Below are 244832 nucleotides of genomic sequence, written 5' to 3'. Positions count from 1 at the left end.
TTGTGAGTCCGAACGGGAGTACTCGGAACTCGAACAGTCCCATCGGGGTGGTAAACGCGGTCTTTGGCCGATCCTCCTCCGCCATCTCCACCTGCCAGTACCCGGACGCTAGATCGAGGGTGGAAAAATACCACGCCCCTGCGAGGCTGTCAAAGGTGTCATCGATGTGGGGATGGGGAAGGCGTCGCCAAGGGTAACCGCATTTAACTTTCGATAATCGACGCAAAACCGGGTCGATCCATCCTTTTTCGTCACTAGTACAACTGGGGCAGACCAGGGGCTCGCCGAGGGCTGGATTATGTTATCACGGAGCATATCCACGACTGCCTCTTTGATCTGGGCCTATTCAGGCATGCCCACTCGGTATGCGGGGAGTTTGATGGGTCCGGCTGCACCGGTGTCAATTTGGTGCTTAACAAGGTCTGTCCGGCCCACATCTGAATCATGCTCACTGAACACGTTGGCGTACTCCCGCAATAACCCTCGCAGCTGATCGGCCTCCCTCTTAGGTAAATCTGTCCATCACCCAAGGGGACGACCTCGGCTCAGGGAGTCGGGTCGACTTGCCAGGCCAGGTCTTGGTTGTCCTCGGGGCGGCCGGGGTCCTCAGCCCAGAGTGCAAACACCGAGTCGTTAGAGTGGCGCGCGTACAGGGGGTGTATGGTGGCTACCGTGGTGCGTCGTCGTAGCATTGCCGGGGTACCGTGTGGGTTAAATACCCGCATAAACAGTCGGCCCCCGTCTGCGTTGACCAGCGTGGCTGATCCCACAACCCCATACCGCGCCGCCAACTCCGGGTGAGGAGTTGGCGGCGCGGTCGATGTGCGGTGGAGTGTGTTGCCACTGGCACCAGCATCTCGGCGAGCGGCCCGATGGTGACGGCCGACACCAGGGTAGCGGCCACGGGTGCGAAGCGGGGGCGATTCGGCTCAGGTCCCAGGAACGGAATCCACTCCCAGCTGCCTTCCACGGTGGCACATCGCTGGCGGGGCTGCACGTTGAGCCCCAGCTTTTCCAGGAGGTCTGTACCTGCGATACACTCGTGGCACAACACACTCGAGACATAGAACTCTTGGTCACACACCTGGCGTCTGAGACGAACTTCCAGGGTGACCCTCCCCAGCAGCCCCATCCCAGCTCCACTCGCCGTGTGCAGCGCGCAATCCGGGGCCTGCAGGCCGCCCACGTCAACCCCGAGCACGCTGCAGTGTGTGGCGCTCACGAGTGAGGCCACCGCCCCCATGTCCAGCAGAATCCGGGTGCGCCGCCCGTTCACCTGCTCTTCTACCAGCGATGTGGCCCCCGAGATTCCCGCCACCAGCTCTCGCAGCCATTTGCCCATCCTCATCATGTCCTTGGGTGTTGTTGTCGGAATCTGTGTGGAGGTCACTCGCTCACCATTATTATTATTGTCTTTTTTGTGTTGAGACCGTGTCGATTGCACCCCTAGTTGGTCCACTCCCTAAGGGGCGTTGGAGTTTTAACCGTGGCGCATGTCTAGCGCGGGCGATCTGAGGACAATCTCTCACGAGATGCCCTCGACGGTCGCACAGGTAACACGCTCGGGGAAGGAGCACCCCCCCCCCCCCGCTCCCTATTTCCCTCCAGTACGCCGCTGCCCAGACTCTCCCTCTAGTCGGGCCACTCTCCCAGTTAGCCCTTCTACCTCGGCCTGGATTGTCTCCACCATAGTCTGCAGTGTAGTCATATGTGCCCGTACTTGGGCTACCTTGTTGTCTATCCCCCCGATGCCCATCTGTATCCCAGCGACCCAGCCCGGGGTTGTCTCGCGGGGTCACGGGGGCTCCCTTACCCGCCCCCTTACCGTCCTGGCGAGCTCCTCCTCTTCCTCCTCTGCGAGCAGGCTTGCAATGGTGCGCTCTCGTCCCAGCCCCCGAAGCTGTGCGCGCTCACTAGAAAGTATCTCACATTTACGCTCACGCTCGACAAGGGCGTTAAAGGGAAGACGTGCACAGCTTACGTCGGGCTGCCACCCCGAGGTGCGAGCCAAGTACCACTGGATCTTCTCGGCGGCGAGGTCCTCAATTACCTCAGTCGTGTACCCTGGGCGTGTGATCTGTGTTAGCGCGCGCACGTCTTCGTCATAGTTATGAAAGTCCTCGCCGGGTTGGCGGCGGCGTGCCTCTAAGGCTGCCTTTTGCCTCCTCCTCATCATGCGCACCGAAGCACAGGTCAAGTCAGCGCATCAACTCTTCTAACTGGGTTTGCGCGCTTGCGGGTAGGGCCTCCACAAAATCAGCTGCCCGCCCATCCAGATTCATAGTAAGTTTTCGTAACGCCTGTGCGTCCGTTCAGCCATTAATATCTTTAGCCCCTATGATGTTGCGGGCAAACGCTTTCCATGAAGGGGTCCCCTGGCCGGTGCACACATACCTTATTTTCGCATGGAGTAGTATGCATCTCTCCCGTGGGGATGTGGGGGTTCGTACCACCTCTGACACCACTTTGTGGGGGCTAATGCCCCCCTCCCCACTCCCCATTAGGTGGGGGCCAATCTCCCCCTCCCCACTCCCCGCGAGTGGGTGGGGTGCCACGTCTGCCCCCTCCACCTCCGCCCCCGACCGGGTGACCGCCCCCCCCCCCCCGCACCAGCGCCCTCTTTGACTGACATAGCTAGCGGCTGGCAGACCCTGTCTAGGAGTTAATTGCACGCGTGCCCTCCCCCCCACTAGCACGTCCTAACCGCGCGGATTACGTAATATGGTGTGACTCGCCGCTCGCCACTGTTTGGAGTTAATTAATTATTTCCACTAAGCCGTTGTGTCAACAAGGCGAACGGCCACGGGGATTACTGATCAACTCGCTGGCAGCCACCGACGCTCCGGAGCGGTTCGGATATTAATGAATTAATCGGCGCTCGCGCGGTACCCACCCACTGATTTTCTCTGCGCGATATCCGCGCGTGTCTCGCCATTAATACGGTGGTTCTCGCATGTACACACGCTGGCGCGGTGTTGTATATGTGGGTGTGTAAAAATTGATGAAAAATAATGAAAACTAAATGAAATTTGAAATTTGCATAATTTATCCGAAATTATGTTAACTTGTGTAATTATGCTAATTAGGGAGGTAATCGTATTATTTATACGAGTGGGTGTGGTTATGTTAATGATAGCCTTTATGATAGTCAGGCCCCGCCTCGTTGACGAGGTGGTGTTATCAATCGGGATAATGCAATCAATCGTTTGCAGTTATGCTAGTGTCAACTTGGCTTCGTTGTCTAACTTCGTATTATCGATCAGTATAATACAATGATTCTCGCTTTAACATTTATTGAGTGTGTTTAGGTTTTGTCCCCGAGTTCATATCTCATCGCAGGATACAGATCTTATGCAAAAATTCAGGAAAGAATCACAAGACCACTTCCGTATTAATCAATTTATTTTCTAATGAAACCTTAACTATAATATAGTATGTGAACTCTCAATCTCGGAACTTCAACACGGTATCAATACAGTATCATCAACGACTGTACGATTTCATTTTGATAACGGCACATGGATCCCGCATAAAGCGATTGTTGTTAGTGACAGAGAGAGTCATTAAAACATGCTTGCAAGCTATTCTAACCAAAAACCTTAACTTTATAATAAATTATTATACTTGAATTGTTCACGCAGTACCGCACTCTTTATTGATCATATGCAACCCTTATCACGTTGTTAGCACATTGGGTCACGGAACAGTTGAGTATTCTGTGGAGTACACGAGTACGTGCGGCGATTATGAACGAAAGGTACTTGAAAGATTATATGGCGATATAAAAAAAACAATCAAAAACAGTATTCTTAAAGGCACAAATCTCAACAGATACATCGGCAGATTATCTGACTACAGAATGGCTTGGAGTAAGGGCATGCTATGGTGTGCTCTTTTTCCCCGAAGATCTTTACCTTATACCAAGTTTTCATTAATTGTGGACCAGATCGCCTGATCTGGACACACCATTCCCCACGTGAACGTGGCTCTGCGGAAGAAGGTGTCAAGAATCAATTCGTATTGATGGATCTGTTGGGAATTTATGCGATTAAGAGTACAGCCCACTAAATATTAAGGAGGAAATATTACGAATATACTTATAAGCGACGGAGTGTTCACTCGATCTGCCGCGATGCCTTCACAGCCACTGATGGCCTGTGGACTTGAGTAGTGGCTTCTGGTGAAGGACCCGTGTATGTTTGAGTGATATTAATTGTTTTGAATAGTCAGTGTTCGGAGGTGATTCTTTACGTCAAACAGACGCCTGGTTGTCGTGTGGTGAGGGGGCGGGGCGCGTCATAAGTATCAGTCGATTCTCCTGTCACCGTGGTGAACGGGTTCGATCAGTTGATACGCTGTTGCAGTTCGGAACTCGGTCGGTAGATGGCGCCCACAGCTCGCTCGCAGCGTGCACGGTGGGGTTGAGTGTTGACCCGGCGCTGGTTGATGCACGGTGTGGCACGTAGCCTCGTCGACAAACAGCGACCCTCACTACCCCGGCGGCGGCAGAGGCCGACCCACGCAGAGGCGAGTTGAGCTGTCAAACGGGTCTTGCCCGCTTGCAGATGAGATGGGGAACCGCTCCGATGAGTCGAGCCCCGATGGGCCGGCTCCGGTGAGCCGACCGAACTCAGCTGAGTTCCAGACGAACTCTCTGGTGAGTCGACCCCCCGGTCGAACTCCTCCGAGCTCCGACCCACCGGTCGAACTGAGGTTTCAATGCTGCAGGGTCCTCTCTTTATCCCAAAAATCCCTTCACTTGGATCCTGCCCACAAGGCGGGGCTTCTTTCGATTTTGCTGTGTCATGATCTGTCCGTATGTGTGTGTCCGTACATGTGTCTGTGTGTGTCCTTGTGTGCATCACCGACGGCATATTCCGCTGTCACCCTCCTTCCATAAAACACCAAAAAGTAAAACAACCAGACGTAACAAATCGTCGAAGGAGGCGTCTCTCTGTCTGCCGCTCTGTCTGCCGGCACGAGAGGGAGGGCAAGATTTCCTCCCTGCATGTCATGTCCCCGACACACAAGGGAATGGTTAAACGTTTTAAGTTAACATATTCATTTCACCACAGTTCCACAGTTATGATTCGGTATGTAACCCAAGGTCTGTGTCGTTTCCATCGTGGTGTTTGACTCATGCCAAGGGAAAGTGTTTTCTCGAGCGTATATCACACTCATACCCCGTGCTGCGGGGAGACAAAGACGGCCGGGATCTCCCTTTCTCTCCGACCCTGGGTTTAACATCGCCTAAGTCATTATGCAGTTTATGTTTTGTGTAAGCTTAGTATAGTTCACGGTGATTAGCGCCAACATGAATGTTATGAATGACATAATGTAATAATGTATTGTTTTATCTTACTTAACTTGCTCGGGTTTTCGCAGACATGCTGACATTCCAAGCCCCCGCCCTTATTCCTGCTCGCGCGGGGTGGCACCCTTCGCCCTCACTCATTCTACGGCCACTGTGGCCGCTGTCTCGCTGACGCTGCCAATTCAAGGCCTCATTAATTTCCGTCATTCCGTGTAGGTGAGGGAGTGTGAGTTATCGCCGTTTTCAGCTTTGTTGAGTACAGGTGACAGCGATAATGAGTTGTTTGATTCATGCCACTCTTATTCTTATCTCTAGCGTCCCAATGTCAGCTTCACAAGCTGGCATTCATTTGCCTCCCTCTCCACGTCCTTGGGTTTCCAGTTTAGCTTACGTTTGCAGTTTTGCGGTGCGCTTGTTTTTTCTTCCTTTCCAACCTTATATTAACTCTGTTTATATTCGTTTATGTCTGGAGGTTAGAGCATTCATTTTGATTTAGAAAAATTCTGATTGTCATATGCTTCGGCTCAAGTTGTATAGAAATTATTAAAATGTGATAATAACATTTCATTTTGAATTAATAGACGGGTGATAGTTGCCTGACATAGTTTGTGGCCTGGTTTAATTGGAGTGGGTGTGAAGATCAATAACTTTAGCCTACCCTATTGTTAAATTCCGACTTTAACGTTACTTTAATAGCAATGCCGAATAAATGAGCTTTTTTACTTAACTATGTCTAGGCTAACGCAAACTTTTGGTGACCTTAGGCTCCACTTACGTCAACCCCGCAGCTTGTGCTGCTTAGCTGAGTCTGCGTCCTTGAGAGATATACAACTCTTATCCATGTCTCACTGTGGCCATCCCACTCTCTGCTTGCTCTGGTAGTTATTATTCTTGATTTCAGGTCAACGGCCCCTTCACGTTCAGATGTGCGGTTGTTTAAATCAGCTCCCCCCTTGCACACAGCCTGTGATATTGGCCTGGCCTTCGGGTGTTTACCTCAGTCCCTTGGAACTCGCTGCTCAGGCTTGGTCGGGGACCTCTGACCCTGGAAATTATTATTTATTTAATTGCATGGCCAGTCCATGACCTGCACATGATGTTGCTGAGGGCCTGGGTTGGGGTTGTTTTTAATCATTATAAAAAAAAAACAATAGAAATATGTATCTATATGTATCAGAAAATTACTTGTTCATATTAAGATGGAAAAGGGTGCATATATACAACAGCGGGCAACCGTTTTATATTTTAATATGCGCACGCGTCATACACACACTGGTTTATAGTCACCCACACACCGTCGTGCGGCGATCGCTGTCCCACCGCTCTTCACACACACATGCACCACACGTCAAATATCAGTCTGTGCTAATGGTTTATTCCCGGAGCGAATAGTGAACCCCTGTTTATGGCCCCCTCCAGCCAGCACCCTTCAGACAGCGCTTAACCTCCTATCACCTAGCAGTCGCAGAGTGCGTCTATCCTCCAAGCTCGAGCTGACTGCGAGCTGGGCTGAATTGCCCACCCCCCCCCCCCCCCTCATACTTACTCACCTTTCCAGCTGCACGATGGGGGTTGGGGAAGATGCCCGCCTCGGAGACTTTGCTTGGGCAATCGTTTTCAGCTGCACCCTGCAGGCGTCCCACGGATGCTGAGGGCGGCTGGTATTCTCTGCCACTCCAGAAGAACTCTGATCCAATTTGCCCTCCTTCCCCCTTTATGTTCCCAAAGCCCGTTAATCCCCGGGTCACATGATGTCATCATGCACATTCAATCAAATCCTTTTTACGGCCGTTTTGAGCGCTCTGGCCGTTGGGGGGGGGGGGGTCACGTCATCCCCCCCCCCTTTATATTGTCTCTGCACCTGCGTTCCCCGCCACTGACTCACCGATAATCCCCTTGGTCCCTCCCTCTTAAATCCTCCTATATGCCTTCTCTCCCACCCCACTGTTTACACTGCCGCAGGGTGCTTGCCTTGGGGTACCATCCCCCGTGTTGTGTATGTTTTATCGCGGCCGGCCTGTAAAGCTCTATGCCCCCTTTTTGGGGGGGCCGCCATGCAATCCGGTCTGGGGGGTTCAGCCAATTTCCTGGTCCGGGGAAACCGTGGAATGTCCCTGTTAATGCGGTCCTCGGGTGAAAACCCATCGTACCAGGTGATCCCTCCTTGAGACCCGACGGGGGTGCATGTGAGTGTTCAGTGGGGCATGCGTGCATTCGTGGGGGGGGGGGGGTGCAAGGAGAGGGTAGCGCCCGCCGAGATGCTCCGCTGCAGTGGCACCACAGATTCTCATTTAACAATAAACGATAATAACATGTACGACAAAACTGCAGCCATAGCTGGCAGCATGACACTCCCAGTGTATGATGTGTGAGTGAGTCAGTGTATGATGTGTGAGTGAGTCATCGTATGATTGAGTGAGTCAGTGGTAGTGTGAGTGAGTGTATGATGAGTGAATGGGTCGGTGGTTGTGTGAGTGAGTGTATGATGTGTGAGTCAGTGTATGATGAGTGAATTATTGTATGATGAGTGAATGGATCAATGGTTGTGTGAGTGAGTGTATGATAATATAAGTTGGTTGCATGTCGGCAAGTATGCTAAACATTCGAACATAATAATAGAGTTTTTCCCCTTTTTTCTAGCAACAAAACTGAAACCTTTATTTACGAAGATTCATGTCTGTGTAGTGATGGTAGCATCACTACTGTGTACACACGCACAAGCGTGACGTCACTATGCGGGGGAGCGTCATGACCACGCGGGTCTACACACGCATGACGTCATCCCGGCTGGAGGCGGGAATGACGTCAGGGCCGGTTCTGGGCTCGGGAGGCCACGAGGGTGGTGTGAGGCCGTGGCACTCTCTGTGACCCCGGCTGGACACGTGACTGGACCCCAGTGTGGGCCGGGGGCCTAGGGGGCACCTCGGAGGGCACGTGGACAGCAGGGGGGCTTCGAGAGGGTTCTCAAAGGGAGGCGTGGCCGGGGCGGGGCCCGGGCACGCCGAGGCCCATATAAGCAGCCTCCTCACGAGGTTCGAGGCTGCCCGTATCAAGAACGAAGATGCATCGTGAAGACGCCAAGAAGAGTCAAGCCTCCAGTCAGCGGACCTGGCAGTAGCCCACCTGGCTGGGTCACGCTAGAGTATTTGAGAAGTATGTGTTAGCTGGAGTAGGTCGGTGGTCACCACCTTATCTGTAGGGTGTGTTGCAGTTGTGTTGCAGTTGTGTTAAATAGTGTTGCCTCCACACGAGTGTGTGCGCCTCTGTCGAACCACTACATTTGGTGTCAGAAGTTGCGGAAAAATAAATAACGTTAGGTGTTATCCTAGTCAGTATAATATGTGCACGATTACTACAACTTACCTGCTCGCTTTCACACGACGAGGAGGCGAGACGATCATCTTCGGGGCAGCCCCGGGGTTCTGCAGCCTCGGTGAAGGAGGGAGATGGCGCTGCAGGCGGGGCAGCAGCACGCACATCACGTCGCTGCTTCGCCGCCATCGAGAGAGAGAGCGACGGAGCTGGAGGAGAGAGGACGCCGCCGTCGCTGCTGCGGGTGCTTGGGCTGGAAATTTGCGCGCGCATGGTGCACGCGCGGCCGCCATCTTGGCGGGCGGTCGGGACGCGGTTCCCGCCAAAACGCCGTTCCCGCCATTCTCAACGCCTGTGGAGGGAGATCTTGGGCCGTCTTGGTGGCATCCTGTGCTCACCATCCAAGAGTCTTCAAGTTCCACAGTGCAGCCTCCGTTCCTCACAGCCTCTCAGGCGAGTCGTGACACAATGCACCCGGCCCTAAAAACACACTTCACCCATCTTGCATGCACCGGGTTGCGATTAGGTGTTTTTTTTACTCGCTGGGTTGCGAAGCGTGTTAGTTGGGTTGGGTGCGTGGCAGATTGACGCGGCGCCCGTGCGTGTGTCTGCTTTGTAACAGTGTTGTTAAGTACGGCGTCGGGATTGTTATCTTAAGGAGCCAGTTAATGATTAATTCGGCTATGTGAGGGGTCTCGGGCTCCGTTAAGATCCAGTGAATTGCCGGGTTAATGATTTGTTGACACTTTGTTTGATTGCCATTGCGGAGTCGCGATTGTTTTTGGGTATACAGTATGGAGCTTCGCTCGTGAATGTTGTCAATGTGTGACTGTGCGAAACTTTGATTGTGAGTGTTAACAATGTATGCTTTGTATGGAGCTTTGTTCGTGATTGTTAATATATAGCTTGTGCCACATTTGTTAACGAAGTGTTGATTGTATGGGATTTTTCTCGAGATCGCGATGTGTGGACTGTATGTACTGCATAGACTGTCTCTCTGCACTGATACGGGTTGTGACGTACATTGTTGTGATCCTTGGTACGGATCGTTAAATTGTGATGGTGACATATGGTGCCAGTGATTTGGATTGTGCTGCTGGCTGTGGCTAATCTGGGCCAAAGATCCTGACCAGAATGCCCCTGTCATTGTTGCGTGTTGACACGAGTGTGGTCCCGTCATGCTGTGGCTGACGGCTTGACCTGGCGGCCCGGAGATCGAGACACTCCGAGGCGCGTCTGAGACAGTGAGCCAGAGGCTCAGGGAGCTTGTGGTGAGTTGCTCTCTCAGCTCGGTTGGTACAGCTAAATGCTGCAATGTGAGGTTTGGAGAGAGGGGTTGGTGTGTCCTCTCAACCCGGTTGGGACAGCTGATTGCTGCAATGCGAGTCCTGGAGAGAGGTGTTCTTGTGTCTTCTCAGCTCGGTCGGAACAGCTATATGCTGCGATGCGAGTCTTGGAGAGAGACTGGGTTATAATTCCCCCGATACGGCCGACACGTGCGCGTCGGAAAGGCGGGGGATGCTACCGAGTGCCATGAGATGTCTGGGTTGGCCTTCAAGGGAGGGCTTCTGAGTTGTACGAGCGCGGAAAACGCGCGTGGGGCCGCCATTTTGTGTGAGCGCGTGAAACCGCAGGGGATGCGGGTCGTGCATGCGGCCGCCATTTTGTACGTGCATGGGTATTTGTGTGAACCATTTCTGGGCAAGAGCAGGCATTTTTTTTGTCACGTCGATTTAACATTTTTTTACAAAAAATTTAGATACTGAGGCAACGCTGAAGTGCGACTTCTTTGCCCAGTACATGGGTCAACCTGGAAGCATGACTTCCTTGACCCGGGATGTTGTACAACATCCAACGGTTGTACCTTTGGTTGCAGCATACTGGCTCGACCTTGAAGAGTGACTTCTTTGAGCCAGTACATGGGTCGACCCTGAAGTGCGACTTCTTGACCTGGGACGTAGGGAGACGTCCGGAATGTTAAGTGGTGTTTGTAGGTGGGTGTTAGACTTTCGGTCTTCTCCCTATTGCCACCTGTGGGGTGGAACGGTAACAGGGCGGTGTGAGACCCTGCCATCTATGGGGTGGTTGTGTGGTTTTGGTTTGATTTACCGGTGTTGGTTGTGCATCCAACGTGTCGGAATCTATGTATTTTTGTTTTTATTTCTTCCGCTGGGCGGAATACGATCATCTCCACTTCCCTGGGCCGGGTGGCTGTCGTGTCCGACGAGCTAAGGCGTGGGCTTGTGGTACTGTGCCTCAGGAGGTGGTTTCTTCTTGTCACAGGATTCCTGCACCTGCCGCCCTTGGAGTCCCTGGTTGTGCTAACCGGATGTGGACTTGAAGGGGAGAGTGGAGCGCCCGTACGTCACTCCTGCTCATCCTGTTGCCCAACTCCTGGGGAGGGGCCGTGCCCTTTTTGGGCCTTTTTCAAGTTCCCCCAGGACCTCCAGGGAGAGCGTGCTCGCCTCCCCTGGAGGCTCGGCCACGCGAATTCGTTTGAAGACTGGCCGCTGTCCATGACTCTCACACCTTGTTGATTGCCTACACCGTTGTCAAGCAGCCACATTCATATGTCGGTGCATGCGTACAAATTCACACGGATGGGCTGTGCTGAGGGATAAGTGGGTTGACCAGTTCTTTTGGTGTACATGTGGTTGTTGGTTCCCCTCATTCCATACATTCTTCCCTTCCCCCCCTCTCGGTGTGTGTACATATGTTTCTCGGGGTGATTAATGTTGGTCACCAGTTGTTTGTTGACGTTGTTGGAGGCACACTGTTTTTTTTCTGTATTGTCACAGCCGAGACGGCTGTTTTTTTTTACATGGGGGAGGGTGATGTAGTGATGGTAGCATCACTACTGTGTACACACGCACAAGCGTGATGTCACTATGCGGGGGAGCGTCATGACCACGCGGGTCTACACACGCATGACGTCATCCCGGCTGGAGGCGGGAATGACGTCAGGGCCGATTCTGGGCTCGGGAGGCCACGAGGGTGGTGTGAGGCCGTGGCACTCTCTGTGACCCTGGCTGGACACGTGACTGGACCCCAGTGCGGGCCCGGGGCCTAGGGGGCACCTCGGAGGGCACGTGGACAGCAGGGGGGCTTCGAGAGGGTTCTCGAAGGGAGGCGTGGCCGGGGCAGGGCCCAGGCACGCCGAGGCCCATATAAGCAGCCTCCTCACGAGGTTCGAGGCTGCCCGTATCAAGAACGAAGATGCATCGTGAAGACGCCAAGAAGAGTCAAGCCTCCAGTCAGCGGACCTGGCAGTAGCCCACCTGGCTGGGTCACGCTAGAGTATTTGAGAAGTATGTGTTAGCTAGAGTAGGTCGGTGGTCACCACCTTATCTGTAGGGTGTGTTGCAGTTGTGTTGCAGTTGTGTTAAATAAATAGTGTTGCCTCCACACGAGTGTGTGCGCCTCTGTCGAACCACTACATTTGGTGTCAGAAGTTGCGGAAAAATAAATAACGTTAGGTGTTATCCTAGTCAGTATAATATGTGCACGATTACTACAACTTACCTGCTCGCTTTCACACGACGAGGAGGCGAGACGATCATCTTCGGGGCAGCCCCGGGGTTCTGCAGCCTCGGTGAAGGAGGGAGATGGCGCTGCAGGCGGGGCAGCAGCACGCACATCACGTCGCTGCTTCGCCGCCATCGAGAGAGAGAGCGACGGAGCTGGAGGAGAGAGGACGCCGCCGTCGCTGCTGCGGGTGCTTGGGCTGGAAATTTGCGCGCGCATGGTGCACGCGCGGCCGCCATCTTGGCGGGCGGTCGGGACGCGGTTCCCGCCAAAACGCCGTTCCCGCCATTCTCAACGCCTGTGGAGGGAGATCTTGGGCCATCTTGGTGGCATCCTGTGCTCACCATCCAAGAGTCTTCAAGTTCCACAGTGCAGCCTCCGTTCCTCACAGCCTCTCAGGCGAGTCGTGACACAATGCACCCGGCCCTAAAAACACACTTCACCCATCTTGCATGCACCGGGTTGCGATTAGGTGTTTTTTTTACTCGCTGGGTTGCGAAGCGTGTTAGTTGGGTTGGGTGCGTGGCAGATTGACGCGGCGCCCGTGCGTGTGTCTGCTTTGTAACAGTGTTGTTAAGTACGGCGTCGGGATTGTTATCTTAAGGAGCCAGTTAATGATTAATTCGGCTATGTGAGGGGTCTCGGGCTCCGTTAAGATCCAGTGAATTGCCGGGTTAATGATTTGTTGACACTTTGTTTGATTGCCATTGCGGAGTCGCGATTGTTTTTGGGTATACAGTATGGAGCTTCGCTCGTGAATGTTGTCAATGTGTGACTGTGCGAAACTTTGCTTGTGAGTGTTAACAATGTATGCTTTGTATGGAGCTTTGTTCGTGATTGTTAATATATAGCTTGTGCCACATTTGTTAACGAAGTGTTGATTGTATGGGATTTTTCTCGAGATCGCGATGTGTGGACTGTATGTACTGCATAGACTGTCTCTCTGCACTGATACGGGTTGTGACGTACATTGTTGTGATCCTTGGTACGGATCGTTAAATTGTGATGGTGACATATGGTGCCAGTGATTTGGATTGTGCTGCTGGCTGTGGCTAATCTGGGCCAAAGATCCTGACCAGAATGCCCCTGTCATTGTTGCGTGTTGACACGAGTGTGGTCCCGTCATGCTGTGGCTGACGGCTTGACCTGGCGGCCCGGAGATCGAGACACTCCGAGGCGCGTCTGAGACAGTGAGCCAGAGGCTCAGGGAGCTTGTGGTGAGTTGCTCTCTCAGCTCGGTTGGTACAGCTAAATGCTGCAATGCGAGGTTTGGAGAGAGGGGTTGGTGTGTCCTCTCAACCCGGTTGGGACAGCTGATTGCTGCAATGCGAGTCCTGGAGAGAGGTGTTCTTGTGTCTTCTCAGCTCGGTCGGAACAGCTATATGCTGCGATGCGAGTCTTGGAGAGAGACTGGGTTATAATTCCCCCGATACGGCCGACACGTGCGCGTCGGAAAGGCGGGGGATGCTACCGAGTGCCATGAGATGTCTGGGTTGGCCTTCAAGGGAGGGCTTCTGAGTTGTACGAGCGCGGAAAACGCGCGTGGGGCCGCCATTTTGTGTGAGCGCGTGAAACCGCAGGGGATGCGGGTCGTGCATGCGGCCGCCATTTTGTACGTGCATGGGTATTTGTGTGAACCATTTCTGGGCAAGAGCAGGCATTTTTTTTGTCACGTCGATTTAACATTTTTTTACAAAAAATTTAGATACTGAGGCAACGCTGAAGTGCGACTTCTTTGCCCAGTACATGGGTCAACCTGGAAGCATGACTTCCTTGACCCGGGATGTTGTACAACATCCAACGGTTGTACCTTTGGTTGCAGCATACTGGCTCGACCTTGAAGAGTGACTTCTTTGAGCCAGTACATGGGTCGACCCTGAAGTGCGACTTCTTGACCTGGGACGTAGGGAGACGTCCGGAATGTTAAGTGGTGTTTGTAGGTGGGTGTTAGACTTTCGGTCTTCTCCCTATTGCCACCTGTGGGGTGGAACGGTAACAGGGCGGTGTGAGACCCTGCCATCTATGGGGTGGTTGTGTGGTTTTGGTTTGATTTACCGGTGTTGGTTGTGCATCCAACGTGTCGGAATCTATGTATTTTTGTTTTTATTTCTTCCGCTGGGCGGAATACGATCATCTCCACTTCCCTGGGCCGGGTGGCTGTCGTGTCCGACGAGCTAAGGCGTGGGCTTGTGGTACTGTGCCTCAGGAGGTGGTTTCTTCTTGTCACAGGATTCCTGCACCTGCCGCCCTTGGAGTCCCTGGTTGTGCTAACCGGATGTGGACTTGAAGGGGAGAGTGGAGCGCCCGTACGTCACTCCTGCTCATCCTGTTGCCCAACTCCTGGGGAGGGGCCGTGCCCTTTTTGGGCCTTTTTCAAGTTCCCCCAGGACCTCCAGGGAGAGCGTGCTCGCCTCCCCTGGAGGCTCGGCCACGCGAATTCGTTTGAAGACTGGCCGCTGTCCATGACTCTCACACCTTGTTGATTGCCTACACCGTTGTCAAGCAGCCACATTCATATGTCGGTGCATGCGTACAAATTCACACGGATGGGCTGTGCTGAGGGATAAGTGGGTTGACCAGTTCTTTTGGTGTACATGTGGTTGTTGGTTCCCCTCATTCCATACATTCTTCCCTTCCCCCCCTCTCGGTGTGTGTACATATGTTTCTCGGGGTGATTAATGTTGGTCACCAGTTGTTTGTTGACGTTGTTGGAGGCACACTGTTTTTTTTCTGTATTGTCACAGCCGAGACGGCTGTTTTTTTTTACATGGGGGAGGGTGATGTAGTGATGGTAGCATCACTACTGTGTACACACGCACAAGCGTGACGTCACTATGCGGGGGAGCGTCATGACCACGCGGGTCTACACACGCATGACGTCATCCCGGCTGGAGGCGGGAATGACGTCAGGGCCGATTCTGGGCTCGGGAGGCCACGAGGGTGGTGTGAGGCCGTGGCACTCTCTGTGACCCTGGCTGGACACGTGACTGGACCCCAGTGCGGGCCCGGGGCCTAGGGGGCACCTCGGAGGGCACGTGGACAGCAGGGGGGCTTCGAGAGGGTTCTCGAAGGGAGGCGTGGCCGGGGCAGGGCCCAGGCACGCCGAGGCCCATATAAGCAGCCTCCTCACGAGGTTCGAGGCTGCCCGTATCAAGAACGAAGATGCATCGTGAAGACGCCAAGAAGAGTCAAGCCTCCAGTCAGCGGACCTGGCAGTAGCCCACCTGGCTGGGTCACGCTAGAGTATTTGAGAAGTATGTGTTAGCTAGAGTAGGTCGGTGGTCACCACCTTATCTGTAGGGTGTGTTGCAGTTGTGTTGCAGTTGTGTTAAATAAATAGTGTTGCCTCCACACGAGTGTGTGCGCCTCTGTCGAACCACTACATCTGCATTAACCACAATACCTGCAGTCAAAATGCAAACAAAAAACATACTTTTCGATTTAAAGCTTTCGTGACTGCAAGGATTCATCTTCTTTGGTTCTTTCGGAAAAGTAACGTAGAATGAGAATAAAATAATAAAATAACACAATAAAATTCGCACGACGTTTCGGCCACAACGCAAGCGGCCGTCTTGAGGTGAAAGGTACAGACCTGTCGCTTGCGTTGTGGCCGAAACGTCGTGAGAATTTTATTGTGTTATTTTATTATTTTATTCTCATTCTACGTGACTTTACCGAAAGAACCAAAGAAGAAAAAAACATACTATGATAATATGTGCATTGTCTTGAAACTGATTGGTCCACACCAAGGGACGGCTTTCCTTTGAGCCTTGACCCAATTGGTGCTCGACCACATGACGCCAAAAGGCGTACAGCTCAAAGACAATGCGCTATCAAAGTAATGAGGGCTCAGGGTGAGCATCTACATCATTAGACCTCCTTTGCCAGTACCAAATTGTATTAATAGGGTTTTTCCCCTTTTTTTGGGTCGAGGCTCAAAAGAAAGCCGTCCCTTGGTGTGGACCAATCAGTTTCAAGGACAATGCATATATTATCATAGTATGTTTTTTGTTTGCATTTTGACTGCAGGTATTGTGGTTAATGGAGACATGAATCTTCGTAAAAAAACGGTTTCAGTTTTGTTGCCAGAAAAAAGGGGAAAACCCTATTATTACATTTTGTTACTGGCAAAAGAGGTCTAATGATTTCGAATATTCACAAATTCACAGATTTCCCTTTCATATATAAGATAGATAGAGTCAGCATGTACTACTGTAGTGAAAGCTGTAATCATAGGAACCACCATAGTCGGTATGCACTGCTGTAGTCAAAGCAGGATACCACCACAGTCAGCATGCACTGCTGTAGTCATAGCAGGATACCACCACAGTCAGCATGCACTGCTGTAGTCATAGCAAGATACCACCACAGTCAGCATGCAATGCTGTAGTGAAAGCAGGTACCACCACAGTCAGCATGCAATGCTGTAGTCATAGCAGGATACCACCACAGTCAGCATGCACTGCTGTAGTCATAGCAGGATACCACCACAGTCAGCATGCAATGCTGTAGTCATAGCAGGATACCACCACAGTCTGCATGCAATGCTGTAGTCATAGCAGGTACCACCACAGTCAGCATGCAATGCTGTAGTCATAGCAGGTACCACCACAGTCAGCATGCAATGCTGTCGTGATAGCATGTACCACCACAATATGCACTGCTGTTATCAAAGCAGGTACCACCACAGCAGTATGCCATGCTGTAGTGAAAGCAGGTACCGCCACAATATGTACTGCTGTAATCATAGCAGGTACCACCACAGTCAGTATGCACTGCTGTAATAGCAGGTTCCACCACAGCAGTATGCAATGCTGTAGTGAAAGCAGGTACCACCACAATATGTACTGCTGTAATCATAGCAGGTACCACCACAGTCAGTATGCACTGCTGTCGTGATAACAGGTTCCACCACAGTCTGTTTGCACTGCTGTAGTGAAAGCAGGTACCACCACAGCAGTATGCACTGCTGTTATCAAAGCAGGTACCACCACAGCAGTATGCACTGCTGTAGTGAAAGCAGGTTCCACCACAATATGTACTGCTGTAATCATAATTCGGTGAACGCCACATAGTTGCTCTTGAGGTAGATCAACTTTTCCACAGAACTGGGCGCCAAGCTGTTCCTGAGCTTGCTGTGTATGAAACCCATAGTTGAGATGTTGCGCTCTGAAGCTGCAGAAGATGTCGCCATGGTGAACAGCTTGACGCCGATCTTCTGAAGATCGGGCCAGGCCACGCCGTCAGACTGCCAATACTGCAAAGGTGTCTTACGTCCCTTCAGCAGCATATTGAATCTAAACCCGCCGGCATCCTCTTGCTGTGCCGAAATGACGTACTCGGTGAGCTGTATAAAGAGCGCCTCTCGTCATCAACCGCCGTCTCATCGTCGATCGGTGTCTCCAGTAAGATGTTCTCCAGCTCTTTTCTATTAGCTGGGCTCAAGCCCTCTCCAATGAAGCGAGGATCTAACAGATACGCCAGTCCATGGGCCTTTCCGTACATGAACTGAAAGCGATTTGCTGCTAACTTGATCAGGTAGTTGATCTCCTCAGTGCTCGCATGACCGTCTTTGTGTAGATTGGCAAGATACTTCTGCAACAGAGAGTTGTCGCTTGTAATGATGGTCTTGATTAGCATGTGCTCCTTTTGATGAAGTTGCGAGCTGTGACAATGGAATGCAGAATCCCCTCCGACGACAACAGCGTCTCGCAACAGCCTTTGCTCGTTCCGCAACGTGTAGAAGCCGGCTGGACCAACGCTTGAACGCCAGCGATCTTCTGTTCAGCCTGCAGCTATGCTTTGAGAACGTGACTGTTGTAAAACAATTTGACCGTGTCCTTGCACCCCACGATGAACTCAAGCAGGTACTCGAACGGATAGTCGATTGGGTATGTGTGTTCTGATTGGCCAGCTTTCCTTATCTTCGTGGCAGAGAATATGTCCTTGACAAGCAAATGCAGACCATGCAACATACCGCCTTGGGAATAGGATGTGTGAGCCTTCGAGAGCTATTCCCACGCATTCTTGTTGGTAGATGTGTTGTCAGTGACTGCACCAGCGAATGTAGTCTTTGGATGAGATGCCATCACATTGAAGATCCGAAGCGATCCAGTCAGCGTTGTGGCCCTGCTCTCTAGTAGACACCGACTCGAGAAACAACGTTGTGGACGGCGATGTGACCATGTAGTTCACAATCGGATCATTATTGATGTTTGATCATGGATCAGATGTCAGGCAAATGGATTTATTGTCCATGATGGTGTCATCCTTCTTCATGTCGATGTACGCCCTGTCGAGCAATGGTCGGCTGCACAGCATCTGGGCAAAGGGCCTTCACAGCGATGACCAGGTTCTCCTCAACCCGCTGCAACGACGTGCCTGAGACAACGTAATGCATTTCTATGGGCTGCTCGAACTTCTCCTTCATTTGCTTATCGAGCTGGGTTATTAGGTGATTTTTGATCGATCTTTGCTTCATCGACGAAGCATTCGATGTAGATTGAGTTGAGCTGCGGATTGCCTTCGATTGCTTCGCCCGCTTCTTGTTCGACGCATACCACTCGGGACGATCATCTATCTCAGTGCCATTCATTGCCCTCCAAAAAGTGGCGCAGGCATTCAGGTGCCTCATCGCCTGCTCATTCTTCTTGTGATGTTTTAATCTGGTGCGACAATGCTTGCAGATGGCACTCTTCAACTTATGCGGTTCCGGATCATCGGTGAAGTGCCAAAACTGGCCCATCGAGCATCCTCTGGCCTTCCCAGCGTTCGCCGACGCCTCGTCGGCCACTCCATCCTTCTCCGCGTCGGCCATTCCATTCTTCTCCATGACAATTACGACATCACTTTCACATTCTTCTGAATCGAGTAAATCCTCATCCAGGTCTTGATCCATGATCCTGCTCGCGGTGGGAATTGGGTTCGTTTGATGACACTAGTAACTTAGGTAATGCCAAGATTTCTGATTTCCGGGCTCTGGCCTTCCGCAGTCCGTTACTTCAGTCAGACTTCCTGTAAAAAACAAAATAGCGTCTTTTTTATAATACACATAAAAACCTCACCCTAACTGCCCCCTCGGGATATTGAGGTTTTTTTTATTTAAACCTAATCAAACCTAATTCTTTTAAACCTCGCCTTGCCACCCATGATCCCACTGAGAGCGAGTGTGTGTGCGCACCCTCACATGAATTAATGTGTGTGAAAGTAAGGGAGCGGTAATATAGTGGTTAGCACACTGCGCTACGAATCCGTCGACCAACATCAGTGACGATTATATGAATTGGTCCTGAGCCTCCGCTAGGTCGACACAGTCTGAAATGAGAACCTTGTGCTGTTTCTAAACATCGCCACTGGGGAGTCAAAGGCGGCCAAGCGTGGTGCTGGCCATCCACAGCCTCGTGTGCTGTGCCGGCCTCCATAGGCACTTGTTGCTACAGTCTGTTAAGACTACACAGGGAATCGTTGTCACTGTTGTGTGCGTGCCTACCCCCTGTGTGTATGCAATTGTGACGACTCATTACGCCCCTTCCATCCAGCAACCCAGCATCAGGACTCGTGAAATAAAAAAAAGATTGTTTTTTTCTATTCATGTTACTTTATTTTACGTTTTATTTACTAAACAGTATTACATGCTAATTTGCAATATTTCTCGTTATAAATTTAACAATGCTTCCCTTTATTAACTAACACATTTTATAAAACTGCCTCTATGTCCATTTAAATACAGCACATTGTGTTTCGACTTATGAATGAGTCAGGAATAGAGCTCGTTCGTATGTCAGGGACTCCCCATAAAATGTAATTTCATTGCTACTAGTTTATTGCTTTTGCAATTTTTTGTTGCATAATTATTGAAATATCCAGCTGTTCTTGTGATCATAATAAATCATCAACTACAATTCGGGGAGCAGTGTTTGTGCTTACTAGAACACGTGGAACGAAAACGGATATACTGACGAAATAATCAATAAAAACTGAAAGTACAAAAAAATGTTCATTTCATTTGGCACATTTTCTCTTAAGTCAGTAAACAACCTTGAAAAATGTCTATCTTGCACTGAAGAACACGAAGAAAGCTCGTTTCAGTTTTCAGTTTATTTATTTAGTATAGCCCTGTGAGCCATTCGGCTCTTGAATCGGGTGCAACCACAACAAACAAAAAACAAAAACACGAACAAGAAAACATCTTAAAGTGACTATTTAACTGTACAAACAGAAATTCAATGAAAAAACAGCAAAATATTCCTGAAAAAGCACCGTACACCAACGATGTGTGCAAATATCCCTGTGGGATGCAAGTCAAACAACAACAACAACAACCACAATAAAACTTAGATTAAGGCCATCAGTCTAACTCCGTACTACAACAAAACAAACATGTCCAAACCAAAAACCGTTTTCGAAATCACCAATAAAATAAAGCCATAATTGCAATGTAACAGTGATCATAGGGACTGTGACCGAATTTTTTTTACAATAAACTACATAAATAACATGTAACACCAAACCATAGAGCCATAGTTGGCTGCATGAGTTACTCCATAACAACAGAATCATCAGTCGGAGTATCAAATTTTTCAATGCACCTTTAAGATCAGCACGCTAAATCAAAATATAATACTTTGCAGCGTCATCCGGAGCGAAACATTTTATTTTATTTTACGCCAATGAATAGCAGTGGCAGCGAGGGGTGTACAACTCCTCTAGAGCAGTTTTGAGAGAATATCTCATTGGTAGCGATTCAAGTTGCAGTTTATTGGCAATATTATTCCAGACCCTAGGGGCATCAATAGCAAAGGCCCTTCCTCCAGTTTTTGTACGGCAATAGGGAATGTGAAGCTGGTAAATGAGCGAAGACCTGAGGTCAAATTTGTTCTTTGAAAGAGAGAGGAGATCCAGCAGGTAGTCTGCGGATTTTTTTGTAAGTACATCGTGAATAAATAAGATCTGGTGCACAAGCCGTCGAATATTAAGAGATGTTAAGTTTGACCCAATGTAGAGATCACAGTGGTGAGTCCTATATGGGCAGTTCAATGTAAATCTTAAGGCCGAGTGATAGATGGAATCAAGCTTCTTCAGTACAGTACTTGGGGCTGATTTATACACGATGTCACAGTAGTCAAGTAGAGCCAGTATGGTAGCTTTTATCAATTCCAAACGGAACATAGGGGGGAAGCAGTGCTTGTGTCGATACAGAAAACCAATTTTTATTTTTGTCTTTTTACCAATATAATCAGTGATCTTCAAAATTCAGTTTTGAATCCAGGATGACCCCAAGATACTTATAGATCTTGACTTGCTCTATTTGATCATTATTTAAGGAATGTAATTGGGGAAAAATAACTTTCTGCTTTAGTCCTTGTGAGAAGCATAGCACCTTGGTTTTGGAGGTATTCAGGACTAGTTTAAGAGCAACTATCTGATGTTGTAGTTTGTTGAAATCACCCTGTAGTTAAATTTAGATTTGAAGCTTTCGTGACTGCAAGGATTCATCTTCTTTGGTTCTTTCGGTAAAGTCACGTAGGATGAGAATAAAATAATAAAATAACACAATAAAATTCTCACGACGTTTCGGCCACAACGCAAGTGGCCGTCTTCTGGTGAAAGGTACAGAACTGTCGGGACGACAGAGCTTCAATGAACGATGTTAAGATTCGTAGCGACTTTTAAGCTGGTTGGGAGAAGTGAGGCACCTTGACAAAGGGGTTTACATATCAAATAGCTGAGGGATTAGCTTGTGACTGGTCACAGAAATGGCTATGTTAAAGTCAAAACCTACACATCCACAGAGGCAACTAGTAATTTAGCATTGAAATAGCTAAGGGATTAGCTTGTGACTGGTCACAGGAATGGCTATGTTAAAGTCAAAACCTACACATCCACAGAGGCAACTAGTAATTTAGCATTGAAATAGCTAAGGGATTAGCTTGTGCAAATAGCTGAGGGATTAGCTTGTGACTGGTCACAGAAATAGATGTTAAAGTAAAGTCCTACACATCCACAGAGCTTCAATGAACGCTGTTAAGATTCGTAGCGACTTTTAAGCTGGTTGGGAGAAGTGAGGCACCTTGACAAAGGGGTTTACATATCAAATAGCTGAGGGATTAGCTTGTGACTGGTCACGGAAGTGGCTATGTTAAAGTCAAAACCTACACATCCACAGAGGCAACTAGTAATTTAGTTGCCTCTGTGGCTTAGTAACCATTGGAAAGATGTTTTAAACCATTTCGGTTCTTAATTAATTGTATTTTACGAGAACCTTCCGACCGCAGCTCTTTCGCTGGCACTGACTCTTAATACCTCTCACACCACGGTTAATGGTATGGTTTATAACATGGAGAATAACAGCGCCTCGCAGCTGTTTCTCTCCTCCTTCCTCCTCCGCTCCAACCATGGATGGACTCGTCCGTATGAACGTAGCTGTCCGTGGTGCTCAAGGGGAAGGTAAGAATCCACCCATTCTTTCACCATATAACATTGTGATATAACATTGAGGTGGTTTATATTTTAGTTTTTATTGGTTTACTATATGATATTCATTATATAGTGTAGTGTATACCCAGTTAATGTTATTAGCTCAGCTTATTGAATAATGTATTGAGTACATTTATTATATTGATGTAATTTAGAATAAGGTTTTTCACATCGCTTTACTGTATGACAGTTGAGTTGTTGCAGCCCCCTTTGGCGTCCATGTACGAGGTGCCTCTGTGGATGTGTAGGCTTTGACTTTAACATCTATTTCTGTGACCAGTCACAAGCTAATCCCTTAGATATTTCAATGCTAAATTACTAGTTGCCTCTGTGGATGTGTAGGTTTTGACTTTACCATAGCCATTTCCATATTTGCACAAGCTAATCCCTTAGCTATTTCAATGCTAAATTACTAGTTGCCTTGTGTATGTGTAGGTTTTTACTTTAACATAGCCATTTCCGTGACCAGTCACAAGCGAATCCCTCAGCTATTTGATATGTAAACCCCTTTGTCAAGGTGCCTCACTTCTCCCAACCAGCTTTAAAGTCGCTACGAATCTTAACAGCGTTCATTGAAGCTCTGTGCTAAATAACTTTAACTTCTATTTCTGTGACCAGTCACAAGCTAATCCCTCAGCTATTTGCACAAGCTAATCCCTTAGCTATTTCAACGTTAAATTACTAGTTGCCTCTGTGGATGTGTAGGTTTTGACTTTAACATAGCCATTTCCGTGACCAGTCACAAGCTAATCCCTCAGCTATTGATATGTAAACCCCTTTGTCAAGGTGCCTCACTTCTCCCAACCAGCTTAAAAGTCGCTACGAATCTTAACATCGTTCATTGAAGCTCTGTCGTCCCGACAGTTCTGTACCTTTCACCTGAAGATGGCCGCTTGCATTGTGGCCGAAACGTCGTGATAATTTTATTGTTATTTTATTATTTTATTCTCATTCTACGTGACTTTACCGAAAGAACCAAAGAAGATCACCCTGTAGCTTAGCAATCACGTCATCTGGAGAGCGGCCATCAGTAATCAGTATCGTGTCATCTGCAAAAAGATTTACCCTGGAATGATCCAGGTCAGTGCCCAGGTCATTTACATTTGTGTATATCACGGTGCAGGTAGTAAAGCAGGTGGTGGGATTGTGGAAGGTCTGGGCTGGTAGTGCTCTCAGTCCGGTCGAAGTGCAGGCCTTTATGTTCCTCCCCATGTTCTTTATCTGTCTGTATGCGACTCAGCATCTGCAGCCATACAATTCACGTACATTTTTGTAAAAAATTACAATTCTTTTTTTTATCGTGAACAATTTCACAATTTTTTGTACGCGCGTGCATTATTTCAAATTTGCAAGAGAGTGAAAACATCATATGAAAAAAAATATCATTACAGCAGAAAGTTTATCGACAGTGAGAATGGGTGACCAAATATACTGTTGCATCTAAAAATATGTTGAGGCACCAATTACAGTTGCTGCAAGGTATCTTCCACATTGGAAGATATTCAAAAATAGCAACACGGTAATCGAATGTAAGGTAAATTCCATCGTGGGTCATTGGTGCAGAGCCAATCTCGGGGACAGAGATGGGGTTTTGTTTTTGAAGCGCAGTACTTGTGCCGTAAATGTGTTCTGCATTTAAAGGAAGCTTGTTATATAGAACCATGGTTCTGAACGCGTGGCCCGTAAGATTGTGGGAAGTGGTTCACACAACTGTGTCAGGTATTTTTCACGAAGCACTCTTATTGGATGGTGGTTTGCGATGATGTTATGATTGTGGTCTGCAAGTCCAGAGAGTTTAGAAACAACTGGTATCGATGTTATTTGGTGATAGAAGATTTAATATAATTGAAACATAATTACTGTGACTCGCACAATTCTACATATTTTTAAACCATGTCCTCCAAAATTCCATACTGTATGGTAAATATGTCTAAATCTCATGAGCGAAAACATACAAAACCATAGGCAAATGTATTTAAAAGACCATACTTCATTACAGTCGAGCACTAACCAAATGCTCCATGCAGTATTGTGATAAATGAGATGTAAAAACCCTTTGTATCATGCAAATATTTGCGTGAGATAGTGAAATGTGTACAGTAGTGCGCATGTATTACAATAGGTGGGGTGTGGCAAAACAGCACTCTTGAGATGCCGGCAGTGAGGCTGTTGAGCTGGTGGGATATCCGTCTCATATCCAGCACGGCAGTGAGCTTTGACTGTTGTTGAATATAAAAGGAGCGCAGAGGCTTGTGCCAGGCACTCAGCACGGTCAGCACCTGCCACGTCAACACCTGGAGCTGCACCCCCACGCCCCCGAAACAGAGGTACAAAGCAAAGGACCGCACATAAAGAACCTTTAAAGGGCCACAGGTTATGTTTAGTAAAGCACCGACAGCGGGGAAGTATGGTCAACTGACACACCCAGGTGAAGTGATTCTTGCGTTGACAGTGTATGTAATACTTGTTTTGTATACATGTGGTAACAACTTGTTGCTGCAGACATTTTTTCGGCGTAGAATTTGGATGCTCTCCCCCTGTTCTGCATGAGTTTCCGCTGGAGTCTCCTATTTCCTCCCAGAGCTGGAGTCTCCGGTTTCCCCCCTTTAATATTGTCTGGTGCGCACCTCAAATGAGATGCGTCACTTCTCGGTACAGTTAGGTGTGTTGTGGTCTGTTGGCAAATGAACACACACACACGTGAATTCAGACACGTAAAATTAAGTCATTCTTTTACTGGGATGGCGAGGGCTTTGTGGTGCCGCCGCAGCGGAGCAGCTCCGTCGGGGGCTGTACCCACCACCGTGACACTACCACCGGGGGGTGACAACGCCGACGCGGCGTGCCCTCGCCGCCCCCCCCCCCCCCTGCACGAACGCACACACCCCACATAGAGCCGGGAGGGAAGGTCACCTGGCCGACGGGTTTTTATCCAGAAGCCCCTAATGGGATCAAGCTTCATGGTTTCCTGCGGCCGGGAAATTGGGCGATCTCCCCCCGTAGCTGACGTGCACCGCAGCGCCATGACCTGATATTAAAATTACGTGGTCACGGCGGAGGCAGTAGAACCACCGCGAATAAAATCACATACACACGGCACGAGACGTGGGAATGGCGGTACGCCTTTGTCATAGGTAAAATTAGGGACCCCAATAACAACGGGACAGGAGCATTCCGAAATCTGAATGGACAAGGCAGCACGGGGTGTGGAAGCATCCGAATGCCTTTTGTTTTATGTAAGGTCACTGATCCGAATGTGAAAGAGACGAGAATAACTCGGCCTCTGAATGGACAGGGCAGGCGCGGGTGCGGAAGCATCTGAATGCCTTTTGTTTTAGATAAGGTCACGGATCCGAATGTGCAAGAGACGAGAATAACTCGGCCTCTGAATGGACAGGGCAGGCGCGGGTGCGGAAGCATCTGAATGCCTTTTGGTTGGATAAAATACGGAGGCTTAGCGTAGCAAAAGGAGACTTCTTCAAATCATCGCGGTCCATGGAGCAGGAGAGTCAGCCGTTCGAGACGTCCGTGTGACGAGCTCCAGCGCAGCCAGGCTCAACCCTCTACGGAGACGACTCACAGCCTCGTCCTTCTACAGCGTTCAGTGCAGCAGAGTGGAAGCAAGCGCAAGTGAGAGAGAAGTGAGTTTGAGTGATTTAATCTAGAGTGGGAAGCGGAGCGACAGGCAGAGTAAATTCAGTCTAGGATCCCAGGGGAAATAGGCTGGCATCCACTGACCCACACAATTACACATAGCTTAACGGGTTACTCTCGGTAAATAAAATCACTAGTAGGGGGATAAACTGTGTCGGATGGTCTTTGGGAGTGTGAAGAGGAGGGTAGAGCGTGCTTGGTGTTCGCATACCTGTATGATTGTTTACAGTAGTGTTTAGCGCCCGCGTGCCTACGCGACTTTTTGGTGGTGTCCAGCGCTCACGTACCTGTGCAATTGCTTACAATAGTGCTTAGCGCTTGCGTGCCTGTGTGACTGTGTTGCGGTCGTGCGCCTGTGCAATTGTCTAATAGCGAGGTAACGAGCTAAGTGCCTGGCGTGCGCGTATTCACGCAGCTGTTTAAACGGCCCTTTAAATCGGAGCGAAGTGACCCCCCTCCAATCAGCAGCACGCGCACGGCAGACGCCTCTGGCCTCCCACCCCCGACCCCCCACTACCTTGCATGTGATTGGTGCACGGGGCTCGGCAGGTGGTAGCGTCGTGTTTGTTATTGCCCGAGCGCGTGGAGCGTGTGTGAGGGAATCACGCGTCGACGCGCCGCACCTGTTTGTTCACGTGCGGGACGGGGTTTTACTTTGCGAGCACGCTCACCGCGGCACGCCGCCACTGAACAGCCTAGCGTGTCGTAAGCGTAGAGCAGGCGGCCGCATCCAATTGAAACATGCCTACGCGGGCAGCCGCAAAATCGGGGGCGCAAGGGGGGCGAGGGATTGGGGGTCGGTAGCCCGGACCCCACAGAGCAGCCGGAGGGTAGTGGGACAAATGTAGCGGGGGAGTTGGGAGACAACGGCCCCGACAATTCGGTGATGGCGGGGGACAGTAGCCCCCACAGCTTCTTCCTTGGCAGCAGCTGTAGCCAGGTGAGATGTCGGACATCTCTCCATGAGCACAACTTGTGTGTTTGGCTTTTCCAGGGGCGGGCTCCTCTTCTGTTGTAAAAAAAAATGTTTACCTTGGTTTCATTTAACATAACGCACGTTCTTCACTGTGAACAATACGTTTGCTTTGCATTATTTTCTGAAAATCTTTCAAAAATAGAAACGCATCACTAAATATAAATTCTACATTTCAGCTGCAGCTACAGCAATTTGTTTCTCAAAGATTTTTAGCCCGTGGACCATTCAGCCAATGCAAACATTTCCGCAGACCACCACCCAGCCCCTCAAGGGACCCCTGGTGACAAAACGCAATCGCTTCTCTAAATACCTGGAATAGAATTATTCACATTACCCGAACATAAAAACAGTGTTTTTGACAGAACTATATATTTTTTTGGGGGGGTGGGCATTTTAGATCTTAGGGTTAGGGTAAGTTTCAGCAGGGTAGTTTACCCAACTTAAATTTAACATTAAATATCGTAAGTAAAATATTAATTAGTCCAAAACAAAAGGTATTAACATAATTATTTCTGGATCAACCTACGATTGTACAGCCCCACGAACCACATGGAGGACCGTCACAGACCACCTGCGGGACCGTCACAGACCACCTGCAGGACCGTCACAGACCACCTGCAGGACCGTCACGGACCACCGGTGGCCTGGGGACCGCACTCTGAGATCCACTGCAATACAGTAATTAAATGAGACTTTTGGGTCTGTTAATTGTATTGGAGATTTGTCAGCAATTCTACTTATGTGAGTGATGACGTATAATTACATCACCAAAAATCTTGGATAGCACACCAAAGTGAAACATAAGTATTGTACATGCTAAGGAGTCCTTTATTGAAGGTAATACGAATTTGTTTTTAGGATTTAAATCTACTCTGCATTGAATACAGCAATACTGCTTGTGCGCATTCTGCCGTGCCCTAGAGCCAGTCTATTGCTGCATGCTGGGGGAGTCTGTGTGCAATAAGGCTTACGCAGTCCATGATGAGTTGAGAGGAGAGCTCGAGTGCACGCCGTAAAAGCAGCAGCATACTCCGCATCAACTTGGGCAAATTGAGAGAGCAGGCAGACTCCCACTGAGAGCACAACGGGTGGCCTGCCCAAACTCCCAGCAGCAAACCCAGGCACATCCCACTGGTGAACCACACTGTGAGAACACGACCAACGGGGTAAACTTATTTAAAACGTTAAAGGAAAACCTCATCTATTCACACATACAAGAGCAGCCCCTTTGTCAAACCACTGCAGGGATATAGGCCTCCCCCCACCCTCATACCATGCGGTGTGTAGGGGGTATTTGACTGAACTTCACCGTGCTGGTCATTGCAGGTTTGGTGAAGCGGGGGAGCATCGATGGGAAAGTTATACCTACATCACAATAAATGTTGCTGCACTACTCTGTGCTACACACCACATATCCGCACAGCCTATAACACCTTTTATGCACGGCAGTTGGCCATCCAATTCGTCGTCTACGATCAACCCCGCTGAGATTCCTGTGGATGGGGATAGGGAGAGAGACAACCTACAAAGGAGGCAAGGAAGTATGAAAGGGGAAGGCTGAGGATTGTTCGGGGCATGCAGAGGATGGGAGATGGGGAGACAAACAGCGAGGAAGCTGGCTGACGGCTCTGGGAGGGTTGTGCGGTGCACAGAGATGGGTTACACACCTGCGATAAAGACCGTGTACAAGTCGGCTTACAGTGTTCCATGGCCAACGTAAGTGTTTACATGTGTAGGCACAGTTTTCCTGAACCAAAAAATAAGCTACGCCTTAACTTGTGGGAGCAAAAAGTATGTTTTAGGTGTCTTAAATCAAACTGTTTCTTTATTTCTTAGTTGCACAAAAACGAGCGTTTTCTAAAGTTATATCTTCGCCTGTTCATGTACTGTATCACCCTGTCGTACGGTCAAAAGACTGTACCCACTCGCTCCCCGTCGGCTCTTCTCATAGCCCCCCGTTTATACTGTAAAAACTGGAAGTGACGTCATGGGTTCAACCAACGGAGCGTCTAACCACAGGGGGGGTTTCTACACAGTTGGAATATTCCAAATCAAATATAACCAGTCCGTCAACAAATGACGGATGTACATCAAATGTATATACATAAATAATACACTCACTTTATGTCTTATGGCTCTTACATTACCAGCCCCTAATTGGCTAGGCAGGGAGCATACCAATTACTCCTAACTTTAACCTTAAGAGCCACAAACTCTAAATACTAATCTTTACTTATAACAATAAAAATTTCTTGTATTTCTGCCACTTATTGGCTTTCTTGAGCCTTCTCTTTATCTTATCCGTATACTTTCATGCTGCTTCTTGTAACAGACAAAGCTTTGTAATAGGTCGCTCTAGTGTGCTGAACTTTGTTTTAACACACACACGACAGACTGAACTCTTGGAGTCTGGCATGGTCTTGATAATTCTTCTGGCTGAAGCGGATTAGGTCGATCTCAGCCTGGGTCCAATGTTCCACTGTAAGCAGTTCCTTTTCCAGTGTTGCTTTAAGTTTCTGCATGCACTGCTTGAGAAGTATCTTCTGCCTCTCGGGGTTACTTTCAGCCTGACTGATTGTAGCACGATAATCTTTTATTTGATTCCTTAAATGCAGCAGAATCACTTTCAGTTGGAAAAACCATGCATTGCTCTCTTCAGATGATACCAACTTGAGTAGTGATTGACAAGTCTGTTCACTGGATTAGAGTTATCTTTGATACCGAGGAGATTGATGGTTACCGACCTCTTGATCTCATCATCATCTGAGTTTTGACTCATTTTAATTGGTCGTTCTGGCCATTCACTTGGAGCCATCCACAGGAATTTGGGTTCCTAAATTCATTTTTCACTTTTTACGAAGTTATCAGCTTTCAAACCTCTTTAAGCATGAGCTGCTGGGTTTACAAATGTATTGATATACCTCCAATGGGTCGGTTCTGTGGCCTCACGGATTGTAGCGATCCTGTTTACCACAAAGGTCTTGGAACGACAGGTGTCATTCTCTATGTGCTTCAGCACTTGTAGTGCTATCCGTCCAAAAGGTAGACTCTTCGTGCGGCAATTGATGTTCTTGTCCGAGCATCTTATCCACCTTTATGGCTCTTTCTTCTTGTGATAGATGGTATGACAACTCTGCCGTTGCTTACCAACTTTGTCAAGTTGGATCCCTCAATAGAACACAAAGTTCGGAGATCTCTTGACAGGGTGACAGCACGGTCTTCAGATGACACAGGCTTCAAGCAGTCGTCGTTGTAGAAGTTTCTGCGTACTGTGTCAACCGCCTCTGGTGTTGATTCGGTTCTTACATCTTCGGCTGTTCTTCTTAGTGCGTAGGATGCACAGCTGGGTGATGACGTGGCTCCAAACAGGTGCGCAGTCATTCTGTACTCCTCTGTGGCTTGACTCAGGTCGCCATCGGGCCACCACTCGATGTCCGCCATCATACCCCAAAGTTCCTTTCTAAATCTGGTCAACACACCATTGAGTGTTGACGAGATTGGGTCTTTGGAGAAACTGCTCATTTAATGAGGTTCCTTGGTATGTTGCAGTGCAGTCGAAGACTACACGGATTTTCTTTTTCTTCGGGTGGTACACCCTATGATGAGGAATACACCACACTCTTCCGTCTTCTCGTTCCAGCTGCCTTTTAGGCACCTTCACAGCAAAACCCTTTGCAATGTCTCTCGTGAAGCCTTTGTGTTCCTCTTGGAAATCTGGGTTCTTGCTTGACCTTCTCTTGAGACTGCTGATGCGCTGCCTTGCAACGCAGCGGTTGTTCAGCATTTCCATCTTCTCACTTCTCAATGGCAAACCAGTGGTATAGTGTCCATCGACCAGCTCAGCTGACCTTGTCACAGATTGCTTGAACTGATGGTCGTATTGTGACAGCTCTGGTTTGTCCTCGCAACAGCGTTCTGAGAAGTCTGTGTTGTATTGTTGGACTAACAGTTCTTCAATGTTTGAGATGGAGATACGGTTTGTTGTGAAACGTTGCCATTTTCCATTGGCATCTCCTGTTCTCATAGGTCCGTTCACTACCCAGCCAAGAGTGGTCTTGATTGCGTAGGGTCCATCACCTTCACTATTTATCACTTTCCATGGTTCCATTGCTTTGTGTGCATTAGTTCCTATCAGCAGGCCTATTTCTGCCTCAATGCATGGGAGGTGCACTTCTCTCAGATAGGGCCATCTCTCGACATCATGCTGTAGTCGTATGTTTTCTTCCTTCACTGGAATGTCACTGTGGGTGAAGACCTTTGGCAGGTCAATATAATCTCCCTCCTCAAGTCCACTCACTTCCAGGTCTGACAGGGATATAACCGTGTACCAACGTCTCCTGACCCATAGTTCTCAGAAGGATTTCAGTCTTCCTGCCTCTGACGTTGAGTTGTTTCCTCAGGGTTTCAGTACAAAACGTTGCTGAACTCCCTGGATCCATGAATGCGTATGTCTCGACACACTTCGCACTTCGTTTGGATTTGATTTTCACTGGAACGATGGCGAGAATACAATGTCCGTCTCCAGCCCCGGTGTAGCCACAAGTTTCATGCTTAAGGGACGCAATAACACTTCTTCTGTTCAGTGGTGCCATCTTCATTCGTTTTGGAGGTGACACTGTTTTCTTTAATGATATGCAGCATGCTTAGATGCTTCAAGTTACACTCTTGACATGTCATTCTTTTCTTACTCCTTTCTGAGGTGCCCTTGTATAAGACATCCAAAGCAAAGTCCTTTTTTCTTCAGAAACTCAATTCTGTCTTTCTGTGGCTGTTCTCTGATCTTAATGCAAGAGTCTAGTGTGTGATTCTTCTCACAGAACAAGCAGGGTTTCTGGAAGGCAATAGCAGGCTTGTCTCGACTATTTTTCTGAGGCGTCTTGTGCTTTCCTCTCTTCAGAAGACATGACACTTATTGCAAAACTGCTTCCTTTAAGGCCACTCTTCCAATGGGTCTTTATGTCTGCAGTCTTGTCTTTTCCCTTTCCTGCAATACCTATGTTGGTGTCCTGCATGTCTCCAAACAGCGGATCCATTGCAACTTTGGCTTGCTTGTCGACGAAGTCCACCAAGTCTGTGAACCTGGCTCTTCTTCCTCGTCTTTCTTGAACATTGAAAGCCTTCTCTCTCCACTTCTCTTTCATCTCATATGGAAGCTTTGAGATGACCACTCGCATGTTCGTGGGATTATCCATTTCATTCATGTATTCAATATCTTCCATGGTGTTCCGACATCCAATCAAGAACAATGCATACGTGTGCAACGCTTTTCCATCTTCATTTTTGATCTGAGGCCACTGCCAAGCTTTCTCCATATAGGCACTGGCTACCTTCAGCTCATCACCATAGTGCTTCTGAAATAGCTTCCTGGTAGCCTCTGGTTGGACTCATATGTTCACAACTGCGCACGAGATTTTGTGGTTCTCCACTGGTTAATTGTTCCAGGTAATAAAACTTGTCTTGGCTACGCTCTGTCTTACTGTGAATGGTGTGCTCGAAAGCTCTGATGAAGGACTTGTAGACAAGTGGATCACCTTTGAACACAGGAATGTCTCTCTGAGGAAAATGAGACAAATTTTGCTGTTTTACAAGCATCTCTGTAATCTCGTTCTGACGCTGCATCACTTGATAAAGATCTATTTCATTCCTTTCAGGCATCTGGTGGTGTTGACTTGGGTCTGGTCTGTAGTATGCTGTACTTGTAACAGCCTCTCTACCTCTTGAAGGAGTTGATTTAGAGTCCTCATATGCTCCTATAGCATGAGCCGGCTGGGCTTTCTCAAATGCTCTGTCTCTATACTCTTTGTCCAGTCCTGAGGTTCCGCTGGATCTTGTCTTGGTCTTGAAATACTCATGCTTGCCATCCAAAGTGTCCACATTCACCAAACACCTTTAGCTTAGCACTGGATACTGCAATAGCAGTATCTGCTTCCAACTGTTCCTTTGAGCTTTCAGCTTTGTCATCAGCTGTACTTCTTCAAACTCGATTTCTTGTTTCTTCTTTAAAGATGCTGCCTTGGCTAACAGAGCTGCGTGTTCGGCTTCTTCTAGTACACGTGCCGAAATTGTGGAGCTTTTAGAGGAAATGTTAGGGTCGCCGGCCCCCGGGATCTCTCCTGCCTGCGACCCTGTCCGCGAAGTACCGACGCTCCCAGACTCTCCACTAGTGTGGGAGCTGCCGCCGCCGCACTCCTCCCCGGGCGGGGAAAGGTCGTCGCGCTCCTGTTCCCCCCCCTGTGCTGTCCCCCCCCGAGTCCGGGTTTCCTGCCGGTGAGGCATCACCCTCGACCGCCCTGGGACCCGCTAGCGCTTCGCCGGCACCCAAACGCGACGCTCCCCGCCCACGCAGTCCCACGCACCAATCACACGCGGGTAACAGGGGGTTAAAGGTCGGAGGGTAAGCGACGTCGTTCGTGCTCACTCCGGCGATTGGGGGGATTGGATTAAACGGGTTTAAAGGGCTATGCGATGGGCATGCGTGCGAGATGGGTATCCGCTCGCAACGTGGGAGTCCGCAGCCGACGGTTTGTAGCGCACACACTCCACGCGGCGCCGCTCCACACACGCGGCGACCACCGAGAACAGCAAGCTCACCCACGCTTCCACTCTCCACACCCTCGCAAAAACCACACCAGTCCGTTATGTAACCGCCGACGATTTATTCCACCGCGTCGGCGAGCCCTTATTTAACCGAGTCAGTCGGGATCAGCGGGGCAGGACCAATCTATCTCTCGATAGTCGGCACTACACTCTACCTGTCCTTCTCCCCTTTACCCTCTCCGGTTTTCCTCTTAAGCTAAGTCCCAACTCCCTCTTTCTCTCTCTCTCTTACTCACGGTTCGTCGTCACTGCCGGCTGGTCCTCGCGGCGCGTCGATACGTCCCACGGACGTTCGCGCGGCTGGACTCGGGAGTTGACGGGCCTGGGGTTGACTCGAGTAGCCACCGAGCCTTTTCCCTTCGCCCTGACCCGCTTTATTCTTTCTACATCAAAGGGGCTACCTGGTGCCGACTCGCGGGCCAATCCGCTCGCTGGGATCACCCGCCAATCGGTAGGCCCATCTGTATCCCAGCATCCCCCGGGCCGTTGCTTTCAGCGACGTCCGCATCTAAATTTACCTCCTCAGCGGCCCTCCAGCCGGAGGGCGACCCTGCTTTCCCGCCGCTCGTGGCTCTGCCCTCCTACCTGCCTGCCCTGCTGACCCGTGTGCGTGAGGTGCGTACTAACCGCGGTGGCGGGGCAGCCCCGCCGTGAACATGTCATTTCTACTCAAGTCACGGCGCCACGGTGTGTGTTAGCGTCGGAGGAGACCGTCCAATTCCCTGGCCGCAGGAAACCGTGAAGATTATCCCCTTACGAGGGCTTCTGGGTGAAAACCTGTCGGCCAGGGTGTCTCCCCACGCGCTCTAATGGTGGGGGGAGTGCGTGCGTGTGTGTTCCGGTGGGGGGGGGTGGGGAGGTGGTGGGGTGGAGCAATGTCGGCCTCGCCGCTCGGGGCGGCGAGATCGCAGGTGGGCCACCCGCCGATCGGCTCCGTGGCGGCGGCATCATAGAAACTATTGAGTCATTTCCAGTTACGGAGCGATGTTCACTTGTGTTTTTGCTCCGTGGAATTGATAGCACTGATATGCTGTCTCCTGGATCAACGTCATCTTCATCTTTACTATCTTCACTTGTATCTTCAGATACTTCTGTGATCTGTTTTTCCATGTGCTTTTCTGACTCTATATAGCCATAGGCACCCTGGCTAGGTGCCAGCACCGCCGCTCTACCGCCACCACCACGCTTTCCTTCTTGACGGGTTCTCACGCAGCTCCGCGTCTTTGTGCTGCCTTGTACTGTAGCCGACTTTGCCATGCCGTCCGCCATCTTGTTTCCTCAGTGCACAACGAGTTGCAAAAGGCTTCAAAACTCTCAAGAGTTATTCAATTAAATAACCTTTGCAGATCCGTTCCTAAAATATGCACTGTCTTTCACTCTTGGTAACAATTTTCTCTCGTACAAACTTAATGGTACCTTCTTCTTAGACACGAACTTGTTGCCTCCATGTTGGTGAGACGTGAAGAGCGTTCTCTCTCTCTTCCACGGCTTTCTTCCACGTGAGTAGAAGTCTTTGCTTGAGGTTTCTTCCACGTGAGTGGAAGTCTTTTGACTAAATGTAGGTTTTTTCCACGTGAGTAGGAATCGTTTGACTATTTGTAGGCGCAGCTTTCTTGTACCAGAATATAAGCTACGCCTTAACTTGTGGGAGGAAAAAGTCTGACGCGTGTTTGAGGTGTCTTAAATCAAACTGTTTCTTTATTTCCTAGTTGCACAAAAACGAGCGTTTTCTAAAGTTATATCTTCGCCTGTTCACGTACTGTATCACCCTGTCGCACGGTCAAAAAACTGTATCCACTCGCACCCCGTCGGCTCTTCTCATAGCCCCCCGTTTATACTGTAAAAACTGGAAGCGACGTCATGGGTTCAACCAACGGAGCCTCTAACCACAGGGGGGTTTCTATACAGTTGGGATATTCCAAATCAAATATAACCAGTCCGTCAACAAATCTATGACAGATGTACATCAAATGTATATACAGAAATAATACACTCACTTTCTGTCTTATGGCTCTTACAATATGTACATGTGATATACATAGTTAAAGCTATAGACAGTTATTAATCTGCTAGTTTAGGCTGCTAAATGTCATTTGAAATGTTTAATTCTTCTTAATAAACTAGCTAACGTGTTCCATGTGAGTGATGTCAAATGGCTCTTCTTCAGTCACGAGTTTATTAGGGGTGAGCATATCTTGTCACCTGACCAATACATCGTCACCCCGGGTCAACATTACAAAAGCATCATTTGTACTAGAATGTTATAAAATTTGTAAAAATGCAAAAATAAAAAAATAGTTTCTTACCTTATGAGTGCATTGAAACCATGATTGTTAGAGATTTATTTAAGACTCATAATACATTAAGCTTCGCCAACATATCCATTTTATCATTAAAGAAAGGGTGGTTAGAAACGAATTTGTTACTGTTCTATCCTTTCTTCTGGGTTCTTTCGGTAAAGTCACGTAGAATGGAGAAAATAATAATAAAAATAATAATAACAGAATAAAATTCTCACGAAGTTTCGGCCACAACAGAAGTAGCCTTCCTCAGGTGAAGAAACAGGACTGTCCAGAAGACAGCGCTTAAGTGAACCCTGCCAAGCTTGACAGCGTCTTTTAAGCTGTGTGAGAGGAACAGAGCGCCTTGACAAAGGAGTTTACATATAAATTAGCATATAACTGGGGGATTAGCATGTTGTTGGTGTGAGGGATGAGCACCACGGAGAGCGACGAGCTCGGACTGGAGGAGGGGGGAGTGGAGTTTACATTTAAATTAGCATGTAACTGGGGGATTAGCATGATGTTGGTGTCAGGGATTAGCACCATGGAGAGCGACGAGCTTTGTTCAGACGGACGAGTCCATCTATGTACGGAACAGAGGAGGGGGGAGAGGAGTTTACATATCAACAGTAAATTAGCATGTAACTGGGGGATTATCATGATGTTGGTGTGAGGGATTAACACCACGGAGAGCGACGAGCTTTGTTCAGACGGACAAGTCCGTCTATGTTCGGAACGGAGGGGGGGGGGGGAAGAGGAGGAAACAGCCACGGTCTGCTGCTCTGTCCTGTGTTGCGTTATAACTATGCTATAAACTAGACTACTATACATTACCATATTATACCTTCCAATTTAAACTACATTGTATAATATCGTATCCATAGACAAACCCCACCCTTGATTTATACAATGTGTTACTATACACTACCCTATACTTTAGACTATAAAATATTAAACTTGTAGGATTACGCTATGTATTATTCTACTAACCCTACTGTATACCACACTGCTGTATATTCACTATACAATTACGGTACTATATATTGCCTTACGAATTTTGTTAAACATTACACTGTTATACTATTTATTATACAAAATGCTATAAACTATACTATTGACCGTCGTGTGAAAGGTACTGAGAGGCAGTGCCAGCGAATGGACTGCGGTCTGAAAGTCACCGTCAAATACAATCAATCAAGAACCGAAATGGTTTATAACGTTTTTCAATGGTTACTAAGCCGGAATCCATCTTCTCGGTTGAAATTGTCTCTGTGTTTGTATATGTGGATAGCCTCAAGAACGAATCTCTCATGGTAGCCGGATGGCTTGCAGAGAACCTCCGTCTTGGAGAAATCAATGTCATGTGAGCCCACTGAATTATAACATTGATCTGCCACGGCTGAGGTGTTCGTCCTACCATGATTCAAGTCTGCTTTATGTTCACGGATGCGGTCCAAGATATGTCGTTTGTTTCTCCAATGTAGCTGCTACCACAGAGGCAACTTAGTTTGTAGACGTCCAGGTACTGTATGTCTGGATCCACATCTTTTACAGATGGAACCAGATCACGGATTTTATGTACTGTGTTGAATCGGACCTGGATCTTGTGTTTATTCAGGATTTTGGAGATGTTTTTGTGCCCCCGCAATGTAGAGTAAGGTGATGGTTTTGAATGGCTCCTCAAGAGGATCCTTCTGCATGGTTGGAGTGATGGTTTTACGGATTGTGTAGCCGGAGTAACCATTAGCCTTGAGAGCTTGGTGTACGTGCTTGAGTTCACTAGCAATGTGTTGCTGGTCGGAAATGCATTGGGCTCTATGGTATAGAGTCTTGATGAGGGAAATCTTCTGAGATGGATGGTGGTGGGAATCCGGTTTTAAGTAAGCATCCATATGGGTAGCTTTCCTGTAGACAGAGTGGCTTATTGAACCATCAGGTCTCCTTTTAATTAGGACATCCAAAAAGGGTAGCTTGCCATCTTTTTCGACTTCCATGGTAAATCTGATGGCTGGGTGTATGGAATTGATGTGGTCGAGGAATTGGTCTAGAGCAGGCCGGCCATGTGGCCAGATGACAAAAGTATCATCCACGTACCTCTTCCATAAGGTTGGGTGTAGAGTGGCAGTCTGGATGGCGTCAGTCTCAATTTTTTTCCATGAAAACGTTGGCTACAACCGGCGATTGGGGGGGCCCATTGGGGTGCCCTCAGTTTGTTTGTAGAAAGTTCCATTCCAGGTGAAGTATGTGTTGGTTAAGCAGTGTCTCACCAGGGGGGGAGGGGGGTACATCAGTATGCAGTCTTTGATGAACCAAGTCTTCAATGATTGCGATGGTGTCAGGTACAGGAACTTTGGTGAATAGGGAAACCACATCAAAACTGCCAAGCACGTCATCTGGGGACAGGGAAATACCCTTGATTGTCGAAACCAGGTGAGTAGAGTTTAGTACCGCAGAGGTGGTTTTTCCAGTAAAAGGCCGCAGGATTTCAGTTTGTAGGTGGGGGAGTTGATAGTAGAGACGATGGGACGAAGGGGTGTATCTTCTTTTTGTATCTTTGGAAGGCCATATAATCTTGGTGGCCTGGCCACAGAAGGTTTCAACGAGAACTGTTTGGTTTGATCAATTAATGCTGTTGAATCAGAAATGATTTTGTTGGTTTTAGTAACGAGGCTGTTGGTGGGGTCTTTTCTTATTTTGGTGTAGCTGCCATCGATGAGTAGTTCCTGAATTATGTTGTTATATTCTATTTTGTCCATGATGACAGTTGCATTGCCCTTGTCGGCTGAGAGAATGACAATGTCATCCCTCTTTTTTAATTGAGATAATTCAAAGCGCTCATCTTTGCTGATGTTGCTAGCTGGCATCTTAGCCTTTTTGAGGGTTGCACCGATTTCAGATCTTGCTACGTCTGCAGCGATGTGACCCAGGCCCTTGAGTGCCACGTTGACATGGGCAATGATATCATTAACTGGTATGTGTCTAGGTGTGACTGGAAAGTTTAGTCCTTTAGCTAAAACGGTTTTTAGACCATCAGAAATAGAACTGTTACTGTGATTAATAACGACTTTGTTAACGTATAGCTTTTCGGTGTGTGGGTCCGATTTCTTGTTGGAGAGGCGGTTGCATTTGGAAATCAAGTTGTCCTTACATTTGGTCGACATAGTGGCAGCTGAATCGAAGAGGCCGTCATATTGTCTACATGTTCCCAATCCGATGTGGACATTGTTGCCGTCAATGATAAGTGTGATTTGTAGAGTGTCTTGTCTAACTGATCTAGTTCAGTGCGCGTAAGTCTGATTTTTTCTGAGATAAGAGCTAAGCTAGTCCTAGATAGAATTCGTTTTGCATTAAAAGAAGTTACAGCAGCAGAGGTTAGTGTAAATGCGGTTGGTATTACCATAGAGTCGCGGCATCTCTTTAGAAAGGTGAGATTCTCGATTAGCTGAGCCTTCTTATCCCGGAGTTTGTTGAAGGATCTCAAGGTTATGTGGAATCCCTCCCCGTAGAGGCAGTTAAATTTCGATTTAAAGCTTTCGTGACTGCAGGGATTATTCTTCTGGGTTCTTTCGGTAAAGTCACGTAGAATGGAGATAAAATAATAAAAATAATAATAATGACAGAATAAAATTCTGACGACGTTTTGGCCATAACACAAGTAGCCTTCCTCAGGTGAAGAAACAGGACTGTCCGGAAGACGGCGCTTGAGTGAACCCTGCCAAGCTTGACAGGGTCTTTTAAGCTGTGTGGGAGGACATATCTCAGACCGCATCCGTGAACATAAAGCAGACTTGAAACACGGTAGGACGAACACCTCAGTCGTAGCAGATCACTGTTATAATTCGGTGGGCTCAAATGACACTGACTTCTCCAAGACGGAGGTTCTATGCAAGCCATCCGGCTACCATGACAAACTCGTTCATGAGGCTATAAACATATACAAACACAGAGACAATTTCAACCGAGAAAATGGATTCCGGCGTAGTAATCATTGGAAAGACGTTACAAATCATTTCGGTTCTTGATTGATTGTATTTTACGGTGACTTTCAGACCGCAGTCCATTCGCTGGCACTGCCTCTTAGTACCTTTCACATGACGGTCAAAAGTATAGTTTATAGCATATTGTATAATAATAAATGGTATAACAGTGTAATATTTAACATAATTCATAAGGCAATGTATAGTACCGTAATTGTATAGTGAATATACAGCAGTGTGGTATAAGTAGGGTTAGTAGAATAATACATAGTGTAATACTACAAGTCTAATATTTTATAGTCTAAAGTATAGGGTAGTGTATAGTAACACATTGTATAATCAAGGGTGGGGTTGGCTATGGATACGATATTATACAATGTAGTTTACATTGGAAGGTATAATATGGTAATGTATAGTAGTCTAGTTTATAGCATAGTTATAATGCAACACAGGACAGAGCAGTGCACCGTGGCCGTTTCTTCCTCTTCCCCCCCCCCCTCTTCCGTTCCGAACATAGATGGACTCGTCCGTCTGAACAAAGCTCGTCGCTCTCTGTGGTGTTAATCCCTCATACTAACATCATGCTAATCCCCCAGTTACATGATAATTTACTGTTGATATGTAAACTCCTCTCCCCCCTCCTTCGTTCCGTACATGGATGGACTCGTCCGTCTGAACAAAGCTCGTCGCTCTCCGTGGTGCTAATCCCTCACACCAACATCATGCTAATCCCCCAGTTACATGCTAATTTATATGTAAACTCCTTTGTCAAGGCGCTCTGTTCCTCCCACACTTGGCAGGGTTCACTCAAGCACTGTCTTCCCGACAGTCCTGTTTCTTCACCTGAGGAAGGCTACTTCTGTTGTGGCCGAAACGTCGTGATAATTTTATTCTGTTATTATTATTTTTATTATTTCATCTCCATTCTACTTGACTTTACCGAAAGAACCCAGAAGATGAATCCCTGCAGTCACGAAAGCTTTAAAGTGTTCTATCCTATTTCGGATTTATATAGCATCCTTTCCGAAGCCTTGTGTTAAAACATTTGGTTTTAAACATTTGCTGGCGGGTTTTAACGACATATTTACGCGATCGCTTATAATGGACAAGATTTTATATAGCATGCCCATAATCTGAATGTATCGTGTAAGCGTATACAATCATTCTAAAACTCTAAAAACAAGCGTGACCTACAAGTGTGTACGTCACAAAGAGGCACACAACGGAGCCACATCAATTTTAATGACATGCTAAGCCATATATTTATTTGAAGCGTTTTGACTTGTTGTCCCAAACTTCTTTATGTAAATGATGCTCTGTAATTCGAATGTTAAGTGACAGCAGCTAATGGTGCGGAAATGCAGTGATGAGATGTATCGTGCAGATGTTGGGTTAACGAAGGTAGCCTTCATGCAGCACACCTATTTAAGTGCCTTATCACACAATTAATACCATCACTTCGGCCGTGCCATACGCAAGAAAAATGCAGATATTGAAAGGATGCTTCTTGGGTATAGCTTTAGGGATGTGCTATAATATCACTCAAGGGGTGAGAAAGCCCAGTATATGTCCCCTTTAAATGCATACCGTTCTCGTCTCTCTAAACTAAAACTGCAGCTGGTAATCATGTTTCTGTGGGGGCCGACGTCCGCCCCACTACCCCCGCTGGGCAGGTGGGGTGCAACGTTTGCCCCCTCCACTCCTTCCTCCACTGCATCGATCATCTCCCGCCGGGCCCCCGCCAATCGAGTGATCGGCCCTTCCGCGCTAGCGCCCTCTCGGAGAGACATGGCTGAATTACTGGCTTACCGCCGTTCAGAGTTAGCCCTTACTAGTACACACCACCCCTAATGCTAACGCGGCAGCGAGCACGCGCTCGCACCCCTGCAGGTGATTACACCCTACCACGCACCCACACCACCGCTAACGCTAAAGCGGCTGCGCAAACGCGCGCGCTCCTGCTGGCTATTATATTATAATACGCGCCCGCACTACAGCTGATGCTAAGCGGCTGCGCGAACACGCGCGCGCCTGTGGGCAGTTATAGTCTAACCTACGTACACACCTAACACGCGCACACACCACAGCTAACGCTAGCACGGCGGTGCGAACGCGTGCGCTCCTGCAGGCGATTATATCAACGAGTGCTCGTGCTGTGGCTCTGCCCTCACTCTCGCCACGCGTCCGCCCACGCAGCCGCTCCACACACAAATCACAGACACTGCACCGATGCTCTGTGCTAATGTTTATTCACGGCACAAACCCTGCACTGCCTGGAGGGAATATTCTGCGGGGTAGAGCCTAGTCTACTACTATCCAAGTCCCCAAACACTCACACGCCCTATAACGTACCTCGCAGCTGTACTCACGGCGTCGCATGGACGCTGTGAGAGTCAGAGGAATGATGACGAAAAAACCTTTCTTATCACTGCCTTGTAGCTGCACTCGCTGGCATCACACGGATGCTGCGAGCGGCTCGAGGGGATCTCTCTTGAACCGTTTTTGGCTCCCCTTTTTATGCCCCTTGACTTTGAAAATCCAGGGTTATGTCATTCTGCGCTGCCAATCGTGCGCCAACCTGTGATTTTCAAGCGTTTTTCTTGCCTTACATGGAGTGTTGCGACAGTTACGTTTCGATTTGTTGTCTGTGCCCCCATACTCATTAATTCCTGACTCAGCCTGTTTAATCTGGAAGGGCGTCCGGCTAGTGAATACACACCCAGCTAGTGTGTACTCTGCTCACTTAATATTTCACCCCAACCCCCTCCCCGATGTCGTGCATGACTCATTACGGCCGGCCCCGTGAACCTTTGTGCGCCCATACATTTTTAAACCAATTTAGGGGCACCACAATATGACTTTCCGTGTGAACGTCGGCCAATCGCCTGGAACCGGGAAACCACGGGACTTCCCACCTAGGGGCCCTTCGGATGAAAACCCGTTGTGCCAGGTGATCCCCCCCCGGGACACTATGTGTGTATGCTGCATGTGTGCGTGTGCTCAGGGTGGGGGGCAGGGGAGAGTCGCGGCGCTTGCGGAGTTGCTCCGCGGCTGTGGCACATTTAACACATTCCTGAGGAGGGAGCTGGTAGGAACGTTGGGTTGCTCGGTCAATGGCCAGGGTCAACGGCGGCGTGGTGTATTCCGCAAATATGCCCGACTGTGAGGGCGGGCACAAGCCGGCATGAGTAGGTTAAACGTTGAGTTTTTTCAGGGCACCACGGGGTGACCAGCCCCTCCCCACCCAGCCCCACCCCTCCCACCCCCCACCCAGCCCCACCCTCCCCACCCAGCCCCTCCCCACCCTCCCCACCCAGCCCCTCCCCACCCTCCCCGCCCAAACCCTCTCCACCCTTCCCTCCCCACCCAGCCCCTCCCCTCCCCACCCAGCCCCTCCCTCCCCACCAAGCCCCTCCCCACCCTCCCCTCTCCACCCAGCCCCACCCCTCCCATTTTTGGATGCACGACGGACGGACACAATAATCCCCTGTGGGCTAGTGTAACCAGAGGTTCCTACCAGTAATATGCAATGCACTGTTATTGACAAACTATTGAAGGATATCATCTAACCGTGTCTAAACTTTTTATCATTTTTATACTTTTTATCCTGAAATTGTGAGTCTCATGACTCCTGTTCAAGAGCATACTGCCTCATTCATAGACAATTGCTATGTATGTTCCAAATGATATACAGTAAAACCTTAGATTGCGAACATAATTCGTTCTGGAAACGTGTTTGTAATCCAAAGCACTCGTATATAAAGGCGCTCGTATAGCAGTTGTGATCACGTGACACTCGGCAGACAAAGCATATACATACTACTCGTATTGCAAGACCTCCCTCGTTTATCAAATTAATATTTATTTAACATTTTTGCTCATCTTGCAAAACACTCACAGACCAAGTTACTCGCAATCCAAGATTTTACTGTATTTGGTAATTTTTACATTTGGTAAATTTTGACCTTGACACCATGGCCTACTCTTGCGAATTACATCACGGGATCCAGAACATTCATTGTAAAGCAGGTGTTGCATTTTTTAGTTAATACACCCGCAGTAATCACCAGGATGGCTGCTAGATTTGAACATTGAATCACTTTCAACTATCGGTGAATGCACTATTGCGAAGCCACGTCACCCCCGTGAATATGGAGTGATGTGGTCATTAGAAAAGTGATAACATCGCAACACAGTACTACAATACTTATCACATGTGAAAATAACACGTAGGTTTTGCAGGCAATATTGTGATTCATAAGAGTTTTATTTTGTTACGGCATGTGTAATGGGTTCAATTGAGGTGCACACTTGAACTTGGAGGCAACACGTTTTATTAACTAACATCACGGTAACGACATAGGGTGGTGACCACCACTCCTATACTAACTATATACACTTGGGGGAAAAGTGACTATTACACGCTGGATGGGACAACTACTAAATCGGACCAGGAGAGCCAACACGCTGCCTGGTTCACGTGCGCGAAGACAAGAGACCGAAGACCCATAAAGACGGAGGTTTCTTCCCAGAGATGAACAACCACAATCCCCACCGGGAACTCGGCTTTTTTCTGCTGCAGGGTGGCCAGGCCCCGTTCTTGACCACGCCCCTTTTCCAGATCCTTCCCGGCGGTTCAGGACCCACATCACATGTTCCTCTCACTTCCTCCCTGGTCCTTGTTACCACCTCATCCGGTCACGTGCCCCCCCCTTGGGTTCACCCAGGCTGTCATGACCTCACCCGACCTCTTCCCTGGTATGCTCACTCAGGTGCCAGGGAGTGGTCGGAAACAACCACTTGACACTCCGATCAAAATCATCACGCTACCATACATAGCAGGCGTTACTAAAAAGATTTCCAAAATTCTGAACAAACACATCACAGCCTTCTACCCGAACCCCCTGCAGCTTAACAAAAAGGCGGCTTGACTCAGCCCTCCCACCCACCCACGCCCCCTTTCTGACTCCTCCCCCCCCCCCTTAACCTCCGCATGTGTTGGCAGTCCACCACAGCCTTCCACTCGAACCCCCTGCAGCTTAACAAAAAGGCGGCTTGACTCAGCCCACCCACCCACGCCCCTTTCTGACTCCTCCCCCCCCTTAACCTATATATAAACCCGATCGTCTCAGAGCTGTGTACTCAACACAGATTTTCTGCTGTGACTATTCCACCTGAAGACGGAAGCTTGTGTTGCCTCCGAAACGTCGTGATTTAATTTTTATTTTACTTTATTTTACCGAATAAAACCAAAGAGTATGAATCGTTGCAGTAACGAAAGCTTCAAATCTAAAATTAAATTTTCACAAGCATTTAATGCGGCAACTATTATTGATTCAGCTCACTGGTAATTTGAAGAACAATTCAAACGTTTATTGTTTCAGGTTTCCTCTGCATTGTCAGAAGTCCACGTGTGTATAAAACACCTTATGACTAGCATCAGTTGCATTGATATAACAAATATGTATACTGTAGTCATTGTTGGGGATTATTTTTTAAATAATGCATAACCTGGAAAAAAATACTTTTTTGGGTAACCTCAGTATTATGCTATCATTTTTTCCTTTTTCTTGAAGTTACTTGTTACAAGTAATTTTAATATCAAATGAGATGCCCAAATGGAGAAGCGGAAATACATAGGCAATACGTGTGAATGCACACACATACACAGATCGAGATGCACACCTTGATCTATCCACTTTTGGTTAAAAACCTCCCTATAAACCGGTCATCTTTCATGGTCTCGTGATGTAAGTCCATCCAGCTTGCTTCTATGTTTGAACATCTTAACACCTGTAAAATTAGCAGAAAGGGTAAAAGATTTAATTTTTTATCAGGTTGCTTTGTATTTATGTTCCTGCGATTCCCTGATCCGTGTCGCACTGGTCGTACTTGGAAGGTAAGCAGAGTTAGATTGATGACCCTAAGACTCACTACACACTTACTGTGTTTTTTTGTTATCCTGGAACTCTGGATTGCTGTTATCCTGGGGCGCACTGGTCACTGCTACTTTGGATGACTGTCACACTGGAAAATTGATTTAGACTGGGCATTCTAAGGCTCAATGATCAGTCCTCTGTTACACCTGTATCTCTGATACCCAAAACGCTATTTCCCTGTGTCTCTATGTGTCTCCCTGTGTCTATAGGGGTCTCCCTGTGTGTCTCCGTGTCTCACTCACTTTTCTTCTGTCTCTGTTTCGGTGTCTCTCACATTGTGTCTGTCTCACTCTGTCCCTGTGTCTATCTCTCACAGTTTATTTCCCTGGGTTTCTGTTTCATTTGTCCCGCGTGTTTGTTTGCCTTCATCCAGCAGTGTAAACATTCTAAATAACGGAAAAAGCACAACTCTGATGTACATAAAAATATATTATCTCCTAATACCTAAACCCCTCCCCCTCTCTAGCTTTAAGCAAAATAGAGATAAAATACTCCCACAGTGTCTGATAAACGGAATCATAATAACCAATCAAGTCAAAACTTTTGGATGCATTCATAAAATAGTTTATTGGTTTAGATGTGTCATGTGGACAGGTCAAAATAACATTTGGGAAAAAAGTATTGACCATATTAGTGCTGGCTTAAGCAATTGACACAAATCACATTTAGATGTCCTTGAGCACTTCCTGTGCCCCATCACTCTCCTTCCAGTGGGGTGGCCAGGAGGCCTGCACGCTGGGACGCTCCTTCACCAGGCTGTAGTAGGCACTCAGGTGAGGGTACTTGTCATAAGATAACCTAAACATGCGTACACACAGATACACGTTAGTGTGTGTGATAATGGTAAGAGTGCATCACCGATAATCAATATGCCGCTAGTCTTGCTTGCGCACAGCACAGCTGGCGGAAGGGCCTCCACTAGAGGGAGACCTAGAGACTCCCTCGACAGGTTATTTGGCTAACTATTCCACACGAGTCAGATGTCTTAGGAAGAGGTGGGAGTACCCACACTTTATCCCACCAAACATGACTGCCGATCAACTACTACTGGCTGGACAGAGATTTAAGAAACGTGCTCATTGTTGCACTTGTTGCATCGGGAGATGGAACCAGTGATCTCTGGATTTCAAATACAGTTTGCTAACCATTACATCGCAATATTCTTTTCACAATTTTACAAATACCATGGCCTAGGAATTTAAAAGCTAAAGCCCTATAAACTGGCTCATCCATCAGCGTGTTAATCACTTAACTCTTCAGTCATCAAAATATGCAAATATTCAGTTTTTATTGGTTCTGGTAAACATGGATTAGGATTGCAATTGCAACTTGACGTATTTTCTCAGTGTTATTTGTAGTGTAAATACCCATGATATGTATCTAGAGTAACCACTCACACAGACTCACCCAAATCTGAAGCAGAATGCCAGGTTAGGGAAGAAGACGACATCAGCCAAGGTGAAGTTCTTCCCAGCGATGTAAGATCCGGAGCCCAACTGTAAGTTACATCAGCAATGAGGTTTACCGAAAAGGGCTGCTCCAATAATTCCCAAATCAGGATTTAAGGAATCTGTGGTCATTCATATTTTGCTTTTTAACCTTAACTTTGTTATCAGTGTCTGTGATACCTCTCCTAATGAGGAATCTAAGTATTGGTCAGCAACGAGACAGGTAAAAAAAAACTGAAAATAAACAGGAAATGTTTATATTCTAACAATTTGCCAGCTGGAACAAAACAAATATTAATAACTAGCAGGAAGTACCCAGCGTTGCCTGGGGGAAAAATACATTTAAAAACTTGCAAGCACTAAGCTATTGTGATAGCCCGGCGTTCCGTTTGTCTGTCCATTTGTCCGTCAACAAAATTATAAGAGGCTTGAAGAAGTCCTGAATCAAAAAGTAATCGAAAGTGGCAGGAAAATAGTTGATTTAAAAGGTTTCCGAAAATTGTCGACCTCCCCCCTCCCCCTCAAAAAATATTTTTACCCCCCCCCCCGTAGGCATATATACCTACACACCCTGCATACAATAGAGTGATAGTATCTCGTGACTCGATAGTAGTATCTGGCTCTACAGTAGTATCTGGCTCTACAGTAGTATCTACTGACTCTATAGTAGTAACTACTAACTCTATAGCAGTATCTACTGAATCTATAGTATCTATTGACTCTATAGTAGTATCCACTCACTATGGTAGTAACTAATAACTCTATAGCAGTAACTACTGACTCTATGGTAGTATCCGCAGACTCTATAGCAGTATCTGCTGATGCTATAGCAGTATCTACTGACTCTATAATAGGATATATCGACTCTATAGCAGTATCTACTGACTATAGTGGTATCTATTTGTAGAGGAGTAATATGGGGACGTGACATCATGCGCGCTGTCCAGTACGACGACGTCATGGGATGTGATGTCATGCGCGCTGGCCGGGGCGATGACGTCATGTCTCCTCTAGGTACTTAAGGGGGACCCCTTGACGAAAACCGGGTCACTGTAGGAGCCCGGGATAGAGAACGGTCGAAGAGCCAGCCAGGGGTAGAGCTCAAGGAGTCTGGAGAGAAACCGGCGGTAGTCATAGAAGGTGCTGCTCTCCCTCGTCGGTCGGTGTTGGCTGAACCCCCGATCCGACTCCAGGGAGAGAGCCCTGGAGCTAGCCGAGCTAGCTACTGGGTCCTAGACCTGGAGCTAGCCGAGCTAGCTCCAGGTCTAGGACCCAGTATAGGACCCCTACCCCTGGGGAAGTAATCTAAACCCTTAATAAATAACCGGCTCTATCTACTGACTCTACAGAAGTATCTACCGATTCTATAGTAGTAACTACTAACACTACAGTAGTATTTACTGACTCTATAGTAGTATCCACTGACTGTAGTAGTATTTACTGACTGTAGTAGTATCTACTGACAGTAGCAGTATCTACTTACTATACTGGAGTATCTACTGACTCTATAGTAGTATCTACTGACCGTAGTAGTATTATCTACGGACTGTGTAGTAGTATCTCCTGACTGTAGCAGTATCTACTGACTCTATAGTAGTATCTGCCGACTCTATAGTAGTAAATACTTACTCTACAGTAGTATCTACTGACTATAGTAATATCTACTGACGATGGTAGTAACTACTATATAGTAGTATCTGCTTACTCTATAGCAGGATCTACTTACTCTACAATAGCCTCGACCGACTCTGCAGTAGTATCTCCCGACTCTATAATAGTGTATATCAACTCTATAGCAGTAGCTATTAACTCTACAGTAGTATAAACTGACTATAGCAATATCTACTAACTCTACAGTATCTACCGACTCGATAGCAGTATCTACTATCACTACAGTAGCATATACTGGCTGTAGTAGTCGCTATACTAACTCTATAGCAGTGTATACTGGCCGTAGTAGTAGCTATTCTAACTCTATAGCAGTGTGTACTGGCTGTAGTAGTAGCTATACTAGCTCTATAGCAGTGTGTACTGGCTGTAGTAGTAGCTATACTAGCTCTATAGCAGTGTGTACTGGCCGTAGTAGTAGCTATACTAACTCTATAGCAGTGTGTACTGGCTGTAGTAGTAGCTATTCTAACTCTATAGCAGTGTGTACTGGCTGTAGTAGTCGCTATACTAACTATAGCAGTATGTACTGGTTGTAGTAGTAGCTACACTAACTTTATGACAGTGTGTATTGGCTGTAGTAGTAGCTATACTAACTATATAGCAGTATGTACTGGCTGTAGTAGTGGCTATAGAAACTCTATACCTGTGTGTACTGGCTGTAGTAGTAGCTATAGAAACTCTATGACAGTGTGTACTGGCTGTAGTAGTAGCTATACTATCTCTATAGCAGTGTGTACTGGCTGTAGTAGTAACTATACAAACTCTATAGCAGTGTGTACTAGCTGTAGTAGTAGCTATACACTTAATAGCAGTGTGTACTGGCTGTAGTAGTAGCTATACTAACTCTATAGCAGTGTGTACTGGCCGTAGTAGTAGCAGCTATACTAACTCTATAGCAGTGTGTACTCTACAGTAGTATAAACTGACTAAAGCAATATCTACTAACTCTACAGTATCTACCGACTCGATAGCAGTATCTACTATCACTACAGTAGCATATACTGGCTGTAGTAGTTGCTATACTAACTCTATAGCAGTGTATACTGGCCGTAGTAATAGCTATTCTAACTCTATAGCAGTGTGTACTGGCTGTAGTAGTAGCTATACTAGCTCTATAGTAGTGTGTACTGGCCGTAGTAGTAGCTATACTAACTCTATAGCAGTGTGTACTGGCCGTAGTAATAGCTATACTAACTCTATAGCAGTGTGTACTGGCCATAGTAGTAGCTATACTAACTCTATAGCAGTATGCACTGGCTGTAGTAGTAGCTATACTAACTATATAGCAGTGTGTACTGGCTGTAGCAGTAGCTATACTAACTCTATAGCAGTGTGTACTGGCCGTAGCAGTAGCTAAACTAACTCTATAGCAGTATGTACTGGCTGTAGAAGTAGCTATACTAACTCTATAGCAGTGTGTACTGGCCGTAGTAGTAGCTATACTAACTCTATAGCAGTTTGTACTGGCTGTAGTAGTAGCTATACTAACTCTATAATAGAAATCTTTGGTTCTTTCGGTAAAGTCACGTAGACAGAAAAATAAAAAAAATAAAAAATGATAACAAAAATAGAAAAAAATTAATGTAGACTTTAGCCTGGTTTTTAATAGAAGTGAGTGTACTGGAAGTCTATAATGTAGACTATAGCAATGGTTATTAAGAACCAAGAATAAGTCTACATTATGGACTGCCAGTACACTCAGGTTAAGAACCAGGCTACAGTATACATTATAGACTGCAAGTACGCTCACTCAGTTTAATAACCATTGCTAAAGTCTACATTATAGACTGCCAATACGCTCACCAAGCTTGAAAACCAGGCTACAGTCTACATTATAGACTGCCAGTACACTCACTCCGAATCAGAACCAGGCAACAGTCTACATTAGTGGTTTTATTTAATAATGTTATTTTATTTTTATTAACTTATTTTTTATTATTATTTTTCCATCTACATGACTTTACCAAATGAACCAAAGAATATGAATTCCTGCAGTCACGAAAGTCAAAATCTATAATAGAACTCACCATAGAGTGTAGTGGTAAGGCCTAGTCCCGTGCAGAGCCCCTGGCCTCGCCTAGATTGTCCAGCCAGCCGAGGTGGCACCTTGGCAGGCTGGGGTTAGGCTGCTAACCCTCACCCCCCCCCCCCACCCACGATCCCCCCACCCGCTCTGCAGTAGTATCTACGGCCTATAATAGTAACATCGAAGCTATAGTAGTAAATGCACACATTGGGTTGGGGGGGGGGAGAAGAGGACATCAAACTGTGAAGAATTTACCTCAGAGTTTTGTGTATTTTATTGCATTTTTAACGCGAATGAGAATTTTTCCCCAAACCCACCGATCACGCGTGTGCGTTGCTAGGGGCAACCACGGCTTTGTCGCGCATGTGCAAATGCGTACTGTGGCGCTCGCAGAGTGGCGTAAGGAAATAAATAAATAATACATAGCGCTCAATTCTTTATTTAACTACTTTATAGTTGACGGATGGGAAAATGTAAGAGCACTGGCTCACCACGGGGCTTATGGCGTGGTACCTGGCTACTTTTTTAAAATGTAAACCCCATGGTTTGCAAGCCAAATCCTTTGCAAGTTTCGTATACAGACAGACAGACACACAGACAGAGAGACAGACAAAAATGACGTTTATAGATAAGACTAGCGGGAAGTACCCGGCGTTGACCGGGCAAAAAATATATTTTAAAACTTCTCCTAATAACCTTACATATAGAGATACTAAACTATGGTGAAAGCCGGGTGGGCCGTTTGTCCATTTCTCCACCAACAAAATTATAAGAGGCTTGCAGAAGTCCAAAAAGTAATCTAAAAGGTTTCGGAAAATTGTCGACCCACGCCCTCCCTCAAAAAATATCTGTACCCCCACGTAGGTATATATATATACCTACACACCATACATACAACAGAGTAAGTAGTATCTATTGATTCTGTAGTTGTATCTATTGACTGTACAGTAGTATCTACTGAGCCAGTAGTAGCTACTGACTGTATAGTAGTATGTACTGACTGTACTACTGACCATAGTAGTATCTACTGGCCCTACATTAGTATCTACCGACTCTATAGTAGTAACTACTAACTGTATAGTCGTATCTGCCAAATCTATAGTAGTATCCACTGACTATAGTAGTAACGACAAACTCAATAGCAGTTTCGACTGACTCTATAGTAGTATCTACTGACTCTATAGCAGTAGCTACTGACCGTAGTAGTATCTACTGACTGTATAGTAGTATCTACTGACTGTAGCAGTATTTACTGAGAGTAGTGGTATATACTGCCTGTTTTAGTATCTACCAACTCGATAGCAGTATCTACTATCACAACAGCAGTGCATACCAACTGTGGTGGTACCTGCTATCACAACAGCAGTGCACACCGACTGGTGGTACCTGCTTTCACTACAGCAGCGCATTCTGACTATGGTGGTGACCTCCTATAACTACAGCAGTGCATACTGACTGTGGTGGTTCCTACTATCACTACAGCAGTGCATACCGACTTTGGTGGTACCTGCTTTCACTACAGAAGTGCATACCAACTGTTGTGGTAGCTGCTATCACTACAGCAGTGCATACCGACTGTAGTGGTACCTGCTATCATTACAGCAGTGCATACGGACTGTGGTGGTAACCTGCTTTAACGACAGCAGTGCATACTGATTGTGGTGACATCGAGCTATGACTACAGCAGTACATACTGACTGTGGTGGTATCTGCTTTCACTACAGCAGTACATAACGACTATGGTGTTACCTTCTATCATTACATCAGTGCATACCGACTGTGGTGGTACCTGCTATGCATACAGTAGTGCATACCGACTTTGGTGGTACCTGCTTTCACTACAGCAGTGCATACCAACTGTGGTGGTAACCTGCTTTAACGACAGCAGTGCATACTGATTGTGGTGGTATCGTGCTATGACTACAGCAGTGGATACTGACTGTGGTGGAAACTGCTTTCACTACAGTAGTGCATTACGACTGTGGTGGCACCTGCTTTCACTACAGCAGTGCATACTGACTGTGGTGGCATCTGCTTTCACTACAGCAGTGCCTACCGACTGTGGTGGTACCTGCTTTCACTACAGCAGTGCATACCGACTGTGGTGGTACCTGCTTTCACTACAGCAGCGCATACTGACTGTGGTGGTACCTGCTTTCACTACAGCAGTGGATACCGACTTTGGTTGTACCTGCTTTCACTACAGCAGTGCATACTGACTGTGGTGGTTCCTGCTATCACTACAGCAGTGCATACCGACTGTGGTGGTACCTGCTTTCACTACAGCTGTGCATACCGAATGTGGTGGTACCTGCTTTCACTACAGCAGTGCATACCAAATGTGGTGGCACCTGCTTTCACCACAGCAGTGCATACCGACTGTGGTGGAACCTGCTTTCACTACAGCAGTGCATACCGACTGTGGTGGTACCTGCTTTAACTACAGCATTGCATACGGGCTGTGGCGGTTCCTGCTATCACTACATCAGTGCATACCGACTGTGGTGGTACCTGCTATGCATACAGTCGTGCATACCGACTTTGGTGGTACCTGCTTTCACTACAACAGTGCATACCAACTGTGGTGGTAGCTGCTATCACTACAGCAGTGCATACCGACTGTGGTGGGACCGGCTATCATTACAGCAGTGCATACGGACTGTGGATGTAACCTGCTTTAACGACAGCAGTGCATACTGATGGTGGTGGTATCGTGCCATGACTACAGCAGTGCATACTGACAGTGGTGGTATCTGCTTTCACTACAGTAGTACATAACAACTGTGGTGGTACCTGCTATCACTACATCAGTGCATACCGACTGTGGTGGTACCTGCTATGGCTACAGCAGCGCATACCGACTTGGGTGGTACCTGCTTTCACTACAGCAGTGCATACCGACTGTGGTGGTAGCTGCTATGGCTACAGCAGCACATAACGACTTTGGTGGTACCTGCTTTCACTACAGCAGTGCATACTGACTGCGGTGGTACCTGCTTTAACTACAGCATTGCATACCGACTGTGGAGGTTCCTGCTATCACTACAGCAGTGCATACCGACTGTGGTGGGACCGGCTATCATTACAGCAGTGCATACGGACTGTGGATGTAACCTGCTTTAACGACAGCAGTGCATACTGATGGTGGTGGTATCGTGCCATGACTACAGCAGTGCATACTGACAGTGGTGGTATCTGCTTTCACTACAGCAGTACATAACAACGGTGGTGGTACCTGCTATCACTACATCAGTGCATACCGACTGTGGTGGTACCTGCTATGGCTACAGCAGCGCATACCGACTTGGGTGGTACCTGCTTTCACTACAGCAGTGCATACCGACTGTGGTGGTAGCTGCTATGGCTACAGCAGCACATACCGACTTTGGTGGTACCTGCTTTCACTACAGCAGTGCATACTGACTGTGGTGGTACCTGCTTTAACTACAGCATTGCATACCGACTGTGGAGGTTCCTGCTATCACTACAGCAGTGCATACTGACTGTGGTGGTATCGGCTATCGTTACAGCAGTGCATACGGACTGTGGTAGTACCTGCTTTCACTACAGCAGTGCATACCAACTGTGGTGGTAGCTGCTATCACTACAGCAGTGCATACCGACTGTGGTGGTACCTGCAATCATTACAGCAGTGCATACAGATTGTGGTGGTAACCTGCTTTAACGACAGCAGTGCAAACTGATTGTGGTGGTATCGTGCTATGACTACAGCAGTGCATACTGACTGTGGTGGTATCTGCAATCACTACAGCAGTGCATAACGACTGTGGTAGTACCTACTTTCACTAGAGCAGTGCATACCGACTGTGGTGGTACCTCCTTTTCACTACAGCAGTGCATACCGACTGTGGTGGTACCTGCTTTCACTACAGCAGTGCATACTGACTGGGGTGGTAGCTGCTTTCACTACAGCAGTGCATACCGACTGTGGTTGTACCTGCTATGGCTACAGCAGCGCAAACCGACTTGGGTGGTACCTGTTTCACTACAGCAGTGCATACCGACTGTGATGGTACATGCTATGGCTACAGCAGTGCATACCGACTGTGGTGGTACCTGCTTTAACTACAGCATTGCATACTGAGTGTGGCGGTTCCTGCTATCACTACAGCAGTGCATACTGACTGTGGTGGTTCCTGCTATCATTACAGCAGTGCATACCGACTGTGGTGGTACTTGCTGTCACTACAGCAGCGCATGGCGACTTTGATGGTACCTGCTTTCACTACAGCAGTGCATACCGACTGTGGTGGTACCTGCTATCATTACAGCAGTGCATACCGACCGTGGTATTACCTGCTTTAACTACAGCATTGCATACCGACTGTGGCAGTTCCTGCTATCACTACAGCAGTGCATACTGACTGTGGTGGCATCTGCTTTCACTACAGCAGTGCACACCAACTGTGGTGGTATCTGCTATGACTACAGCAGCGCATACCGACTTTGGTGGTACCTGCTTTCACTACAGCAGTGCATACCTACTGTGGTGGCACCAGCTTTAACAGCAGTGCATACCAACTGTGGTGGTTCCTGCTATCACTACAGCAGTGCATATCGACTGTGGTGGTACTTGCTATCACTAAAGCAGTGCATACCGACTGTGGTGGTAGCTGCTATGACTACAGCAGCGCATACCGACTTTTGTGGTACCTGCTTTCACTACAGCAGTGCATTCTGACTGTGGTGGTACCTGCTTTAACTACAGCATTGCATACCGACTGTGGAGGTTCCTGCTATCACTACAGCAGTGCATACTGACTGTGGTGGTATCGGCTATCACTACAGCAGTGCATACTGACTGTGGTGGTACCTGCTTTCACTACAGCAGTGCATACCAATTGTGGTGGTACCTGCTTTCACTACAGCAGTGCATACCGACTTTGGTAGTGCCTGCTATGGCTACAGCAGCGCATAGCGACTTTGCTGGTACCTGCTTTCACTACAGCAGTGCATACTGATTGTGGTGGTACCTGCTTTAACTACAGCATTGCATACCGACTGTGGCGGTTCCTACTATCACGACAGCAGTGCATACCGACTGTGGTGGTACCTGCTTTCACCACAGCAATGCATGCTGACTGTGGTGGTACCTGCTTTCACTACAGCAGTGCATACCGACTGTGGTGGTACCTGTTATGGCTACAGCAGCGCATACCGACTTTGGTGGTACCTGCTTTCACTACAGGAGTGCATACCAACTGTGGTGGTACCTGCTGTCACTACAGCAGTGCATACGGACTGTGGTGGTAACCTGCTTTCACTACAGCAGTGCATTCCGACTGTGGTCGTACCTGCTTTAACGACAGCAGTGCATACTGATTGTGGTGGTATCCTGCTATGACTACAGCAGTGCATACTGACTGCGGTGGTACCTGCTTTCACTACAGCAGTGCATAACGACTATGGTGGTACCTGCTTTCACTACAGAATTGCATATCCACTGTGGTGGTACCTGCTTTAACTACAGCATTGCATACCGACTGTGGCGGTTCCTGCTATCACTACAGCAGTGCATACTGACTGTGGTGGTACCTGCTATCATTACAGCAGTGCATACGGACTGTGGTTGTACTTGCTATCATTACAGCAGTGCATACCGACTGTGGTGGTACCTGCTTTAACGACAGCAGTGCATACTGATTGTGGTCGTATCCTGCTATGACTATAGCAGTGCATACTGACTGTGGTGGTACCTGCTTTCACTACAGCAGTGCATACTGACTGGGGTGGTAGCTGCTTTCACTACAGCAGTGCATACCGACTGTGATTGTACCTGCTATGGCTACAGCAGCGCAAACCGACTTGGGTGGTACCTGTTTCACTACAGCAGTGCATACCGACTGTGATGGTACATGCTATGGCTACAGCAGTGCATACCGACTGTGGTGGTACCTGCTTTAACTACAGCATTGCATACTGAGTGTGGCGGTTCCTGCTATCACTACAGCAGTGCATACTGACTGTGGTGGTTCCTGCTATCATTACAGCAGTGCATACCGACTGTGGTGGTACTTGCTGTCACTACAGCAGCGCATGGCAACTTTGATGGTACCTGCATTCACTACAGCAGTGCATACCGACTGTGGTGGTACCTGCTATCATTACAGCAGTGCATACCGACCGTGGTATTACCTGCTTTAACTACAGCATTGCATACCGACTGTGGCAGTTCCTGCTATCACTACAGCAGTGCATACTGACTGTGGTGGCATCTGCTTTCACTACAGCAGTGCACACCAACTGTGGTGGTATCTGCTATGACTACAGCAGCGCATACCGACTTTGGTGGTACCTGCTTTCACTACAGCAGTGCATACCTACTGTGGTGGCACCAGCTTTAACAGCAGTGCATACCAACTGTGGTGGTTCCTGCTATCACTACAGCAGTGCATATCGACTGTGGTGGTACTTGCTTTCACTACAGCAGTGCATACTGACTGTGGTGGTACCTGCTTTAACTACAGCATTGCATACCGACTGTGGAGGTTCCTGCTATCACTACAGCAGTGCATACTGACTGTGGTGGTATCGGCTATCACTACAGCAGTGCATACTGACTGTGGTGGTACCTGTTTCACTACAGCAGTGCATACCAATTGTGGTGGTACCTGCTTTCACTACAGCAGTGCATACCGACTTTGGTAGTGCCTGCTATGGCTACAGCAGCGCATAGCGACTTTGCTGGTACCTGCTTTCACTACAGCAGTGCATACTGATTGTGGTGGTACCTGCTCTAACTACAGCATTGCATACCGACTGTGGCGGTTCCTACTATCACGACAGCAGTGCATACCGACTGTGGTGGTACCTGCTTTCACCACAGCAGTGCATGCTGACTGTGGTGGTACCTGCTTTCACTACAGCAGTGCATACCGACTGTGGTGGTACCTGCTATGGCTACAGCAGCGCATACCGACTTTGGTGGTACCTGCTTTCACTACAGGGGTGCATACCAACTGTGGTGGTACCTGCTGTCACTACAGCAGTGCATACGGACTGTGGTGGTAACCTGCTTTCACTACAGCAGTGCATTCCGACTGTGGTCGTACCTGCTTTAACGACAGCAGTGCATACTGATTGTGGTGGTATCCTGCTATGACTACAGCAGTGCATACTGACTGCGGTGGTACCTGCTTTCACTACAGCAGTGCATAACGACTATGGTGGTACCTGCTTTCACTACAGAATTGCATATCCACTGTGGTGGTACCTGCTTTAACTACAGCATTGCATACCGACTGTGGCGGTTCCTGCTATCACTACAGCAGTGCATACTGACTGTGGTGGTACCTGCTTTCACTACAGCAGTGCATACCGACTGTGGTGGCATCTGCTTTTACTACAGCAGTGCATACCAACTGTGGCAGTTCCCGCTATCACTACAGCAGTGCATACTTAATGTGGTGGTACCTGCTATCATTACAGCAGTGCATACGGACTGTGTTGGTAACCTGCCTTCACTACAGCAGTGCATACCGACTGTGGTGGCATCTGCTTTAACTACAGCATTGCATACCGACTGTGGCGGTTCCTGCTATCACTACAGCAGTGCATACTGACTGTGGTGGTACCTGCTATCATTACAGCAGTGCATACGGACTGTGGTGGTACTTGCTATCATTACAGCAGTGCATACCGACTGTGGTGGTACCTGCTTTAACGACAGCAGTGCATTCTGATTGTGGTCGTATCCTGCTATGACTATAGCAGTGCATACTGACTGTAGTGGTACCTGCTTTCACTACAGCAGTGCATACCGACTGTGGTGGCATCTGCTTTTACTACAGCAGTGCATACCAACTGTGGCAGTTCCCGCTATCACTACAGCAGTGCATACTTACTGTGGTGGTACCTGCTATCATTACAGCAGTGCATACGGACTGTCGTCGTACTTGCTATCATTACAGCAGTGCATACCGACTGTGGTGGTACCTGCTTTAACGACAGCAGTGCATACTGATTGTGGTCGTATCCTGCTATGACTATAGCAGTGCATACTGACTGTGGTGGTACCTGCTTTCACTACAGCAGTGCATACCGACTGTGGTGGCATCTGCTTTTACTACAGCAGTGCATACCAACTGTGGCAGTTCCCGCTATCACTACAGCAGTGCATACTTAATGTGGTGGTACCTGCTATCATTACAGCAGTGCATACGGACTGCGGTGGTAACCTGCCTTCACTACAGCAGTGCATACCGACTGTGGTGGTACCTGCTATGACTACAGCAGCGCCTACTGACTGTGGTGGTACCGACTCTATAGCAATATATATCGACTCTATAGCACAAACTACTAAGCTGACAGAGTGTCGTAGTGAGACCTAGTCCCATGCAGAGCCCCCATGCTCGCCTAGATTGCCCAGCCGGCCGAGGTGGCCCCTTGGCAGGCTGGGGGCTGCGCCGCTACCCCCACCTCCCCCCCACCATCCCCCCGCCCGCTCTACAATAATAGTATCTAAACGCTATAATATTAGTATCTACCGACCCTATAGTGGTAAGTGCACACTTTGGAGTGGGGGGGGGGGGGAGATGACACTGTGAAGATTTTATTTCAGCATTTTGCGTATTTTTATTGCATTTTTTACGCGAATGAGAATCCTTCCCCCCTCCACCAATGGCGTGTGTGCATTGCGCCCTGAGCGTCGTAAGGGGGAAAAAAAATCACTAAATTGTTAATTTAACTACTTTAAATTCGACGGATGGGAAAATGGAATAGCGCTGGCTCACCACAGGGCTTATGGCGTGGTACCTGGCTACTTTTTTCAAACGTAAACCCCATGTGTTGCGAACCAAATCCTTCGCAAGTTGCGTCCACACAGAGACAGATGGACAGACAGATGGACACACACACAGACAAAAAATGACATTTATGGGTAAGATACAAATTATAATGTGCACTCCATCCTCGGATCTCAATGGGTATTCTGGAACATACCTTGGCAAGGTATCCTTCCCAAAGCTTTAGCTCCTCACCCAGAGCCTGCTTGTTTCGTGTTACAGCAGACTCGTGCCGCTCTGCCTCTGGTACTATCCATGTGTACATGATCACACTCACTGCATTCACATATAAATGATCAATCACATGTTAGCACGGAAGTACAATCAAATCAACATTCAAAACCACCGATGTCATTATGATGTACTCGTAAAAAAGATCTACACATTAGCAGATACAACTTTCTGCCATTTTGTTCATAAAACAAGCCATTGGAAATAAAACAAATTCTTCATGAATAAAATATATTATTTTATGGCTGACCATGTCCAAAAACATTGATCTGATCAGATCAATGCAAAAGTGAATTTGGACATTTTAATCATAATCAACTTAACCGTGCCAATCAGACCCAAATGATTCATCGCAAATAATATGTGTGGTCTCACTCACAGCATGTTCAATATAACTGAGGGAAATACTTTTTGTCTTTGACACAGGGTAGCTAAAAAAATAATAATGTATGCCGTGTTGCACATAAGACCAATACACAGGTTTCAAGACATTTGGAGAATTCTGGTTTTACGATGCCCAATGAGTCATGTGTCGATTTGCAGGCTGTACCCCTCATAGGCATTGGTGAGATCTCATGTCGGTGGTGAGAAGGCTTTGCACTTTTGGCCAGATGTCCAGTGGTCAGCAGTAGTCTGCTGTCATCACTCTTCAGGTGTCCCCCCCCCCGCTCACTCAAACTGCCTTCCGTTTCACAGAATCTATTTTTATCTCTGTTACTCAACTTACTCCTCTCTATATAAATGTAGTGGAGTAACGCGGGGGGGTGCAAACAGTGTGCACGCATGTGTGAGCTGCGGACAGTGAGGTCACGTCAGGGCGAACAGGTGCAGAGAGGGTGACAGAGAGAGAGCAACCAGAGAGAGGCGACCAATTAAGATGCATAGCGGTGATTGGCTGGCTGCAAAAAACACGGGGTAGGCGCCTCGCAGGCGGGAGATGGAGGCGATAAGCGGGGCGGAGAAGCCGCGTGAGCGACGGCTCAACGACGGCCACCTGAGGTCTCTTAATGAGTGAGAGGATATAAGCGGATGTGCGGGGAAACGCAGTTGAGTTGGTTGGAGTGAAGATAAGAGAGAATTCAAGAGAAGTCCGGGACCTTGCTCTCCACACCTCATCCTCTCCAGCGGTGTTGGCTGATCCCCCGCTGGAGGCACGGGCGAGGTTGGAGGAGTGACGGTGGACAGGCTAGCAGTAGAGAGGCTAGCGGAATCCTAAGTGTGAGTGTGAGAAGGCTAGCAGTAGAGAAGCTAGCAGAGTGTATAGTAAGAGACTAGCGGAATCCTAAGTATGGGTGTTATAAGGCTAGCAGTAGATAAGCTAGCGGAGTATATAGTAATGGGCTAGCAGTGGAGTGACAGGAGAAAAATAAGAAGTTGTCCTTGTGAAATAACACCACTACATAAATATGAACGCTTTTAGTGATTCGCTGATTGCACAGTAAATCTCCTTTCTAAAGCCTCAAATGTATTTTGTTATAGAGAAGCGACGTAATACCAGTTAACATGTAGGCTTTCACGACATCACATTTATCCCTCTATTTAAGACTGCGAATTTATCCACAATGCTGGCTGTCGCCTGATGAGGCTGGTTGTAATTTCCGGAAAAACGTCACTGTACTCAAATGGTAAATGTTGCGGGTTTACTCTCCATCACACAACCGGTGAGTGCTGAACTAGTTACTAATTGGCACGTTTTATTTACGTGACAAACCTTACCAATTGGCTGCGCCGGGTGTGGTGGCAGGGTTTAACGACACATTTATATTCACGCGATCTAACCCAACAACAACAAAAAACCCCTCTATTCTGGATGTAATACCGCTCTTCTGGTGGAGGGTCGGGACCTCGAACATGCGCTGCAGCACCACGGCCTGCTCTGCTGCCGCCTCTGGCATCAGCTTCGTCCCCTGTGCCTTGAATTGGTTCTGCACGCACACATCGACCCGGCGTTCACTCAATAAAAAAACAAACGCATCACACTTCTTCATACATAACCAGCATTTATTATTACACCACTCCATGTGACAATTCAATCATGTGGTGTAGTTGAAACATGGGAGCCATGAGGAATCAATATTGCCACATTTGTCAGATTTTCATGCACTGAATGTATCCCTCCCTCAAGCAGTCAACCAAACTTGCTTTTCTAATACAGTATGTATGTTGAACTTCTTTCGCACCGTACGTTGCCAACCGTGCTCATCGGAGGTGTGAACAAAGGAAAGCGAACAGAATATGCATACTCATTGGTTTTTTCGGTAAAGTCACGTATGTAGAAATACAATAAAATTATATTAAAACAAAAAACAATCACGACGTTTTGATCACAACACAAGCGATCTTCATCAGGTGTCAAGAACAAATCACGGAGGTAAATACAACAAAAAGATGAGAGACGAGAATTCACCAAACCTGAAAAAACATTATGTGAAGCACATCCAGTCAGGCCAACAACACAGTTAGACACTTCCTGGCGGACCACGAATTTCAGAAGAGTGTTAAATTTCGTGTTCAACATTTGGATTGCACATACCAGCATAGATAGAATGAAAAATACGAGGTACACGGTCAGTAGAAATACATATACAAGTCCACCAAGAGGTAAGGAGGGAGGAAAGACGGACAGGGAGGCAGATAGAGAGAGAGGGGGGCGGAGGGATGAACAGAAGCTTAAATAGGAAATACGGTTGGAGGGGGGGAGGGGCCAGAGCGAGAGCTGCAGCTCAAACACGCACATCTTACACATACAAAACGGCAGCTCAAAAAAGGACCACCTCTTGTAAATGCAAAACAGCAGCTCAAAAAAGGGCACATCTTACACATAATTACAACCGTTATGTTGCATATGCAGTATTTGAATGTACTAATGGTTAAACATAACGTAGCATGGTGACTGCGTTCAAGTTTCACCTCCAGGTAGAGCACTGCCCCCAGAGACTCGTTGATCACGTGTTCCCCGTGGCGAAAGGCGGGCAACTGAGGGGGCAAACAACAACAGGCAGCCTGTTAACCAGAAAAGAAAACGGCGATATTATTTTGTTTATATTTCTACACACCAACCAAGAAGGTGCCTCCATCATTACACAGGCGGACTTAACAAAGAGTGCACATATACCTTTAGATATTTTAATACTTATGTTTCATTTGTTTCATATCTACATTCTTCAATTGATGATTTACCAAATTGCACAACAATCAATTTCCACGGTTCAAGTTCCACAAATGAACCTTATGGCGGGACCCCGGGGTCCCATAAGCCCTCGGCTCTCGCATAAACATATTCTAACATAAACAAAAACTTTGCTCTTTTTCACCAATGAGTTTGAAGGATAGTGACAAGTGTTGTCTTGTTAAACTATGCCTTTAAAACTGAAAACTAATTATCTGCAGTACCTCCATTTAATACACTATCAAAAAAATAATTTACACCCCTCTGTCAATCATCGTGTTTCTCAGTGTGGATTTGTGAACACACTTTGTAAACAGTACATAAAATAGTAAGCGTTTTCAATGTGCTGTTTATATTGTAACAAGCGTTTATATCAATGTTACTCTACAGAGTAGTGGGTCGCCACTCCTCTTATCCACATTAACACGAGCAGTATATGGGGACTATGGCTTAACTGCAAAAAAAACTATCTGCACAGATGCATATGAACAAGAGAAGTATTATCAAACAGGAGGAATTAACGGTGCAACGCATCTCATCTGTTAAATATCTGCACGTAATAGGATTGTCATCGATTGATCCTGGCTGCAGACATTGGTAGGTCACAAATAATAATGAAGATAAGAAAGCAGTTTCACTGTATTATGCCTACCGTTATCTAACCTATAAAAGGCATTCTTTGTCTGTGTGTGTGACAGTCTCTGTGTTTGTGTGTGTAAGTCCATGTGTGTGTGTGTGCGAGTCGATACGTGTGTAACTCCATGTATGTGTGTGTAAGTCCATGTGTGTGTGTATGTACGTCCATGTGTGTGTAAGTCCATCTGTGTGTGTAACTGGATGCGTGTAAGTCGATATGTGTGTGTATGAGTCGATGTGTGTGTGTAAGTTGATGTGTGTGTGTCAGTCGCTATGTGTGTGCGTGTGTAAGTCGATGTGTGTGAGTCTACGTTTGTGTGTGTGCAAGTCTATGTATGTGTGTGTCAGTTGCTGTGTGTGTGTAAGTCCATGTATGTGTGTGTGAGTCGATGTATGTGTGTAAGTCCAAAATGTAATAAATAAGCTTGTGGCGGAGGCCCTGGGGGGACAGGCGTGTATGATATATCCTGGCCAAACCCCATTTGGCGAAGCCAGGAGACTGAATCATTACCCTCGGGGCTCCTCCAGAAACAACAAAAAACCACTACGTGTGGCCACGTGGAATGTTCGAATGTTCACTGCGGAGCAGAGGCTGCCACTCCTCTGTTGGGAGCTGGACCGGAACCGCCTGGACCTCTGTGGTATTGAGGAGGTCCAGTGGACCGGCTCTGGCTCCTGTCACCATGAGGGGTGGACAGTCCTCTTCTCGGGGCAGGAGACTGCCAAACAACAGGGAGTGGCTCTTCTTCTGAACAAAAGAATGAAGGGGGCGTGGGAGTGTGGCGGTGAGGTGTGGGAAGCTGTAAGCCCTAGGATACTTTGGGCTCGCCTTCCCATCAACCAGAGGCGAGGAGTGGTGGTCGTGATTACTTATGCCCCCACTGAAGACGAACATCCGTGGAGGGATGCAGGCAAGGCCAATGAGTCAGATGCCTTCTATGACCTGTCACAGGTGCTGGCTAAAGTGGCCCATCAGGAGTCATCTTGTTGGGTGCCTTCAATGCCCGAGTTGGTCATGATGCTGGCACCTGGTCTGGAGTGATTGGAAGGCATGGGCCAGATCAGCTCAATAACAACGGCAGGAGGCTGCTATATTTTTGTGCAGCCCTTAGGCTTGTAATTACCAACACGCTGTTCCGGCATCGGCGGATCCACACAACATCATGGATGCATGCCGGGTCCAAGCAAGAACATCTTCTGGACTACATAGTGATGGAACAGCGGATGCAGGCCCATGTCCTTGATACCAGGACTTACCATAGAGCTGATATGCCCACTGACCATCGACTTGTCATCTGTAAGATGCACCTTCCATTCCTCCACTCCAGTGGTGGGTGTACACCCAGGACCCCATTCAAACCCTTAGTGGCATGGTCTCAGCTAGCTGATGAAAGTTGCAAGCGAGAATGTAATCATCGCTTGCGGTTGGGATTGACATCGTCCCCCACTCCTCCTGACGTTGAGGGGAAATGGGTGAGGTTTAGGACTGTGGCTCATGCAGCTGCAATGGCTGCTTTGGGTACATGGTCCAGACCTCCCCAGAGACCCTGGCTGAAAGAGGAGGTGTTCAAGCTGGCTGAGAAAAAGCGACAGGCCTACTCTCATCAGCTACAGCATCCCACGTTGGAGAATGAGGCTTACCGCAGCCTTCGCTCAGAGGTTCGGAGAGCCGTGAGGCACTGCAAGGATGGGTGGTGGTCGCGGTTTGCTGAGAAGATGGAGTCTGCCTGATCACAAATCGCTGTTTAACTCCATCAAAAAAGTAACTTGCAGGGCCACACCTATTACCATCATTAAGGGAAAGAACGGTGATCCAATCTCTGATCCCCAGGAACAGGTTTGCAGATTTTCTGAGCATTTCTGTGAGGTTCTGGGGGAGGGGACATCCCTCAGCCTGGATAAGAACGTGGCACAAAGTGGGGATGACTCTGCTTAGGCTGCGGTGCCTCAAATATTGGAAGAAGTCACCCCCTGTGAGTGACTGGCTGAGGTGCCATCTGTTGAGGAAGTACTGAAGGCGATCCAGAGCCTGAGACCAGGAAAGGCACCAGACAGAGATGATCTCCCAAGCAAAATGCTGAGGGTGTCGTTTGTGCACAGACTGCCCTAAATGATATCATAACAGTCTGGACCACTGGACGGGTTCCACAAGATTGGAAGGATGTCCTGGTGGTCCCCCTCTTTAAGAAGGGGGACTGCACAGACTGTAACAACTACAGAGGCATCTCATTCCTCAGTGTGCTGGGAAAGGTCCTGGCAAGGATTATTCAACATCGCCTTGCTAGGCACGCTGAGGAGAGGCTTGCGGAGCCCCAATGCGGTTTCAGGAAAGGGCGGTCGGTCCTGCACAGATGCCATATTTTCTGTCCGTCTGCTACAGCAGAGGTGTAGGGAATTTCAACAAGACCTACTTCTCTGCTTTATTGACCTGGTCGAGGCCTATGATGACATCAGTAGGCCTGGGCTCTGGGTTGTTCTTCGTGCTTTCGGAGTCCCTGACCCTCTGCTCACGATCATTAGGGACCTTCATGATGGTGAGTGAGCCCGGGTAAAAACTATGTGGCCAGGAGTCAGAGCCATTCTCTGTACACCTTGGGGTGCGACAGGGATGTCCTCTGGCTCCCACATTATTTAACATCTATTTTGACCACATAGTTCGTGAAGCCTTTAATAGCTGTACTGGGGGAATTTCCATTTGGTACAGATATAATGGGAGGCTGATCGATGCCCAGGTGCGATCAAGGGATGGCTCCCTATTGGTCAACCACATTATGTATGCCGATGATTTGGTAATAGCTGCTCATTCAGAGGAGGAGTTGGAGACGCTGCTGCTGAGACTGGAGCGTGCCACTAAGAGGTGGGGCGTTACCATCAGCCCCACCAAAACCAAGCACCTGCCTGGGTATATTGTGCCATCGGACACTCCACCCCCACAACTCCCAAACGGTGATGGGGCAGTTATGGAGAGAGTGGAGAGTTTCCCATACCTGAGCAACGTGCTTATGACCGGCTCCAGTTTAACAGCAGAGGTCTCACTCCGAATCAGTCGAGCAGCAATATATTTTCATCGGTTACGTAATGTTGTGTGGAAGCTACCTGGTCTGTCGCTCCGCACTAAGCTTCAGGTCTTCTCGGCCACAGTCATTCCCTCCCTTCTCTATGCTTACGAAACATGGACCCCCTTAATGGAGCATCTTCACCAGTTAGAAACATTTAGGCTGGCCTGCATACGATCCATCCTGGGTTTAACCAGGCTGGATTGTGTGAGGAGCTCACAAATCCTTGAAAGATCTGGGCAAGGTCCCATCGGTGAGCTCCTCCGGCAGGCAAGGCTGCGTTGGCTGTGTCATGTAGCCCGCATGCCCAGCCACCGCATGCCTAAACAGCTTTTGTTCGGCCGGATCGAGGGGGCTAAACAGGCGCGGCACGGGCTAGAGAAGAGATGGAGTGGTGTGGTACAGGAGGACGTGGAGCTGAGTGGACTTGCCGATGACTGGTACCAGCGGTGTCAAGATCGGCCTCTGTGGAGGAGGCACATGAAGGACGCTAATGAGCAGTTGGAGGCAGCCGCCCTCCAACAACAACGGAGGGTGGACGAGCGACGTTCACAACAATGAGCGGAGCACCGGGTGGCTAAAGCACAGCAAGTTGGCACAGTAGGGGGCACAGGTGGTGCATCAGCCAGTCATCTCAGTGAGTCGACCCATGGCATCTGGGTCTGCCCCGTGATCTCCTGCCAGCGGGTGTTCGACACTTCACGTGGCCTCAAGGTGCACATGGCCTGGCACAAGCGTCGTGGTGACGTCACCGCCACTTAGTGGCGAATGGCGGTTGTTGTTGTTGTTGTTGTATAAGTCGCTGTGTGTGTAAATCCATATGTCTGTATGTAAGTCGATGTGTGTGTGTGTGTGGCTCCATGTGCGTGTGTGAGTCGATGTATGTGTTTGTGAGTCTATGTGTGTGTGTGTTAGTCGCTATGTGTGTGTATAAGTCCATATGGTGTGTATATTTCGATGTGTGTGTGAGTCTATGTATGTGTATGTTTAAGTCGATGTGTTTGTGTGTTAGTCGATGTGTGTGTGTATGGGTCCATGTGTGTCAGTCGACGTGTGTGTGGAAGTGTACGTCAATGCGTGTCTTTGTGAGTCCATGTGTGTTTGTAAGTCGACATGTGTGGTGTGTACAACAATGAGCGGAGCACCGGGTGGCTAAAGCACAGCAAGTTGGCACAGTAGGGGGCACAGGTGGTGCATCAGCCAGTCATCTCAGTGAGTCGACCCATGGCATCTGGGTCTGCCCCGTGATCTCCTGCCAGCGGGTGTTCGACACTTCACGTGGCCTCAAGGTGCACATGGCCTGGCACAAGCGTCGTGGTGACGTCACCGCCACTTAGTGGCGAATGGCGGTTGTTGTTGTTGTTGTATAAGTCGCTGTGTGTGTAAATCCATATGTCTGTATGTAAGTCGATGTGTGTGTGTGTGTGGCTCCATGTGCGTGTGTGAGTCGATGTATGTGTTTGTGAGTCTATGTGTGTGTTAGTCGCTATGTGTGTGTATAAGTCCATATGGTGTGTATATTTCGATGTGTGTGTGAGTCTATGTATGTGTATGTTTAAGTCGATGTGTTTGTGTGTTAGTCGATGTGTGTGTGTATGGGTCCATGTGTGTCAGTCGACGTGTGTGTGGAAGTGTACGTCAATGCGTGTCTTTGTGAGTCCATGTGTGTTTGTAAGTCGACATGTGTGGTGTGTACAACAATGAGCGGAGCACCGGGTGGCTAAAGCACAGCAAGTTGGCACAGTAGGGGGCACAGGTGGTGCATCAGCCAGTCATCTCAGTGAGTCGACCCATGGCATCTGGGTCTGCCCCGTGATCTCCTGCCAGCGGGTGTTCGACACTTCACGTGGCCTCAAGGTGCACATGGCCTGGCACAAGCGTCGTGGTGACGTCACCGCCACTTAGTGGCGAATGGCGGTTGTTGTTGTTGTTGTTGTATAAGTCGCTGTGTGTGTAAATCCATATGTCTGTATGTAAGTCGATGTGTGTGTGTGTGTGGCTCCATGTGCGTGTGTGAGTCGATGTATGTGTTTGTGAGTCTATGTGTGTGTGTGTTAGTCGCTATGTGTGTGTATAAGTCCATATGGTGTGTATATTTCGATGTGTGTGTGAGTCTATGTATGTGTATGTTTAAGTCGATGTGTTTGTGTGTTAGTCGATGTGTGTGTGTATGGGTCCATGTGTGTCAGTCGACGTGTGTGTGGAAGTGTACGTCAATGCGTGTCTTTGTGAGTCCATGTGTGTTTGTAAGTCGACATGTGTGGTGTGTAGATCGATGTGTTTGTGTGTGGGTCGATGTGTGTCAGTCGATGTGTGTGTGTACATCGATATGTGTGTGTGTAAGTCGATGTGTGTGTGTGTGAGTTGATGTGTGTCTTTGAGTCCATATGTGTGTGTGTGTAAGTCGATGTGTTTGTGTGTGTGGGTCGATGTCTGTGTGTATGTAAGTCGCTATGTGTGGCCTGGGCAATGCCGGGTACTTCCCGCTAGTAACAAATAAAAGACTCAAGTCATGTAGGCAATTTGAGCACCTTTGGATAAAACTCATGAACCTGCCCATACCCGAGCATGGAGTGCATTCGCTTGTTGTTATGTCATCCTCGCTGCGCTTGGGCGACATAACAACAAAATGATCTGCACCAGGTGGGTTGCGGCATTTATGTGTGCGGTGGGACAGATTTTGACTTGCGTTTATTCGGAACCCCGGGGTCCCGCCATAACCTTCAAATGTCCTCTAGACTGACGTCATAGCATACTATTTGTAAATTTTGACAGCCTCCTATTGTTTTGTTCTCGATACCGCAATGGAATCCATCACCACATTATGCCGAACGTATGATAACTCCACCTGTGTAGGGTTATCTCTCCGGTATTATTTAGTTGTATAACCCCTGACAAATACCGACGTAACACTCGACTCTGCTTCTCCCTCCACTCTCCCATTTTACTCTCATATATATAGCCATCTTGAGCAGTTTGCCTTTTAAAATAAACCTATTTTGGCTCAAGTTCTCACCTGGCATGTAAATAACAAAAAAAATATCTCATTCTTACTCTTGAGACAAAAACATTGGGTGCAAGGTGGCTGTATGGAGCCAACTCTAAGTAAGAGGTTTAGTGAGTGAGTGGTTGAGAGGTTGCATTAGTGAGTGGCTGAGTGAGTGATTGGCTGAGTGGCTGAGTGAGTAAGTGGCTGAGTGAGTAAGCGGGTGAGTGAATGAGTGACTGATAGAATGAGGGGTTGAGTGATAGTTTGAGTTGGTGAGTGAGTGGCTGAGTTAGTGAATGAGTAGTTAAGTAGCTCAGTGAGTGGGTGAGTGAGTGGATGAATGAGTGAGTGAGTGGCTGAATGAGTGAGTGAGAGGTTGAGTGTCAGACGACGAGTTCGCTGTTACCTCAACTCAACTCCTGCACACCCCCCCCCCACGCCAACTTTGGCTCAAACTACAAAACTGATTCCCGTGTTACTGTACACCTGGTGCCACTAAAAACCTATAAACCTTATAGGTCAACACCACTCCCCGTACCACTCTCTCCCATGCCCCCCCACGTTCCTGCCTCCACCCTCTCCACCCAAAAACTATTTTCAATGTTATTGCAATATCATGATACAGCTACCAAAGACGTGTTTGTGTGTATGTCCTTTGCTAAATTTAAAGTATTTAAACCAACTGGGTCAACCGGTTCGGCAAAGACAGCCGCATCAAAGCAACGAGCCTCAGCCTTCACCCCAACCCTCCCACCAATGCCTCTTGCACAAATATGTGTTATAAAACCTTCCACACATACCTGAATGTTTATTTATTAAAACTTATTTACAATAGTCAAGAGTTGCAAAATTAATACTATTGTAGTGGGTTCAATTGAGGCGCACACTCAACTTGGAGGCAACACTATTTATCAAGGCTGTAATTATAATACATATTGAGGGGGGACACCCCCCCCCCAATATTCAAATATGCTCAAAATGTCTCCTCCAATATATTGCTATAAAATATATTTCTGTATTCATGATTGTGGTTATGGTTGTACTTTATTAATCCCTATTCTCTGCCATTACATACAATGAAACAGGAAAAGGTAAAAAAGAAAAAAACAGAGCAATGTAATACCATTAGACATTATTGTAAAAAAAGTACATCCTATGTGTTAGTGAATTTTTAAAATATTTTAGGCAAGAAATGGCAGGAAATTATTTTTAAAATTAAGATTTTTTTCTGGGGGGGACATCCAGACCCCCTGGAAGATTTGGTCCCCCCCAATGTTGACTCCATGGCTATGGCCTTATTTATTAACACAACAACCAATGTGAACGCTATACATAAGGTGGTGACCACTGTTCCTAATCTCACTAACACTCGGGGAGGGAATACTACATAGCGTGACCAAGGCAGTTGACGGGCTGCCTGGTTACGAACGGAGCCGGAGGACCGTTGATGGTGTCTTCATCCCGGGATTGAACAGCCCAGTTCTCTGTTCATACCCCGCTTATAACTTCCGTGGCGTGGCCGGCTCCGCCCCAGGCCACACCCCCCTTCTCGATCCTTCGGGAAGGTTCGGGCCCCCAACCACGTGACCCCCAAGCCCCCCCCCTGGGGCCCCTAGCCCCCCTTTGTCCAGTCACGTGTCCTGTTGGGTTCACGCAGAGTGTCACGGCCTGACATGACCTCCGTGACACTCGCCTACAGCACCCATACCGAGCCAACACAGTAGTGACGTCATATGTCCCGACGCTAGTACAGTCCCGACACAGTAGTGACGTCGTATGTCACTACACTATTTAAAAGTACGAAATTGGTCAACTGTTAAGTTTTGGAGTTGTTTTTATTAGAAGTGTCTTTGCTAAGATGTATATCGCCTCTTATAAACGCCCTTTATGCAACAGTACAAAATAGACCTCCTGCATACCAGGCGGGAAAGATAACATCTCGACACCCTGGTGCCCAAAGGTGCATCTGCACTTCCTCTGCCTCCTGTAATTAGAATTGCGCTTGGTGGCCTTCAAAACAATGACTCTGCACAAATATCCAGAAGTGCCTCCGGGGAACCATGTTTGGGAGAACAGAGATTGCATCATGGAAACACAACACAGGACCGCATATCATTTGCTTTAAGTGTGCAAAGCAATGCAATGTGGTTAGCGGTATATAACACTGCTGTACTGTGTTGTGTATTGCAAATTATGTTGCACTTAGAATTTGTATCGGTTTTAACTGATACGTTGTATGTATGATACGTTGTATGTATGTTGAACTTTGTTCGCACCCTATATAGCCAACCGTGATAAGCGAACATTAGTCCTGTACTACGAAAGAAAATTGCAATGTTAGTATTTCAGACTTGTGGTGTCATATTGCTGCAAACATATTTTTAAATAACATTAAACCTGCTCTTCTGTTCATTCTAATTTTCCCAAGCATCATCCTTCAGCTTACAATATGAAACTTAGAATATTAAACAGTGCTGCTGCTGTTGGCAGTGGTGCACGATACAACAAAATAACCTCGACACATTCATAAATGACACTTCCTTTCAAGGATATTTTTATAATAAGCGCCATTTCAAGCAATTACTTTTCTTCGTGGCACGTTATATTTAGTATATGGTCATCGCATGAGCAATGCTGTACTATTTTCTGTGCAAAGTGTTTGTGTTGTTAGTAAATGAGCTTCGTAGGGTTTCGCAGACCAATATAGGATTCAAAACTTGCATTGTCCGCATGACAATTTACTTGAATATCACGGGTGGTGGAGGGTCTTTGGAACCAAATTTGGCCAGACTCATTCGCGGTAAAACCTCCAAAATCTATTGTCAATCGGTCATGTCACCGTTGCTGTTTTTACTGCACCGTGCGGCTCACCTGTCCTCTGGGGTTGATCTCGATCACAGCTGCACTCTTGTGCTCCTGCTTCTCCATGGAGAGCAGCTTCTGCTGATAGCCCTGCAGCGCCTTCTCCTCCAGGCACAGCAAGATGCGCCAGCACGGCGGGCTGCCCGAGCCCCAGTACACGATCATGTCGCTCGCCATTCTTGTGAGTCCAGGGAAAGTGACTGCCACACAGGGGAGGGGCGCAGGAGTGTTTGAGCTCCAGCACTTGCAGCCTTACACATATGTACACAGCCAAGCCAGCCTTAAGCCACACCTGTGGCATCCGCTTAGCCAATAAAAGTAAAGGCAGATAGGTATCTGCAAACTCATGCTTTCTCAGCTTAAAAACGGTGCTATGCGTGACTTCACTATACCTGTCTTAGGCGGCGTATGTGTCTAAAACGAGCCAAAGGAATGCGAGGAATGGCAAATACTTTAATAATTTTAATTCAATTCTCGATTTGGTCTATACAGCTAATGTTGCTTTTTACGTGCAAGGAGGGTTTATTTACAATTCCATGCTAAATCTAAATTCACCTCACTAAACATGTCTCTAGCATTAACCTTCATGATAAAGTCCAGATTCCAGGGCCTCCATGTCATATCTTTGTAGGACTATCCTGGTTTCTTGAGGCCTCACCTGATTCAACAAAATAAACCTGATAGTTGAACCCTTCTACTTCAGGTGTCTCCTCCACCTACGTATCCCATCACTCCAGTATAGCACCCAAAGAATATGAATTCTTGCAGTCACGAAATGTTTAAGTCATTATGTTTACCATGTATATAACATATACATGTAAGAGGAAGTGAATATTAATAGGAAAATATATTTATTGGTATGGGACGGTCCACACAAGAGTATGCTACTTTTTAAGGCCACACTTTACTGTGAGGAAAATAATCCATGAAAATTTTGTACACACCAACCAGTAGATAGCAACAAAATTTTGTACACACCAACCAGTAGATAGCATGTGTGTGTAAAAAGATAATCGAGAAAAATCTAAACGGTTCATACTTAAGTGCAGGGGTAAGTACAATGGTGTTCAGGTTTAAGGGGGATTTTTTTAAATCTAGTATTATGAAGTCTTTGCACGAATTGCCATGAAGTGTAACAAGAAATGCTGAAATGGAACAGGTTCAACAAGGGCTTGCTGATTTAAAGATTTGTTAGGGTTCAAAGTTATGCAACCACAGAAAAAAGTTGTAGTCAAAGAACAGTGATAGCCATTAGATAACAGCCAGATTCTTATTGCAAAGCCACGGCAGCGATCAGGATATGTTCTGAAGGTCGAACCCCTTCCCCGATTTTAGCACAAAAATACAACTTATGGAACTTGATGTATGTATGTTTAATGTATTCTGCACCGTATGTAGCCAACCGTACGAATCGGAGGTGCGGGGGAAGGACAACAAACTAAACACAAAAATCCCTTTAAATGATAACATGATGGTTGTGGAACTTTTACGTATTAAAAGAAAAGTATTATGATCTAAATGATGACAGCACCGTAAATAGTTGACTAAATATAACAAGTAACATTGAAATGTATTATTTCAGGGGCCAGAAATCCAGTATGTCCGCATGAAAAAGTGTTTTCATTTGGAGTAAAAGTATTGTTTTTTTTATAAATGATCACCGGTAATTATAATGTTTGGAGTAGATCTGAAGCACAGCAGCTCGCAACAATGCACTTTAAAACCAACGACCCAGGTTTGATTCCTGGCCACAGCTAACGTCACAGGGAATTATCTGAAGGGGTGCTGGTCTGCTGCTTCACTGACCCTTCATCCCACACAGTACGGAGAGGTTTTATTTTTTCTATCTACGTGGCTTTACCGAAAGACCCAAAGAATATGAATTCTTGCAGTCACGAAATGTTTAAGTCATTATGTTTACCATGTATATAACATATACATGTAAGAGGAAGTGAATATTAATAGGAAAATATATTTATTGGTATGGGACGGTCCACACAAGAGTATGCTACTTTTTAAGGCCACACTTTACTGTGAGGAAAATAATCCATGAAAATTTTGTACACACCAACCAGTAGATAGCAACAAAATTTTGTACACACCAACCAGTAGATAGCATGTGTGTGTAAAAAGATAATCGAGAAAAATCTAAACGGTTCATACTTAAGTGCAGGGGTAAGTACAATGGTGTTCAGGTTTAAGGGGGATTTTTTTAAATCTAGTATTATGAAGTCTTTATGCACGAATTGCCATGAAGTGTAACAAGAAATGCTGAAATGGAACAGGTTCAACAAGGGCTAGCTGATTTAAAGATTTGTTAGGGTTCAAAGTTATGCAACCACAGAAAAAAGTTGTAGTCAAAGAACAGTGATAGCCATTAGATAACAGCCAGATTCTTATTGCAAAGCCACGGCAGCGATCAGGATATGTTCTGAAGGTCGAACCCCTTCCCCGATTTTAGCACAAAAATACAACTTATGGAACTTGATGTATGTATGTTTAATGTATTCTGCACCGTATGTAGCCAACCGTACGAATCGGAGGTGCGGGGGAAGGACAACAAACTAAACACAAAAATCCCTTTAAATGATAACATGATGGTTGTGGAACTTTTACGTATTAAAAGAAAAGTATTATGATCTAAATGATGACAGCACCGTAAATAGTTGACTAAATATAACAAGTAACATTGAAATGTATTATTTCAGGGGCCAGAAATCCAGTATGTCCGCATGAAAAAGTGTTTTCATTTGGAGTAAAAGTATTGTTTTTTTTATAAATGATCACCGGTAATTATAATGTTTGGAGTAGATCTGAAGCACAGCAGCTCGCAACAATGCACTTTAAAACCAACGACCCAGGTTTGATTCCTGGCCACAGCTAACGTCACAGGGAATTATCTGAAGGGGTGCTGGTCTGCTGCTTCACTGACCCTTCATCCCACACAGTACGGAGAGGTTTTATTTTTTCTATCTACGTGGCTTTACCGAAAGACCCAAAGAATATGAATTCTTGCAGTCACGAAATGTTTAAGTCATTATGTTTACCATGTATATAACATATACATGTAAGAGGAAGTGAATATTAATAGGAAAATATATTTATTGGTATGGGACGGTCCACACAAGAGTATGCTACTTTTTAAGGCCACACTTTACTGTGAGGAAAATAATCCATGAAAATTTTGTACACACCAACCAGTAGATAGCAACAAAATTTTGTACACACCAACCAGTAGATAGCATGTGTGTGTAAAAAGATAATCGAGAAAAATCTAAACGGTTCATACTTAAGTGCAGGGGTAAGTACAATGGTGTTCAGGTTTAAGGGGGATTTTTTTAAATCTAGTATTATGAAGTCTTTGCACGAATTGCCATGAAGTGTAACAAGAAATGCTGAAATGGAACAGGTTCAACAAGGGCTTGCTGATTTAAAGATTTGTTAGGGTTCAAAGTTATGCAACCACAGAAAAAAGTTGTAGTCAAAGAACAGTGATAGCCATTAGATAACAGCCAGATTCTTATTGCAAAGCCACGGCAGCGATCAGGATATGTTCTGAAGGTCGAACCCCTTCCCCGATTTTAGCACAAAAATACAACTTATGGAACTTGATGTATGTATGTTTAATGTATTCTGCACCGTATGTAGCCAACCGTACGAATCGGAGGTGCGGGGGAAGGACAACAAACTAAACACAAAAATCCCTTTAAATGATAACATGATGGTTGTGGAACTTTTACGTATTAAAAGAAAAGTATTATGATCTAAATGATGACAGCACCGTAAATAGTTGACTAAATATAACAAGTAACATTGAAATGTATTATTTCAGGGGCCAGAAATCCAGTATGTCCGCATGAAAAAGTGTTTTCATTTGGAGTAAAAGTATTGTTTTTTTTATAAATGATCACCGGTAATTATAATGTTTGGAGTAGATCTGAAGCACAGCAGCTCGCAACAATGCACTTTAAAACCAACGACCCAGGTTTGATTCCTGGCCACAGCTAACGTCACAGGGAATTATCTGAAGGGGTGCTGGTCTGCTGCTTCACTGACCCTTCATCCCACACAGTACGGAGAGGTTTTATTTTTTCTATCTACGTGGCTTTACCGAAAGACCCAAAGAATATGAATTCTTGCAGTCACGAAATGTTTAAGTCATTATGTTTACCATGTATATAACATATACATGTAAGAGGAAGTGAATATTAATAGGAAAATATATTTATTGGTATGGGACGGTCCACACAAGAGTATGCTACTTTTTAAGGCCACACTTTACTGTGAGGAAAATAATCCATGAAAATTTTGTACACACCAACCAGTAGATAGCAACAAAATTTTGTACACACCAACCAGTAGATAGCATGTGTGTGTAAAAAGATAATCGAGAAAAATCTAAACGGTTCATACTTAAGTGCAGGGGTAAGTACAATGGTGTTCAGGTTTAAGGGGGATTTTTTTAAATCTAGTATTATGAAGTCTTTGCACGAATTGCCATGAAGTGTAACAAGAAATGCTGAAATGGAACAGGTTCAACAAGGGCTTGCTGATTTAAAGATTTGTTAGGGTTCAAAGTTATGCAACCACAGAAAAAAGTTGTAGTCAAAGAACAGTGATAGCCATTAGATAACAGCCAGATTCTTATTGCAAAGCCACGGCAGCGATCAGGATATGTTCTGAAGGTCGAACCCCTTCCCCGATTTTAGCACAAAAATACAACTTATGGAACTTGATGTATGTATGTTTAATGTATTCTGCACCGTATGTAGCCAACCGTACGAATCGGAGGTGCGGGGGAAGGACAACAAACTAAACACAAAAATCCCTTTAAATGATAACATGATGGTTGTGGAACTTTTACGTATTAAAAGAAAAGTATTATGATCTAAATGATGACAGCACCGTAAATAGTTGACTAAATATAACAAGTAACATTGAAATGTATTATTTCAGGGGCCAGAAATCCAGTATGTCCGCATGAAAAAGTGTTTTCATTTGGAGTAAAAGTATTGTTTTTTTTATAAATGATTACCGGTAATTATAATGTTTGGAGTAGATCTGAAGCACAGCAGCTCGCAACAATGCACTTTAAAACCAACGACCCAGGTTTGATTCCTGGCCACAGCTAACGTCACAGGGAATTATCTGAAGGGGTGCTGGTCTGCTGCTTCACTGACCCTTCATCCCACACAGCACGGAGAGGTTTTATTTTTTCTATCTACGTGGCTTTACCGAAAGACCCAAAGAATATGAATTCTTGCAGTCACGAAATGTTTAAGTCATTATGTTTACCATGTATATAACATATACATGTAAGAGGAAGTGAATATTAATAGGAAAATATATTTATTGGTATGGGACGGTCCACACAAGAGTATGCTACTTTTTAAGGCCACACTTCACTGTGAGGAAAATAATCCATGAAAATTTTGTACACACCAACCAGTAGATAGCAATAAAATTTTGTACACACCAACCAGTAGATAGCATGTGTGTGTAAAAAGATAATTGAGAAAAATCAAAATGGTTCATACTTAAGTGCAGGGGTAAGTACAATGGTGTTGAGGTTTAAGGGGGGTTTTTTTATCTAGTATTATGAATAGTCTTTATGCACGAATTGCCATGAAGTGTAACAAGGAATGCTGAAATGGAACAGGTTCAACAAGGGCTTGCTGATTTAAAGATTTGTTAGGGTTCAAAGTTATGCAACCACAGAAAAAAGTTGTAGTCAAAGAACAGTGATAGCCATTAGATAACAGCCAGATACTTATTGCAAAGCCACGGCAGCGATCAGGATATGTTCTGATGGTCGAACCCCTTCCCCGATTTTAGCACAAAAATACAACTTATGGAACTTGATGTATGTATGTTTAATGTATTCTGCACCGTATGTAGCCAATCGTACGAATCGGAGGTGCGGGGGAAGGACAACTAAACACAAAAATCCCTTTAAATGATAACATGATGGTTGTGGAACTTTTACGTATTAAAAGAAAAGTATTATGATCTAAATGATGACAGCACCGTAAATAGTTTACTAAATATAGCAAGTAACATTGAAATGTATTATTTCAGGGGCCAGAAATCCAGTATGTCCGCATGAAAAACGTGTTTTTATTTGGAGTAAAAGTATTGTTTTTTATAAATGATCACCGGTAATTATAATGTTTGGAGTAGATCTGAAGCACAGCAGCTCGCAACAATGCACTTTAAAACCAACGACCCAGGTTTGATTCCTGGCCACAGCTAACGTCACAGGGAATTATCTGAAGGGGTGCTGGTTTGCTGCTTCACTGACCCTTCATCCCATACAGCACGGAGAGGTTTTCATCCAGCAGTGGATTGACAAAGGAGCGGGCGTTGTTATAACTATTACTTAATTATAACATACTAGCGGTAAGTAATCGGCGTTGCCCGGGCGAAAAAGGCAGACACACACATGGCCTTACACAGAGACATCGACCCACACACATAGAAACACATGGACTTACATGCACACACACACATATGGACTCACACATATGGACTCACACACACAGACATCGACTTTAGACACACACATGTAGTTACACGCACATATAGACTCACATACATACATAGACTGAACAACAAAAACCGCCATTCGCCACTAAGTGGTGGTGGCGTGACCACAACGCTTGTGCCAGGCTATGTGCACCTTGAGGTCACGTGAAGTGTCAAACGCCCACTGGCAGGAGGTCACAGGGCAGACCCAGATGGCACAGGTCGACTGACTGAGACGACTGGCTGATGCACCACCTGTGCCCCCTACTGTTGCAACTTACTGTGCTTTAGCAACCCAGTGCTCCGCTCGTTGTTGTGAGCATCGCTACTCCGCCCTCCGTTGTTATTGGAGGGCGACTGCCTCCAACTGCCCAGTAGCGTCCTTCAGGAGCCTCCTCCACAGAGGTCGATCTTGACACAGCTGGTACCAGTCATCGGCACGTCCACTCAGCTCCACGTCCTCCTGTACCACATCACTCCATCTCTTCTCTAGCCCGTGCCACGCCCGTTTAGCTCCCTCGATCCAGCCGAACAAAAGCTGTTTAGACATGCGGTTGCTAGGCATGTGGTGGCTAGGCATACGGGCGATATGACTTAGGCAATGCAGCCTTGCCTGCCGGAGGCGCTCACCAATGGGACTTGGTCCACATCTTTCAAGGATTTGTGAGCTCCTCACACAATGCAGCCTGGTTAAACCCAGGATGGATCGTAGGCAGGCCATCCTAAATGTTTCTAACCAACGAAGATGTTCCATTAGGGGGGTCTAAGTTTCGCAAGCGTAGAGAAGGGAGGGAATGACCGTGGCCAAGAAGACCTGAAGCTTCGTGCGGAGTAATAGACCAGGTTGCTTCCACACAGCGTTACGCAACCGATGAAATGATGTGGCTCGACTGATTCGGAGTGAGACCTCTGCTGTTAAACCGGAGCTGGTCATTAGCATACTGCCAAGGTATGGGAAACTCTCCACTCTCTCCACAACTGCCCCATCACCAATTGGGAGTTGTGGGGGTGGAGTGTCCGATAGTACAAAATACCCAGGCAGGTGCTTAGTTTTGGTGGGGCTGATGGTAAGACCCCACCTCTTGGTGGCAAGCTCCAGGTTCAGCAGCAGCACCTCGAACTCCTCCTCCAAGTGAGCAGCAATTAGCAGATCATCGGCATACATAACGTCGTTGAGCAATAGGGAGCCATCCCTTTACCGCACCCGTGCATCGATCAGCCTCCCATTGTATGTATACCAGATGGTAATTCCTCCGAACTACGTGGTACAAATATAAGTAAACTAATGTGGGAGACAGACATCCCTGTTGCACCCGAAGGTGTAAAGGGAATGGCTCTGACTCACGGCCATGTAGTTTGACGCGGGGCCGCTCACCATCATGAAGATCCTTAAGGATCATGAGCAGAGGGTCAGTTACTCCGAAAGCACGAAGAACAACTGAAAGGCCAGGCCTACTGATGGTATCATAGGTCTTGACCAGGTCAATAAAGCACACACATGGACTAAGACACACACAGGGACCAACAGACACGCAAAGAAATAGACTTACACTAACATGGAGCCACGTACACACAGCGACTAACACACACGCACATAGACTGACATACACACACACATCGACTCACACACACACATCGACTTACACACACACATATGGACTCACACACACATAGACATCCACTTGAGATACACACATATGGAGTTACACACATATCAAGTCACACACACGCATTGACTTACACACACACATCGAGTGACACGCACACATGTATGGACATGTACACACATCTGGAGAAACACACACATATGGACTGACACACACATACACATGGACGTACACACACACATTGACACACAAATGCACATTGACGTACACACTGACATGGAGCCATGTACACACATCTACTAACACACACACACATCGACTAACACACACACAGCGACTGATAGACACACATGGACCAAGACGCACACTTGGATTGACACACAAACACATCGACGTAAACACACAGACACATCAGGCGTTGTCCGTTAGAAAAAGACAGACACACACATGGACTTACACATGGACGCAGGGACCTACACGCACACACATATGGACTCAAACACACACATCGACTCACACACACACATCGACGTGCACAGCAATCAGTAAACTGCGGGACGTGAGCAATCGAAACAATAGAAATGCATAGAAGAAATAGTCTGAAATAAGTGTACATTAAATAGCAGCAGTACGCACAGGTAAGTTGAGAAGCAGGCTCCAGTCTAGATTATAGACTGCCAGTACGCCGACTCAATGACATAAGCATTGCTACAGTGGACATGAAAAGCTGGCAATACAGGCAGCAGCTGAAAGAGCAGGATACAGTACAGGGAGCTCGACCGAACGCGCATCACTTGGCAGGGTCCGCCCCCCCCCACCCAATTGGCGTGAGTTGGTACGGCCGGTGGCGCTCAACAAATAAATACATATATCGAAATCCCACTAAAAAACGCTAACTTAACTAATTTTAAGGTGACGGACATTAAAAAGGAATAGCCTATTCCCACCGCGGGGCATAGGGCGTGCTGGCTGTCAAATTTTTTTCGACGTTAACCCCACCGTTCGAGAGCCAAATCCCTCGCAAGCGCGCACGCGGACACTTTTATATATGACTGTACAGTATGTATGTATATGTGCTTCAAGACGCAAATATGAATTCTCCTGTAGTTACAAACCTAAACCAAATGTCAAGCTGTTGGACATATGCACCCTCATGGATGCATTCTGGCACACCGCTATTGTGCCCATGAGTAATGGGTGTGTAATTGCTGCATCTTAAATTAAGAATGTGGGTGGGGTAGCATTCACTCTGCAAAATAATTATCATAACCTCTAATTGCAGAAGACGGCGACACAGTGGGGCATATTTGCGTTATTTCAAAACCTCTTCACTGTGATGGGAATTTTTTGAGGTTGCGAACAGCTGTCCAACGAGGAACATGTGCCGTCTCAAACCCTTACCCCACATTTAAAGATTGTCCTCGTGTAGCCAGCCCATCTTCTCTCTCGCCGTTACAGTAACGAGAAAACTGAGGCTATAACGGGCATTTGGGGACGACTGTCGTCGGTACGTTGCGTTGTGTCCTCGCCTCCTTCGGTATCACACGGCTGGTTGAGATGACTTTGACAACTTGGCGAAGTCGCAACACGAGTGGTTTATGTGATGGCAATACTTTATTGTATGCCCTTTTGGGTAACTTTTGTGTCTGTGCAACAGTGACCAAGAGACAGCGACATCAGCCTAACAACGCCACAAAACACAATGCTGCTCAATCCCCTCCCCTTCCCCAGCTGAGCCACACAAACCACTTTCACACACAGACGCAGATTCCCCATCTAGCCTTCAGCAGACTGCAAGTGCAAGCGATGTTAGCAAGCAGAACCTATGAAGGCCGGCATGGCACACGAGGAGCTTGGTGGCCAGCACCACGCCCAGCCTCCTTTGTCTCACCAGTGGTGATGTTTACACGCGACATACTCATTTGAACCTGATGACCCGTTCAGATAACCCTCACTGGTGTTGGCCGTGAATGGGAATCAAACTCGGTTCGCCGGATTTGTAGCACAGTGCACTAACCGCTACGCCACTGCTCCCCACGCACACACATGGGAACTTGCCGAAGAACAACCGCCATTCGCCACTAAGTAACGGTGACGTCACCACGGCGCTTGTGTTGCGCCATACAAAGGCGCTGTATGCGGTCTTACTGGTCGCCACAATCACAGGCCGACAGGGGGCAGCTGAGAGAGTAAACGGGGGGTGTAGGGGTTAACCTAAGGTAAACCCCCCCTGGGGGCCCTGTGACCGGAGGTAGAAACTCCAGACCCCAAGGGGTGGGGGCTGGGGGATAGGGGCCAACGGTTGATTCCAGACCCTTCCAGACACTTTTGGAAGGTTCTGGAGAGGGTGTGGTTAGAGGCGGGGTAAACCCTGACCTGGGGATAAAAGCACGTCCTCTCATTGGGACCGGCAGTGTTCGCCAACTCAAGCCCTGAAGATGTCGGAAGACCTGAAGACTAGGCCAGCACCCTGGGACTTTCAATCGAGGCTCTTGTCAGAGCCGGGTTGTAGCGGACCAGTGGTGAGACCCATACCCTGGCTAGGTCGGGTCAGTCTAGCCTCCCTTAACGCCCGTAGCGGAGGACACGCGTGTAGCGTAGCTTGGGGTGTGTAGGACACGCTAAAAGGGAGGCTGTACCTCCCTTAGGATATTGGGTTGAAAGGGCTGTACCCCTTCGTGTTACGGTTACTGTTAGTGAGCTTGTTGTAATAATCACGTTGCCTCCAGAAGACATCTCCGCGAAGTTATACACACAACATTTGATGTTAGAAGTGGCTGAGTTAGTAACCCAGCTCAACATGGAAACAAGAAGCAAGACAGTATGTACCGGGCCTTCCGAAGATACCTCCAACGACGCATCAACCCTGGGTCTGCATGGGCCGGAGGGTGGAGAAGGACAAACGCCGCTGGCCGTGCAGCACGCTGCCGGGCCACTCAGCGGGCCGCCGCCGCTGAAAAGGATGTGCCGGACGGCGCACTTCCAGCTCGCCGAACAGCTCCACGCCGCGGCATCAATGCTGGATGAGATAAACCAGGGGGAATTGACGGTAGCAGAGGGTGCACTGGTGGAGCCGCTCAAAACTGCGGCGTCCACCATTGCTGCCGCAGTTCCCGCCGAAAAATTCCATCTTCCGCCATTACCTCCAGCCTATTGCTGCATGGCGCATCATCAGTGCCACGACTGGACAGTGGGGCCGCCATTGCTACTGTATGCAGCGCCGCAGCGCCACAGCCGCCTCAACGATGCTCCTGCCAGAGAATAACTCAACTTTCCAGCAGCAGCGCCTGCCCGTCATATGGGAATTCTCCGGAACGAGAAGAGATTGGGCTGCTTTTGAGCGCCGCTTCATGTCCAACGCAGCCATGTCAGGCTGGTCGGAGGCGCTCAGAATTCTCCCCGCGGCGCTCGACGACAACGCACTGGTGGCGTTCACCTCCATCTCGCCGGCAGACCACGCTACGTTCCAGCAAGCACTACGGCAGATGGCCGCTGTATTCGGACCGCCTTCCCACTATCGCCAGCTCTTCGACGACAGGAAGCAAGTGGATACGGAGATTTCCCTCGCTTATAGCTGCGCGTTGCTGGTACTGGCGAGGGCGGCGTATCCAAAAATGGATGACCAAGGCATCGATGCGTTGGTAATCCACAAGATGCTTGGGCTCGCACGGGATCTCCGAGTCATCGTGAATGCTATCGATGACTCCGACCTCAACTCCCTTCATGTCGCCAGGTGTATCCAGGTGTATCCAGGTGAATGTGGTCCTCCAGCGTGACTCGCCCGCACCGGTGTGTGCTGCTACCACCGGCGCGGCGCGGGATGATCCGGACGACTCCGACCCACCTCAGGTCGTCGCCTCTGTTCCAGGCAAGGATTGGAGATCGGGAGATCGGCCGCGGAGGGACGCGGATTGCAGCTGGAAGAGGACATCGCCGCGGCGGGAGCAGGGCAAAATTACCTGCTACAACTGCGGACTGCAGGGCCACGTTGCTTCGGGCTGCCGGGCTCCATGACAACGCTACTCCGGGCCCCCATCGTTATCCACCAGGCCACCCTCCTCGCCGCATCGACCGGAGGCAAGTCTCGACACCTCACACACACGGCTCGTAGTCTCACATTATGCATCCCGCCGTGAATGTTCGGATTGTGCGTCGGGTCGCGCGGCTTTGGATCGCGTTCGTGGAAGTTGGCCGCTCTGACTAGGTCAGTGGTTGGAGCTGGCCTATATGGTGATCGCCGCGACCGCCAGTTTGTCCGTGGTCATGGGCTCCATTGAGGGGGTCGAGTTTCGGACGCTTATTGAGACAGGTGCGTCTGCAATGATTATTTCCAAACTTATTTTTTACATTCTGTCGTTCTCTGCGCCCCTTCGAAGTTTCGTGTGTTGCAGCTAATGGGGGTTCGCTCGGTATAATAGGCCAAATTCACACGCAAATTGCCATCGGGGATAATAAATTGCCAGGGCTGATCCTGGTCTCCTCGTCCCTGGCCGTTCCGTGTTTGATGAGCACTGATTTTCTGGCCAAGATGCCCATCAAAATACTCATTGACCGGGGTTGCATTGAGCTGCCCTCGGATCGCCGTTTGGCATTTCTCCCCCCCGCCACCCGCTTATGCTCGGCTAACAATACGGTGCAGGCACTCGCGGCTGTGACGGTTCGGATTCCGCCGGGCACACAGATGTTAGTGCCACTCCGGTTCCGTAAGACTCTCGACCCGGCTGTGACTTCCGCCGGGATACTATTGGGGCCGTCTAATATGGCGGTATGTGGCTGTGGAGAACTGTGGACAGAGAACCGTTTTTATAGGTCCTTAACGCCGGGTTAATGACTTCCGTCATGCCCCAGGGCACGGTTCTTGCACATGCATCGCTGGCGCTTTGCAACGCGGGTATTGTCGGTGGTGTTGCAGCTAGGCCTAGTCCAACACCACGTTCCGGACCAGATGTCCAATGGATTGACTCCCTGTGCTCAGAATCGACTGAGCTCTCCGAATGACAGCACCAAAAATTGCGGTCCCTTATCTTAGGCTTAGTCCTGCGGAGAAGGACCACATTCGGCTGGCCGTTGATGACATGCTGGCAGCCGACATTATTTCACCATCCACTAGCCCATGGGGTGTGCCCATAGTCCTCGTTAAAAAACACGACGGAAGCTTGTGCTTCTGCATCGATTTTCGTAAGCTAAATAAGGTCACTTTCGCTGATGCATACCCGTTGCCAAGGATGGACAACTCACTTGATGCCTTGGCCGGCGCTCGGTACTTCTCCACAATTGACCTGCTGTCGGGATTCTGGCAGTTGCCATTGGACGAGGTGTCTCGATCCAAAACGGCTTTCCGCACGCCGCAATGGTCTGTTTGAGTTCAATCGACTCCCGATGGGCCTCCATTCCATGCCAGCAACATTCCAAAGGTTCATGGAACTCGTTCTGGCCGGGTTTCAGTGGGACTCCTGTTTGATCTACCTGGATGACGTCATCGTTTTCAGCCGCACCTTCAACAAACACCTCAAATGGTTGCGTGCTGTGTTTGGGAAAATGCGAGCTGCCAATCTAAAGTTCAAACCGCAAAAATGCCATCTGCTGCAAAAGTCGGTACGTTATCTCGGGCATATTGTTCGTGAATCTGGCATTGCTATGGATCCCGATAAAACTAAGTGTATCAGGACATGGCCTACCCCCACGTCGGTGGGAGAGGTGCGAAGCTTAATTGATTTCGCTTCATATTACCGCCGCTTCGTCGCGAAATTTGCCACCGTCGCCAAACCGCTCCATGCCTTAGCAGCGAAGGGCCAGAAATTTAATTGGGGTGACACTGAGGAGGCCTCGTTCCAGGCGCTTCGGGAGGCTCTGGTCGACGTGCCTCCTCTCCGTTATCCCGATTTTTCTATTCTTTTCATCCTTGATATGGATGCAAGCGATGGTATCGGTGCCGTCCTGTCACAGGTTGTGGACAGGGTTGAGCGCGTCATCGCATATGGCAGTAGAGTCCTCTCACCGACCAAACAATGCTACTGTGTAACGCGCCGCGAACTGCTAGCCATCGTGTTCTTTGTCCGCATGTACCGGCCGTATCTGTACGGTAGAGAGTTTACGGTGCGTTCGGACCATGCGGCATTGCAATATACCCTATGCATCGACCAGCCATTTGGCCAGTTATCAAGGTGGCTAGAAATCCTTCAGGATTTCTACTTTCAAGTCATGTACAGGAAAGGCACCCAGCATTCCAACGCGGATGCCTTCTCTTGATTGCCCACGTGCACTGATTGTGCTTGCCTTTCGGGCTCGGGTCGGTGCAAGTGGGCTGTAGTTGATCCGGTCTCGCCTCTGGCGGCCTTGGCCGAGGTGGGGCCTCCGGAAGAGGCCGCCAGCCCAGTTGCACGCGAGGCGGTTTTGCACCTTAATCTGGCCAGATGGGGTCGTCTTCAGGTTGAGGATGTGTCATTGCTTACAATGTGCTGCCGTGCCACTCGATCAGATAAGGAGGTCGATCCGGGGCGAGTGGCGCCTGTTGTGCTGAGGGATGGGTTGCTGATGTGCCGTGATGATGCCACCTGCAGATACGTCTTCGTTGTTCCCACAGCCCTTCGTGGGAGGATTGTGTGAGCCATGCATGACCGCTTAATGCACCTGGGTGTGCACAAAACCCTAGACACTATTCGTAAAGACTTCTTCTGGCCGGGCATGGCAGCTGACGTTGCCGACCTATTAAAGGGATGCGTGCAGTGCGCACGTTGAAATCACCCGGCGAAGCCCTGTTGCCCACCGCTACAGTTAATAAAAGTTTCACGGTTCAATGAGCTTGTCGCTGTTGACATCTTAGGGCCCTTTCCGACCACCCCTCGCGGAAATCCTTTTTTGTTGGTTGGGGCGGAATATTTTACACGTTGGCCCATGGCCTGGCCACTCCCCAACCAATCTGCAGCCACCATCACAGAGGCATTCCTAAATGAGTACGTGATGGATAAGGGAGCGCCAGAAAGACTTCTTACGGATCAAAGGAAAAATGTATATTCCAAGTTGCTCCATGACGTGTGCTCCCTGCTTGGCACTCGTAAGGTGCGAACGTCCCCATACCATCCGCAAACGGATGGCATGGTGGAGAGGTTCAACCGGACGCTTACGACGATGCTTAGCCACCAGGTGAGCGCGTCCCAGCAGGATTGGGACTTGCGCGTTCCTTGCGTGCTGGCCACTTACTGCATGGCCCCCCATGCTTCGACCGGCTACTCGCCCTTCTATCTTATGTACGGCAGGGAGTACGAACCCCCTGTCGACATACAGCTTGGTATGACTCCGCCTAAACAGCCTGCCACTTTCCCTGACACGCTTCGCTTTAATATCGAGAGGCTGGCCGAAGCACGGGAGGAGGCCAGGATCAATTCTGAGGCTCGACAGCATGCTAGTGAATGCCTGCAGACCTCCTGCATATCTGCCCACAGGTGGCATTCGGGTAACAAAGCGTGGCTTCACTGCTCTCAGGTCCCCGTAAGGACGTCCCCCAAATTGGCTAAACTATGGCCGGAGCCTGTTGACGTGGTGAGTGTAGTCCCCGGCCCCAATGCGTGCGGATTCGGTGGGGTTGCAGCTGCTGGTACTTGCATCCGTCGCGTCTTAAGCCGTTCTTTGCATCACGCGCTCCTGATTCATCCCTCCTTAGTCCGAGCCGGTTGTGTGAGGTGTCTGACGAGCCGGGTTGCGTTCCTGTTGATGTGGAGCTACAGTGCAAGTCCCTGATCATGAGCACACTGCTCAGGTATGGGAAAACTCTCCACTCTCTCCACAACTGCCCTATCACCAGTTGGAAGTTGTGGGGGTGGAGTGTCTGATGGTATAAAATACCCAGGCAGGTGCTTAGTTTTGGTGGGGCTGATGGTGTTGTATATGTGCCTTTTTCCAAATATGTATATTAAGAATGGTTCTGCCCAAAATGTTTTATTTTATTGATCTGGATGAAGCGCGGGGGCGTGAAGGGGGGTCACCCCTCACCCCCTGCCTCTCGCCTCACCACACAAGAATGCAGCTGGAGATAAGCCGTAAATAATAAACCTTGGTGCAAAAGGAGGTTAATGAGACTCTGGGAAATCTCCACGGGGAAAAGGCCGCTATAGGACACGGACCTCCACGGACGTTTTGGACACTGAGGAATTTCCCAACCAAATCCTCTAGACTTGCTGGCGCCTTGAAAAGCAGCCATGTCATCACATTGAAACTTGCTGACATAGTCTTTACATCACCCCCATCCGGATTTCCACGGACGGCGAGAGCAACAGGGGCAGTCGGACATACAACTGGCGTTTTTTTTCTAACAATGGTAAAAGTTTGAAACTTAGCGACAGAATAAATTGACATTATAGACTGCTAGTGCACTCACTCAGATTAAGAACCAGACTGCAGTCTACATTAGTGGCGTTTATTATTATTTATTTTATTTTACTCTTACTCACCTTAAATGCATATTTTTTTCTTTCTATCTTTGTGACTTTACTGAAAGAACCAAAGAATATGAATTCTGGCAGTCACGAAAGTTTAAGTCAAAACTTAGTTATATCTTCAACCTCAGGATATCAAAATATAACTCGAGAATAAGAAGCATGGATCCCTGGCGACACAGACGGGGAACAAAGTTTTGTAAAACCCTCGGAATAACTGTGGTAACAACTATGGAATATCACAAATCTTGGATAAACATAAACCAAATAATAATTAAGTATTAGACCTAGGGTTATTCAGAAGAGATACAAGGCGAAATAGATAATATGCATTCCATTGGATCAGACCCTCCAAACCATCTTTGTCTTCCAGAAAGCTGACACAACACATGGTAGGAATAAATTCTGTATGCAGGGGGCGCCTCCCCTTAAAATATCAAATACCACGCTATAAGCACTGCTCAAAACACTACTTAAAACGTACCTTGAGTCACTTGCAGAGTCAAAACTGCGCAAAGTGGTACGGTACCAAGCTATAAGAGGTAAAATAATATTTTTTAACTTCCAACCGGTGCACAAGAGAACACCACTTCAACGGTCACAGCGCCCCTCTTTGTGAGGGACAACAAGAAAATGTAACACCCCCAACCGTGAGGGAAGAGGGGGTTCAACCAAACAGCTACAACTACAGGAGGAGAACGAGACAAAGGGATTCCGTTTTTTCTCTTCCGCGAGAGACGCAAAGAGGGGGAAGAATTTCAGATATAAGGAAGGACACAGAACACGCAACTTAGTACTGCGAGGGGCAGGCTCCGGGGCATGGCCTCGAAATTAACCATGGGTGTCATGTCTCGCAGAGGAAAGGGATAATGTGTTGTTAAGAATTTAGTTCGGCATGGACCGACAAAGCCTCGCTAGAAGTTTTATTCTACATAGAGTGCGCGCGAAGCTGGCAGCTGCACGCCAAGAGAGAGCACGGAGAGAGCATGGAGCAGTGGAAAGAGCCTGAACCAGAGCAGCCCTGAAGGAAGGGAGGGAGAGGCACCACCGGATGCCCGCGTGAAGCTGGTAGCTGCGCCCCAAAGCAGAGAGCACAGAGAGAGCACAAAGAGAGCTGGTGCAGCCAAGAGGAAGGGCGGGAGAGGGACCACAGGGTGCCCACGCTAAGCTGGCAGCTGCCCGTCAAGGGAGACAGCACAGAGCAAGGGAGAGAGCGTGACCAACAACCGAGAAAGAGTGTCAGCACTGGCGACCAGCGGACGAGCTGCGAGCGCTATCGGGTACCGCCGAAGGTGAGCATCGTGCCGACTCAACAATCACCTAGCAGTGGAGAAAAGAGCGTGACCAGCGCAACCGAGAAAGAGTGTCGGCACTGGCGACCAGCGGACGAGCTGCAAGCGCAACCGGCACCATCCAGCAGTGGAGAAGCCTGTAGCTGCCACCAAGAGAGAGAGGGCGAGAGAGCACCATGTGTATGACACGCCCACACACACACACGACTCATCGCCCAGTAGGGAACCGAGGTATTCTCGGTACAAGGAAAGCCCCCACCTCGGCGCCCGCTGATCTCAAAGAGTTGAGCACGAAGACAATACGCCCACACACACACAACACACATATCGGGACTAATAAGATTGCTCCAAAAGTTATCTTTGTTTTGAAAAAGACCGTCCTAAGATGGTGTGTTAATTATTAGCTGATCGTGAAAAACATTGTTCGGTCCATTAAGCTGCATGAATATGGTCGTTTAGAAGTATTTTAGTCATTTGGTTCATTGATTGCATAGCTTTATCAATTAATTCAATGACGCTAAACCTTAATAAGCATTGATGTTACAGATCTACACACTCACAGGAATACTATTGTGTTGAGATTATTTCTTTTGATCACGGAATCTTGCCCTCGAATCAATTTAGCCCTTTAGCCAATTGATAAGCATTTATTAGGCAAACAGGCACACTGCCGCACACTATTGTTCCAGGGCATTTCGTTAATTGCATAATCTTCCCAATGAATTCATTGAAAACTACTTTTGCCTTGGGCACCTGTTTCTTTACTACTGTTCGTATGAATATTGTCCCATTAATTTTTAAGTCTTTTTCCTATCGCTGTGTATGGTCGTTTTACTCTCAGGAATTAGCTGATTGTGTTGTTACCCAGTTAACAAACGTAACCATTGAGAGCTAATTGTACTGATTAATGAGTAGGCTATCTCCAGGAGTACTGTGATGACAATTCTTAGCATAAAGTGTTCGCATATTAGAGTGTTTTTAGATATTTAAGTTGCTTAACACAGAGAGTCTGAGTGGTGCCTTCCTAAGTTCATGCATAATAATCTTAATTATAAGAACCATATCCTGCGGTGAGATCTGAATTTTGAGTCCTGACATAAACACACTCAAACATAATCAGTAAAAGTTAAAGCGAGAATCATTGTATTATCACAATTGGTAATACACCCTTAGACAATGACACCGAGCCTAATTAGCATAATTACATAACACTTGCATAACTTCATACAATTACACCTTAATTTTATTATCACGATTGGAAATACCCCTAGACAACCAAGCAGAGCCTGATTAGCATAAATGCATAATTTGTATAATTACATAGATTATCATGAATTTGGTAAATTACACATTTTTATTATTTAATTTTATTATTTGTATTATTTTTCAAGACCTAATATATACAACATATTGGGGGCTCGTCCGGGATCTCTTGTAGACAGTTTATGCATTAATTAAGCATTGAATCACTATTGTGTTAACCAGAGTATTGTAAACTAATATTGCCTTGTGATCGTAAATGTGCGTAAAACAAAAACGCACTTTGAGGCAGAATACCAGAGTAGCATGTCATAACAAAGATAGTTAGATTAAGATAATATCTCGAGTCAAACTAACTGTGCCTTGTGATAGGAAAGTAATTTCTTTTCATATGCACTCTGAGGCGGAGTACCAGAGCAGCTTACGTCACACATGAGATGCTAGGATTAAGATACATTATTGAGTGGATTGCGGAATATTGTGAACTCGTATTAAAACATACAGACTGGTCTGCTATAGAGCAGACAAGGCAGAGAAACATATGGGAGGGGAGCCATATCGATGATATTTAGACACACCCAGTGAAACTACTTAAGTACTTGATAAAATGTGACAAAGTGAACATGATGTAAAAATTGCAGAAATAGAAAAATTGGACTCATACCTCCTCACACAGATAGACAGAGATTATGGAATGAGGAAAAATTCGAAAGGGAAAGATACGAGAAACTGTTCCTGATATACAAGGTAGGACGTCTTCATGCCCTCGTAAGGGAGAACGATTCACAGAACAATTATGGAAGTAGCAGTACACCACATCATGGGGTACGTGAACGTAGTCCATGAACAGATCACACAAAAGTATGGCTATCGATCAAAGTAGCTTTGACAAAAAAACCCTCGCAACTCAAGAGAAGGCACGGAGAAATACAGATTCAGCAGAAAACAAGTGGGTCTGACAACCCCGAAGTCAGAGGAAGACAGAGTTCTAAAACAAAGTTGGTAGGATATGCTGTACGGATAGCACCAAAAAGGATAGAACCGGGGCAACACGAGCGGCACAGCAGAGACAGCTCACCAGAAAGACACACGCTATGCAAATATGACCAACACAATACTGATAGCAGGGACAGCTCACCAGAAAGACACACACTATGCGAACATGACCGACATGATACAGATAGCAGGGACAGCTCACTAGAAAGACACACAACATGTAAGCATGACCAACATGGGACCTATAGCAGGGACCACACAGCAGGGAGATGCACATCATGCAAACATGACCGACATGAAACAGATAGCAGGGACAGCTCACCAGAAAGACACGACACGCAAGCATGACCAACGTGGGACCTACGACAGGGACCACTCAGCAGGGAGACGCACACCACCCAAATATGACCGACATGGCACAGAGAGCAGGGACAGCTCACCAGAGAGACGCATGCTATGCATAAACCACCAACACAAAAAATCTGCACCACAGCCGACAGACACAGAGATCACGACAGGCACGAGGCACGAGACAAATATAAATGAAGCATCAAACAAGAACCTTGGGATGCAAGCGCCTTACCTCGCAGACACCATACACAGAGTGGGTGACTTGAAGGCCGGGCCCAAAGACATTTTTCACATATGCACAGGCCAAGGAGACAACGCACACCAACCCATAAACAAGGATCACAAGTTTCGATTTAAAGCTTTCGTGACTGCAATGATTCATCTTCTTTGGTTCTTTCGGTAAAGTCACGTGACTTTACCGAAAGAACCAAAGAAGAAGGATCACAAGACCAACATAGGAAACATAAGGGACACAAGTCACGGGACAGGCATGAATTACCAGGTGAAGTTGAACCACGTTACAGGCGCAAAATACATGACAGAAGTTATGTTAAGCAGCTCCACAGTTTGAGTGAAAGCTCAACTGACACTGACTCCTCTGACGACGACCAACTTGCCGAATACTCATTCAGTCGTAAGACTCTTAAATTGATGGACAAATCTCTCGTCAGAATTCCCTATTTGATCCACACAATAGGAACAGAGACATACACACTCATATTGCAACAGCAGAAGCGGGGGCAATGATCAGAGGTCTAAGGAAATTGGACGAGAAAGCAAGTCTGCTGAAAAGAAGTTTACATGAACATTCTATACCATGGGTAAAGTCGCTACGATACAAGGTTAGGAATGATTTCAACAACTGAGCCTGACAGTGATTAGGAAGTTTGGAGAATATTCAACACTGTCTGAGGGGTTTAATGCTGCCAAATTTATGACCAGTGCATAGACGAGGATCCGCGAGATTACCTCCTATGATTTAAAAGAGCGTATTACACAGGTGATGTTGATCAATACCATGAAGGTGACAAAATGTTCAAGAATGTTTTTTTTAAATCCTTGAGTCCAGAGATTACAGAAATTGTGGAAATGGTATTGGACCCAGAGACAGCCTCCTTACACCACATAGAGAATATGGCTCACACGGCATGGCTATATAGAATTAGGAGCCATAATTCGGGTAAAACACACAGGGAGAGAAGTAATGAACCCAGCCATTCCAAGGGAAGTAAAAATCACGTGAGCAGCTACAGCACCCCACATGTGAGGCATATAATACACCAAGCCCCACAATACAGAGAGGAGCAAGCACCCACGAACTACCAACATAATTACACACACAGATGGCTAGGTAACAATCCAGCAAGAGAGTGGCACACAAATCCGAGGCGACCACAGCACACAAAGACAGGTCATTATGGGAATTGCATGGTGTGGAGGCCGAGAGCAGAATCATACCAGCACCCCATGCCACAGCACACTAAAGGTTAAACACAACCTGCCCATTCCCCATTTATACCCCCACCAGCTATACCAGGAGGGAGTAGAGAATCAGGAAATAAGGAAACAAAATGGACTCAACTGAGATACATGTGGCACAAACACATGGTGAATCACCCCCATTAATTGAGAATGAGCTGCCAGTGAGAGCACTGCCCGCTGAATTACTGCAAAATCACAGCACCCATGGAGAATACAAGCAGGATGCTAGTCGAAAGGTAAACTAGAAGGGTAGCAATAATTTGGAAACACTAAATGCGTCAAGTATCAATTCTGATAATGTGGTGGAGAACGCATCACTCCAGTAATTGACACACCTTTCGAACAAAAAAACATAACTGCATTGAGGTGTGATCCGACAGGAGATGATAACAAACCACAGGGAGGGGGAGTAAAACCTGATCACCAAGTAATTGGAAAAGTCACCCATTGTCTCGTGGATTTCCGTGACTGTACTATGGATGGGGCAGAGGAACGTGCTAAAGGGACACGCCCTGAGGAATGCAGGCATCGGCCTCTGGATGAAAAATTGTGCATTAACACATTGAGGATGGATGTAGATCGAAGTGCTTAAATGGAGGAAGGGAAGATTCATAATGGATCGGGAATTGTGTTGAAACCCAGCACACTCAAAAGCACAAAAGGGGGGACCCAATGGGGCATCACTCACCGAGTCGACAAATGTGCATATTGCCCCGGGGATGGCAATTTACAATGACAGTCGAGCATGGAAAATCGTGGTGTTTGCCGATTCTGGTTATGTGCGACACAACTTCACGCCACATAGTCCCACATTGGAAAGAGAGTGACATAAAATACAAAAACGAACCAGTAAACCGTGGGCAATTGATGAAAGCCATAAAAACGATGAACCAGGAGGATGATTTTTTTCGATTTGAAGCTTTCGTGACTGCAGGGATTCATTTTCTTGGTTCTTTCAGTAAAGTCACGTAGAATGGAAATAAAATAATAAAAATAAAACATAATAAAATAAAATTCTCACGACGTTTTGGCCACAACACAAGTAGCCTTCTTCAGGTGAAGGAACAGAACTGTAGGCAGTTCTGTTCCTACAGTTCTGTCCTGACAGTTCTGTTCCTACAGTTCTGTTCCTTCAATGAAGCGCTGTCGTCCCGACAGTTCTGTTCCTTCACCTGAAGAAGGCTACTTGTGTTGTGGCCAAAACGTCGTGAGAATTTTATTTTATTATGTTTTATTTTTATTATTTTATTTCCATTCTACGTGACTTTACCGAAAGAACCAAGAACAGGAGGATGATGTTATGATGTTGTGTGAAAAAGGAAAAGGTTACTCTAAAGTGCCTGGCCATGAGAAAATTGATAATGATTATGAAAATGCCATAAAAGAACCAAGTCTGAAAGACATTGCGTGGAAATTAGCATGTCAAATTAAATCCACAGAGGAGGGAAAGAAGGATCCCAAGCAGGTGACACTCATAACCAAAAGTGGCAAAGCAGCCGACACTCATAACTTGGTAAACATGCGGCAGGGAAGTAACATAAGGAAGGCAATACACAACCGTGTTAGAAACCGCTGCCTGGTGTTTCACAGGAACTAAAACAAAAAAACATCATAGTAACAATAATTGATAAGAACTTACATAACATGTTGCCTTGATAATATTGTGGCTTATTTAAAATGTAACTATGCTGTTTGTGATAAGTACACGTGCGTTGTAAGGAAAATAGCAGCCGAGACTTAAGAAGGACAATTGTTGGTTCATAATATTTTGTTTAAAAATAATCCGTGGCTAATCGACCACTGATCATTTTAAAAGGGCAGACTGTTGTATATGTGCCTTTTTCCAAAAATGTATCTTAAGAATGATGCGGCCCAAAAAAAGGTGTTTTATTGATCTGGATGTAGCGAGGGGGCGTGGAGGGGGTCACCCCTCACCCCGCTGCCTCTCGCCTCGCCACACAAGAATGCAGCTGGAAATAAGCCATAAATAATAAACCCCAGTGCAAAGGGAGGTTAATGAGACTCTGGGAAATTTCCACGAGGCAAAGGCCGCCATAGGACACGGACCTCCACGGACGTTTTGGACACTGACGAATTTCCCAAACAAATCCTCCAGACTTGCTGGCGCATTGAAAAGCAGCCTTGTCATCACATCGAAACTTGTTGACACAATCTTTACATCACCCCCATACGGAGCTCCACTGATGGTGAGAGCAAGAGGGGCAGTCGGACATTACAATTGGCGTTTTTTTTTAACAACGGTAAAAGTTCGAAACTTAGCGATAAGAATAATTCGACATTATAGACTGCCAGTACACTCACTCAGATTAAGAACTAGACAGCAGTCTACGTTAGGGGCTTTTATTATTACTTATTTTATTTTACTCTTATTCACCTTTCTATCTACGTGACTTTATCAAAAGAATCAAAGAATATGAATTCCGGCAGTCACGAAAGTTTAAGTCAAAACTTAGTTATATCTTCAACCTCAGGATATCAAAATATAACTCGAGAATAAGAAGCATGGATCCCTGGCGACACAGACGGGGAACAAAGTTTTGTAAAACCTTCGGAATAACTGTTGTAACAACTATGGTATATCACATATCTTGGTTAAACATAAACCAAATAATAATTACGTATTAGACCTAGGGTCATTCAGAAGAGATACAAGGCGAAATAGGTCAATCACACTCGACCAAATAATATGCATTTCATAGGATCAGAGCCTCCAAACCGCCGTTATCTTCCAGCAAGCTGACACAACACATGGTAGCAATAAATTACGTATGTAGGGGGCACCTCCCCTTAAAATATCCAATACCACGCTGTCAACACTGCTCAAAACACTACTCAAAATGTACCTTGAGTCACTTGCAGAGTCAAAACTGCGGAAAGTGGTACGGTACCAAGCTATAAGAGGTAAAATATTATTTTTTACTTTCAACCAGTGCACAAGAGAACTCGACTTCAAAGGCCACAGCGCCCCTCTTTGTGAGAGACAACAAGAACATTTCACACCCCCAACCGTGAGGGAAGGGGGGGGCAACCAAGCAGCTGCAACCACAGGAGGAGAACGAGACAAACGGATTGCGTTTTTTTTCTTTCTATGAGAGACGCGCAGAGGGGGAAGCATTTCAGATATAAGCAAGAACAGAACACGCAACTTCGTACTGCGAGGGGCGGCCTCTGGGGCATGGCCTTGAGATTAACCATGGGTGTCGTGTCTCGCAGAGGAAAGGAACGATGTACTATAAAGAGCTGAGTTCGGCATGGACTGACAGAGTATCGCTAAAAGTTTTATTCTACATTGATTGCGCGCGAAGCTGGCAGCTGCACGCCAAGGGAGAGAGCACGGAGCAGTGGAAGAGCCTGAACTAGAGCAGTCCTGAAGGAAGGGCGGGAGAGGCACCACCAGGTGCCCGCGTGAAGCTGGTAGCTGCACGCCAAGGGAGAGAGCACGGAGAGAGCACAGAGAGAGAGATGGCACAGCCAAGAGGAAGGGCGGGAGAGGTACCACAGGGTGCCCGCGCGAAGCTGGCAGCTGCCCGCCAAGGGAGAGTGCACAGAGCAAGGGAGAGAGCGTGACCAGCAACCGAGAAAGTGTCAGCGCTGGCAACCAGCGGACGAGATGCGAGCGCTATCGGGCACTGCCGAAGGCGAGCATCGTGCCGACTCAACAATCACCTAGCAGTGGAGAAAAGAGCGTGGCTAGTTTAACTGAGAAAGAGTGTCGGCGCTGGCGACCAGCGGACGAGCTGCAAGCGCAACCGGCACCGCCGAAGGCGATCATCGTGCCAACTCAACAATCATCCAGCCGTGGAGAAGCCTGGAACTTCCACCAAGAGAGAACGCCGTGTGTATGACACGCCCACAAAACACACACACGACTCATCACCCAGCAGGGAACCGAGGTATTCTCGGTACAAGGAAAGCCCCACCTCGGCGCCCGCTTAACTCAAAGAGTTGAGCACAAAGATAATACACCCACACATACATGACATACATATCGGGACTAAAAATATTGCTCCAAAAGTTATCTTTGTTTCGAAAAGGACCATCCTAAATTAATGCGTTAACTATTAGCTGATCGTGAAAAACATTGTTCGGTCCATTGAGGTGCATGAATATGGTCGTTTAGAAGTATTTTAGTTATTCAGTTCGTTAATTGCATAGCTTTACCAATGAATTCATTGACGCTAAACCTTTATTCGCATCGATGTTACGAATATACACACTCACAGGAATACTATTGTGTTGAGATAGCTTTCTTTTGATCACGGAATCTTGCCCGCGAATCAAATGAAGCCCATTAGCCAATTGATAAGCATTTATTAGGCAAACAGGCACACTCCCGCACACTATTGTTCCAGAGCATTTCGTTAATTGCATAATCTTCCCAATGAATTCATTGAAAACTACTTTTGCCTTGGGCACCTGTTTCTTTACTACTGTTCGTATGAATAATGTCACATTTATTTTTAATTCTAGATTTGAAGCTTTCGTGACTGCAAGGATCCATACTCTTTGGTTCTATTCGGTAAAGTCACGTAGGTAAAAAATAAAACAACAAAAATCACGACGTTTCGGCCACAACGCAAGCGGCCTTCATCAGGTGAAGGGACCAGACTGTCTCGAGGACAGCGCTGGAGTGAAACACAGCCAAGCTCAGACCGAGACCTTTAAGCTGTGTGAGAGTAATTAAGGTGCCTTGACAAAGAAATTAGCATACAAATTTGCATTTAATAGGCGGACTTAGCATGATGAAAGGTGGGGAGGGGGTGAACATTTGCAGGCTGGCGAGGGGGTCCAAATGCTCCGATACCAAGGTTCTTTGCAAACCCACGGGTTTTTATCAGAGATTTGTTCACGAGGCAATTCAGATCTACAAACACAGACACAATTTCAACCGAGAAGATGGTTTCAAATTAAGCAACCATTGGAAAGATGTTCTAAATCGAACCAAACATTAAACTAATTTTCAATGGTACAGTATATTTTTCAAGTAGTGGTACCCCAAACTTTCGCAGCTTCTTAAAATTCCCTTTTCACACCACCAGCATGTGGACTCTACCTTGCCAAAGAGTATTAATTTTTAAGTCTTTTTCCTATCGCTGTGTATGGTCGCTTTACTCTGAGGAATTAGCTGATTGTTTTGTTACCCAGTTAACAAACGTAACCATTGAGGGTTAATTGTACGGATCAATGAGTAGGCTATCTCCAGGAGTACTGTAGTGACAATTCCGAGCATAAAGTATTGACATATTAGAGTGTTTTTATATATTAAAGTTGCTTAACACAGAAGCGTCTGAGAGGTGCCTTCCTAAGTTCATGCATAATAATCTTAATTATAAGAACTGTATCCTGCGGTGAGATCTGAATTTTGAGACCTGACATAAACACACTAAAACATAATCAGTAAAAGTTAAAGCGAGAATCATCATATTCTCACGATTGGTAACACACCCTTAAACAATGAAGCCGATCCAAATTGGCATAATTACATAACACTTGCATACCTTCATACAATTACACCTTCATTTCATTTTCACGTTCGGAAATACCTGAGACAACAAAGTGGGGCCTAATTAGCATAAATGCTTAATTACATAAATTCGCATTAATTCGGAAAATTACACATTTAAAATTTGCATTAAATTTTCTTATTTTTCAAGACCTAATATATGCAACAATGGTAAGTCCCCACCTCTTAGTGGCAAGCTCCAAGTTCAGCAGCAGCGCCTCCAACTCCTCCTCTGAGTGAGCAGCAATTACCAGATCAATGGCATACATAACATGGTTGAGTAATAGGGAGCCATCCCTTGACCACACCCGGGCATCGATCAGCCTGCCATTGTATCTGTAACAGATTGAAATTCCTCTGGTACAACTATTGAAGGCTTCACGAACTACGTGGTTGAAATAGATGTTAAATAATGTGGGAATCAGAGGACATCCATGTCGCACCTCAAAATTTACAGGGAATGGCTCCGACTCCCGGCCACGTAATTTTACCCGGGCACGTAATTTTACCCGGGCCCGCTCACCATCATGAAGGTCCTTAATGAGCGTGAGCTGCAGGTCAGGAATTCCGAAAGCACGGAGAACAACCCAAAGACCAGGCCTACTGATGGTGACCAGGTCAATAAAGCAGAGATGTAGGTTTTTTTTGGAATTCTGTACACCTCTGCTGTAGCAGACGGACAGAAAATATGGCATCTGTGCAGGACTGCCCTTTCCTGAAATCACATTGGGGCTCCACATGCCTCTCCTGAGCGTGCCTGGCAAGGCGATGTTGAATAATCCTTGCCAGGACCTTTCCCGTCACACTGAGAAGTGAGAGGCCCCTGTAGTTGTTGCAGTCTGTGTGGTCCCCCTTCTTAAAGAGGGAGATCACCAGGGTATCCTTCCAATCCTGCGGAACCCGTCTAGTGGTCTAGACTGTTGTTATTATGTCATGTAGGGCAGTCTGTGCACACACGCCACCCTCAGCATTTTGCTTGGGAGATCATCTCTGTCCGGTGCCTTTCCTGGATCGCCTTCAGTACTTCCTCAACAGATGGCACCTCAGCCAGCCACTCACAGGGGGTGACTTCTTCCAATATTTGAGGCACCTGTTGTATATGGCGGGTCTTGAAAAATTCATTTTAAAAAAGAACGACAATTTGAATGAAATGGAAAAATGCGTAATTATCCGAAAATTATGCAAATGTATGCAATTATGTGCATCATTTATGCTAATTATGGAGGTGTAGGTGTGTTAAGTTATGCAAATGTATGTGATTATGCTAATGTTGCAGTTATGATAATTGGGTTCAGCTTCGTTGTCTAGGGTCGTATTATCAATCGGGATAATACAATGAATTGTATGAAGTTATGCAAGTGTGATGTAGTTATGCTCAATTAAGCTCGGCTTCGTGGTCTAGGGTTGTATTATCAAGCAGGATAATACAATTATTATCGCTTTAACATTTACTGATTATGTCTTAGTGTGTTTATGTCAGGTCTCCAAATTCACATTTCACCGCAGGATACAGTTCTCATAATTAAGATTATTATGCGAACTTAGGAAGGCACCACTTGGACACTTCTGTGTTAAGCAACTTTTATACTGGTAGGAACGAAGTTGTAAACTGAGTATACCAGCCTGCAATAGATTAATGTGTCCGTCCGTCCGTCCCCTTTCAATACTTTAACGAAGTGAAATCTCGTGCTGTTGGGTGTAAAATCAGCAATAGACAGCGCAGAGACTTGTCCTACCAGCCCACCCTGCAGAGACCTGTTTTCTAAACAAAAACATAACACTCTAATATGCGAACTCTTATGCTTGGAATTGTCAACACAGTACTCCTGGAGATGACAAAAACATAACACTCTAATATGCGAACTCTTATGCTTGGAATTGTCAACACAGTACTCCTGGAGATGTTCTCATTGATACATACATTTAACCCTCAATGATCACATTTGTTAAACTGGGTAACAGAACAATCGACTAAAATACTTCTAAACGACAGTATCCACGTAATTCAATGGGCAGCAATGTTCTTCATGATCAGCTATTAGTTTATGTATTCTTATCATTAATCTTCTTATTATTAGTTCGGGTATGTGTTTTGGTGGTTTGTCCTTTCATCAATTCTTTGCGTTAAGCAGACGCAGGGCGATGCGTTGTAGTGTGTGAGTGTGGGCGTGTCATACGAACGGCTTCCTCGCTCTCTCTGAGGCAGCCGCAGTTTCTGTCCACTGCTGGATGAAAGAGTCGGCACGACGCTCGCCGTCGGTGCGCGATGATTCCATCGTAAGATAGCGCCCGCAGCTCGTCCGCTGGTCGCCGTTCCTCACTCCTGTCTTGGTTCCCAGCTGGTGCTGGTCGGTGTGTGTGTGGGTCGAACCCACTGCGCTCTCGCCGGCGTTCTCCTCTTCCTCACGGGCAGCTTGTCCGCTGGCAGCTGACAGCCTTGATCGGTGGCGCTGGTGGCGCTGCTGCACGCTCTCTCCGGCTCCGTGCTCTCTGGCGATGCCCGATTGCACGTGCAGCTGGTTCTCTGCGATGCTGGCTGGGTCGATGCTTGGCGCTTTCCGCCCTTTCTCCCGGTTGATTGCTTGTCGTTGCTCACTTTTCTATCTCCCTCCTTGATCGTGCAGCTGTCGGGTGGGAGCTGGCACTCAGTGTAGAATAACTTTGAGCGATACTTCTTCTGTCATCGCCGAACTCGGGTTCGGTGACACATCGCTACTCGGCAAGCCTCACCATCCTTGGTCGATTGCAGTCCCACCCCAGAACTTGCCGCTTGAAAAACTCGCTCTTTTCGTTGACTTCGTAAACTCGTGGCTTCTGCTGATGCAGCTCATTGACGATGTGCCAGTCATGGGGGCAGGTTCCCGGAGCCTGCCGTTCGCAGCACTCGTGGGAGCTGGCACTCACTCTCAAAACTTGTAAATTGTATTCGCACACCTCTTAAACAACTCTGAACGCTTAGTACAATACAACCTATCGCAATACTTGACTTTGCAAGCGACTCAAAACATCAGGGTAAATGTAGAATAAAACTTTCAGCGATACTCTGTCGGTCCATGCCGAACTCAGCACTGAACATCACCTCGCCCCTCTTCTCTGCGAGACACAACACCCATTGTTGATCTCGAGGCCATGCCCCGGAGTCTGTCCGTTGCAGTACTCCTGGAGATGTCGTAGCACTCAACTTGCATGATCTGTGTCGTTGGTTATATCTGAAATTCTATCCCCTCTCTGCGCGTCTCTTGCGAGAGAGGAAAAAAAACAGATGCCCTGTCCCGTCCTCGAGGTTGCAGCCGTGTGATTTCCCCCCACTTTTTGACCTTTGACTGGCTGTTTTCGATCACCATGTTTATGTTTTTGTTTGCATTCTCCCCTTCTTGGTGTCTGCTAAATTGAGGGGAGGCACTCCCCCTTCATACGTATTTATTACTATCATGTGTTGTGTCACATTGTTAGGAGACAAAGGCGGCCGGGGAGGCTCTGATTCCATGAAATACATATTATCTGGTCTTGTGTATTTGATCTATTTTTCTTGTATCTCTTTTGAGTTACCCCCGGTCTAATATCTCGTGGTTATTATTTGGTTTATGTTTAACCAAGATTTGTAATGTCATTAGATGTTACCTCCGGTTTTTCAAGGGTTTTATTAACTTTTGATTCCCTGTCTATATCTAGGCATTCGTGCTTTTATTCTCGAGTTATATTTTGATATCCTAAGGTCAGAGATATAGCTTAGTTTGGACTTAAGCTTTCGTGATTGCAGGAACTCATGTACTTTGGTTATTTTGTTAAAGTGACATAGATTGAAAGATACAATAAGAAACAATATATGAGTTGAATAAGGGTGAAATAAAAGCAATAATAAAGCCACTAATATAGACTGCAGTCTATAACGTTGATTTGTTCTTTTTGCCGCGTTTCAAACTTTTACGGTTAAAGAAAACGCCAGTTGCAATGTCCGTTTGTCTCTGTTATTTGCCTGTGTTTATGGCTCTGGAGATATGTTTGTGAACTGTCCAAAACGTTCGGGGAGGTCATGGCATGCAGTCCTTTGACAATCTGGAGATTTTGCAGATCGTCGTTAACCTTCCTTTGCCCCGGAGTTTATTATTTAATGGCCTTTTACGACCTCCAGATGTTTGGTGCTTGTGGGAGGTAGCGGGTTTGAGGGTATTTGTTTAATTTATTTAATTTATCGATGATTATTATTTTTAAAAAATATTGGCAGAATTATTTTTAATATCAATTTTTGGAAAAAGGCCTATACAGTATATACAACACACCGCAGCCTCAGCAGGGTCATCCCCACTTTGTCCCACGATGTTTTCCGCGCTGAGGGATTTCCCCTCCCCCAGGACCTCACGCAAATGCTCAGCAAATCTGCAAACCTGTTCCTGGGGGCTGGAGATTGGATCACCGTTCTTTCCCCAAATGATGGTAATCGGTGTGGCACTGCAGGTTACTTTTTTATGGAATTAAAGAGCGATTTGTGATCGCGGGCCATTGAGGTAGACTCCATCTCCTCAGAAACCCGTGACCACAAACCATCATTGCAGTGCCTCACGGCTCTGCGAACCTCCGAGCGAAGGCTGTGGTAAGCCTCCTCATTCTCTGACGTGGGATGCAGTAGACGGTGAGAGTGGGCCTGTCGCTTTTTCGCAGCCAGCCTGAACACCTCCTCTGTCAGCCAGGGTCTCTGACGTCTGGACCGTGTACCCAAAGCAGCCATTGCAGCTGCATGAGCCACAGTCCATTTCCCCTCGACATCAGGAGTGGGGGACGATGCCAACCCCAGCCGCAAGCGATGATGACATTCTCGCTTGCAACTTTCATCAGCTAGCTGAGACCATGCCACGATGGGTTTGAATTGGATCCTGGGTGTACTGTACACCCACCACCGGAGTGGAAGAATGGCAGGCGCACCTTACAAGTGACAAGTCTTGATTTAAAGCTTTCGTGACTACAGTAATTCATATTCTTAGTTCTTTCGGTAAAGTCACGTTGAAGGGAAACAATAAAATAATAAAATATATATAAAACAAGAAAAAATTCTCACGACGTTTCGACCATAACACAAACGGTCGTCATCAGGTGTGTCGGTTTGCATAAATGTATTTATTTTTAAACGGTGTATTTATTTATTTAAAAAAACACGTTAGCGCCACGCGCAGCGATTTGGCAGTTTATTTAGAAGGACGAGTCCATCTATGTTCTGAAAAGAGGGGGGAGACGAAAAATTTTAATGTATGCTGTCTGAAAGCCACTGTAAGCGTGAACAATCAATTAAGACCTGAAATGATTTATCAAATCTTTCCAATGATTGCTAAGCCAGAATCCATCTTCTCGGTTGAAATTGTCTCTGTGCTTGTATATGTGGATAGCCTCATGAACGAATCTCTCATGGTAGCCAGATGGCTTACAAAGAACCTCTGTCTTGGAAAAGTCAATATCATGTGAGCCTACTGAATTATAACAATGATCTGCCACTGCCGAGGTGTTGGTCCTACCATGTAGACGTTGCTCTCAGGGGCCTGGGTCACATCGCTGCAGACGTAGCAAGATCTGAAATCGCTGCAACCCTCAAAAACGCTAAGATGCCAGCTAGCAACCTCAGCAAAGATGAGCGTTTTGAATTATATAAATTAAAAAAGAGGGATGATATTGTAGTCCTCTCAGCTGATAAGGGCAATGCTACTGTCATCATGGATAAAATAGAATACAACAACAAAATTAAAGCATTACTCGACGATGGTAGTTATACAAAAATAAAAAGAGATCCCACCAACAGCCTCGTCACACAAACCAACAAAATAATTTCTGATTCAACCGCATTAATTGATCAATCTAAACAGTTTTCGTTGAAACCTTCTGCTGCCAGGCCACCAAGATTATATGGCTTACCAAAAATACATAAAGTAGATACACCCCTTCATCCCATCGTCTCTACTATCAACTCCCCCACCTACAAACTGGCTCGTTTTTTGTCTGAAATCCTGCGTCCTTTCACTGGAAAAACCACCTCTGCGGTACAAAATTCTACTCACCTGGTATCGACAATCAAGGGTATTTCCCTGTCCCCAGACGACCTGCTTGTCAGTTTTGATGTAGTTTCCTTATTCACCAAGGTTCCTGTACCTGACACCATCGCAATCATTGAAGACTTGGTTCATCAAGGACTAAACACTGAGGTACCCCCCCTGGTGAGACACTGTTTAACCAATACATACTTCACTTGGAATGGAACTTTCTACAAACAAACTGAGGGCACCCCAATGGAGAAATTTTAGACTGACGCCATCCAGACTGCCACTCTGCGCCCAACCTTATGGAAGAGGTACGTGGATGACACTTTTGTCATCTGGCCACATGGCCGGCCTGCTCTAGACCAATTCTTCGACCACATCAATTCCATACACCCAGCCATCAGATTTAGCATGGAAGTCGAAAAAGATGGCAAGCTACCTTTTTTGGATGTCCTAATAAAAAAGAGACCTGATGGTTCAATGAGCCACTGTCTACAGGAAAGCTACCCATACGGATGCTTATCTGAAACCGGATTCCCACCACCATCCATCACAGAAGAATTATCTCATCAAGACTCTGTACCATAGAGCCCAATGCATATCCGATCAGGAACACATAGCCAGTGAACTCAAGCACGTACACCAAGCTCTTAAGGCTAATGGTTACTCCGACTATACAATCCGCAAAGCTATCACTCAATCCATGAAGAAGGACCCTCTTGAGGAGCCTTTCAAAACCATCACTTTACCTTACATTGCGGGGATCACAAAAAAGATCTCCAAATTCTTGAATAAACACAAGATCCAGGTCCGTTTCAACACATTACATAAAATCCGTGATCTGGTTCCGTCTGTAAAAGATGTGATTCCGGACATACAATACCCTGGTGTCTACAAACTAAGTTGCCTCTGTGGTAGTAGTTACATTGGAGAAACCAAACGCCATGTCTCGGACCGCATTCGTTAACACAAAGCAGACCTTAAACACGGTAGGACCAACACCTCGGCAGTGGCAGATCATTGTTATAATTCAGTAGGCTCATATGACATTGACTTTTCCAAGACAGAGGTTCTTTGTAAGCCATCTGGCTACCATGAGAGATTCGTTCATGAGGCTATCCACATATACAAGCACAGAGACAATTTCAACCGAGAAGATGGATTCTGGCTTAGCAATCATTGGAAAGATTTTATAAATCATATCAGGTCTTAATTGATTGTTCACGCTTACAGTGGCTTTCAGACAGCATACTTTAATTTTTTGTCTCCCCCCTCCTCTTTTCAGAACATAGATGGACTCGTCCTTCTAAATAAACTGCCAAATCGCTGTGTGTGGCGCTGACGGGTTTTTTTTAAATAAATACACCGTTTAAAAATAAATAAATTTATGCAAACCGACACACCTGATGACGACCGTTTGTGTTATGGTCGAAACGTCGTGAGAATTTTTTCTTGTTTTATATATATTTTATTATTTTATTGTTTCCCTTCAACGTGACTTTACCGAAAGAACTAAGAATATAAGTGACAAGTCGATGGTCAGTGGGGAGATCAGCTCCACTGTAGGTCCTGGTGTCAAGGACATAGGCCCACATCCGCTGTTCCGTCACTATGTAGTCCGTCCAAAAAATGTTCTTGCTTGGACCCGGCACATACACACTCTCATGCACACACCTTGACACACTCACTTTGACATACACACGTGCGCACACACACACTCACGATCGGCTGACTCATTACATCTCGCGGAGGATCACTCCACTGAACACAAGTTCCACGGTTCAGATTTGCGTTTTAAGTCAATGTAAAAAATATATATTTCATGGAAGCTGGTTCGTAAGTATTTGTAAGTCGGGTGTTTGTAAGTCAAGGACTGCCTGTAATCCTATTTTATTTACCTCTACTCTTTCTTTTTTTCAGAGGCGACTTGGCCACGCATGACAACTCATCAAAGTGGATTACCACGTCGGAATTTACAGAAATTGATGTTGGTAAATGTGGAAGGCAAAACCGGAGCACTTGAATAAAAATCAATAAAACCAACAGGGAGAGCACACACATTCCAAATACACAAGTGGCAGGGTCACGATCGAACGCATGCCTCCTATATACCAGACGAGGGAGATAACATCTCACCACAGAGACGCCACATCAGCCCACACGCCATTAAACACCTCCCGCCAACCCCGTGTTTTAATCTCCTAAATCCCCACCCAAAATTGCCACTGCTATTTTACAAATTATTAAAATAAACTTAATCAAATGTAAGAATATATGGATTTCCATTTATCCGATGAATCAAACATCGATTCGCATTTATTTTAACCCAATAATTATAATTTAAGTTTATTAATATTATTTAAAATTTCCTTCATACAGCCAGGCTCTAACACGTGGCTTATTGATCTCTTGCTGAGCCAGCTGTGAAGAGAGCCCCTAAAACGTGGATTGTACAGCTGATGTATGGACATGGCTTTAATGCGCGTGTATAGCTTTGGGTCCAATTTTTATCACAACTGCGTTGTGGAAGACGACACATGCCAGATGAATTCACACCGGTAACACTCGCGTCGCCCTTCACAAGGCGAGACTAAACACGAACTGTTCCAACAGCGCCATACTTCAACCCGGGGTTGTTTAAACCGCTTCGAGCAGCGAACCAATGAAGCTCCAGAGCACTACGAGGGACACGTCCCCCGTGTTCATATCACTCACTTATGGAAATTCTTAATCCACCGGTGCACTTAATTGGCCAAATATGTGATCAATGCATTTGCATTTAGAAATATCTTGGTAAATGCCAGACGTTTGTCAGCTGGTTCAGGGTTGTTGGCAAGAATCTTGGCATGAAACAACTGTCGCCTTACCCTAAAAATTGATTTTAAACTTTCTTTTCATCTCATGAATGTGTCGTTTCTCTGGATCTCTCTCAGGATGGTTTCAGGGGTTCCTTGTAATCAAGGACTGCCCCAAGATTGGTCATTTGGATGTTCCCAAGTTGAGGCTGGTGGGGTGGTCAATCACGTGACGATGACCATGTGACACAATGCTATTCTGATTATAGATGTGCAGTCAATCTCGCCTCATCTGCTTCTAAGTTTTTTCTCTTTTTGGAGAGATATTCCTTGAGGAATAATTTGACATTTCCTATTTCTCACGTGATCTTTTCCAGCATGATCTTCTCTGTCACTCGGGTTTGGAAAATTGCAGATGTGTGGTGGTGTTGTGTATAACAAAATATTTGGCAATACAGTTCAACTAGGGGGGTGCTGGGGGCTCAAACATTTTGAGAGTGAAAGTGTTTTATTTCAAATGCATTAAGGCAATACAATACATGCCATACATTGTGATCTTAGCTTTTGTTAAACAACCACAGAGCTATGCAATGAAACACAATGGTTTTTAAGACTACAAAATCATTTTATATCATATTAGATCATAGAAGGCAAAACCCCACTTGAGGAGTATTGGCTAAATCAACGTTAAGGATGTTTATATCTCCTTGAGAAGATCCTGTGTCTGTGGATTCTCCTTCCAGTGTGGAGGCCAGGACGCCTGCACACTCGGACGCTGCTCCAGCAGCTTGTAGTAGGCACCCAGATTCGGGTACCTCTCTGTAGACAGTCTGCACGCAAACACACACAATGCACAAACGATAGAAAATAAACATTATCAAACAAATTAAACTTGTAAGCATGGCTAAATCGAATAAAAAATTATCCAAAGTCCATACAAGCAAAAGAATGTGTAAACATATGTTTATCAACTACAGTACTGTACGGCTTCCAAATTATTTGGGCACTGCAGTGGCGAGATGTTTATCTCCCTCGCATGGTATAAAGGAAGTCCTTGGTCCGATCCCGACCCTGACGCCTGTATATTTGGAGTTTGCATATTTCTCCCTGTGGTTACGTGGATTGTTCTCCGGGTCCTCCGGTTTTTCCCTCCATCTTTTAAATCAACATCACGCATTTAAGAGTATTTCGGTGCTACACATTGCCACGTGATAAGCAACTTTGTTGGGCTATCATTGGTAGCCAGGTCGCTTCTGAAAAATAACTAGAGCTAAGTGGGCCTTACTTGGTAAAATAAATTGTAAAACATTTAAGTGAGAAGGTAACTGGATAGAGGGCATATTTTTTTATATATTTTTCATTGGAGCCGTGGCATGGCCCAGTGGTAGCACGTTCGCCACCTGTTAGAGGTGTATGGTTTGAACTCAGTAGAACGCCCTGGTAAATAACTACAGGTGTATGGAAAATACCCGGTGTATTTACCATAAAATGTGCCCATTCTGCATCACAGTGGAATGTTAAAGATCCCCCCTAATGTAACTTGGAGTGGATACAGCAAACACGCAGATAGGGACAGAAAATAAAACATTAACGGAAATATCAGCTGTACATTATCCGCGATACTGCAGGAGTCATGGTCCAAATTTGACAAAACCTAAAAAACTACTTGCACTTTGCTTGATTATTAAACACAGCGAGCGGTAATCTCCCTAATGTTAAAATTTAGGACCCTCCTTAAAAGAAGGCTTGAGACTTCAATTGGAATTTAGAGAAAAACTGCAAACTGCTATATTAATAGTGCACAGTGCATTGTCACTGAAGTTGAAATGAACACTCGTGAAAAACATTGTTGCATTAACTATTACGTGCGTTTATTAGTGTTGTTTTACATGTGTAGTGGTATAGCGCTGGCTGCTGGCAGAAAAGGGGAACTGCGGTGTACGGCAGTACTTGCGTCAGTATATAAGAGAGGGACATCTCAGGGAAAGGTCACAGAAGGGGCCTATCAGGGAGCCTCGGGAACCCGCGAGTAGGTTCCAGAAAGGGGGCGTGGCCAAGGCGGGGCAAGGTCACGCTGGGAGTATAAGAGGGGGCCCTGAGCGAGAGCTCGGGGCTGTTGCTGGAAGTGGGATTCCCGTCGTGCTGCTCAAATCTATCGTCGTCACCTTCTTGTCGTCGTCACCATCTCCTCGTCGTCGTCTCCATCTTCACCATCCCGGGAAGCTGTTAGACAGCCTATCAACTGTTCTAACTTAGTAGTGCGTTAAAAAGAACTGGAAAACGGCCATATACACACACACAAAGTATACACTTGGGATACACTACCAGCTCAGCATTTTATAGCAAAGGATCTCTGCATTTCCCAGTTTCTTTTCAACAGAACACATTGTGACTCAAGCATGTGCTGCTCTGCAGGCAACTGTGGAAAAGTTCCCATGTACCTTAAAACTTACCCAAATCTGAAGCAGTAAGCAAGGGTAGGAAAGAAAACAACATCAACGATGGTGAAGGCTTTTCCAGCAATGTAGGAACCTGGGCCCATCTAAAAAACAACAGCAGCAAAATATCTCTTTAACACGTAGGCTTTCGCGACCACGTGACCAATATCATTAATAAGGTTTGTAAAATTTTGATTTAAAGCTTTCGTGACTGCAGTAATTCATATTCTTAGCTCTTTGGGTAAAGTCACGTTGAAGGGAAACAATAAAATATATATAAAACAATAAAAATTCTCACGACGTTTCGACCATAACACAAACGGTCATCATCAGGTGTGAAAAACCAACGGCAAGAAACATTTTAAAGAAGTGTCGGTTTGCATATATTTAGTTATTTTTGAACGGGTTATTTATTTATTTTTAAACGGTGTATTTATTAAAAAAAACCCGTCAGCGCCACACACAGCGATTTGGCAGTTTATTTAGAAGGACGAGTCCATATATGTTCTGAAAAGAGGAGGGGGGAGACAAAAAATTAAAGTATGCTGTCTGAAAGCCACTGTAAGCGTGAACAATCAATTAAGACCTGATATGATTTATAAAATCTTTCCAATGATTGCTAAGCCAGAATCCATCTTCTCGGTTGAAATTGTCTCTGTGCTTGTATATGTGGATAGCCTCATGAACGAATCTCTCATGGTAGCCAGATGGCTTACAAAGAACCTCTGTCTTGGAAAAGTCAATGTCATATGAGCCTACTGAATTATAACAATGATCTGCCACTGCCGAGGTGTTGGTCCTACCGTGTTTAAGGTCTGCTTTGTGTTAACGAATGCGGTCCGAGACATGGCGTTTGGTTTCTCCAATGTAACTACTACCACAGAGGCAACTTAGTTTGTAGACACCAGGGTATTGTATGTCCGGAATCACATCTTTTACAGACGGAACCAGATCACGGATTTTATGTAATGTGTTGAAACGGACCTGGATCTTGTGTTTATTCAAAATTTTGGAGATCTTTTTGTGATCCCCACAATGTAGGGTAAAGTGATGGTTTTGAAAGGCTCCTCAAGAGGGTCCTTCTTCATGGTTTGAGTGATAGCTTTGCGGATTGTATAGTCGGAGTAACCATTAGCCTTAAGAGCTTGGTGTACGTGCTTGAGTTCACTGCCTATGTGTTCCTGATCGGATATGCATTGGGCTCTATGGTACAGAGTCTTGATGAGATAATTCTTCTGTGATGGATGGTGGTGGGAATCCGGTTTCAGATAAGCATCCGTATGGGTAGCTTTCCTGTAGACAGTGGCTCATTGAACCATCATGTCTCTTTTTTATTAGGACAACCAAAAAAGGTAGCTTGCCAGGGGGGTCCAGAATTCCAGTAGATATTTGAGCCAATCCCAAGCCCGGATAAAACAGAGGAGGGTCAGGCAAAAGGGTTGCTGACACCGCGGACCGTAAAAAATACAAAAGGAATCTAATACACATGACGACCGCAGAAGAAGAAGGATGCCGGCTCTGATGTCGCCGGGATCAACAAGGTCCGATTGAGTAACCAGGATCAGGTAGAAAAATTTACTACCGGAAAGCAGCAATGGCAGCAGCAGCAGCAGCAGCAGCTACGACACCATTAGAAAATTTCGATTTAAAGCTTTCGTGACTGCAAAGATTCATCTTCTTGGTTCTTTCGGTAAAGTCACGTAGAATGAGAATAAAACAATATAAGACAATAAAAATTCTCACGACGTTTCGGCCATAACACAAGTAGCCTTCTTCAGGTGAAGAGACAGGTCTGTACGGAAGACAGAACTCGAATGGACGCCGTAATGTATGGACCGCGTTTATTAAGCTGTGTGGGCGGAGTTAAAATATGAGTCTGTACGTTACCAGCATCACCTCCGGAGCGGGGGAGGGGGGGGGGGGAGGGCGGGGCTGGGAACACAGGCAGAGAGGAATGCAAAGAACGCGCCTATCAAGCTGTGTGGGCGGAGTCAGAGCCCGAATGTCATCAGCATCAAATGCAACTACACCCAAGAGGGAGGGGATGGGAGGGGAGGGGAGGGGGGGTGGGAACATAGGCAGAGAGGAATAAAGAAAAGTGAGCAGGTAAAGCAAGGTGTGCTGTTGTGTCCTGAGCAGCTTCATGACTATGCTATAAACTGGACTACTATACAATAAATATGATATCTTCCAATCTAAACTACATGGTATAACATCATATCATAGACAAATTCCACCTTTGATTTATACAATGCGTTACTTTACAATACCCTATACTTTAGATTATAAACTATTTGACTTGTGATATTACACTGTCTTATTATATGAACCCAACTATATACCACACTGCTGTATATTCACTATGCAATTACGATGCTATATATTGCCTTATGAGTTATGTTAAATATTACAATGTTATACTATTAATTATTAAACTACATGTTATAAACCATACCATTGACCGTGGTGTGAGAAGTATTAAGAGGCAGTGTCTGAAAGTCACTGTAAAATACAATCAATTAAGAACCGAAATGGTTTAAAACATCTTTCCAATGGTTACTAAGCCAGAATCCATCTTCTCGGTTGAAATTGTCTCTGTGCTTGTATATGTGGATGGCCTCATGAACGAATCTCCCATGGTAGCCGGTTGGTTTGCAAAGAACCTCCATCTTGGAGAAGTCAATGTCATGTAAGCCCAGCCGAGAAGATGGATTCTGGCTTAGTAACCATTGGAAAGATGTTTTAAACCATTTCGGTTCTTAATTGATTGCATTTTACGGTGACTTTCAGACCACAGCCCTTTCGCTGACACTGCCTCTTAATACTTCTCACACCACAGTCAATTGTATGGTTTATAACATGTAGTTTAATTGATAGTATAACATTGTAATATTTAACATAATTCATAAGGCAATATATAGCATCGTAATTGCATTGTGAATATACAGAAGTGTGGTATATAGCTGGGTTCATATAATAAGACAGTGTAATATCACAAGTCAAATGGTTTATAATCTAAAGTATAGGGTATTGTAAAATAACGCATTGTATAATTCAAAGGTGGAATTTGTCTATGATATGATGTTATACCATGTAGTTTAGATTGGAAGATATCATATTTATTGTATAGTAGTCCAGTTTATAGCATAGTCATGAAGCTGCTCAGGGCACAACAGCGCACCTTGCTTTACCTGCTCACTTTTCTTTATTCCTCTCTGCCTATGTTCCCAGCCCCCCCCCCCCTTCCCTCCCCTCCCTCTTTGGTGTGGTTGCATTTGATGCTGATGACATTCGGGCTCTGACTCCGCCCACACAGCTTGATAGGCGCGCTCTTTGCATTCCTCTCTGCCTGTGTTCCCAGCCCCCCCCCCCCTCCGCTCCGGAGGTGATGCTGGTAACGTACAGACTCATGTTTTAACTCCGCCCACACAGCTTAATAAACGCGGTGCATATATGACGGCGTCCATTCGAGCTCTGTCTTCTGTACAGACCTGTCTCTTCACCCGAAGAAGGCTACTTGTGTTGTGACCGAAACGTCGTGAGAATTTTTATTGTCTTATTTTGTTTTATTGTTTTATTCTCATTCTATGTGACTTTACCGAAAGAACCAAGAAGATGACCCATTAGAAAATAAAACAGCCAAATTCCGAAACAACGAAGAGGCTGAGAATGGCGAATGAGGAGATTACAGTAGGGACACGAAATGTGAGAACACTATCAGCAACAGGACTGTCAGAGCTGCTAACAAAGGAAATAAAAAGATATCAGGTATGACATCCTAAGACTAGCAGAAATTAGATGGACAGGAACAGGGGAGATAAATGGGGGTGATGTTATCTGGTCAAGGGGAAGGTAAAGTGCACACAAGAGAAGGTTTCTTGTTGAGCACAAAAGCCAAAGCATCATGGGATACAGACCAGTTAGTCCAAAAGTAATTGTCACGAAATTGAATGGGCAACCCCTAAACATGTCTGTCATCTAAATATATACACCAACATCAGATAGCGCAGAAGAGGATGTTGAAGAATGATATGAAATGATGTAAAGCACGAAAAAGGAACTTCCTAGGAAAGATATCAAGATAATTGTGGTAGACTTGGGAAGGATAATGCCAGATGGGAACGCATCATGCAAAGGTATAGATATAGATAATTAAATTCAAGAGGCGAGATACTACTAAAACTTCCTTCATAAATGACATGCTAATATTTAATACTCAGGTGAAACTCAGCAGTAAATTTTGGACTGGAAATAGGAGAATGGTTCCCAACAACAATAAGTAATGAGGGAGATCCACTATCACCAAACAACTTCATCACATTCTAGATTTGAAGCTTTCGTGACTGCAAGGATTCATACTCTTTGGCTTTTTCGGTAAAGACACCTAGGTAAAAAATAAATTAAATCACGACGTTTCGGGCACAACACAAGCGTCCTCCTTCAGGTGGGGACAACGTAGCGAAAGCACAAACGCTTAAGTGTGTCTCAGAGATGGCTGTGACGAGGGATTATATAGTCGCGGGGCATGGAGGGAGGGGGGAGGGGCCATGGTGAGTGTGGGGGCAGGCAGTTTAGGCCCAAGTGGTTGCCTCCCAGCGGCTCCCCCAGCTTCCCAACTTCACCTCCCAGCCTACATCACAAAGCCCCCGTTTTGGCCCAAGTCGTTGCCTCCAACCGCGCTCCCTCGGCTTCCCAACTTAACCTCCAAGCCCACACCCCGCCCCTACACTCACCATGCCCCCCCTCTCCATGCCCCACGACTATATAATCCCTCATCACAGCCATCTCTGAGACACACTTAAGCGTTTGTGCTTTCGCTACGTTGTCCCCACCTGAAGAAGGATGCTTGTGTTGCGCCCGAAACGTCGTGATTTAATTTAGTTTTCAATTATTTTATTTATTTTTTACCTACGTGCCTTTACCGAAAAAAACAAAGAGCATAACTTCATCACATACTTGAAAAGAGTGATGGATGCCATTCAGGACAATGGCACAGGAATATCTGTGTAAGGAGAAAGAATAAAAAACATGAGATTCGTGGACGACATAGATCTGATGGAAGAAAGGTTCGTAGTACTGCAGGAAAGTGTTCATACGCTGAATAAGTCAGGAAAAGTCTGATGATGAACGTGGAAAAGCCAAAGACAATGGTGTTCAAAAGGGAGGAGTAATAATAGAAAGCAGCAAGATTGTGAATGTAAAGGAATTTGTATACTTGGCAAGTCTACGGACATGGGACAATTACTTCACAAGGATCGCAAAGGCAAAAGGAGTAATGACAGGATTCAATAACATCTGGATAAGCAAGCAAATCAGCTACAAGACCAAAATTAACATCTTAAGAACATGCGTGTTCAGTACAGATTTGTATGCCTGCGAGACTTGGGACATTAAAAAAGGCTGACAGAGATAAGATATTGGCACTCGAAATGTATTGCAAGAGAAGGATACTGCATCTAAACTGACGTAGAAGTAAAAAAACGTTGCACATAGAAAAAATACCTAATGATGCAGGGAGTGATGAGAAGGAAACTGGCACTGTTTGGACACATACAGTGAGGGAAAAAAGGTATTTGATCCCCTGCTGATTTTGTACGTTTGCCCACTGACAAAGAAATGATCAGTCTATAATTTTAATGGTAGGTTTATTTGAACAGTGAGAGACAGAATAACAACAAAAATTCCTGAAAAACGCATGTCAAAAATGTTATAAATTGATTTGGATTTTAATGAGGGAAATAAGTATTTGACCCCTCTGCAAAACATGACTTAGTACTTGGTGGCAAAACCCTTGTTGGCAATCACAGAGGTCAGACGTTTCTTGTAGTTGGCCACCAGGTTTGCACACATCTCAGGAGGGATTTTGTCCCACTCCTCTTTGCAGATCTTTTCCAAGTCATTAAGTTTTCGAGGCTGACGTTTGGCAACTCGAACCTTCAGCTCCCTCCACAGATTTTCTATGGGATTAAGGTCTGGAGACTGGCTAGGCCACTCCAGGACCTTAATGTGCTTCTTCTTGAGCCACTCCATTGTTGCCTTGGCTGTGTGTTTTGGGTCATTGTCATGCTGGAATACCCATCCATGGCCCATTTTCAATGCCCTGGCTGAGGGAAGGAGGTTGTCACCCAAGATTTGATGGTACATGGCCCCATCCATCGTCCCTTTGATGCGGTGAAGTTGTCCCGTCCCCTCAGCAGAAAAACACCCCCAAAACATAATATTTCCACCTCCATGTTTGACGGTGGGGATGGTGTTCTTGGGGTCATAGGCAGCATTCCTCCTCCAAACACGGCGAGTTGAGTTGATGCCAAAGAGCTCCATTTTGGTCTCATCTGACCACAACACTTTCACCCAGTTGTCCTCTGAATCATTCAGATGTTCATTGGCAAACTTCAGACGGGTATTTATATGTGCTTTCTTGAGCAGGAGGACCTTGTGGACGCTGCAGGATTTCAGTCCTTCACGGCGTAGTGTGTTACCAATTATTTTCTTGTCGACTATGGTCTCAGCTGCCTTGAGATCATTGACAAGATCCTCCCGTGTAGTTCTGGGCTGATTCCTCACCATTCTCATGATCATTGCAACTCCACGAGGTGAGATCTTGCATGGAGCCCCAGGCCGAGAGAGATTGACAGTTCTTTTGTGTTTCTTCCATTTGCGAATAATCGCACCAACTGTTGTCACCTTCTCACCAAGCTGCTTGGCAATGGTCTTGTAGCCCATTCCAGCCTTGTGTAGGTCTACAATCCTGTTCCTGATATCCTTGGAGAGCTCTTTGGTCTTGGCCATGGTGGAGAGTTTGGAATATGATTGGTTGATTGCTTCTGTGGACAGGTGTCTTTTATAGAGGTAACAAGCTGAGATTAGGAGCACTCCTTTTAAGAGTGTGCTCCTAATCTCAGCTCGTTACCTGTATTAAAGACACCTGGGAGCCAGAAATCTTTCTGATTGAGAGGGGGTTAAATACTTATTTCCCTCATTAAAATGAAAATCAGTTTATAACATTTTTGACATGCGTTTTTCTGGATTTTGTTGTTGTCATTCTGTCTCTCACTGTTCAAATAAACCTACCATTAAAATTATAGACTGATAATTTCTTTGCCAGTGGGCAAACGTACAAAATCAGAAGGGGATTATATACTTTTTTCCCTCACTGTATGTAGGATGGACAATTGGAAAATTAAAAGTGAGTTTTTTCGGAAAAAATGGAAGCACCCGGAAAGAGAGGAAAACTAAGCAGAGAATGGCTTGACGACACATAAGAGATTGGTGACAGAAAGATGTGGCACTACTTGAACATATTGGATAGTGGAAACTAATGATAAAACGTTGATACTCTTTGCTTCTTTTGGTAAAGTCACGTAGGTAGAAAAAATAATAGACCACAATGTTTCGATCGCAACAACAAGCGACCGTCTTCAGGTGAGAGAATCAGACTTCTGTGGACGAGGCATTTTATTGACACGAGAGGGGGGGGGGGAGGGAGGGGGCTTGCCGCATCGGGCAAGAGGGTGGGGCCAGCGATTGTGAGAGATGGACTGTAGGGCATGTGAGCATGAAAGTGCAATTGAAAGGACATGTGAGCATGAGAGTGCAATCCAAAGGACATGTCCTTGGGATTGCACTCTCATGCTCACATGCCCTACAGTCCATCTCTCACAATCGCTGGCCCCACCCTCTTGCCCGATGCGGCAACCCCCCCTCCCTCCCCCCCTCTTGGGTCAATATAATGCCTCATCCACAGCAGTCTGATTCTCTCACCTTAAGACGACCGCTTGTTGTTGCGATCGAAACCTGGTGATCTATGTTTTCTACCTACGTGACTTTACCGAAAGAACAAAAGAGTTTGGATTCCTGCAGTCACGAAAGCTTCAAATCAAGATTGATAAAACGTTCATGAGAGACCTTCAGGCTATCTGCCCATGGATCGTAATAATGATGATAACTTGAATTAGTAATACACATTTAATATGTACAACCAACTTGAAAGAAGATGTGTAAATTCACACATATCAATGCTGATCATTTCTGTAGCACACCTTGGCAAGATACCCCTCCCATAGCAACAGCTCCTTTGCCAATGCCTCCGTGTTTCGTTTCAGAGCAGAGTTGTGCCGTTCCTCCACTGGAATGCGCCAGTTGTAGTAGATGACATCCCCTGAATGAAGATAAAGGCAAAAGTTTTACAAAATGTGCAATGCAGAACTAAAACACAACAGTAGATACCTTTAAAAACAACCAATCCTCGAATAAAACCAATTCCTACAAATACAGTCATAGCAAAGGCACCACACGTAGTCAATCAAAATATATGTAACGTTTATTTATACCCAGGTAAAACTCAATTGAGGTAATGTCTATTTAGGACGTCTCTTGAAGGAGATAGAATTTTAAACTGCGTAAGGATGATTTTAGAGCTTGATTCCTCTGCCTTGACATATATGATGCAATGCACATGTTAGTGGTGCTTAATAAAAATCAATCACAATTACAATTCTATGGCATAACAGGTTCCACATTTTTTTGGCATTTATTTTTATATAACATCTCAAATGGGAACACATTTGCATCATCTGCCTGCTCATTTCCCCTCAGTTATCCCAGCCATCAGACCACCAGGAAACCCCACTTGTTAAAAAAGTGCATATCACTTATTATTAAATACTCTTTGGTTCTTTCGGTAAAGTCACGTAGGTATAAAATAAACTAAAGGAAATAACGACGTTTCAGGTGCAACACAAGCGTCCGTCATCAGGTGGGACAACCACAGCAAGAAACAATTGCTGAAGTGGGCAAAAGGGCAAGAGAAGGGGGAGGAGCCAGGGAGGAGAGACAGGGAGAGTGGGGGTGTGGGGTAGGGGGAGTGGAGGCAACAAGTTAAGACAAGCACGGCAAAAAATGCGGGGGTGGGAAGGGGAAGTGGGCGGGGCTCCTAACCCTCCCACTCCCAGCCGGGGTGGGGAGGGGAAGTGGGCGGGGCTCCTAACCCTCCCACTCCCAGCCCCGCCCACTTCCCCTCCCCGGCATTTTTTGCCGTTCTTGTCTTAACTTGTCGCCTCCACTCCCCCTACCCCACAACCCCACCCTCCCTGTCTCTCCTCCCTGGCTCCTCCCCCCTTCTCTTACCTATATGGCCTGTTGTTGCAGCAGCCCTTTTGCCCACTTCAGCAATTGTTTCTTGCTTTGGTTGTCCCACCTGATGACGGACGCTTGTGTTGCATCTGAAACGTCGTATTTTATTTTATACCTACGTGACTTTACCGAAAGAACCAAAGAGTATGGATCCCTGCAGTCACGAAAACTTCAGATCTAGATTATTAAATGTCATATTGAACTAAAGTAGGATTTTCTGATTTCATTTTAGCTTCCTCTCCTGTTTCCTTTACAAAATCAATTCTAGATACTGAAAGTCACCCACTATCTCTGTTCCTTATCAATTGGTTTTACATCTGTCTGCAATGACCTTGCTGTTCATATTATACATGCTCTATAATGCCGAGCAGATGCAATTCACTTTTGCCAAACGTTCCCACTGTGGCATAAACTCTCTTCAATAAACCTGTAAAAGCATTTTATTTGGCGCAATTAATCCAAAAACATCTGTAACAACATGAATTGAGCTTATAACTGCAGATGGATGCAAGCTATATTCACATATTGGACAGATCTACCAAAAGGGTTAGAGAGGCTTTGATTCTGATCTACCAGTCTTGGACTGGCATGGTATGTAATGGGTTTTTCTTACTTTGCATAATGTGCATATGCAGAGTTAGGAATGTCCAATTTAAAGAGTATGCAAAATGTATGTTTTTTTTAGGCCGAATGATGCAACTTAAGTGTTGTCCCAATTTATACCTGGAAATCCACAAGCCCTGCTGGTGAATCCAGGGCTCCATGCATTAATAATTGCTTAAATGGTGAAGGCATAAGAGACAGAGAAGAGAGGTGCGGGAAAAAGAAGTGTACACACAGAGAAGCTTTAGAGAACACCAAGGGCAGACAGAGGCAGAAAGAGCAGACATGCAGATACTGAGTAAGAAGAGACAGATGTAGAGAAAGTGATAACAACATTGGAGTGTCACCTCTCTATCTGTCTCACAGTGCTAGAACAAGCAACTATAAGGATTTTGAGAAAATTCATATAATGCGAGAACATATTATATTACAGCACTGGTGATAGGGGGATTTAAATACATTTTCTAGGACACGTGTCACTCCACTGAATATATGCCACCCAAGCAACGTTATTTTCCCCTGCACGACAGTGTGTGGTACATTGTGTCCACAGTGCATCATACAAAATGGAACGCCCTAGTCATGCTTCCGTAATGTGCGGGCCACTAGGTTTATACGCGAGTTTCAAATGTGTGCAATGTGATCATCACCAGATTTCTGTTGCAAGGTGAGAACCTCAAATGTGCGCTGCAGAACCAAGGCCTGCTCTGCTGCTCCATCTGGCATCAGTTTTGTGCCCTGTGCCTTGAACTGATTCTGCACAGACAAACAAAGTATGTGAATTGCAACAAAAAATAACCATAGGTATTATTTCCACCTTGTTTGACACCAATTCCGTCCATAGACATTTTGACTAAAACACGAACGTTGTTATCTTCAAGTTGACTTTAAATAAATAATGACCAAGCGGCACAATGATTAAGATAAGAGGCTCAAAACAATTAAGAGTCTCTTCAGCTTTTCAGCCCCCTGGGGTTGATAATATACATACCATTTAGTGTGAAGTCAACAGTGACTGTACTATAGACCCCATAAGAATGTAATTCTACCACAAGCTCAGGCCAATGAACTGGAGATGAACAAGGCTGCATTGTACGATTGAATGGGAAAGCACTTCGCTGGAATGGACAGCCTGACCCAGGCCTCGTGCACAGGATAACAGGGATAGCACAACAGTTGGCTCATGAATTGAAGAGAATTGTGTTCTAAGGAAACTTTTTGCCACTGGGAGCTCACAGCTGTATCATGTTTCAAATTACTTTCAACTCATGAGATGGGCCCCATCAGTGAGATGCATATTGTGCTATACAGGCGTGTCGTCTCGCTTATCGAGCACGATGTATTCCACGCAAATTGCTCGGTAAGCGAAAACTCGTTAAATGATCATTGTTTTCCCATTGACTGCCTGTCACGTTTAAAGATGAGCTACATTTCAGCCCCAAAATGTTCCACTCTTGAGCAACTTTTATCATGTGAGAAATACCAATTATTGTATCATTTTAAAATAAAGTAATAAAACATCAAATTTAACACTTATCACACATGAAGCACCACAATGCAAGATCCCCCATATAGCCTTTACAGACTGTTGGGATAAGTGCTGTTAGCGAGCACCTATGAAGTCTGGCACGGCACACGAGGGGGTGAGTGGCCAGCACCATGGCCCGGCCGCCCTTGTCTCCCCAGTGGTTATGTTTACATACTGCACCAGGTACTCACTCATTTGAGTGAGTCTGCCTCGGGGAAGCCCAGGACCGGTTCAGATAATCCTCACTGGTGTTGACCGTGAGCAGGAATTGAACTCGGGTCGCCAGGTTCGTAGCTCTGCTCCCCACAACAACAACCATTCGCCACTAAGTGGTCATGATGTCACCACGGCCCTTGTGCCAGGTTATGTGCACTTTAAGGCCATGTGAAGTGTCAAATGCTCGCTGGCAGGTCACGGAACAGACCCAGGTACCATGGGTTGACTGACTGAGATGACCGGCAGATGCACCATCTGTGTCCCCTACTGTGACAACTTGCTGTGTTTTAGCCATCCAGCGCTCTGCTCATTGTTGTGAGAGTCACTCCTATGCCCTCCGCTGTTGTTGGAGGGTGATTACCTCCAACTACCTGGTGGCATCGTTCACGAGCCTTCTCCACAGAGGCCGACCTTAGCACTGCTTGTACCGGTCATTGGATAGTCCACTCAACTCCATATTCTCTCGTACCACATCATTCCATCTCTTATCTTGCCCGTGCCACGCCCATTTAGCCCCCTTTATCCAGTTGAATAAAAACTCTTTGTACATGTCGTGGCTGGGCATGCAGGCTATATGACCCAGCCAACGCAGCCTTGCTTGCTGGAGGAGCTCACCAATGGGACTTTGTCCAGATCTTTCAAGGGATTTGTGAGCTCTCAAACAATCCAGCCTGGTTAAACCCAGGATGGACCGTAGACAGGCCAGTCTGAACGTATCTAACCAGTGATGATATTCCATTAGGGGGGGTGCACGTTTCCTAAGCATAGATAAGGGAGAGCATGACCATGGCCATGAAGACCCAAATCTTCGTGCGGAGCGACAGACCGGGTAGCTTCCACAGCTGATGAAATTATGATACCTTTTGACTGATGAAGAGTAAGACCTCTGCCGTCTAACCGGAGCTGGTCATAAGCACACTGCCAGGGTATGGAAACCTCTCCACTCTCTCCACAACTACCCCATCACCAATTGAGAGTTGAGTGGCAACATTTTTGATGATACGAAATACCCAGGCACATGCTTAGTTTTAGTGGGGCTGATGGCAAGGCCCCACCTTTTAGTAGCATGCACCAGGTCAAGCAGCAGAGCCTCCAACTCGTTCTCCGAGTGAGCAGCAATCACCAGATCATTAGCATACATAACATGGTTGACCAATTAGGAGCCATCCCTCAACTGCACCTGGGCATCCATCTGCCTCCAATTGTATCTGTACCTGATGGCGGTTCCTCCGGTACAGCAATGGAAGGCTTCTCGAATTACATGACCGAAAATTATGTTAAGTAATGTAGGCGCCACAGGACATCCCTGTCGGTACCAAGGTGAACAGGGAATGGCTCTGACTCCTAAACACATAGCTTTACCTGAGCAGAAAATCCGGGACTCCAAAAGTACAAAGAACAACCCAGATCCCAGGCCTACTGATGGTATCATAGGCCTTGACCAGGCCAATAAAGCAGAGATGTAGGTCCTGTTGGAATTCCCCACACCTCTTCTAAAGCAGACAAACAGCAAATATGTCATCCGTGCAGGATTACCCTAGCCTGAAACCACATTGTGGCTCTGCAAGGCTCTCCTCTGAGTGCCTGGCAAAGCGATGTTGAATAATCCTTGCCATGACCTTTTTCGACACACTGAGGGAGGTGCCCCTGTAGTTACAACAATCTGTGCGGTCTCCCTTCGTAAAGAGGGGGACCACCAGGGCATCCTTCCAAATCTGCGGAACCCGTCCAGTGGTCCAGAAAGCTGTGATGATGTCATATAGGGCAGTCTGCACATAAACGCCTGGTCTCAAGACTCTGGATCGCCTTCCGTACTTCTTCAATAGAGGGCACTTCAGTCAGCCACTCACAAGGGGTGCTTACTTCTTCCAATATTTGAGGCACTCCAACCTCACTAATTTCATCCCCACTATGAAGGGAACAGTTGATTGGAATTGGCCCTCGCCATTGCTGTCCTCACAGCCATCACAGCGTTACCGTCCGGCACCATCGAGGAAGGGGGTTGTTTTTGCTGGATACTGCTCCTCACACCCACACATAGCCAACCATAAGCGAGACACGCCTGTACTTCAAACAAACTTTTCACGAGCGATGCTTCAATCCCTTTTTCCATTGTTTTGTCAATATTCCCTCTGAGGAGTTTGAGCCACCTTCTCAATTTTTATTCCTCTTGATTTACTTTTAGCATCTCCCATCTTATTAAAACTTTTCTCATGGTTCTGGACTTTATTAAAATAACTATAAGAGAGGTTATGGCCTGAGTTATCTTGTTACTTGGTCCAATCTTTTAATTCACAATATTTTTCATCTCTAAATATAAACGCTTTTTTTTACAAATTTCTTAGCATTCCAAACAAATCTTGATTTGAAGCTTTCGTGACTGAAGGAATCAATACTCTTTGGTTCTTTCGGTAAAGTCACGTAGGCATAAAATACAATAAATCACGGCGTTTTGATCGCAACACAAGTGGTCGCCCTCAGGCGGAAAAAATATAATCCAGCAGTGGAACTGCTGAACTAGCGAGAGAGCAGCTACAACAAGGCTATATATGTGGCGATGGGCAAGCAAGAGGGGTCTGAGCTGGAAAGGAATTCTACCCCAAATGTGGGCTTGCCAATCGCCACATGTATAACCTTGTTGTAGCTGCTCTCTCGCTAGTTCAGCAGTTCCACTGCTGGATTATATTTTTTTCCGCCTGAGGACGACCGCTTGTGTTGCGATTGAAACGTCGTGATTTATTTTATTTTATACTTACGTGACTTTACCGAAATAACCAAAGAGTATGGATTCCAAACAAAACTTATGAAAATATTTTTAAAACACACAATTCATCTAAGACATTTTCAATAGAGCAGAATCATTTTGAGAGTGTAATTTTACAGCATATGTTATAGCATGCACAACATAAACAAAATTACGTAACATGTTATGGGTATTTAACATTTTCATCAAGAGCCTCAATCCACATTACTTTGAAATGTTGCATTATGTAACCCTTTGCTATTACTTGAAAGTGCACACATTGAGGCTTACGTTCTTGTATCATGACTCACCTCCAGGTAGAAGCACGCCCCTAAGGATTCGTTGATAATGTTGTCACCGTGACGGAAGGAGGGAAGCTGCGGGGGGACAAGATTGATCAGCTAAGTGAACCCACTCAAGAAATCACAGTATTAATAAACTCAAGCAATGAACAAATCTATGAAGAATTCCCATTATTCAAACTATAACCTCATGTTCCAAGAATCCATACACATATTTTAAGAACAGGCAGACCTCGCTTAGCGCAACCCCATAGCAAGCTGATTAATGATAATGCTCTTTCGTCCTGCAGAAACTTTTTTTGCAAAAAATGAAATAAAAACACCGACAGAGTGCTTACGAGTGATAACACGCAGAAACGCCGGCTGAGGAAAGGGGCCATCCATTTAGTACGTATGCAAAAATCTGTCAAAACTTGACCTCTTCCCCCTCCAAGAAGGCATGCATTATTTTTACACCCCGCCCCACCTGCGTACGTATAATTGACGCACCCCCCCCTGAATCCTATAGAACGGCCAATATTTAATCCACGTAGAAACGATCAAGGATGAATAATAGTAAAATAGTAACATGTGATAATAGGCTTTTCCCCATTTTTCTGGCAACAAAACAGGTGTTATGATGTTAAACCACAAAACTGAAACCTATTACAAGGCTAATATATGCATTGTCCTTGAAACTGATTGGTCCAAACCAGACAGCTTTCCTTTGAGCCTCGTCTCAAACGGTGTTAGACCAGAGGACGCCAAAAAGCGTATGCAAATAGTAACGTGTTTAAGCAAACAGATAGTCCAACGCCGGACTATCTAACTAATTTGAAGGCCAATGTAGACAAATTATTATCGAGACTTAACCCCCCCTCATTTCCTACGAGTACGTACATTGTCAGTAGACCCCCCATACAAAAGCGTATGCATTTGGGTTAACCTCCCCTCCCCCCTCCATACATACGTACTAAATGGATGGCCCCAAACATAGTCGCCCCCATCATTCGCTCAGCCAGAGAGCGAAGCATGGCTCTGAGCCAACCAGACCCCACCACTCCCCGTGATTCGATTATCACGATTCGTGGCTACGATTCCATTATAAAAAGCAAACCGAATTTTATATTTTTAGCACATAGGCTTTCACGACCAATATTATCTGAGGTTTTTTGGATTATATTGCATAAATATAAGTGTACATTTACAATTCACTCGAATTGTAAATGTTGTGGGTTTACTTTCCAACACAATGGTGCTGAACTAGTAAACAATTGGCACATCTTGTTTACGTGATAAACCTTACTAATTGGCTGTGTCCGGTGGTGGCGAGTTTAACGACATTTATATTTATGAAATCTAACCCAAAAAACCTCGACTATGGTCCATTTTTTTAAATTAATGTTATTATTACAGTGCGTTTAGCCAGGTGAGTTTCATGCGTCACCCCAAATAAACCTCACCACAAAAATTGACTGAGGGAGTCACTAAGACCCAGGTTGAGAGTGCAGCAGCTCCAACCAATGCCTTATAGGAGTACAGTCGAATGCACTCGTGAGTACATATTTACTCATGTTATTATAAATTATTTTAATTGATGAAATGTTTATCGTACGGATTACTATTATATGCACTACTAGCTTTACTACCCGGCTTCGCCCGGGACTTGGATTCACGATGCCCGGCCGCCTTTGTCTCCCCAGTGGCGATGTTCACACCACACGAGTTACTCGTTTGAGGCTGAGTCGACCTAGGGGAGGCCTAGGACTTGTTCAAATAATCGTCACCGGTGGTGGCCGTGAGCAGGAATTGAACTCGGGTCACCGGGTTCGTAGCGCAGCGCGCGAACCGCTACACTACTGCCACACAAACGCACGCGCGTCCATAGGTAAACATACACGCGCTTGCAGCAGACACACACAACTTTCAGGGTACGTACGGCAGTAAACGACTGAAATTATAAAGCAATGCTGCGCGAAGAACGCCTTAGACCTGCAACACATTTGTATGGCACTGTACCCGCGGAGGGTTGGGGGGTGCGTGACATGAGCAGGCACACTGCGTGACGCTTCTGCATACGGGTCACATGATAAATGTGACGTCACAGCTCACTTGCCATGCAAAATACAGTCTTGATGAGAGAATTCTTCTGTGATGGATGGTGGTGGGAATCCGGTTTCAGATAAGCATCCGTATGGGTAGCTTTCCTGTAGACAGAGTGGCTCATTGAACCATCAGGTCTCTTTTTAATTAGGACATCCAAAAAAGGTAGCTTGCCATCTTTTTCGACTTCCATGGTAAATCTGATGTATCATAGAGCCCAATGCATATCCGACCAGGAACACATAGGCAGTGAACTCAAGCACTTACACCAAGCTCTTAAGGCTAATGGTTACTCCGACTATACAATCCGCAAAGCTATCACTCAAACCATGAAGAAGGACCCTCTTGAGGAGCCTTTCAAAACCATCACTTTACCCTACATTGTGGGGATCACAAAAAAGATCTCCAAAATCTTGAATAAACACAAGATCCAGGTCCGTTTCAACACATTACATAAAATCCGTGATCTGGTTCCGTCTGTAAAAGATGTGATTCCGGACACACAGTACCCTGGTGTCTACAAACTAAGTTGCCTCTGTGGTAGTAGTTACATTGGAGAAACCAAACGCCATGTCTCGGACCGCATTCGTGAACACAAAGCAGACCTTGAACACGGTAGGACCAACACCTCGGCCGTGGTAGATCATAGTTATAATTCAGTAGGCTCACATGACATTGACTTTTCCCGGACAAAGGTTCTTTGTAAGCCATCTGGCTACCATGAGAGATTCGTTCATGAGGCTATCCACATATACAAACACAGAGACAATTTCAACCGAGAAGATGGATTCTGGCTTAGCAATCATTGGAAAGATTTGATAAACCATTTCAGGTCTTAATTGATTGTTCACGCTTACAGTGGCTTTCAGACAGCATACTTTAATTTTTCGTCTCCCCCCTCCTCTTTTCAGAACATAGATGGACTCGTCCTTCTAAATAAACTGCCAAATCGCTGCGCGTGGCGCTGACGGGTTTTTAAAAATAAATAAATACACCGTTTAAAAATAAATAAATTTATGCAAACCGACACACCTGATGACGACCGTTTGTGTTATGGTCGAAACGTCGTGATAATTTTTATTGCTTTATATATATTTTATTATTTTATTGTTTCCCTTCAACGTGACTTTACCGAAAGAGCTAAGAATATGAATTACTGCAGTCACAAAAGCTTTAAATCAAAATTTAAATTTAAGAAGCTGTAAAGCATAATAGCATATTTGACGGAGGATCTCTTTAGCGAGGGCATACAGGTTGTCTCTGTAGGGCGTTGGTAGTCCCATAGACGTGAGGTATTTTCCACTAATGGAGTGCAGTTTGTCCTGAAGAAGGATGAGGGCCTGTTTGAAGATGACATCAGAAAATTGACGTCGAGGTTTGTATTTTGCCAATGAGCTCCGTGGAGGATGTCCTCACTCATGCCCTGTTTATATTTTTGCCAGAGTCTCATGGGGTTAGATGGGCTGCAAACTTGAAGATGTATGCAGAAGAGCAATGTCAGTTGGAAAGGGGACTGACCAACATAAGCTTCTGTCATAGTTTTATGAAGATGGTGATTATGCGCAGGAAGTGCACGAAGATTGCAAGCTTCCCTGTATGTTTGACAGAACTCCTTCCACTGTTTAGAGGTCTTGGAAAGATGTGCCCTTTGGCAACATGGAAAAGCATTGGGGGAAAGTAGCACTGCTGATTGTTGGGATAAACTGTGTAGACTCGTCCTAAGGCATCCCGATTCACCGTCAGCAGCACCTCGCTTCAAATGTTTTTTAGCAGTCCATGTATAGTAGGAGGGAACTTAATGGTAGAGCAGGTTGGCAGCAAATGGATCACTTGGGCAGAAAACAAAGAACGCCATAAGGGTTGAGTCAGGGTCTGTTGTTGGGCATTTCCTTTAGTGACGTAGATGCGTTGATAATTTTGGAGGTGAAGTGCCAAATGGATGACTGTGGGGGAACGGTCATGGATGGAGAAGGCAAGAATTCAGAAAATGGCCCCATTGTTTCTAATGTATGTTCCTTAGAAAAAAAGTTTGAGCTCATGCACACTTTGTCCCTCTGTTTTGTAAGTCAAAGACAGGCATGTCAGAGCCTTTGTTGATGTATTGGCAAAGATATTTGATGGCTTTTTTGAGAATAGCAGAATTTCACATGAAAGTGGGCCTGGAAGATCTTGCACAGGAGAGGGAAGTAGGGAACGATCCACTGGTTGTGAACCTTAATTAGCGAGTTAGTGGCAGGTCTGAGTGTAATTTGAAATCCATCATGTTAAGTAGTTCTGTGACGATATAAACTATAGGCATCATGGGTCGACTGAGTGTGTTTCAAGTAGTTGCATGGATACCTCTTAGATAGAACTGGCCACATGGACCATGGACCATTTGGTTGCAGACCACATAGGAAAAGGGCAGGGTCTTGATGGGGGTGAGGTAGCTCAGCACTGATAAATGTGTCAATGTGACTTGCATGAATTGTTTCCCTCATCCATAGGGATTTGTGAGCATGAAGAAGACAACTTTTTGCCACCCAATGGTGTGCAAGGTACTGCTTGTCTATGCAAAGACGCTGCCTTCGTTGGTCGTAATAAGCATCATGAGGTCATAAACTTTGAGTTTTAAGACCCTCGCTAAGATGACCATAGAATCTGGGTGGTCTAGCAGCAGAAGGTTTTAGGGAGAGCCGTTTGACTGGTTCGATTAGAGAAGTCGAACTGGTAATGATATTGTTGTTTTTTGTAGTCAGGTTGTTAGTAGGATCTTTGTTGATTTTGGTGTAGCTGCCATCATTAAGGTCCTGGATTTTGTTGTTGTATGTGGTTTTATCCATGATGACAGTGGCATTGCCCTTGTCGGCCGAGAGGATGACTATGTCATCCCTCTTTTTCAATGTTGCAAGTTCAGAGCGCTCGTCTTTGCTAATGTTACTCATGTTTTTTTTTTGCATTTTTAAGGATGGTGGCAATTTCAGCTCTAGCAATGTCTGTCGGGATCTGTCCCAAGCCTTTGAGGGCTACGTCGACCTGGGAGATTATATCATCCACTGGGATATGTTTAGGGGTGACTGCGAAATTCAACCCTTTAGCTCGTACCGATTTTAGGCTGTCAGAAATTGGGATGTTACTCTGATTGATGACAATCTTGTTAACATCTAACTTTTTAACGTGTGGAGCAGGCTTCTTTTTTGACAGGAGGATTAATTTAGCAATCAAGTTAACTTTACATTTGGTTGACATTGAATTAGCAGAGGAGACTGTCATGTTATCTACATGGTCCCAATCAGAAGTGGACATTTTATCTGTTAATATTAGGTATGATTGTAAGAGTCTTGTCTAGATTATCAAGTTCAAATCGGAGCAATCTTATTCTCTCTGAAATTAGTGAAAGGCTGGCTTTAAACAAGATCAGTTTAGCATTAGAAGAGGTGACAGCAGCAGAAGCGAGTGTAAATGCGATAGATATTACCATGTTATCGCCTTTTTGTGAAAAATTGGGCTTCTATACCGTGTTCAGGTACATAGCCGCCCATTAATATTGCATCTATGGCAAAAATATAGTCTGAAAAATGACAATCTCATTTACAACGGAGTTTCCATGGATGCATTGTGTCGTTTTAGGGGGGAGGGGGGTATGGGACTGGAGCACTTACCTTCAGTTTTATGATAATACAATTAGCGAAAACTTAACATTAAAGCAATGTCATAATATTCCAGCATTCTTCAAACTTTACGGAGATTTTTCAGTTTAACGGCATTTACCTGCTTCTATCTTAGAACCTCAGCGATCTCTGCGATTGTATTCTATGGCCTTAAGGATTACTACAAAGATGCTACATTCCTTACAAACCATGCCATCATTGGTCCTACAGTGCTGTTGATTTGACCAATACAATGATGATGAGCCGTTTTCCTGGTGAAAAAGTCTACAAAAGCTCAGATAGAATGGATAATGAATTCATAAACAAAGCTCAACCCTTACGGATTTCCACCTCAATTGCTCAAACTGAAGGGTGCCTCCTACAAAATGCTCCTTCGGAATGTTTATGCAAGCAACGGACACTGCAATGGAACAAGCTATGTAATCTGGACAAGGAACAATCACATCGTCGGACCCATGGTTGCAAGTGGATCTCACTACAAGAAGCTCTTAAAACATATTTCTATATTTACATTCAGCTGAAAACACCTTTCCATTCTCGATGACACAAAAACTATTTCCAATTCATCCTTCTTTTGGAAGCACAGCTGCCAAGAGGCACGAACAAACACAGCAGAAGATTTGAATCTTTCTCCCTTTTACCATGTTTACCGGAGTCGCTTCCAATATTACGTGGCAAGCATAACGCATTGAAACCAGAAAAGCCATCAAAATTCTGGCTCAGAAGGCATCGTTACCAAAGATGGAATATGCACAGATGACGTGGTCTATGAAGCGATCATGCAAAAATATTACGTTACTTTTGAGCTACAAAAAAATCCCGATAGTTATTGTTCATTTCTTACCGTAGTTTACATTTTACAATTGCATAAAAGTACCTTAGCTTAACCTTCACAGGTTACAGTTGAAGCCCAAAGGCCTCCCCAATACCTCCGCAGGAATTGTACTATGTACATACAACTATGTACTGCGATGTACTACGTAGTATGTACTACTATGTACTACGTAGTATGTACTACGTAGTATGTACTATGTACATCTCTTTTGAAAATCCACTGCTACACGGGGCCTCCCCATTCCGTGCGGGTCATGGGTGTTAAGCTAGTCGGTGCTAATTGGCGAAGGGGAACCGTAGAAAATCAATCCAACAATGGATGTGTTTGTGCACTGCCTACACCACTTGTCATATCCGGTTGGGCTCGCATCCCAGTACTTATCCAGATTCAACTGTTTATATATCTAGACCTAAGGAGGGACCGCATTCCAGGTGTTGCATTTGTAGGGTGTATTGCATGTGTTATGTTAAACGCAGTTGTCGAGCACAGACCCAGAGACTGAAAAAATGAAACGGCCAGAAACACATGGCATTATCACAATTGTAAGACTATGTATTCAAGAGTTAACACGCTTCTTTCATTGAGGAAAGTTATACGAGCTGACAACGGGAGGAGGGAATTCCAAAGTGGAGCAGTGCGTGGGAAGAAGCAGAACCAGAAGCGTTAGGACCTGCAGAGGGGTGGGTGATGTGTTGTGATCTGCAGTGGGGTGAGTGGGTGGTGAGTAAGTATGTTATGACCTGCAGTGGGGTGAGTGGGTGGTGAGTGTTGTGACCTGTAGTAGAGTGGGTGGTGAGTGTGTTGTGACCTGCAGTGGAGTGGGTGGTGTGTTGTGACCTGCAGTGGGGTGGGTGGCGAGTGTGTTGTGACCTGCAGTGGGGTTGGGTGGGTGGTGTGTGTGTGTTGTGACCTGGAGTGGGGTGAGTGGGTGGTGTGTTGTGATCTGGAGTGGGGTGAGTGGGTGGTGAGCGAGTGTGTTTTGACCTGGAGTGGGGTTAGTGGGTGATGAGTGTGTTGTGACCTGTAGTGGGGTAGGTAGTGTGTGCATTAGGACCTGCATTGGGGTGAGTGGGTGGTGAGTGCGTGGTGAGTGGGTGTGTTGTGACCTGCAGTGAGGTAGTGTTGTGTGGTTATCGCACTCCGCTACAAATCCGGCGACCGGATTTTGATTCCCGCTCATCTCCATATATAAAAGGGAAATTTGTGATTGTGTGTCTGTTCAAAATATTTAGCGTACTTCCCGACATGCAACAAACCTGAAATTTGCTAAACTGTACACCATGCAAAAATTATAAAAATACACTTTGTTTTTTTTGGGTGGGGGGGGAGCTCAATAATGCATCTATTTTTTTTGCACGGCAAGTGAGCTATGACGTCAAATCTGTCGGTGACCCTCGCATGTGGAAGCGTAACGCATTGTAGTTTTGCGGTTATCGCACTGCGCTACGAACCCGGCGACCCGAGTTCGATTCCCGCTCATGGCCACCACCGGTGACGATTATTTTAACCGGTCCTGGGCCTCCCGTAGGTCGACTCACCCTCAAACCAGTAACTGCTGTGGTGTCAACATCGCCACTTGGGCGACAAAGGCGGCCGGGCGTGCTGCTAGCCACCCACCCCCTCGTGTGCCGTGCCGGCCTTCATAGGTGCTCGCTAACAGCACTTTCCCTCTAAGGCTACACGGGGGATTTTTTCTTTATCCTGTTTGTGGGGGGGGGGGGACTGTGTACCGATTCGCGCGCTGCGCTACGAACCCGGCGACCCGAGTTAGATTCCCGCTCACGGCCACCGCCGGTGACGATTATTTGAACCGGTACTGGGCCTCCCCTAGGTCGACTCAGCCTCAAACAAGTAACTGGTCTGCTGTATGAACATCGCCACTGGGGGGACAAAGGCGGCCGGGCGTGGTGCTGGACACCCACCCCCTCGTGTGCCGTTCCGGCCTTCATAGGTGCTCGCTAACAGCACTTGCCCCTACAGTCTGTTAAAGCTATATGGGGGATCTTTGTCTTTGGAGCGGTAGTGCAGTGGTTAGCGCGCTGCACTACGAACCCGGCGACCCGAGCTCGATTCCCCCTCACGGCCACCACCAGTGACGATTATTTGAACCGGTTCTGGGCCTCCCCTAGATCGACTCAGCCTCAAACGAGTAACTAGTGTGGTGTGAACATCGCTACTGGGGAGACAAAGGCGGACGGGTGTGGTGAATCCAAGTCCTGGGCGAAGCCGGGTAGTACAGCTAGTGACCAATAAAAGTGACGAATTACCGAAACGATCCTGGGCCTGCCCGAGGAGTAAATATCGCCACTGGGCGAGACAAAGGCGGCCATGCCGTAGTGCTGGCCACCCACTCCCTCGCGTGCCGTGTCGCCCTTTACAGGTAAGATTGCGAAACACCAATTGCTCCCGAGCGTCTCTTAAACTTCTGACTTTTTGTCTTTGTCACCTGCAGAATTGCGTGGTTGAACGTGACCGGAGTTATTGCGTGCGAGACGGATCAAAAACCACGACCTGTTCTTCTCAAGCTACCAGGCTGATACTGCTGCAGTGTTATGTGCGAGTGTGGTGCGCGATGCGTGCGTGTGTGAGCTTTCACCTGTCCCCTGGGGTTGATCTCGGTCACAGCTGCACTCTTGTGCTCCTGCTTCTCGAAGGAGAGCAGCTTCTGCTGGTAGCCCTGCAGCGCCTTCTCCTCCAGGCACAGCTGGATGCGCCAGCACGGCGGGCTGCCCGAGCCCCAGTATAGTAGCATGTCGCTCGCCATGGCTCGCGGGAGGGCAAAGCACGGAAAGAGGAGCACAGAGAGCACACAGCGGGCGTCGCCTGATAAAGGGCCCCGAAACTGAAATTCCAGAAGAATCGATTGCAGATTTAACTCCGTCAATCTTTTGGATCGATTCTTTTTTTGGTATGAAAATTTACTCGATTCCGATTTTTGAATACTAAATTGCGGGCAGTCCTCGGATTACGAACACATTTAGTTTCTGAGAACCGTTCATAAATGGAACGGTTCGTAAGTAGGAACGCCATAATGCGCTGTATTTACATGCACATACGATGAGTGTTGCGGTTCAACAAAAAAGGGAAGCACTATTTAATAAATATACATTTGCGTGTAACACTAACAAAAATACTGTATAGTAAGTACAAGTAACATAAATAGAAGGAAAAAATCTATTTTATTTTCACCTACCTTGAGTTCCTGATACTGGCTTGCTTATCGGAAAGGGAATACACACACACATGTGGGCACGCACGCATGCACACACAACAATGACAACGATGAATTTCGATTTAAAGCTTTCGTGACTGCAATGATTCATCTTCTTTGGTTCTTTCGGTAAAGTCACGTAGAATGACAGCGCTGGAGTGAGAGAGCCACGTTCAGATCACGGCTTTTAAGCTGTGTGAGAGGAACAAAGAGCCTTGACGAAGGAATTAGCATAAAATTTAGCATTGAAAAGGCTGAATGATTAGCTTGTGACTGGTCACAGAAATAGCTATGTTAAAAGTTAAAGCATACACATCCGCAGAGGCACCCATTGTTAAAAGGAATTAGCATAGAATTTAGCATTGAAATAGCTAAATTAAGGCATTCGCTTGTAACTGCTACAGAAATAGTTACGTTGAAGTCAGAGCATACACATTCACCGAGGTACTTAGTACAAATCAAAACAGGAGAATTTAGCATTGAAATAACTAGGCAAATTTAGCATTGAAATAACTGGGTGATTTGCTGGTGACTGGTCACAGAAATGACTAACACATCTGAGCTATTCACAGTACTATATAGTGAACCAATAAAAACTAAAATATAAATTACCTTCATGTTATCAATAAACTCTATATTCTCCAATCAGCTAAGCTACCAACCATAAGTCGTTATATATCACAATGCTATATGGCGAAAAAATGGGTGGATTCTTACCCTCAAATTTCCGTACCACGGATAGCTACGGGCCCCGTTCAGACGGACGAGTTCGTCCATGGTCGGAACAGAGGAGGGGGAGAGACAGCTGCGAAGCCCTAGTATACTCCATGTTGTAAACCATACCATTAACCGTAGTGTGAGAGGTATTAAGAGGCAATGCTGGCGAAAGAGCTGCGGTCTGAAGGTCATCGTAAAATTACAATTAATTAAGAACAGAAATGATTTAACACATCTTTCCAGTGGTTACTAAGCCTGAATCCATCTTCTCGGTTGAAATTGTCTCTGTGCTTGTATATGTGAATGGCCTCATGAACGAATCTCTCATGGTAGCCAGTTGGTTTGCAAAGAACCTCCGTCTTGGCGAAGTCAATGTCATGTGAGCCCACTGAATTGTAACAGTGATCTGCCACGGCAGAGGAGTTCGTCTTACCGTGTTTCAAGTCTGCTTTATGTTCGCGGATGCGGTCCGAGATATGTCTTTTGGTTTCTCCAATGTAGCTACTACCACAGAGGCACTTTAGTTTGTAAACACCCGGGTACTGTATGTCTGGAAGAACATCTTTTACAGATGGAACTAAATCACGGATTTTGTGTACTGTGTTGAATCGGACCTGGATCTTGTGTTTATTCAGGATTTTGGAGATCTTTTTAGTGACTCCTGCAATGTAGGGTAAGGTGATGGTTTTGAGTGGCTCCACAAGAGGATCCTTCTTCATGACTGGAGTGATGGCTTTGCGGATTGTGTAGTCGGAGTAGCCATTAGCCCTGAGAGCCTGGTGTACGTGCTTGAGTTCACTGGTAATGTGTTCCTGGTCGGAAATGCATTGGGCTCTATGGTATAGAGTCTTGATGAGGCAGTTCTTCTGGGATGGATGGTGGTGGGAATCCGGTTTCAAGTAAGCATCTGTATGGGTAGCTTTCCTGTAGACAGAGTGGCTCATTGAACCATCATGTCTCCTTTTAATTAGGACATCCAGAAAGGGTAGTTTGCCATCTCTTTCGACCTCCATGGTAAATCTGATTGCTGGGTGTATGAAATTGATGTGGTCGCGGAATTGGTCTAGAGCAGGCTGGCCATGTGGCCAGATGACAAAGGTGTCATCAACGTACCTCTTCCATAAGGTCGGGCGTAGAGTGGCAGTCTGGATGGCGTCAGTTTCAAATTTTTCCATGAATACGTTGGCTACAACCGGAGATAGGGGGAAGCCCATTGGGGTGCCCTCAGTTTGTTTGTAGAAAGTTCCATTCCAGGTGAAGTATGTGTTGGTTAAGCAATGTCTCACCAGGGGGGTACATCAGTATGCAGTCCTTGATGAACCAGGTCTTCAATGATAGCGATGGTGTCAGGTACCGGGACTTTGGTGAACAAGGACACCACATCAAAACTGACAAGCAGGTCGTTTGGGGACAGGGAAATGTCTTTGATTGTCGATACCAGGTGAGTAGAATTTAGTACCGCAGAGGTGGTTTTTCCAGTGAAAGGTCGCAGTATATCAGCCAGAAAACGTGCCAGTTTGTAGGTGGGGGAGCTGATAGTAGAGACGATGGGACGAAGGGGTGTATCTTCTTTGTGTATCTTTGGAAGGCCATATAATCTTGGTGGTCTGGCAGCAGAGGGTTTCAACAAGAACTGTTTGTTCTCATCAATTAATGCTGTTGAATCAGAGATAATTTTGTTCGTTTTGGTGACCAGGCTGTTGGTGGGATCTCTTTTTATTTTTGTATAGCTGCCATCGTTGAGTAGTTCTTGAATTTTGTTGTTATATTCTGTTTTGTCCATGATGACAGTGGCATTGCCTTTGTCGGCTGAGAGAACGACAATATCATCCCTCTTTTTTAATTGAGATAATTAAAAACGTTCGTCTTTGCTGATGTTGCTAGGTGGCAACTTAGCGTTTTTGAGGGTTGCAGCGATTTCAGATCTTGCTACGTCTGCAGAGATGTGACTCAAGCCCTTGAGTGCAACGTCGACATGGGCAATGATATCATTAACCGGTAAGTGTCTCGGTGTGACAGCAAAGTTTAGACCTTTAGCTAAAACGGATTTCAGACCATCAGAAATGGAACTGTTACTGCGATTAATTACGACTTTGTTGACGTCTATCTTTTCGGTGTGTGGATCCGATTTTTTGCTGGAGAGGTGATTGAATTTGGAAATCAAATTGTCCCTACATTTGTTCGACATAGTGGCAGCCGAAGAGGTAGTCATATTGTCTACATGTTCCCAATCCGATGTAGACATTGTTGCTGTCAATTTTAAGTGTGATTTGTAGAGTGTCTTGTCTAACTGATCGAGTTCGGTGCGTGTAAGTCTGATTTTTTCCGAGATAAGAGCGAAGCTAGTTCTAGCTAGAATTCGTTTTGCATTGAGAGAAGTTGCAACAGCAGAGGTTAGTGTAAATGCGGTTGGTATTACCTTAGAGTCGCGGCATCTCTTCAGAAAGGTGAGAGACTCGATTAGTTGAGCCTTCTTATCCCGAAGTCTGTTGAATGATCTTAAGGATGTGTGGAATCCCTCCCCGTAGAGGCGGTTAAATTTCGATTTAAAGCTTTCGTGACTGCAATGATTCATCTTCTTTGGTTCTTTCGGTAAAGTCACGTAGAATGAGAATAAAATAATAAATTGATAAAATAAAATAACACAATAATATTCTCACGACGTTTCGGCCACAACAAATCCTGAATAAACACAAGATCCAGGTCCGATTCAACACAGTACACAAAATCCGTGATTTAGTTCCATCTGTAAAAGATGCTCTTCCAGACATACAATACCCGGGTGTTTACAAACTAAAGTGCCTCTGTGGTAGTAGCTACATTGGAGAAACCAAAAGACATATCTCGGACCGCATCCGCGAACATAAAGCAGACTTGAAACACGGTAAGACGAACTCGTCTGCCGTGGCAGATCACTGTTACAATTCAGTGGGCTCACATGACATTGACTTCGCCAAGACAGAGGTTCTTTGCAAACCAACTGGCTACCATGAGAGATTCGTTCATGAGGCCATTCACATATACAAGCACAGAGACAATTTCAACCGAGAAGATGGATTCAGGCTTAGTAACCACTGGAAAGATGTGTTAAATCATTTCTGTTCTTAATTAATTGTAATTTTACGATGACCTTCAGACCGCAGCTCTTTCGCCAGCATTGCCTCTTAATACCTCTCACACCACGGTTAATGGTATGGTTTACAACATGGAGTATACTAGGGCTTCGCAGCTGTCTCTCTCCCCCTCCTCTGTTCCGACCATGGACGAACTCGTCCGTCTGAACGGGGCCCGTAGCTATCCGTGGTATGGAAATTTGAGGGTAAGAATCCACCCATTTTTTCGCCATATAGCATTGTGATATATAACGACTTATGGTTGGTAGCTTAGCTGATTGGAGAATATAGAGTTTATTGATAACATGAAGGTAATTTATATTTTAGTTTTTATTGGTTCACTATATAGTACTGTGAATAGCTCAGATGTGTTAGTCATTTCTGTGACCAGTCACCAGCAAATCACCCAGTTATTTCAATGCTAAATTCGCCTAGTTATTTCAATGCTAAATTCTCCTGTTTTGATTTGTACTAAGTACCTCGGTGAATGTGTATGCTCTGACTTCAACGTAACTATTTCTGTAGCAGTTACAAGCGAATGCCTTAATTTAGCTATTTCAATGCTAAATTCTATGCTAATTCCTTTTAACAATGGGTGCCTCTGCGGATGTGTATGCTTTAACTTTTAACATAGCTATTTCTGTGACCAGTCACAAGCTAATCATTCAGCCTTTTCAATGCTAAATTTTATGCTAATTCCTTCGTCAAGGCTCTTTGTTCCTCTCACACAGCTTAAAAGCCGTGATCTGAACGTGGCTCTCTCACTCCAGCGCTGTCCTACCAGACAGTCTCGCTCCCTTCACCTGATGAAGGCCGCTTGTGTTGTGGCCGAAACGTCGTGAGAATATTATTGTGTTATTTTATTTTATCAATTTATTATTTTATTCTCATTCTACGTGACTTTACCGAAAGAACCAAAGAAAATGACAACGATCCCTGTGCAGGGAGAGAGACAGGGCGTGTGGAGACAGTACGTGTGGGAAGAGAGACAGGGCGTGTGGAGACAGTACGTGTGGGGAGATAGTGCGGGTGCAGGGACAGTGCGTGGCTGAGTGGTCACGAGGGACAATTATAATACAGGAGGGAACCATCGGCGAAGTTCGGGAACGGCCGAGACAATTCTAGAAAGGGGGTGTGTCCGGGGGTGGAGTGAGGCCACGCCAGGGGGATATAAGGTGTGGCGAGCAAGGAGCCTCGGGGCTGCCGTGGGATTGGGGTCGACTGTCTTCACGCCATCGCTGTCTTTGCGTCGTCGCTACTTGCGTGCCATCTCTGGCCCAAGTCGTCTGTGCGTTATTCCTAGCCCAAGTATCTGTACGTGTAAAATTTCGATTTAAAGCTTTCGTGACTGCAATGATTCATCTTCTTTGGTTCTTTCGGTAAAGTCACGTAGAATGAGAATAAAATAATAAATTGATAAAATAAAATAACACAATAATATTCTCACGACGTTTCGGCCACAACACAAGCGGCCTTCATCAGGTGAAGGGAGCGAGACTGTCTGGTAGGACAGCGCTGGAGTGAGAGAGCCACGTTCAGATCACGGCTTTTAAGCTGTGTGAGAGGAACAAAGAGCCTTGATGAAGGAATTAGCATAAAATTTAGCATTGAAATGGCTGAATGATTAGCTTGTGACTGGTCACAGAAATAGCTATGTTAAAAGTTAAAGCATACACATCCGCAGAGGCACCCATTGTTAAAAGGAATTAGCATAGAATTTAGCATTGAAATAGCTAAATTAAGGCATACACATCCGCAGAGGCACCCCTTGATAATGGGATTAGCATAGAATTTAGCATTGAAATGGCTGAGTGATTCGCTTGTAACTGCTACAGAAATAGTTACGTTGAAGTCAGAGCATACACATTCACCGAGGCACTTAGTACAAATCAAACAGGAGAATTTAGCATTGAAATAACTAGGCGAATTTAGCATTGAAATAACTGGGTGATTTGCTAGTGACTGGTCACAGAAATGACTACACATCTGAGCTATTCACAGTACTATATAGTGAACCAATAAAAACTAAAATATAAATTACCTTCATGTTATCAATAAACTCTATATTCTCCAATCAGCTAAGCTACCAACCATAAGTCGTTATATATCACAATGCTATATGGCGAAAAAATGGGTGGATTCTTACCCTCAAATTTCCGTACCACGGATAGCTACGGGCCCCGTTCAGACGGACGAGTTCGTCCATGGTCGGAACAGAGGAGGGGGAGAGAGACAGCTGCGAAGCCCTAGTATACTCCATGTTGTAAACCATACCATTAACCGTGGTGTGAGAGGTATTAAGAGGCAATGCTGGCGAAAGAGCTGCGGTCTGAAGGTCATCGTAAAATTACAATTAATTAAGAACAGAAATGATTTAACACATCTTTCCAGTGGTTACTAAGCCTGAATCCATCTTCTCGGTTGAAATTGTCTCTGTGCTTGTATATGTGAATGGCCTCATGAACGAATCTCTCATGGTAGCCAGTTGGTTTGCAAAGAACCTCCGTCTGGCAGAAGTCAATGTCATGTGAGCCCACTGAATTGTAACAGTGATCTGCCACGGCAGAGGAGTTCGTCTTACCGTGTTTCAAGTCTGCTTTATGTTCGCGGATGCGGTCCGAGATATGTCTTTTGGTTTCTCCAATGTAGCTACTACCACAGAGGCACTTTAGTTTGTAAACGCCCGGGTACTGTATGTCTGGAAGAGCATCTTTTACAGATGGAACTAAATCACGGATTTTGTGTACTGTGTTGAATCGGACCTGGATCTTGTGTTTATTCAGGATTTTGGAGATCTTTTTAGTGACCCCTGCAATGTAGGGTAAGGTGATGGTTTTGAGTGGCTCCACAAGAGGATCCTTCTTCATGACTGGAGTGAAGGCTTTGCGGATTGTGTAGTCGGAGTAGCCATTAGCCCTGAGAGCCTGGTGTACGTGCTTGAGTTCACTGGTAATGTGTTCCTGGTCGGAAATGCATTGGGCTCTATGGTATAGAGTCTTGATGAGGCAGTTCTTCTGGGATGGATGGTGGTGGGAATCCGGTTTCAAGTAAGCATCTGTATGGGTAGCTTTCATAGACATGATGGTTCAATGAGCCACTCTGTCTACAGGAAAGCTACCCATACAGATGCTTACTTGAAACCGGATTCCCACCACCATCCATCCCAGAAGAACTGCCTCATCAAGACTCTATACCATAGAGCCCAATGCATTTCCGACCAGGAACACATTACCAGTGAACTCAAGCACGTACACCAGGCTCTCAGGGCTAATGGCTACTCCGACTACACAATCCGCAAAGCCTTCACTCCAGTCATGAAGAATGATCCTCTTGTGGAGCCACTCAAAACCATCACCTTACCCTACATTGCAGGGGTCACTAAAACGATCTCCAAAATCCTGAATAAACACAAGATCCAGGTCCGATTCAACACAGTACACAAAATCCGTGATTTAGTTCCATCTGTAAAAGATGCTCTTCCAGACATACAATACCCGGGTGTTTACAAACTAAAGTGCCTCTGTGGTAGTAGCTACATTGGAGAAACCAAAAGACATATCTCGGACCGCATCCGCGAACATAAAGCAGACTTGAAACACGGTAAGACGAACTCGTCTGCCGTGGCAGATCACTGTTACAATTCAGTGGGCTCACGTGACATTGACTTCGCCAAGACGGAGGTTCTTTGCAAACCAACTGGCTACCATGAGAGATTCGTTCATTAGGCCATTCACATATACAAGCACAGAGACAATTTCAACCGAGAAGATGGATTCAGGCTTAGTAACCACTGGAAAGATGTGTTAAATCATTTCTGTTCTTAATTAATTGTAATTTTACGATGACCTTCAGACCGCAGCTCTTTCGCCAGCATTGCCTCTTAATACCTCTCACACCACGGTTAATGGTATGGTTTACAACATGGAGTATACTAGGGCTTCGCAGCTGTCTCTCTCCCCCTCCTCTGTTCCGACCATGGACGAACTCGTCCGTCTGAACGGGGCCCGTAGCTATCCATGGTACGGAAATTTGAGGGTAAGAATCCACCCATTTTTTCGCCATATAGCATTGTGATATATAACGACTTATGGTTGGTAGCTTAGTTGATTGGAGAATATAGAGTTTATTGATAACATGAAGGTAATTTATATTTTAGTTTTTATTGGTTCACTATATAGTACTGTGAATAGCTCAGATGTGTTAGTCATTTCTGTGACCAGTCACCAGCAAATCACCCAGTTATTTCAATGCTAAATTCGCCTAGTTATTTCAATGCTAAATTCTCCTGTTTTGATTTGTACTAAGTACCTCGGTGAATGTGTATGCTCTGACTTCAACGTAACTATTTCTGTAGCAGTTACAAGCGAATGCCTTAATTTAGCTATTTCAATGCTAAATTCTATGCTAATTCCTTTTAACAATGGGTGCCTCTGCGGATGTGTATGCTTTAACTTTTAACATAGCTATTTCTGTGACCAGTCACAAGCTAATCATTCAGCCTTTTCAATGCTAAATTTTATGCTAATTCCTTCGTCAAGGCTCTTTGTTCCTCTCACACAGCTTAAAAGCCGTGATCTGAACGTGGCTCTCTCACTCCAGCGCTGTCCTACCAGACAGTCTCGCTCCCTTCACCTGATGAAGGCCGCTTGTGTTGTGGCCGAAACGTCGTGAGAATATTATTGTGTTATTTTATTTTATCAATTTATTATTTTATTCTCATTCTACGTGACTTTACCGAAAGAACCAAAGAAAATGACAACGATCCCTGTGCAGGGAGAGAGACAGGGCGTGTGGAGACAGTACGTGTGGGAAGAGAGACAGGGCGTGTGGAGACAGTACGTGTGGGGAGATAGTGCGGGTGCAGGGACAGTGCGTGGCTGAGTGGTCACGAGGGACAATTATAATACAGGAGGGAACCATCGGCGAAGTTCGGGAACGGCCGAGACAATTCTAGAAAGGGGGTGTGTCCGGGGGCGGAGTGAGGCCACGCCAGGGGGATATAAGGTGTGGCGAGCAAGGAGCCTCGGGGCTGCCGTGGGATTGGGGTCGACTGTCTTCACGCCATCGCTGTCTTTGCGTCGTCGCTACTTGCGTGCCATCTCTGGCCCAAGTCGTCTGTGCGTTATTCCTAGCCCAAGTATCTGTACGTGTAAAATTTCGATTTAAAGCTTTCGTGACTGCAATGATTCATCTTCTTTGGTTCTTTCGGTAAAGTCACGTAGAATGAGAATAAAATAATAAATTGATAAAATAAAATAACACAATAATATTCTCACGACGTTTCGGCCACAACACAAGCGGCCTTCATCAGGTGAAGGGAGCGAGACTGTCTGGTAGGACAGCGCTGGAGTGAGAGAGCCACGTTCAGATCACGGCTTTTAAGCTGTGTGAGAGGAACAAAGAGCCTTGATGAAGGAATTAGCATAAAATTTAGCATTGAAATGGCTGAATGATTAGCTTGTGACTGGTCACAGAAATAGCTATGTTAAAAGTTAAAGCATACACATCCGCAGAGGCACCCATTGTTAAAAGGAATTAGCATAGAATTTAGCATTGAAATAGCTAAATTAAGGCATACACATCCGCAGAGGCACCCCTTGATAATGGGATTAGCATAGAATTTAGCATTGAAATGGCTGAGTGATTCGCTTGTAACTGCTACAGAAATAGTTACGTTGAAGTCAGAGCATACACATTCACCGAGGCACTTAGTACAAATCAAACAGGAGAATTTAGCATTGAAATAACTAGGCGAATTTAGCATTGAAATAACTGGGTGATTTGCTAGTGACTGGTCACAGAAATGACTACACATCTGAGCTATTCACAGTACTATATAGTGAACCAATAAAAACTAAAATATAAATTACCTTCATGTTATCAATAAACTCTATATTCTCCAATCAGCTAAGCTACCAACCATAAGTCGTTATATATCACAATGCTATATGGCGAAAAAATGGGTGGATTCTTACCCTCAAATTTCCGTACCACGGATAGCTACGGGCCCCGTTCAGACGGACGAGTTCGTCCATGGTCGGAACAGAGGAGGGGGAGAGAGACAGCTGCGAAGCCCTAGTATACTCCATGTTGTAAACCATACCATTAACCGTGGTGTGAGAGGTATTAAGAGGCAATGCTGGCGAAAGAGCTGCGGTCTGAAGGTCATCGTAAAATTACAATTAATTAAGAACAGAAATGATTTAACACATCTTTCCAGTGGTTACTAAGCCTGAATCCATCTTCTCGGTTGAAATTGTCTCTGTGCTTGTATATGTGAATGGCCTCATGAACGAATCTCTCATGGTAGCCAGTTGGTTTGCAAAGAACCTCCGTCTTGGAGAAGTCAATGTCATGTGAGCCCACTGAATTGTAACAGTGATCTGCCACGGCAGAGGAGTTCGTCTTACCGTGTTTCAAGTCTGCTTTATGTTCGCGGATGCGGTCCGAGATATGTCTTTTGGTTTCTCCAATGTAGCTACTACCACAGAGGCACTTTAGTTTGTAAACGCCCGGGTACTGTATGTCTGGAAGAGCATCTTTTACAGATGGAACTAAATCACGGATTTTGTGTACTGTGTTGAATCGGACCTGGATCTTGTGTTTATTCAGGATTTTGGAGATCTTTTTAGTGACCCCTGCAATGTAGGGTAAGGTGATGGTTTTGAGTGGCTCCACAAGAGGATCCTTCTTCATGACTGGAGTGAAGGCTTTGCGGATTGTGTAGTCGGAGTAGCCATTAGCCCTGAGAGCCTGGTGTACGTGCTTGAGTTCACTGGTAATGTGTTCCTGGTCGGAAATGCATTGGGCTCTATGGTATAGAGTCTTGATGAGGCAGTTCTTCTGGGATGGATGGTGGTGGGAATCCGGTTTCAAGTAAGCATCTGTATGGGTAGCTTTCATAGACATGATGGTTCAATGAGCCACTCTGTCTACAGGAAAGCTACCCATACAGATGCTTACTTGAAACCGGATTCCCACCACCATCCATCCCAGAAGAACTGCCTCATCAAGACTCTATACCATAGAGCCCAATGCATTTCCGACCAGGAACACATTACCAGTGAACTCAAGCACGTACACCAGGCTCTCAGGGCTAATGGCTACTCCGACTACACAATCCGCAAAGCCTTCACTCCAGTCATGAAGAAGGATCCTCTTGTGGAGCCACTCAAAACCATCACCTTACCCTACATTGCAGGGGTCACTAAAAAGATCTCCAAAATCCTGAATAAACACAAGATCCAGGTCCGATTCAACACAGTACACAAAATCCGTGATTTAGTTCCATCTGTAAAAGATGCTCTTCCAGACATACAGTACCCGGGCGTTTACAAACTAAAGTGCCTCTGTGGTAGTAGCTACATTGGAGAAACCAAAAGACATATCTCGGACCGCATCCGCGAACATAAAGCAGACTTGAAACACGGTAAGACGAACTCCTCTGCCGTGGCAGATCACTGTTACAATTCAGTGGGCTCACATGACATTGACTTCTGCCAGACGGAGGTTCTTTGCAAACCAACTGGCTACCATGAGAGATTCGTTCATGAGGCCATTCACATATACAAGCACAGAGACAATTTCAACCGAGAAGATGGATTCAGGCTTAGTAACCACTGGAAAGATGTGTTAAATCATTTCTGTTCTTAATTAATTGTAATTTTACGATGACCTTCAGACCGCAGCTCTTTCGCCAGCATTGCCTCTTAATACCTCTCACACCACGGTTAATGGTATGGTTTACAACATGGAGTATACTAGGGCTTCGCAGCTGTCTCTCTCCCCCTCCTCTGTTCCGACCATGGACGAACTCGTCCGTCTGAACGGGGCCCGTAGCTATCCGTGGTACGGAAATTTGAGGGTAAGAATCCACCCATTTTTTCGCCATATAGCATTGTGATATATAACGACTTATGGTTGGTAGCTTAGCTGATTGGAGAATATAGAGTTTATTGATAACATGAAGGTAATTTATATTTTAGTTTTTATTGGTTCACTATATAGTACTGTGAATAGCTCAGATGTGTAGTCATTTCTGTGACCAGTCACTAGCAAATCACCCAGTTATTTCAATGCTAAATTCGCCTAGTTATTTCAATGCTAAATTCTCCTGTTTGATTTGTACTAAGTGCCTCGGTGAATGTGTATGCTCTGACTTCAACGTAACTATTTCTGTAGCAGTTACAAGCGAATCACTCAGCCATTTCAAAGCTAAATTCTATGCTAATCCCATTATCAAGGGGTGCCTCTGCGGATGTGTATGCCTTAATTTAGCTATTTCAATGCTAAATTCTATGCTAATTCCTTTTAACAATGGGTGCCTCTGCGGATGTGTATGCTTTAACTTTTAACATAGCTATTTCTGTGACCAGTCACAAGCTAATCATTCAGCCATTTCAATGCTAAATTTTATGCTAATTCCTTCGTCAAGGCTCTTTGTTCCTCTCACACAGCTTAAAAGCCGTGATCTGAACGTGGCTCTCTCACTCCAGCGCTGTCCTACCAGACAGTCTCGCTCCCTTCACCTGATGAAGGCCGCTTGTGTTGTGGCCGAAACGTCGTGAGAATATTATTGTTATTTTATTTTATCAATTTATTATTTTATTCTCATTCTACGTATCTGTACGTGATTCCTAGCCCAAGTATCTGTACATTATTCCAATACAAGACCAAGTTATCTGCCCGACACTACTTATTTAATAAATAAAAAAGTCTACAATCAAGTTGTCCGAGAGCCATTACACCTGTATAGCCTTAACAGACTGTTGGGGCAAGTGCTCTTCGTGAGCAGCGCCTATCAGATTCAGAATCCTTATTGATCCTGAAAAAATCCAATGAGCTATGAAGCTCCTTTTCACAGATGTCCAGGAGGAGTGGGTCAGAAAGTTACAACAAACAATACAAAAAACGATCGAAGTGCAAAGTATAGGAAAGGAAAGCAAATCACTAAAAATAAATGCAGCAAAAAAGCTCGGAGGAGGGGGAGAGCCCCTCATCCCTATAACCCTATAACCCCACCCTTCCCAAAATATCGTCTTCATCGTCGTCACTGTTATCATTATCTGGACTTCACTACAGTATCATTATTAAAGGTAACTAAATGTATTTTATTCACGATTAATATAAAAAAAAATTTCATACAGGTTATGTTTGAACCGTACATATTTCTCAAGTTTATTAAATGCATAGGATGTGTGTTAACCACAGCCGTGGAGCCTAACCACCTATTTTCCATAAGCCAACCACGGTTTTGACAACCAAGGGGATTTTAAAGAACCTAATCCCCGCGGTTGGCGAGGGATTGCTATAGAGAAAATAAAGTGTATCAGTTCAAATTGCCTAAGTATACCAATTCCCAAATTTCGCTAAGGCAGCAAAACAACAGCAAGAACAGTCCCACACCAAGACAAAACCACACAGTCTCTCAATAAAATTGCATATTAAAATGTAACTTTCGACACATGGGTAAGGATGAAAGTTACAAATCACATGAGCAAATGTGGTTGTATCCAGCACTAATCTTCTGCTTCAGGATATTTTTGAAGGAAGATTTACAATGTTAAGGGAGGAAACAAGGATATTCCAAAACGTTGGTGCTGCAACGGCAAAGGCTTTGTCACCTATTCCTCTTCTTGGTTTTGTTAAAGTTAAAAGACAATTAGATGGACGTATTAGGTTTCTTGGATTTGACAATGGTGTTAATGAATTAACTAAATATAGCGCAGATTCTGCCAGTAAGGAATTTATGGATGAACAGGACCGCATGCAGATTTCTCCTTGGATCAAGTGATGTGAGATTGGATTTTAAGTAGAGGTCCAGTATGGTAGGTACATCCTGTGCAAATCGAAAAATAGATCGTAGCTGATCTGTAAGAAGTGTCACAGTAGTCAAAGAGTGGTAGAATGATGGCTGCAATAATTAGCAGGTGCAATTGAATGGGAAAACAAACGAAAAATTCTGTATAAAAACCCTACTTTTATTAGATTTTCTTTGAAACATGATCAATATGGGGTTGGAATGTAAGTTTTTAATCACTCAGTAAACCCAAGTATTTGAAGCACACTGATGAAGAGAATGAAACAGGATTTTTATTTGAAGGAAATAGCTATGAAGGCCGGATCGGCACACAAAGGTTGATATTTGGCCAGCACCACACCTGACCGCCTTTGTCTCCCCAATGGCAATGTTTTTACACTCGGTACTCATTTGAGACTGCGTCGACCTAGGGGAGGCCTAGGACTGGTGGTAATAAAACTCTGGCCACCGGGTTCGTAGCGCAGCGTGCTGACCGCTAAACTACCGCTCCCCAACAATATCAAGATCTATTCGCCACTAAGTGGCGGTAACGTCACCACGGCGGTTGCGCCAGGGGATCTGTACTGGCAGGTCACTGGACAGACCCAGGTGCCATGGGTTGACTGAGATGACTGGCCAATGGACCATCTGTGCCCCCTACTGTGCCAAGTTGCTGTGTTTTAGTCGGCCAGCACTCTGCTCGTTGTTGTGAGCATCACTCCTCTGCCCTCCGTTCTTGTTGGAGGGCGACTGCCTCCAACAACCCAGTAGCGTCCTTCATGAACCTCCTCCATAGAGGCTAATCTTGACACCGCGGTACCAGTCATTGGAAAGTCCACTCAGCTCTATATCTCTTCGTACTATGTACATCATCCCATATCTTCCCTAGCTCATGCCACGCCCATTTACCCCCCTCTATCTGGCCGAAAATAAATCTGTTTGGGCATGCGGTGGCTGGGTATGCAGCCAAAGCAGCCTTGCCTGCCGGAGGAGCTCACCAATGGGACTGGATCGCAGATCTTCAAGGATTTGTGAGCTCAAACAATCCAGCCTGCAGGTTAAACACAGGATCATAGGCAGGCCAGCCTGAATGTTTCTAACCAGCGAAGATGTTCTGTTAGGGGGTCTACGTTTCGCAAGCATAGAGAAGGGAGGGCATGACCATGGCCGAGAAGACCTGAAGCTTTGTGTGGAGCAAAAGAGCAGGTAGCTTCCATGCAGCATTTTGCAGCCAATGGAAATATAATACTGCTTGACTGATTTGGAGTGAGACCTCTGCTGTAAAACCAGAGCTGGTCATAAGCACATTGTCCAGATACGGACTTCTCCATTCTCTCCACAACTGCTCCACCAATAGGGAGTTGAGGAGGTCGAGTGTTTGATGACACAAACTACCCAGGCAGGTGCTTAGTTTTAGAGGGCTGATGGTAAGGCTCCACCTCTTAATAGCATGCTCCAGTAATAATAGGGGTTTCCCCTTTTTTCTGGCGAAAAAACTGAAACCTTTTGCAAGGAATCATGTTTACATTTACCACAATACTTGCAGTCAGAATGCAAACAAAAACAACACTCTGATCATTTATGCATTGTCCTTGATAAATGATTGTCTTGCAGTCAAGTATTGACTGCAAGTATTGTGGTTAATGTAAACATGTTTCCTTGCAAAAGGTCTAAGTTTTGTCGCCAGAAAAAAGAGGAAAAACCCTATTATTATATTTTGGTACTGGCAAAAGAGGCCTCATTTAGCATGCTCCAGTTCAAGCAGCAGCGCCCCCAAATCCTTCTCTGAGTGAGCAGCAATCACCAGATCGTCAGCATACATAACATGGTCGACCAATAGGGAGCCATCCGTTGACTGCACCTAGGCATCATTCAGCCTCCCATTGTATTTTTTTTCCAAATGGAGATTACTCCGTTACAGCCATGGAAAGCTTCTCGAAGTACGTGGTCGAAAAAGATGTTAAATCATGTAGGAGCTAGAGGAAATCCCTGCAGCACCCCAAAGTGAACAGTGAATGGCTCTTGACTCCCAGCCACCTAACTTTACCCAAGCCTGCCCACCATAATGAAGGTCCTTCATGATTGTGAACACAATGTCAGGGACTCTGAAAACATGAAGAACAACCCAGAGCCCAATCCTATTAATGGTATAGGCATTGACCAGGTCGATAAAGCAGAGATGATGGAATTCCCTACACCTCTGCTGTAGCAGTCAGACAGGAAATATGGCGTCTGTGTAGGACCACCCTGGCCTGAAACATTGAGGTTCCGCAAGCCTCTCCTCATCGTGCCGAGCAAGGCAATCTTACCTATAAAAGGCATTCTTTGTCTATCTGTCTGTCCCTCTGTCTATCCCTCTGTGTACGCTTGCTTGCGAGGGATTTGGCACTTGGACGGTGGGGTTTAGGCTGAAAACAATTTGCTGGGCGGGCACACCCCAAGCCTCACGGTGGGAATAGGCTATTCCGTTTTCCAATCCGTTAACTATGTAGTGCAGTGGTTCTTAACCTTGTTGGAGGTACCGAACCACACCAGTTTCATATGCGCATTCACCGAACCCCTCTTTAGTGAAAAATAAAATGTGATTTTTTTCAAATTCAAGACATAGATATGTTTTTTACTGGTACACAAAATGAGCCGTGCATGAACATTACCTTGTTCAAAGAATAAAACCAACACAATGCATAAACTCACAACAAATTACATACCTGGAAATCAATGTGACTTCTGCTGTTGCCTTTAAGAGATCAGTTCAGATATGCGTGGCTTCACCTTGGCAAGTGCCACTCTCATGTCATTTTCACAGCAAAGTCTGTTCCTTTTCTTCGTTTTTATGTCCAGCATCCTCGAAAAGGATTGCTCACAAAGATATGTTGTAACAAATGGTATAAAAAAAATCCAGGGCTTTCTTAGCAATAACTGGATACTTGTTCATTTGTCGACACCAAAACGTTGAGAGCGTTGTTGTTCTGAAGAGTTGCTGTTGAACCTGGCTCTGCTGAATTTCAATGATTTCGTCGAGGAATTCATCATTGACATCTGCTGTATCAACAGCAAACGTGAACGGCTGTCTCACCCATGCTGGATATGACTCTCTTGTAGGGAAATATCCGTCGAGAGACTTTGCAAGCTCATCTAAGTGCGTGGCAATTGTTTGCTTCAGTTCCGTGGATACAGAAATATCTCCGATTCCAGACACATCTTCGATCTTACTTGCACAGTCGTCCAGAAGCGGGAAGTTTGCGAAGTTATTGTTCTCTTTTCGTCGTTTCCATAACGGTAGCTTTTTTTGAAAAGCCTTCAGGTGTTCTTCCGCTTCCATGATATTGACTCCACCACCCTGCATCTGCTGATTGAGATGATTGAGAGCTGCGAATATATCAGCCATGTACGCTAAAATGAGAATGAACTCAGGATTTTTGAAGCAATCTGCATGGCAGTGTTGGTGCTCTTGCAAAAACAGGGCTAATTCCACACGCATGGCAAAAACACGATTCAGCACCTGTCCCCGGGATAACCACCGAATATTAGAATGGAGCAGAAGTACCTCAAATTCAGAGCCCATTTCTTTACACAGCTCACTGAAGATGCGGTGCCTCAGAGCACTTTTTCGCACATAGTTCACACATTCCACCACAGTTTTTAATACTTCTGCCATTTTTGGAGGTAAGGTTTTCGTTGCCAACGCATGCCTGTGCAGAATACAATCCGTCACAATGATGTGTGGTGCATCGGCCTTTACTAGCGCACCAAAACCAAACTTTCTTCCCAGCATGACTGGAGCTCCGTCCGTACAAACTGCAGAAACCATATCCCATGAAAGATTGTTGTCTCTGAAGAAGTCATCCACAAGCTTCTTCACATCGGCTGCCTTCGTTGTTGTTGTAAGAGGCTTACAAAATAAAAACTCTTCTTTTATCATGTCGTCTTTCACATAGCGTACAAAAACAGCAAGCTGGCTTAGATCAGAAACGTCTGTGGTTTCGTCGAGTTGAAGGCTGAATTTTGCCGGGCTTGAAATCAGATCCGCGACTACTTGAGCCAAGATGTCTTTACTCATGTCTTCTATTCTGTCACTGACGGTGTCATTTGAAAGGGGAATTTGGGATAATTTACCTTCGGCCGCTGTTCCGAGTATCAGATTCGCCATCCTTAATGCAGCAGGTTTCACAAGTGTTTCACCAATGGTGTGTGGCTTGCCCTGCTTTGCGATCAGGTAAGCAACTTCGTACGATGCTGTCAGGATCGGTTTGTTAACAGGTACAAATCCAAGAGCAGGCAGAGTGGCCCTTTCATCGAATCTGGCTCTCTTCACCCTGAATTCAGCAAGTGTTGTGTTCTTGTATTCCCCGTCTCCATGCAGCTTCAAGAAGTGTTCCTTTAGTTTTGCCGGTGCAAGACTAGAGTTGCTCAACTTGGCGTTGCAAATCATGCAGATAGGACGCTCACTCCCATCACGTTCCGTGATACATGAGAATCCATGTTGTACATATTCGTCCGACCACTTTCTTCTTTTGCCCGACATAGTTAGTATGGATAAAATATTAAAGAAATCACACAACGTACGACAACAACAGTCACACGTTGACTACTGAGTACGCACTAAATTCCCCGCAGCGCTGATTGGCCAAGCAGTGTAGCATGATCATCTGCAGCCAGTGATGGCCAAGCGGGCCGTGTGTGTCATCACAAATTTACACAATAATTCAAGTGTGTCCGGACCTCCGTGGCGGGGGCTCTGCCGAACCCCTGAGATCGACTCACCGAACCCCTGGGGTTCGATCGTACCCAGGTTAAGAACCACTGATGTAGTGGTTAAAATCGCGTTTTTGTGCGATTTCTCTTTATGTATTTATTTTTGCCGCCCAGCTCGCTGTTGCGCATGCGCGAAACGCTGACACGAGTTGCCCGTGCACACGCCGTCGCCGGAGGGTGGGGGGAATTGTTCATTCGCGTTCAAAATGCAAAAAAATGTACACGCAATGTTGAGGTAAATTCATCAAAGTATCACGTCCTCTTCTCTCCCCCTCCACCCCAATGTGTGTACTTACTATGATAGGGTCGGTAGATACTAAAGTTATAGTGATTAAATACTATTTTTGCAGCGCGCGGGGGGGGGGGGTACCGGCCCGGCCCACAGCCTCGGCCGGCTGGGCAATCTAAGCGAGTCCGGGGGCTCTGCACGGGACTAGGCCTCATCACGGAAATCTGCCAGGTGAGTACTTTGTGCTATAGAGTCGATATATATATAATGCTACTAGCGGGAAAATGTATATTTTAAAACGTCTGAAAACTTAAAAACATAACATACAAATGAAAAGATAACTCATTCTTTTAAAATAAAATCCAAGCGCGCCAAGAATCGATTCTTTCAATCGCGCAAAGGAATCGAAGGTTGTAGATTTCTTTAGAATCGTCTTGAAGCGACGACGCGCAACAGAAACATCCGATTTCGATTTAAAGCTTTCGTGACTGCAAGAATTCATCTTCTTGGTTCTTTCCGTAAAATCACGTAGAATGAGAATAAAACAATAAAACAAATAAGACAATAAAATTCTCACGACGTTTCGGCCACAACACAAGTAGACTTCTTCAGGTGAAGGAACAGAACTGGCGGGACGACAGCGCTTCAATGAACGCTGCTAAGATTCGCAGCGTCTTTTAAGCTAGGTGCGAGAAGTATAGCGCCTTGACAAAGGAGTTTACATATCAAACAGGAGAATTTAGCATTGAAATAGCTGTGATAACGTGTTGGATCAGCAGGGTATTAAAGTCAGAAATTAGCATGTAACTGGGAGATTAGCATGATGTTAATGTGAGGGATTAGCATGTGACTGGTCACGGAAATAGCTATGTTAAATTTCGATTTAAAGCTTTCGTGACTGCAATGATTCATCTTCTTTGGTTCTTTCGGTAAAGTCACGTAGAATGAGAATAAAATAATAAATTGATAAAATAAAATAACACAATAATATTCTCACGACGTTTCGGCCACAACACAAGCGGCCTTCATCAGGTGAAGGGAGCGAGACTGTCTGGTAGGACAGCGCTGGAGTGAGAGAGCCACGTTCAGATCACGGCTTTTAAGCTGTGTGAGAGGAACAAAGAGCCTTGACGAAGGAATTAGCATAAAATTTAGCATTGAAAAGGCTGAATGATTAGCTTGTGACTGGTCACAGAAATAGCTATGTTAAAAGTTAAAGCATACACATCTGCAGAGGCACCCATTGTTAAAAGGAATTAGCATAGCATTTAGCATTGAAATAGCTAAATTAAGGCATTCGCTTGTAACTGCTACAGAAATAGTTACGTTGAAGTCAGAGCATACACATTCACCGAGGCACTTAGTACAAATCAAAACAGGAGAATTTAGCATTGAAATAACTAGGCGAATTTAGCATTGAAATAACTGGGTGATTTGCTGGTGACTGGTCACAGAATACTATATACTATATAGTGAACCAATAAAAATTAAAATATAAATTACCTTCATGTTATCAATAAACTCTATATTCTCCAATCAGCTAAGCTACCAACCATAAGTCGTTATATATCACAATGCTATATGGCGAAAAAATGGGTGGATTCTTACCCTCAAATTTCCGTACCACGGATAGCTACGGGCCCCGTTCAGACGGACGAGTTCGTCCATGGTCGGAACAGAGGAGGGGGAGAGAGACAGCTGCGAAGCCCTAGTATACTCCATGTTGTAAACCATACCATTAACCGTGGTGTGAGAGGTATTAAGAGGCAATGCTGGCGAAAGAGCTGCGGTCTGAAGGTCATCGTAAAATTACAATTAATTAAGAACAGAAATGATTTAACACATCTTTCCAGTGGTTACTAAGCCTGAATCCATCTTCTCGGTTGAAATTGTCTCTGTGCTTGTATATGTGAATGGCCTCATGAACGAATCTCTCATGGTAGCCAGTTGGTTTGCAAAGAACCTCCGTCTTGGAGAAGTCAATGTCATGTGAGCCCACTGAATTGTAACAGTGATCTGCCACGGCAGAGGAGTTCGTCTTACCGTGTTTCAAGTCTGCTTTATGTTCGCGGATGCGGTCCGAGATATGTCTTTTGGTTTCTCCAATGTAGCTACTACCACAGAGGCACTTTAGTTTGTAAACGCCCGGGTACTGTATGTCTGGAAGAGCATCTTTTACAGATGGAACTAAATCACGGATTTTGTGTACTGTGTTGAATCGGACCTGGATCTTGTGTTTATTCAGGATTTGTTGTGGCCGAAACGTCGTGAGAATATTATTGTGTTATTTTATTTTATCAATTTATTATTTTATTCTCATTCTACGTGACTTTACCGAAAGAACCAAAGAAGATGAATCATTGCAGTCACGAAAGCTTTAAATCGAAATTTAACCGCCTCTACGGGGAGGGATTCCACACATCCTTAAGATCATTCAACAGACTTCGGGATAAGAAGGCTCAACTAATCGAGTCTCTCACCTTTCTGAAGAGATGCCGCGACTCTAAGGTAATACCAACCGCATTTACACTAACCTCTGCTGTTGCAACTTCTCTCAATGCAAAACGAATTCTAGCTAGAACTAGCTTCGCTCTTATCTCGGAAAAAATCAGACTTACACGCACCGAACTCGATCAGTTAGACAAGACACTCTACAAATCACACTTAAAATTGACAGCAACAATGTCTACATCGGATTGGGAACATGTAGACAATATGACTACCTCTTCGGCTGCCACTATGTCGAACAAATGTAGGGACAATTTGATTTCCAAATTCAATCACCTCTCCAGCAAAAAATCGGATCCACACACCGAAAAGATAGACGTCAACAAAGTCGTAATTAATCGCAGTAACAGTTCCATTTCTGATGGTCTGAAATCCGTTTTAGCTAAAGGTCTAAACTTTGCTGTCACACCGAGACACTTACCGGTTAATGATATCATTGCCCATGTCGACGTTGCACTCAAGGGCTTGAGTCACATCTCTGCAGACGTAGCAAGATCTGAAATCGCTGCAACCCTCAAAAACGCTAAGTTGCCACCTAGCAACATCAGCAAAGACGAACGTTTTTAATTATCTCAATTAAAAAAGAGGGATGATATTGTCGTTCTCTCAGCCGACAAAGGCAATGCCACTGTCATCATGGACAAAACAGAATATAACAACAAAATTCAAGAACTACTCAACGATGGCAGCTATACAAAAATAAAAAGAGATCCCACCAACAGCCTGGTCACCAAAACGAACAAAATTATCTCTGATTCAACAGCATTAATTGATGAGAACAAACAGTTCTTGTTGAAACCCTCTGCTGCCAGACCACCAAGATTATATGGCCTTCCAAAGATACACAAAGAAGATACACCCCTTCGTCCCATCGTCTCTACTATCAGCTCCCCCACCTACAAACTGGCACGTTTTCTGGCTGATATACTGCGACCTTTCACTGGAAAAACCACCTCTGCGGTACTAAATTCTACTCACCTGGTATCGACAATCAAAGACATTTCCCTGTCCCCAAACGACCTGCTTGTCAGTTTTGATGTGGTGTCCTTGTTCACCAAAGTCCTGGTACCTGACACCATCGCTATCATTGAAGACCTGGTTCATCAAGGACTGCATACTGATGTACCCCCCCTGGTGAGACATTGCTTAACCAACACATACTTCACCTGGAATGGAACTTTCTACAAACAAACTGAGGGCACCCCAATGGGCTCCCCCCTATCCCCGGTTGTAGCCAACGTATTCATGGAAAAATTTGAAACTGACGCCATCCAGACTGCCACTCTACGCCCGACCTTATGGAAGAGGTACGTTGATGACACCTTTGTCATCTGGCCACATGGCCAGCCTGCTCTAGACCAATTCCGCGACCACATCAATTCCATACACCCAGCCATCAGATTTACCATGGAGGTCGAAAAAGATGGCAAACTACCCTTTCTGGATGTCTTAATTAAAAGGAGACATGATGGTTCAATGAGCCACTCTGTCTACAGGAAAGCTACCCATACAGATGCTTACTTGAAACCGGATTCCCACCACCATCCATCCCAGAAGAACTGCCTCATCAAGACTCTATACCATAGAGCCCAATGCATTTCCGACCAGGAACACATTACCAGTGAACTCAAGCACGTACACCAGGCTCTCAGGGCTAATGGCTACTCCGACTACACAATCCGCAAAGCCATCACTCCAGTCATGAAGAAGGATCCTCTTGTGGAGCCACTCAAAACCATCACCTTACCCTACATTGCAGGGGTCACTAAAAAGATCTCCAAAATCCTGAATAAACACAAGATCCAGGTCCGATTCAACACAGTACACAAAATCCGTGATTTAGTTCCATCTGTAAAAGATGCTCTTCCAGACATACAGTACCCGGGCGTTTACAAACTAAAGTGCCTCTGTGGTAGTAGCTACACTGGAGAAACCAAAAGACATATCTCGGACCGCATCCGCGAACATAAAGCAGACTTGAAACACGGTAAGACGAACTCCTCTGCCGTGGCAGATCACTGTTACAATTCAGTGGGCTCACATGACATTGACTTCTCCAAGACGGAGGTTCTTTGCAAACCAACTGGCTACCATGAGAGATTCGTTCATGAGGCCATTCACATATACAAGCACAGAGACAATTTCAACCGAGAAGATGGATTCAGGCTTAGTAACCACTGGAAAGATGTGTTAAATCATTTCTGTTCTTAATTCATTGTAATTTTACGATGACCTTCAGACCGCAGCTCTTTCGCCAGCATTGCCTCTTAATACCTCTCACACCACGGTTAATGGTATGGTTTACAACATGGAGTATACTAGGGCTTCGCAGCTGTCTCTCTCCCCCTCCTCTGTTCCGACCATGGACGAACTCGTCCGTCTGAACGGGGCCCGTAGCTATCCGTGGTACGGAAATTTGAGGGTAAGAATCCACCCATTTTTTCGCCATATAGCATTGTGATATATAACGACTTATGGTTGGTAGCTTAGCTGATTGGAGAATATAGAGTTTATTGATAACATGAAGGTAATTTATATTTTAGTTTTTATTGGTTCACTATATAGTATATAGTATTCTGTGACCAGTCACCAGCAAATCACCCAGTTATTTCAATGCTAAATTCGCCTAGTTATTTCAATGCTAAATTCTCCTGTTTTGATTTGTACTAAGTGCCTCGGTGAATGTGTATGCTCTGACTTCAACGTAACTATTTCTGTAGCAGTTACAAGCGAATGCCTTAATTTAGCTATTTCAATGCTAAATTCTATGCTAATTCCTTTTAACAATGGGTGCCTCTGCGGATGTGTATGCTTTAACTTTTAACATAGCTATTTCTGTGACCAGTCACAAGCTAATCATTCAGCCTTTTCAATGCTAAATTTTATGCTAATTCCTTCGTCAAGGCTCTTTGTTCCTCTCACACAGCTTAAAAGCCGTGATCTGAACATGGCTCTCTCACTCCAGCGCTGTCCTACCAGACAGTCTCGCTCCCTTCACCTGATGAAGGCCGCTTGTGTTGTGGCCGAAACGTCGTGAGAATATTATTGTGTTATTTTATTTTATCAATTTATTATTTTATTCTCATTCTACGTGACTTTACCGAAAGAACCAAAGAAGAGCTATGTTAAAGTCAAAGTTTACATATCAACAGAGGCATTTAGTATATGGACGCTAAAGGACTGCAACTACCCAACTATCATAAAATAAACCGATGTGAAAAAACTAAGTATAAACTACATCAATATAATAAATGTACTCAATATATTCCTCAATAAGTTGAGCTATGAACATAAAGTAACTGGGTATACACTACACTATATAATGAATACCATATAGTAAACTAATAAAAAAACGAAAATATAAACTACATCAATGTTATCAATAAACTCTCCATCAGCTGAGCGCTTCAATGAACGCTGCTAAGATTGAAGCGCTCAGCTGGTTGGAGAGTTTATAGAGTTTATTGATAACATTGATGTAGTTTATATTTTAGTTTTTTTATTAGTTTGCTATATGGTATTCATTGTATAGTGTAGTGTATACCCAGTTACTTTATGTTTATAGCTCAACTTATTGAAGAATATATTGAGTACATTTATTATATTGATGTAGTTTATACTTAGTTTTTTCACATCGGTTTATTGTATGATAGTTGGACAGTTGCAGTCCTTTAGCGCCCATATACTAAATGCCTCTGTTGATATGTAAACTTTGACTTTAACATAGCTATTTCCATGACCAGTCACATGCTAATCCCTCACATTAACATCATGCTAATCTCCCAGTTACATGCTAATTTCTGACTTTAACACCCTGCTGTTCCAACACTTTATCACAGCTATTGCAATGCTAAATTCTCCTGTTTGATATGTAAACTCCTTTGTCAAGGCGCTTTACCTCTCCCACCTCGCTTTAAAGACGCTGCGAATCTTAGCAGCATTCATTGAAGCACTGTCGTCCCGACAGTTCTGTTCCTTCACCTGAAGAAGGCTACTTGTGTTGTGGCCGAAACGTCGTGAGAATTTTATTGTATTATTTTCTTTTATTGTTTCATTATCATTCTACGTGACTTTACAGAAAGAACCAAGTAGAAACATCCTAAATAAACCAGCAAACCTACAAAAACGTATTACAACACTGTGTGCTCAAATCCCAGTGTGATGCAAGTCAAACAATACCAACCATACGATAGATTAACCATTTGTTTTCTAAATCACCAAAAAAAGCTTCACAAACAATGTAACAACAGTAATCATAGGAACTGTGATTTTCATTTAACAATCAACGATATAAATAACATGTACGACCAAACTAGCAGTCATAGCTGGCACCATGACACTCCTAGTATATGATGTGTGAGTGAGTCAGTGGTAGTGTTAGTGAGTGTATGTGTGAATTAGTGTTTGAAGAGTGAATGTGTCAGCATGTACTACTGTAGTGAAAGCTGTAATAGCAGGAACCACCATAGTCGGTATGCACTGCTGTAGTCATAGCAGGATACCAACATAGTCAGCATGCAATGCTGTAGTCATAGCAGGATACCACTAAAGTCAGCATGCAATGCGGTAGTCATAGCAGGATACCACCACAGTCAGCATGCAATGCTGTAGTCATAGCAGGATACCACCACAGCATGCAATGCTGTAGTGAAAGCAGGATACCACCACAGTCAGCATGCACTGATGTACTCAAAGCAGGATACCACCACAGTCAGCATGCAATGCTGTAGTCATAGCAGGATACCACCACAGTCACTATGCACTATTGTAATCATAGCAGGTACCACCACAGTCAGTATGCACTGCTGTAATCATAGCAGGTACCACCACAGTCAGTATGCACTGCTATAATCATAGTAGGTACCACCACAATATGCACTGCTGTAATCATAGCAGCTACCACCACAGCAGTATGCACTGCTGTAATAGCAGGTACCACCACAATATGCACTGCTGTAATCATAGCAGGTACCACCACAATATGCACTGCTGTAATCATAGCAGGTACCACCACAGCAGTATGCACTACTGTAATGATAGCAGGTACCACCACAGCTGTATGCACTGCTGTAATAGCAGGTACCTACCACCACAATATGCACTGCTGTAATCAGAGCAGGTGCCACCACAGTATAAACTGATGTAATCATAGCAGGTACCACCGCTATGCACTGCTGTAATCATAGCAGGTACCACCACAGTCGGTATACTCTGCTGTCGTGATAGCAGGCACCACTACAGTCGGTATACACTGCTGTCGTGATAGCAGGTACCACCACAGTCGGTATACACTGCTGCCGTGATAACAGGTACCACCATAGTCGGTATACACTGCTGTAGTGATAGCAGGTCCAACACAGTTTGCACTGCTGTAATCATAGCAGGTACCATCATAGCCAGTATGCACTGCTGTAATCATAGCAGGAACCATCAGTCAGTATGCACTGCTGTAATCATAGCAGGTACCACCACAGTCAGTATGCACAGCTGTAATCATAGCAGGTACCATCACAATATGCACTGCTATAATAATTGCAGGTACCACCAGAGTCAGTATGCACTGCTGTAATCATAGGGACCACCACAGCAGTATGCAATGCTGTAATCATAGCAGGAACCATCACAGTCAGTATGCACTGCTGTAGTGATAGCAGGTACCATCACAGTGTGCACTGCTATAACCATAGCAGGTACCACCACAGTCGGTATACACTGCTGCAATCATAGCAGGTACCATCACAATATGCACTGCTGTAATAATTGCAGGTACCACCAGAGTCAGTATGCACTGCTGTAATCATAACAGGGACCACCACAGCAGTATGCACTGCTGTAATCATAACAGGAACCATCACAGTCAGTATGCACTGCTGTAATCATAGCAGGAACAACCACAGTCAGTATGCAATGCTGTAATAATAGCAGGCACCCCTACAGTCGATATGTACTGCTGTAGTGATAGCAGGTACCACCACAGTATGCACTGCTGTAGTGATAGCAGGTACCACCACAGTATGCACTGCTGTAATCATAGCAGGTCCCACCACAGTCCTGATGCACTGCTGGTATCATAGCAGGTACCAAAACACAGTCAGTATGCGCTGCTGTAATCATAGCAGGTACCATCACAATCAGTATGCACTGATGTTATAGCAGGTACCACCACAATATGCACTACTATAATCATAGCAGGTACAACCACAGTCGGTATGCACTGCTGTAATCATAGCGGGAACCATCACAGTCAGTATGCACTGCTGTAATCATAGCAAGGACCACCACAGCAGTATGCACAGCTGTAATCATAGCAGGAACCATCACCGTCAGTATGCACTGCTGTAATCATAGCAAGGACCACCACAGCAGTATGCACTGCTGTAATAATAGCAGGAACCATTACAGTCAGTATACGCTGCTGTAATCATAGCAGGTACCATCACAGTCAGTATGCACTGCTGTTATCATAGCAGGTACCACCACAATATGCACTACTATAATCAGAGCAGGTACCACCACTGTCGGTATGCACTGCTGTAATCATAGCAGGAACCATCACCGTCAGTATGCACTGCTGTAATAATAGCAAGGACCACCACAGCAGTATGTACTGCTGTAATCATAGCAGGAACCATCACAGTCAGTATGCGCTGCTGTAATCATAGCAGGTACCATCACAGTCAGTATGCACTGCTGCTTTCATAGCAGGTACCACCACAAAATGCACTACTATAATCAGAGCAGGTACCACGACGGCAGTATGCACTGCTGTAATCATAGCAGGAACCATCACAGTCAGTATGCACTGCTGTAATCATAGCAAGGACCACCACAGCAGTATGCACTGTTGTAATCATAGCAGGTACCACCACAGCAGTATGCACTGCTGTAATCATTGCAGGAACAACCACAGTCAGTATGCAATGCTGTAATAACAGCAGGTACCCCTACAGTCGATATGCACTGCTGTAGTGATAGCAGGTACCACCACAGTATGCACTGCTGTATTCATAGCAGGTCCCACCACAGTCCTTATGCACTGCTGTTATCATAGCAGGTACCACCACAATATGCACTACTATAATCATAGCAGGTACCCCTACAGTCGATATGCACTGCTGTAGTGATAGGAGGTACCACCACAATATGCACTGCTAATATCATAGCAGATGCCACCACAGTCGGTATGTACTGCTGTAATCATAGCAGGAACCATCGCAGTCAGTATGCACTGCTGTAATCATAGCAGGTACCACCACAGTCAGTATGCACAGCTGTAATCATAGCAGGTACCATCACAATATGCACTGCTATAATAATTGCAGGTACCACCAGAGTCAGTATGCACTGCTGTAATCATAGGGACCACCACAGCAGTATGCAATGCTGTAATCATAGCAGGAACCATCACAGTCAGTATGCACTGCTGTAGTGATAGCAGGTACCATCACAGTGTGCACTGCTATAACCATAGCAGGTACCACCACAGTCGGTATACACTGCTGCAATCATAGCAGGTACCATCACAATATGCACTGCTGTAATAATTGCAGGTACCACCAGAGTCAGTATGCACTGCTGTAATCATAACAGGGACCACCACAGCAGTATGCACTGCTGTAATCATAACAGGAACCATCACAGTCAGTATGCACTGCTGTAATCATAGCAGGAACAACCACAGTCAGTATGCAATGCTGTAATAATAGCAGGCACCCCTACAGTCGATATGTACTGCTGTAGTGATAGCAGGTACCACCACAGTATGCACTGCTGTAGTGATAGCAGGTACCACCACAGTATGCACTGCTGTAATCATAGCAGGTCCCACCACAGTCCTGATGCACTGCTGGTATCATAGCAGGTACCAAAACACAGTCAGTATGCGCTGCTGTAATCATAGCAGGTACCATCACAATCAGTATGCACTGATGTTATAGCAGGTACCACCACAATATGCACTACTATAATCATAGCAGGTACAACCACAGTCGGTATGCACTGCTGTAATCATAGCGGGAACCATCACAGTCAGTATGCACTGCTGTAATCATAGCAAGGACCACCACAGCAGTATGCACAGCTGTAATCATAGCAGGAACCATCACCGTCAGTATGCACTGCTGTAATCATAGCAAGGACCACCACAGCAGTATGCACTGCTGTAATAATAGCAGGAACCATTACAGTCAGTATACGCTGCTGTAATCATAGCAGGTACCATCACAGTCAGTATGCACTGCTGTTATCATAGCAGGTACCACCACAATATGCACTACTATAATCAGAGCAGGTACCACCACTGTCGGTATGCACTGCTGTAATCATAGCAGGAACCATCACCGTCAGTATGCACTGCTGTAATAATAGCAAGGACCACCACAGCAGTATGTACTGCTGTAATCATAGCAGGAACCATCACAGTCAGTATGCGCTGCTGTAATCATAGCAGGTACCATCACAGTCAGTATGCACTGCTGCTTTCATAGCAGGTACCACCACAAAATGCACTACTATAATCAGAGCAGGTACCACGACGGCAGTATGCACTGCTGTAATCATAGCAGGAACCATCACAGTCAGTATGCACTGCTGTAATCATAGCAAGGACCACCACAGCAGTATGCACTGCTGTAATCATAGCAGGTACCACCACAGCAGTATGCACTGCTGTAATCATTGCAGGAACAACCACAGTCAGTATGCAATGCTGTAATAACAGCAGGTACCCCTACAGTCGATATGCACTGCTGTAGTGATAGCAGGTACCACCACAGTATGCACTGCTGTATTCATAGCAGGTCCCACCACAGTCCTTATGCACTGCTGTTATCATAGCAGGTACCACCACAATATGCACTACTATAATCATAGCAGGTACCCCTACAGTCGATATGCACTGCTGTAGTGATAGGAGGTACCACCACAATATGCACTGCTAATATCATAGCAGATGCCACCACAGTCGGTATGTACTGCTGTAATCATAGCAGGAACCATCGCAGTCAGTATGCACTGCTGTAATCATAGCAGGTACAACCACAGTCAGTATGCACAGCTGTAATCATAGCAGGTACCATCACAATTTGCACTGCTGTAATAATTGCAGGTACCATCAGAGTCAGTATGCACTGCAGTAATCATACCAAGGACCACCACAGCACTATGCACTGCTGTAATCATAGCAGAAACCCTCACAGTCAGTATGCACTGCTGTAGTGATAGCAGGTACCACCACAGTATGCACTGCTATAACCATAGCAGGTACCACCACAGTCCTTATGCACTGCTGTAATCATAACAAGAACCATCACAGTCAGTATGCACTGCTGTAATCATAGCAGGAACAACCACAGTCAGTATGCAATGCTGTAATGATATCAGGTACCCCTACATTCGATATGCACTGCTGTAGTGATAGCAGGTACGACCACAGTATGCACTGCTGTAATCATAGCAGGTCCCACCACAGTCCTTATGCACTGCTGGTATCATAGCAGGTACCACCACAGTCAGTTTGCGCTGCTGTAATCATAGCAGGTACCATCACAGTCAGTATGCACTGCTGTTATCATAACAGGTACCACCACAATATGCACTACTATAATCATAGCAGGTCCCACCACAGTCCTTATGCACTGCTGGTATCATAGCAGGTACCACCACAGTCAGTATGCGCTGCTGTAATCATAGCAGGTACCATCACAGTCAGTATGCACTGCTGTTATAGCAGGTACCACTACAATATGCACTTCTATAATCATAGCAGGTACCACCACAGTCGGTATGCACTGCTGTAATCATAGCATGTACCATCACAATATGCACTGCTGTAATAATTGCAGGTACCACCAGAGTTAGTATGCACTGCTGTAATCATAGCAGGTACCACCACAGCAGTATGCACTGCTGTAATCATAGCAGGAACCATCACATCAGAATGCACTGCTGTAATCATAGCAGGTAACATCACAGTATGCACTGCTGTTATCATAGCAGGTACCACCACAATATGCACTACTATAATCATAGCAGGTACCACCACAGTCGGTATGCACTGCTGTGATCATAGCATGTACCATCACAATATGCACTGCTGTAATAATTGCAGGCACCACCAGAGTCAGCATGCACTGCTGTAATCATAGCAGGTACCACCACAGCAGTATGCACTGCTGTAATCATAGCAGGAACCATCACAGTCAGTATGCACTGCTGTAATCATAGCAAGGACCACCACAGCAGTATGCACTGCTGTAATCATAGCAGGAACCATCACAGTCAGTATGCACTGCTGTAATCATAGCAGGTAACATCACAGTATGCACTGCTGTAATCATAGCAGGAACAACCACAGTCAGTATGCAATGCTGTAATGATATCAGGTACCCCTACAGTCGATATGCACTGCTGTAGTGATAGCAGGTACGACCACAGTATGCACTGCTGTAATCATAGCAGGTCCCACCACAGTCCTTATGCACTGCTGGTATCATAGCAGGTACCACCACAGTCAGTTTGCGCTGCTGTAATCATAGCAGGTACCATCACAGTCAGTATGCACTGCTGTTATCATAACAGGTACCACCACAATATGCACTACTATAATCATAGCAGGTCCCACCACAGTCCTTATGCACTGCTGGTATCATAGCAGGTACCACCACAGTCAGTATGCGCTGCTGTAATCATAGCAGGTACCATCACAGTCAGTATGCACTGCTGTTATAGCAGGTACCACTACAATATGCACTTCTATAATCATAGCAGGTACCACCACGGTCGGTATGCACTGCTGTAATCATAGCATGTACCATCACAATATGCACTGCTGTAATAATTGCAGGTACCACCAGAGTTAGTATGCACTGCTGTAATCATAGCAGGTACCACCACAGCAGTATGCACTGCTGTAATCATAGCAGGAACCATCACATCAGAATGCACTGCTGTAATCATAGCAGGTAACATCACAGTATGCACTGCTGTTATCATAGCAGGTACCACCACAATATGCACTACTATAATCATAGCAGGTACCACCACAGTCGGTATGCACTGCTGTGATCATAGCATGTACCATCACAATATGCACTGCTGTAATAATTGCAGGCACCACCAGAGTCAGCATGCACTGCTGTAATCATAGCAGGAACCATCACAGTCAGTATGCACTGCTGTAATCATAGCAAGGACCACCACAGCAGTATGCACTGCTGTAATCATAGCAGGAACCATCACAGTCAGTATGCACTGCTGTAGTGATAGCAGGTACCATCACAGTATGCACTGCTATAACCATAGCAGGTACCACCACAGTTGGTATACACTGCTGCAATCATAGCAGGTACCATCACAATATGCACTGCTGTAATAATTGCAGGTACCACCAGAGTCAGTATGCACTGCTGTAATCATAACAGGGACCACCACAGCAGTATGCACTGCTGTAATCATAACAGGAACCATCACAGTCAATATGCACTGCTGTAATCATAGCAGGAACAACCACAGTCAGTATGCAATTCTGTAATAATAGCAGGCACCCCTACAGTCGATATGCACTGCTGTAGTGATAGCAGGTACCACCACAGTATGCACTGCTGTAGTGATAGCAGGTACCACCACAGTATGCACTGCTATAACCATAGCAGGTACCACCACAGTCCTTATGCACTGCTGTAATCATAACAAGAACCATCACAGTCAGTATGCACTGCTGTAATCATAGCAGGAACAACCACAGTCAGTATGCAATGCTGTAATGATATCAGGTACCCCTACAGTCGATATGCACTGCTGTAGTGATAGCAGGTACGACCACAGTATGCACTGCTGTAATCATAGCAGGTCCCACCACAGTCCTTATGCACTGCTGGTATCATAGCAGGTACCACCACAGTCAGTTTGCGCTGCTGTAATCATAGCAGGTACCATCACAGTCAGTATGCACTGCTGTTATCATAACAGGTACCACCACAATATGCACTACTATAATCATAGCAGGTCCCACCACAGTCCTTATGCACTGCTGGTATCATAGCAGGTACCACCACAGTCAGTATGCGCTGCTGTAATCATAGCAGGTACCATCACAGTCAGTATGCACTGCTGTTATAGCAGGTACCACTACAATATGCACTTCTATAATCATAGCAGGTACCACCACAGTCGGTATGCACTGCTGTAATCATAGCATGTACCATCACAATATGCACTGCTGTAATAATTGCAGGTACCACCAGAGTTAGTATGCACTGCTGTAATCATAGCAGGTACCACCACAGCAGTATGCACTGCTGTAATCATAGCAGGAACCATCACATCAGAATGCACTGCTGTAATCATAGCAGGTAACATCACAGTATGCACTGCTGTTATCATAGCAGGTACCACCACAATATGCACTACTATAATCATAGCAGGTACCACCACAGTCGGTATGCACTGCTGTGATCATAGCATGTACCATCACAATATGCACTGCTGTAATAATTGCAGGCACCACCAGAGTCAGCATGCACTGCTGTAATCATAGCAGGTACCACCACAGCAGTATGCACTGCTGTAATCATAGCAGGAACCATCACAGTCAGTATGCACTGCTGTAATCATAGCAAGGACCACCACAGCAGTATGCACTGCTGTAATCATAGCAGGAACCATCACAGTCAGTATGCACTGCTGTAATCATAGCAGGTAACATCACAGTATGCACTGCTGTAATCATAGCAGGAACAACCACAGTCAGTATGCAATGCTGTAATGATATCAGGTACCCCTACAGTCGATATGCACTGCTGTAGTGATAGCAGGTACGACCACAGTATGCACTGCTGTAATCATAGCAGGTCCCACCACAGTCCTTATGCACTGCTGGTATCATAGCAGGTACCACCACAGTCAGTTTGCGCTGCTGTAATCATAGCAGGTACCATCACAGTCAGTATGCACTGCTGTTATCATAACAGGTACCACCACAATATGCACTACTATAATCATAGCAGGTCCCACCACAGTCCTTATGCACTGCTGGTATCATAGCAGGTACCACCACAGTCAGTATGCGCTGCTGTAATCATAGCAGGTACCATCACAGTCAGTATGCACTGCTGTTATAGCAGGTACCACTACAATATGCACTTCTATAATCATAGCAGGTACCACCACGGTCGGTATGCACTGCTGTAATCATAGCATGTACCATCACAATATGCACTGCTGTAATAATTGCAGGTACCACCAGAGTTAGTATGCCCTGCTGTAATCATAGCAGGTACCACCACAGCAGTATGCACTGCTGTAATCATAGCAGGAACCATCACATCAGAATGCACTGCTGTAATCATAGCAGGTAACATCACAGTATGCACTGCTGTTATCATAGCAGGTACCACCACAATATGCACTACTATAATCATAGCAGGTACCACCACAGTCGGTATGCACTGCTGTGATCATAGCATGTACCATCACAATATGCACTGCTGTAATAATTGCAGGCACCACCAGAGTCAGCATGCACTGCTGTAATCATAGCAGGAACCATCACAGTCAGTATGCACTGCTGTAATCATAGCAAGGACCACCACAGCAGTATGCACTGCTGTAATCATAGCAGGAACCATCACAGTCAGTATGCACTGCTGTAGTGATAGCAGGTACCATCACAGTATGCACTGCTATAACCATAGCAGGTACCACCACAGTCGGTATACACTGCTGCAATCATAGCAGGTACCATCACAATATGCACAGCTGTAATAATTGCAGGTACCACCAGAGTCAGTATGCACTGCTGTAATCATAACAGGGACCACCACAGCAGTATGCACTGCTGTAATCATAACAGGAACCATCACAGTCAATATGCACTGCTGTAATCATAGCAGGAACAACCACAGTCAGTATGCAATTCTGTAATAATAGCAGGCACCCCTACAGTCGATATGCACTGCTGTAGTGATAGCAGGTACCACCACAGTATGCACTGCTGTAGTGATAGCAGGTACCACCACAGTATGCACTGCTGTAATCATAGCAGGTCCCACCACAGTCCTGATGCACTGCTGGTATCATAGCAGGTACCAAAACACAGTCAGTATGCGCTGCTGTAATCATAGCAGGTACCATCACAATCACTATGCACTGCTGTTATAGCAGGTACCACCACAATATGCACTACTATAATCATAGCAGGTACCACCACAGTCGGTATGCACTGCTGTAATCATAGCAAGGACCACCACAGCAGTATGCACTGCTGTAATCATAGCAGGAACCATCACCGTCAGTATGCACTGCTGTAATCATAGCAAGGACCACCACAGCAGTATGCACTGCTGTAATCATAGCAGGAACCATTACAGTCAGTATACGCTGCTGTAATCATAGCAGGTACCATCACAGTCAGTATGCACTGCTGTTATCATAGCAGTTACCACCACAATATGCACTACTATAATCAGAGCAGGTACCACCACTGTCGGTATGCACTGCTGTAATCATAGCAGGAACCATCACCGTCAGTATGCACTGCTGTAATAATAGCAAGGACCACCACAGCAGTATGCACTGCTGTAATCATAGCAGGAACCATCACAGTCAGTATGCGCTGCTGTAATCATAGCAGGTGCCATCACAGTCAGTATGCACTGCTGTTATCATAGCAGGTACCACCACAATATGCACTACTATAATCAGAGCAGGTACCACGACAGCAGTATGCACTGCTGTAATCATAGCAGGAACCATCACAGTCAGTATGCACTGCTGTAATCATAGCAAGGACCACCACAGCAGTATGCACTGCTGTAATCATAGCAGGTACCACCACAGCAGTATGCACTGCTGTAATCATTGCAGGAACAACCACAGTCAGTATGCAATGCTGTAATAACAGCAGGTACCCCTACAGTCGATATGCACTGCTGTAGTGATAGCAGGTACCACCACAGTATGCACTGCTGTATTCATAGCAGGTCCCACCACAGTCCTTATGCACTGCTGGTATCATAGCAGGTACCACCACAGTCAGTATGCGCTGCTGTAATCATAGCAGGTACCATCACAGTCAGTATGCACTGCTGTTATCCTAGCAGGTACCACCACAATATGCACTGCTAATATAGCAGATACCACCACAGTCGGTATGTACTGCTGTAATCATAGCAGGTACCACCACAGCAGTATGCACTGCTGTAATCATAGCAGGTACAACCACAGTCAGTATGCACAGCTGTAATCATAGCAGGCACCATCACAATATGCACTGCTGTAATAATTGCAGGTACCACCAGAGTCAGTATGCACTGCAGTAATCATACCAAGGACCACCACAGCAGTATGCACTGCTGTAATCATAGCAGAAACCCTCACAGTCAGTATGCACTGCTGTAGTTATAGCAGGTACCACCACAGTATGCACTGCTATAACCATAGCAGTTACCACAACAGTCCTTATGCACTGCTGTAATCATAACAAGAACCATCACAGTCAGTATGCACTGCTGTAATCATAGCAGGAACAACCACAGTCAGTATGCAATGCTGTAATAATATCAGGTACCCCTACAGTCGATATGCACTGCTGTGGTGATAGCAGGTACCACCACAGTATGCACTGCTGTAATCATAGCAGGTCCCACCACAGTCCTTATGCACTGCTAGTATCATAGCAGGTCCCACCACAGTCAGTATGCGCTGCTGTAATCATAGCAGGTACCATCACAGTCAGTATGCACTGCTGTTATCATAGCAGGTACCACCACAATATGCACTACTATAATCATAGCAGGTCCCACCACAGTCCTTATGCACTGCTGGTATCATAGCAGGTACCACCACAGTATGCGCTGCTGTAATCATAGCAGGTACCATCACAGTCAGTATGCACTGCTGTTATCATAGCAGGTACCACCACAATATGCACTACTATAATCATAGCAGGTACCACCACAGTCGGTATGCACTGCTGTAATCATAGCAGGAACCATCACAGTCAGTATGCACTGCTGCTTTCATAGCAGGTACCACCACAAAATGCACTACTATAATCAGAGCAGGTACCATGACAGCAGTATGCACTGCTGTAATCATAGCAGGAACCATCACACTCAGTATGCACTGCTGTAATCATAGCAAGGACCACCACAGCAGTATGCACTGCTGTAATCATAGCAGGTACCACCACAGCAGTATGCACTGCTGTAATCATTGCAGGAACAACCACAGTCAGTATGCAATGCTGTAATAACAGCAGGTACCCCTACAGTCGATATGCACTGCTGTAGTGATAGCAGGTACCACCACAGTATGCACTGCTGTATTCATAGCAGGTCCCACCACAGTCCTTATGCACTGCTGGTATCATAGCAAGTACCACCACAGTCAGTATGCACTGCTGTAATCATTGCAGATACCATCACAGTCAGTATGCACTGCTGTTATCATAGCAGGTACCACCACAATATGCACTACTATAATCATAGCAGGTACCCCTACAGTCGATATGCACTGCTGTAGTGATAGGAGGTACCACCACAATATGCACTGCTAATATCATAGCAGATACCACCACAGTCGGTATGTACTGCTGTAATCATAGCAGGTACCACCACAGCAGTATGCACTGCTGTAATCATAACAGGAACCATCACAGTCAGTATGCACTGCTGTAATCATAGCAAGGACCACCACAGCAGTATGCACTGCTGTAATCATAGCAGGAACCATTACAGTCAGTATACGCTGCTGTAATCATAGCAGGTACCATCACAGTCAGTATGCACTGCTGTTATCATAGCAGGTACCACCACTTTATGCACTACTATAATCAGAGCAGGTACCACCACTGTCAGTATGCACTGCTGTAATCATTGCAGGAACCATCACCGTCAGTATGCACTGCTGTAATAATAGCAAGGACCACCACAGCAGTATGCACTGCTGTAATCATAGCAGGAACCATCACAGTCAGTATGCGCTGCTGTAATCATAGCAGGTACCATCACAGTCAGTATGCACTGCTGTTATCATAGCAGGTACCACCACAATATGCACTACTATAATCAGAGCAGGTACCACGACAGCAGTATGCACTGCTGTAATCATAGCAGGAACCATCACAGTCAGTATGCACTGCTGTAATCATAGCAAGGACCACCACAGCAGTATGCACTGCTGTAATCATAGCAGGTACCACCACAGCAGTATGCACTGCTGTAATCATTGCAGGAACAACCACAGTCAGTATGCAATGCTGTAATAACAGCAGGTACCCCTACAGTCGATATGCACTGCTGTAGTGATAGCAGGTACCACCACAGTATGCACTGCTGTATTCATAGCAGGTCCCACCACAGTCCTTATGCACTGCTGGTATCATAGCAGGTACCACCACAGTCAGTATGCGCTGCTGTAATCATAGCAGGTACCATCACAGTCAATATGCACTGCTGTTATCATAGCAGGTACCACCACAATATGCACTACTATCATAGCAGGTACCCCTACAGTCGATATGCACTGCTGTAGTGATAGGAGGTACCACCACAATATGCACTGCTAATATCATAGCAGATACAACCACAGTCGGTATGTACCGCTGTAATCATAGCAGGTACTACCACAGCAGTATGCACTGCTGTTATCATAGCAGGAACCATCGCAGTCAGTATGCACTGCTGTAATCATAGCAGGTACAACCACAGTCAGTATGCACAGCTGTAATCATAGCAGGTACCATCACAATATGCACTGCTGTAATAATTGCAGGTATCACCAGAGTCAGTATGCACTGCAGTAATCATACCAAGGACCACCACAGCAGTATGCACTGCTGTAATCATAGCAGAAACCCTCACAGTCAGTATGCACTGCTGTAGTTATAGCAGGTACCACCACAGTATGCACTGCTATAACCATAGCAGGTAGCACCACAGTCCTTATGCACTGCTGTAATCATAACAAGAACCATCACAGTCAGTATGCACTGCTGTAATCATAGCAGGAACAACCACAGTCAGTATGCAATGCTGTAATAATATCAGGTACCCCTACAGTCGATATGCACTGCTGTAGTGATAGCAGGTACCACCACAGTATGCACTGCTGTAATCATAGCAGGTCCCACCACAGTCCTTATGCACTGCTGGTATCATAGCAGGTCCCACCACAGTCAGTATGCGCTGCTGTAATCATAGCATGTACCATCACAGTCAGTATGCACTGCTGTTATCATAGCAGGTACCACCACAATATGCACTACTATAATCATAGCAGGTACCACCACAGTCGGTATGCACTGCTGTAATCATAGCATGTACCATCACAATATGCACTGCTGTAATAATTGCAGGTACCACCAGAGTTAGTATGCACTGCTGTAATCATAGCAGGTACCACCACAGCAGTATGCACTGCTGTAATCATAGCAGGAACCATCACAGTCAGTATGCACTGCTGCTTTCATAGCAGGTACCACCACAAAATGCACTACTATAATCAGAGCAGGTACCACGACAGCAGTATGCACTGCTGTAATCATAGCAGGAACCATCACAGTCAGTATGCACTGCTGTAATCATAGCAAGGACCACCACAGCAGTATGCACTGCTGTAATCATAGCAGGAACCATTACAGTCAGTATACGCTGCTGTAATCATAGCAGGTACCATCACAGTCAGTATGCACTGCTGTTATCATAGCAGTTACCACCACAATATGCACTACTATAATCAGAGCAGGTACCACCACTGTCGGTATGCACTGCTGTAATCATAGCAGGAACCATCACCGTCAGTATGCACTGCTGTAATAATAGCAAGGACCACCACAGCAGTATGCACTGCTGTAATCATAGCAGGAACCATCACAGTCAGTATGCGCTGCTGTAATCATAGCAGGTGCCATCACAGTCAGTATGCACTGCTGTTATCATAGCAGGTACCACCACAATATGCACTACTATAATCAGAGCAGGTACCACGACAGCAGTATGCACTGCTGTAATCATAGCAGGAACCATCACAGTCAGTATGCACTGCTGTAATCATAGCAAGGACCACCACAGCAGTATGCACTGCTGTAATCATAGCAGGTACCACCACAGCAGTATGCACTGCTGTAATCATTGCAGGAACAACCACAGTCAGTATGCAATGCTGTAATAACAGCAGGTACCCCTACAGTCAATATGCACTGCTGTAGTGATAGCAGGTACCACCACAGTATGCACTGCTGTATTCATAGCAGGTCCCACCACAGTCCTTATGCACTGCTGGTATCATAGCAGGTACCACCACAGTCAGTATGCGCTGCTGTAATCATAGCAGGTACCATCACAGTCAGTATGCACTGCTGTTATCCTAGCAGGTACCACCACAATATGCACTGCTAATATAGCAGATACCACCACAGTCGGTATGTACTGCTGTAATCATAGCAGGTACCACCACAGCAGTATGCACTGCTGTAATCATAGCAGGTACAACCACAGTCAGTATGCACAGCTGTAATCATAGCAGGCACCATCACAATATGCACTGCTGTAATAATTGCAGGTATCACCAGAGTCAGTATGCACTGCAGTAATCATACCAAGGACCACCACAGCAGTATGCACTGCTGTAATCATAGCAGAAACCCTCACAGTCAGTATGCACTGCTGTAGTTATAGCAGGTACCACCACAGTATGCACTGCTATAACCATAGCAGTTACCACAACAGTCCTTATGCACTGCTGTAATCATAACAAGAACCATCACAGTCAGTATGCACTGCTGTAATCATAGCAGGAACAACCACAGTCAGTATGCAATGCTGTAATAACAGCAGGTACCCCTACAGTCGATATGCACTGCTGTGGTGATAGCAGGTACCACCACAGTATGCACTGCTGTAATCATAGCAGGTCCCACCACAGTCCTTATGCACTGCTAGTATCATAGCAGGTCCCACCACAGTCAGTATGCGCTGCTGTAATCATAGCAGGTACCATCACAGTCAGTATGCACTGCTGTTATCATAGCAGGTACCACCACAATATGCACTGCTAATATAGCAGATACCACCACAGTCGGTATGTACTGCTGTAATCATAGCAGGTACCACCACAGCAGTATGCACTGCTGTAATCATAGCAGGTACAACCACAGTCAGTATGCACAGCTGTAATCATAGCAGGCACCATCACAATATGCACTGCTGTAATAATTGCAGGTACCACCAGAGTCAGTATGCACTGCAGTAATCATACCAAGGACCACCACAGCAGTATGCACTGCTGTAATCATAGCAGAAACCCTCACAGTCAGTATGCACTGCTGTAGTTATAGCAGGTACCACCACAGTATGCACTGCTATAACCATAGCAGTTACCACAACAGTCCTTATGCACTGCTGTAATCATAACAAGAACCATCACAGTCAGTATGCACTGCTGTAATCATAGCAGGAACAACCACAGTCAGTATGCAATGCTGTAATAACAGCAGGTACCCCTACAGTCGATATGCACTGCTGTGGTGATAGCAGGTACCACCACAGTATGCACTGCTGTAATCATAGCAGGTCCCACCACAGTCCTTATGCACTGCTAGTATCATAGCAGGTCCCACCACAGTCAGTATGCGCTGCTGTAATCATAGCAGGTACCATCACAGTCAGTATGCACTGCTGTTATCATAGCAGGTACCACCACAATATGCACTACTATAATCATAGCAGGTCCCACCACAGTCCTTATGCACTGCTGGTATCATAGCAGGTACCACCACAGTATACGCTGCTGTAATCATAGCAGGTACCATCACAGTCAGTATGCACTGCTGTTATCATAGCAGGTACCACCACAATATGCACTACTATAATCATAGCAGGTTCCACCACAGTCGGTATGCACTGCTGTAATCATAGCAGGAACCATCACAGTCAGTATGCACTGCTGCTTTCATAGCAGGTACCACCACAAAATGCACTACTATAATCAGAGCAGGTACCATGACAGCAGTATGCACTGCTGTAATCATAGCAGGAACCATCACACTCAGTATGCACTGCTGTAATCATAGCAAGGACCACCACAGCAGTATGCACTGCTGTAATCATAGCAGGTACCACCACAGCAGTATGCACTGCTGTAATCATTGCAGGAACAACCACAGTCAGTATGCAATGCTGTAATAACAGCAGGTACCCCTACAGTCGATATGCACTGCTGTAGTGATAGCAGGTACCACCACAGTATGCACTGCTGTATTCATAGCAGGTCCCACCACAGTCCTTATGCACTGCTGGTATCATAGCAAGTACCACCACAGTCAGTATGCACTGCTGTAATCATTGCAGATACCATCACAGTCAGTATGCACTGCTGTTATCATAGCAGGTACCACCACAATATGCACTACTATAATCATAGCAGGTACCCCTACAGTCGATATGCACTGCTGTAGTGATAGGAGGTACCACCACAATATGCACTGCTAATATCATAGCAGATACCACCACAGTCGGTATGTACTGCTGTAATCATAGCAGGTACCACCACAGCAGTATGCACTGCTGTAATCATAACAGGAACCATCACAGTCAGTATGCACTGCTGTAATCATAGCAAGGACCACCACAGCAGTATGCACTGCTGTAATCATAGCAGGAACCATTACAGTCAGTATACGCTGCTGTAATCATAGCAGGTACCATCACAGTCAGTATGCACTGCTGTTATCATAGCAGGTACCACCACTTTATGCACTACTATAATCAGAGCAGGTACCACCACTGTCAGTATGCACTGCTGTAATCATTGCAGGAACCATCACCGTCAGTATGCACTGCTGTAATAATAGCAAGGACCACCACAGCAGTATGCACTGCTGTAATCATAGCAGGAACCATCACAGTCAGTATGCGCTGCTGTAATCATAGCAGGTACCATCACAGTCAGTATGCACTGCTGTTATCATAGCAGGTACCACCACAATATGCACTACTATAATCAGAGCAGGTACCACGACAGCAGTATGCACTGCTGTAATCATAGCAGGAACCATCACAGTCAGTATGCACTGCTGTAATCATAGCAAGGACCACCACAGCAGTATGCACTGCTGTAATCATAGCAGGTACCACCACAGCAGTATGCACTGCTGTAATCATTGCAGGAACAACCACAGTCAGTATGCAATGCTGTAATAACAGCAGGTACCCCTACAGTCGATATGCACTGCTGTAGTGATAGCAGGTACCACCACAGTATGCACTGCTGTATTCATAGCAGGTCCCACCACAGTCCTTATGCACTGCTGGTATCATAGCAGGTACCACCACAGTCAGTATGCGCTGCTGTAATCATAGCAGGTACCATCACAGTCAATATGCACTGCTGTTATCATAGCAGGTACCACCACAATATGCACTACTATCATAGCAGGTACCCCTACAGTCGATATGCACTGCTGTAGTGATAGGAGGTACCACCACAATATGCACTGCTAATATCATAGCAGATACAACCACAGTCGGTATGTACCGCTGTAATCATAGCAGGTACTACCACAGCAGTATGCACTGCTGTTATCATAGCAGGAACCATCGCAGTCAGTATGCACTGCTGTAATCATAGCAGGTACAACCACAGCAGTATGCACTGCTGTAATCATAGCAGGAACCATTACAGTCAGTATGCACTGCAGTAATCATACCAAGGACCACCACAGCAGTATGCACTGCTGTAATCATAGCAGAAACCCTCACAGTCAGTATGCACTGCTGTAGTTATAGCAGGTACCACCACAGTATGCACTGCTATAACCATAGCAGGTACCACCACAGTCCTTATGCACTGCTGTAATCATAACAAGAACCATCACAGTCAGTATGCACTGCTGTAATCATAGCAGGAACAACCACAGTCAGTATGCAATGCTGTAATAATATCAGGTACCCCTACAGTCGATATGCACTGCTGTAGTGATAGCAGGTACCACCACAGTATGCACTGCTGTAATCATAGCAGGTCCCACCGCAGTCCTTATGCACTGCTGGTATCATAGCAGGTCCCACCACAGTCAGTATGCGCTGCTGTAATCATAGCATGTACCATCACAGTCAGTATGCACTGCTGTTATCATAGCAGGTACCACCACAATATGCACTACTATAATCATAGCAGGTACCACCACAGTCGGTATGCACTGCTGTAATCATAGCATGTACCATCACAATATGCACTGCTGTAATAATTGCAGGTACCACCAGAGTTAGTATGCACTGCTGTAATCATAGCAGGTACCACCACAGCAGTATGCACTGCTGTAATCATAGCAGGAACCATCACAGTCAGTATGCACTGCTGCTTTCATAGCAGGTACCACCACAAAATGCACTACTATAATCAGAGCAGGTACCACGACAGCAGTATGCACTGCTGTAATCATAGCAGGAACCATCACAGTCAGTATGCACTGCTGTAATCATAGCAAGGACCACCACAGCAGTATGCACTGCTGTAATCATAGCAGGAACCATTACAGTCAGTATACGCTGCTGTAATCATAGCAGGTACCATCACAGTCAGTATGCACTGCTGTTATCATAGCAGTTACCACCACAATATGCACTACTATAATCAGAGCAGGTACCACCACTGTCGGTATGCACTGCTGTAATCATAGCAGGAACCATCACCGTCAGTATGCACTGCTGTAATAATAGCAAGGACCACCACAGCAGTATGCACTGCTGTAATCATAGCAGGAACCATCACAGTCAGTATGCGCTGCTGTAATCATAGCAGGTGCCATCACAGTCAGTATGCACTGCTGTTATCATAGCAGGTACCACCACAATATGCACTACTATAATCAGAGCAGGTACCACGACAGCAGTATGCACTGCTGTAATCATAGCAGGAACCATCACAGTCAGTATGCACTGCTGTAATCATAGCAAGGACCACCACAGCAGTATGCACTGCTGTAATCATAGCAGGTACCACCACAGCAGTATGCACTGCTGTAATCATTGCAGGAACAACCACAGTCAGTATGCAATGCTGTAATAACAGCAGGTACCCCTACAGTCGATATGCACTGCTGTAGTGATAGCAGGTACCACCACAGTATGCACTGCTGTATTCATAGCAGGTCCCACCACAGTCCTTATGCACTGCTGGTATCATAGCAGGTACCACCACAGTCAGTATGCGCTGCTGTAATCATAGCAGGTACCATCACAGTCAGTATGCACTGCTGTTATCCTAGCAGGTACCACCACAATATGCACTGCTAATATAGCAGATACCACCACAGTCGGTATGTACTGCTGTAATCATAGCAGGTACCACCACAGCAGTATGCACTGCTGTAATCATAGCAGGTACAACCACAGTCAGTATGCACAGCTGTAATCATAGCAGGCACCATCACAATATGCACTGCTGTAATAATTGCAGGTACCACCAGAGTCAGTATGCACTGCAGTAATCATACCAAGGACCACCACAGCAGTATGCACTGCTGTAATCATAGCAGAAACCCTCACAGTCAGTATGCACTGCTGTAGTTATAGCAGGTACCACCACAGTATGCACTGCTATAACCATAGCAGTTACCACAACAGTCCTTATGCACTGCTGTAATCATAACAAGAACCATCACAGTCAGTATGCACTGCTGTAATCATAGCAGGAACAACCACAGTCAGTATGCAATGCTGTAATAACAGCAGGTACCCCTACAGTCGATATGCACTGCTGTGGTGATAGCAGGTACCACCACAGTATGCACTGCTGTAATCATAGCAGGTCCCACCACAGTCCTTATGCACTGCTAGTATCATAGCAGGTCCCACCACAGTCAGTATGCGCTGCTGTAATCATAGCAGGTACCATCACAGTCAGTATGCACTGCTGTTATCATAGCAGGTACCACCACAATATGCACTGCTAATATAGCAGATACCACCACAGTCGGTATGTACTGCTGTAATCATAGCAGGTACCACCACAGCAGTATGCACTGCTGTAATCATAGCAGGTACAACCACAGTCAGTATGCACAGCTGTAATCATAGCAGGCACCATCACAATATGCACTGCTGTAATAATTGCAGGTACCACCAGAGTCAGTATGCACTGCAGTAATCATACCAAGGACCACCACAGCAGTATGCACTGCTGTAATCATAGCAGAAACCCTCACAGTCAGTATGCACTGCTGTAGTTATAGCAGGTACCACCACAGTATGCACTGCTATAACCATAGCAGTTACCACAACAGTCCTTATGCACTGCTGTAATCATAACAAGAACCATCACAGTCAGTATGCACTGCTGTAATCATAGCAGGAACAACCACAGTCAGTATGCAATGCTGTAATAACAGCAGGTACCCCTACAGTCGATATGCACTGCTGTGGTGATAGCAGGTACCACCACAGTATGCACTGCTGTAATCATAGCAGGTCCCACCACAGTCCTTATGCACTGCTAGTATCATAGCAGGTCCCACCACAGTCAGTATGCGCTGCTGTAATCATAGCAGGTACCATCACAGTCAGTATGCACTGCTGTTATCATAGCAGGTACCACCACAATATGCACTACTATAATCATAGCAGGTCCCACCACAGTCCTTATGCACTGCTGGTATCATAGCAGGTACCACCACAGTATACGCTGCTGTAATCATAGCAGGTACCATCACAGTCAGTATGCACTGCTGTTATCATAGCAGGTACCACCACAATATGCACTACTATAATCATAGCAGGTACCACCACAGTCGGTATGCACTGCTGTAATCATAGCAGGAACCATCACAGTCAGTATGCACTGCTGCTTTCATAGCAGGTACCACCACAAAATGCACTACTATAATCCGAGCAGGTACCACGACAGCAGTATGCACTGCTGTAATCATAGCAGGAACCATCACACTCAGTATGCACTGCTGTAATCATAGCAAGGACCACCACAGCAGTATGCACTGCTGTAATCATAGCTGGTACCACCACAGCAGTATGCACTGCTGTAATCATTGCAGGAACAACCACAGTCAGTATGCAATGCTGTAATAACAGCAGGTACCCCTACAGTCGATATGCACTGCTGTAGTGATAGCAGGTACCACCACAGTATGCACTGCTGTATTCATAGCAGGTCCCACCACAGTCCTTATGCACTGCTGGTATCATAGCAAGTACCACCACAGTCAGTATGCACTGCTGTAATCATTGCAGATACCATCACAGTCAGTATGCACTGCTGTTATCATAGCAGGTACCACCACAATATGCACTACTATAATCATAGCAGGTACCCCTACAGTCGATATGCACTGCTGTAGTGATAGGAGGTACCACCACAATATGCACTGCTAATATCATAGCAGATACCACCACAGTCGGTATGTACTGCTGTAATCATAGCAGGTACCACCACCGCAGTATGCACTGCTGTAATCATAACAGGAACCATCACAGTCAGTATGCACTGCTGTAATCATAGCAAGGACCACCACAGCAGTATGCACTGCTGTAATCATAGCAGGAACCATTACAGTCAGTATACGCTGCTGTAATCATAGCAGGTACCATCACAGTCAGTATGCACTGCTGTTATCATAGCAGGTACCACCACTTTATGCACTACTATAATCAGAGCAGGTGCCACCACTGTCGGTATGCACTGCTGTAATCATTGCAGGAACCATCACCGTCAGTATGCACTGCTGTAATAATAGCAAGGACCACCACAGCAGTATGCACTGCTGTAATCATAGCAGGAACCATCACAGTCAGTATGCGCTGCTGTAATCATAGCAGGTACCATCACAGTCAGTATGCACTGCTGTTATCATAGCAGGTACCACCACAATATGCACTACTATAATCAGAGCAGGTACCACGACAGCAGTATGCACTGCTGTAATCATAGCAGGAACCATCACAGTCAGTATGCACTGCTGTAATCATAGCAAGGACCACCACAGCAGTATGCACTGCTGTAATCATAGCAGGTACCACCACAGCAGTATGCACTGCTGTAATCATTGCAGGAACAACCACAGTCAGTATGCAATGCTGTAATAACAGCAGGTACCCCTACAGTCGATATGCACTGCTGTAGTGATAGCAGGTACCACCACAGTATGCACTGCTGTATTCATAGCAGGTCCCACCACAGTCCTTATGCACTGCTGGTATCATAGCAGGTACCACCACAGTCAGTATGCGCTGCTGTAATCATAGCAGGTACCATCACAGTCAATATGCACTGCTGTTATCATAGCAGGTACCACCACAATATGCACTACTATCATAGCAGGTACCCCTACAGTCGATATGCACTGCTGTAGTGATAGGAGGTACCACCACAATATGCACTGCTAATATCATAGCAGATACAACCACAGTCGGTATGTACCGCTGTAATCATAGCAGGTACTACCACAGCAGTATGCACTGCTGTTATCATAGCAGGAACCATCGCAGTCAGTATGCACTGCTGTAATCATAGCAGGTACAACCACAGTCAGTATGCACAGCTGTAATCATAGCAGGTACCATCACAATATGCACTGCTGTAATAATTGCAGGTATCACCAGAGTCAGTATGCACTGCAGTAATCATACCAAGGACCACCACAGCAGTATGCACTGCTGTAATCATAGCAGAAACCCTCACAGTCAGTATGCACTGCTGTAGTTATAGCAGGTACCACCACAGTATGCACTGCTATAACCATAGCAGGTACCACCACAGTCCTTATGCACTGCTGTAATCATAACAAGAACCATCACAGTCAGTATGCACTGCTGTAATCATAGCAGGAACAACCACAGTCAGTATGCAATGCTGTAATAATATCAGGTACCCCTACAGTCGATATGCACTGCTGTATTGATAGCAGGTACCACCACAGTATGCACTGCTGTAATCATAGCAGGTCCCACCGCAGTCCTTATGCACTGCTGGTATCATAGCAGGTCCCACCACAGTCAGTATGCGCTGCTGTAATCATAGCATGTACCATCACAGTCAGTATGCACTGCTGTTATCATAGCAGGTACCACCACAATATGCACTACTATAATCATAGCAGGTACCACCACAGTCGGTATGCACTGCTGTAATCATAGCATGTACCATCACAATATGCACTGCTGTAATAATTGCAGGTACCACCAGAGTTAGTATGCACTGCTGTAATCATAGCAGGTACCACCACAGCAGTATGCACTGCTGTAATCATAGCAGGAACCATCACAGTCAGTATGCACTGCTGCTTTCATAGCAGGTACCACCACAAAATGCACTACTATAATCAGAGCAGGTACCACGACAGCAGTATGCACTGCTGTAATCATAGCAGGAACCATCACAGTCAGTATGCACTGCTGTAATCATAGCAAGGACCACAACAGCAGTATGCACTGCTGTAATCATAGCAGGTACCACCACAGCAGTATGCACTGCTGTAATCATTGCAGGAACAACCACAGTCAGTATGCAATGCTGTAATAACAGCAGGTACCCCTACAGTCGATATGCACTGCTGTAGTGATAGCAGGTACCACCACAGTATGCACTGCTATAACCATAGCAGGTACCACCACAGTCCTTATGCACTGCTGTAATCATAACAAGAACCATCACAGTCAGTATGCACTGCTGTAATCATAGCAGGAACAACCACAGTCAGTATGCAATGCTGTAATAATATCAGGTACCCCTACAGTCGATATGCACTGCTGTAGTGATAGCAGGTACGACCACAGTATGCACTGCTATAATCATAGCAGGTCCCACCACAGTCCTTATGCACTGCTGGTATCATAGCAGGTACCACCACAGTCAGTTTGCGCTGCTGTAATCATAGCAGGTACCATCACAGTCAGTATGCACTGCTGTTATCATAGCAGGTACCACCACAATATGCACTACTATAATCATAGCAGGTCCCACCACAGTCCTTATGCACTGCTGGTATCATAGCAGGTGTAGTGGGTTCGAATTAGGTGCACACATGACTCCTTGGGAGGCAACGCTGATTTATTAGAACGGTAAGTAATATAACACCGTACCTAAGATGGTGACCACCGACCTACTCTAGCTAACACATACTTCTCAAATACTCTAGCGTTAATCCAGCCAGGTGGGCTACTGCCAGGTCCGCTGACTGGAGGTTTGACTCCTCTTGGCGTCTTCACGATGCATTTTCGTTCTTGATACGGGCAGCCTCGAACCTCGTGAGGAGGCTGCTTATATGGGCCTCGGCGTGCCCGGGCCCCACCCCGGCCACGCCTCCCTTCGGAGAACCCTCTCGAAGCCCCCCTGCTGTCCACGTGCCCTCCGAGGTGCCCCCTAGGCCCCCAGTCACGTGTCCAGCCGGGGTCACAGAGAGTGCCACGGCCTCACACCACCCTCGTGGCCTCCCGGAGCCCAGAACCGGCCCTGACGTCATTCCCGCCTCCAGCCGGGATGACGTCATGCGTGTGTGTAGACCCGCGTGGTCATGACGCTCCCCCGCATAGTGACATCACGCTTGTGCGTGTGTACACAGTAGTGATGCTACCATCACTACACAGGTACCACCACAGTCAGTATGCGCTGCTGTAATCATAGCAGGTACCATCACAGTCAGTATGCACTGCTGTTATAGCAGGTACCACCACAATATGCACTACTATAATTATAGCAGGTACCACCACAGTCGGTATGCACTGCTGTAATCATAGCATGTACCATCACAATATGCACTGCTGTAATAATTGCAGGCACCACCAGAGTCAGCATGCACTGCTGTAATCATAGCAGGTACCACCACAGCAGTATGCACTGCTGTAATCATAGCAGGAACCATCACAGTCAGTATGCACTGCTGTAATCATAGCAAGGACCCCTACAGCAGTATGCACTGCTGTAATCATAGCAGGAACCATCACAGTCAGTATGCACTGCTGTAGTGATAGCAGGTACCATCACAGTATGCACTGCTATAACCATAGCAGGTACCACCACAGTCGGTATACACTGCTGCAATCATAGCAGGTACCATCACAATATGCACTGCTGTAATAATTGCAGGTACCACCAGAGTCAGTATGCACTGCTGTAATCATAACAGGGACCACCACAGCAGTATGCACTGCTGTAATCATAACAGGAACCATCACAGTCAGTATGCACTGCTGTAATCATAGCAGGAACAACCACAGTCAGTATGCAATGCTGTAATAATATCAGGCACCCCTACAGTCGATATGCACTGCTGTATTGATAGCAGGTACCACCACAGTATGCACTGCTGTAGTGATAGCAGGTACCACCACAGTATGCACTGCTGTAATCATAGCAGGTCCCACCACAGTCCTGATGCACTGCTGGTATCATAGCAGGTACCAAAACACAGTCAGTATGCGCTGCTGTAATCATAGCAGGTACCATCACAATCAGTATGCACTGCTGTTATAGCAGGTACCACCACAATATGCACTACTATAATCATAGCAGGTACCACCACAGTCGGTATGCACTGCTGTAATCATAGCAAGGACCACCACAGCAGTATGCACTGCTGTAATCATAGCAGGAACCATCACCGTCAGTATGCACTGCTGTAATCATAGCAAGGACCACCACAGCAGTATGCACTGCTGTAATCATAGCAGGAACCATTACAGTCAGTATACGCTGCTGTAATCATAGCAGGTACCATCACAGTCAGTATGCACTGCTGTTATCATAGCAGGTACCACCACAATATGCACTACTATAATCAGAGCAGGTACCACCACTGTCGGTATGCACTGCTGTAATCATAGCAGGAACCATCACAGTAGTATGCACTGCTGTAATCATAGCAGGAACTATCACAGTCAGTATGCGCTGCTGTAATCATAGCAGGTACCATCAGAGTCAGTATGCACTGCTGTTATCATAGCAGGTACCACCACAATATGCACTACTATAATCAGAGCAGGTACCACGACAGCAGTATGCACTGCTGTAATCATAGCAAGGACCACCACAGCAGTATGCACTGCTGTAATCATAGCAGGTACCACCACAGCAGTATGCACTGCTGTAATCATTGCAGGAAACATCACAGTCAGTATGCACTGCTGTAGTGATAGAAGGTACCACCACAATATGCACTACTATAATCCTAGCAGGTCCCACCACAGTCCTTATGCACTGCTGGTCCATAGCAGGTACCACCACAGTATGCGCTGCTGTAATCATAGCAGGTACCATCACAGTCAGTATGCACTGCTGTTATCATAGCAGGTACTACCACAATATGCACTACTATAATCATAGCAGGTACCACCACAGTCGGTATGCACTGCTGTAATCATAGCATGTACCATCACAATATGCACTGCTGTAATAATTGCAGGTACCACCAGAGTTAGTATGCACTGCTGTAATCATAGCAGGTACCACCACAGCAGTATGCACTGCTGTAATCATAGCAGGAACCATCACAGTCAGTATGCACTGCTGCTTTCATAGCAGGTACCACCACAAAATGCCCTACTATAATCAGAGCAGGTACCACGACAGCAGTATGCACTGCTGTAATCATAGCAGGAACCATCACAGTCAGTATGCACTGCTGTAATCATAGCAAGGACCACCACAGCAGTATGCACTGCTGTAATCATAGCAGGTACCACCACAGCAGTATGCACTGCTGTAATCATTGCAGGAACAACCACAGTCAGTATGCAATGCTGTAATAACAGCAGGTACCCCTACAGTCGATATGCACTGCTGTAGTGATAGCAGGTACCACCACAGTATGCACTGCTGTATTCATAGCAGGTCCCACCACAGTCCTTATGCACTGCTGGTATCATAGCAAGTACCACCACAGTCAGTATGCGCTGCTGTAATCATAGCAGGTACCATCACAGTCAGTATGCACTGCTGTTATCATAGCAGGTACCACCACAATATGCACTACTATAATCATAGCAGGTACCCCTACAGTCGATATGCACTACTGTAGTGATAGGAGGTACCATCACAATATGCACTGCTAATATCATAGCAGATACCACCACTGTCGGTATGTACTGCTGTAATCATTGCAGGTACCACCACAGCAGTATGCACTGCTGTAATCATAGCAGGAACCATCGCAGTCAGTATGCACTGCTGTAATCATAGCAGGTACAACCACAATCAGTATGCACAGCTGTAATCATAGCAGGTACCATCACAATATGCACTGCTGTAATAATTGCAGGTACCACCAGAGTAAGTATGCACTGCAGTAATCATACCACGGACCACCACAGCACTATGCACTGCTGTAATCCTAGCAGAAACCCTCACAGTCAGTATGCACTGCTGTAGTGATAGCAGGTACCACCACAGTATGCACTGCTATAACCATAGCAGGTACCACCACAGTCCTTATGCACTGCTGTAATCATAACAAGAACCATCACAGTCAGTATGCACTGCTGTAATCATAGCAGGAACAACCACAGTCAGTATGCAATGCTGTAATAATATCAGGTACCCCTACAGTCGATATGCACTGCTGTAGTGATAGCAGGTACGACCACAGTATGCACTGCTATAATCATAGCAGGTCCCACCACAGTCCTTATGCACTGCTGGTATCATAGCAGGTACCACCACAGTCAGTTTGCGCTGCTGTAATCATAGCAGGTACCATCACAGTCAGTATGCACTGCTGTAATCATAGCAGGTACCACCACAATATGCACTACTATAATCATAGCAGGTCCCACCACAGTCCTAATGCACTGCTGGTATCATGGCAGGTGTAGTGGGTTCGAATTAGGTGCACACACGACTCCTTGGGAGGCAACGCTGATTTATTAGAACGGTAAGTAATATAACACTGTACATAAGATGGTGACCACCGACCTACTCTAGCTAACACATACTTCTCAAATACTCTAGCGTTAATCCAGCCAGGTGGGCTACTGCCAGGTCCGCTGACTGGAGGCTTGACTCCTCTTGGCGTCTTCACGATGCATCTTCGTTCTTGATACGGGCAGCCTCGAACCTCGTGAGGAGGCTGCTTATATGGGCCTCGGCGTGCCCGGGCCCCACCCCGGCCACGCCTCCCTTCGAGAACCCTCTCGAAGCCCCCCTGCTGTCCACGTGCCCTCCGAGGTGCCCCCTAGGCCCCCAGTCACGTGTCCAGCCGGGGTCACAGAGAGTGCCACGGCCTCACACCACCCTCGTGGCCTCCCGGAGCCCAGAACCGGCCCTGACGTCATTCCCGCCTCCAGCCGGGATGACGTCATGCGTGTGTGTAGACCCGCGTGGTCATGACGCTCCCCCGCATAGTGACATCACGCTTGTGCGTGTGTACACAGTAGTGATGCTACCATCACTACATCACCCTCCCCCATGTAAAAAAACCAGCCGTCTCGGCTGTGACAATACAGAAAAAAAACAGTGTGCCTCCAACAACAACGTCAACAAACAACCGGCGACCGACAATAATCACCCCGAGAAACATATGTACACACACCGAGAGGGGGGGAAGGGAAGAATGTATGGAATGAGGGGAACCAACAACAACATGTACACCAAAAGAACTGGTCAACCCACTTATCCCTCAGCACAGCCCATCCATGTGAATTTGTACGCACGCACCGACATGAATGTGGCTAAATTTTGATTTAAAGCTTTCGTGACTGCAGTAATTCATATTCTTAGTTTTTTCGGTAAAGTCACGTTGAAGAGAAACAACAAAATAACAAAATATATATAAAACAATAAAAAATTCTCACGACATTTCGACCATAACTCAAATGGTCGAAACGTCGTGAGAATTTTTTTTTATTGTTTTATATATATTTTGTTATTTTGTTGTTTCTCTTCAACGTGACTTTACCGAAAAAACTAAGAATATGAATGTGGCTGCTTGACAACGGTGTAGGCAATCAACAAGGTGTGAGAGTCATGGACAGCGGCCAGTCTTCAAATGAATTTGCGTGGCCGAGCCTCCAGGGGAGGCGAGCACGCTCTCCCTGGAGGTCCTGGGGGAACTTGAAAAAGGCCCAAAAAGGGCACGGCCCCTCCCCAGGAGTTGGGCAATAGGATGAGCAGGAGTGACGTACGGGCGCTCCACTCTCCCCTTCAAGTCCACATCCGGTCAGCACAACCGGCGACTCCAAGGGCGGCAGGTGCAGGAATCCTGTGACAAGAAGAAACCACCTCCTGAGGCACAGTACCACAAGCCCACACCTCAGCTCGTCGGACACGACAGCCACCCGTCCCAGGGAAGTGGAGATGATCGTATTCCGCCCGGCGGAAGAAATAAAAACAAAAATACATAGATTCCGACGCGTTGGATGCACAACCAACACCGGTAAATCAAACCAAAACCACACAACCACCCCATAGATGGCAGGGTCTCACACCGCCCTGTTACCGTTCCACCCCACAGGTGGCAATAGGGTGAAGACCGAAAGTCTAACACCCACCTACAAACACCACTTAACATTCCGGACGTCTCCCTACATCCCAGGTCAAGAAGTCGCACTTCAGGGTCGACCCATGTACTGGCTCAAGGAAGTCACTCTTCAAGGTCGAGCCAGTATGCTGCAACCAAAGGTACAACCGTTGGATGTTGTACAACATCCCGGGTCAAGGAAGTCATGCTTCCAGGTTGACCCATGTACTGGGCAAAGAAGTCGCACTTCAGCGTTGCCTCAGTATCTACATTTTTTGTAGAAAAATGTTAAATCGACGTGACAAAAAAATGCCTGCTCTTGCCCAGAAATGGTTCACACAAATACCCATGCACGTACAAAATGGCGGCCGCATGCACAAGCCGCATCCCCTGCGGTTTCCCGCGCTCACACAAAATGGCGGCCCCACGCGCGTTTACCGCGCTCGCACAACTCAGAAGCCCTCCCTTGAAGGCCAAACCAGACATCTCATGCCACTCGGTAGCACCCCCCGCCTTTCCGACGCGCACGTGTCGGCCGTATCGGGGGAATTATAACCCAGTCTCTCTCCAAGACTCGCATCGCAGCATGTAGCTGTTCCAACCGAGCTGAGAAGACACAAGAACACCTCTCTCCAGGACTCGCATTGCAGCAATCAGCTGTCCCAACCGGGTTGAGAGGACACACCAACCCCTCTCTCCAAGCCTCGCATTGCAGCATTTAGCTGTACCAACCGAGCTGAGAGAGCAACTCACCACAAGCTCCCTGAGCCTCTGGCTCACTGTCTCAGACGCGCCTCAGAGTGTCTCGATCTCCGGGCCGCCAGGTCAAGCCATCAGCCACAGCATGACGGGACCACACTCTCCGAGCCATGTGAGCGAACTGCCCACTAGGATAGACACGCCACGGAGTGTCTCAATCTCCGGGCTGTCAGGTCAAGCCGTCAGCCACACCATGACGGGACCACACTCGTGTCAACACGCAACAATGACAGGGGGCATTCTGGTCAGGATGTTTGGCCTAGATTAGCCACAGCCAGCAGCACAATCCAAATCAGTGGCACCATATGTCATCATCACAATTTAACTATCCGTACCAAGGATCACAACAATGTACGTCACAACCCGTATCAGTGCAGAGAGACAGTCTATGCAGTACACACAGTCCACACATCGCGATCTCGAGAAAAATCCCATACAATCAACACTTCGTTAACAAATGTGGCACAAGCTATATATTAACAATCACGAACAAAGCTCCATACAAAGCATACATTGTTAACACTCACAAGCAAAGTTTCGCACAGTCACACATTGACAACATTCACGAGCGAAGCGCCATACTGTATACCCCAAAACAATCGCGACTCCGCAACGGCAATCAAACAAAGTGTCAACAAATCATTAACCCGGCAATTCACTGGATCTTAACGGAGCCCGAGACCCCCCACATAGCCGAATTAATCATTAACTGGCTCCTTAAGATAACAATCCTGACGCTGTACTTAACAACACTGTTACAAAGCAGACGCACGCACGGGCGCCACGTCAATCTGCCACGCACCCAACCCAACTAACACGCTTCGCAGCCCAGCGAGTAAAAAAAACACCTAATCGCAACCCGGCGCACGCAAGATGGGTGAAGTGTGTTTTTAGGGCCGGGTGCATTGTGTCACGACTCGCCTGAGAGGCTGTGAGGAACGGAGGCTGCACTGTGGAACTTGAAGACTCTTGGATGGTGAGCACAGGATGCCACCAAGACGGCCCAAGATCTCCCTCCACAGGCGTTGAGAATGGCGGGAATGGCGTTTTGGCGGGAACCGCGTCCCGACCGCCCGCCAAGATGGCGGCCGCGCGTGCACCATGCGCGCGCGAATTTCCCGCCCAGGCACCCGTAGCAGCAGCAGCGGCGGCGTCCTCTCTCCTCCAGCTCCGTCGCTCTCTCTCTCGATGGCGGCGAAGCAGCGACGTGATGTGCGTGCTGCTGCCCCGCCTGCAGCGCCATCTCCCTCCTTCACCGAGGCTGCAGAACCCCGGGGCTGCCCCTAAGATGATCGTCTCGCCTCCTCGTCGTGTGAAAGCGAGCAGGTAAGTTGTAGTAATCGTGCACATATTATACTGACTAGGATAACACCTAATGTTATTTATTTTTCCGCAACTTCTGACACCCAATGTAGTGGGTTCGAATTAGGTGCACACACGACTCCTTGGGAGGCAACGCTGATTTATTAGAACGGTAAGTAATATAACACTGTACATAAGATGGTGACCACCGACCTACTCTAGCTAACACATACTTCTCAAATACTCTAGCGTTAATCCAGCCAGGTGGGCTACTGCCAGGTCCGCTGACTGGAGGCTTGACTCCTCTTGGCGTCTTCACGATGCATCTTCGTTCTTGATACGGGCAGCCTCGAACCTCGTGAGGAGGCTGCTTATATGGGCCTCGGCGTGCCCGGGCCCCACCCCGGCCACGCCTCCCTTCGAGAACCCTCTCGAAGCCCCCCTGCTGTCCACGTGCCCTCCGAGGTGCCCCCTAGGCCCCCAGTCACGTGTCCAGCCGGGGTCACAGAGAGTGCCACGGCCTCACACCACCCTCGTGGCCTCCCGGAGCCCAGAACCGGCCCTGACGTCATTCCCGCCTCCAGCCGGGATGACGTCATGCGTGTGTGTAGACCCGCGTGGTCATGACGCTCCCCCGCATAGTGACATCACGCTTGTGCGTGTGTACACAGTAGTGATGCTACCATCACTACACAGGTACCACCACAGTCAGTATGCGCTGCTGTAATCATAGCAGGTACCATCACAGTCAGTATGCACTGCTGTAATCATAGCATGTACCATCACAATATGCACTGCTGTAATAATTGCAGGTACCACCAGAGTTAGTATGCACTGCTGTAATCATAGCAGGGACCACCACAGCAGTATGCACTGCTGTAATCATAGCAGGTGACATCACAGTATGCACTGCTGTTATCATAGCAGGTACCACCACAATATGCACTACTATAATCATAGCAGGTACCACCACAGTCGGTATGCACTGCTGTAATCATAGCATGTACCATCACAATATGCACTGCTGTAATAATTGCAGGTACCACCAGAGTTAGTATGCACTGCTGTAATCATTGCAGGGACCACCACAGCAGTATGCACTGCTGTAATCATAGCAGGTGACATCACAGTATGCACTGCTGTTATCATAGCAGGTACCACCACAATATGCACTACTATAATCATAGCAGGTACCACCACAGTCGGTATGCACTGCTGTGATCATAGCATGTACCATCACAATATGCACTGCTGTAATAATTGCAGTCACCACCAGAGTCAGCATGCACTGCTGTAATCATAGCAGGTACCACCACAGCAGTATGCACTGCTGTAATCATAGCAGGAACCATCACAGTCAGTATGCACTGCTGTAATCATAGCAAGGACCCCTACAGCAGTATGCACTGCTGTAATCATAGCAGGAACCATCACAGTCAGTATGCACTGCTGTAGTGATAGCAGGTACCATCACAGTATGCACTGCTATAACCATAGCAGGTACCACCACAGTCGGTATACACTGCTGCAATCATAGCAGGTACCATCACAATATGCACTGCTGTAATAATTGCAGGTACCACCAGAGTCAGTATGCACTGCTGTAATCATAGCAGGAACAACCACAGTCAGTATGCAATGCTGTAATAATAGCAGGCACCCCTAAAGTCGATATGCACTGCTGTAGTGATAGCAGGTACCACCACAGTATGCACTGCTGTAGTGATAGCAGGTACCACCACAGTATGCACTGCTGTAATCATAGCAGGTCCCACCACAGTCCTGATGCACTGCTGGTATCATAGCAGGTACCAAAACACAGTCAGTATGCGCTGCTGTAATCATAGCAGGTACCATCACAATCAGTATGCACTGCTGTTATAGCAGGTACCACCACAATATGCACTACTATAATCATAGCAGGTACCACCACAGTCGGTATGCACTGCTGTAATCATAGCAAGGACCACCACAGCAGTATGCACTGCTGTAATCATAGCAGGAACCATCACCGTCAGTATGCACTGCTGTAATCATAGCAGGAACCATTACAGTCAGTATACGCTGCTGTAATCATAGCAGGTACCATCACAGTCAGTATGCACTGCTGTTATCATAGCAGGTACCACCACAATATGCACTACTATAATCAGAGCAGGTACCACCACTGTCGGTATGCACTGCTGTAATCATAGCAGGAACCATCACAGTAGTATGCACTGCTGTAATCATAGCAGGAACTATCACAGTCAGTATGCGCTGCTGTAATCATAGCAGGTACCATCACAGTCAGTATGCACTGCTGTTATCATAGCAGGTACCACCACAATATGCGCTACTATAATCAGAGCAGGTACCACCACTGTCGGTATGCACTGCTGTAATCATAGCAGGAACCATCACAGTAGTATGCACTGCTGTAATCATAGCAGGAACTATCACAGTCAGTATGCGCTGCTGTAATCATAGCAGGTACCATCAGAGTCAGTATGCACTGCTGTTATCATAGCAGGTACCACCACAATATGCACTACTATAATCAGAGCAGGTACCACGACAGCAGTATGCACTGCTGTAATCATAGCAAGGACCACCACAGCAGTGTGCACTGCTGTAATCATAGCAGGTACCACCACAGCAGTATGCACTGCTGTAATCATTGCAGGAACAACCACAGTCAGTATGCAATGCTGTAATAACAGCAGGTACCCCTACAGTCGATATGCACTGCTGTAGTGATAGCAGGTACCACCACAGTATGCACTGCTGTATTCATAGCAGGTCCCACCACAGTCCTTATGCACTGCTGGTATCATAGCAGGTACCACCACAGTCAGTATGCGCTGCTGTAATCATAGCAGGTACCATCACAGTCAGTATGCACTGCTGTTATCATAGCAGGTACCACCACAATATGCACTACTATAATCATAGCAGGTACCCCTACAGTCGATATGCACTGCTGTAGTGATAGGAGGTACCACCACAATATGCACTGCTAATATCATAGCAGATACCACCACAGCCGGTATGTACTGCTGTAATCATAGCAGGTACCACCACAGCAGTATGCACTGCTGTAATCATAGCAGTCAGTATGCACTGCTGTAATCATAGCAGGTACAACCACAGTCAGTATGCACAGCTGTAATCATAGCAGGTACCATCACAATATGCACTGCTGTAATAATTGCAGGTACCACCAGAGTCAGTATGCACTGCAGTAATCATACCAAGGACCACCACAGCAGTATACACTGCTGTAATCATAGCAGAAACCCTCACAGTCAGTATGCACTGCTGTTGTTATAGCAGGTACCACCACAGTATGCACTGCTATAACCATAGCAGGTACCACCACAGTCCTTATGCACTGCTGTAATCATAACAAGAACCATCACAGTCAGTACGCACTGCTGTAATCATAGCAGGAACAACCACAGTCAGTATGCAATGCTGTAATAATATCAGGTACCCCTACAGTCGATATGCACTGCTGTAGTGATAGCAGGTACCACCACAGTATGCACTACTATAATCATAGCAGGTCCCACCACAGTCCTTATGCACTGCTGGTATCATAGCAGGTACCACCACAGTCAGTATGCACTGCTGTAATCATAGCAGGTACCATCACAGTCAGTATGCACTGCTGTTATAGCAGGTACCACCACAATATGCACTACTATAATCATAGCAGGTACCACCACAGTCGGTATGCACTGCTGTAATCATAGCAGGAACCATCACCGTCAGTATGCACTGCTGTAATCATAGCAAGGACCACCACAGCAGTATGCACTGCTGTAATCATAGCAGGAACCATTACAGTCAGTATATGCTGCTTTAATCATAGCAGGTACCATCACAGTCAGTATGCACTGCTGTAATCATAGCAGGTACCATCACAGTCAGTATGCACTGCTGTTATCATAGCAGGTACCACCAAAATATGCACTACTATAATCAGAGCAGGTACCACCACTGTCGGTATGCACTGCTGTAATCATAGCAGGAACCATCACCGTCAGTATGCACTGCTGTAATAATAGCAAGGCCCACCACAGCAGTATGCACTGCTGTAATCATAGCAGGAACCATCACAGTCAGTATGCGCTGCTGTAATCATAGCAGGTACCATCACAGTCAGTATGCACTGCTGTTATCATAGCAGGTACCACCAAAATATGCACTACTATAATCAGAGCAGGTACCACCACTGTCGGTATGCACTGCTGTAATCATAGCAGGAACCATCACCGTCAGTATGCACTGCTGTAATAATAGCAAGGCCCACCACAGCAGTATGCACTGCTGTAATCATAGCAGGAACCATCACAGTCAGTATGCGCTGCTGTAATCATAGCAGGTACCATCACAGTCAGTATGCACTGCTGTTATCATAGCAGGTACCACCACAATATGCACTACTATAATCAGAGCAGGTACCACGACAGCAGTATGCACTGCTGTAATCATAGCAGGAACCATCACAGTCAGTATGCACTGCTGTAATCATAGCAAGGACCACAACAGCAGTATGCACTGCTGTAATCATAGCAGGTACCACCACAGCAGTATGCACTGCTGTAATCATTGCAGGAACAATCACAGTCAGTATGCAATGCTGTAATAACAGCAGGTACCCCTACAGTCGATATGCACTGCTGTAGTGATAGCAGGTACCACCACAGTATGCGCTGCTGTAATCATTGCAGGTACCATCACAGTCAGTATGCACTGCTGTTATCATAGCAGGTACCACCACAATATGCACTACTATAATCATAGCAGGTACCCCTACAGTCGATATGCACTGCTGTAGTGATAGGAGGTACCACCACAATATGCACTGCTAATATCATAGCAGATACCACCACAGTCGGTATGTACTGCTGTAATCATAGCAGGTACCACCACAGCAGTATGCACTGCTGTAATCATAGCAGGAACCATCACAGTCAGTATGCACTGCTGTAATCATAGCAGGTACAACCACAGTCAGTATGCACAGCTGTAATCATAGCAGGTACCATCACAATATGCACTGCTGTAATAATTGCAGGTACCACCAGAGTCAGTATGCACTGCAGTAATCATACCAAGGACCACCACAGCAGTATGCACTGCTGTAATCATAGCAGAAACCCTCACAGTCAGTATGCACTGCTGTAGTTATAGCAGGTACCACCAGAGTATGCACTGCTATAACCATAGCAGGTACCACCACAGTCCTTATGCACTGCTGTAATCATAGCAAGAACCATCACAGTCAGTATGCACTGCTGTAATCATAGCAGGAACAACCACAGTCAGTATGCAATGCTGTAATAATATCAGGTACCCCTACAGTCGATATGCACTGCTGTAGTGATAGCAGGTACCACCACAGTATGCACTACTATAATCATAGGTCCCACCACAGTCCTTATGCACTGCTGGTATCATAGCAGGTACCACCACAGTCAGTATGCGCTGCTGTAATCATAGCAGGTACCATCACAGTCAGTATGCACTGCTGTTATAGCAGGTACCACCACAATATGCACTACTATAATCATAGCAGGTACCACCACATTCGGTATGCACTGCTGTAATCATAGCATGTACCATCACAATATGCACTGCTGTAATATTTGCAGGTACCACCAGAGTTAGTATGCACTGCTGTAATCATAGCAGGTACCACCACAGCAGTATGCACTGCTGTAATCATAGCAGGAACCATCACAGTCAGAATGCACTGCTGTAATCATAGCAGGTAACATCACAGTATGCACTGCTGTTATCATAGCAGGTACCATCACAATATGCACTACTATAATCATAGCAGGTACCACCACAGTCGGTATGCACTGCTGTAATCATAGCAGGAACCATCACCGTCAGTATGCACTGCTGTAATCATAGCAAGGACCACCACAGCAGTATGCACTGCTGTAATCATAGCAGGAACCATTACAGTCAGTATATGCTGCTTTAATCATAGCAGGTACCATCACAGTCAGTATGCACTGCTGTAATCATAGCAGGTACCATCACAGTCAGTATGCACTGCTGTTATCATAGCAGGTACCACCAAAATATGCACTACTATAATCAGAGCAGGTACCACCACTGTCGGTATGCACTGCTGTAATCATAGCAGGAACCATCACCGTCAGTATGCACTGCTGTAATAATAGCAAGGCCCACCACAGCAGTATGCACTGCTGTAATCATAGCAGGAACCATCACAGTCAGTATGCGCTGCTGTAATCATAGCAGGTACCATCACAGTCAGTATGCACTGCTGTTATCATAGCAGGTACCACCAAAATATGCACTACTATAATCAGAGCAGGTACCACCACTGTCGGTATGCACTGCTGTAATCATAGCAGGAACCATCACCGTCAGTTTGCACTGCTGTAATAATAGCAAGGCCCACCACAGCAGTATGCACTGCTGTAATCATAGCAGGAACCATCACAGTCAGTATGCGCTGCTGTAATCATAGCAGGTACCATCACAGTCAGTATGCACTGCTGTTATCATAGCAGGTACCACCACAATATGCACTACTATAATCAGAGCAGGTACCACGACAGCAGTATGCACTGCTGTAATCATAGCAGGAACCATCACAGTCAGTATGCACTGCTGTAATCATAGCAAGGACCACAACAGCAGTATGCACTGCTGTAATCATAGCAGGTACCACCACAGCAGTATGCACTGCTGTAATCATTGCAGGAACAACCACAGTCAGTATGCAATGCTGTAATAACAGCAGGTACCCCTACAGTCGATATGCACTGCTGTAGTGATAGCAAGTACCACCACAGTATGCGCTGCTGTAATCATTGCAGGTACCATCACAGTCAGTATGCACTGCTGTTATCATAGCAGGTACCACCACAATATGCACTACTATAATCATAGCAGGTACCCCTACAGTCGATATGCACTGCTGTAGTGATAGGAGGTACCACCACAATATGCACTGCTAATATCATAGCAGATACCACCACAGTCGGTATGTACTGCTGTAATCATAGCAGGTACCACCACAGCAGTATGCACTGCTGTAATCATAGCAGGAACCATCACAGTCAGTATGCACTGCTGTAATCATAGCAGGTACAACCACAGTCAGTATGCACAGCTGTAATCATAGCAGGTACCATCACAATATGCACTGCTGTAATAATTGCAGGTACCACCAGAGTCAGTATGCACTGCAGTAATCATACCAAGGACCACCACAGCAGTATGCACTGCTGTAATCATAGCAGAAACCCTCACAGTCAGTATGCACTGCTGTAGTTATAGCAGGTACCACCAGAGTATGCACTGCTATAACCATAGCAGGTACCACCACAGTCCTTATGCACTGCTGGTATCATAGCAGGTACCACCACAGTCAGTATGCACTGCTGTAATCATAGCAGGTACCATCACAGTCAGTATGCACTGCTGTTATAGCAGGTACCACCACAATATGCACTACTATAATCATAGCAGGTACCACCACATTCGGTATGCACTGCTGTAATCATAGCATGTACCATCACAATATGCACTGCTGTAATATTTGCAGGTACCACCAGAGTTAGTATGCACTGCTGTAATCATAGCAGGTACCACCACAGCAGTATGCACTGCTGTAATCATAGCAGGAACCATCACAGTCAGAATGCACTGCTGTAATCATAGCAGGTAACATCACAGTATGCACTGCTGTTATCATAGCAGGTACCATCACAATATGCACTACTATAATCATAGCAGGTACCACCACAGTCGGTATGCACTGCTGTGATCATAGCATGTACCATCACAATATGCACTGCTGTAATAATTGCAGGCACCACCAGAGTCAGCATGCACTGCTGTAATCATAGCAGGTACCACCACAGCAGTATGCACTGCTGTAATCATAGTAGGAACCATCACAGTCAGTATGCACTGCTGTAATCATAGCAAGGACCACCACAGCAGTATGCACTGCTGTAATCATAGCAGGAACCATCACGGTCAGTATGCACTGCTGTAGTGATAGCAGGTACCATCACAGTATGCACTGCTATAACCATAGCAGGTACCACCACAGTCGGTATACACTGCTGCAATCATAGCAGGTACCATCACAATATGCACTGCTGTAATAATTGCAGGTACCACCAGAGTCAGTATGCACTGCTGTAATCATAACAGGGACCACCACAGCAGTATGCACTGCTGTAATCATATCAGGAACCATCACAGTCAGTATGCACTGCTGTAATCATAGCAGGAACAACCACAGTCAGTATGCAATGCTGTAATAATAGCAGGCACCCCTACAGTCGATATGCACTGCTGTAGTGATAGCAGGTACCACCACAGTATGCACTGCTGTAGTGATAGCAGGTACCACCACAGTATGCACTGCTGTAATCATAGCAGGTCCCACCACAGTCCTGATGTACTGCTGGTATCATAGCAGGTACCAAAACACAGTCAGTATGCGCTGCTGTAATCATAGCAGGTACCATCACAATCAGTATGCACTGCTGTTATAGCAGGTACCACCACAATATGCACTACTATAATCATAGCAGGTACCACCACAGTCGGTATGCACTGCTGTAATCATAGCAAGGACCACCACAGCAGTATGCACTGCTGTAATCATAGCAGGAACCATCACCGTCAGTATGCACTGCTGTAATCATAGCAGGAACCATTACAGTCAGTATATGCTGCTGTAATCATAGCAGGTACCATCACAGTCAGTATGCACTGCTGTTATCATAGCAGGTACCACCACAATATGCACTTCTATAATCAGAGCAGGTACCACCACTGTCGGTATGCACTGCTGTAATCATAGCAGGAACCATCACCGTCAGTATGCACTGCTGTAATAATAGCAAGGACCACCACAGCAGTATGCACTGCTGTAATCATAGCAGGAACCATCACAGTCAGTATGCGCTGCTGTAATCAGAGCAGGTACCACGACAGCAGTATGCTCTGCTGTAATCATAGCAGGAACCATCACAGTCAGTATGCACTGCTGTAATCATAGCAAGGACCACCACAGCAGTATGCACTGCTGTAATCATAGCAGGTACCACCACAGCAGTATGCACTGCTGTAATCATTGCAGGAACAACCACAGTCAGTATGCAATGCTGTAATAACAGCAGGTACCCCTACAGTCGATATGCACTGCTGGAGTGATAGCAGGTACCACCACAGTATGCGCTGCTGTAATCATAGCAGGTGCCATCACAGTCAGTATGCACTGCTGTTATCATAGCAGGTACCACCACAAGATGCACTATAATCATAGCAGGTACCCCTACAGTCGATATGCACTGCTGTAGTGATAGGAGGTACCACCACAATATGCACTGCTAATATCATAGCAGATACCACCACAGCAGTATGCACTGTTGTAATCATAGCAGGAACCATCGCAGTCAGTATGCACTGCTGTAATCATAGCAGGTACAACCACAGTCAGTATGCACAGCTGTAATCATTGCAGGTACCATCACAATATGCACTGCTGTAATAATTGCAGGTACCACCAGAGTCAGTATGCACTGCAGTAATCATACCAAGGACCACCACAGCAGTATGCACTGCTGTAATCATAGCAGAAACCCTCACAGTCAGTATGCACTGCTGTAGTTATAGCAGGTACCACCACAGTATGCACTGCTATAACCATAGCAGGTACCACCACAGGCCTTATGCACTACTGTAATCATAACAAGAACCATCACAGTCAGTATGCACTGCTGTAATCATTGCAGGAACAACCACAGTCAGTATGCAATGCTGTAATAATATCAGGTACCCCTACAGTCGATATGCACTGCTGTAGTGATAACAGGTACCACCACAGTATGCACTGCTGTAATCATAGCAGGTCCCACCACAGTCCTTATGCACTGCTGGTATCATAGCAGGTCCCACCACAGTCAGTATGCGCTGCTGTAATCATAGCAGGTACCATCACAGTCGATATGCACTGCTGTAGTGATAGCAGGTACCACCACAATATGCATTGCTGTAATCATAGCAGGTCCCACCACAGTCCTTATGCACTGCTGGTATCATAGCAGGTACCATCACAGTATGAACTACTGTTATCATAGCAGGTACCACCACCGTATGCACTGCTGTTATCATAGCAGGTACCACCACAGTCGGTATGCACTGCTGTAATCATAGCAAGGACCACCACAGCAGTATGCACTGCTGTAATCATAGCAGGAACCGTCGCAGTCAGTATGCGCTGCTGTAATCATAGCAGGTACCATCACAGTCAGTATGCACTGCTGTTATCATAGCAGGTACCACCACAGCAGTATGCACTGCTGTAATCATAGCAGGAACCATCACAGTCAGTATGCACTGCTGTAATCATAGCAAGGACCACCACAGCAGTATGCACTGCTGTAATCATAGCAGGAACCATCACGGTCAGTATGCACTGCTGTAGTGATAGCAGGTACCATCACAGTATGCACTGCTATAACCATAGCAGGTACCACCACAGTCGGTATACACTGCTGCAATCATAGCAGGTACCATCACAATATGCACTGCTGTAATAATTGCAGGTACCACCAGAGTCAGTATGCACTGCTGTAATCATAACAGGGACCACCACAGCAGTATGCACTGCTGTAATCATATCAGGAACCATCACAGTCAGTATGCACTGCTGTAATCATAGCAGGAACAACCACAGTCAGTATGCAATGCTGTAATAATAGCAGGCACCCCTACAGTCGATATGCACTGCTGTAGTGATAGCAGGTACCACCACAGTATGCACTGCTGTAGTGATAGCAGGTACCACCACAGTATGCACTGCTGTAATCATAGCAGGTCCCACCACAGTCCTGATGCACTGCTGGTATCATAGCAGGTACCAAAACACAGTCAGTATGCGCTGCTGTAATCATAGCAGGTACCATCACAATCAGTATGCACTGCTGTTATAGCAGGTACCACCACAATATGCACTACTATAATCATAGCAGGTACCACCACAGTCGGTATGCACTGCTGTAATCATAGCAAGGACCACCACAGCAGTATGCACTGCTGTAATCATAGCAGGAACCATCACCGTCAGTATGCACTGCTGTAATCATAGCAGGAACCATTACAGTCAGTATATGCTGCTGTAATCATAGCAGGTACCATCACAGTCAGTATGCACTGCTGTTATCATAGCAGGTACCACCACAATATGCACTTCTATAATCAGAGCAGGTACCACCACTGTCGGTATGCACTGCTGTAATCATAGCAGGAACCATCACCGTCAGTATGCACTGCTGTAATAATAGCAAGGACCACCACAGCAGTATGCACTGCTGTAATCATAGCAGGAACCATCACAGTCAGTATGCGCTGCTGTAATCAGAGCAGGTACCACGACAGCAGTATGCTCTGCTGTAATCATAGCAGGAACCATCACAGTCAGTATGCACTGCTGTAATCATAGCAAGGACCACCACAGCAGTATGCACTGCTGTAATCATAGCAGGTACCACCACAGCAGTATGCACTGCTGTAATCATTGCAGGAACAACCACAGTCAGTATGCAATGCTGTAATAACAGCAGGTACCCCTACAGTCGATATGCACTGCTGGAGTGATAGCAGGTACCACCACAGTATGCGCTGCTGTAATCATAGCAGGTGCCATCACAGTCAGTATGCACTGCTGTTATCATAGCAGGTACCACCACAAGATGCACTATAATCATAGCAGGTACCCCTACAGTCGATATGCACTGCTGTAGTGATAGGAGGTACCACCACAATATGCACTGCTAATATCATAGCAGATACCACCACAGTCGGTATGTACTGCTGTAATCATAGCAGGTACCACCACAGCAGTATGCACTGTTGTAATCATAGCAGGAACCATCGCAGTCAGTATGCACTGCTGTAATCATAGCAGGTACAACCACAGTCAGTATGCACAGCTGTAATCATTGCAGGTACCATCACAATATGCACTGCTGTAATAATTGCAGGTACCACCAGAGTCAGTATGCACTGCAGTAATCATACCAAGGACCACCACAGCAGTATGCACTGCTGTAATCATAGCAGAAACCCTCACAGTCAGTATGCACTGCTGTAGTTATAGCAGGTACCACCACAGTATGCACTGCTATAACCATAGCAGGTACCACCACAGGCCTTATGCACTACTGTAATCATAACAAGAACCATCACAGTCAGTATGCACTGCTGTAATCATTGCAGGAACAACCACAGTCAGTATGCAATGCTGTAATAATATCAGGTACCCCTACAGTCGATATGCACTGCTGTAGTGATAACAGGTACCACCACAGTATGCACTGCTGTAATCATAGCAGGTCCCACCACAGTCCTTATGCACTGCTGGTATCATAGCAGGTCCCACCACAGTATGCGCTGCTGTAATCATAGCAGGTACCATCACAGTCGATATGCACTGCTGTAGTGATAGCAGGTACCACCACAATATGCATTGCTGTAATCATAGCAGGTCCCACCACAGTCCTTATGCACTGCTGGTATCATAGCAGGTACCATCACAGTATGAACTACTGTTATCATAGCAGGTACCACCACCGTATGCACTGCTGTTATCATAGCAGGTACCACCACAGTCGGTATGCACTGCTGTAATCATAGCAAGGACCACCACAGCAGTATGCACTGCTGTAATCATAGCAGGAACCATCGCAGTCAGTATGCGCTGCTGTAATCATAGCAGGTACCATCACAGTCAGTATGCACTGCTGTTATCATAGCAGGTACCACCACAATATACACTACTATAATCAGACCAGGTACCACCACAGTCGGTATGCACTGCTGTAATCATAGCATGTACCATCACAATATGCAATGCTGTAATAATTGCATTTACCACCAGTCAGTATGCACTGCTGTAATCATAGCAGGGACCATCACAGCAGTATGCACTGCTGTAATCATAGCAGGAACCATCACAGTCAGTATGCACTGCTGTAATCATAGCAAGGACCACCACAGCAATATGCACTGCTGTAATCATAACAGGAACCATCACAGTCAGTATGCACTGCTGTAATCATAGCAGGGACAACCACAGTCAGTATTGCAATGCTGTAATAATAGCAGGTACCCCTACAGTCGATATGCACTGCTGTAGTGATAGCAGGTACCACCACAGTATGCACTGCTGTAATCATAGCAGGTCCCACCACAGTCCTTATGCACTGCTGGTATCATAGCAGGTACCACTGCAGTCAGTATGCGCTGCTGTAATCATAGCAGGTACCATCACAGTCAGTATGCACTGCTGTTATTATAGCAGGTACCACCACAATATGCACTACTATAATCATAGCAGGTACCACCACAGTCGGTATGCACTGCTGTAATCATAGCAGGTACCTTCACAATATGCACTGCTGTAATAATTGCAGGTACCACCAGAGTCAGTATGCACTGCTGTAATCATAGCAGGGACCACCACAGCAGTATGCACTGCTGTAAGCATAGCAGGAACCATCACAGTCAGTATTCACTGCTGTGGTGATTGCAGGTGCCATCACAGTATGCACTGCTATAACCATAGCAGGTACCACCACAGTCGGTATGCACTGCTGTAGTGATAGCAGGTACCACCACAATATGCATTGCTGTAATCATAGCAGGTCCCACCACAGTCCTTATGCACTGCTGGTATCATAGCAGGTACCATCACAGTATGAACTACTGTTATCATAGCAGGTACCACCACCGTATGCACTGCTGTTATCATAGCAGGTACCACCACAGTCGGTATGCACTGCTGTAATCATAGCAAGGACCACCACAGCAGTATGCACTGCTGTAATCATAGCAGGAACCATCGCAGTCAGTATGCGCTGCTGTAATCATAGCAGGTACCATCACAGTCAGTATGCACTGCTGTTATCATAGCAGGTACCACCACAATATACACTACTATAATCAGACCAGGTACCACCACAGTCGGTATGCACTGCTGTAATCATAGCAGGGACCATCACAGCAGTATGCACTGCTGTAATCATAGCAGGAACCATCACAGTCAGTATGCACTGCTGTAATCATAGCAAGGACCACCACAGCAATATGCACTGCTGTAATCATAACAGGAACCATCACAGTCAGTATGCACTGCTGTAATCATAGCAGGGACAACCACAGTCAGTATTGCAATGCTGTAATAATAGCAGGTACCCCTACAGTCGATATGCACTGCTGTAGTGATAGCAGGTACCACCACAGTATGCACTGCTGTAATCATAGCAGGTCCCACCACAGTCCTTATGCACTGCTGGTATCATAGCAGGTACCACTGCAGTCAGTATGCGCTGCTGTAATCATAGCAGGTACCATCACAGTCAGTATGCACTGCTGTTATTATAGCAGGTACCACCACAATATGCACTACTATAATCATAGCAGGTACCACCACAGTCGGTATGCACTGCTGTAATCATAGCAGGTACCATCACAATATGCACTGCTGTAATAATTGCAGTTACCACCAGAGTCAGTATGCACTGCTGTAATCATAGCAAGCACCAACACAGCAGTATGCACTGCTGTAATCATAACAGGAACCATCACATTCAGTATGCACTGCTGTAATCATAGCAGATACAACCACAGTCAGTATGCACAGCTGTAATCATTGCAGGTACCATCACAATATGCACTGCTGTAATAATTGCAGGTACCACCAGAGTCAGTATGCACTGCAGTAATACCAAGGACCACCACAGCAGTATGCACTGCTGTAATCATAGCAGAAACCCTCACAGTCAGTATGCACTGCTGTAGTTATAGCAGGTACCACCACAGTATGCACTGCTATAACCATAGCAGGTACCACCACAGGCCTTATGCACTGCTGTAATCATAACAAGAACCATCACAGTCAGTATGCACTGCTGTAGTCATTGCAGGAACAACCACAGTCAGTATGCAATGCTGTAATAATATCAGGTTCCCCTACAGTCGATATGCACTGCTGTAGTGATAACAGGTACCACCACAGTATGCACTGCTGTAATCATAGCAGGTCCCACCACAGTCCTTATGCACTGCTGGTATCATAGCAGGTCCCACCACAGTCAGTGTGCGCTGCCGTAATCATAGCAGGTACCATCACAGTCGATATGCACTGCTGTAGTGATAGCAGGTAGCACCACAATATGCATTGCTGTAATCATAGCAGGTCCCACCACAGTCCTTATGCACTGCTGGTATCATAGCAGGTACCATCACAGTATGAACTACTGTTATCATAGCAGGTACCACCACCGTATGCACTGCTGTTATCATAGCAGGTACCACCACAGTCGGTATGCACTGCTGTAATCATAGCAAGGACCACCACAGCAGTATGCACTGCTGTAATCATAGCAGGAACCATCGCAGTCAGTATGCGCTGCTGTAATCATAGCAGGTACCATCACAGTATGCACTGCTGTTATCATAGCAGGTACCACCACAATATACACTACTATAATCAGACCAGGTACCACCACAGTCGGTATGCACTGCTGTAATCATAGCATGTACCATCACAATATGCAATGCTGTAATAATTGCATTTACCACCAGTCAGTATGCACTGCTGTAATCATAGCAGGGACCATCACAGCAGTATGCACTGCTGTAATCATAGCAGGAACCATCACAGTCAGTATGCACTGCTGTAATCATAGCAAGGACCACCACAGCAATATGCACTGCTGTAATCATAACAGGAACCATCACAGTCAGTATGCACTGCTGTAATCATAGCAGGGACAACCACAGTCAGTATTGCAATGCTGTAATAATAGCAGGTACCCCTACAGTCGATATGCACTGCTGTAGTGATAGCAGGTACCACCACAGTATGCACTGCTGTAATCATAGCAGCTCCCACCACAGTCCTTATGCACTGCTGGTATCATAGCAGGTACCACTGCAGTCAGTATGCGCTGCTGTAATCATAGCAGGTACCATCACAGTCAGTATGCACTGCTGTTATTATAGCAGGTACCACCACAATATGCACTACTATAATCATAGCAGGTACCACCACAGTCGGTATGCACTGCTGTAATCATAGCAGGTACCATCACAATATGCACTGCTGTAATAATTGCAGGTACCACCAGAGTCAGTATGCACTGCTGTAATCATAGCAGGGACCACCACAGCAGTATGCACTGCTGTAAGCATAGCAGGAACCATCACAGTCAGTATTCACTGCTGTGGTGATTGCAGGTGCCATCACAGTATGCACTGCTATAACCATAGCAGGTACCACCACAGTCGGTATGCACTGCTGTAATCATAGCAGGTACCATCACAATATGCACTGCTGTAATAATTGCAGTTACCACCAGAGTCAGTATGCACTGCTGTAATCATAGCAAGCACCAACACAGCAGTATGCACTGCTGTAATCATAACAGGAACCATCACATTCAGTATGCACTGCTGTAATCATAGCAGGAACAACCACAGTCAGTATGCAATGCTGTAATAATAGTAGGTACCCCTACAGTCGATGTGCACTGCTGTAATAGCAGCTACCACAACAATATGCACTGCTGTAATCATAGCAGGTTCCACTATAGTATGCACTGCTGTAATCATAGCAGGTACTACCACAATATGCACTGCTGTAATACTAGCAGGTTCCACCACAGTATGCACTGCTGTAATCATATCAGGTACCACCACATTCGGTATACACTGCTGTCGTGATAGCAGGTACCACCTCAGTAGGTATACACTGCTGTCGTGATAGCAGGTACCACCACAGTCGGTATGCACTGCTGTCGTGATAGCAGGTACCACCACAGTCGGAATACACTGCTGTAGTGATAGCAGGTACCACCACCGTCGGTATGCACTGCTGTCGTGATAGCAGGTACCACGACAGTCGGTATTCACTGCTGTAATCATCGCAGGTACCACCACAATTTGCACTGCTGTAATCAAAGCAGTTACCACCACAGCAGTATGCATTGCTGTATTCAGAACAGGTACCACCACAGTATGCACTGCTGTTATGAAAGCAGGTACCACCACAATATGCACTGCTGTAATCATAGCAGGTTCCACTACAGTTTGCACTGCTGTAATCATAGCAGGTACTACCACAATATGCATTGCTGTAATAATAGCAGGTTCCACCACAGTATGCACTGCTGTAATCATATCAGGTACCACCACATTCTGTATACACTGCTGTCGTGATAGCAGGTACCACCTCAGTAGGTATACACTGCTGTCGTGATAGCAGGTACCACCACAGTCGGTATGCACTGCTGTCGTGATAGCGGGTACCACCACAGTCGGAATACACTGCTGTAGTGATAGCAGGTACCACCACCGTCGGTATGCACTGCTGTCGTGATAGCAGGTACCACGACAGTCGGTATTCACTGCTGTAATCATCGCAGGTACCACCACAATTTGCACTGCTGTAATCAAAGCAGTTACCACCACAGCAGTATGCATTGCTGTATTCAGAACAGGTACCACCACAGTATGCACTGCTGTTATGAAAGCAGGTACCACCACAATATGCACTGCTGTAATCATAGCAGGTTCCACCACAGTTTGCACTGCTGTAATCATAGCAGGTACTACCACAATATGCACTGCTGTAATAATAGCAGGTTCCACCACAGTATGCACTGCTGTAATCATATCAGGTACCACCTCAGTCGGTATACACTGCTGTCGTGATAGCAGGTACCACCACAGTCGGTATGCACTGCTGTCGTGATAGCAGGTACCACCACAGTCGGTATACACTGCTGTCGTGATAGCAGGTACCACCACAGTCGGAATACACTGCTGTAGTGATAGCAGGAACCACCACAGTCGGTATGCACTGCTGTCGTGATAGCAGGTACCATGACAGTCGGTATTCACTGCTGTAATCATCGCAGGTACCACCACAATATGAACTGCTGTAATCATAGCAGTTACCACCACAGCAGTATGCATTGCTGTATTCAGAACAGGTACCACCACAGTATGCACTGCAGTTATGAAAGCAGGTACCACCACAATATGCACTGATGTAATCATATCAGGTACCACCACAGCAGTATGCACTGCTGTAATCATAGCAGGTACCAACACAATATGCATTGCTGTAATCATAGCGGGTACAACCACAGCAGTATGCACTTCTGGTATCATAGCAGGTACCACCACAGTCAGTATGCGCTGCTGTAATCATAGCAGGTACCATCACAGTCAGTATGCACTGCTGTTATCATAGCAGGTACCACCACAATATGCACTACTATAATCATAGCAGGTACCACCACAGTCGGTATGCACTGCTGTAATCATAGCAGGTACTACCACAGCAGTATGCACTGCTGTAATCATAGCAGGAACCATCACAGTAGTATGCGATGCTGTAATCATAGCAGGTACCATCACAGTCAGTATGCACTGCTGTTATCATAGCAGGTACCACCACAATATGCACTACTATAATCAGAGCAGGTACCACCGCAGTCAGTATGCACTGCTGTAATCATAGCAAGGACCACCACAGCAGTATGCACTGCTGTAATCATAGCAGGTACCACCACAGCAGTATGCACTTCTGCGTGATAGCAGGTACCACCACAGTCGGAATACACTGCTGTAGTGATAGCAGGAACCACCACAGTCGGTATGCACTGCTGTCGTGATAGCAGGTACCATGACAGTCGGTATTCACTGCTGTAATCATCGCAGGTACCACCACAATATGAACTGCTGTAATCATAGCAGTTACCACCACAGCAGTATGCATTGCTGTATTCAGAACAGGTACCACCACAGTATGCACTGCTGTTATGAAAGCAGGTACCACCACAATATGCACTGCTGTAATCATATCAGGTACCACCACAGCAGTATGCACTGCTGTAATCATAGCAGGTACCAACACAATATGCACTGCTGTAATCATAGCAGGTACAACCACAGCAGTATGCACTTCTGGTATCATAGCAGGTACCACCACAGTCACTATGCGCTGCTGTAATCATAGCAGGTACCATCATAGTCAGTATGCACTGCTGTTATCATAGCAGGTACCACCACAATATGCACTACTATAATCATAGCAGGTACCACCACAGTCGGTATGCACTGATGTAATCATAGCATGTACCATCACAATATGCATTGCTGTAATAATTGCAGGTACCACCAGAGTTAGTATGCACTGCTGTAATCATAGCAGGTACCACCACAGCAGTATGCACTGCTGTAATCATAGCAGGAACCATCACAGTAGTATGCGATGCTGTAATCATAGCAGGTACCATCACAGTCAGTATGCACTGCTGTTATCATAGCAGGTACCACCACAATATGCACTACTATAATCAGAGCAGGTACCACCGCAGTCAGTATGCACTGCTGTAATCATAGCAAGGACCACCACAGCAGTATGGACTGCTGTAATCATAGCAGGTACCACCACAGCAGTATGCACTGCTGTAATCATTGCAGGAACAACCACAGCCAGTTTGCAATGCTGTAATAATAGCAGGTACCCCTACAGTCGATATGCACTGCTGTAGTGATAGCAGGTACCACCACAATATGCATTGCTGTAATCATAGCAGGTCCCACCACAGTCCTTATGCACTGCTGGTATCATAGCAGGTACCACCACAGTCAGTATGCGCTGCTGTTATCATTGCAGGTACCATCACAGTCAGTATGAACTACTGTTATCATAGCAGGTACCACCACCATATGCACTGCTATAATCATAGCAGGTACCACTACAGTCGGTATGCACTGCTGTAATCATAGCAAGGATCACCACAGCAGTATGCACTGCTGTAATCATAGCAGGAACCATCACAGTCAGTATGCGCTGCTGTAATCATAGCAGGTACCATCACAGTCAGTATGCACTGCCATTTTCATAGCAGGTACCACCACAATATGCACTACTATAATCAGACCAGGTACCACCACAGTCGGTATGCACTGCTGTAATCATAGCAGGTACCATCACATTATGCACTGCTGTAATAATTGCAGGTACAACCAGAGTCAGTATGCACTGCTGTAATCATAGCAGGGACCGCCACAGCAATATGCACTGCTGTAATCATAACAGAAACCATCACGGTCAGTATGCACTGCTGTTATCATAGCAGGTCCCACCACAGTCCTTATGTACTGCTAGTATCATAGCAGGAACAACCACAGTCAGTATTGCAATGCTGTAATAATAGCAGGTACCCCTACAGTCGATATGCACTGCTGTAGTGATAGCAGGTACCACCACAGTATGCACTGCTGTAATCATAGCAGGTCCCACCACAGTCCTTATGCACTGCTGGTATCATAGCAGGTACCACCACAGTCAGTATGCGCTGCTGTAATCATAGCAGGTACCATCACAATATGCACTGCTGTAATAATTGCAGGTACCACCAGAGTCAGTATGCACTGCTGTAATCATAGCAGGGACCACCACAGCAGTATGCACTGCTGTAATCATAGCAGGTTCCAACACAATATGCACTGCTGTAATCATAGCAGGTACAACCACAGCAGTATGCACTGCTGTAATCATAGCAGGTACCACCACAGTCAGTATGCACTGCTGTAATCATAGCAGGTACCACCACAGTCAGTATGCACAGCTGTAATCACAGCAGGTACCATCACAATATGCACTGCTGTAATAAATGCAGGTACCACCAGAGTCAGTATACACTGCTGTAATCATAGCAGGGACCACCACAGCAGTATGCACTGCTGTAATCATAGCAGGAACCATCACAGTCGGAATACACTGCTGTAGTGATAGCAGGTACCACCACCGTCGGTATGCACTGCTGTCGTGATAGCAGGTACCACGACAGTCGGTATTCACTGCTGTAATCATCGCAGGTACCACCACAATTTGCACTGCTGTAATCAAAGCAGTTACCACCACAGCAGTATGCATTGCTGTATTCAGAACAGGTACCACCACAGTATGCACTGCTGTTATGAAAGCAGGTACCACCACAATATGCACTGCTGTAATCATAGCAGGTTCCACCACAGTTTGCACTGCTGTAATCATAGCAGGTACTACCACAATATGCACTGCTGTAATAATAGCAGGTTCCACCACAGTATGCACTGCTGTAATCATATCAGGTACCACCTCAGTCGGTATACACTGCTGTCGTGATAGCAGGTACCACCACAGTCGGTATGCACTGCTGTCGTGATAGCAGGTACCACCACAGTCGGTATACACTGCTGTCGTGATAGCAGGTACCACCACAGTCGGAATACACTGCTGTAGTGATAGCAGGAACCACCACAGTCGGTATGCACTGCTGTCGTGATAGCAGGTACCATGACAGTCGGTATTCACTGCTGTAATCATCGCAGGTACCACCACAATATGAACTGCTGTAATCATAGCAGTTACCACCACAGCAGTATGCATTGCTGTATTCAGAACAGGTACCACCACAGTATGCACTGCAGTTATGAAAGCAGGTACCACCACAATATGCACTGATGTAATCATATCAGGTACCACCACAGCAGTATGCACTGCTGTAATCATAGCAGGTACCAACACAATATGCATTGCTGTAATCATAGCGGGTACAACCACAGCAGTATGCACTTCTGGTATCATAGCAGGTACCACCACAGTCAGTATGCGCTGCTGTAATCATAGCAGGTACCATCACAGTCAGTATGCACTGCTGTTATCATAGCAGGTACCACCACAATATGCACTACTATAATCATAGCAGGTACCACCACAGTCGGTATGCACTGCTGTAATCATAGCAGGTACCACCACAGCAGTATGCACTGCTGTAATCATAGCAGGAACCATCACAGTAGTATGCGATGCTGTAATCATAGCAGGTACCATCACAGTCAGTATGCACTGCTGTTATCATAGCAGGTACCACCACAATATGCACTACTATAATCAGAGCAGGTACCACCGCAGTCAGTATGCACTGCTGTAATCATAGCAAGGACCACCACAGCAGTATGCACTGCTGTAATCATAGCAGGTACCACCACAGCAGTATGCACTTCTGCGTGATAGCAGGTACCACCACAGTCGGAATACACTGCTGTAGTGATAGCAGGAACCACCACAGTCGGTATGCACTGCTGTCGTGATAGCAGGTACCATGACAGTCGGTATTCACTGCTGTAATCATCGCAGGTACCACCACAATATGAACTGCTGTAATCATAGCAGTTACCACCACAGCAGTATGCATTGCTGTATTCAGAACAGGTACCACCACAGTATGCACTGATGTTATGAAAGCAGGTACCACCACAATATGCACTGCTGTAATCATATCAGGTACCACCACAGCAGTATGCACTGCTGTAATCATAGCAGGTACCAACACAATATGCACTGCTGTAATCATAGCAGGTACAACCACAGCAGTATGCACTTCTGGTATCATAGCAGGTACCACCACAGTCACTATGCGCTGCTGTAATCATAGCAGGTACCATCATAGTCAGTATGCACTGCTGTTATCATAGCAGGTACCACCACAATATGCACTACTATAATCATAGCAGGTACCACCACAGTCGGTATGCACTGATGTAATCATAGCATGTACCATCACAATATGCATTGCTGTAATAATTGCAGGTACCACCAGAGTTAGTATGCACTGCTGTAATCATAGCAGGTACCACCACAGCAGTATGCACTGCTGTAATCATAGCAGGAACCATCACAGTAGTATGCGATGCTGTAATCATAGCAGGTACCATCACAGTCAGTATGCACTGCTGTTATCATAGCAGGTACCACCACAATATGCACTACTATAATCAGAGCAGGTACCACCGCAGTCAGTATGCACTGCTGTAATCATAGCAAGGACCACCACAGCAGTATGGACTGCTGTAATCATAGCAGGTACCACCACAGCAGTATGCACTGCTGTAATCATTGCAGGAACAACCACAGCCAGTTTGCAATGCTGTAATAATAGCAGGTACCCCTACAGTCGATATGCACTGCTGTAGTGATAGCAGGTACCACCACAATATGCATTGCTGTAATCATAGCAGGTCCCACCACAGTCCTTATGCACTGCTGGTATCATAGCAGGTACCACCACAGTCAGTATGCGCTGCTGTTATCATTGCAGGTACCATCACAGTCAGTATGAACTACTGTTATCATAGCAGGTACCACCACCATATGCACTGCTATAATCATAGCAGGTACCACTACAGTCAGTATGCACTGCTGTAATCATAGCAAGGATCACCACAGCAGTATGCACTGCTGTAATCATAGCAGGAACCATCACAGTCAGTATGCGCTGCTGTAATCATAGCAGGTACCATCACAGTCAGTATGCACTGCCATTTTCATAGCAGGTACCACCACAATATGCACTACTATAATCAGACCAGGTACCACCACAGTCGGTATGCACTGCTGTAATCATAGCAGGTACCATCACATTATGCACTGCTGTAATAATTGCAGGTACAACCAGAGTCAGTATGCACTGCTGTAATCATAGCAGGGACCGCCACAGCAATATGCACTGCTGTAATCATAACAGAAACCATCACGGTCAGTATGCACTGCTGTTATCATAGCAGGTCCCACCACAGTCCTTATGTACTGCTAGTATCATAGCAGGAACAACCACAGTCAGTATTGCAATGCTGTAATAATAGCAGGTACCCCTACAGTCGATATGCACTGCTGTAGTGATAGCAGGTACCACCACAGTATGCACTGCTGTAATCATAGCAGGTCCCACCACAGTCCTTATGCACTGCTGGTATCATAGCAGGTACCACCACAGTCAGTATGCGCTGCTGTAATCATAGCAGGTACCATCACAATATGCACTGCTGTAATAATTGCAGGTACCACCAGAGTCAGTATGCACTGCTGTAATCATAGCAGGGACCACCACAGCAGTATGCACTGCTGTAATCATAGCAGGTTCCAACACAATATGCACTGCTGTAATCATAGCAGGTACAACCACAGCAGTATGCACTGCTGTAATCATAGCAGGTACCACCACAGTCAGTATGCACTGCTGTAATCATAGCAGGTACCACCACAGTCAGTATGCACAGCTGTAATCACAGCAGGTACCATCACAATATGCACTGCTGTAATAAATGCAGGTACCACCAGAGTCAGTATGCACTGCTGTAATCATAGCAGGGACCACCACAGCAGTATGCACTGCTGTAATCATAGCAGGAACCATCACAGTCAGTATGCACTGCTGTAGTGATAGCAGGTACCACCATAGTATGCACTGCTATAATCATAGCAGGTACCACCAGAGTCAGTATGCACTGCTGTAATCATAGCAGGTACCACCACAGCAGTATGCACTGCTGTAATCATAGCAGGAACCATCACAGTCAGTATGTACTGCTGTAGTGATAGCAGGTACCACCACAGTATGCACTGCTATAATCATAGCAGGTACCACCACAGTCGGCATGCACTGCTGTACTTATAGCACGTACCATCACAATATGCACTGCTGTAATCATAGCAGGAACCATCACAGTCAGTATGCACTGCTGTAATCATAGCAGGTACCACCACAGTCAGTATGCACAGCTGTAATCATGGCAGGTACCACCACAGCAATATGCACTGCTATAATCATAGCAGGTACCATCACAGTCAGTATACACTGTTGTTATCATAGCAGGTACCACCACAATATGCACTGCTACAATCATAGCAGGTACCACCACAGTCGGTATGCACTGCTGTAATCATAGCAGGTACCATCACAATATGCACTGCTTTAATAATTGCAGGTACCACCAGAGTCAGTATGCACTGCTGTAATCATAACAGGAACCATCACAGTATGCACAGCTGTTTTCATAGCAGGTACCACCACAGCAGTGTGCACTGCTGTAATCATAGCAGAAACAACCACAGTCAGTATGCAATGCTCTAATAATAGCAGGAACCTCTACAGTCGAAATGCACTGCTTTTGTGATAGCAGGTACCACCAAAGTATGCACTGCTGTAATCATAACAGGTACCACCACAGCAGTATGCACTGCTGTAATCATAGCAGGTACCACCACAGTCAGTATGCACAGCTGTTATCTTAGCAGGTACCATCACAATATGCACTGCTGTAATAATTGCAGGTACCACCACAATATGCACTGTAATCATAGCAGGTACCCCTACAGTCGATATGCACTGCTGTAGTGATAGGAGGTACCACCACAATATGCACTGCTAATATCATAGCAGATACCACCACAGTCGGTGTGTACTGCTGTAATCATAGCAGGTACCACCACAGCAGTATGCACTGCTGTAATCATAGCAGGAACCATCGCAGTCAGTATGCACTGCTGTAATCATAGCAGGTACAACCACAGTCAGTATGCACAGCTGTAATCATTGCAGGTACCATCACAATATGCACTGCTGTAATAATTGCAGGTACCACCAGAGTCAGTATGCACTGCAGTAATCATACCAAGGACCACCACAGCAGTATGCACTGCTGTAATCATAGCAGAAACCCTCACAGTCAGTATGCACTGCTGTAGTTATAGCAGGTACCACCACAGTATGCACTGCTATAACCATAGCAGGTACCACCACAGGCCTTATGCACTGCTGTAATCATAACAAGAACCATCACAGTCAGTATGCACTGCTGTAATCATTGCAGGAACAACCACAGTCAGTATGCAATGCTGTAATAATATCAGGTACCCCTACAGTCGATGTACACTGCTGTAGTGATATCAGGTACCACCACAGTATGCACTGCTGTAATCATAGCAGGTCCCACCACAGTCCTTATGCACTGCTGGTATCATAGCAGGTCCCACCACAGTCAGTATGCGCTGCTGTAATCATAGCAGGTACCATCACAGTCGATATGCACTGCTGTAGTGATAGCAGGTACCATCACAATATGCATTGCTGTAATCATAGCAGGTCCCACCACAGTCCTTATGCACTGCTGGTATCATAGCAGGTACCATCACAGTATGAACTACTGTTATCATAGCAGGTACCACCACCGTATGCACTGCTGTTATCATAGCAGGAACCATCGCAGTCAGTATGCGCTGCTGTAATCATAGCAGGTACCATCACAGTCAGTATGCACTGCTGTTATCATAGCAGGTACCACCACAATATACACTACTATAATCAGACCAGGTACCACCACAGTCAGTATGCACTGCTGTAATCATAGCATGTACCATCACAATATGCAATGCTGTAATAATTGCATTTACCACCAGTCAGTATGCACTGCTGTAATCATAGCAGGGACCATCACAGCAGTATGCACTGCTGTAATCATAGCAGGAACCATCACAGTCAGTATGCACTGCTGTAATCATAGCAAGGACCACCACAGCAATATGCACTGCTGTAATCATAACAGGAACCATCACAGTCAGTATGCACTGCTGTAATCATTGCAGGGACAACCACAGTCAGTATTGCAATGCTGTAATAATAGCAGGTACCCCTACAGTCGATGTGCACTGCTGTAGTGATAGCAGGTACCACCACAGTATGCACTGCTGTAATCATAGCAGGTCCCACCACAGTCCTTATGCACTGCTGGTATCATAGCAGGTACCACTGCAGTCAGTATGCGCTGCTGTAATCATAGCAGGTACCATCACAGTCAGTATGCACTGCTGTTATTATAGCAGGTACCACCACAATATGCACTACTATAATCATAGCAGGTACCACCACAGTCGGTATGCACTGCTGTAATCATAGCAGGTACCATCACAATATGCACTGCTGTAATAATTGCAGGTACGACCAGAGTCAGTATGCACTGCTGTAATCATAGCAGGGACCACCACAGCAGTATGCACTGCTGCAAGCATAGCAGGAACCATCACAGTCAGTATTCACTGCTGTGGTGATTGCAGGTGCCATCACAGTATGCACTGCTATAACCATAGCAGGTACCACCACAGTCGGTATGCACTGCTGTAATCATAGCAGGTACCATCACAATATGCACTGCTGTAATAATTGCAGTTACCACCAGAGTCAGTATGCACTGCTGTAATCATAGCAAGCACCAACACAGCAGTATGCACTGCTGTAATCATAACAGGAACCATCACATTCAGTATGCACTGCTGTAATCATAGCAGGTACAACCACAGTCAGTATGCACAGCTGTAATCATTGCAGGTACCATCACAATATGCACTGCTGTAATAATTGCAGGTACCACCAGAGTCAGTATGCACTGCAGTAATCATACCAAGGACCACCACAGCAGTATGCACTGCTGTAATCATAGCAGAAACCCTCACAGTCAGTATGCACTGCTGTAGTTATAGCAGGTACCACCACAGTATGCACTGCTATAACCATAGCAGGTACCACCACAGGCCTTATGCACTGCTGTAATCATAACAAGAACCATCACAGTCAGTATGCACTGCTGTAATCATTGCAGGAACAACCACAGTCAGTATGCAATGCTGTAATAATATCAGGTACCCCTACAGTCGATATGCACTGCTGTAGTGATAACAGGTACCACCACAGTATGCACTGCTGTAATCATAGCAGGTCCCACCACAGTCCTTATGCAATGCTGGTATCATAGCAGGTCCCACCACAGTCACTATGCGCTGCTGTAATCATAGCAGGTACCATCACAGTCGATATGCACTGCTGTAGTGATAGCAGGTACCACCACAATATGCATTGCTGTAATCATAGCAGGTCCCACCACAGTCCTTATGCACTGCTGGTATCATAGCAGGTACCATCACAGTATGAACTACTGTTATCATAGCAGGTACCACCACCGTATGCACTGCTGTTATCAAAACAGGTACCACCACAGTCGGTATGCACTGCTGTAATCATAGCAAGGACCACCACAGCAGTATGCACTGCTGTAATCATAGCAGGAACCATCGCAGTCAGTATGCGCTGCTGTAATCATAGCAGGTACCATCACAGTCAGTATGCACTGCTGTTATCATAGCAGGTACCACCACAATATACACTACTATAATCAGACCAGGTACCACCACAGTCGGTATGCACTGCTGTAATCATAGCATGTACCATCACAATATGCAATGCTGTAATAATTGCATTTACCACCAGTCAGTATGCACTGCTGTAATCATAGCAGGGACCATCACAGCAGTATGCACTGCTGTAATCATAGCAGGAACCATCGCAGTCAGTATGCACTGCTGTAATCATAGCAAGGACCACCACAGCAATATGCACTGCTGTAATCATAACAGGAACCATCACAGTCAGTATGCACTGCTGTAATCATAGCAGGGACAACCACAGTCAGTATTGCAATGCTGTAATAATAGCAGGTACCCCTACAGTCGATATGCACTGCTGTAGTGATAGCAGGTACCACCACAGTATGCACTGCTGTAATCATAGCAGGTCCCACCACAGTCCTTATGCACTGCTGGTATCATAGCAGGTACCACTGCAGTCAGTTTGCGCTGCTGTAATCATAGCAGGTACCATCACAGTCAGTATGCACTGCTGTTATTATAGCAGGTACCACCACAATATGCACTACTATAATCATAGCAGGTACCACCACAGTCGGTATGCACTGCTGTAATCATAGCAGGTACCATCACAATATGCACTGCTGTAATAATTGCAGGTACCACCAGAGTCAGTATGCACTGCTGTAATCATAGCAGGGACCACCACAGCAGTATGCACTGCTGCAAGCATAGTAGGAACCATCACAGTCAGTATTCACTGCTGTGGTGATTGCAGGTGCCATCACAGTATGCACTGCTATAACCATAGCAGGTACCACCACAGTCGGTATGCACTGCTGTAATCATTGCAGGTACCATCACAATATGCACTGCTGTAATAATTGCAGTTACCACCAGAGTCAGTATGCACTGCTGTAATCATTTCAAGCACCAACACAGCAGTATGCACTGCTGTAATCATAACAGGAACCATTACATTCAGTATGCACTGCTGTAATCATAGCAGGTACAACCTCAGTCAGTATGCACAGCTGTAATCATTGCAGGTACCATCACAATATGCACTGCTGTAATAATTGCAGGTACCAGAGTCAGTATGCACTGCAGTAATCATACCAAGGACCACCACAGCAGTATGCACTGCTGTAATCATAGCAGAAACCCTCACAGTCAGTATGCACTGCTGTAGTTATAGCAGGTACCACCACAGTATGCACTGCTATAACCATAGCAGGTACCACCACAGGCCTTATGCACTGCTGTAATCATAACAAGAACCATCACAGTCAGTATGCACTGCTGTAATCATTGCAGGAACAACCACAGTCAGTATGCAATGCTGTAATAATATCAGGTACCCCTACAGTCGATATGCACTGCTGTAGTGATAACAGGTACCACCACAGTATGCACTGCTGTAATCATAGCAGGTCCCACCACAGTCCTTATGCAATGCTGGTATCATAGCAGGTCCCACCACAGTCACTATGCGCTGCTGTAATCATAGCAGGTACCATCACAGTCGATATGCACTGCTGTAGTGATAGCAGGTACCACCACAATATGCATTGCTGTAATCATAGCAGGTCCCACCACAGTCCTTATGCACTGCTGGTATCATAGCAGGTACCATCACAGTATGAACTACTGTTATCATAGCAGGCACCACCACCGTATGCACTGCTGTTATCATAGCAGGTACCACCACAGTCGGTATGCACTGCTGTAATCATAGCAAGGACCACCACAGCAGTATGCACTGCTGTAATCATAGCAGGAACCATCGCAGTCAGTATGCGCTGCTGTAATCATAGCAGGTACCATCACAGTCAGTATGCACTGCTGTTATCATAGCAGGTACCACCACAATATACACTACTATAATCAGACCAGGTACCACCACAGTCGGTATGCACTGCTGTAATCATAGCATGTACCATCACAATATGCAATGCTGTAATAATTGCATTTACCACCAGTCAGTATGCACTGCTGTAATCATAGCAGGGACCATCACAGCAGTATGCACTGCTGTAATCATAGCAGGAACCATCACAGTCAGTATGCACTGCTGTAATCATAGCAAGGACCACCACAGCAATATGCACTGCTGTAATCATAACAGGAACCATCACAGTCAGTATGCACTGCTGTAATCATAGCAGGGACAACCACAGTCAGTATTGCAATGCTGTAATAATAGCAGGTACCCCTACAGTCGATATGCACTGCTGTAGTGATAGCAGGTACCACCACAGTATGCACTGCTGTAATCATAGCAGGTCCCACCACAGTCCTTATGCACTGCTGGTATCATAGCAGGTACCACTGCAGTCAGTTTGCGCTGCTGTAATCATAGCAGGTACCATCACAGTCAGTATGCACTGCTGTTATTATAGCAGGTACCACCACAATATGCACTACTATAATCATAGCAGGTACCACCACAGTCGGTATGCACTGCTGTAATCATAGCAGGTACCATCACAATATGCACTGCTGTAATAATTGCAGGTACCACCAGAGTCAGTATGCACTGCTGTAATCATAGCAGGGACCACCACAGCAGTATGCACTGCTGCAAGCATAGCAGGAACCATCACAGTCAGTATTCACTGCTGTGGTGATTGCAGGTGCCATCACAGTATGCACTGCTATAACCATAGCAGGTACCACCACAGTCGGTATGCACTGCTGTAATCATAGCAGGTACCATCACAATATGCACTGCTGTAATAATTGCAGTTACCACCAGAGTCAGTATGCACTGCTGTAATCATAGCAAGCACCAACACAGCAGTATGCACTGCTGTAATCATAACAGGAACTATCACATTCAGTATGCACTGCTGTAATCATAGCAGGTACAACCACAGTCAGTATGCACAGCTGTAATCATTGCAGGTACCATCACAATATGCACTGCTGTAATAATTGCAGGTACCACCAGAGTCAGTATGCACTGCAGTAATCATACCAAGGACCACCACAGCAGTATGCACTGCTGTAATCATAGCAGAAACCCTCACAGTCAGTATGCACTGCTGTAGTTATAGCAGGTACCACCACAGTATGCACTGCTATAACCATAGCAGGTACCACCACAGGGCTTATGCACTGCTGTAATCATAACAAGAACCATCACAGTCAGTATGCACTGCTGTAATCATTGCAGGAACAACCACAGTCAGTATGCAATGCTGTAATAATATCAGGTACCCCTACAGTCGATATGCACTGCTGTAGTGATAACAGGTACCACCACAGTATGCACTGTTGTAATCATAGCAGGTCCCACCACAGTCCTTATGCACTGCTGGTATCATAGCAGGTCCCACCACAGTCATTATGCGCTGCCGTAATCATAGCAGGTACCATCACAGTCGATATGCACTGCTGTAGTGATACCAGGTACCACCACAATATGCATTGCTGTAATCATAGCAGGTCCCACCACAGTCCTTATGCACTGCTGGTATCATAGCAGGTACCATCACAGTATGAACTACTGTTATCATAGCAGGTACCACCACAGCAGTATGCACTGCTATAATCATAGCAGGTACCACCACAGTCGGTATGCACTGCCGTAATCATAGCAAGGACCACCACAGCAGTATGCACTGCTGTAATCATAGCAGGAACCATCGCAGTCAGTATGCGCTGCTGTAATCATAGCAGGTACCATCACAGTCAGTATGCACTGATGTTATCATAGCAGGTACCACCACAATATGCACTACTATAATCAGAGCAGGTACCACCGCAGTCGATATGCACTGCTGTAATCATAGCATGTACCATCACAATATGCACTGCTGTAATAATTGCAGGCACCACCAGAGTCAGAATGCACTGCTGTAATCATAGCAGGTACCACCACAGCAGTATGCACTGCTGTAATCATAGCAGGAACCATCACAGTCAGTATGCACTGCTGTAATCATAGCAAGGACCACCACAGCAGTATGCACTGCTGTAATCATAGCAGGTACCACCACAGCAGTATGCACTGCTGTAATCATTGCAGGAACAACCACAGCCAGTTTGCAATGCTGTAATAATAGCAGGTACCCCTACAGTCGATATGCACTGCTGTAGTGATAGTAGGTACCACCACAATATGCATTGCTGTAATCATAGCAGGTCCCACCACAGTCCTTATGCACTGCTGGTATCATAGCAGGTACCACCACAGTCAGTATGCGCTGCTGTTATCATAGCAGGTACTATCACAGTCAGTATGAACTACTGTTATCATAGCAGGTCACACCACCATATGCACTGCTATAATCATAGCAGGTACCACCACAGTCGGTATGCACTGCCGTAATCATAGCAAGGACCACCACAGCAGTATGCACTGCTGTAATCATAGCAGGAACCATCACAGTCAGTATGCGCTGCTGTAATCATAGCAGGTACCATCACAGTCAGTATGCACTGCTGTTTCATAGCAGGTACCACCACAATATGCACTACTATAATCAGACCAGGTACCACCACAGTCGGTATGCACTGCTGTAATCATAGCATGTACCATCACAATATGCACTGATGTAATAATTGCAGGTACCACCAGAGTCAGTATGCACTGCTGTAATCATAGCAGGAACCATCACAGTCAGTATGCACTGCTGTAATCATAGCAAGGACCATCACAGCAGTATGCACTGCTGTAGTGATAGCAGGTACCACCACAGTATGCACTGCTGTAATCATAGCAGGTCCCACCACAGTCCTTATGCACTGCTGGTATCATAGCAGGTACCACCACAGTCAGTATGCGCTGCTGTAATCATAGCAGGTACCATCACAGTCAGTATGCACTGCTGTTATCATAGCAGGTACCACCACAATATGCCCTACTATAATCATAGCAGGTACCACCACAGTCGGTATGCACTGCTGTAATCATAGCAGGTACCATCACAATATGCACTGCTGTAATAATTGCAGGTACCACCAGAGTCAGTATGCACTGCTGTAATCATAGCAAGGACCACCACAGCAGTATGCACTGCTGTAATCATAGCAGGTACCACCACAGCAGTATGCACTGCTGTAATCATTGCAGGAACAACCACAGCCAGTTTGCAATGCTGTAATAATAGCAGGTACCCCTACAGTCGATATGCACTGCTGTAGTGATAGCAGGTACCACCACAATATGCATTGCTGTAATCATAGCAGGTCCCACCACAGTCCTTATGCACTGCTGGTATCATAGCAGGTACCACCACAGTCAGTATGCGCTGCTGTTATCATAGCAGGTACTATCACAGTCAGTATGAACTACTGTTATCATAGCAGGTCACACCACCATATGCACTGCTATAATCATAGCAGGTACCACCACAGTCGGTATGCACTGCCGTAATCATAGCAAGGACCACCACAGCAGTATGCACTGCTGTAATCATGGCAGGAACCATCACAGTCAGTATGCGCTGCTGTAATCATAGCAGTACCATCACAGTCAGTATGCACTGCTGTTTTCATAGCAGGTACCACCACAATATGCACTACTATAATCAGACCAGGTACCACCACAGTCGGTATGCACTGCTGTAATCATAGCATGTACTATCACAATATGCACTGCTGTAATAATTGCAGGTACCACCAGAGTCAGTATGCACTCCTGTATTCATAGCAGGAACCATCACAGTCAGTATGCACTGCTGTAATCATAGCAAGGACCATCACAGCAGTATGCACTGCTGTAGTGATAGCAGGTACCACCACAGTATGCACTGCTGTAATCATAGCAGAGCCCACCACAGTCCTTATGCACTGCTGGTATCATAGCAGGTACCACCACAGTCAGTATGCGCTGCTGTAATCATAGCAGGTACCATCACAGTCAATATGCACTGCTGTTATCATAGCAGGTACCACCACAATATGCCCTACTATAATTATAGCAGGTACCACCACAGTCGGTATGCACTGCTGTAATCATAGCAGGTACCATCACAATATGCACTGCTGGTAGGAGTCCCAGGACAGGCCCAGGTGCTATGGGTTGACTGCTGTGCCAGCTGGGTGCAGGAGGAGTTCACGGGACAGACCCAGGAGCGGTGGGTTGACTGAGATCACTGGCAGAGGCAACGCCTGTGCTCCCCACTGTGTGCGTATGAATTCAAATATTGTACCGTACTTTCCTTCCTCTCCACGTTTATACAATGTTCACCTATCTCCACCAACCCGGTTTGGTCAGCGTGGTGAAGTATGGTCAATTAACCTCCTCTACAACACACTCGTTAACAACAATGCATTGAAAGGACATGTATATAATTGTCGACGTTTCGAGCAATGCTCCTACTTCATAGCAGGTAAACAGATATAGTGGGTACCGAGGGTTTGAGACCAGCGCTGGCTGACACCATGGGGGCCTCGTGACAATCACACAGCACAACAGTACAGCATTAGAACACGTAATTTGTCAATTGCATGAACGTGAAATTTCGTAAAATCGAACTTTGTAAATAGAGAAATACTTGAACATGAAGCAGGCCACCTCCATAACCTTCTTCCATTCCTCTCTGAAGGCCTCACCTCTTTTTAATAGCCCATCCCCTCCCTCTTCCCTCCCCACCGTTCCATTTTGTTCCGTTCCTTCCCTATATCTCTTGCATGAAGCCACATGTCCTCTGTTCGGGACACTCATTCCTCGGCCCTTGCACTGCCCTTGCCATATAAATCACTTTGTTTTTGTTACAGCTTTTAAATGTTGGAAAGCGTGCCTTGACCAAAGGTGCTCTATAAATATAGAAAAGGATAGGATCCCAGCTATGACCACATCCAGCACCTACATCACACAAATGTACTATCCCCATGTTAACAAAAATTAGTAACTATATATGACCACAAACCTATTGAGCAGAAGTTATTTCTGGGCAGTATTCGGGTTACGAACCTAGTTCGTTCCTGAGACCTGTTCGAAATTCGAACGGTTCGTAAGCCGGCAGTTCAGTTTGCAATTGCGAGTTCGCATTTTAAATCAATATTTTTCTTTTTTATATATATATTTCATGGAAGTGGGCGTTCGTAAGTCGGACACTCGCAAGTCGAGGACTGTCTGTTTACTTTGGGTTAGATGGTTTGAGTATAAAGGCAATATTCAGATATACTCTCCACCATCCGTCAGAGCAAATCAAATCGAGTCACGTGGGAACCAATACCAATTAATTTGTTTTTTTACAATCCGTCTTTGAATCGTTGGTGACCGGGCTGAGGCCATCAGCTAACTATACCGGGAGAGCCCTGCCAGTCACAGGCAGGGTGCCACGGTGACTAGGAGATGTTAACTACCTCGCCTGCTATGCCTGTTGTATGCTATGCCTGTTTGGAGATTGCATGCCACTTTCTCTTCGTGGTCGCTGGGATTGTTCTCCATATTTGGAATCAAAGTGCGTTAAGAGTATTTGACTGCTGCTACAAATGTACACGTGATTAATGATCCACTTCGTTGAGCTATTATTTGTGGCCAGGTCGCTTATTTAAAAAAAGCTGTATTACTTAGTGGACTTTACCTGGTAAAATAAAAATAAAAGTTTAGTTTCAGTAGCCGGGGTTGAACCCAGCTTCTCAATGGTACCAGTCCAGCGCTGATCTTTGAGCAACCTGGCTACCTCTCTAATTGTCGACACGACGACTATGCGATGTGGCATTATTTCAAGCGGTTGGTGCATACGCATTTATTTATTTGGATGTGGCAATGCTAAAGTGAGTGGTGCAGTATTGATTAGTGCGCTAAACTGTGAACCCAGCGATATGTAGATTTGGAGGTTGGTTTACTCCAGATAAGAATGCAAATTACACCAACGACCGAGTGCAAACGGCTGGAAGTCGTGTGGGGCGCTGTTGCGCAATCTGTAGGTGGCAGGCTGTCTCAATCGCCCGGAGGGGTGATTCATTGCAGGGCTGCGCCACTATCTCTATGCAAGCAGTCGAGAATACATGACTGATAACGGCTTGCAAAAGTTCAGTAAACTATATTTGTGCAAAGTAAAAAACAATAGGCAATAAAGTGCATATAATCAGTACGTGCCGTGTTACCACATTGTATGTTAATTTACTTAAATAGCATCGTGCAAATATGTTCTCCTACAAACGAACTCTATTCTCATTGCCATGAACTAAAACGTAATCTTGTCAAGTTTAACAAAAGCTATAAATCGCGACGTTATAAACAAAAACTAACCTTTGGGATTTATTGTCAAGCAGAGGAGTGTAACCTACATTCATCTGGGGGGTAATGGGGGAGGAGTGCACGTTTTACCGCTCACCACCAATGCCTTCGTGCTGTTCCACGTTTCAGACACCATGGGACCAGCCCGACAACGCATCCACCAGAAAGACACAGAGCTTAACGTGTGCGTAACCACTATACGCGCCCAGCGAAGCGTGGACCTAAAAGGTTTGGATCGATCGTTAAGCGTTTGGTAAGTGACCTGTTGACCAAGACACTACCGTCCTCAGAAGGTGCAAGGGAATTCACAGTTTTATATACCAGTTAAACTCAACTGTGCTCTTAGCTCTTGTTCATAGGCGAGCTGGTCACACGTAATGATAGCTGATGATCGCAGTAGCTGATATCACCAAACGTGAGAATTTATAACAGCAGTCTAATCATCTGAACCAAGGAACCCAGATAAAAACCCAAGCTCCGACCACCACAGCGAGAGCACACGCCGACTCCAAAAGTATAACAGAGGCACCGCCAGGGTCCAGCATGACCTCCTGTGTACCGATCGAGGGAGATAACATCTTCTCAGCGGCAAATAGCAGTGAAACATTGCCTTAGCATTAAAATTATGGATTCACATCTCCAATACAATATTTTGGGGAAACTATCTGAACGTGGTGCTCTGGATGGATGACTGCTTCTTCTCTGTCTTGTTTTATTTATCCACACAGTCTCAATGTAACTCTACATCTCTGTGAATAAACCACATTATACATATCAATCTAGCGTCCACGCAATGATCCCCTCCCCCTAGCCCACACACCCCCTCTTTCCCCCCCCTTGCCCCGCCCCCCGTTCTTACCTAGAAACCTCTTACCATGGCATCTCTCTCCCACTTCAGTAGAAAAAAAACTTATTGCTGTTGGGTTTCCCACCTGATGATGATTGCTTGTGTTGCAATAGAAACGTCGTGATTTATTTTATTTTATACCTACGTGACTTTACCGAAAGAACCAAAGAGTATTATAAATATCTATAAATATATGTTGGCATATATATCTGACCATCAGTGAATGTGAAATAAAACTCGTGTTCATAGCCCTGCACAAGTATTTGAGCCTTGGGACGCTAGTTCGACTCCCACTCATGGCCACCAACAATAGTGGTGATTATCTAAACCGGTTCTGGGCCTCCCCTAGGTCGACTCAGCCTCAAATTATAAAATGGTGCGGTAATGCAGTTTGACTTGGTGCTGGCCACCCACCTTGTGTGCTGTGCCTGCCGTTATTAGGTGCTCACTAACAGCTCCATAAGTCTATTAAAGCGATATGGGGAATCGTTTTCTGTGTTTGGTAGAGAAACCTTTCTAAAAAAAAGATTTCCCATGTGGGTCGCTCGACCTCTAAATTAATCAGGCGTAAAAATGTGATTTGATCAACTTCTATGGTTAACGGGACAGTCTATGTGTGGGTGATGTTTACATCCACGATAGCATGGTTGGCTAAGTGCAGTGCAAAATAAATTGAACATACAAACAACAACAGGACGTTTCCTTCATCTGACCACTGCTACATAGAAGCGACTTCTCTGTCCGTGGCCAGGAGCAGCTTCAAAGCCCCTACATTTACTTTAGCCGATGATATCACAAGTGATGTCCACCGTTGTTGTACAGCAGCCCTTTTGAGTGCATTCCATTGTAATGAGAGGCTGCCCTGCTGCAATTAACTCGTCACCACACTTGCGATCTAGAGGTCGATCCTTAGGCCTGGCATTTGGAGCGACGCTGCAAGCTTCTTAAATCTCGCTGCCTCTGTCCACCCAGCTGCGTAAATGGATACAGCACAGTTGTTCGATCGGCAGGTCGCATGCGGTGGTGGGGTAAAGCGTGGATAACTCCCACCTCTTCCAACAAGGGAAGCATCTTGCAGGGCTGCACCTTTACTGACCGCACCGTCATTGATAAACCACGACGTGCATGGGTCCACGTATGACATGCGAGTAGGGGGTCCACGTGCAGCGTGCGAGGATGCGAGGAAGGGATTCACGTGCAGCGTGCGAGTAGGGGGTCCACGAGCAGCGTGCGAGGAGGGGGTCCACGAGCAGCGTGCGAGGAGGGGGTCCACGAGCAGCGTGCGAGGAGGGGGTCCACGAGCAGCGTGCATGGAGGGGGGCCACTTGCGGCTTGTGAGGAGGGGGTCCAGGTGCGCCGTGAGTGGAAGGGGTCCATGTGCTGTGTGCGGGGAGGGGACCCACGTGCGGCGTGTGAGGAGGGGGTCCAGGGATCTGTAAGACAATCTCTCTGAGACGGCGCTGCTGAGCGTCATCGTTGTCTCCATCGTTGACGAATGCTTTGTTGTCTCGACCAACAGCACCCCTCTTTGACTGCTGGCCCGACGACGACGACTCCACGTAGGAGAGCACGTGCAGCAGCGTGAACAACCTGAACGGGGGCAGAGGGGGGGGGCACGGAGGGGAAGGGGGAGGGACACGGGGCGCCACGGTGGCAAAATGTCAGGAGTTAACGGGACAGACCTAGGAGCCAATGGTTGACTGACTGAGATGACTGACAATGCACCAGCTGTGACCCCTACTGTGCCAAATTGTTGTGTTTAGCTGCCCGGTGCTCTGCTTATGGATGCGAGCATCGCTCCTCTGCCCTCCATTATTGCTGGTGGGCGACTGCCTCCAACTGCCAAGTAGCATCTCCTCAGGAGTGGCCAATCTTGAGACCGCTGGTACCAGTTATTGGCAAGTCCACTCATCTCTATATATCCTCTTGTACCATATCATTCCTTTTTTCCCTAGCCCATGCCGTGCCCTTTTAGTCTGATCTATCCTGCCAAATAATAGCTGCTTTGCCATGCAGTGGCTGGGCATGGGGGCTACATGACCCAGCCAACACAGCCACGCTTGTGAGAGGAGCTCACCAATGGGAATGTGTCTAGATCTTTTAAGAATCTGTGAGCTCCTGACACAATCCAGTCTGGTTAAACCCAGGATGCATTGTAGGCAGGGTGACCTGAATGTTTCTAACCGGTGCAGATGTTACTTTAGACACCTCAACATCCTTCTCGAAAGAATAAAGAAGGGAAGATATCAATGTGGTCAAAGAAAATCCGGAGCTTCGCATGGAATGACAAACCAAGTAGTTTCCACCCAGTGTTACACAGCCGATGAAAAGATAATGCTGCCCGACTGTTTCGGAGTGAGACCTCGGCTGCGAAACCGGAGCTGGTCATAAGCACACTGCCCACACTCACATAAAGGCAAAGACAAGGATCTCCTGGATAGCCTTAAGATATTGTTGGGGCAAGTGCTGTCAGCGAGTGGCACCTATGAAGGCCCGTACGGCACAAGGGGGGAAGTCCAGGACCATTTCAGATAATCGTTACTGTTGTTGGTCACTGAGTCGGCATGCACACACACCCCCTATGGCCACGCATGGGTCGACCCCCTCCCCTCCTCCTCACCTGTGGTACAGCATGGCCAGGAACTGGACAATGAGCATGCTGGAGAAGGTGATGAGGAACATGAAGGCGAGCGGCAGCACGTCGATGACCGTCCCCTCGTTCTTCGTGCTCGGGATCTGGATGTAGACGTCGGCTCCCACGAACTGCAGTGCCAGGGTCGCCACCAGCCACAGTGCATTGATCATGAAGTAGACGAAAGTGCCCTGCACGTTGGGACAGACAGACCAGGCCTGATTTACATTGCATTGGCCGAGTGGCGGGGGGGATGACCCCGGGCTGTTTATGGATCCCCTCTTTGTGCGTTCATTTTTCTCCCCCACTGTCCACTCTCGACGCCAAATGGTCACTTCTGTTGTTATTGTTTTATTGTTCATGTATTTTACAGGATTAGCGGATTATTGGAACAATTAATTCGTAGGAATAATAAGGCATAGGTAATTCAATGTCGTTTAAATCTTCTTCTACCACATGCCAAGTACCGTAAGTACTCGCTTAACGCCTGCTGTTTGCACAACGCGTTGTCGCTGGAACGCAATTTTTCTGTTATCGAAGCATCTCCGGTACTCGCGATGACGCGTTGCCAGTACCTTGTTTCTTATCTCGAAGAGTTCCTGCTTCACGCGTTTCCTGTGATCGTCATCTTCCTCCAGAGGCTTGAGGTAGTCACTGATCATGCTCTTCCAAAACTCGTTTTCCTCCTATGCATTCCCATCCACGGGACAATACTCTGATAGTGCGCTGTTTTTGAGTTGTATGCCTTTTAGCGTCTTCTGGTCCAACACCAGTGGAGACTAGGCTCTAAAAAAAGCCGTCTCGGGTGTGGACCAATCAAATTCAAGGACAGTGCATATTATTATCAGAGTTGTCTCTTTTGTTTGCATTTTGACTGCTTGTATTGTGGTTATTGCAAACATGATGCCTTGAATGAAGGTGCCAGTTTTTTGTGCCAGTTAAAAGGGTAAAACCTTTTACTATATCTTGTTACTGGCAAAGGAGGTCTCATAATGTAAATGCTCACCCCGAGCCCTCAATACTCTGATAGTGCGCTGTTTTTGAGTTGTACGCCTTTTGGCGTCTTCTGGTCCAACACCAGTGGAGGCTAGGCTCTAAGAAAAGCCGTCTCGGGTGTGGACCAATCAAATTCAAGGACAGTGCATATTATTATCTGAGTTGTCTCTTTTGTTTGCATTTTGATAGCTTGTGTTGTGGTTATTGCAAACATGATGCCTTGAATAAAGGTTTCAGTTTTTGTTCCAGTTAAAAGGGTAAAACCTATTACTATATCTTGTTACTGGCAAAGGAGGTCTCATAATGAAAATATTAATATTCTTGGTTCTTTCGGTAAAGTCACGTAGAAGGGAAACAATAAAATAATAAAAAAAAATAAACAATAAAATTCTTACGACATTTCGACTGCAACACAAGTAATCATCATCAGCTGTGAAAACCACAGCAAGAAAATTTGAAAAAATGGCGGTTTTATTAACGTTAGCACCACGTAGAGCGATTTTACAGTTTGTTCATATGGACGAGCCCATCTATGTTCAGAAAAAATGAGGGGGGAGACGAAAATAATGGATGCGGTCTGAAAGCCACCGTAAGCGTGAACAATCAATTAAGACCCGAAATGGTTTATCAAATCCTTCCAATGATTGCTAAGCCAGAATCCATCTTCTCGGTTGAAATTGTCTCTGTGTTTGTATATGTGGATAGCCTCATGAACGAATCTCTCATGGTAGCCAGATGGCTTGCAAAGAACCTCTGTCTTGGAGAAGTCAATGTCATGTGAGCCTACTGAATTATAACAGTGATCTGCCACGGCCGAGGTATTGGTCCTACCGTGTTTTAGGTCTGCTTTGTTTTCACGAATGTCGTTTGGTTTCTCTAATGTAACTACTACCACAGATAATTTTGTTGTTTTAGATTTTTATTATTTTATTGTTTCCCTTCTACGTGACTTTACCGAAAGAACCAAGAATATGAATCCCTGCAGTCACGAAGGCTTTAAATCAAAATTAATATTAATGGTAATTTGTAATGCCCGATCACTGCACAGTTATTTGCTCGCTTTCGACGAGAGACATAGGGAGGGATTCAGAGACACGAGGAGGAATCACATATAGATGGGAAGGCAGCAGCAATGCACACCATGAGACAGTGCTACCAACAATTGCCCAAGCTCTGCAGTCCTCTGCATATAAATGTGTTCTCGGCCAATTAATGATTGTTCACATGTGGCAGAAAACCGGAGCAACCGGAGAAAATGCACGCGTGTGAGGGGGCAACATTATATCCTATACAGACGGAACAGGTGGATTCTACATTTGCTGTACCACCCGCTCCTGGCAAGCCAGGGTGCGGCTCCTTTCTGACGCCCACTGGAACTGAAATTCACGGCATCTTCTCAGTGTGTGATCCACCAACCACGTGTAGCACCAGCGTAGCCACCACCACCTCCAAGAATCATGACATCACTTCCTGTCCACTGTCCAGAATTGTTATCCAAATTGCACTGTCCTTGCTCGAGATAAAAACTGCGAGTGGAACTCTCCCAGAACAATGCAGTGAAGCCCTACACGATAACTAGTGCTAAGGTACCTTTTTTCAAAGTCTCAAAGCCACACATTAGAGGAAAGCGCCACTTGTTTGATCGTCACAGAAAACGACACTCAGTCAACTGACGGCAATATTTGGACATCTGGCCAATGCGTTGAACAATTAAGCGAGACAGGCAGCCGGGGGAGGGGAATGATGACTTCTAAATTAATTGAGTTGCTTAGTACAAGATCCCCAACATTAATGTAAAATCTTAAACGTAAACATCTCGATATTATTTTGATAGATTTATTTATTTCAGTAGGAAGGGCCCAATTAGCTGCCAGGCAGTTTCCCGATATATTTTCTTCATTAAAGTTGGTTGTTATCTTCTGGGCACTTATACACGAACTTGGACAAAGATCAAAGATCCTCCGTGTAGTCTTAACAGACTGCTGGGGCACGTGCTGTTAGCGACCACCTCTGAAGGCCAGCACGGCACACGAGGAGGTGGGTGGCCAGCACCACGTCCGGCCACCTTTGTCTCTTCAATTTGGGATATTTATACACTACACCAGGTACTCATTTGAGGCTGAGTCGACCTAGGAGAGACATAGGACCGGTTCAGATAATCGTCACTGGTGTTGGTGACTGAGCGGGAATCGAACTCAGGTCGCTCGTTTCTAAGCGCAGTGTGTTAACCACTGCGCCACCACTCCCCACAACGTATATGTAGCACAGTACAAAGACCGACACAGACATAAAAACACACAGACATAAAGACACACAGACACAAGGACGCACCTGATTGAGGCTGCACCTCTGCGTGATGGCATAACCCTGAGGCAGGACGTTCTCAAACATGACCTGCATCTTCTGGTGGCGCTGCCACATGAGGTCATGGCGCCCTGCAAGGGACAAAGGAGGATAGCGATGTGCGGTGCACTCCCACAGAGGCTCGGGAAAAAAGTTTACCGTGACTCAGCGAAGAGAGCTGCGCAGACGGTAGTGATTATTCTCATCGTTAGGCTGGTATAGCCTGCAACAAAGCCTGGCTGAGTCGCAGGGCTCTGTGTTCATGAGGGTCTTACCAAGTTACCGTAGTAGAGGGGTGATGTTGCTGCTGAGTGCGGTCCAAATTAAGTGATTTGCAGTTATCTTTTTCAGAAGTGTAAAATTTTGGCCATTACCAATGACACATCGGAGGAAACTGGAGAAAAAGATGCCCATGCAGAACAGGGGGAGAGAATTCCTCAATCTCCCACAGTTCTACTGCTGCAGCAGCAACATGCCCTCATTACAGAGTGCTTGCCACAAATGAATCACAATAGCTTGCTAATCTCGTCTAGGAGCATTAACCATCACCCACACTTCGTTCATCCATTCATCAAACAAAGACGGTCACCGCATCGCGTGATTTCAGATGCGCGGTCTTGTTTAACTGACAAGCAATGACTTCGCATTTCATTTTTGATTTAAAGCTTTCGTGACTGCAGGGATTCATCTTCTTGGTTCTTTCGGTAAAGTCACGTAGAATGGAAATAAAATAATACAAATAAAACATAATAAAATAAAATTCTCACGACGTTTCGGCCACGACTTATTGTTAGTAGCTCAGCTGTTAGGAGAGTATATAGAGTTTATTGATAACATTGATGTAGTTTATTTTAGTTTTTTTATTAGTTTACTATATGGTATTCATTATATAGTGTAGTGTATACCCAGTTACTTTATGTTAATAGCTCAACTTATTGAAGAATATATTGAGTACATTTATTATATTGTTGTAGTTTATACTTATTTTTTTTTCACATCGGTTTATTGTATGATAGTTGGACAGTTGCAGTCCTTTAGCGTCCATATACTAAATGGCCCTGTTGATATGTAAACTTTGATTTTAACATAGCTATTTCCGTGACCAGTCACATGCTAATCTCTCACAATAACATCATGCTAATCTCCCAGTTACATGCTAATTTCTGACTTTAACACCCTGCTGATCCAACACTTTAACACCGCTATTTCAATGCTCAATTATCCTGTTTGATATGTAAACTCCTTTGTCAAGGCGCTTTACTTCTCCCACCTAGCTTAAAAGACGTTGCGAATCTTAGCAGCGTTCATTGAAGCGCTGTCGTCCCGAGAGTTCTGTTCCTTCACCTGAAGAAGCCTACTTGTGTTGTGGCCGAAACGTCGTGAGAATTTTATTTTTATTATTTTATTTCCATTCTATGTGACTTTAATGAAAGAACCAAGAAGACTTTGTCTTTGTTTGATGAAAATATTACCTTTGGTATGGAGGGCGAGGTCTGTGTCTGATTGCTCTGGAGGTCGACTTTTGCTCTCTACTTCTTCTGGATGCTCTGTCTGAGTGCTCGCGATGTCTTCTAGTCTCGCCTCTGCTCCTTCTGAATGCTCCATCTGAGTGTTTGCGATGTCCTCTTCTCTCGACTCGATCTCTGCTCCTTCAGGATGCTCTGTCCCAGTGCTCGCGATGCCCTGTCGTTTCTCCTCGCTCTCTACTCCTACTGGATGATCTGTCTGAGTGCTCGCGATGTCCTCTGGTCTCGTCTCTGCTCCTTCTGGATACTCCATCTGACTGTTTGCGATGTTCTCTCCTCTCGACTCGATCTCTGCTCCTTCTGGATGCTCCATCTGAGTGCTCGTAGTGTCCTGTTGTCTGGCCTCAATTGGACGCAGCTTCATCTCTCTGTCGAGTTCCACCGTGCACGACTCCACACGGCTGGGAGGGATGATGATAAACTGTTAAACTAAACCATTATTTTTATTTTACCATGTAAGGCCCACTGAGCTATAAAGCTTTTTTGTAGAATCGACCTGAATATCACAAATTATAACTCAATGAGCGGCTTATCACGTGGAAATTACAGCAGCCAAATACTCTAATCACATGATGATTCTAAATGAGGAGGGAAAAAATCAGGGGACCCGGAGTAAAATCCACACCAACATGGGGAGAGAAAGGAATAGACGCAGACTCCATATAGGCAACAGGCATCGTCAGGTTTGGGATCGAAGCCACTACCTCCTGCATACCAGGGGAGGTAGTTAACATCTAGCCACCACGGCGCCTAAGATACAAGCACAACTAGAATCACAGTTAATAAGTTGAGACAAGACTCAGTATTGACTTGAGTAAAATGTTACGTTGTAAATCCTCCTCCACCCGACACAGCCAATCAATAATCATAATCTGTATTTCTACTGCAGGAGGAGTCCGATGAGCTATGAACCTATTTTCACAGATGTCCAGTAGGTGTAGGGGATTATAAAGTTAGAACATAAAACGATAGCAGTGCTAAGTTTAGGAAAGATAATAAAATAAATAAAGTATATGAGTGCAACTTGCATGAGTACATCAGTTACTGCCAATTTTTCAATACTAAATGCATAACTTGGGGCAAGGCAGCAAAACAACAGTCCCAAACCACACCAAGATAACACAGTCCCTCAATAATATGGGACATAAACGTTGAACTATCGATACACGAGAGGTAAGGATCAAAGTTAAAAGCATGGCTACAGGCTCTCAGTGAGGTGGTGGCACCTTGAACTGTCATCCTCCTGACTCAGTGCCGAGTATTTCTTCGGATGGACGCTGATCCTCCACTGGAAGCAGTCCCACTCGAGTGGCAGTATACAGCATTTCGTTCCATTCAAACGATGCTTGCGTTCCTTCTGCTGGGACAGGAGGATGGGCATTGTGCTGAAGGCAGGGTCCTTCAATGATATCAAACCAGCGGGAAGCGCACACAAGCTGGAAGGCAGTTTCAGCTGCTCAGTGAACTGGCGCCAATAACTGTCCAAGCTCTGCGGTCCTCCATGTATGAAGATTTTATTGGCCAACGGGAAACCAGAACACCATGGAATAGACCCACAAATGCGAGGGGGAAACATTGCGTTCTATTCAGATGGAACAGATAGAGTCCATAATTGTCATACTACATTCTCCTGGAAAGTCAGTGAATGACTGCTCCTCGATACCCACCGTGTTGGATTAATGGACACGAGTGGCACAGCCACCACCACCGTTCTTGTCAAGAAACATAAACGATAATTTTGCAAGCTCCGGTCATCCTCTCATCAGTGGATTTTGGCTAACCATTGAACAAAGACAGTGACCACATCGCGTGCTTTTGGGTGCGCTTGTGCGTCCATCTGGAACCCTCTTCCTTCCAATATGAGAAAGCAATTGGAGCTATGCACTTTTAAATTATTACATTGAAAACTAATTTCTTAAAAACTGCTCTTTGTGTTTAGAAACTTTCCTTCCTTCGCACCTCCAATTAGCACAGTTGGTTACACATGGTGTGAAAGAAGTTCAACATACATACATCTGGACTAGTCCTTGGCCTTCCCTAGATTGGCTCAGCCTCAAAAATAGCCAAATGTGATGTAGTAAACATGACAACAATGGAGACAAAGGCGGCCGGGCATGGTGCTGGACACCTACCCCCTTATGTGCCATTCCGGACTTCACAGGTGCTACTCGCTAACAGCACTTGCCCCAACGGTCGGTTAAATGCTACATGGGGGATCGCTGCCTTCGTCTTGGCGGGGGTTGGGGGCATATGTTACACTTTTTTTGCAATGTACGTAGCCAATCATGCTAATCGGAGGTGCGGGACGGAGCAACAGAGGAGAATGGAGCGAAACTCCAAATAACGTTCGACACAAAAACAACGACAATAACGATAACACATAAAGTAACTCACCTCCTTGGGGGAGGGCTCAGTAGGCACCTTGGTCTCACGCGTGCACCATGATACGTTGTACATGTTGACCAATGAGTAGATGAGCAGCAGCAGGTATCCCGTGGGAATGCAGATGAGGTACAAGAATCCGTGCACGATGCAGAAGAACTCGCGCGGGTGCAGCGCCGCGGCGATGAGATGGATGCCCGTGAGAGTGATGAAGAAGATGCTGCTGGGTGTGAGGATACCGTTCTTGACAATGTCGCCGACCATAGCGAGCAGCGTGCCCGTCATGAGGAACATGTAGATCACGGTGAGCACCATGGCCACCTTAAAAAAATTACCAGGTATAAAGCTCTTTTCAGAAGCCACCTGGCCACAAATGATAGATCAACGAAGTGGCTCATCACGTGGTAATGTATATCAGCAGCCAGATTAAATGCGGAGGGAAGATAGAGAGAACACGTGGACTCCAAATACATAACAGGCGTTAAGGTCGGGATAGGGATCGAACCCACGACCTCCTGTATACCATGCGAGGGAGTTTACATCTCGCCATCGCAGGAGGAGGCCTTAGCCATCGGCGTCACCATCGTCCTTTTTGTTCAACCACCACCACTTCTTGGGAGTTACTTTGCATTTATTCCGCACTTTTCCACAAAGTCCTCAAGACCCTGCACTTTGCAAACAACAACAAAATAATGATAGCTCATTGTTCTTCTGGGTTCTTTCGGTAAAGTCACGTAGAATGGAGATGAAATAATAAAAATAATAATAACAGAATAAAATTCTCACGACATTTCGGCCACAACACAAGTAGCCTTCCTCAGGTGAAGAAACAGGACTGTCTGGAAGACAGCGCTTGAGTGAACCCTGCCAAGCATGGAAGCGTTTTTTAAGCTGTGTGGGAGGAACAGAGCACCTTGACAAAGCAGTTTACATATAAATTAGCATGTAACTGGGGGATGAGCATGATGTTAGTATGAGGGATTAACACCACGGAGAGCGACGAGCTTTGTTCAGACGGACGAGTCCATCTGTGTTCGGAACGGAGGAGGGGGAGGAACCCTCAAGACCTTGGGTTTTGGGGATGCCTTTGTCCGAACGATCCGCCTACTCTACACCAAGGCGGAGTGCATGATCAAGATCAACGGCGCCCTCACTGCCCCGGTCAAATTCGAGCGAGGAGTGAGACAGGGATGCCCATTGTCGGGCCAACTTTATGCCCTGGCATTAGAGCCTTTCCTGAATCTCATATGGCAGAGACTCAGCGGCCTGGTGCTGAGGGAACCAAGCATCAAGTTGGTCCTGACGGCATACGCCGACGACATCCTCCTCATCCTGCGCTCCCTGGCTGATGTCGCCCTGTTGCATGAGTGCCAGGAGGTCTTTTCGAAAGCCTCCTCATCAAAAATGAACTGGCAAAAGTGCAGCGGCCTGCTGGTTGGAGCGTGGGACATGACTGAGTGTCCCGAGAAGGCAAAAGCCATCAATTGGAGCACAACATCGCTGCACCACCTGGGGGTGTTCCTCGGACCAGAGGAGGAACCACCGCAGAGGAACTGGGTCGAGCTGGAGGAGAAGGTGAAGGAGCGGCTGGCCACCTGGAGTCGCCTGTGCAAATTCCTCACCTTCAGGACAAAGACGTTGGTGGTGAACCAGCTGGTGACGTCCATGCTGTGGCACCGACTCTTCTCCCTGCACCCCCCCATGAGCCTCGTCAACGCACTTCAGAAGCGAGTCCTCGACTTCTTCTGGTCGGGTGGAGGACATCGGGTCGCGGCTGGGGTCCTGGCCCTGCCACTGGACGAGGGCGGTCACGGGCTGGTGTGCGTGCGGAGTCAGCTGGCCACCTTCCGACTGCAGGCAGCGCAAAAGTTCCTGCACGCCGCCCCTGCACCGGCCTGGAGCGTCACGGCCTCCTTCCTCCTGAAACAGCTGGGGAGTCTGCAGTGCTCCAAGCAACTATTCTACATGGACCTGCAGGGCCTCCTACTGGGACAGCTGCCACCCTTCTACAGAAGCGTCCTGCAGACATGGAGCTCCCTCGCCGTCAGGAGGCTGAACCAACCGCGATCGGCTGAGGATCTGGTCTTCGAACCGATCCTCAGGAACCCACAGACAAAGCTGCCATCCACCACCACCCCTGGCATGGAGAGGCGCCTCGCCAACGCGCGGCTCACCAGGATGGGAGATCTGGTGGAGCCTGAAACACGGGGCCGGTGGATCGGACCAGCAGACGTGGCCACAAAGACAGGGCTGCAGTCGCTCCGGGTGGCTGCCTGGATCCTGGCCGAAGCCAAGGGGGCCTTCTCAGCGGCAACGGGGAGAACGCCCCCCATCGGCGTTGGGGATGACGAGGCCCCTCTCGATCCCCCTCCACCGGAGCTCTCAGTCGTGCCACTGCATCGCCAATGCCGACAAACGAAGGCGGATCACAACCTGTGCCGGCTAGAAGACCTACCGGAGGTGGCCTTCGCAAATGTAAAGAGGAAGGTTCTCTACTCCTACATGGTCCGGTTCCACCAACAGGACACCCTGAGGAGCCACAAGGACCATGCCTGGAGGAAAGCCCTGCCCTGCGTCTCTCCAATCAAATTCAAGGACAGTGCATATTATTATCAGAGTTGTCTCTTTTGTTTGCATTTTGACTGCTTGTATTGTGGTTATTGCAAACATGATGCCTTGAATGAAGGTGCCAGTTTTTTGTGCCAGTTAAAAGGGTAAAACCTTTTACTATATCTTGTTACTGGCAAAGGAGGTCTCATAATGTAAATGCTCACCCCGAGCCCTCAATACTCTGATAGTGCGCTGTTTTTGAGTTGTACGCCTTTTGGCGTCTTCTGGTCCAACACCAGTGGAGGCTAGGCTCTAAGAAAAGCCGTCTCGGGTGTGGACCAATCAAATTCAAGGACAGTGCGTATTATTATCTGAGTTGTCTCTTTTGTTTGCATTTTGATAGCTTGTGTTGTGGTTATTGCAAACATGATGCCTTGAATAAAGGTTTCAGTTTTTGTTCCAGTTAAAAGGGTAAAACCTATTACTATATCTTGTTACTGGCAAAGGAGGTCTCATAATGAAAATATTAATATTCTTGGTTCTTTCGGTAAAGTCACGTAGAAGGGAAACAATAAAATAATAAAAAAATAAACAATAAAATTCTTACGACATTTCGACTGCAACACAAGTAATCATCATCAGCTGTGAAAACCACAGCAAGAAAATTTGAAAAAATGGCGGTTTTATTAACGTTAGCACCACGTAGAGCGATTTTACAGTTTGTTCATATGGACGAGTCCATCTATGTTCAGAAAAGATGAGGGGGGAGACGAAAATAATGGATGCGGTCTGAAAGCCACCGTAAGCGTGAACAATCAATTAAGACCCGAAATGGTTTATCAAACCCTTCCAATGATTGCTAAGCCAGAATCCATCTTCTCGGTTGAAATTGTCTCTGTGTTTGTATATGTGGATAGCCTCATGAACGAATCTCTCATGGTAGCCAGATGGCTTGCAAAGAACCTGTCTTGGAGAAGTCAATGTCATGTGAGCCTACTGAATTATAACAGTGATCTGCCACGGCTGAGGTATTGGTCCTACCGTGTTTTAGGTCTGCTTTGTGTTCACGAATGTCGTTTGGTTTCTCTAATGTAACTACTACCACAGATAATTTTGTTGTTTTAGATTTTTATTATTTTATTGTTTCCCTTCTACGTGACTTTACCGAAAGAACCAAGAATATGAATCCCTGCAGTCACGAAGGCTTTAAATCAAAATTAATATTAATGGTAATTTGTAATGCCCGATCACTGCACAGTTATTTGCTCGCTTTCGACGAGAGACATAGGGAGGGATTCAGAGACACGAGGAGGAATCACATATAGATGGGAAGGCAGCAGCAATGCACACCATGAGACAGTGCTACCAACAATTGCCCAAGCTCTGCAGTCCTCTGCATATAAATGTGTTCTCGGCCAATTAATGATTGTTCACATGTGGCAGAAAACCGGAGCAACCGGAGAAAATGCACGCGTGTGAGGGGGCAACATTATATCCTATACAGACGGAACAGGTGGATTCTACATTTGCTGTACCACCCGCTCCTGGCAAGCCAGGGTGCGGCTCCTTTCTGACGCCCACTGGAACTGAAATTCACGGCATCTTCTCAGTGTGTGATCCACCAACCACGTGTAGCACCAGCGTAGCCACC

The 244832-nt window shown here is 46.1% G+C and overlaps 3 protein-coding genes and 2 long non-coding RNA genes across 8 annotated transcripts; 1 reads left to right on the top strand and 4 right to left on the bottom strand.

Annotated features, from left to right (window-relative positions):
• Positions 1-20246: 20246 nt before the first annotated feature.
• Positions 20247-32141, bottom strand: LOC142924006 (uncharacterized). The gene is made up of 3 exons (XR_012941129.1): positions 28925-32141; positions 28229-28401; positions 20247-27290 (listed from the first exon to the last, which is right to left on the bottom strand). It is a non-coding gene; the product is annotated as an uncharacterized LOC142924006 (long non-coding RNA).
• Positions 32142-46593: 14452 nt separating this feature from the next.
• LOC116939817 (glutathione S-transferase A-like) lies at positions 46594-98690 on the bottom strand. Of its 3 annotated transcripts, none has more exons than XM_076065190.1 (7): positions 98577-98690; positions 72954-73144; positions 63143-63208; positions 62052-62157; positions 60159-60277; positions 47460-47548; positions 46594-46850 (listed from the first exon to the last, which is right to left on the bottom strand). In XM_076065190.1, exons 1-7 carry the CDS (start codon positions 98680-98682, stop codon positions 46718-46720), a joined length of 810 nt encoding a protein of 269 aa, XP_075921305.1. In that variant the 5' UTR covers positions 98683-98690; the 3' UTR covers positions 46594-46717. The 3 variants fall into 3 exon arrangements, with proteins under 3 accessions (XP_075921305.1, XP_075921306.1, XP_032804537.1); XM_076065191.1 differs by lacking the exon at positions 98577-98690 and adding an exon at positions 82478-82499; XM_032948646.2 differs by lacking the exon at positions 98577-98690 and adding an exon at positions 81713-81871.
• Positions 98691-109717: 11027 nt separating this feature from the next.
• On the bottom strand, positions 109718-135627 carry LOC116939816 (glutathione S-transferase A-like). The gene is made up of 6 exons (XM_032948643.2): positions 135354-135627; positions 126200-126265; positions 122052-122157; positions 119706-119824; positions 111682-111770; positions 109718-110058 (listed from the first exon to the last, which is right to left on the bottom strand). The coding sequence occupies exons 1-6, from the start codon at positions 135519-135521 to the stop codon at positions 109926-109928; spliced, it is 681 nt and encodes a 226-aa protein (XP_032804534.1). The 5' UTR covers positions 135522-135627; the 3' UTR covers positions 109718-109925.
• Positions 135628-154005: 18378 nt separating this feature from the next.
• LOC142924005 (uncharacterized) lies at positions 154006-230063 on the top strand. Of its 2 annotated transcripts, none has more exons than XR_012941128.1 (2): positions 154006-154812; positions 230035-230063. It is a non-coding gene; the product is annotated as an uncharacterized LOC142924005 (long non-coding RNA). The 2 variants fall into 2 exon arrangements; XR_012941127.1 differs by lacking the exon at positions 154006-154812 and adding an exon at positions 193889-227841.
• Positions 230064-231283: 1220 nt separating this feature from the next.
• On the bottom strand, positions 231284-233630 carry LOC142924004 (uncharacterized). The gene is made up of 2 exons (XM_076065189.1): positions 233373-233630; positions 231284-232342 (listed from the first exon to the last, which is right to left on the bottom strand). Exons 1-2 carry the CDS (start codon positions 233555-233557, stop codon positions 231856-231858), a joined length of 672 nt encoding a protein of 223 aa, XP_075921304.1. The 5' UTR covers positions 233558-233630; the 3' UTR covers positions 231284-231855.
• Between the last annotated feature and the right edge of the window lie 11202 nt (positions 233631-244832).

Source organism: Petromyzon marinus, chromosome 7 (genome assembly GCF_048934315.1).
Source record: "Petromyzon marinus isolate PM22_M1 ecotype Great Lakes invasive population chromosome 7, UKy_Petmar_22M1.pri1.0, whole genome shotgun sequence".
Lineage (NCBI taxonomy): Eukaryota > Metazoa > Chordata > Hyperoartia > Petromyzontiformes > Petromyzontidae > Petromyzon > Petromyzon marinus.
The sequence above is the reverse complement of the archived record's forward strand: the minus strand, read 5'-3'. Positions and strand labels throughout refer to the sequence as shown.

Coding starts and splice junctions, on each gene's coding strand:
- LOC116939816 (XM_032948643.2), bottom strand. CDS start 135,521: ATGGCGAGCGACATGCTACTATACTGGGGCTCGGGCAGCCCGCCGTGC. Junction 119,825..122,051: donor CACCTTGCAACAGAAATCTG/GTGATGATCACA, acceptor ATCTTCATTCAG/GGGATGTCATCTACTACAAC. Junction 110,059..111,681: donor GCTTACTGCTTCAGATTTGG/GTAAGTTTTAAG, acceptor GTTTGCGTGCAG/ACTGTCTACAGAGAGGTACC.
- LOC116939817 (XM_076065190.1), bottom strand. CDS start 98,682: ATGATCGCCTTCGGCGGTGCCGGTTGCGCTTGCAGCTCGTCCGCTGGT. Junction 63,209..72,953: donor AGATCAACCCCAGAGGACAG/GTGAGCCGCACG, acceptor TTGCCCCCTCAG/TTGCCCGCCTTTCGCCACGG. Junction 47,549..60,158: donor GGGAAGGATACCTTGCCAAG/GTATGTTCCAGA, acceptor TGTAACTTACAG/TTGGGCTCCGGATCTTACAT.
- LOC142924004 (XM_076065189.1), bottom strand. CDS start 233,557: ATGATCAATGCACTGTGGCTGGTGGCGACCCTGGCACTGCAGTTCGTG. Junction 232,343..233,372: donor CTGGCCATGCTGTACCACAG/GTGAGGAGGAGG, acceptor GCCCCCGTTCAG/GTTGTTCACGCTGCTGCACG.